General features: G+C 38.0%; 5 protein-coding genes across 22 annotated transcripts; 2 read left to right on the forward strand and 3 right to left on the reverse strand.

Moving 5' to 3' along the window:
* Window positions 1-16,351: 16,351 nt before the first annotated feature.
* COCH (cochlin) lies at window positions 16,352-36,835 on the forward strand. Of its 2 annotated transcripts, XM_058027041.1 has the most exons (12): window positions 16,767-17,276; window positions 17,504-17,600; window positions 18,646-19,814; window positions 22,138-22,294; window positions 26,991-27,124; window positions 28,296-28,361; window positions 29,246-29,290; window positions 29,378-29,525; window positions 30,497-30,600; window positions 31,951-32,177; window positions 33,876-34,392; window positions 35,089-36,835. In XM_058027041.1, the coding sequence occupies exons 3-12, from the start codon at window positions 19,802-19,804 to the stop codon at window positions 35,262-35,264; spliced, it is 1,587 nt and encodes a 528-aa protein (XP_057883024.1). In that variant the 5' UTR covers window positions 16,767-17,276; window positions 17,504-17,600; window positions 18,646-19,801; the 3' UTR covers window positions 35,265-36,835. The 2 variants fall into 2 exon arrangements, with proteins under 2 accessions (XP_057883023.1, XP_057883024.1); XM_058027040.1 differs by lacking the exons at window positions 16,767-17,276; window positions 17,504-17,600; window positions 18,646-19,814 and adding exons at window positions 16,352-16,472; window positions 16,550-16,594.
* A 7,059-nt stretch (window positions 36,836-43,894) lies between these two features.
* On the reverse strand, window positions 43,895-104,064 carry STRN3 (striatin 3). Of its 4 annotated transcripts, none has more exons than XM_058027344.1 (18): window positions 103,697-104,064; window positions 84,484-84,587; window positions 78,386-78,459; window positions 77,678-77,756; window positions 77,218-77,397; window positions 76,633-76,765; window positions 75,394-75,535; window positions 70,122-70,232; window positions 63,753-63,893; window positions 58,735-58,868; window positions 53,283-53,458; window positions 53,108-53,155; window positions 52,881-53,002; window positions 51,639-51,806; window positions 51,251-51,391; window positions 49,240-49,347; window positions 46,897-46,983; window positions 43,895-46,785 (listed from the first exon to the last, which is right to left on the reverse strand). In XM_058027344.1, the coding sequence occupies exons 1-18, from the start codon at window positions 104,015-104,017 to the stop codon at window positions 46,616-46,618; spliced, it is 2,439 nt and encodes an 812-aa protein (XP_057883327.1). In that variant the 5' UTR covers window positions 104,018-104,064; the 3' UTR covers window positions 43,895-46,615. The 4 variants fall into 4 exon arrangements, with proteins under 4 accessions (XP_057883327.1, XP_057883326.1, XP_057883328.1 ...); XM_058027343.1 differs by having other exon boundaries at window positions 77,678-77,759; window positions 103,697-104,063; XM_058027345.1 differs by lacking the exon at window positions 63,753-63,893 and having other exon boundaries at window positions 77,678-77,759; window positions 103,697-104,062.
* On the forward strand, window positions 103,469-126,167 carry AP4S1 (adaptor related protein complex 4 subunit sigma 1). Of its 5 annotated transcripts, none has more exons than XM_058027349.1 (8): window positions 103,469-103,558; window positions 109,498-109,644; window positions 110,164-110,189; window positions 111,340-111,540; window positions 112,920-113,006; window positions 113,831-113,899; window positions 116,962-116,973; window positions 125,437-126,167. In XM_058027349.1, the coding sequence occupies exons 4-8, from the start codon at window positions 111,403-111,405 to the stop codon at window positions 125,563-125,565; spliced, it is 435 nt and encodes a 144-aa protein (XP_057883332.1). In that variant the 5' UTR covers window positions 103,469-103,558; window positions 109,498-109,644; window positions 110,164-110,189; window positions 111,340-111,402; the 3' UTR covers window positions 125,566-126,167. The 5 variants fall into 5 exon arrangements, with proteins under 5 accessions (XP_057883332.1, XP_057883330.1, XP_057883334.1 ...); XM_058027347.1 differs by lacking the exon at window positions 103,469-103,558 and adding an exon at window positions 104,230-104,310; XM_058027351.1 differs by lacking the exon at window positions 103,469-103,558 and adding an exon at window positions 104,230-104,310 and having other exon boundaries at window positions 110,167-110,189.
* A 1,246-nt stretch (window positions 126,168-127,413) lies between these two features.
* Window positions 127,414-186,941, reverse strand: HECTD1 (HECT domain E3 ubiquitin protein ligase 1). 7 transcript variants are annotated; one of them, XM_058025752.1, is made up of 42 exons: window positions 186,860-186,941; window positions 184,565-184,841; window positions 169,217-169,451; window positions 168,093-168,320; window positions 165,215-165,496; window positions 164,639-164,909; window positions 164,248-164,324; window positions 164,061-164,159; window positions 163,622-163,736; window positions 162,907-163,081; window positions 161,448-161,586; window positions 161,086-161,256; window positions 159,744-159,966; window positions 156,973-157,236; window positions 156,783-156,859; window positions 155,237-155,371; window positions 154,855-155,001; window positions 154,460-154,554; window positions 153,957-154,062; window positions 152,901-153,035; window positions 152,676-152,815; window positions 151,872-152,195; window positions 151,288-151,454; window positions 150,935-151,111; window positions 147,332-148,027; window positions 143,716-143,937; window positions 141,876-142,009; window positions 140,149-140,305; window positions 139,073-139,295; window positions 136,548-136,602; window positions 136,130-136,312; window positions 135,570-135,780; window positions 135,403-135,488; window positions 135,115-135,242; window positions 133,236-133,437; window positions 132,954-133,091; window positions 132,094-132,701; window positions 130,470-130,548; window positions 130,266-130,359; window positions 129,802-129,952; window positions 128,731-128,875; window positions 127,414-128,357 (listed from the first exon to the last, which is right to left on the reverse strand). In XM_058025752.1, the coding sequence occupies exons 2-42, from the start codon at window positions 184,702-184,704 to the stop codon at window positions 128,220-128,222; spliced, it is 7,572 nt and encodes a 2,523-aa protein (XP_057881735.1). In that variant the 5' UTR covers window positions 184,705-184,841; window positions 186,860-186,941; the 3' UTR covers window positions 127,414-128,219. The 7 variants fall into 7 exon arrangements, with proteins under 7 accessions (XP_057881735.1, XP_057881732.1, XP_057881731.1 ...); XM_058025749.1 differs by having other exon boundaries at window positions 147,332-148,168; XM_058025748.1 differs by having other exon boundaries at window positions 147,332-148,168; window positions 156,961-157,236.
* Window positions 186,942-206,911: 19,970 nt separating this feature from the next.
* HEATR5A (HEAT repeat containing 5A) lies at window positions 206,912-271,089 on the reverse strand. Of its 4 annotated transcripts, none has more exons than XM_058026402.1 (38): window positions 271,043-271,089; window positions 262,033-262,116; window positions 260,830-261,077; window positions 259,541-259,752; window positions 256,630-256,738; window positions 255,962-256,111; window positions 255,534-255,705; window positions 253,355-253,515; window positions 250,605-250,860; window positions 249,491-249,646; window positions 248,526-248,776; window positions 246,044-246,155; window positions 245,032-245,184; window positions 243,635-243,734; window positions 242,880-242,989; window positions 238,536-238,699; window positions 238,258-238,433; window positions 236,408-236,513; window positions 233,982-234,172; window positions 233,408-233,567; window positions 232,115-232,304; window positions 231,531-231,700; window positions 228,356-228,382; window positions 226,402-226,540; window positions 225,388-225,567; window positions 224,335-224,574; window positions 223,435-223,616; window positions 221,674-221,742; window positions 221,070-221,249; window positions 218,886-219,120; window positions 218,262-218,510; window positions 216,768-216,895; window positions 215,698-215,845; window positions 214,754-215,026; window positions 212,040-212,264; window positions 210,416-210,567; window positions 208,845-209,058; window positions 206,912-208,567 (listed from the first exon to the last, which is right to left on the reverse strand). In XM_058026402.1, the coding sequence occupies exons 3-38, from the start codon at window positions 260,953-260,955 to the stop codon at window positions 208,266-208,268; spliced, it is 6,168 nt and encodes a 2,055-aa protein (XP_057882385.1). In that variant the 5' UTR covers window positions 260,956-261,077; window positions 262,033-262,116; window positions 271,043-271,089; the 3' UTR covers window positions 206,912-208,265. The 4 variants fall into 4 exon arrangements, with proteins under 4 accessions (XP_057882385.1, XP_057882384.1, XP_057882387.1 ...); XM_058026401.1 differs by having other exon boundaries at window positions 210,416-210,570; XM_058026404.1 differs by lacking the exon at window positions 228,356-228,382 and having other exon boundaries at window positions 210,416-210,570.
* Between the last annotated feature and the right edge of the window lie 8,500 nt (window positions 271,090-279,589).

Raw genomic sequence — 279,589 nt, forward strand, 5'->3', positions numbered from 1 at the left:
GAAGAGAAAGTCCAAAACTCTGCTGAATCATCCCTACATTACAGCAGTGCTTCCTTATGAGATGCTCTCAGACATCAGGAGCATATTTTTTTATAAAAACCCCAAAGTATTTTAAACTTATCTTAACTTCAACTTAAACTTCAGTATCATCTCCTACCATTGCAGACAATTCTCAGAATTGATCATTCCCAATTGCTAGCATCCCATTGGTGAAGTTTTCTTACTTTGAAAAGTTAAATTCAAAGTTTCTTCCAAGTAATTCTCAACATCAGAAAAAATGTCAGACAGGCTAGCATCTTCTGCTGTTTTGGATTAAAAACTCCATGTTAGAAATGTAGTTTTAAAAACAGTATTTTATAAATGATTATTGGCTTCTTTCTGTTCATTTTTGTGAGTGTCTGTCAACAGATTATTTTTGCAGTGATTACTGGCACTCATTAAAATGGCAACATCATAGATCTCTTGTTTCAACAGTACTTTTAAGACACTTAACTTTCCTCTGTTGGCCAGCTATCCTCCCTTAAAAAACACTCAATGCTTCTAGTAATATGTACTTAAAACCTATGGAAATGCAGATTCCTGTATCTCTGCTCCCCCCATGAATAAGCACATGCACTAAGAGAGATTGCAAGCTGTCCCACTGCTGAAGCTGTATCTATCCTTGTACCAATAATGACAAAACAGCAAAATGAACTCTATTTTCACTGGAATGTCAGTCATTTTTCTAGGTATAAGAAATACGTCAACCACAACTTCAAAAATTTATCAGCAATTTTTTGTTTGAATTTGCCTTTAGTATAGCTTACATTTTAAAATTACATTTTAATTTTCTCATTAAGTATTGCTGAAGAGAAAGGGGAGAACCACAGAAATTATTTTAATACCCAAAGCAATATCCAGTCAGTTTTGTAGCCTAAGGATCAGTTCTCTATCAGCATCTCAACCTCTCTGCACACAACATTCCTTGTGCCTGGGGAATTCACACCTGACAACTCATTTTGCAAATTGCTCTCCTTATTCCTGGGCCAAATCCCATAGAGTTTGTTAACTCCCATGGCACTTGGTGGGAGAGTCAGGTGGTCAGAGGGCTGGAAATTCATCACCTATTAAACACAAGACCCACTGTTTTTAATCCCCAGGATCAGTTTCTGATTGCCCTATCCATATCATCAGGATACAGCTGCTGCAGATCTGAAAGAGCAGACATGTTCAACCTGGTGCCAAGACGGGGACACAAGGGAATTTGTCTTTCTGTAGAGAAGAGGCTGCTGTGCAAAAGATGTGAACCAGGTCAATATGGAGGAGACAGCTGATGCAGCCACTAGGAGGAAATTTTATCCCCATGGATTCAAGTTCTGGATGAGCCCATGAACAACCAGCCTCCACCACAGCAGATAAAGGGCAGAGGGCAGAGGAAGGGGTTTGAGGATATCAAAATTATTCAGAAGAGTTTTATGAGTTGAAGCTCATTATTTAATACAGTTGAGGTTTAGAAGAGAAAGTGCAACCAGACCTTGTAACCACAAGACTGTGAGACGGGGAAGACTTGGAAATTATAGCAGCTCTTAATTTATAACAAGACTAATTAAAGCAGTATTTTTATTCTAATAACTTATTCTAATTCTAAATAACTGAGAAAGGAGAATTAAAAGACTACATAGTTTTTATGCTCATATTGAAACGAAATGCATCTACCTCTGCTGGTTTTCCTTTGGGCCCAAATCTTCTGATTTGTGCAGGAGCTTCTAAGTGTGCTCTCCAGGGCAGGTTGAAGAGCAGGCACTGCTCACTAAAAGCCCACTCAAACTGGGTGAATTTATGTTTCTTGTTCTTGCACATCTTCACAAGCCTCCTATTCCCAGCCAAGTGGACTGTCTATAAATATTCCCAAATTTAATATTATAAAAATAAACTGTCCTGTGGTACCTAAGCAACATCCAAGCCACAGTTTAAGAGAAAAAGCTTTAAGAGAATAAAGAATCTCCAGTTAATTTAATAAGTGGCCCAGTGCATATGACTCAAAGCTCTATTTTTAAAATTTGAAAATTAAAAATTGTATATTAAAAACTATTTTTAAAATAATTTTATAAATTATTTTTATCTATTTGATTTTAAGATTCAGAAACAGGAAAAACTTGTTGATATAGAAAACCCATTCAACTGTTTAAAATATCTTTGAGACATCCAAAATCACCTACTAAATTTTAACCACATATCCTTTTGATATGTACCCAGATCAGAAGTTAAATTTGTGTTGGTTTATGGAATATTAAATATTGGTGTTGGAATATTCTCAGTTGCTAATTTTTGGCTGCAGATTTCTAATTTTACATGCAATGGACACAAGCAATCCAATACACAGACACAGGAAAGAAAGGTTCATGTAAGGCAGTGCTAGAACTATTAATAAGTGTTAATTACCTAGTTGTAGAACTATTAATACAGCGAAGGGTTCTCAGAGAGAAAAGGCCACTAACAAACCTGGAGCCTTTGCAGCTGTAGGGAGATGAGATGAGAGATGAGATGAGATGAGATGAGATGAGATGAGATGAGATGAGATGAGATGAGATGAGATGAGATGAGATGAGATGAGATGAGAGATGAGAGATGAGATGAGATGAGATGAGATGAGATGAGATGAGATGAGATGAGATGAGATGAGATGAGATGAGAAGACCACCTCCTCCATGTCCCACTGCTCTCAGCAGGAGCAGGATGGCGCGGTATCTCCGGAGGTGTCCATGGCACAGAGCCCATCCTGCCCCAGAGCTTGGCTCCCGCTCCTCCCGCCCTCCCCGGCTGCGTGGTCCTGCTCTTCCGCCGCTCCTGCAGCCGGCGCTGCACCTGCTCACAGGGCACGGGGCAGCCGGATTGTGAAAATAAAAATAACCACCAGCTCCTGGCTCCAGCAGAGCCAACTTTAACCCGGATCCCTTCCATTCTGCAGGGTGGCTCACGGGCATTGCGCACACGGGTGGCTGAAGAGGGGCAGGATAATGAGTCAGAGAGCGCGGCTGGGGTGGAGGATGGAGAGGAGCTTTCAGTCTGCCTTTCCACCTGAAGGGGGGAACTGTGAAACCACAGCCAGGGTTAACAATTGCATGTTCAATACACAGAGCAGGAAAAATACTCTCTCTGTCATAGCCATGAGAGAACCATGACTTTCCAAGATGCTCAAGTCATCAGAATTTTTTTCCTTTCTTTTTCTGTCCCCATAGCTAAAAATACAGAGAGAGGAATCTTACAGGATTAAATAACTATTTCCTCACTTTTTTATCCTCTCAGTGCAATTAATTAACTGCCTGTTCTAAAGGACTGTGAAATCTGAGTCCTGAGAAGTCAGAGACATTCATAAGAGAAATCTCTGTTAATAAACTCGATGGCCATGATTCTCAGCAGAAGCATTTAATTCCAGCACCTTCCAGACCACTTTTCTGATGGTGTCACAGAGAGGAAAGAGCACTACCTTTCTGATAAAAGTAAAAATCTGTGCACACTGATAAAAATATGGCATTTTCAATCAGTAATGAAGAGGGGCACAGCTCTGAAAAAATGGGAGAGTAGAGCTGTACTTGAGATTTGTCAGTGCTTTCCCATCCACAGAGGCCAAGAAGGTGTTCATATATTTACACTTATAAGCACTGAATAAACACTAGAAGGAGGAAATCTTCTTCCTAAGTTCTCTCTCCTTTATTTGTTGCTGGATGAGTCCTGCCCTTCATTCTCAGTAGCAGCTCTCTTCTCCAGGCTTTTGGGAACTAGGAAGAATTTTTTTAATAGGAGGACATTTCCTAGCTCACAAAGCAGCAGCAAAGGAAAAACCCACTCCCTGGACTGTCTTTTCTCTCAGCACTTCCATGTGTTCTTTTACAGTAATTTTGCTCCTAGATGCCTATTTGAAGGACTGGCTGTATAAACAAACTATTTTTCAGTTGATTCAATTGGCCCTTCTGTACCCAAACAGGACATCAATATTAGTTATTTTAGTCTTTAATTTAAGGTTATTTTTGATACTTTCACAACTCTTGCACTCTGAGACTGATCAGGGATTGATATTGCAGCCAAAGAGGATTTGGGGTTTTATTTAACCCTGTTTCTTTGCCATGTAGCTAAAAGGCTTTTGCTTTGTTATCAATATTATACTTCAGTTAACTAAATAAATATTCACCGTGTCTGCCTACTTCTTGTAACTCCTGGTTGGACAAAAGTGTCAAAGCACGTGAGGAAAGTTCAATAAAATCAGTGTTTCAAGTGGTAAGCAGGGAAAAAGAACATGAAATAGAGCAGTCAGATCTCTATTTCCTGTCTTTTTTCTCATTCTGTATCCCACCTGTCATCTTTTTTCAACACCTCATTCCCTGCCTCTTCCTTTTTCTGGGCTTTTTTCACTGGGTCTCACCCTCATTTTCAAGAGTTTGTTGCTTCTTTTACTGAACTCCAGCTGACATCTTGTTGCCACAGCAATATCAGACAAAAAATCACTTCTTCAACCAACTGCTGTTCCAGCAGAAGATTGTAGCAATACAGCTCATTTACAATGCTCATACTTGTGAATTTGCCCCTAAAATTTTCAGTGCTAACATGTACACTGCATGCTATTTTCTCTCTGTTATTGTCAACATGCTAAAGCCTTCTGCTAACCCATCATATTTACCCTTGCAGTTACCACACTTTATAAATAAATGTTACTTTATAAATGAATGTCCGTATAATATGTGTAGATACACATATTTATATGAGTACAAATACCAGTGTTTTAAGCCCCCCCCCAAAAGAGCCAACCCAAGTATATATACTGACATGTACAGACTACTTCCTCCAGCCCTCTGTTACTGTGTGACACCTGTAGACCCATCTCTGGTTTTCCTGACTGCTCCTCTACCCATCAACACCCAACCTACCCCCAGTGTATGAAAATTGTCGTCTGGCTGCTGCTGCTGCACCATCCCGACTTCAACCTTCAATGCAAAATCATCTCACACATTTAACAGCCTTTTCCACAACTTTCATCAGCACTGATATGTGGGACTCAGTTTTACACAGAGTGCAAAGCAAATCCATGCTTTACTTACTATCAGTTGCGAGATAGGATATCCAGGAGTAGCCAGAGTCCCTGGGTCTCCATGGCATGGCAGAAAACAGCAACTGGGGTCCCAGGCACAAGACCACTAAAGGCAGTTACTTATGGGAGAGAGGACTGTCATCTCCTGAATCACAGAGGAGAATCATAGAATAGAACCATTAAGGTTGGAAAAGACCTCCAAGATCACCGAGTCCAACCTTTGACCCAATACCACCATGTCAACCAAACCACAGCAACAAGTGTTATGGCCAGGGATGGTGACTCCACCACTTCCCTGGACAGCCTGTTCCAATGCCTGACCACCCTTTCAATGAAGAAATTCTTCAGGCTGTCCAGCCTGAACATCCCATGGCAGAGCTTGAGGACATTTCCTCTGGTCCTGGTCCCAGGAGAAGAGGCTGATCCCCATCTGGCTACAGTCTCCCTTCAGGCACTTGTAGAGAGGGATAAGGTCATCCCTGAGCCTCCTTTTCTCCAGGCTAAACACCCCCAGCTCCCTCAGCTGCTCCTTATAAGACTTGTGCTCCAGACCCTTCCCCAGCTCTGTGTCCTTCTCTGGACACACTCCAGCATTGCAGTGTCTCACAGTGAGGAGCCCAGCACTGAACAGGATCGGAGCTGTGGCCTCAGCAGTGCTGAGTACAGGGGACAATCCCTGCCCTGCTCCTGCTGGCCACACCATTGCTGATACAGGCCTGGATGCCATTGGCCTTCCTTGCCACCTGGGCACAGCCTGGCTCATGTCCTGCTGCCCTTGACCAGCATTCCCAGTCCCTTTTCCACCTGGCAGCTTTGCAGCCACGCTGCCCCCAGCCTGCAGTGCTGCCTGGGCGTGCTGTGACCAGGGACAGGATTCAGCACTTGGCCTGTTCAGCCTGATACTATTCACACTGTACCTCTCTGCCAGATAGCAGTCACGCTAGAGAGGGGGCCCCACATTAAAAGGAACATAGGCTCCATTTGTTCCCTTCCCTTTTCAATGAAGCACATCTGAATGAAATTATTCCTTTACCTTTTGGAGTATCTGCAGAAAAAGGCAAAGGAAATTAACTTCTAAATTATCAGATGAGGTTGTAGTCCAAAATAAGGGAGTAATGAATATTTCCCAGACAGTAATATCCAATATTGCCATTACAGTTTCTACTTACCAACAGCGTGCATGTGCATCCCATTTAACATAGCTTGACATCATTAGAGCTTCATCTTGTATTTGAAGTATGTGACAAAATTTATAAAATACATTCTATATATTCTATTTTCTTCAAAATTTTATTCAAATATCTGAACAAGTATATCTTACCAGTGTGTTTCCCAATGAGGAAATTAACTTACTTAATTCAGTACTACATATTGCCCCCATGAAATTACACCATTTGTATTTTGAAATTTTACTGACAGTTGAATCACAAAGTTAAAAATTAAAAACTTAAATGTCATTAAACGTGTAGAGATTTTCAAATAAGAGATTTGCACTATAAAAATGCATAAAGTATGAATCTAATAATTGTTCACAATGAAAAGAAAGCATTATCTCCAAAAACAAAGGACAGAATGGGGAAACTCAGGAAGGGAGGGACAGCTGCAGCACAATATATTTTTTGTAGCTAGAGTTATGAAGCGAGGTGGTTTGTTTGGGTTTTTTTGCATTTTTTTTCCTGGAAGCAAAGAAAAAACCCAAAACAGTTAGATGTGGCTTTGCATATGCCAGATGTGACAATGAGTTCAAATCCCTTTCTGGGGAAAGAATTGCTTCATGGAGTGTTTGATTTTGAAAGATCAAGGGTTCATTGTCTCTAAATTTTTCTGGATACCAATAAATGCTGGCATTAGTGTGACATTTCCCTTTGAAAGTTAGAATACAGAATTAATCCTAATAAACAGTGCAAATCTGCAGCATTCGTAGTGGTGACTTGCACATATTTTATCAGTTCAGCTTAGCATTTGTGTGTAGCATTTCCTAAATGACTAAACATTCCTTCAGACAAATATTACAAAGTAGCATCATAAATTTAGACATTTATTTCTTCCATACTATCAGCTGCCTCACTTCCAAAAACTTCTTTAAAAAATTGATATGTTCCTCCACAATGGGACACAATAGGTTACTTTTTCCATCTCTTGGATTGGACATAGTTGTAAAGCACCATTTTCTCTCCTGCTCTATGGTAAATTGCAATCTACAAATAAAACTGTCAAAACATACTTGTAACGATTCTCTTTCAGGCACATGAAAGAAATATTCATGTGTGATCTGTTTGTTGGTGGTCTTCTTCAAACTCTTTTCCCCAGATTTTTCATACACACGCGTTTCATGGATGCATTTATATTGGCCTTAAGTCCTGCACATGTATCAGCCAACTTGTATTTGGTCTACATTGGCCTTGTCCCAGCTCTTGTGGGCCTTAGTGAGGCACAGAATTGTTTATAAAACTGAAGAATGGACCTCCTACTAGTGTTCTTTTAAGAAATTGCCCGCATTTGGATCAGAAACATTAAAAAAGTGTATTCAGGCATTCCTTTAGCATATCTTCGTGAAAAACATTCTTAATTGTAATGTAACCAATTAATGTTAATTAAATGGCTGCAGTAAAAGCAAACAAATTGAGAGCTTAATATTTCCCTGTAAATGTTAAAAATACGTACACTACCAAAAAATAAAAACAATCTTTCCCAGCAAGGAGTACTTGCAATAAATCAACATCTGAGGGTTGCAGCAGCCCTTTTTGTGACACTGTGTGACATAAACAAAACATCTGAACATGAAGTACCATTCTTGGGAAGGAATTTGACAAAGCTGTAATGTGGTCACCTCATTAGAGAGAGATCAAATGCTGCTAATAAAAGCAGATATCTTGGAGAGACATCTCCATGGGGGGGGGAAAGTGAGACTGCCACATTTGCTGCTGGCAAGAAAGTAACAAAAAGTACTTGGCTTTGTGGACACTTGAGTCCCACAAGGGTTAACTATGGATTAAGCTATTTGTACTGACCATTAATTATATAATAGATAGATGTAAATATTATATGATAGATGTAAATATTTCTTACAGTACTTGTTTCACACACACAAGCAAATGCATAAAACTGGGAAAAACCCTAAAGAGCTATATTTTTTATGAAGAGTTAATTATTCAGGAAACAGAACTGCAGACAGATATTCTAGAAAGTGAGATTAAATCTGGTGAAAAAATCTGATATTTTTATCTTTAACTACTAGTAATATTAGAATATTCTAATATTTTAAAATCAGATGTTTCATTTCAGAAAAGCAGGGGCTTTTCAATGTTTTAAAAATAAAATTGCTCATATTTTCAATCAAAATTCCATTAATTGTAACCCTAATGTAAAATAAAACACCAATAATTAGTTCATTATCAAATTGAAATAAAATGCTTTAATTTAAGGTTCAGGTATAAATTTTAAAATCTATTATTTTCTCTTCGAACAATTTCTCTTCTAACAATCAAAGTGTATCACAATTGTTACTACAAAAAGAAATTACTTGCATCACAGTAGCAAAAGTGATGGTATATAGAAATAAATGTGCAATTCAGAGATAGTGAATGGTGATGATCCTTGAGGTAAGAAATTAGGAGCTTCAAATCCTTTGCCACACTCCCATTTTCAGAATTAACCAATCCCCCTGCCAAGCTGGACGATAGAAGAACATACTTCCTCTCTTTTGATATCATGATCTGAGTAAGATTTTAAGAGCCAATACAGACAGCAGTGTCAAAAGAAAGGAAATAAATACCAGTAAAACCAGAAAGAATTAAAACAAAAATCTGAGAACAAAGCGTACGAGTTTATGGCCTTTCAATCCCTTACAGGGTGTGAGTCTCAGAGACATCAAAGTAAACATTGTCATCCCAGACACTTCCAGCAATTCCACCATAACCCATGTTATTCTCAATGTTTGTGTAATATTCTCAATGTAAGTGTTGAACTTAGGGGCTCAGAGAGACCTACAAAACTACACTAGCTATATGGGAATAAAATACCTTGAATTTCTATCACAAAGGGTTACAGCAGCACTTGTTTTTAAAAATTCTCTCCATGGGAAAAAAATTTGAACGGCCAATAATTTCTGAATTTCTTCTTTATTTCAAAATATTTTATATCTCTTTCAAACTGGCAATAGCTGACAGGGAAAAAAAAAAGTTTTGCACCAAAATGAAAATCTATATTCATCATTCAGCATGACTTTTTAAAACAAAAGAAGTATTGTTTTTTCTGTCTTTTAGTCTCTGCTGTTTTGCAGGGGAAAATATTTCCTCTCTTTGATTTCATGATTTGAATAAGTTTTTAAGACACATTTAACAAGACAGAATACAGTGTTAAAAGAAAGAAATAAAAATCAATAAAACCCAAAAGAATTAATCCAGAAATCTCTGGTAGCTCAAAAGTACCATTCACTTGAAAAAGTTTTAAAGAAATTAATTATTCACTCCGACACTGTGCTGAATACTCTTTGTACAATGAATCATCTCTCTGAATTGACTGGAACTGGCAGAGCTAAAGGCCAATATACTGTTTGCTTTCTCCCCTCAAACTTGTGTTCTTTCGAGAGGAACCAGGCTTGTCTCTTCCCATACCAGTGCAGACACTGAAATGGCTCAAAGAGCAGCCTCACAAAAGGCCAAACATACATGCTTACAGAGCCTAAAGCATGAAAAGCCTTCAGTACATCCTTAGGGGACCTTAAAACCATCTACCCTCAGTGCTGGGCATCCCCCTGCAAGGAAGGGTTTCACCCCAGAGGTGTTTCACCCCCAGAGGCAGCCTGGGGCTGTGCTGGGCATCCCCCTGCAAGGAAGGGTTTCACCCCTGAGGTGTTTCACCCCCAGAGGCAGCCTGGGGCTGTGCTTCTCAGCCAGCCAGACTGAGAGCGCCACGCTGCAAGGAAGCCATCCCTGTGTGGATGGCATCTTTGCTCTCTCATCCATTGCTGCCCTCCAGGTATATGCCCAAGCAGCGATGAGCGATGGACCTGGCTAAGTTCAGATGGGTTTCAGAATACTTCTAGTTTCAAACCATCATTTTTGCTGCAAAGGAAGTGCACAGGGTGGAGTCTTCTTTTTGCCTGACTCAAGAAGAGTTAAACAATCTTACTGATCTTCACCCTCACACAAAGTCAGCCACCAGACAAACCCAGCCATCCTTAGCCACCATTCTGTGATGCCACATTCTCTTTACTTTTGCAAGCAGAAAAAGGCTGACACTTGCCATTGCCTTCAGAGAAAGAAGAGTGCAAGCAATTTGCTTTCAGCTCTGTAACTTGGCCTTTCCATACCTTGGATGAAGTTTCTGGAGAAGTTGTGTTTCTGGCAATACATAACTCAGACTTACAGGTAAATTAGTGTTGTAGTAAATAATTTCCCTTTTAAGAAAATATATTCAAATAACCCCTGAAGGGGGAAAAAAAGAAAAATGAAGGACTAATAGAGAGAAAAATACTTACAGCTCCATCTGTTGCTGGAGATGGGTAGTAATTTAACTGCAAAAAATTCAGAAGCCAAATCTACCACTTGGTAGACTGATATGAGTTCTAGCTAAAGGAGCTGAATTCTGAAGAATAAATCAAGCTCCAAGTGTAAAAAATAGTGGTTTTACAAGTGTCAGATTTTTTTTAAAATGAGCCAAATAGGAACTATAAAAATATTTAAAACTCACATAAATGCTTACAATACATGCCAAAGTGAAATCTGAACTGTAAGTAAATCATCCCTGTAAGTAATGGATGACAGTGCCACTGCTATTAAAAAAGAGACATTTCATCTCTAGAGACTACAAAACTGCCCTGGATCAACAGTTATTCTCCTCCAAGCCTATCTTGCATTGAACATGACAGAAACACAATTATTTCTGAAATCTCGGAGTGTTATCAGAATCTCAGTATTAAATAAAGGTATAATGGTACCTAAATAGATATCATAAATCTGTTTACTTTGCTGTCATTAGAATTTTGCAAAAAATATTTTAAACAAAAAATTAGAATAATACAGAGATCAGACATTATGATAATAATATAATTAATTAATATAATAATACATTATGATAAAGGTATTATAATGTCTGTTCTTTCTAGAAACTGAAAAGTGGCTCTTTTCAACTATCTGTGTAGATGATTAATTCATGCTCAGCAAAACCATGGGTTTTCTCATTCAATTAGTGAAACACAGCTAGGTTTCATCTCCGTTAGTTCATTATATTCAAAAGTCCAGTGAAATAAAAGAGTTACAAATGGGTTTGCATGTTTCTGATTTTGGACAATTCACCAGGGACATACTTCTGCTTGTCAAAATGGCAAAGTAATGGCTAGTTTTGGCAAAATGTACTTTTCTGGACTAGCAATAAAGGCACATTATAGACGGTCTTTAGATGTCAATTATATGGGATTAAGGTGGGTAAGCTGAATTTACAGTTAGTAAAAAAATGTATTTTTCACGATGAAGGCTTGCAAGTACTGTGTGCAAATGTAAGTGCGCATGAAGGAAAGACAAAGAATTTGTGTTTTTAAGAATGGCTGCAGTGTGTGTGTGTGGTGCCCTGGATTACCCTCAGAATGTGCAGATGACCGATACCAAAGGAAGTGGAAGGAACAGCATGTTCACCAACTACAGAGCCAGGAATAACAGAAGCCACACATTCAACAACAGCCATATGACTACAGGCAGGCTCTGATCAGGCTCTTCCATTCAGGGTTAACATAATGTTTATATGGAACAGAAAAATGGGCCTTGCTTACAGAAAGATGCGTATTTCTCCAAGAAATGTCTGCCCAAGGAACAGGAAGCAGTACCTGCAGCCTCTTGGCTGAACAGTTAGATGAACCCTCAGACTACAGGTGCTGGCTACAGGAACAGGATTTGAAATTCTGTTTCCAGAAAGAACACACCTTTCTCTGTGTTTCACCACAGATACCAGCATCCCCAGTTCTCAGTGTACAAAAGAGATTTTCTGACTGGGAGTTTACTCCTGCACACAGTGAAACAGGAGAGTCAATGAGCAGCAAATGGAAGCAGGGCTCCATCCTTGTCTTTATTAATTATTTAAGAGTCCTCGATGTTTTAACACAAAGAAGTTTTCAAAATGTAATAGAAATACACCTCCAAGCTAACAAACATCTTCAAAATATCCCAAGTTAAGAATCCAAGGATTAACCCAGGTTAACTACTAATTCCAGATAACTACTTCTGGAATAATCATTACAATTTCACATGTGCTTTTAAAATTCATATGTGAAGTAAATTTAATCTGTTTGCCCTTACCTGTTATTTTGTCCCCAGGCCTCTTTTTTATCCTCATATCAGTGAAATATTTAAGACAATTATTTGAATTAATACAGTAATAGAAAAACATAGTTAAATTTTTTTCTTGAAAAATAAAATCTCCTCAGACATCATAGTAGGGACCAGCATTCAGGTTAGCCTGGAGAGCACACAACAGGGCAGGATAGAGGTGAGATCAGTACGGATCATAGGTGAGAGATGCACGGTATTCTCCCTTCTCACGGGGGAACTCTGGGAGGAGGGGAGACAGACTCACATCCAGTCCCTCCTCACAGATCCCTGCAGTCACTGTATGAAACAAATTGCTGACCTCAAAGGTGTAAACTGCGGGTAGATGAGGGTGTGCTGCCCACCAGGAATTTGTTGCTAGCAGTCATGCTTGAACTCTTGAAAGGGGCACCTTGCAACCACCTGCCTTCCTCAGAGCTCGGGCTGCCAGGCTGGTGCCTTGGAGGGTGGTTCCGCACTGCGCCTGGCTGTAGTAGAGAGCCCACTGCAGAAAAGCCATCCTGGACAGCACTCCAGGCTGTGCAGTGCCAGACAAGGTGGCTGCTGTCCCTGTAGCCCCTGCTGAGGTGTCCCACAGGCCGTGGCCATCTGCCATGCTCTGGTGCCTGTCCGTGCGTGGGAGCGCTCTCTGCCTCTGCAGGAAGAAGGCAGCGCTGGTTCCAGGTTGGAGCAGCCCCTGTGCTGGGAGCCCAGCAGGTGCTGGGGGACACAGGGCTGCCAGGGAGCATTTCAGCAGTGGGACAGGAACAGTGGCAGAGCTCCAGAGCTCCAGCCTGCGCCCTGGTGCTGCTTAATGCTATATATCTGACTGCATGCATTATATTTACATAAACAAGTGCTTCCCCTGCCACCCAGCACAGAGGGTATCAAAAAATCCAGTGACAGTCCTTACTTTAGGTGCTGCTTGCACAATCATTTGCTTCCTTCTTCTGGCTTGAATGTTTTTATTTATTCGACATGTTTTTCCTAAGGGGATATGATTCTGTTTTCCTTACTTGCAAGGCAGTAAGTTGGGAACAAAACAAAAATTAATGTTTCATAAAGAAGCCTAACTAAGGCAATGGTGTGAATGGACAAATTGAGCCCCATCTCAGGAAAAGGGCTGTGTCCACAATCAATGTAACACTTGCAGGTACCCCTCTACAGTCCCTTCAAATCATCTGTCTCTAAGGCACCAAACAGCCTTGCTACAGATGGCTGCCCAGCACCATGCTCATGTGTGTGTTCCATCAGCCTGGCATCAGCTTGCCTGGCTCATACCAGCATTCCTGGCAACTCCCGAGTGCCTTTCCCAAGACAGCATGGCTTCAAACAAAAAAATTCAAGCACAGCCCAGAACCTCTTGAACATAAAATTGAAGGTGACGTGCACAAGTCAATGCCAAAGAGTTTTGATTTAAGTAGCCTTTGTGAAGAAGGTGTAAAGGAAAGCATTGTAGGTCTGAAAGGAATGCAGGGAGAAGCCAGAAACACAAAACTCCAGAAAATGAAATAAAATTTCTCTAAATAAATAAATAAATAAATATATTAAATAAAATAAAACTCCAGGAAATAAAAATGTAGAAAGGAGGTAACGGAGGACTACAATAAGGATGGGTGAATGTATTTCCCCAGCAAGTAAACTGAAAGGCACAGGAAGGGTCCTTCCTACCCAAGTGGAATGTAGGGCTTAAAATTTAATTAGCGCTTTCTTCTGTCCTTTTTGATCTTTGCACAAAGCCTTTCTTCACACAAAGGACAGAGAGGTTTCTGTGGGGCTGTGTGGCAGGGCAGCCAGTCTCCCTCGGTTCAGGCATTTCCCGTATTTCCCGGCATAAATGGGATGCCTCTCCCTGTCCTTCCTGCCTGTCCCTCGACCTCCGGAGGAAGGTATTCCCGGGACATTTCTCTGCGGCAAACGCGCCGGCCCGTGTGACAAAAGTTTCAGCGGAGCAATTTGCCCTCGCCCCCCGAGAAGTTGAAACATTAGCCCAGGAGCAGCCAACACCATCTCCCCCGCCCGGGCCGGGCTTGAGCTCCGCTGTCGCGGCCGGGCCGGAGCGGGGCTGGCGGGGGAGCGGCGGGAGCGGCACCGGCGGGAGCGGGGAGCGCCCCTCGGCTGCACAGAGCCTTTCTTCAAAAACAAAACACTGAGCGAATGTCCCTTCTCTCTTAAATACCTCAGCTCTAAGGAAATGGCAACGAGGGTTGCCACAGAAATTGTGCCGAGCAGACCGCACCTGCGGGAGACCCCGCACGGCAGGAGAGCTCAGGGACACACACACACACACCTTTCGGCGGCCTCTGTCGCGGAGGCGAAATGTGACCGACCCACTCGAGGGCGCCTCTTGCTGTGGAGAGAGCCTGCTGACGAGCAGGAACTTCTCGACAAGATCTCAGGGTCCTGAGAAGCTGAGAGAAACGCCAGTAGAAGTTCCTGACATCTGCACCATCCGCCTTGCATAATTTTGCATTTGAGATGCACCCGTAGGAGAGGACCCTGTCATGAGGAAAGCATCACCACCTTTATCCTGTGTGGGAAGCGCGAAAATGTGTTACTGGGATGATCAAAGCTGTGGGGGAAAGGAGTATCGTGTTCTCACCAGTTCTACGCTTTGCTTGAATTAAACTCCGGAAAAGCAATAAATTACTAATAACTTACCCGGTCATGCTTCCTATTTTGCTTTTAAAGGCCACATATCTCTGAACGGATCGCAGAGACCTCAAACATATTTCTTTTCAATCATACGAAGAGATATTTCACAAAGAGCATTTTTATGCGACCTTAAGAAGAAAAAATAATATTTTTTTAAAAAGCCCTAAAGCGAGTTGCCCTGAGCAGCTGCCTCCCAAAGCCGGTCGCTCTCAGGGTTGGCTGCAACGCCCGCCCGCGCTTAATTTTCTGCCCCGGCAAATCCTAATTCCTATGAAGTCTGAAGGCTTAGTTATATTTAAAAGTTCATTTCGGGAGCAGCTATCCCAAGCAAAAATCAAGCAGTGTATGCTGACAGCCACCACAAAATGCGATTTTTAGGCATTCGTTAAAATTCACGCACTTCTGCCCTCTGCCCAAGATTCCCAAGTGACCTGTCCCCAATGCACGTCAGCGCCAGCCGGGGCTTCACAGCACACGGGCGTAACGGGTCGGGCTGTAAACTGGGGGCTTGGTTTGATCGGTTTGGTTTTCGGTTGGTTGGTTGGTTTATAGCGGGGTGGTTGTTTTGGTTTTGCTGCTTTTTTTCCCCCTCCTTTAATTTAATTTAATAATTTAAGTTTAATAAGTTTAATAATTTAATACCTGCAGTATTTGCGCTAGCCCTTTGTACCAAACGGGATACCCGGAACGCCTGTTCGGGCGTTTCCATCTCTCCGAATGATTCAGTCAGGTTTAAACGCGCCGCTTCTCCCCGGGCAGCGCCCGGCGGCACCGGGTGCGGCCCTCGCACCAAGCGGCTGCGGCATCGGGCCCGGGGCGGGCGGGACGGGCCCGGCACCTCTCGCCGCACCTCGCAGCGCCCAGGACAGCTCCGGCCCTGCCTCAGCTCCGAGCGAGGGGCACAGGCTGCGGCGAAGTCGCTAACACCCCGCCCGCATTTCCCGAGGCATCTGGAGCACAGACACCTGCCATCAGGCGCTGGAGCCCCGCGGGTGCAGGGGATATCCAGGGGTGCGCGGGCAGGGGCGGGAATGCAAACCGCAAAGGCGCTTCCCCGGGCAGGGAGCGTCCGCACACGGTCCGGAGGGGCGAGTCGGCGAGCGGGGAGGCGCACAGCCACAGCCCGCGGCTCCGGGCCGCCGCTCCCAGCGGAAGAGCCGCGGGGGGCGCGGCGGGGGAGGGCCGGCAGCACCTGCGGGCCCCGCGGCGGCGGAGCTGCCCAGCCCCGGCCCTCCTTCCCTCCGCCCGCCCCGCGCTCCTGCCCGCCCGAGGTTTAAAGCGGGAGCGGCGGCTGTCAGGGCTGTTCGGCTCGGCGGAGGCGCGGGCACGGCACGGCACGGCGCGGCGCGGCGCAGTGACCCGGCCGACACGCCGCTCTCCTGGGCTCAGCTCTGCGCTGCCCCCGGTGCGGGCTCGGCCCGGCTCCGCCATGTGGCTCTCGGCCCTGCTCCTCGGTGGGTACCGCGGGCGGCGGCGGGGCCGGCGGGGCGGGCGCGGAGCAGCCCCCGACCCTCTCCCTGTCTGTTCGCAGGCGCCTTCCTGCTCTCCGGCCCGGTGCGCGGCAGCGACGGCTCGGGTGAGTTGGCCGCTGTTCCCCCTCCGCATCCCGCGGGAATTTCCCCCTCGGAGCGTCCGTGCCCGGCCCGGCCCTGTCCCGGCGCCCTGGCCGCGATGCGCGGGAGCCCAGCCCGGGCCGGGAAGGGTTTGCGGAGCCGGCCGGTGGGAACCTGCAGAGGGGCACGGAGCGTGTCTGGGAACGCTTCCAGACGGGGGAAAACTCCTCCCTGGCACGGGCTGAAGAGCGCCGTGGTGACAAGTGCCCCATCGAGGGGAGTGCCGGTGGCAAGAGTGAGGGGGAGTGTGTTTGCGTGTGTTATAAAGGCACTCGTACGGTGCTTGGCAATTTGAGGATCTCTGGCATATTTTAGACCATTGGAATTGATTAAAACATTTTAAAGTTGCCCTGCCATTATTTCAACCTGGAAAGCGAAGGAACACGCTTAGGATGCCTAGCAGGCTATGGCAGGGACTGCCTGTTGTGGCATCCTGTGTTGGACTGCATCCTTGCTGCTGGAGAGCAGGCTCTCCCAGAACCAGAATAATTCCATGGGAACCAGGAGCCGCGGGAAGCAGTTGGAGAAATGTGTGACCGAAGGACGCGAGCAGTTTGTCTGCCCCTTTCAGTGGAACCTTCCACCAAAGGAGGACAGGAGCCTCCAGAAGAACATGTTTCCAGATGCAGGCCTGGCCTGCAGGAGGTGAGTGACCCCAAGCTTTTCTGAATGGCTGTTAACGATTTCACAGTTATTAGGAATCAGGATTTGCTGCTCATTTTGTGGTGAATCAAAGATTTGGAAAATTCTTTTGTGCTAATCTGATAAAAGCTATCTGTTACAGAATTGCTATGGCTAAAAAAGGGAAAAAATGCACAGCAATGGAAAACCTACTCTAACCCCTCTGCTCCTTTCCCTTTTTTACTTTGCAGGTGCATTATACATGAAGTGCTGACAGTCTGGCAGAAAGCAAATGAATATTTTCTGGGATGCTTCATTCAGGGCCAGAGAAGACACTGTAACCTGAAGGTATCTGGAACCAGCTAAAATATAATTAATGTGAACAATTTTTGTAAGATATTCCCTCTTACCGCTGTTCTGAGCCTAAATTCAGCAGCATTTGGTTGTTGAACTAGAAATTTGCATACATAGAAGTGCCTCAATTCTGTTGCACAAAGTAATGAAAGAGCATTAATTCCCTCAAGAATCTACTGTATTTAGGCTCATAGTGTGTGTGAAGATCTTGTAGCATCCCAAAACTTTCTTTATGCTCCCACTGGAATAGATACAAATGCTGCCAAGTGCAGCAGTTCTGGCTGCCACACACGGGGCTGTGTGGGTGGGTGGATGCTGCCATGTGATGGCAAGGGGCCTTACATGGGTGAGAAAAGGGCAGAGGGCTCAGATTTAAATGAATTCTATTGCCCTGACCAGGTTACTCTAAATCCCATTGCCCCTGTCCAGATCAGGATGTGTACTAGAAATTTACATCAATTAGTATGCAATCTGTGCACATGTTTTCCAAAATATGAAACGTAGGTTTACTAGTATGTCTTTTTTTTTCCAACTGTTGATACTCCTTGCATAAGATAGAAAAAAACAGGCTTGTTTGAAGCCTCAAAGTAAAAAAGGACTTAAAATCTTTCTATTTTGAAAAAAAAATACTAAATACTAAAATAATAGAAAGCATAATAGGGATGTACTTCTCTATATTACAACTCATAAGGCTGGTTTTCATGTAGGAACCCCAATTTTTAATTTTGTAATAATGTACATAGGATTCCTTTTTTCCTTTGCATAAACAAACTGTTTTCACAAAGCAATGCATGAAAGCTTCAAGATCAGAAAAGATCAGATTTTGCCTATGGGTTTTACTCCTCTAGAAGAACTTAAAGCAGTGGCTCCTGCTGAAAATTAAGTCACAACTTTTATAGATTGACATAAGAGGCAGCTACTCATGGCAAAATCAGACTACATGGCAAGAGGCACCAAAAAGATAGAAATTGATGGAATGATTGAAAACATGGTTGTTTTAAGAGATAAGTGAGTCTTTGCTTTTTTTTGCTTTTTTTAGGTCAAAGATCAACAATGATGGAAGACATTCATCCCTACCCTTAAATATGGCCTAAATCAGGAAGAATTACAGTTTATTTTCTTTTTACCTTGCTTTTGTATGGTATTCTGATGTAGTGTGTTTCTGTGAAGCTTGAAGGATGTGTGTCTTGACAGGATGGGGTGATAGTTGTTTTATTGTGCTTCTAAAAGCCTAACTGAATGTAACAGGGCATAGGTCTCACATCTTCACCAGAGTCCAGAATGGTTGGAGTCTAGAACTGAATCCTTTCCTGTATATTGTAAACTTATTTATTTCTTGCAAAAATACTTGGATTTAGAGTATTGCACCACATAAGTATTGAAAGAAATGCTTCCACTGCTACTGCTCTTGCATTCTTCAATTGCAGTGATTAAAACACAGAGGTTTTATCTCAGTTACTTTATATATAGATACAGCTCTTTGGCATTTTTTGCCATGTTGAAGTATCTTGGATAGACTAACAAAAACAAGCACTTCTTCAATTTTGATAGTAATATCATATATGAAATTTGTGAGAATTATGAGTATGTAAGTAGCCAAAAAACAATTTTATATATTCTAGTATTCTGACCTCATTAATACATTTTAATGTTTGCAACAAAATCATTGAAGTTTTGTGGGTTGGATAGCTGATGATGCATTAACAAACAGGGAAGAACAAAAACCACTGCAGAGCTGGTATCTTAAGTCTTAATTTTGGTAGTCCACAAAAAGATTTGCTACCATTTTGATATTTCACCAAACACTTCTAATGTGTTCTAATCTGTAGTCTCTATTTTAGAGTTATGGCTTAGAGAAAACCGAATCTACCTACAGAAAATACTAAAATGAAATTTTTCCTTTTAATTAAGAGCATTATTTTCCTCAAAGTGTGTCTTTCTACCTCAATGCTGATCCAGCTGAGGTATGAACTGCTGAATCTCCTAGCTCCAGCATGTCAGCTCTTCAGTTCACACAGCAGCTACGTGCAGCCTTCCCTGGGAAGCCTGAGACAAGGATCATGACAGTCTTCAGGCTGCCAGTACAGAAAAATCCTGTGGCTGCGCTACAAAGGATTTCTGTGTTTTGATTGCCAGGGAAAACACAGAAAGATTACTTTTCCCCCCATCTTCTGTGCTATGAAAAAGCCTGCCACATGACAGTAATTAGTAAGTACCTGGTGATGAGGGAAATGGAGATCTCCAGGCAATGCAGGGTTTGTTAGCTAGACACATCTAATTGCTGTCCTTGTGTGCACAGCCAGCCAGGGAACTCAGTCGAGTACATTACATTAGAAACTACAGGAGTTAAAACTTCCTGTGTTGTCTTGCACATGTAGAGGCTGGAAAAATGTTGCAGGGTGAGAGGCACAAGCAGTGCTGGGAGAGCAGAGATTGCCAGTGGTGCTTGTTGCAATTGCTCCTCCAAGGATTTCCAGCCTTGCAGCTGCTGTTTGATTTTGATGGTCTTGCTGGGTGTCATTTGGTGGATACCACTTGTTCAGTGCCCTTTAATTGGCAAACACACTTGTAGAACTTCCACGAAAGGATTAGGGGGCTCAAAGTGGGAAGCAAATCAGAGTTTTTTACCAATCTATACCAATAATATTGCATTTTTGACCTTGAAATCATGGAGCATCTAGGTATAAGCACCAATTCTGCTTGATTTTTCCATCTTTTGTCTCTAAGGCAGTTAAATAAGACTAAGCATGGCTAGGATGTGGGTAGGTAAGACTAAGTCCTAAAAGAAACTTTTTTTTATTTATTAGAATACTTGAGAATCAGATTGAATCACTTTAGTTCTTGCTAGGTAACAATTTTTATTATCTTGAGAAGGGAAAAGTAAAAAAGTGCTTACTGCTTTCTTTTCTTCTTAGTCTGAACTATATAGGCAGATTCAGCATGTACAAGTCCCATGTTTGTGCTAACAAATGGCAGCAATGATTTTTCAGGAAGATGTGATAACGTAGTTTAACATTGTTTCAGCATAGCATTAATGACTATTGTATATAATTAAGAGTAAAATTGCATGCATAGCTGATGTGTGTTCAATTCACACAGTCAGAATGAACAGACGTGTTTCACTTTGCATTTCTGGCTGCAACTGTTCTGCTTTTCAGCTCTAAAGTCAGTGAGATCAGCTGGAGGTATCACCTTTTCCATCCCCTGATGAAGAACAGCATATGCTCCAAGGGCTTTCATTTATAAGCAGCATATGTTGGGGTCAAAAAACACATTCAGTCAACGAGAATGAAAATAGTGGGCAGGAAAGTAGGCGAGAGACAGATCCCTGAAACATACAGTCCTTGGCATATGATGCTGTGGTGCATGCCCTGGTGCCTTGGCCAGCCTCTGCCAGCTTTCATCTGTGCACAGGTAGTATTCCAGGTGCATTTAGAAAAGGTTCTTGCACCTTCTAGATGCCTTGGGAACTTCAGAGTAAACAGGCAGGCATGGGTTGCCCTTGTGCTGCTGAGTTGATAATGATCTAAGCCAAATCTCTAATTTGCTGTGCAACGGAGCAGGGGACTGTGCTATCTTGTGTAGTAGAAGGATGGTAGTGACCAGGCAAGATAAAGACCTCAATGTTTTCAAAAGAAAAAGCACCAGATTGCCAAGTGAAATTGGGTACTGATGTTGATCTGTGTCTGCATACCTTCACTGCACACAGGCAAGCACAGTGAAAGCTTAATGATGGGAACCTGGAGAGCAACTTCTGAAAAAAGGCAGAGTTCTACACAAAAAATGCGTGTGCCTCAGCTGAATAGATAACGTTTGTATCACTGTATGAATCTGACAGTCCTCTGCACAATGATAATGATGTAAACTTCGCTGTAATGACTTGATACCAATGTTCTAGATGTTACTGTATTACTGGAGAAACGAGATGTGTGTTCCTTTTTTTTTTTTTTTTTTTTTTTTTTTTTTTTTTTTTTTTTTTTTTTTAACACTGGCCTCAGTAGGATTTATTGCAAGAGGCTAAGGGAAATGCTGCTGTCAACTTGCTCCATGAATGCCACTGGAGAGAAGACTCAGAATTCCCCAAGTGACTCATAGATATCTTATGACTGGAGTTTTCTGTGGGGTTGTCAGAGTGATTTAGTTTCTTCCTTGGAAATTGCCACCTGGATCTGTGGTCTGTCAGCCCTCAAAAGTTTTTCCCTTGCCTTTCTGTCTCTGCAGCAAATTTACAGAAATGTGTTGCTTTTCCTTGTGTAATGTTCCTTGATGTTATTTTAATGTTGTTTGTTCATGGGAGTTTTTTTCCTGCCACTTTTTTCCCATAAGTAATTTTGAAGTGTGTGTTTCCTTGTCATAACTGTACATTTGCAAGCTCCAAAGACATCTTTACAGACATTGTATTTAGTTTCAAACTCAGATATTGCTTTAAACTTGGAAACTGTAGAGACATTAAAAAAAAAAAAAAAAAAAAAAAAAAACCAACAACAAACTCTTAAGATTTTCAGGTCAAAAGTTCTTCTTTTCTCTTTAGCTTCTACTGCTATCACGTGCTTTACAAGAGGACTTGACCTTAGAAAGGGGACAGAAGATGTCCTTTGCCCAGCAAACTGTCCTCTGTGGCAATTCTATGTCTTTGGGGATGGAGTTTACGCCTCTCTTTCGAGCGTCTGCGGAGCTGCCATACACAGGTAAGTCAGATCATTGCTAATCCATGTGCTAAGTGAGTTTATAAAGTCTCTGCCACACTTACAAATCCTGGCCTTGTGGTGCCATCATAGCAGAAATCTCTCTAGACTTTGGGTCCTATTAACTCAATTGGAATGTCACTGGGAGAAGAGAAAGCAAGGAAAAAAAAAATGATGTCTGTGCAGCTTGCAAGTTATCTGAGTTGTGCTTGAGTGTTCCTCCAAACTGCTTTGTCAACTTTCTCTGACAGGGCCCAGCATTGTCCACAGGTGGCCTTTCACTGTGAAATCACTTGTATCACTAGTAGATATGGAAGGATACAATATAAACAGTAACTAATTGAGGAATAAAAGCAGAGTCACTTTCTGACTTTCTTAAAATCTTGTGTCAAACAAACTGTTTAAAAGAAGTGGAGGAAAAGTGGTTGCAATTTTTTTAGCATCAAGCTATCAGAGTATTTTTTATGTTAAAACACCCACAACTATAAACTTAACATTTTACGGAAATTTAAATTGCTAGAAGATAAATGAGGAAAATAAAACCTTCTTGAGTTAACATTCCTTACTGGACACTTTAAATGCCATTAAAAAACCCACGCCAAGCATTTTAAGTAATATTTAGGAAGCTGTCGTTACTATCTGGAATCTTATTTCAAGCGTCAATTAAAATTTTATAACTTTTAACAAGATTTCCAAAACTTGGGCTTATTGCACAGTAATTAAACTCCTAGGTAAACTAAAATGAACTGTTTTTTAAAAAGAAAAATTGACTTAAGGAGGGATTTTTGAGTGGAAACTCTGGAACTTCTCAAATGCTGTAAAAGAATCTAGGGGCTAAGGTACTATAGAAGGACTTAGAAGGAGCTTGGGAGGTGTCATGGGGATATGTTTCTGTTTGTTTTTAAAGCTGAAGAGTTTGTCTCAAATTCACATGTTTCCATGTGCATTTTATTATTAGACAGGCTTCCTTCTGATGCTTCTGTAAAAAGAATTAAGATCTCCATTTAGTGTCTTTTAAGAGTCTTCATGGAGGTTTAAAAAAATTACTCTTCTATTCTTCACTCTTCCTAGCTGAGGAATATAAAAAAATTTTGTGAAGAATGTCTAGATTGAATGCAGGTAGTGACTTTGGATTTGCTTTTTTTATTGTTTTTCTTTTGAACTGAGGAAAACAGAGATTTCTTTCCATTGTCTTTTTTATTTTTCCTGAGACAATGTTCATATTTAGTGATGCAGCCATTTATTTTAACATTCTATTTCTTGCCAAAGATGTCTTTAAAGAGAAAAAAGCTCTTGCTGTCAAGACCTTGTTCTAAAGAGATTAAAGACTTGAACATTTTGGAAAGACACAGAGGTTCCTGAGCAGTTCCTGACCAGTCCAACCAGGCAGTGTTCTGGAACCCCCCATGCCAGGCTGTCAGTGACTGACTGCTAGCACAGTCCCACCACAAAAGCTGCTGGGGCTCAGTTCTGTCACAGCTGGGAAATACTTCTACAGAAGGAGGAGGTACAAGAAACGGCAGAGGCGTATTTCTTTCATGATTTGCATAGTCTTTTAATGATAAATCACTTAGCTCTTCACTGAAGTTTGTACCTTATAAACCATGTGTACTATTGTTCTCCAGCCCAGGAACATGAGGCTGTAGAAAAATCCATGCTTTTCCATAGTAAGAGTCAATATAAATTGTACTTCTGGTGAAATATGCAACCCCTTTTGTACATCCTGCATCCAACAGTCTCTCTCCACAGACATTGTGAGAATAATGAGGGCTCTAATAGTGACAAAGAGGTTAAAATATACTCACCTTTGTAATCTGTCTTCCAGATTGGATTTAAATTAATCTTGTTCAAGTCTTTGAGTGTGGTAGACTGTAGGAAGGGGTTTTGAAAAAGCAGGCTAAAGGTGAAAAATTATCTGTTTAGGAGAACTGCTGTTTCTGAAGACTGCCTTTAAGTCGGGGGCTATTAGTTCTGCTGGCCTTTCAATGTCAGAACAGAATTTGCTACATGAGAATGTTTTGGTGGCTTTACTGCAACTGTTAACAGCCATAACTAGTCCTGGCAAAAAAGGATTGATGCATGGAGAAGAGACAATAGCTGCTTAGTTCTCAGCTAAATTCAGTGCAGGCTGCAAAATCCAACAAAAACATAGAAGATACTTGCTCCTTCTTGCCCTGTGTTGCAATGTCTAAAATCCATATTGGCATGAAGGAAACTTCAAGAAGCCATTCCCAAGAGGTGATTGGAGTTTGCCATTATTGTGATGTAAGTAGATCTGTGCTTTGAAAATTTTGTACATACACTTCAGTTTGCATCCTTGGTCTACATTGAGACTGGATTCCTTAATTTTATATAAATCAAATAGTGCTTAGTCCTGTGAGTAGTTCCATTACTTTGAAGCAGTTATTAATGCAAGAAAATGCTATGTAATACATGAAAATAATTTAGCAGAATTCAGCTACAAATAATTCTGTGTTCTACAGATGAATAATCTTTCTGCCTGTTTTAGCTTGTTATATTTGGCTTTTTCTCTCATTTTGTGTGTAATTACTCTCAGGAAACAAAATATTTATTTAATATTATTCTTTTTCTGGGCAGAAGGATAAAAGATATATTTGTTGAGGGAAGAATAGAGAACCTCCTACCAGGCTGACACTATGTAGGCATGAAGAACTGAGTTAAATCTACCACTGAGTGATTAATTGGATTAATAATCAAAAGGTCAAATGAAGGACTCAGTTCTCAGCTTGTGCAGTTCTGTTCCAGCGCCAATTCCACTAAATGGAGACCTAGCCCAATGTGGTAGCATTTAGATGTTCAATAGGCATGTAAATTTTTTCATAACCTTCCTAACTTGTCAAAGGGTGAAACCAGTCCTCATTAAGCACTGGGCTCGCAGAACTCCAGTCTAACAAAAGCATATCATGGTATTACCCAGCTGTCCACAATGTGCCCATAAACACAAGTGGCACTGAGCTGCCCCAGTGTTTGCTACAAGAATGTTGACAAAAATGTTATCTGGTCAAAGGGATTTCTGAGCTGCTGTAGGTCCCCGGGAAATTTTGGTATCATGCCTGCCTCTGCTGCTGAACTTCTTTCCTGCCAAAAGCAATAGGAGTGCAGAGAAAGAAAGGAAGAAAGAAAGAAGGAACACAGCTTAGGGGTCCAGAGGATGCTGGCGTGAAATCCTGAGTGGCTCCATATCCGTGATTGATGGCAATCAGGCAGCAGCAGGACACTAGTTTGGAGATGAGGAGGATAATTCTTGGGGTGATGGAGAAAGGCTGATTATTTGGAAGGAGGTTGCGGATGGTGATAGTAGGAAGGAAAGATGGGAATTCAGGCAATTCAGCCATTTGCCTAAAGTCCCTGAGGATAAACTGACTGCAGTTACATCTATAAGGATCACCTCCCATGGCCAGAAGACTCTTTGTGGTCTAGGCATCAGTTTTGATGTGTAAACTCCTTGAAAAATTCATTCAAAACTCAGCAACACCCCGTATCTCTTTCTCCAATAGTGCAAAGAAATGCTTCTTGCATGGGGATCTTAAAAACTTTGCATTTAATGTGTGATTTATCTCAATTCAGTTCAGATTTTTAAGTATGTTTTAGCTGATTTTTAAGTGTGTTTTAGTCCTGTATTTTATAAGATCTTTCTGCTACTCTTGACTGGTACACTTTCCTTCACAAGCTGTTGTGCAGTGAGGTACAGTATTACTGCCTTGTGTGTATCTGCTTTTCTATTTGTGTCCATTTTTGAGTGAAAAATACCATTTAGGTATAAATTACAGGTTGTTATTAACAAGCTAGGCAAGAGAATGGACTAGCAGCTTTTACATAAAGCCCCTGTTAAGCAGCACTGGCAGTAGCATATAACATAATAAGTAGGGAAGTGAAAGCTGCTCCTGGAAAATCTGCTGAGCTCAGTTTAACCAAAGCAGCCATGGCATGCAAGTCAGACACATGTATAAATGTATATAATCATAGTTCAATTTAGAAATGCAAGTCACATCCATGAAGAATGAATGTCTTTTAACACTGCTCCAAATAGAATTTCATGTGGAAGTTGCCTTTACCATAGATATCCAGATCTCATATTATCAGAAATATATGTAAAGCTTTCTAAACTCTGGTCTTGATTATTCTACTTTCACAATGTGTTAAATCAGGTTGTGTTTTCAAGCAGGAAGCCAAACAGAATGAAAAAGCAAACACCAAGGCACACATTGCTGTGTTTAAATACTCATGAAATGATTGCTTGTCTCCCACAGAGCTATACCTGCCCACACACTACAAGGCACCAAGTTTTGCTCCCTCTTAGAGAAGTACAACTTTGACTTTTGACCTCTAAAAATAATAAGAGATCTGACAGTTCTGATCTTCTTATTGTCACTTAGGAATTGATATGGCCTGAAGCATCACTGTTCTGCATTAGTTTAAGTGCCATAATTTTAGGCTTTCCTGACTTTTTAAAATAAATCTGTGTGGTACTCTATAGAATAGTTTCTCCTAAAGACTTTTAGGGGAAACTATTCTATAGAGTGTTCAGGCAAGATTGTTCTGGCCTGAACACAACTGCCTGCCTCTATTAGGTCTTATTGAGAAGGCTGGTGACAAATATTCTAATGATGGCATTACCTGTATTGCATTTTCTTGTGACTAAAATGTCTGATTTATACCAACTCTTTTTCAACCTTAGCGGGGTGATTACCAACACAGGAGGAGCTGTAAGGGTGCAGACTCTCCCAGGACAGGAAAACTACCCTGCTGTAAATGCTAATGGCATCCAGTCTCAGGTGCTCTCTAGATGGGCTTCATCTTTCTCAGTGACTGGTAGGTGGATCACACTTACTGTTTTACTGTTTTGCAAACTATATTTGAAGCTCTGGCAGAACCATGGGACACTTCCTCAGTGCTTCTGTATGCATTAAGAGAGCGATTGTTTAGCAACAGAAGGTTTCACTTCTAATTCATTATTTTAACTTTTTCCTCAATTACCTAAAGAAAAACTATTCCAGCTAGAGTAGCTAGTCTGTAACAGAAGCTGATGCAAAGATGGGTCAGTTATTTGGAATATAATGACATGATAGCAGGCAGTGGACAGCTCCATGACAGTTTAAGCTGATCAAAGTCAGTGCTTTGATCCTGCCACTGCAGTCCAGTCCTCCTGCCACTTCCAGCCATTCAGTTTTATCCTTTCTCTCCCTCTGCCTGCATTTGTGCAGGGAACAGCACTTTGTCGGGCCCTTCAATTACCTTGTGCAACATTCCATGCAAAGAGAAAACTGACCCTCCAAAAATAGTAATAACATCAACTTAACATGTGATGTGGTCATTAAGCTACAGTGCAATGTGGTTTAGTCCAGAAGTTTCTGTCCCCGTTGTTGAGGTAGTTGTTAATTATTAATTGACTAATTGCAAGCCTGTTGCCATGCCTTGCCACTCAGTGAAGATAAACCACCCTCATAAAATCATATGCAGAAACATATTGGTTGTGTGCGTTGTTGTGGTTTCAAAAATATTGAAGTGGGTGTTTGCTAGTATAGAAAATATGTGAAGCAGATCTCTGTAATGTGTTCTTATGTTTACACAGCTAAAATTCAGCCTACTATCCCTAAGATACTTGTATTCCTTGTGCTCACTGCAAGTTGCTAGCTAAGCACTTAAAATTAGAGGTGCTTTTGGTGAGGGTGAAGGTGAAATCCAGGTCTCCAGATGAAGTCCTCTCTTTATCTGCTGGAAATAATGGCTACTACAGCTCAAAACCTCTCATCAGATATATATGCTGTAGTTACTCATCAACTGCTGTTGTTTAAAATGCAGAAATTAATTACCCGTAAAACAAGGACTGGATTACACCAAAGGTTTGTCTAGGCACGTGTCCAACTCCCAGAGTAGCTAATGGCAGATGGCAAAAAAAGGTTATTGCAAGTACAGTAATTCTTCAAGCACTTGTAACTTCATCTGAGTACACTGAAATGCAGTAAAAGGGCTCTCATTTCAGCAGGTACCCAGAGCACAGCCCTGGAAGCCGTGGGACGATCGGTGTCCACAGCGCGTCCTTCCACAGGTGCGTGATCCCGCAGCGAGGGGAGAGCATCCCCCAGAGGGAGGCACTGCGCTGGGCAGGACCTGGCCAGGGGAACGGGCTCATGAGACCCACTTGCTTTTGAAGAAGGAAACAGCTGCAGTGTCTGGTTTTGCAGTGTCTCTTTCACCGGAAAGAAAAAATAGGAATTGTATGTAATCTTGGAGACTGATTCTGATCTCACGAATGAGATTGGAATTAAGAAATCATGCAAATGATTTCATGCAAATTAAGAAAAAATTGAATGGTTTTTGAAAAGTAATAGAGATAACACAGAGGAAGGTAAGAGTTCACGAGCTCATGTGATGTTCATTCTTTCTAAGCCATGGAGAAGACAGAATTAATGCATTCCTTCTTACAGAACTGCTGAACAGCTGAGTGCTGTCAGGACATGCATAGCAGAAATTTAGTTGTTTTTCACCACAGAAAATGCTGCATTAAACCCTTTTTATGAAAGTTAGTGCTGGATAAATACTGGACTTTGATGCTGTTTGTGAATAGACCACCTGGTTTACAGTTTAAACCACGATTTGCTTCCAAACCATTAAAAATCCATTGTACAGCAGGGTTGCTAACTGAGAAACAGTAGCACTTGGGAAGGTGAGGTAGAGAAATCTACCTGGCTTTGTACAACTCAGTAATCAGTCAGTCAGGTGTAGAAAGGAAGGTTAAGCTGTTTCCTTTGAAAAAGAATATTCTCCAAGGAGCAAAGCAGTAGTAGCCCAATTTTAATTATTAAAATGGTTGACAATTCCTACTGCAGATAGATTGCACTGTAATTTCTTTACTCAGAGCTCTTTCTGGTTTACCTCAGTCCATTCATCTTCTTGTTCTTAAATGATCCATGCTGTTTTTTTTCACTGAAGGTAAAAGACCTAAGAAGACTCTTGATAAAAAGGCTGGAAACAAAGGTAAGAACACACAGATTTAACTTTTGCAAAGCAGAATCCTAACATTTATTTGATGTTAACAAGTATAATTATTTTGGATGTTCACAGACTGTAAAGCTGATATTGCCTTTCTCATTGATGGAAGCTACAACATTGGCCAACGCAGGTTTAACTTGCAGAAAAACTTTGTTGGAAAAGTAGCTGTAATGTTGGGAATTGGAACAGAAGGGCCTCATGTTGGGGTCGTACAGGCCAGGTAAGAACAGACCTGCACAAAATATAATGGAGTAATTGATAAGAGAAAATTAATGTGTCACTTCTCCTTTTGCAGAGCAATACCACTCAATAATGGCTGATGAATGGCAAGGGAAAAAATCTCTTAAGCCATAGCACTGTTTGCTCTGTGCTATACTGAGATGTGCATGTGACAGGACATGACAAATTTGAACATCTTCTGTCTCTGATATTTGATATTTGACAAGAGAGAAGCTGGATGTTTCACAGCTCCTCTGCTGTAGCTTTGCATCTCATCTTAGTAGAACAGCAGGAAACACCCTGTAAAGGAGAGATGCAAGTTTCTAAAAATTGTAGAGAGAATAGTCCCTAATGGCTATGTGCATGTACAAAACAAAAACCTTCTCTTACCTGATCTATATTTTAATATTTAATACATATTTTCTCTTTAACTGATAAAATATTACAGCTGATATTTTTCAAATTGTAACTGGTCACTTGTTTTTGCTTTCTACTGTAAATTAAAAATGAAATCCAGAGACAGAATACTTAAAGTCTTTAATTTCTTTGTCAGTAGCTAGTGTACCTTGAACTTCTCAAATCGAAACACTCAAACTGCACTTTGCAGGACTTTTTATAAGGAAGGTATTTATCATACAAATAGTAGAAAACCTGCCAATCTTTAGTTACACAGATTCCTTTAGTTTAATGTCTGGCATGTTCAATTTTTTTCTTTATGTATTTTCAACCTAATGCTATCATCTGTTTGATAAGCATGAGGATCAGGCTGTCCTTAATTTATCCATTCAGGCAGATAATTCGTCTTCCTAAGGATTGCAAGACTTACTAAGCAAGAAGCACACTTACATTTTAGAATTGAAATCCAGAGAAGAATATATATATTATCATGAGCAAAACTATTCCAAGTGTGTTTTAGCTTGCTAATATCAGTATGAAAAGTGAACCTTATTACTCTGTTTTATTTTTCCACAGTGAACATCCAAAAATTGAATTCTATCTGAAAAACTTTACTGCTACAAAAGAAGTTTTGTTTGCCATAAAAGAATTAGGCTTCAGAGGAGGCAATTCCAATACAGGTGAGTTCATATTCCCCCTAAAACAGAAATTACTTCTTTATGTATTTTTTATATATGTATGTATATGTATGTGTGTAAATATTGAAGTTCCTAGAATTCACGTAGGCCAGGAAGTGTTTTAGATGCCACACTTACCTTAATCAGGTTCAGTGATGTTCCACTAGAACATTTTCACATCTCACATTTAATTTCTAGAAGTTAGGCATGTTTATTACACATTTAATTAGAGTACAACTGTTTATACTTGTATAAATCTTCCTGCATTTAAACAGTAATTGACTTTTCACTAGTAACAGAATGATATCTTGAGACAAATTCATAAAAGGGTTAGTGTTTCTTTCTTGTTGGGTGGCTAACGAAAGAGTTATACTAGGAGTAAGGAGTGAGTGGTGGTGAGAAGACATCATGGTTTAGCCCCAGCCAGCAACCAAGCCCCATGCAGCTGCTGGCTCACTTTCCCCCAGTGGGATGGGGGGAAAATTGGGAAGAAGAAAATGAGAAAATTTGGAGATTGATAGACAATTTATTAGGGAAACCAAAAGCCACTCACATAAGCACAGCAAAACAAGGAAACCGTTCACCATGTCCCATGGGAAAGTAGGTGTTCAGCCATCCCCAGGAAAGCAGGGCTCCAGCTCACCTAGCAGCTCATGCCAACACTCCAAATGTCCCCTCTCCTTTGTTCTCCTTCCCACACCTTCACATGCTGCCCATGGCGTACATGGTGTGGAATATCCCTGTGGCCAGCTTGGGGCCAGCTCTCCTGGCTCTGCACCCCCAGCCTTCTCAATGGCAGTGTGGCACAGGAGGCAGGAAAGGCCTTGGCACTGTGCAGGAGCGGTCACCAATAACAAAACATCCCCCTACTGTCAACACAGTTTTCCACACAAATCCAAAACTCAGTCCCTACCAGCTAATCTGAAAAAAAAATAATTATCACAGACAAAACCAGCCAGATATTGAAACTAAGCATCTAATTATGTTGCATTTCACAAGCTAAATTTAGGTACTTTCTTCCTTCCAATCCATTTGGCAGGTACTAATATACCTACTTCCTAGTAGGAAACTAGACCCATGAGCAAAAATAATCTCAGGGAATTCCACCTCAGCTTTATCTGTGGGGGTTTTTGGTGAGGGGAGGGGTGTTGATTTGATGTCATTATTTTTTAACTTGGAGGTCGCCCAAGCTTTATTATTATCAAATTTCCTGGGGCATCCATTCAATGCTACACTGGCTTAGTCCTGTAGTTATAACATAAATCCTGCACAATTTCAGATGGAAAGCTGATCCCAGAATGTACCATCAATGTATGCATTATTTCTTCTTGTTCTTTTCCTGTTCAAACCAAGGCAAAGCTTTGAAGTACACAGCTCAGAAATTCTTCTCTTTGGAAAATGGAGCACGGAAGGGAATTCCCAAGATCATTGTAGTGTTCCTGGATGGCTGGCCCTCAGATGATCTAGAAGAAGCTGGCATAGTGGCCAGAGAATTTGGAGTCAATGTGTTCATTGTGTCTGTAGCAAAACCCACAACAGAGGAGCTGGGAATGGTACAAGACATTGGCTTTGTGGACAAAGTAAGGAAGAATGTCATTATTTGGTTTTCAGTCATGAATATAATTCTGGAGAATTTACAGTAAATTCTAATGAACTAATACATATATATACAATAACTCACATAGATGTATAGACATAAAAATATTCTCTCAAACCAGCTCATTAAATTATCCCTGCTCATAAGTGATGTAAAAGATGAGCAGAGGCAAGGTTAAAGAAACACTGGAGACTTTTCCTTGCTAAAGGGGCCACACAAAGGTATCATTGTACTCCCAGTTCAGAAGCTTGGCCAAGTTGTAGCTCCTGGAATTTGTAATTGCATGAAGACTCTCAGGGTAGGAAATTCCCCTATCTCAGGTATGGCTGAATGCGCCAAAGCAATGACATACTGATGTGATTAATTCTCTCTCACAAAAGGGCAGACAGGGAGGTGCTTATTTCTTACCAGCTCTGTGGATAATTATTTACTTACTTTCACTACCAAGAGAACAGAAATTATGGAAAAACACATACCAGCAAGCCTGTGTACAAGACTTTGATCTTGTAAGCAGAGTTTTGGATCTTGTTCCTTTTGAGTTAGAGCAGGAATTCAAACACCTACTCTTACATGAGCTTTCTGCTCAGTCCGTCTTTACTTACTCTGCAGTGAGAAAATCAGTCATTTTCCACAGGGAGGTTGCAGATGTCTAATTTCAGCAGAAATGGCATGAACAGAATGAAGCTCTAGGGATAAGATACCTAGCTGCTGACCCCAGAGGTATTGAAGGCTGGTCCAACCCTTAGGCACTTACAGAAGCACCATAGAGTGGTTTGATTTGGAAAGGGCCTTAAAGGTTATGTATTCCCCACCCCCTTGCCATGGACAGGGACATCACACAATAGACCAGGTAGCTCAGGCTTGGTCTTGAACCATTCTGGGGAAGAGGCATCCACTACTCTGAGTAAACTGTCCCAGTGCCTCACCATCCTCACAGTAAAGAATTCTCTCCCAATATCTACTCTAGATCTCTCCTACTTCAGGAGATCTTTTTGCCTTGTACTATCGCTGTCTGTCCCTGTACAGACACAGAAAGACATGACCTTAAATGGCTGAGGCCTCTGCTCTCCTTCTGCATTTTGATCTTAGCTGGATTAGTTGGAGAGCTGATTTTGAATTTAACCCATTTTTTCAGTTACCTTGTACTTCACATGCATCTGATGGAAGCTAGGGGAAAAGAAATTTTCCTCTGAATGATCAGGAGCTGTATTTCTCCTCAACTCTGTCTGTGTTTGTGACATATTATAGATTAAAAATCCAAAGGTATCACCAAGTTCAAAGGGAAAACACAGAGGATAATTTTCAGTGTATAAGCAAAAATACAGAAATTTCAATCCTTTGGCTATTTAGTATCATGACCTTTTCACATACACAAAACAAAATTACAATTTTCAGTTGTTGCACTTCTTGTGAAAAAAGGTAAATTATTTGAAAACTTTCAGAGCTTGGGTGGCAGGGTTGGCTTTATTACTGGATAAAATAAGCTGCTCTATGGCTTACATTGACTTCAAGTACAGCTGTTTCAATTTCTTTAAAGACAAGCACACAAAAATCCATCCTAAGTTCCAGCCACGAGGCTTCATTTCTAACCTGCTTTTGAAAGAAAAATCATAGGTGTCTGAGTATTATCCACCGAACTGCTCAGTTGGCATTCACCCATTCCCTTTATGTTTTCAAACAGGCTGTCTGTCGAAACAATGGCTTCTTCTCTTACCAAATGCCCACCTGGTTTGGTACTACCAAATATGTCAAACCTCTTGTCCAGAAGCTGTGCTCACACGAGCAGATGTTGTGTAGCAAGACCTGCTACAACTCCGTCAACATCGGTTTCCTGATAGACGGCTCCAGCAGCATCGGAGAGAGCAACTTCCGCCTCGTGCTGGAGTTCGTGAGCAACGTGGCCAAAGCTTTTGAGATCTCTGACATCGGCTCCAAGGTGGCGGCTGTGCAGTTCACCTACGACCAGAGGACCGAGTTCGGCTTCACCGACTTTGTCACCAAGGACAAGGTCCTGTCGGCCATCCGCGGCATCCACTACATGAGCGGGGGCACGGCCACCGGCGATGCCATCTCCTTCACCACCAGGAACGTGTTTGGGCCAGTGAAAGATGGGCCTAACAAGAATTTCCTCGTCGTTCTCACCGATGGTCAGTCTTATGATGATGTTAGAGGACCTGCTGCAGCTGCACAAAAAGCAGGTAAAGTATGCGTTTTGAAAAGCGGTGGAAGTTGGTCCATCCTATTTCTGCTGTGCTGCAAATGTTAAGATTTTAAAGTTTGCAAAGTATCATACTTGGAATTCAGCAAAATGTAATGCACCCCCTAGGAACTATTTTCCATTAGGGTGAAAAAAACCCCAGCAAACAGTAATACAGAGCCAGGTATGACTAGACTCACTCATGGCAGCTTAGGGATCAACATATAGCCAGTCTCATTTCCCCAAACAGCAGAGTAAGAATAATGAGCCAAGTTGCTCCACCATCATCTAGGAAGGGAATAAGCAGTTGTGGCCAAAAAGCTCATTGGGCTGGTGATGCTTGAAGTATGAGTATATAAAGGCACTAAGCATACACAAAGGAACCAAACTTACTTTCAAAACTATTTTACACAGCGTTACTTATGTTTCAAGACTGCCATTGTAACTGCTACAATCCTATGTGTTACTACAAGAACAACTCAGACATTAGCTCTTATGACACCTCATATTTCCTTCAGGATTTTTCCTGAGTCAAATCTAATTCCTGGTATTTAGTGGCAAAATCTAATTATCTTTGACAGATTGCAGGTGTTGAAACATGCTTTTCAAATCCACATTGATTCATTAATGTAGAAATGGCTGGGTTTTTTTTGTATCTGCAGGCAAAATGGTCTCTTTTTTTCATTTCTTTTTGTAGGAATAACAGTCTTCTCTGTTGGTGTTGCCTGGGCACCTTTGGATGATCTGAAAGACATGGCTTCTGAACCAAGAGAATCTCATACCTTCTTCACCAGGGAGTTCACAGGATTGGAGCAGATGGTTCCTGATATTATTAGAGGCATCTGTAAAGACTTTTTGGACTCTAAACAATAAAAAAATCTGCAGTTCACTATTACTATTTGAAACTAAAAGTCATGAAATTGAAATGGTCCCTCTAAAGTACAGATGTTTTATTCTTATATACGCTATCACAATACAGAGGAAGATGAAGGGCTACTTTTTATTTCTGTAATCAGTCAAAGATTTCTGTGAGCTTGTACTTGATCCCAAAGTGCAGGATTTGGCCAACAGTTAATATTTTTGACATGCATATAGCATCCTGAAGTTCAAAGCTTTGCATATTGTGCACTTAAGAATAGCAGATACTGAGAGGAAATAATACAGCTCTGACATTTTTTCCTGACACTTGCTAAACACCTTCTTAGGAGTTAAAAAAATCTTTAAATATAAGGTACTACCTTCTATAAGCTTTCCGTAGCTTACAATTCTGTATCTTTGGAAAGAGTTCTGCTGATAACACAGTACTTTCAGTGCTCCTGATGTGCAACATCCATTATTGCCAGGCAGCTTGAGAAAAGATATGACAGATTGTAGCTGAAAGAGTCTATTTTTACTAGTTGGGGTTTTGTTGGATCTGGTTGGCAAATTTTATATCAAAAGTCGTTTAACTTCTACCCACAGATTTCTGTGGATCTATTTGGTTGGTTCTTTTAGCACAGAATTTTAAAGGCATTCAAGGTACAGTAGAGAATCTGGATCCTAATATATTAGCTACTACTGCTGCTTTCTGCACCACTGAAGTCAACAGTGATATTCCAAATAAAACTGACAACCGGATATTTCCTGTCTGTTGCCTTGTATTGTCTTGATTTGACAAAGTTGTTATTGGCCAGACAGTTAGAGACAGGAATCTTGGGCCAAGAGATTAAATAAGACCACACAGTGGGAACTGAGAACATTCAAATTCAAGTCCAGAGGTATCTCAAACCTTTAAACCTAATGGATTTATATCAGATTACATGGTCAGAAAAGAAGAGAGTAGGCAGACACATTAAGTTGGATTTAGTAGTTCAGAGAATAACAACTTCATAATGGTAGTAAAAACACCTTTATAGATGCGTGAGGTTTTCTGAAAATAAAAGAACAGTTTTCTTGGAAAAGGCTTTCATTTGATTACATACCTAGTAATGTTGATATATTTATATGGACACATATATGGCTAAAATGATGTGATATTCTCTAAGTTATTCCAGTGTCCTGGTGTGAATAACATACTCCAAATATTCTGAATAAATAAAGGGGGTTTGCAAATAAAATGTATAGTAGAAAACAAAACAGCACTTTTCCTATCAATCTGGGGTTTCCCTTTTTTCCTCTCCCCCACTATTGATTGTAAAATTTCTAGTAGTTATGGAGTGGCACAGAAAGGATTGTATTCATTGGGCTTTTGCTGTGCTTTTTAATAACTTATAACTGACTATATATTACTCTAAACATAAATGGCAAAGATTCCTTGTATTTTTCTAGCAATTGTTATCCCTAATTTTGTTATGTGTTTATAGGTAAGAGTATTAAGCCTTTGCTGTATAAATTCATATGCTATATCAACTTTATGCAAAAATTCAATTAATTTAGTTTATAAACTTTTTATAGAAATATATATTGCAAGAAAACTGGGAGTGCTGCTGTCTGTTTTGATATCTCATAACACAGAAGTCTTTTTATGATGAACCTCATATAGTTTAGCTTGAGTAAGTTCTATGTGGTACTTCCTAACTGTATGATCTTCAATTTCAAATAATTTTCAAATAATAAGGGTATTATTTCTACAAATATTTTCATTTGAATGAGTCAATATTGAAGTTTTAGTTTTGTTCACATTAGGTGTGATGCTAGTTAAATCATCTGAATATAAATAGTGCGCTGGCTGATAGAATCACATTTTCTCTCCTACTTTGCTTTTGCTGTTGCAAAGAAATAGGCAGCTTTAACTCACATCATTCATTAGACAAAAAGCAGGTTTGCATCTCTGGGACACTGAAAACTGCAGAGCTAAGTCTTCACATATTTCCATTTCTCAGGAGTGGTGATGCCATGTTACTTGCACCCTTCATACACTCTTATTACACTCTGATAGGGACTATAGAAAATACTTTTTAAAGATACAATGTTTATGTGCCAGCAAGAATTTGTGAGCAGTTTCGATCTGGGAAAAACATTGGTGGGATACAGAAAAGGATTGAGACCTGGTGAACTCCAAAGGCAGGGTGGAAAGGATGTGGACTGTGCTGTAAGTAGAAGGCAAATTTGGAGGAGGAACAGCATGGCAGAGGGCAGGGCAGGGCTGAAGCTCTGGTTTGTTAAACAAGGTAAGTGAAGCCACGCACAAGGATTCAGTTTTATGCTGCTGGACCAAGCAGTACAAAGAATGTGAAGAGAGCTGCAGCTACCATCAGCTATCCAAACTCCAGTGGGAAAAACTGCTGCAGATCTAGGGCTGTCAGTCAAGATTTTGGCCTGCAGGAGATCAATTCTGTTCTCTTGTGAGACTAATGAAAACCATTGTGAAGGGGCTGGACTATATGTTCTTTAAAAGGTCCCTTCCAACTTAAACACTTTGTGATTTTCTATGCTGTATCTCCCGAAGCAGTACTCAGATTCAGGGGGCCTCAGATGTGCAATCCCAGTCCTGATGACATATCACATCAACATATTAAAAAAAAAAATTAAAAAAAAAATCAGGATTCCTTCATTTAGAAAAGGTTAGGAATTTAGGTGCTTAACTGTAATTCCCATGCAGGTGTTTGGAATTTTACATGAAATAGTAGTTAACACCATTCAAAACTCATCCTTCCCACTTAGTTTTATTTAGTTTTATTAAACTGCTGTCCTAAATAAAGTGAAATCCCTTTTTGTACATGATAACTTCCAGGAAGAGCTACAACCTACAGCCGTGCTTTGGTTAGGACACATGCCTGAGCATTCCCTGCCACAAGATCTTTCCTGGGTAAACTCTCCACTCACAGGCTATTTTATAACAGAAAGGAGGCATGACTTCCTTTGTCAGTGGCAATATGTCTCAGTCTTACAAGGAAACTCAGGCCAGTGTCTCTGATTCTGTTTACAAATTTTCTGCACCTCAAATTTTGCACCATGCACAAATCTTAGGCATTTAGGTCCTCTCTTTACCATGAATTACTATGTGTATTCATCCCTTGACAGCATGGCTATTTCTAGCTCTGGCAAGTGCAGTACATGAAAAGCAGGTATACAGTCTAGGACTGAAGGCCAGTAAACTGCAGCCAGACCTGCAAACCTGTAGTAAAAGCCTTCTACTTTATATCCTTAAGCAGAATGCAAAATGGGTCTCAGAAGTCAACCAACTTTTATTATCACTGCAAAACTATTAATATTGCATTGGCCAGGAACAAGAAAAACCCAAAAGAAAGACCATCCTAACATTCTTAGGAGAAAATAGTCACTTTAAAAGTACTATGCCTTTTAAAATCAATGCCAATAAAGAGCTATGCAGAAACAAGCCAAAATCATTTGCATCAAAAGTCAACAATTACAATTCTCTACAACTTACAAAGCAATTTTGAAGTGGGAAGAGAGAAAGAACAGGGTTGGATTTTTTGGCACATTAGTATAGTCTCATCAGAACAGTAGATTCTCCAATAAATATTTTAATTACTTCCATTTGCCTTTCATATTAGTGTTGTCACGTGAGCTTTCCCTTCTATCAGGCATGGCCCCATAAAATACAGAATTTCTACCTTCCCTGTTCTGAAGAAAAGCAGGAACAACTGCTTATGCCTTGCTTTTTCCTTATGGGGCAATTCTCAATATCACTACATAGCTCCACCAATTTTGTCAAGAGTTTCCTTCCTTTCATTAGCTTGAAGGGTAAGTCAGGTCCAGAAAGTATCAAAGCCACAAAAATGACAGAAAATTTCTCTGTTCCATGCAAGTGTCACAGAAGGCCTGAGCACTGTCAAAGGCAATCAACTTCATTCTTAAGTAAACTGCCTGGAAACTGGGACTTAAATCCACAGCCTAATAAAATCAATGGTTCTGGTTTGGCCCTAGGACAGTAAACAAAAGTGGTATTTTTGGGAAGTGGAAGCAGAACGTGGCTGACTATCTTGTGATCACCTGTCACCCAAGCAGAGACACAAAACACATGGAAACTTCCAGCAAAGAGTTTAGAACTGAAGTGTGAGCCACTTCTCTGTCATATAAGTCTACTAACTGCAGCGGGCATTCTTCTGCCCTCATTGGCCTCAAAAATTTTGCCTCTAGCTTCAGCTGAATGAAGAATAGGTTCTGAAAATTTGCTGCCTATGATTAAATCCCAGGATTTAATCTCTGCTTTGAAACAAATGACCATTTTAAATTTAATCTCATTAGGATCAAAATTTCCTTTCCTTCCAAACAATCAAGTCTAGTTAGTGAAGTGTCCTTGATCATAAGCTGCTTTCATGAAATTAAGGGTATTTATTGTTTTGTTACTCACTGATTTGTTTACATTCACCTGCATCTATACACAAGCAAATAGCGTGTCCTATTTGTCTCTGCATTCCACGCCCAGAGCAGTTGCCTGTGAACAGCAGCAGGGTCAGGATGGTGAAGGGCAGGGTTAGGGTTTGCCACAGGCACAAGGAGCAGGTAGCATCACTCCCCACTGCCAAGCAGCTCCTGGGAGCCCAAACAGACCCTCAGCCCCAGGCTAGAACTGAACCTACAGCTGAACTTCACACTGGACCAGTTCCTAGGGCACCAGCATGGGAATCCTGCACTGCTGTTTTTGCTAGCAAATGTTAACTAAACTTTTCCAACCTTTGCTGAGGTCAGATATGGCCTTTACTACTTAACAGCAATTGGAGTATGGCAGAATGTAAGCAAAGGGATATAAAACTGTTTTTCTGCCCTGGTGGATGTGATCAGATTACAAGTATGATAAACAATTATCTGCCAAATAATACAAGTTAGAGACAACAAAAAGTCAAAAGATTGAGAAAAAAACTGGCAAGATTTAGGAAAATACTTTAAATTAGATGGGAAAATTACAAAAATTACTAACTTAGCACCACTTGGAAAGCTTTGATAAGTTCCAAATCAAACAAACTATATAATCAAAATAGTGGTTTTTTCAAATGAAAAGCAAATTCACTATTATGTAGTTTCTGAAATTCCGTTGACACCCTTGGGTATTTTAAGAATACTTGTTCAGAAAAGGCAGATGCAAAAACAGCTTTCTCTCATCTAAACACTCTAAATTAGCTGAGATACACAAACTTGTTGAACTAATTCTGGTGAGGACTAGGAGCCAGTTTAGGAAAAAACCCAGACCTGTCTGGCACAGCACGTTGGTAGCAAATATATCAACAAGGAATTTACTCCCCGATGGTCAGATTTGCTCAAAAGAGAACAGAGACCAGACTAACACAAACAATTAGGAGAAAGTGACCAAGATCAGTCGCTTCTGTTAAACCCAAATATCTGCCAAAAAAAGATTTCTGTCAGAATATAATGCATTTGTACCATGGAAACTGCCAGGTGTTAGGTCAGTCAAACTGGAGAAAATATTTCTCGCTGCTAAGAAATTCTTCTGTATAGTTGTCAGATAAATCTTTACAGAAAACTGTTTATTAAGACTAGCAGAGTCAGTCACCTGGGTTACCTCAGGCAAGAGAGACACACCAGTAATTCAGGAAGCCAACACACAGCTCCTGGTTTTGCCAACATCTACCCTAGTAATGAGGACATATCAGTATTTTAAAAAGACTTGCTATTGTTAAGGTGCAATAGTATTTCTAACACCAGAAAACTCCAGCAGAGGGAAAAACCTCAGGCTACCAGCCAGTCCACCAAAAGTACAGGGCATGTAAGACAGAGCTGTGATTCAGACTCCAACACAGCACCAGTGCATGCAGAGCAGCTGCAGGCCCTTCCAAGAGCTTCTGCTTTTAAGCCCCTGCCCCCAGCTGCCCACAAATGAAAAAAACAGATACCCACCCATTTCAAGGTACAAAAGAGTAACTAGAAAGACACCTGAAACAATAGAAAAAAAGGTGCTTAACAAAGGCAATGAGGCCAGTCACCACAAAGTCACTGAAGAATATCATCACCTTGGGCAGCCCTCCTTTCATAAAGGAAAACCACATCTCCTTGGCCAGCTGCTGTGCATGAGCAAAACCCCAGCAGCCATCAGCATGGTCTGGGAAGTGCCCAGATGGTCACTCCAGGCACACCAGGATCAGTGACAGCTTTCCAACAGCCACATGGCAAGCCAAGATGAGATGGAGACAAGCCTCAGGGAACACCTCAAGGATATGTGACCAACCGTGGACAAATGAGCAGCTCTCCCTCTGCCAACACCATGGTGTCTGAAGGCACAGAGGGCAAAACCTCTCCCGCCCTGCCTCTCCACAGCTTGCTGAGGGGCTCCTGCAGCCCTGCTCTGTGCCCAGCCAGAAGTGGCCATCACAGCCTGGCTGGCCCCAGCAGCTCCCTCCACCCATTGCAGGTGGGCCACAAGACTGCACCGAGCTTATGAAGTCATCGTCTCAACTCCAGTCACCTGGAACACGACATGATCCCCAGGAGAAGGAGAAAACAGGGAGGACTAAAAAAAAAGGCTGCTGTTTTATATTATCAGCTCTAAGTTCATTGCTATATTAAAAATTAAAAACAAACCAATGCATTTTTATGACATTTTAAAGTTGTTGTAGCTTGAACTACTTATTTTTAAAAATCTGTTACTAATTTAATCTGCACAAGACTCAAGGGTGTACATTCTCAAAGTACCAACAGAGCATGTTTGAAAATGGAACACTCTTAAACACTCTTGCTCATCTCAGAAGTAGCATTTCAAAACAATTCTGAAGCTATCTGCTTTTGTTATTTCTTTGTTTAAAACTTCTTAGAGGCAGAACATAAGTACGTGTATATGTGTGTGTGTGTGTGTGTGTATATGTATGTATACACACACTCACTCATGCACTGCAGTGACAAACTGAGTGATGCGCTCAACACACCTGAGGGATGGGATAGCAGCCAGAGGGACCTGGACAAGCTGGAGAAGTGGGCCCATGGGATTCTCAGGAGTTTTAACAAGACCAGGTGCTGTGCTGCTCCTGGGTTGGGGCACGCCCCAGTCTCAGCACAGGCTGGGGATGAGCAGCCCCAGGGCAGCCCTGCCCAGAGGGACTTGGGGGTGCTGCTGGCTGAGAGGCTGCACATGAGGCACCATGGGCACTGCCAGCCCAGAGAGCCAAACGTGTCCTGGGCTGCAGCCAGAGCAGCGTGGGCAGCAGGGCCAGGGAGGGGATTCTGCCCCTCTGCTCTGCTCTGCTGAGAGCCACTGCAGGGCTGCACCAGCTCTGGGCGCCAGCACAGCAGGGACAGGGAGCTGCTGCAGTGACTCCAGAGGAGGGCCTTGAAGACGATGAAAGGGATGGAGAGTCTCAAGGGTCTCAAGAGTGTTGGGACTGGACAACCTGGAAAAGAGCAGGCTTTGGGCTAACCTAATGGTGGCCTTCCAGTAGCTGAAGGGAGCTTGTAGGAAAGCCAGAGAGGGACTTTCTATAAGAGCATGTGGTGACAGAACATGGGAAAACTGCTTCAAACTTCAAAGAGAACAGGTTAAATTGGATACTAGAAAATAATTCTTTACTGTGAGGGTGGTGACTGACTGGCACATAGGCTGTCCAGAGGTGTGGATGCCCCATCCCTGGAAGCGTTGAGAGCCAGGCTGGATGGGGCCATTAAAAACCTTTTTCATGGAAGCTGCCCATGTCCATGTTGGGTGCACAGGCTTGAACTAGATGATTTTCAATGTCCCTTCCATCCCAGGCCTTTCTACAAGTCTATGACACCAAACTGAACAAAAATGCAAGGAATCAGCACTGTGTGAGCAAGGGGCTTTCCACTGATGCGAGATGGGAAGTGCTGGAGCAGAGTGTAATCAGTTCCAAAGTAAATTAAAGCACATAATAAGAAGAGCATGCCTGGACAGAGCATGCTATCAGTTTCAAAATAAATTAGCATACAATATGTGAAACACATGGCCACTGATAGTGCAACTTCAAGTCCAGTTTTTCCACTTGGAAAACCTACCAATTTTCTCCTGGCAAATAAATTTGTCCTTAGTATTTCTAAATTATGGAAGATTCTTAACCAGGGCTTGTTACGTTCTTTTTCATGTGTATTCACTATTTATGTGGACAGCATACTACTGTTTATGCTGGAGTGAGCTACAGTCACCACTGATCTGCTTAAAACAGTTCCCACAATAAAAAGCAAGATGGAGACTAAGTCTGTTAACACAGACTTATCAATCACACCCTAAATGCTACAGGTATTAATAACCACATTCAGATATCTTTCCATTCGGGTTCTGAGCACCAGTCCTTTGGGTCTCACAAAAGAGAAGTAAATCCTTTCATAAGCTGAGGTGGTTTTGCTAAATAAAACCATTTCTTTGAGCACTATCATCTTTCATCTTCCCCATCACCAGTACTATAGCTCTTCCATTTTCAAAAACTCAAACCCAACAAATAAAGGTTTCAGCATGGTACACCCCACAATAAATAAACTAAGAGGTATTAGAAATTATTGGTAATATTCAGTAACTGATGCCTCACTACAGCACTTGATCCACTGTGCATTAGTGAACTAAGATGATTGTTAAGATTTCAATTAAGGAAAATAAGCAAATATTTTGGTTTTTATCATTTCAATTTTAATACAATTAAAAAAAAGGTAAATGTTATGCATGGTAATGTTTATTAAACAATCACATTTTATTTAAGCATTAAAATGCAGCAGTCTGGAAAAGCTGCCAGAAACAATGTTTGGCTTCAGAAAAGGCGATTATTAAATTACTTCCAATAAAATTCAAATACTCTCTTGTCTGTTGATTAGTTGAATGCTTTAGACTGGAAAGAACAAAAAGTGCAAATCAGCTGAATGTTACTTTCAAAAGTAAAGTCTTAGTGTCCTACAAGCAATTACTGGAAGGCCTCACCTCAATCTTCATGATAAAGGACAAAATTCTCCAATTCCTACACAATTATAATTTACTGTAACATTTCAAGCAATGCAACATTATTACTAAAACAAAATTAATTCCAAAATATAACTGCCTATCATGAGCACCTCTTTCCTTTTTTTTTTTTTTTTTTTGGTTCTAATTTGCTTGACATGAGATGGCATGAAATACATTCTTACTGGAAAACTGGAAACTTACATGGAACAATGCAGTTAAACCACTTATAGGAACATGTTCTAGCTTTAGTTAACTCATACCTAAACATACTACTTTACACAAAAATATTCATATTGTGGTATTCTGTTTCTGCTGATAGCTTTGAGCAAAGTGACTCATCACAGAATAGGTAAATGTTGACCTTCAGTTTAGTTTTTTGTTCATCAACTTTACAGGAGGACTTGGAAAGAAATGAACAGAGGTAAAATATATGGGCAAATGTTAGGCATTTTGAAATTAGTTGGTTTTTTTTTAATAATTCAACACAACTATTCAGTGGCAGTTTGAAATAAAAACAGAGTACCTTTCTGGCTCCTAATCACTTCAGATTCACTTCATATGCAAAGATAATGAAAAAACACTGAGATTATCATCTTAGAAGGGCTGTAAGAACACACCAGCAATTTTCGATTTGTTCTTGTAAAATTTTTTTAAACACTGTGGAAACATGTTCTTATATGTGGGTACTGCTGCTTGAAACTGAAGAGTTGCTCAACATCCAGACAACTATTACAATCTTGCAAAAGCAAAGCAGCTTATAAGCATAATAAACAAATGGTCATTTTGCTAAAATTGAGACCTAATTTAGTAATTTGTAGAATGACTCTTTCAAACTGTGCAACACAAAATAATGTAGCCAACAGTAACATACAGGTACACCATTTAATATTTATTATATGCATTTTATATACATTATTTTTCAACAGCTGTACTTTTGCTATGCGGTACAATCTTAAAAATTTGCTGATTCATAGTTTGTAAAACAGAAACCTTACAAAACTCATCAAAACTCGCAAACTGATCAGAAAAGTTTTGTGGAAGACTAGAAAAAATACTTTTTTGTATTAATCATGCATTACACAAACAAAATTTTTAGTTACACCATAAACTGAAGCACTTCTGAAAAATAAAATAAAAGCAGGGAGTAACTAGTCAAAACACAGCAGATTTATGAATCTTGAATTAACTACTTTTGTATTCTATTTGAAATGCAAATAAAAATAATTTTCACTCCAAAGGTTCTGAAACAAGATTGTTTTTTTGGAATCAACTCCACTCCAGGTACTTGTAACCAGAGGAAAAAGAATTTCTTGGTTTGCAACTTTAGAATTATCAAATGTCCCATTTTCTCATCTATTTTAGACTGTTCAAAGAGTGCCATAACAGATATACAGGGCCCTTTAACACACTACATAAAAGGATATAAAGACCAACAAAAAGTGAAATAAATAACAATAGGCCATTAGCAAGATGGGTAATCCTTGATAAATAAATTCGTAAATACAGTAAGATGTACAAAATATCACATAGTGATAGGATGCCAAGATTAATTTTTTAAGAGTTCATTTAGGGGTGTTAACCCCTCTGTGTTTCATTTGAACACATTTTACAGTCCTTTATTTATGAAGACAGTTATGCGATGATGATGAATTAGCATCCTTAAGCAAGGACTTAGCTGAGCTGTATTAGGCAAAAGAAGGGAAGATTGTGGTTACACGGCAGAGGGTCAGTGAGATCTCTGTGTTTTAGGGTTCTATAATGCAGAAAAACATTATCAATACAATCTTGAGCACTGTTGTGACAGGCTAAATATATAAAAAGACTTATAAAAACTAGAATTTTATCCAAACATTTTGTGCAACTAATGCTAAAATATTTTAAGTTAAATTTCCTTTTCTTTAAAGCAAAATAAAAGTTTAAAAGGGGAATCTGTGGCATTCAACTGATAAACAGAAGATTACTAAGAGATGAAAAGAAAGCTACTCTTGGAGCTCACTTCCCCCCACAAGAGCACCACATTCCTAACCCTAAGGCAGCACACAGAGTCCAAAATAAAAGTCTTTTGTAAGATCAGACTCCACGTTTGCTTAAAGACACCTAAAGAACAGACATACGCTCAGTTCATATCCAGTCAAGGCTACAAATACTGGTTTTCTTTTTTGTATTTGTCCCCACCCCCCCAAATACAGTAATTACAGTTAAATGAATGAGCCTGACATTGTTCAGGATGTGGTGACTTTTCACCAACTTCTACCTGCCCCACTTAAGAGCCTTCACCCAGGCAGATCAGATGTAGTGTCTTATTGGTAACCTTATAATTGATGGCAGTGACGCATTCCCTCTTTTTTGTCCAAACAGACCTGCTGTTATGATGCAGGTTTGTTCTGCTATGTCACACAAATACTTTGGCAAGGGCATCAGCTCCTGCACTGGCAATATATGCTTTTGATGGATGAAATGCTACATCATAAATTGATTCATCCAGCTTTTTCCTATGAGCTGTTATTTCTTGCACACATGTCTTGCTGTCCAAATTCCACAACCTAATGGAACAATCATGGCCTGTTTAGGAAAGAAAGGAAAAATAAAAGATTATATTTGTCAGAAATGTAGTGCATCATAAATGCATAATTTATATTAAAACATATAGAATGTGAAAAAAAAAAACCTTACTTCCAGACATTAAATAGATTCCATTAGGATCTACAGCTAGGCTTGTGACAGCATCCAAGTGAGCAACCATAGAATGGATCATTTTACCTAAAAGAAAATAAACAGTGAATTTCCTGTGAAGTATTATTTATTTAAAAATCATCAATCCATCCCCCTTAAACACAATATAAGACAACATGCTTATTTAGAGTCCAGTAATATTTGAATAATTCTATTCCATTAGAAATTACAAAGTTTCAACTGCGGACTCTTATATAAACATAAGGGCAAATGACACACAACTCTCAAAAAGGTATTCCCATTGTAAACAATCTTTATCCACTTGGCATCTTTATTGGCAGCAACAACAGTGAAGACCTAAAATGACTAAATGAGAACCTTTATCTCTTAAATGTCCTAATAACTGCCCCAGTAGGAGAGTCTTGATGAAGCTTTATAAAATGAGAATTACTGAGCCATATCAACGGTCCATCTATCTCTGTCATTGCTAGGAGAGAAAAATAAGGCAACTATAGGTGATACTTGCCCAAAATACTCTCCAGCTTCTAACAATTAACTGTTTGGTTATGTCCAGAACAGGTAACTCTGCATTCAAGTACTCTTAATGCAAGTACTCCTAATTTAAGTTGACTTCTGTTCCTGGACTCCTAATAACATCTTTTAGCACCTCATGATGCTTTTTGGAAAGAGTTCCAGAATGTTTAACTGCACAGAAGAATCACTGCCTCTTTCCTGTTTTGAGTCTGTCACCTGTTGGGGATTAGCAACTGAACCTCAGTTCATGTGTTGAAAAAGAGGGCAAATAAATCCCTGTAAGACCATGACCAACACGAAGAACATAAATCAGCTTTGTTCAGTTGCTCTTCTTCCTGAAGAATCTCAGACTATTCAGTTTCTAAGATTCTTCCTGAAGAAGCTAAAAGCCACTGAAGATCTTTGATCATCTCTGAAACATATTAACTTGGCTATATCCCCTTTCAGGTAAGGGAGACTTCATTCAAAGTATTCATGCAAAGGTATTAAAAATGTTCACTTTTGCCTTTTATTCATTTCGCTCCTAATAGGCATTTTGCTATTCTGACTGCTAAGAAACAAAGTAGTATTTTTATCTAACCTCTTATTATAATCTGAGGTTTTACTTTAAATAAGAACAGTTGGCCTAGTGATTATTATTTTATACTACAATGTTTATTTTTCCTTACATGTATAATTTCACATTTATCCACATGGAATTTAATTTGCCTGCTTTTATGTCTTTTAAGATCTCCAGTTCTTTGTCAGTCTTCATGTTTAATAAGCGGAATTACCGAATGTCAGTTAACTGCCAATATTTTGCTCCCTGTTCAGATGACTCACTATGCTGAAATATTGCTCATCACTCCAGATCCACAGATACTTTATTCCACAAACAGACCATTTACTTCTACCCTCTGATTCCTGTTACTGACCCAATTATTTCTTCATGCAGATTTTTTTTTCCTTATTCTTTGTTTCTTTGAAGTAATAAATCTTAATTTCAGCAACACCAGTGTAATGCATTTAATGACCACAATTCAAATACATACATTCATGGCAGGTGCAAAGTAGAAAAAATGTCCAGCTTTTTGCTTTAGAAAACAAAAACCCCAGGAATCTACTGGGGTTTGCCATCTCGTACTGGGACCAAACCAAACCAAACACACTTCAAACAGGTGTTTTGCATATGCTTACTTAAAGTGAGTTTGATTTTTTTTTCCTTCCAACTTTGATAGGTAACATGTAGGAAGTGACAGGTAATTTCACAAATAAGAAGTTTGTCTTTACAATTATTTTAATGTTTTTGTCACAACAGACAGTGCAGCTTTCTCCTATAGCCTTCCTTACCCTCTTTCTTCCAGATCCTTTTCTATTTTATAAACCTTATCAACAACTTAAGTATAACACAGGATTTCATTACCACAATGAATTTAGGGATATTTCTTGCCCTAATAGGTACTAAGTGATCTTTTTTACTACTAAGAATTGAAAAACATAACTGACACATGCTTAGAGTTAAAAGCGTAGAAATGAAAGCAGACATATTCTATAAATCAGGAAAGCTTTAAATTAAAGACCACTTTCTTGTCCCTCATAACTATCTCTGCTTGTTTTGAGAGTGTTTTCTGACTTCTGAAGTCACAATTGCAACAGGTATCACTATTTCCCAGAGAATGTGCTGAAAAGGTTTAATCTTAGAAATACCAAAAGTTCTGTTTTACGTAAGACTAAATCAGTAGTAAGTTTTCTACAAACAGATTCTCCCTACATCATCGAGATTTTTTAAAACATATTCATACAGACAAATTAGGTTTTCTTTATCCTTACCCGTTTTGTTGTCAAAAAATTTGATGTGTCTATCTTCATGTGCTGTAATAGTTACAGGAAGTGTGGGATGACTTACTACCTTGTTAATATGATTATTTGATTGTACACCTGAAAATAAAAGAATATTCATCTGCCTTAAAGAAAATGTTAAAGTTAAAACGACAGTATTTTAGCATTACACTTAAGATTAGCATATTATTTAACATTATGTAAGTATTATCTTAGGACCAATGGATCTCCTAAGAAATAAAGCTTCTTGCTTCACAGGATGGGGCAAAGTGAGGTAGACTCTAGCCATGGTACTGTAAGGTTAAAGCTTACAAGTAGTTTTCACCCATGGAAGATTATTGAGAGATAAAACCCAGCAAGTACTGCAGGGCAGCACTAGCCAAGTGGAAACAAACTGTAGCATGAGTAATGTATGTTTAGCACACAGCTCTTACACCTCTGCATCAAAAAATATTTAGTCTGGGGGTGAAGACAGAAGCACAGAGTGGTTTGGGTTGGGAGGGACACCTACTAGACCAGAGAATCCAAGAAACTGAAGTCAACCTAACACTCTTAGATTCTGTCAGATACATTTGTGACTTCAACTTAAACAATGAATGGCTAAAATCTCTTTAGAAGTCTACAGGATACTCTTTTTACAAAATTATCTTGGTATCTTAATTTCTGTGCTTAATTTTTCTTAAAACCATTTAAAAGTCTCTCTTCAAACTAGAAAAGGTAGTTCTCCAAATCATGATGTTCCTTCTCACTTCAACGTCAGGCTTTGCAAAAGGTATTTTTAAGAGAGCTTTCACACAGTTTTATAACCTGTGTTAAGTGTGTAAGTTTAATTATTAAAGTAAACTACACTACTTAGAGGGGAGAAGCAGATTCTCCCCTTGCACTATTCTTTTAAATCACATTTTCTAGAAAGGAATGAGCAGAAACTGGAGGTTTTCCTTATGAATCACATGAGGAGCGTCGCAAAAAGAGTCCTCCATAAGGAGTTTCATCAAATACATGCAATTAATTCTTGATGACCTACCTCTCTGTAACACTTTATTTGCAGCAACAGGATTTCTACAAAGTTCTACCAGAAAGTGTGTTTAATCCCAACCTGTGCAGAATTCTACACTGAATTAAATATTCTGTTTAATTCACCTATTATTCACCCACTTAATATCCTCCATGTCAAGCCTATATAATGAAAACTGTGGTTTCATATACAAATCAGAAAACTGAATCTTAAGAAATCTTAGAGAACAGTAACTGTTGCTTTCACTACCTCTAACTACTTTCAAATCCTGCTAACAGAATCATAAAATGGCTTGAGTGGAAGGGACCTTTAACATAACCTAGTTCCAATCCCTCCTGCCACAAGCAGGTCCACCATCCACCAAATCTGGTTGTTTTAAGCCACATTCAGCCTCGCCTAGAACATTTCCCAGGAATGAAGGATCCCAAATTTCTCTGAGCTACCTGTGCCAGTGTCTCACCACTCTCACAGTAAAGAACTTCTTCCTAATATCTAATCTAAACCTACCCTCTTTCAGTTTGACACCATTCCCCCTTGTCTTGTCACCACATGGCCTTGTACAAACAAGATCCTCTCCAAGTTTCTGGCTCCTTTAGGTATAGGAAGATCACAGTAATATCTCCCAAGAACCCTCTCCAGACTGAACAACCCCAACCCTTTCAGCCTGTCTTCACAGGAGAGGTGCTCCAGCTCTGGGATCATCTTCATGGCCTTGCTCTGGACTCACAGTCTAACAGGGCTGTGTCCTTATGCTGGGGCGCCAGAGATGGAGGCAGCACTCCAGGCAGGGTTTCACAAAAGCAGAGTAGAGGAGTTAGAACACCTTTCCACAGTGTTTGTTCCAAGCATCTTAACCATCTTTCAAACTGAATGATGCAGTGGAGGAGTAAAATTTTTTCATTTACTACACCATACAATGAGGTACCACAATGATGCAACAGGTACCTCATTCAAGATGTGTATTTATTACAGAAGAGCTCTACTTACCAGATTCTACTTGTGATGAAAACATTACCACTGACTGGGATGTTTCTAAATCATAGATGACTGTGCTGCCAGTGTTAAAAGATGCCACCATATGAGCAGGGTCACAACCTATAAAGTCGACTGATGTGGGTATTCCATGCTCTAGAAAGAGCAAAAAAAATCTTTAGAAAGAACAAAACGCTTTAAAAATTCCTGACAATTTAAGCATTTAAGGTCATACTTAAAGAAGATATTTGCTCTTTTCTTTAAAATAATGCTACAGCACCATGATTATTTTACAAGTTATTCTTTTAGCTATGTTACCTAGTTTGGATAAATGGAGACAATGAGTCTGGATGCATCATCAGCTGCCTCATAACAGATTTTCAAAACCACTGCAGAAAGTTACCTTTCTCTCCATTGTAAGTGCAAATACAGGGATTTTTTTCTGGTGGGTTCCATAACCTAATAGTGCCATCTGCTGAACAAGAGAGTAAGTGATTCTTTACACCACTGTAAGCAAGACCCCAGACTGCATCTGTGTGAGCAATTAATGTGCCAGCTAGAACGTTTGGCTCTGGAAAAAAAAAGTTGAGAAAGGAAACCATTTTAGTGAAGAAGCATTCATTATTTCTTGTACCTCAACATATATTAAATTCCACATAAACCAGCTGAATATTCCCCCTGCCCTTTCTCTTTAAGCAACAGCTAGAATATTGCACAAGTCATTTTGCACAACCATTGCCATCTTTCTCCAAAAAAAAACCAGCCAACTAACCAACCAACCAGGAAAACAAACTCAAACCAAAAAACCCTACCAAACCAAACCAGTCAACAAAAAAAAAACCCACAAACAACTCAACTATGTCCCTTTTCCCCAAATTATTCACTCTTGTTACCACCTCCTCTCTTATTTCTTCCTTTCAAATTCAACATCTTAAGAATGCTTGATCACAGCCCTTCTTTTGTACAAGGTGCACAAAACCAGCTTTCCACTTTAACACTGGATGCTTACTTGATGCAGTTTTTACTCTGCTGACACACAGGTATGGTCTAAAACTCTCAATCGCACTAATGATAAAAACGGGACTAATTTTTTCTTGTGGAGCTAGCAATCTTATTTTTGTCTCCCTGACACTTTACAGTTGCCTTTTCTAGAGGGTTTTTAAATCTATGCAGAGTTTTCCAAGCAGTTACAAGCTATTTAATTTTAGAGAGATCTAAAATTAAAGATATCTAAAGTTAGGGACCTGAGATGCAAGTCAGAAACATGGGACATGGAATCTGAGCATACTTATCTTGGTTTTCTGGCAAATTTCCATCAGAAGAAATGCATAATTATTGAGACGTTGTAATTCTGGTTCAAAATATTAGGCTTCTCAAAATATAAATTATGATTATTTTTCTCTTTACTGCATAAATCTTAAGAATTGTTAAGTCTCCCTATTACTGTTCTACACAAAGTACATCATCAGTGCAAGCAGGAATAAATAACTAATGTTTGCCACACATAAGTACTTGAAAACATACAGCATAGTTGAGAAATGGCAGTAATATTTCACAAAAGCTCCAGAATGCAGATTAACATCAAGTAGAAAAATAATGTTGAAGACAATGGTCAGAAGTTGTTTATCTTTTAAAAGGAACTTACCATAGGTATCATATGGATCCACACTAGGGCTAGGCATGTTCCACCACTGGATGGTTGCATCAATACCACCACTGAAACACTGTTCTCCATTGGAACTAATTGCCAATGACAATACTGGTCCACTATTGAGAGACAGAAAAAAGCTGATTGGTAACTGCCTACAGGATACAATACATCGTTATGAATGACAATTTATTTATTAGCCATGAATAATATCAAACACTCACATGTGGGCCCTAAATGTGTAGATGGGTTCTACATCTAAAGAGGCACTCCTGAAAGAAAAAGAAGAGTTATTATGCCACGTGAAATCTCTACTGAAAAACTTGAAACTATAAGAGCTTAATCCATTTCAAAGGCATTTAAAACACAACTGATGTTTTATAAAACCCATATACTTGCTTTTTGGCAGGAACCGTTTTCTGCAAATTCCAGAGTTTTAGAGTATGGTCCTCAGAGGCTGTAACCAGCACAGGCTCTACAGGATGAAAAGCTAATGCCCGCACTCCATCAAAATGACTGCGTAGCGTATACTTAGGGTTCCATGTCTTTCGGAAGGCATCTTTATTAGCTGGCAACTTGAAAGAGAAAGGAAAGAAGTCATTTTATCTTGGATTTTAAAATATGGATTTTATATATATCCCCTCGTATTTCTGGAAAACCTCCTATGCTTGATTCAGTTAATATATATTCAACCTTAAGTTTGTATTTATCTATTGATTTATCTATATCCATCTACAACCTTATCTGGCCAGCTAGACAGTCTGCAAATTTTTCTGTTGCAACAGTTTCCTTTGACACAGGCTGGAATGATATATAATATTAAACACACAGAAAAGAAGACTTGATTTTCAGAACAGGTTTTAATCCTTTTGTGCAATGACACTAACTCCTCTTCCTTGCAGAAAGAGAAATGTTTCATTGTGTATTATATTGTCTGCACCCAAGGAAGAGATTACAGCTGTCAAAAGCTCATTTATCACTTAAACACAATAAAAATGAACTTGAGGTGCTTGGTGAGCGATCTCCCTTTGATGAGTAACTTGACTAAGGTTGACAAGAAACATACATAGTTCTTGAATACTTCTACAGGTGAAGTCAAGTACACAGTAATCAAAATTTCAATAGACATTTGTCATGATTTTAAACATAACATTACACAAATATTTTTTAAGTCTTTAATGAGTTTCAAATGTATCTGTGAGACAATAACTTAGCTGCTTTGTGAAACAATATATGCAAACTCCGTATTTATACACTGCGAACATCCAATTCATACTTTAACTTGCAGACTGTTAGGCTAAAATACAATAATTACAGCTGCTTCATACTCATTATAGGTAACCAAGAAGAGTTACAAGAAAAATACAAGCCCTTCTAGCGATTCCAAGAGACTAATTTACAGCTTTGAATACAATTTATATTTATGCAGCAAGCAGACTACATCCCATCCTAAGCCTCCATCATAAAGAAACAACTTATCCAGGTATTTCTCTTTTCCCCTAAAGGTAGTTTAGAAAACTGACTTGAATTAGATGAACAAAAATAAGCAAACTAAGAATAAATGGAACCCAATTGTATCCTCTGTCTTACACAAAAGGAAGCTAATTGTATCCTTCATCTTACACACTATCTATTTCAGCGTGTAATTGTAAAGTATGTTTCTTGACTGTAGGCCAGAATAGCTTGACATCTCAAACTAATTTCAGCAACACTAATAAGAAATTAAAATCTCCCATAGCTAATCAAATCTTACTACCTTTTATCTGTCAGGACTGAAAATATTCAGATAATAGTGTAGCATATACTGTAGTAACTATTTTTGGACCAAGTCTATAATCTGGATTGAATTATCACTACTCACTCAAACCAAATTCAAATCCAATCAACAAAACAAAGAGGTCTAGACAATAAAATTTAGTGTTCTGAGCTACAGAAGTGCAGACATTTGCTTTTCCATTATATTACTGTAAATTTCTGTCTTAAGTGCAAACTTTACCTAATTCCAATCAAGTCACAGAAACTTGTTATACCAGACATGTAACGTGAATTTTTAGGGTTTTTTAAATGCCAACCAAGAAATACATATAATAACAAAGCATTTTGCTTGCAATCTTCCTACTTCAGAGTACACTGAATACTGACTGCAATATTTTTACTGAGATTTAAGTTATTTAGCCCTACACTGCATATTATATGCAAGCTTCATAAAAAGAATAACCTTTCATTTTAGGAAACAGAACAGAGTGGAATTCTGGAGTTCTGCAATAAACATAATTTGGACCAAACCACTGATTTATTTCCCTCCCCAAATGGACAAGACAAGGGGAGAAAAGAAAAAAAAAAGGTATCTCCCTAAAAAATAGAGTCCCTTGATATTTTAAATCGTCATTACATAACATATTCACCCACTTAGCTAACTTATGCTCCCTCATGTATTAGCAGTGATCTGGGGCTTACAGAAATGAGAGCCAAAAACTTGAAATAGCAATCCTTCATTTTAGCACATGAAATATCCCAGATTATGCAGGTGACTAGCAATTTTTTTGGGTGCAATGTGCAGCCACACAACAATATCCACCACAGTTGTGATGAAAAGTCATTCGAGAAAATCAGAACTGGATACAGTGATCCTTATTTTTCAAAATATGAAAAGAGTTGATTCTATTTTTTAAAAATTTTTTCTTAAAAGGATTGTTGCAAGGGTAATTTTGTTTTCAGCAGTACAGAGAAATCTGCTAAAATGCAAGGTATATAATTTACACAAGTTATGAAAAGTAAGGTACACTTCCTATTTTAAGCATAGCTTTGAAGTTTTAATTTTTTTAAAATGGACTGGAACATCATGGTTGTTTTAGAAGACACCACATACACTTTATTAGAAATTTAGCTATACATAAACCAATTTTTTAAAATTCTTTTCCCTATTCATGTTTCTAATGGATCTTGATATCCTTACTGCAAGAGTAAGAGAACAACTGATAAATCTTCAAAGAGGTCCTTGCAATCTCTAAGAAAAAAAGTTAACCAGTAATGTATTTCCAAAGAAACAAGCAAAAAACCCAATCCCACCTCAGAAAAACACCGTCAAGGATTTGGAAAAGGGATTTGATGATTACAAAGGATAAATGTGAGATTTATTTCACAAAACAGGCCAGAGGAATAATGGAAAAGTGGTGAAATGGGACAGTATATAGTAATGTGCAAAAGTGTGACATCCTCAAAGCTTCTCAAAACATAAGGTGCGGATGGAAACACTGCCCACTGAGTCTGGATGCTCTAAGTGTGTATTTATACATACACACAGAGTCTAGATAATCAAAGTCATACAGCACAGACTACTTCACTAGCTGCTCCTCCCTTTTTCTGTGGACTGTAGCGGGTTTTACTAAAGACCAAGAAGGATCAAACAACCCATTCATTCTGCCTTGTAAAGCACAGGCAAACTGGACTGAAACTACACCTGAACTAAACCAACACAAATAAACAACTCCCTCCCACCAAAAAAAGGCATCAGGGAATGAAGATCTTCCTTGCCCCTGCAGTCAAGAGAATCCTAACAAATTGTAAAGAGACATGCATTTCCCTATGTCGAACAAGTACTCCTCAACAGCAAACAAAAATTTCATAGAACAATAATTAGTAGCTGCAGTGTCTTTTTGTGTTTTAATGTTACTTTTTCTTGATAATTTTGTAACTTATTGGAGATTTCCAAGTTTACATGATCTGATAAAGAAACTTGTCCATTTTTCAGTCAGTTGTACTGCAGAAAAACCCCATTCTCTGGTGCTATGGAATCAAAAAATATACAAATGGAGGCATCTGATTTGGCAACATTATTCCCTCAGCATGCAAACAACTACATGCACTGAGGTCAATTTAAGTAACTAAATGATAAAAAAGACATGAATTGAGCTGACTACTGTTTACCAGATGACTAGTCTTGGAGACGACCTGTGAATTTAATCAAACATACAGAAATCTTTTGAGTTGTAGTTGAAATTCTTAAGATTTATACTTAACCCCTATCCTGTATTCATATCCTCTCCTTTTCAAAATACAACACTCCTCAAGGAGTGACACATGAAAGCTAATGGAAGCCTGTTGTGGCTTTATTTAATAATGCACTCTAATAGCTCACAAAAGCTATCTGAAGAGCATGCACCTATTGGGAGCAAATGCTTTAAGTGTTCTGGTTTGAGGTTTTTACATTGTTCCTGTTTTACTTACACAGTAACTTAGTGTCACACCTCCTTGTCTGGAGATATACTGGAAAAGGAAGTGACTTTACCTAAGATTACATTGGACTACAATGCCCTACAAGTACTGCATTACAGGTACAAGGTAAGAGATGGTCTTACTGTGCTGCAAATCCATAGCTATGAAGGAACAACTTCAGCAATTAAAAACTATCATGGAATTTTTAACCTAAAGAAACATTGTGATGAAAAACTAACAGCATTTGAATTTCAGTCTATTCAAAGTCGTGACAGGTCAGTGTCATCTTAAATATTAAAAAAATTGTTGCCATCTGTGTTATTTTATACTTTGTTTTTTCTGACACGTGAAGTCAGAAGCCACTGTGCATTTTTCAGCTATGGTTTAAAAGGAAGAAAATATCCTGTGAGTATGGGAAGAGAGGACTGGACAAGAAGCAGGGAAACCAAGAGACAATCATGGTCAATCACAACTCATTTTCAGTGAATGGCCTAGTAAGAAAAACTCTACTTCTATCTTTTGTCTCCTGTATACACCAGATATTAGAGCACAAAATAGGTGAAAATAAAGAGCCTTGGGGGTTTAAGTGTTTCAGTGAAAAAAATTTTGAAAATTTAACTACATTGAAAAGTAAGATCAACTTCATCTACAGGATGATTAACACCTTCCAACCTTCAACAAATGTGTGCTTTTGCTGCAAATTTCTTATTAGCTCAGGCAGCACTTCATATTTGTGTATTTATCAGCTATTCTCTCCTTTAAGTTCCCCAAGAGCAAAGGCAACCTCTATTCTGTCTCACTCTCCACACCACAAAGACAGGTTTGTTTGTCAGGTTTGTCAGAATTAGCAGAGTCTCATGTAACAGTTCTGTTAGTTGGTATATTAATTGCAATGCTTTCTGACCTTAGTCCTGGCTTGCCACTGAATATCCCTCCATCTCAGAATAAGCAAAATGGCTACACACTGTTTTATAAAGAATTTGTAGTTCACAAAAGACAGCAATACAAAGCTGCAATCTGCAGTCAAGCCAATACAAGATTTTTTAAATACAATACTTCATGCAAAACTTACCTGAACACTTCCCTAACCAGCCATCCTATGTTACAGGCCAAGGAAAAATTTGTTTAACACTATTGGTAGATGCTTAATGGATATGGTCAAAGGAATGTCAGAACACTCTGGATTACAACAGAAATACCCCCTAATAGCTTACATCTGAAATATACTACTATATATATATAGTCTATGCTGTTAACACTACTTACCCATCAGAAGAACAGCAAATAAATGAGTTAATATCAACATTTGTGTTTTATGCCATGCCTACTCAACACTCCATTTCAATGTACAACTGTAATTTTGGTCATGTTAAGACATTAATATGTATTTTAGGTCATAACACATTCCCCCTCCAGTGACAAAATCTGAATTAAATTATTAATGTAGAAAAAAACCCAAGTCATCTCACTTAATTCTGGTAACCCAAATTACTTAGCTCATTTGCAAAGTGCTCTTCCGTTCCAAGTAACAGCTTTTACTAAAGAAGTGCATCAGTAATGTTCAGGATTGAGGAGAAGGGACCCAACTACTATTGGTTAAACTGTATAAAGAATTTTAAAATAAAATTGCACTTACATCATAACTATAGTCTGCATCATTTGTTACTGTCAAGTCTGCAAGGTCTCCAAGGCCCAGTACACTTAACAACACATCATCAGAACCCATAATAAATGACTTGCCTCCTCCAGGTGGAAACGTTATTGGCTCAGCTACAAAGAACAAAACAGTTTCTTTAAGTCTCAACAGAGTAATTCAAACCGATGAAAAGCTGCATTATTCATCACTTAACAGCAAAGCAGAGTTTAAACTGAACTTGTATGTACTACATACAGCCCCAACTAAAAAAAACAAAAACCAAGAGCATGAGGACACACACACATGTGCAAACACACACACATTATATACACAACTCTTGTACCATGCTTCATCATTTGATTACAACTTACTTTACAGAGTTGTTGATACTGACAAGTGACTTGACTGACATTACTTTACACTGCAATACCAAATGTACATCCCAGGTTTCCAAATTCTCAGCTGAGTTTTTCATTCAATACACTATGCTTCCTGCCTTCTATCCACTTGCAAATATGTCTTTGTGTTTTATAGTAGTTAAATATTTCTACTTGTACACTAAATATTTTTAATCACTCAAGCAAAAGACTCCTGCAAAACATCTCTTCCACTTTGAGTTTTCTCAGGCAACTGAAAAAATGAAAGCATCCATTATTTATTCATTTCCTCTCTTAGTTTCTCAGCATGATTTTGGATTCTAATTTTAAAGAACACTCAACTGATACTCATGTTGTCTAGCTGTGCCTACTTCAATTAAAATTTAACATTTCTGTTAATTATCATTTAGAATGAATAAAAGTTATATATAACCATTCACCATGAATTTGCATCTGAATAATAAAGTTTAAAATATTCACCCATATTTTTTACCCTCTTCAATGATTTTGTAAATCTCCGCTGACCCACAAATACCAATTTTAAAATAAGGAACAGGAATGAAGTCTTAAACTTTGTAATGCTTCAGCACATTTTAGAAGCTACTTTTACTTTTCAGTTTTCTTTTCCACTTAGAAATAGCAACACTTCTTAAGTAGAGTATGTGAAATTAAGGTCTGTGTGAACTTCAGCTAAGTATAAGCATCTGCAAAATATGTTAAATTATATGTGACATCTTGAAAACTTAAACTTGCTTGACTTTTGAATGTCACTGATCTGGCAGAGGGAATTATGGCCTCACTTTAATGCAACTCCTTATTTCTTATCCTCCTAGAAAACCGTTTAATCTTAGTGAAAACAGTTTCCAGTTTCCTGGGATTTTGTCTTCTAGAAGCAGTTCCAAACAAGAGGACTAATAATTAACACATTCCTGTTTAGAACACACATGTCCATTATTCCATATGGCCACTCTCTGAATGGTAACCTAGGTCTGATCCACTCCCATGGAACGAAAATGACTGACCCCAGGTGTAGAGTTACAGATGTCTGGCACCACTGCTAGGGCTAGGCAAACAGGAGCCAGTCCAGCTAGATCAAAAGACATCACTTCCCAAGAATAAAACAGGTGTTAATGCTTCAGAACTATTGTACTATTAAGAAATGTAGCTTCATTAGCATAGTCAATACAACTATTTCTGAGAATCCAAGAACATAACCTAAGAATACAGACTGCTGTTCCTACAATTGCATAAAAAGAGCAAACAATATTTTAACTACGCACAATCACCTCTTGTAAAAACATTCACAGTCCATACAAGTTTGACTCATAAGAATGCTACATTACATTAACAGCCCAAAATGGCTTCCCTGGGCCTTATATGAATAAGCTTTTTATTTCCATCAGTAATTTACTAAAACTCTACATCTGAAGATCTACTACAAACCACTTGTATTACAAAAAAGATATATTCCTACAAAAGACCTATTTACTTTCCCGTTACTCCTATTTGATCTTTAGGACAGGCCCATGAAGTTTAGGTAAGCCCTGTAACCTGTCATACTAATTTTCTGTGAAACTAACATCTCCTAACCTTAACAGATCAACCTCCCTATGCTTTATAATAAAAAAAAAAGGACTACCACATCAAGAACCTATACCACAAATTTGTCAAGTTTTGTTTGCATGAGTGACTATTTCTTTACTTAAAGCTTCAAAATTCATGCTACTCAAAATTCAGAAGACTAATTCAGAATAGTAAAGCTGCCAGTATGTATGTACATGTGTCCTATAATTTATTTGTGAATTTTATATCTTAAAGTGAGGCATATTTGAGAAGTTTAAAAAACGGCTGCAAACTGCTTTTGCAAAAAAAGAAATGGCAGAATAGTAACACAATGAAAAATGCATGATGTTACAGCTACTAAAAATAAAGACCCACATCGTCAGATACCAAAACAATGCATCAATAGGTACATGCAAATGATAGTTCAATAAATGATGTTTTAATGCTTTTAATCTAGAAAAAAAATAAAAATATTTTTCTAACACACAGTACAATATTATTCTCATAGTATAATATAAATGCTTAACTGAGTTTGCAATCAATAAATCTAAAGTTAAAATGTGATAGTACAAGTTCGTTTGTAGGTGAAACTAGGTGAAATAAATATTGAAATATAAAATTGTATAATTAAATATTTGCTTAGCCAATCTTAACGAGCACTTCTTCAAGTTCTTCACATCATACACAATTAAGTCAAAATCAAGCAGTGATTGTACGAACTGCTTTAATCTCTGATCACATATGTAAACTCATATAGCTGATGTTGTCTACTGTACAACAGGGACATCTTGTTTGCCACAAAGCTAATATGTGGTACATCAAAAGCAGCTGTTCATACCCAAGTAATTAGCTGTTACTGCTTTTTTTCTGTCAATCTGTAGATTGACACCTCTGCAATCTATAGATATTAAAACTGAAAAACAATCAGTGAAGAAAGCAATTTTCTCTACACTGGATGGAAAATCATGTTGATACCATTTCTGAAATAACAGAATATGTTGAAATGGAAACTCCAATTTCTCATGGCCAAAATTATCAAGTGTGATTATGGCATAACATTATAATTAACCAGGCAGTTCAGAGTGAAAAATAAACAAACAAATGAAAAACAAACAACAATGAAAAACCCAAACCCAAACTCTCACACCTTTAGAGGTATGAAAGAGATATTCCAAGCCATTTAGAGCTAGTTCCTCTCTGAACCCCCTTCAAGAAAAAATTATCAACCACTATGTCAGAACTGTAATATTCAAAGTATGGCATAAAACTTCCATACTGTCAAAAGACAACTATAGCTTGACAAAATTCCTCAGCATAGGCTAGTGTATCCTAGGAAGAAAGCCTGAAGTTATCTGCAAAATCTTAGCTTTTAGAACACAGCTGAATAAATAATTGAGTAAAATCTGTATTTTATGATAATGAAGTATTTGGCCTTGTAATACATCTAGAAGGAATTCAAATAAACACTGCCTGTTTATTTGCAGTTTTGCACCATATGGTACAGAAGCCACATAGCATTCAGGATAGAAATAGCAGAACTTACACTCGAATATTCAAGTTTAAAAACTACGCAGTAACCAAAATGAGCAAATAAGATGACAGAGATATTAATATTATTACACTTAATAAATAAAGAGCAAACTACACTGACAAGTTAAAAAGACAGTGACACATTAAACAGCATGAAAATATAAACATGAAAGCAGTTTATTTGAACAGTGTGAACAATCTTTACTTGAAGGCTAACACAATGTTTGTGCTACAAGAACCAGGAAATAAAAGTCAGCCCCTATCAAATTCAAATCTAGCATCTATTTCTTCAAAAATACATACTGGTTTTGTCCAGTATAATTTTAGATGTAAGGCCTCTACCTAAGACAGCAACCCTGTCCATAACAAGGTTTGTGTCTGTGTTTCTTTGCACATGTATGGCCTAAATACCTAAACATGGCTGAAAGGCAACCTAAAGTATGTAAACACTGAATCTGAAAACAACCTAAATATACGTCTACAAGTTTTAGCAAGTGGATTTTCATCTGTACATTTTTTCAATTGCACTCCACAGGTAAATTTGACACTGCTTCATCTTGAATATGGAAATAAAAACAAAGATGAAAAGGAAGGCAGTAAATAAGCTGACTGTTGTAAAATGAGAGTCTTGGAGAACAACAAAAAAACCTCCTTGAAGTGTGGTTTGGGGTTGTTTTCTGCTTGCCTGTTGACAGGTATTTGTGAGGCCAAGGATGAAAAAGAACAGGAGAACCAATTGATTCCTTGAATCAGCAGTAATGCAATTTCTATTTCTGCCGTAGCTGACACCATGCCAGGGCATATGGGTCAAAGATCATCCTAAAAGAGCCAAATCTGAATACACCTGAGTATTCTGAATTAATATGCTCTAAGCAGAGGAAAATTTACATAATGGTATTCTAATTTCAAAGCTAATACAGGAAAATCATTCCTTTAAAACAAAAAATTTAAAAGCTAAATACAAGATTTTCAACTTTATATATAATAGCTTGCCACTAATTTTCATTGCTGCCACTAAATTTCATTTCAAAGAAAATCCTGAAACTGAAATAAATACTCTGTAAAGAAAGAAATAGTGTATTTGTAAACTTGTGTACATAGATCAAGGGAATTTTATAAAAGAGAACATTAAATTTGAGGAAAAGAGACTAATTAGTCCCGTAACTTAAATCACCACTTTTCATTTCAAAATCCAAACTGTGCATCAAATGTTTATACTCACCTTTTTTCCCCTCAATAAATAACCTATTTGTGAAAGGTTTTGCTAATGGGAGCGTGTCTCCAAACAGGGATTTAATAGTGAATATTGTCAGAACACACTGCTGTACATGAAGTTATCTAAAAAAACTTATTAAACAATGCTGAGTTATAAAAAGCCACAAAAACTACAGCCATATTCTCATAAAACCATTTGGGAAGAACTGCAAGTAAAATAATAATGTGGCAATCTGCAACTGCATTCAGCTTTACAGAGGGGATAATAAATGACAGCATGTGCTTTCTAAAAGAAATCTCCTGAAATATAGTAAGTAGCTGAATTTTTTGTACCTTCCTCTGCTCTTGCACCTTCATGATCAGTCATTCTAGAAGAGGGTGACCTAGATTGATTAATGATTCCTGAAGGGATGTGGGGTATCTCATCATCGCCCAGATCAGCTATCATGTCGTGAAGTTTTGTCCTGTTGACTCCTGTAAATTAATGTCAGCAGCAAAAATTCATTTGATTGCTACCGCTTGACTTGACTGAAGTCTAAAAATCCATTAAATAAGAATAATTACTGATGGGACCTCCTTAAAATAAATAGTGCTTTGCTTTTGTTTAGTAAGAGTTTGGAAATCAAAAGCAGGAGTTAATACACCAAATCTGAAAACTACATGCAAACAATTGAAATTCACTAAATCAAAGAATAACTCCTTTGTGTTCCGTAGAGCTATTCTACAATTTCCTGTAGGAGAGAGAAAAAAAATCATCTTACAGCCCTACTGGAAAGTCAAGCCAAATACTAAAAGAACATTCACTATTAAACAAAAAAATGTATGATTTAAACATTTTCTAATAATATTACACAACTTTAGCTATACTAAACAATTTAACATTAAAAAACAGAGTGCTAATTAAAAATAAGCTTAAAAATGAGAGCAAAAGTACAGACAACTCATAATGGGGGTGCAACGAACAATTAACTTTCCCTGCTTTGAATGGTATTTAAATTGTATGAAATGTTTGTTGAACACAGCAGAAGAATGCTTCCACCACTGTATGAAACTGCAGATGTATATTATATCAAAATTATTATAAAAGCAACTTCTAGAAACAAAGCATTCTGAATTATATGTACATTTAATTAATATGTAGACATTAGCAAACAAAAAGTATAATTTAGAATATCTTTAAATTACTAAATCCACTCCTGCTTTCACCTTTATAGCTTCCACATCAAAAAGTCAAGCTTCAATTATAAAGTGTATTTCAGTGAGAGAACCTCTTTTCTTAAAGAAAACAATCCATAATGATGAAAGACATAACCAAATTTAAACCAATAAAACAGCCCTTCCTGGGACTGCAAGCAGAGATATTGTAGGCCATTTAGTAAAGGAAGCATTAGTGAACAAGTTCTTATATTGAAGCGACATGTCTCACATTTATTAAAGAGGAAACTGAAACTAAACCAAAGCCTTTATTGCCAAAAAAGTTAAATGCAAATACTATGATTACAGATGACTTCACAAACTCAGAACTGTTATTTAAACAGTTAAACACTAAAATGTACTCTTTCACAAAGTATCTGATCATTTCAGATGTTACTGGTTTAAATCAATGTGTTCAAAAATAAGTGTCCATGAATAACAGAATTCTCTAAAGATAATGGGAGAATTCCCTGCAGAGAGGGAAGACAACAAAAAGTATTTATTGAAGAGTTACAGGAAGTATACCTCACAAACCCCTAAAAGGATGCTGTATGACTATTCTCATTAATATTTGCAATACATTCTAATTTTGCCAAGTAATAAAACTCACTATATTTATGGTTTTTCTGCTTTGGGTAATTTTTTCTTTCCTTCACAGAACACTTAGTATTCTAGTTAAATATACAAAGACTGCTACCCAGAAGCAATCTGAGAATAAAACTGGCTTCAAAAAGCTTTCCTCATAAAACAGATGACTTGAGCAGTTAAGTTTCATTTCATTCTCCTGTAGAAGAATGTCTAGAAACCTGTGATCCCAGCTGATGAAGTGAATGTAAGATAATAATGAGAATGAAACACTCTTTTTTTTAACAGGCTCTATGCTGAAAGGATTTCATTTCTGAAGTATAGTACTCAATACTGCAGCCAGCAGGTGAGATCTCACATGAGAAAAGTCACTCTTAGAATGGACAGATCTCTACACCACACAGACTACAAAGCTTGCCTTCATCTTTATTACAGTCAGCCATCAGCCAGGCACCTACAGTGACAGAGTAGATATATTCTTGAAGATATTACAGAGCAATCAATAAAATGACAGGATAAAAGTCATGACTGGGACACTAAACTGTTTACTTTCATGAACCCTTTGCTTTCCAGAAGAAAAAGCGTGTCTTCTCCATGTTGCTATGCATGAATGGTTCTACGCATTGAGGCAAAATGCCACAAATCAACGCTTCCTCTATCTGAACTGAAAGCATCTTCTCCAGGTGCTTTCATGCCAAACATATGAGCATGACAAGTTTGTCTCGAGGCATACTCAGAAGAAACTAAAAGTAGCCCCTCTGCTCTGCTATCTTTAAGCAGCCATTCATTTAGTTTGTCACTAATTGGGGGGCTGATATCCTTGCCTTTTAGTGTTTTTCAGTATGTTTGGGCACTTCTTGACCTTCAGGCATAACCTCAGAAGAGTCCTCAAACATCATACAATACAGAGAGAAGTTTACAAAGGAGCAGCTGCTGCTCTGAATAACTTCTGTGCATTTCATGCTGAAACATGTGTCAGCATTCCAGACTGTGCCGCCACTACAGAAGACTGCTTACATGTAAGTGCAAGTGTATCTTCATGTTCAAGTATAGTAAATGTTACAAGGAGATTTTTAAAGAAAAGAATGTGTCACCTCCGCATAAGAAACTATGGTCATGGAACAAAACGGGATGATCCTTTTACCCTCAAAAAAAGCCAAGGACAAAAAAAAAACTTGACCTGGTATGAACAGAAGCAAAAGTTAACAGTACCATCTGAGTGTACTGTTCTTCAGAGATCAAAAGTGAAAAAGATAAGTGAATATTCAGTGATGAAAAGTTTTAGTCTGAGAAGCCTTAAGCAGAGCTTTATTAGGTGGAAGATGTATTAGTCAAGTCTGAATATAACACAGAGATTCTTACATGTCAAGAAGAGGTGATGATAATGAAGATGGTGAAATTCAGATCTCTTTGCAGTCCTATCAACTATTATATGATTTCCAGAAATCAAGGGTAGGAAAGTGAACAGTACGGATACTGTTTTTTAAGTACAGAACAATTAAACTGAAGAAAAAGAGCAGGAAAGTTTTTTAAAAAACACAAAAAAGCTAAAGAAAAACAGTAAAAGTATCTTCATTTCTACAGTGATATATACATATGTGCACAAGCTGTGAAAACTTTCAAACTGAGAACACATTATGCTGACCTCACAGAATGAAATGAGATATGCAACACCTCCACTATCATACCCTCCAAAGGCAACAGGCTATATCTGAAAAATAGCCATCCCCTGACTTACCTGCCAAAATTGATCTTATCAAATTTGGGCAAGAAAGAGGCCTTAAATTCAGCATATTACTGAAAAGGAAGTAGACATCTGCTTTTGTAGACATCAAACCTAACTCTTTACCTATGTATCACAGTAAATCCTGGATCGGTGTGGTTTGTTTCTCTGCTTATGGGGTTTTTTAACACAAGAAATCTTCAATAAACAGATTTTGCGTTATTTTACAGCTTGCATTGTGAAGGAAATTAAAGTTGTGAGGTGGTGGATTTTTGTTTTGGTAGGTATTTTTAAAGATCCTTTTATAAAGAGGTAGTAGCTCCACATAACATGGTGACTACCTGGACAGACACCCTCTTTTTCCCCAGCAAACAAGATTACTCAATGAAAATGTATGTGCTAACAGAAGATGACCTTAATTAAGATGTTCCACCCAAAAGAAAACATGAGGATACAGACTAGTATTTCTTGATACAGAGAAGTATCAAAATATAGAATCAGATATACTTCTGTTCACTTATTTATGTGTACATGTGGAATGAAAGTTTCCATACCTGAGACCAGGGCTGTCTCTGCCCCATTATGTTACAGTGTAAATACAGATTGTGGCAGTTACAGATGCATATCCAAAAAAAGAACCCATCAGAATGTCTGTCTTATTATGCTGTCTTCAAAGTATTGCAAAAGATGACATTTAATGCACATTTGTTTGACATTTATGATGATATATATTACCATGCAGATAAGCTCTGATGGGACTCAAAACTGATAGAAGTCAAAACAATGAAGGGCAAAGGAAGAGATATGTATTCAGGATGAAGTCCCCAAATGACCAGATATGAGCAGCAGGAATTAAAAAGCCCTTCAACATTATTTCCAGTTTCAGAATGATAAGAAGCTGAGGGAAAAAGTCTCAAAATCGTATTTAAATCAATCTGCCCAACCTTGAATGAATACTTTTATTCTGTGTACGGAGTTCACTCATCCAATTAGCTCAGTGATGTAGATGCTAATTTTCAACCAGAAACTATCATGAATGTGACAAGCCAAGAATCTCACAAACCACCTTTGAAGACTATATGTGTTCAAGGTTTCCCAAAGGAGAATTCAAACTTAAAATGCTAAACAATGACTTACGTCATTTCTCAGCACTGTCACACAGTTGTCTCCTAAATACTGTCTTCTGTGAACCAAAGATTTCAAAATTCCTTTAGATGAAGAAAATTTTGTTACTTTGCAGCTACTATGGTTCAAAATGTCTAAAATGTAAAGAATCTAGTAAGAAAATGTCAAATAAAAGAAGTTTATTTTGGTATTAAAAATAAATTTCTAATGCTACCATATATTTTATGCAAATTTGATGTCAACTGCCGATTTACATGTTACATGCTGATACAGATTAGCATGCAGATGACTACTGTAGGCTCTCATTAAAGCAAAGACTAAAAATCTTTGCTTTGTCAAAACTTTTATGTTTATGTGTGAGTACAAGTCATGCAAAAATGCTGAAAAAACAACTAACATGCACTAACTGACCAGTAACCCTTAGGTGTTACAAAGTAAATTGAAATCTTAATAATTACAGAAGTCGTCAGTGTTGTATTTTAATTATCATGTAATTTAGTTAGTGTATACCCATACAATACAAACTAGTAAAAACTTTTTACTAGTTATCTCCAGAAATTGTTAAAAAATACTTCCAAAATAAAAGCACAGCAACCATGGGAGCTCCTGTAAAGTGACATGGGATCCCATCCAAAGGGTCCTGGACAAGCTCCAGGAGGGGGTCCATGGGAATCTCCTGGTTTTTAACAAGACCAGGTGCTGGTGCTGCTCCTGGGTTGGGGCACGCCCCAGTCTCAGCACAGGCTGGGGATGAGCAGCCCCAGGGCAGCCCTGCCCAGAGGGACTTGGGGGTGCTGCTGGCTGAGAGGCTGCACATGAGGCACCATGGGCACTGCCAGCCCAGAGAGCCAAACGTGTCCTGGGCTGCAGCCAGAGCAGCGTGGGCAGCAGGGCCAGGGAGGGGATTCTGCCCCTCTGCTCTGCTCTGCTGAGAGCCACTGCAGGGCTGCACCAGCTCTGGGCGCCAGCACAGCAGGGACAGGGAGCTGCTGCAGTGACTCCAGATGTATGGAATGGATTTAAACTAAAAGTGTAGGTTTAGATTGGATATTAGGTAGGAATTCTATACTTTAAGAGTAGTGAGGCAGTGGAATAGGAGTCCAGAGCAGTTATGGGTGCTCCATCCCTGAAGTGTTCAAGGACAGGTTGGATGGCCCTCTGAGCAACCTGGTTTGGTGGTTATCCTCACCCATGGCAGTGGGGTTGGAACTAGATGATCTTTAATATCCCTCCCAAACCAAACCAATCTATGATGACAGATTTAATACCACTTTATGCACTAAGAACTTCATAGTTACAGTTGATAACATAAATTTCCAAAAGCATTTTTATCAGATAGTTCAACCCTGAAGTTTGGTTTAAACTACATAGCTAAAATAGGTCAACTGGTCAGAAAATTGACCAGAATAGAGAGACATCAAATAAGATGTTGGCAAGTGCACAGAAAAGTGAAGGGCATTATAAAATAAAGATTATCTCCTAAATAAAGCCACCAAAAAGTTTGTATTTACATTACAAACATTTCCTAATTCTCCATGCCTGGGGCTGTAAAAATAATTACAAGACCATAAATAGCAACTGGTTTTAATATGAACTTGATTCAAGTTCATATAACAAAAAAGAAAAAAAAAACCCAAAAACTAAATAAAAAACCCCAAACCACTACCCCAGAAAAAGCCCAACAATCACCAGTCCCACCACAGTATCACAGTATTATACTTTAAGGAGCAGATGAAGTCAAAAACTTGCAGAAAACTTCTTAGAGTAGCAATGTTCTCAAAATGCAAGTTGTTAATTATTTTTACACTAACATTTCTATGCATAGTTTTCTTCACCTCTTTAACCTTGAATTTTTGCCTTTTCAACATTTCTCATTTATGAAATGCCTGTCAAAAGTTTTGATATATTCACATTCAGCAGGTAGAAAGTTAAAGTTGGTTGCCCCCATTACAGAAAATGATGCTTAACAAAAAAAAAAAAACCACAAAACAACAAACAGAACTCATGAGAAAAAATGTCTTCTATATAAATAGGCAAAAAAGTGTTGCATTACAAGATTCAGAATCTGCACTTACTCTTTACCCCTTTCTTCCCCTTTCGTTCCTTCTTGTACTGTTCCTTCAGTTTACTTATTAGTCCCTGGTCTACATCCCAAACCTCAGCAGTTGGGGACAGGTCATCTTTGTCTACATGCAGCATATTATTAAAAGAAAAAAAATCAGCAATTGACAATGCAAGCTCTTGGTGATTTACTGTCATAGCTGTATAAGAGCATTAATAAGAGTTATTAATAAATCTTTATTTTAAAGGTGCAGTCTCCATTTTAAGTTTATAAAAGACCAAGTTTCATTTAATACAGTTTTCCAAGGCACTGTATATTATCAGTTACATATTTAAAAATTGTACGTTAATTTGTTACTAAGGAACAAACAAATTAAACTTCATAAGTAACTGTTTGTGTTAGATACTTCGAAATACACAAAAAAATCATTGGTATTTAGAAACAATTACTGCATCTTTAGAAAGACAGTGTTAAGAAATTATTCAGCCAGTGTTGAATAAGCAAATAAAAGTATTCATGCTATATCTCTTATGAAAATGCAAGCTGAGTAAGTCAGTGCCAGTTTATTCATGAAGACCACCATGCATCCTTTCGCATTCATTCCACATGCACAAGAAAGAAACCTTGCTCCTACATATAACCAGAGAAACAAGTCTATAAATACAGTTTTTCACACAAAGATGAAGAAGAGTAATTTGTACAGGTGGACATCCCACTGCATTCCAGAAATTAAATCATAATTAGGAGAAATACAACATTCCACAGTAGTTTCAGAAGACATATATTTTTCTTTTTGACAAATATTTCAGAGTTAATTATTCTTTATGAAAAGTCAGTTCTCTACTTTTCTAAATTATCCATCTCAGTAATTTCTGGAAACTTAGAATTACTAAAAAGATAAACCTGTTTCTATGACAAGGCAAATATAACATTTGCAGAAGCACTTTTGCTAGTAGACAATCAGGCAGCAAACAAACTTGGTTTGTGTGCCAGTTTAACTTTATACTCACAAACCCTTTAGGCATGAAATCACACGACTTAGTTCCTCAGTTCTTCCAATCATATTTACAATATGATTGTACCAATTTTTGAAGTTATAACCATTATAATCATGAAAGTACACAAGAGGAGTCATACACAGCAGAAATGAAGTAGCATGCATTTAAAATAAAAAAACCAGGAGTTATTCTAAGCACATGTTTCATGACAAAACATGACAATGAATGAGCAGACAGATACCCTAGGATACTGATGCATCTGTCATCATTCAATGACAATCTTGATCAAAGGGGTGGAATACAGAGATGGCAAGGGCAGTGAAACATGAAACAGGAGCATAATGGCAGAGTCCCCTGAGCTGCCCTGGCGATGAGAAGGGAACAATGACATCCTACACCAAACTACAGCTACATCTACCAAACTGCAAACACAAAGACCTCAGTCTTTCTGATCACTGGGCCTAAGCACTGACAGAGAGGAAGAGTGATTACTCAGGAAACACAAGAAGCACAGAAAGGTAAGTCAGAGAACATGCCCAGTCAAAGAGGAAAAAAACTGAAACCGCTAAAAACTCAATTAAAAGAAAATTCCATTAAAATCTAGTTAAAACTAATCAATAAAATTCCAAAGCACCATTAGTAAAATGAAAATAATCAGCTGGGTTGCAGCATTGCAGAGAAGGATTAGGGAAATAAACAGAACCAGAAGATGATCACATCTAACATCAATGTAGTGCTATTCTAAAAACATGCCATTTTGGTACATTTTAGAAGGTGCAGTGCATTAAACTGGGACAGTGCAGGTAATGACAAAATTAAAGTAACATGTTCAGTCTGTGTTCTACACTGGAAGTTTAGAAAATGTCTGTAGAGTGCAAAACAAATAGGGCACTGAATATAAAGACAAAGAATTTGAAGGAACTGGGCTCATTCAGTCAACAGAAGAAGCACAAGCCTGCAGACATAAATATTCAAAACCAACACTGTTGGCTGCAAAAATGTAGGCTGCACTTAGAAAACTAGATAAAACACAAACTCGGATTAACTGGGTAGCTGTGAAATGAATTTCAAACAAGATTTTTAGGAAAACCCAGCAGTGTTTCTCTCCAGCATGCCTAGATATATTAGGCTATTTCAGAACAGAGCCATGTACCTAGAAGACCTCTGCCATTGCCCCCAAGAGTTGCCTTCCCTGCACTAAAGTGATACAGGACAGCACAGAGGACCCTGGATGTCCACTGATCTATATAATTGAGTAGAGAAAGGCTGGCTTTAAATTTTCTATTTTTCAGAAGTTTTTTGAAGATGGCCCAAGAGACTGAATTTCAGTGACACACTGCCAGCCAGAATTCTGGGCAGAGTCATTCTCTGACTTATGGTCCATCTGTAAAGAGAACTTTTGTGTTTCATGGGGAAGAGAAATCCAGCGATGAACATGTGAAACCATAAGAAGAATAAAGAGACTTCGTAATAAGTGACATCTGCAATGTGTAGCACAATATATAACAATATGTATAAATTGCTGTCTGCTTAAGCAAACTGCAGTTATAAATGCTTTTTTTTCTTCATACTAAAATCACAAGGATTTTTTTTTCATTTAAAACTGTACATATTTTTTAAGTTTGTCACATCACTTTGGCTCTTCATTTAACACTGCTTGAACTTCCTCATCTTTCACTATTTTGAAGAAAAGCTGTTCCTAAGTAAACCATGCTCCATGACAGAACACTTTAAATCACAATGTTTGGAATTAATTTAACACTCAAAGTACGTTAAGGCACTTACATAAAATTTAATGTATTCATAAAAAGTTGTAATACAGCAGAAAATAAAAGCAATCCAGACTTCCAAACACTCTGACAGGTTTGAAGAAGTCATCAACAGCAAAAATGTAACTATCAAATTTGGTGCTGAAATATTTTAGGATATTGAAAGTTGGACCTTCAGATAATACTCTCCAATTAAGTAATGTAAATATTACTAAAGCAAAACTAGGCAATATATTTAGAGCCTAAACATCAGATGCTTTCCAGATACAAAACAAAACTAATTAGAGAAGTAAGTATTAACTTTTTTTTCAGAATGCTTAAATGTTTGCAAAGGTAAGAAGAGACAGAAGGAGGTTAATGACAGGAAAACAAAAACAGGAAGAAAAAACTATGAAAACAGAACAGAGCAACTCCTACATTATGAAGAAAAATATGGATTTAAACTGAAATATTTAAGTTCATGACTGATGCAATTGTTTAGGAAGTAACAGTACATATTCATTTAAATTAAGTTTCCCCTCAACATAACTAACTAACTGGATGGACCTGATATTTGAAGTAACAGTTTCATAGAGTTTAAAATAACTAAAATAAATTGGTTTAGGTACTGTATTATTTCATTTTAGAAAGCATTTAAGTGGGACAATATTTAAAATGCTATTTGTGATCGTTAACAGAGAAGTCTTGTCATATTTACACTGATCGTTAAAAAGTAACACAATCCCAAGATCTGACAGACTGTATCCTTAAATGCCCATTTAAGGAAAGAACACCTGTACTAAAATCAATGACATACTGTGAAAAAAATATTACTATTACATTTGTAGGCATGTCTTTGACTGATTTAAATATTAAGTTACAAAATATAAAAAAACTAATGAAAATTGTCTTCATACAACAAAACTGAGAACATACTTTGAAAGATGAAACTAAGTTTATGTTTTATTTCCTCCTTCCCACTTTCTTGTCTCAGATATAAGTTTTTTGGTAGCAATGGGATTGCTGCAGTTAAATCAGCTGTCACAAGTGTGTACAAACTCCTAAACTGCTCCGCCTTACTGTGCTATGGCTTCATTGAAAATGTAATAAACATTCAAACAGCTGTATGAAAAGCATGGTGGGTCAATTTTAAAACAGACCTTAAAACTGGGTAACTACCTGAGAAAATGCCAGACATGGAACACACTGGAAAGTAATCCTTGGAAACAGTGACTGGGAATTTCAATGGACAAGCTAGTTCAAACAGTAGGTTTCACAGTCTGGATAAATCTTTGACTGCATGAATTACAGTATCAAACTATCTTGCCTTTTATATACAATAGTAAGACTGATACTAGAACCACAACTTTCTACATCACTATATATCTGAAGCATGTTGCAAGCAAAGTGAAAAACTCTTGCTTCACGTGCTATGAGATATCTTTTACCAAGAGATCTGCCTGTATGCCTAAATGAAAAGATCATCAAGAAACTGTTTAAATAACATCAACTTCAAAAGGGAACAACAGCAAGCAACTAAAATGATACTAAAAATAGACAGTTATTACCAAAACTAAAGGTAACAGCCTGCTCAGCTTCATCTTCCAACTAGAAATAAGACTGAGTTTTAAAAATAAAGGTGACTAATCCTTTGATACTAGTTTTTAGGAAAGAATGCTTTCAAATCCTTGTTACCTTCAAAATCAAGACTGTATTATTTTCCTGGAAGATGGGCCATTACTTAATTTTTGTAAATCCTTATTATTTTTTTTGCTCATTGGGATGTTTATTGAAGTATGAGTTCATTGTCACATAAAATGCTCAAACAACACAATCTAATGGCAGTTTGGGGCTTTTTTCACTCATAGGCAATTTACCATTTAAAGGCAGATATCCATTACTTGGATCACTGTTCTTTTTCCTATACAAATTTTCTCCTTTCAAGCTCCTCTTTTGAAGCATGTAGGTTGCAGAAATTACTGACTTAACATATTTTGTTTCCCACCAAGTTATTAATAAAAAGTTGGGCTATTAGAAAAGGTTTTGGTTTTTTTTTTTTTTTAATTTTACTAATACAAGCCATATTAGCAATAACATCTAAAAATCTCAGTTAGAAAAATAAAAGAATAGTCCATTTTTAAGTACACCCAAGAAATTAATTTAACTTAGGTACAGAAGTTTGAAGGTCCTGATAAGAAATAAATACAAAAAAAGAAAACAAAACTGTATTTGAAAGCAAATTTAATCCAGGTATAAAAACATTCAGAATCCTAGCTTTTCTTACCTAACAAAGAAAATATTCTCCTCTTAGTTTTGAAATCAGAAACAAAACCTGAAAGAAATGTGACTACAATTGTACTTGTACCTACAACAACATATATATGAAAGTTTCACCTACAATATATCATTTTCTAATCATCAATGTTTTATCATCACATTCATCCACACATCCACACCATTTAGTAAGTATTACAAAACTCTTAAGAAGTATCATGGACAAGTTTTCCTTTATATTTAAATGCTTTTGTTAGTGTCTTACCCCACTCTGTTCCATCTCCTGAACTTCGAGCTTCTCCAGCTCCCTCACCATCTTCAGCTGTCACTAAAAAGTCAAATTCTTTCAAAGCTTCTTCAGTATCAGGGTCATCTGTAAGGTCAGCAGCTAAACCTTCATTACCAATCTGCAAGAAGATAAATATTTTCCTGCATTTGAATCATAAACAGATTTTCTAGTCATTTAGGTTAGAAGATATATAGGCTATTCTCACTGAGTAATTTATTGCAGGTGAAAACATTTTCCAATTTAAAATGCAGAAGAAGAAACTGATCTCAGTTGGCCTATCAGAACAAAAAAGAGAACAGCGCCGTCTGCTGAATGTTAGGAAATAAAAAGAACACTGACACTAGCTTTAGCAACAAAAATCCCACACACCCCAGCCTTCACTTTTTTTATTTAACACAAGAATTAGAAAACTTTGTTGATTTTCTTGCCCTATCAATAGCTCTGCAGAGAGAGCTTACAAACTATGGTCCAGAAGCCTTTCCTTCTTTTTGTTTTCCAGTTCTATTTTGGTGTTAAGCATAAGCTTGGAATATATTTTAAGAAAACTGTCTTTTTACTATTTCTAACCATATCTTCACCTTAAACAAAACAAACAAACTCTCTGCTGAAGCTAAGGCATCAGTGAAAAGTTTTATTTTATTGTTCAGTTCAAGAAATTTTCCACATGAGGTTATTTGCACAACATTTTTACTTCTGCAGAAAGAGACCATTTTTATAAAAATAACTATAAATGATTCTTTTGTTTTCTATTAAAAAAAGCTTTGTCAAAAGTCAAAAAGTGAGTGTAAGATCTTAATATATGCTTAGAGATTTACTTGATAATCTTATTACCAGACTTTTAATAGAAAAAAGGGATTTAACTTAATGCTTAAATAATCTCTTTACCAGAAGTCCAAGGTATGGTGAAAACCCCTTCCTGACAAATCAGTTTGGGAGATTTAAGACTTGCATCAAGTCAAACTCACACTGCCAACTATTCAGGAAAATCCAACGCAGCATTCATATTTGCAAACAGCCTGGTTAGTTACTTTGAAGTTTGCAATGTAATATATTAAGTAAACCACCACATCTATTAGTAATGCATCTGCATATAATCCACTCTGATCACAATAGTGCAACAAATACTTTGACATTACATATTTCTATCTTCTCTAGAGAAAAAATTCCTTTTGAAAGGGAATTTCAGATCTATTATAAAAAGAAAAAAAAAATTACTTTGTGTTTCTTATTTATCCGATGCTTTTCTTTTCCTTCTGCAATATCTTCTATCATGTCATTCTCCTCTTCTTCATCACTATCATCTGCATTTTCTAAGAAATTGAATGTTTCAAGAACATCACCAGAATTCCTATAAAAATAAAAACATTAAGAGAGAATCCATTTTACTTGCTGAAGAGATTTAGAACCTTAACCAGATTTTAAAAAATTGCTACCTGACAGCTTAATATCTTAAAAACCAGCAAAACAGGAAATCGCTGAATGAAGAAGTTGCTACATCTGCTTAAGTCCTTATTACAAAAGCACCATTCAACAGATTCCTTCCTTAAAATAACGACTCCAAAGTGATTACATTACATAATTTAACATCAACAGACAATTTTCCTGTATATCATGTTAGTATAACATTCATGTATGTATGTAATATGTACAATCAATTTCATTTAAGTTCATAATTGTTAGTGGTCAGCTACACTCACAGGTGCTCACAGGCTCCCTAGCCAAAAGTTCAATGTGAACTGACCAGCACGTATCAATGACTAACCAAATCAAGCTTTAAGCATTTCTTATCTCTTCACTTACCTTTTGATTTCCTGTCCCTTTTGTTTTGACGAAGGAGATTCACCCCCATTCAGGATCTGTTCTAAGTTCTTTGTCTCTACTGAACCATTTGGTTCTGAATTGGAGAGCCCAAGCAAAGACCTTACCCGCTGGGAGCGTACATCCAATATTGTATCTGTATAACCTACTTCCTGAAGATACCTAGTTATGTTAAGAGAAGAAAGAAAGAAGAAAGCAGATTTAATGAAAAAGGAAACTCAGTATTCACTGCTAAAAATGAATGTCGCTGTTGTATCATTTAAGGAAAAATAAGCTTCGCAATCCCTCTCACATGGAAAACCTTACTCTGTACTGCTTAAAGCTCAGGACTCTCAGGTCCTGAAGAACAAACCACTATTTGCCCATCTCAGTTATGTTTCATAGAGCTCCTCAAACTGCAAGAAAAAGTATGAATACACCAATATCCAACAAGGCTACTTACTGTCGCAGTAACTGTCTGCCTTGCTTCCAGGTCAATTGGCTATTCTGAGGTACTGCAGGAACCTCTGTATCTTTGGTATCTTCTGAAAAACACAGCATCATAGTTAACATCTAATTTATACTGCTTTTAGACACAAACAAAAACTCCCATCAAGTCAGAAATATGCATCATGATCTCTAGTTTCAACTGGGTATAAATGTACCCAAAATGTGGTACTTGGAAATCAGAATGGGGAGGGAAAAAGGGAGCGGGTGGCATATAAATCTGTAGACCACAATTTTAAGGCACACTATACAAATACAGGCCCAAAGACCAACATTTCAAAAGAAGTCAAACACAATTCAACTTATCAAAGAGCCCAGCATTATTAGGAGAAATGCTTTCTTCCATCTGCAATATTCTGAAGAGCAAAACTGGTATTATCAACTTGATATTTACAACTGCAAAATCAGATGCACTCCAGAAAAGCAGTTAGGATAGCCTATTTTTTTCTTCTTTGGAGTCTTTTCCTTGATTTAAGATAAAAACATTCACAGCTTCTACGAAAAAAAAAGGTCAATTAATTTTGATTTTCAGATTAAAAAAATATTTACGCCATTTACTTCGTAACTTCCCTAGACATATTCCCTATAACAGACCTATGAGAGGGGTGCAGAGAAGAAAGCTGCAATAAATTAAACAGACAAAAATTTATTGTAAAAAAGTTACCTGATTCAAAAGTTGGCATTTTCAAGTCCCCTTGGTTCAATTCTGTGCCATATTTTAATTTATGATATTTTGCCCTGAAAAAGTATGCAGATGTTTATCAAATTAGTCGACAAGACTTTGAACAACTCAAAACATTCTACCGTTCCCATTTAAAGCAACCATACCAACATAGCACAATTAATCCAGCTAGAACTGTTGTGATAATTCTTGCATCAAGCAATTATTTCTAGTCTTTCAAGAACACAGTTTTGAGACAGTATTTTGGCAATTACTCACAATTATCAAGTAACTTACAGACAAGAGTTTAGTGTGTTCTCCAAGAATGTGGGGTTTTTCCTTTGTATCATCTAATAAAAGAACCTTTCCTGTGTATTTTTTAATAAGAGAACCAGCAGGTTCAAGAACTTAGAAGAAATAATTTTTCCAGTTGTACCACTATCATAGGTAGCCAATCACACTACAATGAATGAACTGATTTGGGGTTCCTGCCTATCTGCTACTTTTGATTTCTGCTTCAATTTGTCTCCTGCTCCGTTTTAGGTTACGATACCTATCCCTCAGAAGAGCCATGTTAGAGTGATTGTTTCTCTCACCACCTGTATTCTCTTCTGGATTTTCTCCTCCTCATTGACAGGAGGCTTAGCTTCTGATTTCTTAGTCCTCCTATGCAAAAGCACCTCAGTCCTTCCCATCTTCTGATCTCTGATTCACTAACCCTAATCTCTCCTTCTCCATCTGATATGCCAAGGCCTGAACAGCAGGCCTAGGCCTGAGCTGATTTATAAGACGAATCCTGAACATGATGCAATTAATACCATCAAGATTCTTTAGTTAAAAATAGATGATCAAATTATTTATATAAGTTGTTCTTAATGCCAAACTGGCTGCTGTAGAGACATCTGTATAACCTTGTGTAAGATATATTAAGAAATTCTCCTAACTAATGTCCCTAAGGGCTTGTTAGCAGGAGAAATCCTCCCAGACTATCCCTAGAGACTTGTTAGTGGAATATTTTAGGCAAAAAGCCTCCCAGCCATGGCCTGGGCTCTGGCCCTGGCTAGTCAGGAAGCATGCCATCAGAACCAGATTATTTCTGCAAAAAAGGCTAACAAGTCACTTGGACTTGTTGATTTGGGCCTATAAAAGCTGGACCTGTTTTTGGGCAAACCTGAGACCTCACCTATAAGCAGACACATACCACATAGGATCTTCCCAATTCCTGGGAAGGCTTCTCCAGGTCCTCACTGCACAAGGACTGTGACTCTGGATAACAGTGAAGTGTTTGGGCAACTGGTGATGTATCCTCCTCAATCACTAGTCTCTCTCTCTCATATAGTAATGATTAGATGTATTACCTTGCTTATTTTTGCTTGTTGCTAAAGCCAAATGAGTAATATGCTTATTGTTTTATCAAATGTATCCCCTTACATCTGCCTCAACTTTAATTAAGACCATTCTTTCCACGGGCGTCTGTGTCCATCCCACCACCCTCATCAATTGGCCAAACACCATCACTTTGTAAAATACTGGTCTTGGTGGTAGTATTTCTATGAAAGTATACATAAGCCTTCAAAATCTTCTAAAAATCCTCAAAATCTTCAAAATCCTCTACCCAAGTTGCCTATCACAATGTCTTCAGCTCCCTTTACAACCAGGAATCTCATCCAAACTACCTATGCCTATATACTGGAATTCTCAAATTTCATCACTGATCTCTGACATTTTGACTTTTGCCTCCTAGATCCTTTGCAAAAATACTCAAAATCTCATGGTACAGAGCTCTAGGTGTTCTGCACTAGAGCCAAAGTGAAAAATATCCATAAAAACATTAGCAGCCATATTTTGATGAAGCCCTCTAAGCAATATAGTTATCACTCCAAATGAAACATTTGACCAAAGCTTTAAGAATAACTGAACAACACTTAGCTTCCATCACTCATAAAAACTATTCTTGAATATGAAAATTCTCACGCAAAGACACATAATGGAACACGTGCTGGACAAAATCAAGGATTTCCAAATACCTTTCTCCAATGCCTGAGCCACTACTGCAAGTATTTTCAAACTGAAAGTATAAGCTGATACTCAAATGGTGCCTTATTTATTTGATGGCAAGGATTTTCTTCAAGACTACACAAATTTCTGCTAAAATTGCAATTAGGCAGTCTCATTAACAAACTGCCAGTAGATGGCACTATTGACCCTTTTCAGTAAGATAAAATCCCTCATTTCATGGGATTCACACTGTAACTGAAAAATTGTAAAGCTCCTAAAGACTTTTTGTGACCTGAATCCAACTGCCAACTAAACAGAAGCATATTTTTCAACTATTTATGAATATGTTCATAGCTCATCCCTGCACTAGTTAGACTGTCTACCTCAGGTGCTCTCTTTAAACTGAGAGACAAAACTTTGTGCCCCATTGTAATAGGGCAATGTTCCACCGAGCTTCCCAAATATGAGACGTACAGTGAGAGATCGGAGAAAATTATTATTGGCTCAAGACAGCTGAAGCGTGTCTGGTTAACTTGAAGTTGGATGGGCTACAGTTTGCTAAGTCAATCCCTTGTGAAATGTTTTTTCTTGATCGAATGTTTGGTTTAAAATTTGCCTTTATTTTCTAAACCTTGCTGTTCAATCTCCTGAGAACTTTGTCACAATTTCTCATGCACCTGCCTCGGGATATTTGAAAAACCTAAACCCCTTTAAGAAACTTGTCAAGCTAGTCTGGGGCTTTACAAGTACATACTACAATTTATATGCCCTATAAAGTACTGTCCATTTGGGGGGTAAAAAACCCAAGCAACCCTAAGTAACTAAAATGAAAATAATTCAAGGCAAATATAGTTGACAAAATAATTTTAACTCAATTCGTAAGTGAAGCCAATAAAGCACAATAATTGAAAATCCAACCTAAATTTCTTCAATTTAGAGCTGTGACATACTATTTAGGAGCAGTTGTTCCATTTTGGAGTTACAATTTCAAAACATTAATTAAAATTCTACTTTAACTGTTCATTAGCACAGATAACGATGTATCTGATCTAGAATTATACCAATGACTAGCCACTACAAATAAGAGAAAATATTGCTGCATGCATTGAGACCAGTTGTCTTTCAAATCACAACTTCAATTTCACAGCGAAAATTTAACCTTATTAAATTCCAATCAACTATGTATTTGCATATCTATTCCTTTCCCTGATGGGGGTATTACTAAATATCTTAAAAAACACTAACAAGCTACAATGTCATTGACGAGTCACTGACAATACTCCTCCACACCACAGAGTAACTGAATTCTACAAGGGGCAATGTTTCAATCTTTGGAGTATTGACTTATCTAAGGGTGGGTTTCTATGAGTAAAAAAGAGCAGAAGAAACAACATCTAACTTGATTTAACTGCTTCTTGCTATTTAACTGTTGAATCACACCACTCAGTTGGAAGGGTGTAGGTTAGCTCCAGTTCAAAGCCCACAAAGCCAAAACAGAGCCACAGCTTCATGATTTCTGCAAGTCTCATTAATTTAAGCACAACACTATGCTAACAAAGCTCAGAGTGGCTCAGAGCACACAACAGACAACATCTGCCTGGGTCTGCAAAGCACCATAAAAGAATACACACTAGATACAAACCAAGGAACCCCATGCATGTAACTGCATAGGACCTGATTATATTACTAAAAAATTATAAACTATCAAAGCATTTAAGGACACTAAAATAATAACATTTTACTTGTCTAAAACAGTAGTACACATACTTAGAGATAAATACTAGAAATATCAAACTACTTTGTAACAACTACTGCATTTTACTTAATCTTACACACTGATGTTGTGCCTCATAAGCTTTTTCTGAGAAATCACAACAGTTGTCTGAATGAATTTGTTCCTGACTCATAACTGGTATTTCACTGCATGAAACTTTTTGATGGCATCAGGGAATGAGCAACAAGAAAAGAAGAAAAAGGGTCGGGGGAATCAGGTGCAGCACTGAGATTTGCTATCAACAATCTTCAGGTCTGAAATTCTCAGAATTTATTTTGCTTCAGAGCTGGAGTATTTTCTTTAGCTGTGATTCTTCAGGGGAACAATGACAAAAAAAAATAACTTCCATTATCCTGAATACCGAGTGCAACAAGCCAGAAACCAACATAACATAATTCTTGGATGATTTACTGGCAAGTCAGTACCTGCTTGCTTTCAATTACTCAATCCATCATACTTTCACAGTTAGATCCCTTCAAACTACTGAGCATTTGTAGCTTCCTCGTTGCCTCCCACACATTCACCAGTCAACTCAAGTTTCAATTCCCACTTCTAGCAATCTTCATGAGAATTACGGCTGAAACTTATGCCAGGATCTTCCTCTTGAAACCTGCTACAGTGGAGGATTGCACCCAATAGCCACAAGAACTAAAGCAAATAGTACGTTCCTGCTTGTATTCCTCTGCTTCTTAGCCATCAGATGAATTTCAGAATTTTGTGGGAAGACTATAAGGGCAGCTTCATTTCAGGAAAGGAATGAGGTTTCACCAATGCCATTCAACTTGAAATTGTGCATCCTGTTACAGGATGCCTTCACACTGCAGGTGATATTAAGTGCCTCTGATTTATCTCAATATGTGGGCAATTCTCACTGCTTTATGGTGTACATTTGCAGAAAGTCCCTACAGAGCACACAGTTCATTCCTGCCAAAATACGCAAAACCTTTTCCTTCAACTTCAGAAAGTTACTTACATGCAAGACACCTGCATCTGCCATAACAGCATATTATTTCTTTGATATGGGGTGTTAGTTACACCCCAAGACCCTGCATACCTTTCATCTGCCTTGAACCCAGAGTGACATGCACATTACCTGAAGATATTGATATGACAATGCAACTTTTAGCCATACACTGGCTGGAAACCTTGAGTTACTTTTCATTAAAAGGACAGGGCTGAATGAAGTAATAGATCCTTTATGCCCATTACTTCACCAGAAAATATATGATTTGCTGATGTGGCTTTCTGTATGAATATAAAATGTTTTCTGAAACACCTCTATACTGGACACTTCACACAGAAGAACAAAGCTATCTTGCCAAAACATTAGGTTTTAATAGGAAAACAACTGAAACTTATTTCTGTACTAGTCCCTTACTGATAACACTGATCCATAATGTAAAATATATTTAGACATAAGTACGCTTGGATAACTAACTTAAAAATATCCAGGTGAAATCTCACTACATTTTGCTACAAAATTTTAAGTTTAGTCTGACAGGAATGTTCCCCCAAAACCAAAGTACACAAATAAAAACTACATATTTTTGTTGCCTGATTGTCAAGATGTTTCACATTGGACTCAGCTACTTTTTAGAAGCAAGTTAAAATTAAAAATAAGAACTGAGTCCTCTAGTGAAAGTATAGGCACTTGACAAGATTATTTCCCAAGTGATTTCACAAAATTAACTACCAGTTTTGGTTAAATGAAATAACCAGGCAACAAAAGAAGGTAGGTTTGAAGGACATTAGCCTGTACAGACTGAATGGAATTTTATTTTTTTTAAGCAGGAAATTAGTGCTACAGAAAACACACCTGGTAAGGCTAAATATGCAAGCATCTACCACATTAAAAAAAAATCTACAAAATGAAAAATCAATTTTTAAAGGATTTTGGTCCTTCACAAAATAGTTTTCATCATGCAACACATACAACATAGTTGAAAAGGAACAAGAGAGCAGTATTTTTCATCCTTTCCAATTTGATACAACTGAAGCACAGATGAAGGTATAGTAATAAGGTATGAACCCTTTGGGTATGTTCACTCTTACTCAGTATACCATAACTTGAACCTAGAGAAGAGAAACTGTCCCGTTTGTCTATTTAAGACAGAAGTCCAAACATTTCGCAAATTATTCTTTATGTCTTTTTATTTTAAAAGACAGTAAGTTGTTAGAAAACACAAGGTGAAGACATTCAACTTAAAGATAAGTTTACATAAAGTAAATCACAATAAACTAATAAGGCATTTCACTTAATGGAAGGGAATTCATCTTAGTCTACTAAGTTTTTCAGGTCAGAAAAAAACGAAACCGTTTGTATACCTACCTTTCTTGTTTTAATGCATATTCCAACATTTTTATTCTTCTCACTAAATCTTTCTTCAAATTTTCTTGGCCCTTTCTTTCCCCTTGTAAAAACGCTATCCGAGCCTGAAAACACACAAAAAAAGCAAAAACATATTTTATTCCCTTTGGTACCCAAAATAAAGCAACAAAGTCTGTCACACAAGGAAGAATAGAAGATGGAAGAAAGAAAAAGAAAAAACTGTATTTTATTAATTATTTCAGCAAGTCAATAACAACAGAAGTATTTCTACCCTAGACTGAGAATTATTTTCTTTTCAAGATGAACTGGTATTACAGCCTGTGTAGTAACTCCACAAGAAGGCACAAATGGCAATCATATGAAACATTTTGATATATACAACACTTGTGTCCTTAGAGCATTTTCAGCATAAGTTCTATTATACATTTTCTTCCAAAACAAAAGCCATATTAAATTAGCTACACTGCAATTAGCAATTCACCTTTTAATGCCACCATACTGAACAGATTAAAAAATGATTACCTAAATTCAAATACAGAATTTATAAATCCATTATACAGGAAACAAGTATTTTATAGATTCACATTTTATTTAATACTGAGAACAGCTGAATTTTAGACTATCAAGGGACAACTGGGTTTAGTGTGCTGCTCTATATGAAGAAAAATAATGATTTCTTTTTTTCAAAGCATCAGTCATACTAACCACCTAACATAAAAAGAAGCAAGGAAAACTCCTACTTGCCTGCTAACCTAGTAGAAGATAATAAATTCAGCAGAACATATAAGCCATCTCAACTAGTGCAAAAAATTATAGTTGAAAAATAAACATAGTAAGTTTGTCGAGGAAAAAAGTAGTCTCTTCACTACAAAGTGAAAGGACTTTTGTTTTGATTTTTGCAAGCCAAAATCCTAGGGAAGACAAGTGAATTAGCAGATGGAAATACAAGATTTAAACAGTTAATGACATTAGTGGATTTGCCATCATCACAGAAACATCATTACAAACTCATTTGTCCTCTCTATGACTTTAAATTGACTGAAGTCATTGAATAGCTAATTGAGTGCTAGATCCAACATAAAATTTCTTGGAAAAGGGATTTAGACTAAGGAGTAGAGACCACACTGCTCTACTGAGCTCAAGAACACCACCATTTCATTACCACAGGAGGCATGGGGAGGAGGGAGGAAGTGCTACAATTGGCACCCAATCTATGAGAAGATTTTTGTAAAGGGCGTGGTTGCACATTTCCATTTCTCAGTGGTTACAGCCTGAAACAGGCTAACCAGGGTGATAGCATTGATGCATTCTGCATGGCTCCTTTTCTGAGCCCAAGTGATATCACCGTGTAAGACTTCACAGATCAGCCCTCATCTTAGCCACTCTGGCCTTGTGCTCAATGGTGAACCAAATTCAAACATGTTTCTTTACTTTGCATAAGTTAACTCCTGATTTAATCAATTAAAATCCTAGTGAGAACAAGGCAGTTAAGAGTATTGCAATTAAAAGTCTGTCATGAAAGCACTCAACTAACCACGGGCACTTGGTGAGAAAAAGTAAGAAACCAAAGTGTATTGCAAGAGAAGAGGGACTGGGGAGGAAACAACACCAACTCAACACCAAAAAACCACAAATACACCCCAACAGACTGTACTGTTTGCACAGATATGTAAAGATAAAAGGTAGAGAACAAGATCCAGAATCAGCAAACCAAACAAACCCAACTATACTCAACTGCAACTATGCTAGATTCCAAAACATACTCCAAAAATTATTCTAATCAAAAAGAAAGTTAACAGCCTTCTACAGAAAACTACAATAATTTTCCAGAATTTCCACTCCTCTAGTACCTAGGGCAGCAACTGATCGATTTCACAAGTCTAAGATACTATCCCAATTTTCACTAGTCAATGCACAGTTGTTCCACAGCACACAAAGAGTTACAAATGTGGTTTTTTTTTAAAAAATGTTACCTGCACATTTGCACAACAGCATACTACAAACACTTGGGAGTTACTGGCTGCCCACAGACTCCATCTACAAAAATAAACTCAGAACTACTCTGGTGGTTCTCCAATGAGAGTTATGAAAGCTCCTATGCCCTTTGACTTGAATGCAGTTCTCAACTCTTTCCAAAATTAAGGTCTTCTTTAAGCGTTGGGCTTCTCCTCTTTACTTATCTTCCATTGGCCAGCACCCTTTTGTAACTGTTTGACAAATCTTAGCTGCAATTGTTGACCCTTACTGCAACCTCAGAGAGGAAAATAATGTAATTGTAACCTACACAGAGGGAGGCATCTGCTTCCTAAATGCTCACAGCCCAACTTTTTCCTTTTGGAAACGTTTCTGGAGTACCTGGCCACACAGAATCAAGACTCCATACTTGACAGTACTGCCCAGATCTCATACTTTTCAATCAGATAACTTAATGAGCTACATGATCTTGAGAATTAATCTAGTACAGAATAATTATATAAAAATAAAACCTAAAAAAGTATAATAAACCCCTAAAGATTTGCTTTACAAAAAGAGCCCAAAAACTACTTTTCTATACAACAGTGTTTATAACAATCTTTACATAGTCCAATAGGTTGTGCAGAAAGGTTACCACACAAGAACACACTATGCAGTTAAGGCTCCCACATTTTTGTCAATATTATCTGACTTCTTTTATCAGAATTGCTTTCTGTAATTGTTTGTACACATGTTTGACTGATTTTGGGATTTATTATTCTTTCTCACTGTAACCATCACATGGCTAAAACATAGCAGAAGTTAGCTATGCAGCAGTTAAGAGCTCACTCTTTAGAAACACAGAAAATCAATTTAGACTTGAGGTATACTTAGTCATCAAGATCTTCAATACAAAACCAAGAATCAGATCACCAAAACTCTGCTCTAGAAATTAATCAACTTGCTTCCTTCAGTCTTGAACTGAGAAAGGACAAGTGTCAAACCTGATACACTGCATGACTATGAGCCTTATGAATTAACACACCTCCTTTTTAAAAAAAAAAAGCAGTAAATCTCAGGGTCGATAAAAGCACAAAGCAAACAAATTGCCCTCAGGGGCGATGAACTTAGGTTCCACACACAAGACAAATACTCAAAAAATTGTATCTACATAACACAACTTTCACAATCCTTACATACTCATTTCCTTTGAGACAGTTCTCAGGAGAGATAGATTTGTTACCATTTGTAAATATACTGATGACTTAAGACTGAAGCACAAAAAACGGGAAACAAAATGGCACACAACAAATTTGTATTCACCTTTCCACCCCACGCTCCACCCTCCCCAGTTACAACAGAATTCCTTCCACTGCCTCCAAATGATCTGCAAGTCCTCAGGCTGACACCAAGAGGACCAATCCTCCTCCACCTCCTATTTCTGTTCCTTTCACTGTGCTGACTTAGCTGCTAGTGTGGACACATATCAAGTCTACTGAGAAAATCATTCTGTTTATTTTTTACTTGGTTCTGACTTACATGAGTTTCCGGATCCTACTCTGTCTGTAAAGCCATGGAGTAACTCAGCCTGGCACAAGGCATGCAAATGGAATACTGAAGTAACAACCCCTTTCAGTGGCAACATTGTCCTCGCTCAGCCTAAACTGACCATGATATCATAACCTGCTTTCTAGGGTTTAAAAAACATGAGCAGACAGACTATGAAAGTCAAATACGAGTCTTAACTCTTCTGAATTATAAATTCAATTAAAATGCATTTTAAAAAATGTATTAGCAAGAACATTTCTTAAGGGGGAGAAGACCACATTCTTTTATAAAGCATGTAATAGTTCTCTTAAGTAACAACATGGCCACTCATGGCTTACAAAAATCCAGCTGGATTTAGCTGTGCACAGCTTCTGTTAGAACAGTTTTCAATTCGGGTAAGGACTGTATTTTCAATTCTTCAAAGCTTAACCAAGGCTTTAATTTTCAGGGGAGGTTCCTTCTCTTCTACCAGCCTGTAAATTTTTGTATTTTCAGTATTTTCACAAAGCCCTGAGATCTACTATGTTTCTGCAAAACTGACATTTAAACAACTCTGGGCTCCCTCTACACCTTGGCCCTCAGCTCCAAGTAAGAGTACCACCACACCAACTTGCTCAGCTTTATTAGGAAAGAGAATTCAGGGAGCTTTGAGAAGTAGTTAGAGTGACACATACTTTGTATTTGTGCAAGGATGCATTAAATAATGCCTGAAACTAGGCAAGATAGAATTCAAGGATAAAAAGAATTACTGAATAGCTGCTTGAACAGTATGGATCTCAGGACAAAGAATTATCTGGGGTTAAAAAACTACAAAATGCACATAAAGAAAGGAACAAATAAAAAATCTAACATGTAATATTGTACACTTTGCAAACTTAGTATTGTTTTAACAGCATGCTGCATTTAAGATATACATGCATTTTGTAGTTGAAAGGGGTTTCATCTTTTAAATAGGAAGTCTGATGATACTCAAAACAGTCAACAGCCTTCCACAGAAACTCTAAGAGCTCAAACAAGAAACTTTCCCTTAAATTATAGGAATAATTAAAATCACATTTCACTGATACTCCACATCCCTAGTACACAATTACACTGTTTGATGAAAGTGAAACAGAAGACTTATAGTAGTTTACTAACTTACTTATACATAACTTTAAATTATTAAAAATATTGTATATCATTTGGAAACTTATATATGAAAATTTAAAGGAAAAGAAAATGAGGATTCCCCCCCTTTATTTTGAAAGAAGCTCCTAAAACTTTAGAATTATTTTCTACACGTCATACAGCACCAAGCATAGTAGCATTCACATTAAAATTGCACTTTATTCCTTTAACAGCCCAGAAAAGCTGGACAAACTTCTTGTTGATCAAATGTATTTCTCTAAACCATTGAGGAAAACAGAGGGAAGTTATTACAACATTTTGGGAAGGTAAAATTACATATGTAACCTAAAAGTTATATAGTAGTTAGGATATCCATATAGGATTAGATAGTCTTATTTTCTTAATAAATTATGACATGCCGTATTTAAAATACTTGTTGAGCATCTCAAACCTAGTGAAACGTATTAAAGGGAAAAACAGGCATAAAAGAAACGTGGATGGTAAAGCATGGAAGACTGATTAAAAGCCTTGTCTTCTGCTGTTGAAGCACTACCACTTTCCCATACAATTCAAACAATCAAATTCTAATAAGTTCACCAATACAGGACTACACTCAGAAAATACCTTCTTTCAATTTCAGTTCTAAACATTGTTAACTCTTAATATCTGTAAATTTATTTTGAAAAAAACTCAACTGTATGTGAAGTAATGCCAGCTAGGCACTGCTTGTTGTTTTGCTTTTCTAAAGTCCATTCAGACTTCCAGGAGGAAGGTAGGAAAAGCCTGCCAGTAAATTTTGAAAGAAGTGCAATACACTGAAACTACTCAGTGCACACATTAAGCGTGTGCTTATCCTCATAGGGCAGCTCACAAACCTCAAAACAACAGGAACATTTTATCACACAATAATACTAATCTAATCGTGATTTTTAGATGTTTATTATCCTGAAAGTGAAGTAGTGGTAGTAGTTCACTCTCATTTAAGAGTGAACACATCTGTGCATGTATCAAAGTTCCAGTTCCCATTCACAAAAGGAAAACTGAATATAAGAGAAGCCTTCACCTTCATTTTTCAACAAACACAGTTTAAAACTTCAACTCCTTCAGAACAACTAAAAGCATGAGTTTTACTGCATTCTTGCAGATCTGCTTATGTTTATGTATTTATTGTGAATCCAATTAATCCTTAAAACTGTCAATTCAGGACTAAAAGAAGAGACCTTGACTACTATAAATAAATAAATAAATATTTATTTATTTTGTAAATTAAAGTCTTGAGATACTCTCTCTAGTAAGTTGCACAGTACAATACATGCCAATGGCAACATCAGGACCATACGTGTTTTAAAGACATAATACTCTTAAAGACCCTGTAGACTAAAAAATAACTGGAAGACAAAAAAAATCTAGAAACAACACCTCATATATTAACAGAAGATATTTGCTTCATAAAATAAGCTCAGGTAAAAGATGTGGGGGAAAAAAGATTTTAACAACTGGTTAACAGCAGTGTACATCTGAACAACATTTGCAACTAAATAAAGTAATTTTCTGCACAACCTTATGAAGGGTCAGTTAAATATGGGCATAGCAAACTACTACACTTAAGAGCAGCAAAGCTAAAATGTTTCCTGAAGGTTACACTTTTACAGATCTTTTCCATTTGAGCTGATGATCATCTCTTGCTCCCCAATTTATACTTTTTTGAAAAACTCCAGTGATCAGTTTCTGACAGCTTGTTAAAAGCAAATCCTAACCACTAGAAAAGTGACGTAAAAAAGTGGAGCAACTTTTGGACAAGAGCAGCAGAAACAAGAATCCCAGCTAGGTCTAAGGAGGTTAATGACACAGCTGACATACAGGAGGATTTATGCATTCCTAAGTCCCCATCAGGCTGCAGTGGGTATGGGAAAGACCAGGCTCACAAAACTTTCTCCTTTCCTTAACCTGTCCTTCCTCTTTCCAACTCTCACCACATCAGTCACACTCAACGGTCTGCCTCTTCAGTACTGCCAAGTTCAATCAGCTTCTTCAACCAACTCAGAGAAAATTCTCTTCTGTGTTAGGGTCAAACTTCTGAGTTACAGCTTACATTCAGCATATGACTGCCTTCATTCTGTCACTCTTCCTGAGAATTTTTTCACTGAATAATTTCTTTCTTAGGATTTTTACAACCACTCTCTTAACCGAAGTGGTATTAAGAACAGTACAGTAACAAAACTCATACAATTCATAATTGTGTTTTCAAAGTCTAACAACCCTCTAAACATCTTGGTCTGTAAACAAAGCAAACCAACTCTCTGTCCCTACACTTTTATCCAGTACAGAGAAACCAGTGGATGTGAGGGGGGAAAAAAAAGAGAGACCACATGTCCAAAAGAAGCAGAAGGCCTAAAAACAATGGATTCGCACTCTGGTCGCATTCTCCTCAATGTTGACTAGAGTTGACTAAAATGTACAACTCTAAAAACTCGAAATTATACAACTTTTTTTTAATAACAAATGCAAGTGCCTTGGGAGTTTATCATTCATTGACTACTCTTGTAGTAGTGTTCTTCATGCAAGAACAGGCTTATAATATTTTGTTTCAGTTTAAAACTTACCAAACAATGAGCACATTTAATTTATAAATTAGTCTTTATTTTCAATTTCAGTCCCAGAGATACTCCTTCAGAAAAGTAAGCTCCTGCCTAGGAATGTGTAAAACAACTTTCATCTTCCTGAAAGCACATTCTACTCTGTAACACTCAATTATAATATTAACTTCAGGAAAGTGAAAATAACCTGGTCATTATCATTAACAGACTCTAAAAGAACTACCAAAATGCTCTATGCCACAATGTCAGAATAACAGTCACTGTCCCTACATACTGGATCTCCCCAAAATCAGACATCAGACCTGAGATCCAGCAGATTTTATCTGAAGGCCATTAAACAGGCATCATTTCTTTATTCAACTGACAGCTAACAGAAATGTTTGGAGTCACTACATAATCTAAGCAGACACAAATGATCATTTTGACTTCAAACAAACCCATTCATTTTTATCTCCAAGTTTTTTTCACCAGTATCAATATAATTCTACTGAGGAATTACAATAATTCCATTCAAATATCAAATGTCATCACACAAGATAATCAAACAGCCAAGTAAAACATAGGCAGCAAAAGTAATTCTTATTAGTTACAAGCACTTACTATTCCATGAAGTGTCTGAGCAGCAGACACTGCTTTCAGTATTTCAACTGCATTTCTTAAGCAGGTTAAGTAATCCATGAAACATGTTTCAAAGCAAGCTCCAAAGATGTAAGGTAGTCATGTTTCTAATAATAATTTAAGAAAGCTCTGCAAACAAACACAAATTAAACTAATTCTCTTTACAATTCAGACTGACAATATAAGTATCCTCCCCCAAAGAACTTCCTGAAGTTTGAGTCACAAAGTAAAACTATTAAAACTCAATCTATTTTCTTAACAGACTTTCTATGGAATTTTAATTTGTTTCACATCAGTTTTTCCAATAAAAAAAATAAAAATTTAAGGTGTTCATATGCCTTTTACAGAAACAAAGTTTATACAAGATGTTAGGTGATCACCCATTGCATGATGTGTTTATCCAGCTGTGCATTGGACATTTTGTCCAGAACGATCCTCTGAGAGAAAGAATCAAAAACTTAAATGAAATCCAGAAGGATTACATCAGCTGGCTTTACTTGATCAACAAGAAGGGTTACCCAGTCACAGGAAATCAGGTGTGATAAGCAGGACTTTCCCCTCATGAAGCCATGCTGCCTGTGACCAGTGACTGCGTTGTCTTTCAGGGGTTCTTCAATAGCTCCCAGAATAAGCTTCTCTATGATTTCACCAGTCATTGAAGAGGGACTGAAAGGCATGTTGTGACCAGGGTCACCCTTCTTGAAAACTGGGATGTTAGTCAGCTTATAGTCAATTGGCACATCTCCAGATGTCAGCCAAAAATTAGCATTTTTTCACAAATGAAAAGGAATTCTTACTGGACTATCATGTGGTAAGAAATTATTGCAGGTTTGCACTTTTAAAATCGATTAAGTAATGGTATTTTCCAAATATCTTTGCTGGAAAAAGTCCACAACACAGCTTCAATACCAATGACAAAAGCTGATTCTTGTTAAAATATCAGCTATCAACTCTAAGTATTCCCTCAGTCAATTAACAAGACTGTATACAGCATTTCCTATGTAAATTTTCTATTTTAAAATATTCTCTACATTATTCCAGTATGAACTGCTTAAGAGATGCAAAGCTTGTGAGCAGTACCTTCTCTGCAGAAAAACTAATGAAAACAGACACAGACAAGCTTGTGGACAAGTATGAGTCCAGTCACCAGGTTCAACAACCAGTGGCAAAATGCCCTTTAACCACAGATTGCACAGTGTTTCAAACACTTGAGAAATACTCTTGGCTATCACAAGCCATGTCACCACAGTGCAGCATGTATTCTGAAAACATTTAGCATCATCATTGATGTCATTTATTCATGACAAGTTCTACATAAAGCAATGCTAAAATAATGCCTAAGGAAATTTCACTTTACTTTGAAGTCTCCAAAGTAGTTGTCTGTCCAGACCCAAACTCATATTTAACCATGCAACAATAATCAGAGATTCAAAAGAAACTGTTGAATATGCTTTTATATTCCCTCTATATTACTGAAATACAAATAATAAGGGTGCTGAAAATAGGTCTGCAACTTTCACATTATGCTATGGAATTATCCCAATTTACAGCACAAACTGATTGCAAAAAACACACTGAAGTGCAATGAAACCAGAACAACAGTAAGGAAAATTCTTCAAGAAAGGTCAAGATTACTTTGCAATTGTCGAGTCTTAGAATTCACACCACAAGGGTTCTTGAACATTTTCTTCTACCTTTAATTTTCCAGAACAGCTTTCTGCCCCGGACAGGCATATTCAACAATCCAGCAACAAGCTATCAAACTACTTGTACTTTGATACTTGCTATCCATAACCTGTTGAGGTCTCTGCTTTAGTTATCAAACAAAAAGGTCATTGCCTGCCTTAGCAGACACTAGCTATGTTAGCTACATTCCACCTGTTACAGTAGAGATAGCACTGGCTTCCTTCTCATTTAACCAAGAAATCCCTTAGTTCCCTCAGTTCCAAGGGTCCAGATCTTCATTTAAGTCTAATGCCTTAAGAAAAAGCATGGGAAGAACATACAAACTCAATAGCAGTAGATTAGACTACAGAGCAATAGATAGCTTCTTGTGAATCCATTTCAATTTCCTTCCTGTGTCTCCATGCAGAAAGGATTCATAAATTTTCATTGTATAAAAATTATGTCAGTATGTTTTACACTTGTTGCTTAATTATTTCTCTGGCTGTTCTACCAAAACAAAATACAAAAGATCAAAACAAAACAAAACCACCCCAAAAAACACCCGCACAAAGAACACAAGAAACAAAAACAAAAAGCAGTTACCCAGCTTCACACATATATCTATCACACTCTCACTGGGATTTTTTCTTTTAAGGTGAAGTTCCAGTCTGCTGTGTAATACCCCTTATATGAAACTATTTTCTACTGTAAACTAAAAAAAACTCTGAATAAGTCTAAAACCCAGTGAGGCACCTAATAAGGGTACTTCACAGACTGCTTTCTGATTTAGTGAGAAGACTGAATTCTAAATGGATCAGTCTTCAAGATGTTATTTCCAGACCTCAAAATGGTCTTATATCAAATTTTCAGCATTCTTTTTAAAACTGTTACTAAGCAATGAGACATTATATTACAATGTTGATTCTGCCAGATCTGCATAGATCACAAGACAGAAATCACTTCCCAATTTCAGTATTTGTAACTCCCTTATAGCACTTGCAAAGCCAAGGATCATTCAGAGGTCTTATTAATTTCTTTTAGCAGGAAATTCACAAGAGTCATGGAAGACAACAACTCAGCATGACTACATCAGCACAAGTTCATCTTCAGTTGCAGTTGCTCATTCTGTCATCATAACCTCTGTTTTCTGTATTTGTCCTAAATGCATGAATCTTGCAAATAACATCTTTGAAACAAAACCCAAAAGTAGTTACACACCTTGGACCATCACCACCTAAAAGGATTCACACATAGTCTTTTAAATTGTTTGACATTTTTGGCAATACATTTTGCTAGTAAAAGAAATTTCTTTCCAATAATGTGACAGCTAAAACCAATTAGACTAATTATATATACACACCAAAAGACAGTATTTCAATTTAGTTAAATTAAAAGTATCTTTACTGTTAACACCACTATATTGGTATAGTATTCCATTAACACGAAGCTACTTTTGACCAAGTGCCACATTTGGAGCTTTGTTAGACAGTTAATACTAAATAGAAATTAGAATATTAAGCTAGGTCTCTTTACTATTATGAGTATTCATAGTACAAGAGTACATAAATAAGAGTGAAGTTGAACACTTTGTAGTGTGGCAGGTTCTTACAGTCACTACAGAGTTGGAAAGGAAAGGGAGGAATTGCAGTGTGGCAAACATCCTCAAGAATGTACCCTTCCTCTCCAAAATTAGGAACACCTATTTGTTATTTAGGAGTAAAGACAAAAGCATAATCTACAGCAGACTGGGAACATAGTGATCTAACTGACCTAGGCTGTTCTAGTGATGAACACTCATGCCAGTGTTCATCAGCTGCAGCTCAGCAGCACACAAGCACACACTCCTAAGGGACCAAGAACTAATAAAGTCTTTGAACGTAAGAAGTCACACATATAAAAATATATATACATATATATATACATATACATATATATATATATATATATAAGAATAGAATCTTACAGAATGTACAGAGCTTTGCATTAAGGCAATGGCAACACCAACAATAACAAAATTTAATATAGTCAAGTTAATGGAATTAAAGTTATGGAAGAGTAAGGCAGTTAAAATAAAAGTGTGTAAGGCAGTATTTTCAGTGAGGCATGACAGAAAGTTGACAAGGAGCAGGTATTTTGCACCTCCTAAATGCTAATCTGGCTTCCTGGCACAGAACATCACCAGCACTGTCTAATTTACACCACTTCACCAGGGAGTTAACAGAGACAGTAGTCCTGCCTTCTACCAATACAACTGTACTAACCTTGCTGAAGGTATGAAACAGAATATGTGTTATAAAATTTGTAAACCTGTTTAAATGCTCTGCTTAAACTTTCTTCTGGGACTCCTGCTTGCCAAAGCAGGATCTTTTCTTTTCCCAGGGTCTCAAGGCATATAGCAGAATTCTGTTCTGGCACCCTGGGGTCTCATCCTCCAGGAATGCAAACCAGCACAGTTTCAAGTTAAATACTGGAGTCAAGCATTCTCCAGCTTCTTATAGTGGTCACTGGCATAAAGTCAAGGGACTTTCTTTGGTTTTTCTTCTTCTAGGAGGAGTACTATAGGATCATCAACCTCAAATTTGGTAGCAGGTAAGGAGTGACTGTATTTTGGGTGAAAAGAAAACAAGGAGAACAACTGGTAGAAATTTTAGAGCAACCAACCCATTTAAATATATATATATAATCAGAAAGACCTTCAGGCATCTGGACTTACTGAAGGTCATTCTCTATTTCAGGATCATTTTAATTAGCATTCAGAAAAGCACATTTTTTTTTCAGAACATTACAGCCAACACATGCAGGATTTTTGCATATACAGTTACTTAAAGCTAGGAATGCACTTCACCTCTCATCAAGTGGAATTTGTTCTGGAATCATAAAAATATATTTTTACCTTTAATTGCCAACAGCAGGCTACCTCTAATCAGGCATTTTTATGAAGATACTATAGTGGATACTGTAGAAGATACTGTAGAAAAACCTACAGACTGCTTAAATTTATGCTGTAGCTTCAGGACTGGTCCTGAAAAACAGCCAGCTTCATAACTGGCTCTTAATACCTGTAGGAGTTGCACTGATAAAGGAAGAAGGTATCACTAAACTAAGTATCCTGCTGAGCACGGCTTAGGATAATTCAAGAACAGTCTGAGTGACAAAAAGTAACCACCATCCGATAAGCAAACTAAGCTCTTGCAAGTCATACGTTTGTCCTGAAGATACATCAAATCCCTGGAGAAGCCAACTTCCCCAGCCACTCTCTTCAACAGTTAGGAAAAAATAAATCCATTATAATTTTCTCCTAATTTCTTAAATGACAAGAAGGATCAAGAACACCCACCACTACCTCAAAACCTACTTTCAGCATGAAACAAATAATTATACCCACAGATACTTCAATCCTCACTAAAAGTTCTCTGAAATGAGATTTCCCAAAGTGCTATTAAATATGCATAGGTATAATTGCAATGAAACTAAGAAGTAAAATGCATGCCCAGTGTTTAAAAAAAGAAGTAATTCTTCACCAGGAAGTGTTATATAACTTATCTGCCACACATTTCTACACTGTGCCTAAAAGAAAACCTCACCAGAGTAACTGTTATAAAATGACAGTTCTGTGCACTGATTCTAAGAGTATTATTATTGCAAATAATCATTTATGAAAAGGCAATTATTACACAGTAAAAAACACTTTTATACCAAGTGTTGCTAGAAGGGAATTATTTAGAAACAATATTCCAGAAAAAGTTACACAACTACTACACTGACCAGTATCCCGTACATAAAGCTCAGAGCTATCCAGGTATTTCCTGTTCCTGTTTTTACATGGAGCTTAATGTAATTCCATGTCCTGCACTCCTTTATTGTTTTGCCTCCATGAGGTGAATACTGCAAGAAAATTTTACAGAAATGTAAATGTTAAAGATCTAAATCAAAAATAAAATTGGAAGAACAGGGTTATCCATATAAAAAAGGAAGCATCTTTGCATGCTTTAATTTGGAAGTCTTGCCAAGAAGCCTATGGAGAAAGACAGTATTTACCCAGAAACACAGAAGAACAGACTTCCAACCTCCTGGGAACAGGCACCTGAAGTTTTACCAAGAAAATGTGTGCCTGTTAATGCAGTTGGCTAAACAGCTATGGAAGCCACAGTAGGGAAACCCTTGATTATGTCTAATTGTCCTCTAACCAAAATACACAGAACTCTCAATTCAGTGCTTTAAACTTAAAAGGAACTTAACTCCATAAAATATGCAGCTGTTTTCACCATTACCTTAGAAAAATGATTAATAATCAGAAATTTCTGGGGTTTAACATCTTATATGTACGCTATTTTATACAGAAAAAACTGTCATTATAAAAAAAGGTATTAAATACTCAAATGTTTTATCATGTGAATAAACATTAGTTATTTGGACCACGATATACTTCTGCACCCCGCTACAGCAAGCACCTGAACAGTTTGCACAAACAGAAGTCAGACAGTTCTGATGCATGCATTACCCACACCCTTCGTGGCATTTACAACTATCACAAGTAAGAATGCTGGCCAACTTCTTACTACCTACTTCATTTTATTTTTAGTCAGTGTTGATCAAGTCTCCCTTGGGGTTTTTTTAAGGATTGCTTCAGATTTAGTTAAGCTAATTTCATAATAAATATGGAGATTCACCTGTAAGATCCAATGAAATAGTTTATTAATTAGTTATTCCAACTATCTAGAAAGCAATTGATAAATAATCATGTGGTTAAAAGACTGCATTTCACAACAGCAGCATCTGAATTTCCTGCCTTAACTTTGCTTGTTATATCACAATTAATGACCCTGATATCAATCAGGGTTTGCTTTTTAAGAAAAACAGTACTGAAATAGAATCAAAACAGCACTAAATATATTGTCAAACAATCAAATCAAAGCATTTTCCTGCCCATGGCAGAGAAGTTAGAACCATATGATTTTTAATGTTCCTTCAAGCTCAAACTGTTATATGAGTCCATTTCAAAGGTACCTTATTGGCCAAGAGAATATAAGAATAGCTTGCCTGGTGAGACCAATAGACCCCCAAGCTCAGTATGCCACTTGTGACCATGGGCTAACAGGCAGTTCCACAGAACTAGCATCAAAACTAAAGAATAAACCTTACAAAACATTTCAAATCCCAGAACAGCTGTAAATCAAAAAGAAAGAAAAGACAGTATCTTTCAGACATCCAGAGGAAATTTGCTTCAATGAACTTATCCAAACACTTTCTGACCCAAGAAAATGTTAGCATTTACAATAGTCCCCTGCACAAAATGCCACTAATTCCTGAAAAGCCAGGAGTTTTTTTAATACTTTTTTTTTCCTGTATGCCCCCTAGTTGCTGAGAAATAGATTGTGGCCAACAAACTAACGACCATTCTATAACCCTCATAACCACTTCTACTTGCAATCTATCATCAAAACAAATTATTTGCAAGCCAAAGTCTGTTACGAAAAGAATTAATTGCTCTTCCAAGTTTAAGAGAGAAACATTCCCAACAGTATCCCTGTCCCTCCTTCAAACCTGTAACAAACTAAAACAACATGCAGGAAAGTATTTCAACTATTGATTCCAGCTACATTTTGGAAATACTGAAGTACAGCATGACTGTATATACACTCTGAACATTATCTCATTTTGTTCACGATATCAACACTTTTACATATGTTATCTGAAGATCCATTTCTCTTTTAAAGAAGATGCTGTATAAAATTCCTTCAATGAGTCTGCTTTGTCATTCCCAGCAGAAAGGGAAGCGGGGGGGCATGCAAGTAAAATCTGAAATCCATAGGTTTTGGTGGTTTGGGATTTTTAAACATCTAAATAAAGAATACTAGAAAATATGCTCCATAATGTCTCTAAATATTTTTGGGGAAAAGCATTTGTAAAACAGGATAAACTAGGAACTTCAGTGGTGCCAAAGATGTCATTTTATAGGACAGAAAAGGTATTAACAGTCCTAGTAATCTTTATACATACCTAAGTTACTTGAGAGGCTGTATAATGTGTAAACCAAAATTGTATATATTTTGTTCTGAGTGTTTATGTTTCTTAATTATTCTTCCTATTAATTAAAGACTTGGAAGCAGCATCTACTGGCAATTCTCTCCCAATATATTCTTGTGTGATTCTGAAGTATCAGAGAATATTCAATATGGTTTTCATGTAGTTCAGAGAACCTGAATAAACTGCACAATTGAGACTTCTATTCCAGACAAGCATTATCAGCCTGCAAGCCCCATAAGAAGGTGGATCTCTCGACTGTGGATCTCCCAAAGTTACAAGCTTTTCTATGCTACTCCTTTTCTGACACAACTTTACCTTCCTTAAGAGTTTCTGTGCATCTCTCCAGTGTTTTCCCATCCAAGTTTCTTTTTCTTTTAGGATACTATGGAGCCACTCACCACCTTAAGCAACTGGTTATTTCTAACAAATATGTAACATTAAATATGGACTTGCTATAACTCCTCTGAAGTGCATACATGTCTTAGAAAAGACCATTTATCTCAGCTTAACAGCTGGTCATTATTGACCAACATCAAGGTCATTAGACTGGCAGATCTAAGTTACATTGCTACAGTGAAAATCTTTTAGTTCACTAAATAGTGAACAGATCACATCCATTACTTGCAGTGAACAAGACACCTATGCAAGGCCAGGCAGCTTATTTTCAACACAGCAACCAGTGAAAGCCTGAGAAGTCACTGCAGCAGCCAGTATTACAAGGGAAAGGAAAGAAGTGTACTATGTTTCAAATACTGCACTCCTGATATTTGACATCTCTGTGCCTGATACTGGTTTGCACACACAGATTTGTCTAATGATTATGCTGCTTCACTTTTGCACACAGGCAGAACAGCATGAGCAGCTGGAAAGACAGCATAAAACCATTAACATTTTAGATTCAAAGTCTGATGTAAATGTAGATCTAAGTCTACCAGTACAAGACTTCAGGTCCAAAAGGTTTGAGACCCTCTGTCAGCCATCACAGCCATGGCATAAACCCCAACCCAACAAAGTAACAAGTGCTTTATTTTAAATTTGTGTTCCATAGGTGGAACAACAACAACCAAAAAAAGTCATTACAAGAATCCAGACAGGTTCTGCAGTAACTGTTCATTCTATCTCCCTTCACCATCATCCCTCTATGCAAAGAGTGCTCCTACTAGAGGTGCCAATTCCCCCAGTCACTTGAACTACACAGGTAAAGAAAGGGGGTGGGTCAATAAACCACACAGGAGGCTCATTAATTCACACACAGATAAGAAAGCATCTTCTTCTTTGGAATAATAAATTCTTCTATTCAGAACACATAAATAAAATCACACACATTGCTAAGTCATTTGATTTTTCACATACTTTTTATAAAGCATGTTTAGCAAAGTTGTAAAGAACTCGCAATGGCCAGCACTGAGAAGCATTGTTTATAGTTTACTGTCATCTTGAGAGAATGAAGAAATAAGAATTAAATTACCTGCATCAGGTGAGTTGCAGGTAAATCATCCAATACTCACTTCCACATAAATTATCCACTGCCAAGCTATGGAATTCCTGTTTTCCTTCCAACCCAGAAGGCCTCAATCATCAAAAAACTCACACTTGACATAAGATTAACATTCTCATTAGCTTCAAGGGACAAAACTGCTGTTTGGGATCCAAACTATTAGTTTTACTGGCCACAAAATATGCTGTTACCTCACAAATTAAGTTGCAGAGCAAACAAAAAACCCACAGACCTAGTAAACACCTATCTTCAAAAAATATTCACAACACATTCCCGTATCAGTCTTCACTATTGTATAGTGTAAGACCTAAATGCAAGAGTGAGGTCCTCCTCCCCTTCTACCCTTGGCTTCCAAAGTTATAAAAGAACCAACCAAAACACCCTTGTGCACAGGCACTGTGCAGCAACTCTGCTGCCTCAGTGCCATGATATTTGCACATGTATGTCAATCAGCACATACATAATCAGGGTCAGAACTGCTGCTGTACCTCCACAGACACGCCAAAGAAATGGTATGGCCATGGACAACAAACAGCAAGCACAAACAAAAAGCAGCAGAGCTGGCTAAGAGTGCATCAGGGAGTCCAGAGGCCACTTGAGTTCGGAGAAGCACTTGATCAGTCAGAGACAACTTTTCAAGTCTCCAGAGTACTCTTCATGTTAGGGTACACCAGTACCTCGTTTTTAAGTAACAAGCCCATACCTAAAACAAATATTTCAAGGTGGTTTGATCTGGTAATGAATAACACTAAGTAACTTATTTATAACATGCTATCTAACATATCACTAAGATGCTAGAGAAAACGGGAAACAGCCAATTGCTCTTCACTAAAAACACCCACCAATGTTCACCACGGATTTTAAATTCAGCCATTTCACGAGGTTTAAAATGGTAAGACTTACAGTAAGTGAAACAAACAGTAAAACCTCTTTGGGTTTTAATTCTTTCTTAATTATAGCTATAACAAAAACAATGCAAAATACATGCTTATTATAGAGCCAAGAAGTTCCTAAAGAATTGCCCAGGCTCAGGCCTACTTCTTAGTTCTTAAATCTGAAAGTATATGCCTTGCAAACACCAGCTGCTGTTGCAGTGCAATTTGATGGAATGCTACTTCAAGACCATAAACATTCACTCAGTACAAAAATCACAAAAAATTTCTGGAAGCAATGAAGTCTGCTAATATATTTTTACATTTTTATTATGTACATTTCTGTCCTATAAAAAGATAATAGCTCCTCTGTGGATACCTCACATTCAGTGGATTTCGCAATCTGTTCATAAACTGGTAATAGTCTATGCATGATTTTTTTTTACTTGCAAAAATAATTAGCAAAATTATCCTATTACTAAAAGCAAACGTTAGTGGCAAGAAATGCATATTGCAACTCCAACACTTGCTCTCTATCCTGAAAAGTTAGCCAATTTTCGTTCCCAAGACAAAGCTGGTTATTTTCGTGTATGCTGAAATGACCACACCGCAGACTTATCGATTCCTCGCTCTTCTCCGATATGAAATCTCCAAAGAAGCGAGTCCAAAAGAAAGAGAGAACAAATTTGACCCGTGTCTAATTGCATGCCCAGCTAAGTCTTTCACTTAGGAATTTCCTGAACTCCTTTTCCTCGTCCTGCCCTAGCTCGGGAGGCAGGGCCGCCTCCTAACTCCCTCTTTTCCCTCCAAAGCCAGAGCTCGCTGGGCTGCAGGGAGGCGTCAGCGCCTCCTCCCAGGCCCGGAGGCTCTGGCTGCCGGTAACCCGCACGGGCCCGAGGAGCCCCGGAGTCATTGTGCTGCGGGAGCCGGCCGCAGCTGTCAAGGCGCAGCGCAGCTCGGCCCGCGGGCGGGGAGGAGGGGAGGAGGGTCACGGCCCAGCGCCGCCCGCCCGCCCTTCCCGGGCCGCGCTGCGGGCCCCGCTCCGCGGCTCCGGGCGAGCGGCCTGCGGGGCCGGGGCCGCTCCGGAGCCGGGCGGGCGCCATGCTACAAACCAAAATGGCTGCCCCGGGGAGGGAGCCGGGCTCGGGCCTCCGCCGGTACCGCCGCTCCGCCCGCCGGACCTCGCCCAGGTACCGGCCCCGGGCCAGGGCGAGCGGCTCGGCCCCCGCGGACCCCGCTCGCCCAGGCAGCGCTGCCCCCGCACGCCGCGCGCGGCCCGGCCCCCGGAGCCGGCCGGGCCAGTCCCAGATCGCCCCGGCCCCCCGTACCTGGAGCTCGGCCCGCTCCACCTCCCAGTGCGCCCTCTCCATCTCGAAGCGAGCCCACTCGTGCTGGATGTAGTGCAGGATCCCCGGGATGGTGTAGTGCTGGGGCCGGGACAGCTCGGCGGGGCCCGCCGCCTCCTGACCGGCCGGGGCCGCGGGGCCCTGGGGCTGCGGCTGCTGCCCTCCTCCTCCGCCGGCTCCGACCCCCACGCAGCCCCCACCCGACTGCAGGTTCATGTTCCCACCCGCCTGCGGCGGCGGCTGCTGCGGTCTCGGGGCGGCCGCCATCCCACCGCCTCCTCCGGCTCCTGGGTGCTCGTCCATTGTCTGCGGGGAGCCCTCCTCCTCGTCCCGCGGCGGGGGCCAGGAGCAGGGGCCGGGGAGGGGGCGAGCGGCGCTGGCTGGGGCGGGGAGGAGGGGGCGGGCCGGGCGGGGGGGCTGCGCCGAGCGGGTCCGGGTATCAGCGCAGCGCGGAGCCGCCGCCAGCCGCCATTACAGCCCCGCGGCCCTCCCACCCTCCCACCCGGCCGGGCGGGGAGCGAGCGGCGCCTGCCGGGAAACCGCGGCCTGGCCTCCGCCGCCGCCTGCGCCGCCCCACGCGCCTGCGCGGGAGGGAGGTGAGCGCCGCGCGCGGGGGGAGCGGGACGGGCGCGGGGAGGCGGCGGGGCCCGGAGCTGCCTGCGGCGGGGCGGCCCCGGCTCCTCCTGCGCCCGCCCCGGGCCGGTCGGTGTCGGGGCTGGGACCGGGGCGCGGCCCGCGGGTTCCTCTGTGCCCCGGGTGACAGTCGGAAGTGGCGGCGAGGCTCGGTTCGCCCCGCCGCTCGGGAGTGCCCAACGCCTGGAAGAGCCGGCGGGAATGCGGCCAGGCCGGGGCCTGCGGCCTAAAGCGACGCGCAGGCAGCGTAGCGCGGGCCCAGCACTTCAGTGTTTGAGACTCTGCGCGGTTTAATGGTGCGCTGAGTTTGCCCTACAAGGAGGTGGTTTAGAATAGATACATTAAATTTATGCTATGTTTCTGGAAGCTGGCTAATCTCTGGTTATCTTCGTGTGTGTATGATGCATTCCCCCCTTGAGGAGGAGGAGTGCACCATGGTCGCTATTCAAAACTCCTCCACGTGAGGATGCTTTTGCAAGAAATTGCTGGTCTATTTTATCTGCCTCAGTTTTAGCAGTGATAGCAATGCAGTATTGGAGGCTGTAGTTTGAATATAGTGAAATTGCCTTGATTGCAAAATACCACTCTGAAATGTAATACGTAAAATTATCATCACATCCCATTTCAAATGATCCATAGGTCATCCATTTTAAGTAAAGTAGGTCTTTGGTTTTGCCTCGCTTCAAAATTTTTACATGCTGTACTCATTCGCTACATGGGTAGTTTCCTAAAAAAGGTTGATTCTTGACAGACCTGGAATTTTGTTAATTACTGGAAAAAAGCACTGTTTGTCTTAGTACTGGTGTTTCCTTTCATTACCAATCTCTCTTTAGGTGTGTATTGATGGTTCACTTAGTTCATCCCGTCCTTCCTTTCTTCTCCATTAAATCATTTCCTACTAAAATGTCATTGTCCATTCTTCCTGATTCCATACTGATTAGGCAATCTAAGTCCAGCTCCTTTCCACCTCAGCTGATTTCTTTTTATTGTCTAGTGACAGTTACCTAGTCATTATTAAAAACTGAGACTTAGCTCATAACTAGTTTAACCTTTTGTTTAGCTGCAGTTGTTCAGGACATTGCTCATTCCTGAGTATACAGGAATTATTGCAGTTTAATTCTGTTACTATATTCAGCCAGCATTTTGACAACAGCAAAGGAAAACATTTTTGTTCTTTCCTTCCTCTCTTGACTTCCCTAGATAATTAAGGTTGCTTTTTTAAAAAATCCCTGTCCTGAAACTGAACACAGTATTTTATTTTAAAGCCATGCAGACATACTTGTTTCATCTTTTTGATGAATTGTTATGGGCAGAGTAATAAACTAGACTACAAAAATTACTCTTACTGGTAAATTTAAAATAATATGTAATTTTATTAAAGCCTTGTTCACTGACAGAACAAAAGTAGAAAGACCAAGGGTTCTGATTCTGTATGTGGTCTTCATTTGCTACATGGCTTTGTGCAATAAATCTATAGGAAGGTCAAATATAAAACGAAAAATATAAAAAATACTTGTTACTTTTGCTACACCTCCTTGTGCTTCATGCCTGTATCATTTAGCCACTTTAAAATTTTCATTAATGCTTTAATACCAGTTTAACTGATTTTATTCTACATTTGGTGAAGGGCATGGAGGGGAAGGCATATGGGGAGCAGCTGAGGTCACTTGGCCTGTTCAGCCTGGAGGAGCACTGAGGGGCACCTCACTGCAGTTACAGCTTCCTTGTGAGGGGAAGAGGAGCAGCAGGCACTGAGCTCTTCTCTCTGGGGCCCAGTGACAGGTCCTGAGGGACCTGAGAGGGTGGCCTGAAGCTGTGCCAGGGGAGGCTTAGGTGGGATATCAGGAAAAGGTTCTTCACCCAGAGGGTGGTTGGGCACCAGAACAGGCTCCCCAGGGCAGTGGTCAGAGCGCTAAGCTGGGTGAGTGACAGAGTTCAGGAAGCTTTTGGACAATACCCTTGGGCACAGGATGTGACTCGGGATTTTCTGTGCAGGGCCAGGAGCTGGACTCAGTGATCTTTGCCAGTCCCTTCTAACTCAGAATATCCTATGATTCTACTTTCATACACACATAAAGTGCCGTTAGATTTCTGCATCCGGAAAATCAACTTGCTTGGAGTTGGACAGAGAAGTACATTATTTGCCTATAGCTCTATCTAATATTTATTTTTAATTCTTGGTGAAGCAGTTCTGAAAATATGTAGTCATGCCATTTCTTCTTTGTGAGATTTTATCTCTTACATTCTAGCTAAGAGCCCTAGAATGTTGCAAACCTTTCTTAGACTGAAATAACTAAAATACTTCTAAATCTGTAGACGTTGACTGGAGTGGTTTTTGTTTGAGAGACACGTGTCTTAATTTGAATTGCAGCTGTACTGCAAGTACAATTCAAACTTAGGTTGTGTTTCTTTTTTTATAATTTATGTGTCAGATTATGTATAAATATTGGCGAAATCTGTGACAAACTAAATTCAGTGCTTGTATCTATACCAGAGGAATAATTAAAATTGTATTTAAAATATACTTTATATTACTGCATGTAGAATCAGCTGGGTTGGCCTTCTGGGAGACTTAATATCTTTTTATCTGCAGAACAGGTATTGCAGGCTTTGCCTCTCTGTGAGGTCTCAGCTGTTATCTGAAAAGGAGTGTCACTCAAACAGGGACAAGTTACTTGGAGGTGTCTGATGTGGTTGTGCAGCTGCAGAGCTGACACATCCTGGAAGCAGCTCCTGAACCATGTCAGCCTGGCAGTGTGAGTCACACAGGCCAATCATGATATGAATTTTCTCTCATAGATACTTATCTGCAAGAGATGCTTTAATGAGGGTGAGATCTAACACACTGTAACAGCTCATATTTGAATCTCAGTAGAAAAACTGTATGTCATCTGCATGCATGCCAAATTATCTTGACAGGATATTTTGTAGGGGAAGTAAAGGAGAGTGCTACGTAGTCACTCCAGAAGGTAATTTCTTTTGAAGGAAAGTTTGCAGTTGCCAGACTTGTTACATCTTCCCCAAGCCATACCTTCTGAGGTTTTTGTTTATAGGGAATCTTCATTCTGTGCTAGAGTTCCATAGGTGTTTTGTAGATTGGGTATGCAGGACATGCAAGGCAGCATATCCCATAGGCTGTTCTGAACAAAGTTTCTAATGCATGGCTGACTGGGATGGAGAGAGTTGGACTTGACAGTCCATCAGGATCTCGGTAGTCTCTCCCACTCTTTGGTTCCTAAGCACATTTGTGATGCAGATAGTTGTCCAGTGACCTGGAATGAGAGAGCCTATTCATTTCTGACAAACAGCCTTCAGATAGTAATGTCTTTTCATTACTAAAATGAGCAAAATAATGGCAGAGATATGAAAGGCTTGCATCTTGTCACCAATTCCCTTGAACCATATGATTCTGCATGCATAAAAGCATGGTAATCTGTGTGTGTGTGCGTGGGTACACGCAGACATGTGCGTGAGAATGCTCAGAAATGCGTGTAAGACTTCTACCAGAGGAAAGGTAGCTGGCTTTTTAAGCAGACTACTGATTTTTGATCATAAAAGGTAGCTTCTCAAATACAAAGAAGTTGGTGGAATGGGGTTTCTTTACCCATCAACATACACAGATATGCTTTTTGTTTGTTTATTATACTTCACTGGTTTCTGTACATCCTATATAAGCAAAATTAATTTTAATGTGTTTTCTGTATTTGAAACCAAGATGAAAAGAGAAGAAATGAATTTTGTTTGTTAGAAACAAAACTCAGTCATTTCCCTTTTGCCTAAATTATACAAGCAGATGCTTTTACTACTACAAGTGGGTTTTTTTCAGAATTAGTTCTAAAGGAAATAAAGAAACCCCTTAAGATGTTCTTAACACTAGCATTATTCTCAAAGTCAACTATGCTTGCATACTTTTTTTGTAAGTTTTTATAAAGCTATTATTTGAACTTGTTAATTTATTCCTCTTTTTCTGCACAAAATTGTGTGCTTGTGTTGCCATTTATATGAACAAAATTTCTGGTTGAAATCTTGAAGCCTATCTTTGAGACTGGTAGGAAAATAAAGAAATGGCTACACAAAGAGTGGACCTCTTTCCTACAGATTCAAAAGTTGTTGATTATGTTTTCCAATCCTATGAATATTACAGTTAACAGTTTTGAGGGCTGCTATGGTTCTACCTCTGTTGCAACCTTATTAGTTTTTTTTCTTTTTTTAATCTATTCTGGATAAGAGCATTTGTGCAGATTCTAAAAACAACAGTCTGGTCTTAATATTTTCATCTGTAAAACAATCCAGGCCATTCATAAGGATACATGCAGATAAAATAGTCATAACATCAGGAAGGGATTAACCATGTACAAAGATTAGGTTAATAAAGGAATAATTAGGATTAGGGGCCAATCCTGCAATAGGATCATACATATGAATTTGTCATATGTTTTGCTGTTATGTATTGCTTAACAGTAACTCAAAGTACAACAGCTCTGTCAGTGCTCCTGGAGTAGTTGTACTGTTCTCCCTGTCCTCCTTTTCTCAAGCCCTTGGTACCATTTATGACTAAATTATTAAAATAGCTTGGATCAAAACAGAGAACCATTAATTCCTGTTTCAGCAGCCCCGAACACAAAGATGAAGTGTGAAACTCAGATGAAAAAAGAAAAGCTGTCTACGCCCCTGTTGTTATCTGTTTAGCATGGACAGACGTCTTTTTCAGTTGGTCTCCTGTGTCTGAGCTTGCTTAAAACAAGGGGCAGCATTTCTGAGATTGTTTCTCTTTCATGCCCCTTTTTAAGCAGCTTTACAGTTTTGGGTTCCTTCTGTCATGAGGTTGGCTCTTGCTAGGGGGCTTTGTTCTGATCTGGAAGGAGTTGTTCATTCTTGTCCTTCTTGGAAGTTTTTTATCAAAAACTGACTACATCATCTTAGTATTTTAACTTATGCTTTTAAATAGTAATACATCTTATTGCAACTCTAACTTCAAAATAGAATGTGGGGGGGAAAAGAGCCATATACTAAACACAGCAAAGATAGTAGATGGTAGTCTCCCATTTAGTCATCAATGTCAGTCTACTTGCCTCCAACAGTGAAGGTCCCATCATATATTTCTGTCTGGGCCATTTTTTATCTCAATGACCTGGTTCATTGTTTCTCAGAGCCAAACTGTGCTGGTTCAGAAGCCCTGGGTGCAGTGCACAAGCCACGTGTGCCACAGCAGCAGCGGTGACCAGCATCCACAACTCTGCTGGGGGAGTGACAGAGCAGGAGTGTGATCCTGGAGAGGCTTCACGTGCCTGGAGGAGGTGAGAAGGCTCTGAGACTGTCATGACTCCAAATAGACTGTGCTATCTTGAGGACTGATCCTGAGCTATGTGTCACTCAAGAATGAATTCTCAGTATCAACTTGAATTAGTAAAAATACATTTGAAATTACATGTGGAAATCTAAACTTCTTTGTAAATAGAGTAAACCACAGTACACTGAGAAAAAAAAGGTCACTTTCCTGAGATCCAAGTGATGGCAAAAGAGGTGGCTTTTCAGAAAACAGTGACCACTGTGAATCAGAAGTAAGCACTAATTAATGTCAACACAATACATTGGGACTTGTTGCATCACTGTCATGAAAGATTTGTCACCCATGGATGGTGTATAGCCAGTTTATTCAAGTTGCTAGTAATATGATGCAGCTCCTATGGAGCTTGCCTTGTATTTTTTCTCCTATTGTTTATCTGCATTAAGATACACTGTTTTTACTGAAAGAGCTACACTGTATATAGATTGTGGATTCCTGATAGTTTTTTTCTGTTTAAACTTTGTCACAGAAGCTGTGAGACCTAAGGTGCGCCAGGTAAGGACCAACTCTTCAGAATGGGAAAAAAAGGAATAATTATTGCAGTAGTTGTTTTATTTCCAGTGCACAAACCTCAAGATTATTTGGGCCAATAAATCTGGGATGCAAATAGAAAGTCAGATGGAAAACATTACAGTGATTGTTCTCAGGCATTAAAGAAAATAACCCAGATCTTCTATTTCAAAAAATTACGTCTGCAGCTTACTCTATTTTCATGCTTTTCAAAACATCAGAGATGTCAGCTGTTTAGCAAGCAGATTCTGACATATGCTGCGCTCTTTTTAATGCTCTTTTTCATTGTATGTTGCATGTGGTATATTTTAAAGCTATATTTCAGTGGTGTTGGGTGGATCAATATTTATTTATATTGAGATAAAGCTCTTTTGAGTAATTAATGTGAACCAATTTCTCTTCAGCTATTGAAGATCCACACTTAGTTTTCATTAAGTGCAGAATTTACCTTTTGCATCAGGGTGAGAAATCAGACAAGAGAAGATGGTTTTCAATAGTTCCTGGATATATATAGTTATATATATCCAGGAGCTATATAATAGCTCAAGATATATATTGATACTGCAGATACCCAAATATTTAGGAGTTTCTCATTCTGCATTAAAGAAATGACCATATGTTGTTGCCCATGCATTTCCCTTTGTCATCTCTCCATTCAATTTGATGTGTCAATGGGAAGAATGTAACTGTTAAATACAAGTTGGGAAGGGGAAAAAGTGCTTATGGGCAAATTTTGCTCTTAGGAAGTGCATTAGTCTGGTTTGGTACTGGGCAAATTTCTGATATTTGCAAACCAGTTAGCATGCAGGAAGAAAATGATCAGTAGATTTATGGTTATGAAGAAGTAATTGTTTGCTCCTCCAATTTCCCAAATCCTATAAAAAATTAATTTGATTGAAATGTGCAAATTTCAAATGTGAAAGCTGTTATTTTTTAGATAGTTTGTGAATAGTTGTGTGGGGGAAAAAGGGAGTTTTTCCATGGGATGTGTGCAAAGATTTGAGATTTTTTTTTTCAATGTTGTGTATTTTGGCAAGAAACTTGGTCATAAGTATATGCATACCTGGGGTGGATGGCTTTTAGAAAGTCTTTATTCCTGTGTATTACTACTTTTTTTTTTTTTTTCTACTCCCAGAAATACTTCTCCTGATTCCTGCACCCAAAATTGAAATCTACCACTAAAATCAACAAAAAAGAAATGATAAAATTTTTTCTTATGGTTAACAAACAAGGTCAAACAAGACTGTCCAGGTATTATGAGCATGTAGAAATTAATAAACGGACAGTACTGGAAGCTGAAGTAATCAAAAACTGTCTCTCTCGTTCAAAGGATGAGGTAGGTTTTGTAGGTTTTATTTTATCCACATCTCACACCTTTCCTATTGATAATTCTGAAACCTATCAGTGTCTATCACAGGTCATTATCTCATTTGTACCCACAATATAAAAGATTGAGTTTCTAGATTGTGGGTTCAGTCAGTTGAACTGTTTTTCTGTATTGAATAAATATGTTTTTCTGAGGCTTTCAGAGACTTTGGAGTTGTGTGTATCACTGTCATGAAGATTCCTCTTCTTTGTTTGAAGAAGCTCAGAGGTCATGACAAACTCATTTTTATTAGTATTATTGCTGGTTTTACTGAGATATTACAGTTTTGCCTGGAGGTAGAGGGCAGAGTACTGACAGCTCCGAGTTTAAACTTAGGGGAGAGGATCCCAAATTATGAAAACATTATCTAAAGCACAGGAGAGTTTGGAAACACAAATTTTTAGGCCTCTGTATTAGACTTCTTTATTCAAAAGAAGTGTTTACGTGTTCTGCAAGAAAGAAAACATAGAAGTTGAAAAATTTTTTGGATGAAAGTTGAGATTTTCATTGCTCTCTTTAATTAAATCAGTGGTTCTTTAAGAAAAGCACCAAACTTTGGCACATTGACTTGAATTAGAGAAGAAGTATGGGACTTGGACAGTGAATGAAGTTTATTGGTTTCAGTTCTGAAGTCAGCTTCTTTACTTTTCCTTAATGTTGTGTGTCCTTGCACAGCACTCCTCACATACTTCATTCTAGCAAACCTCAATCAAAATAGCAGTTCTTACAAGCCCCTTAGTTGGCAGCTTTGATAGTGGCTAAAGAAAGGAATATCTTCGTGCTGCTGCTGCCGGGGCATTTCCGAGCGCAGCTCCGGCGCAGGAGGAGCTGCCGGCGCTGCCGCTGCCATTTCGACGGCGCGGAGAGAAAAAGCGGCGGCAGCTCCTCCAGCGGCGGGAAACGGCGCCATCTCCTGGCTCCCTCCCGCGGGGAAACGTGTTCATTCCCCGCTGGGTCTGGAAGTCTAGTATTTTTAATTTTTACATTAAAATATCGATACTTTTTTAAGTAGGAAAATTACCTTTAGGTCTCTTTTTGAAAGGGCTTGCAAATGAAAATTGTGGGAAAGTACTGGATGCCTTTATATCACCAAACAAGTCACTTAAGTTCTGCATGTTTCAGTTTCTCCATTTAAAAAGTGGTGGCATGTTTTCTGTCAGCAGATGAAAAGTGTGGTGTAACAGTTACTGTGCTAAATTTCTTTCAAGTTAAAATCGATGAATCTTGGCAAATCCATGTTCACTGTGGGTCTTACGAACCTAAAGCTCAGGTCCCTTGAGCAATGTGCTTTATACTGTTGTATGCTTAAATGGCAGCTGCTGTATTTGACTGATTTTGCTTTTGCCTAGTGCTCTTTTGTTGAGTATAAGGACTTCAAGCTGGTGTACCGACAGTATGCGGCCCTTTTCATAGTTGTTGGCATCGACCAGACAGAGGTAAGAAATTATGTACTCTCTTGCACTTAACATTCATAGTGATTATCGCAGCCTAGAACTCAAGTCTTCATCCAGTATGGAATTTTTCAATTGCAATTAGAGAATTTCAAGGAGTCAATGTAAAAAATTCTCTCTTTTTAATGTCCTAAAGAAAAAGTTCTTGTACTGTCAGATATAAAATGTCAATTTATTTTACTTTTCAAAAAGGGAAATTAAAAAAAAAGGTATCTGAAACCTGACAAGTACTGCTATTTCATATGTCCAGGTTGCACCTGGGAGTCTTAGTGTTTGCATTGATGACTCAAAAATTAATTCAGAAATTAATTCAGCACTTACTGTTGGAGACCTTAACAGGGTGGTGTGGAAGGTAGCTGCTGCCTACCACAGTATCTTCAAGTCAGGGTTATCATGGCAGGCAATTTGGGACAAATTATTTGGGCTTTGCTACAGAAATTGCCCAGCAGAGGCTGGCTCTGTGCTGCAGCTGGCTAGTGTGACTTCAGCATGGGTAAGCTTAACCTAGTTAGCAGTGTGTGTCCATAGAGCTGAGCTGGGAGGGGGTGGGACAAGGGCTGCAGGGGGTGGCAGCACCCGGTGGGAGAATCCATTGGCTGTTCAGAGCTGCTCTGTGTGGCCAGCCCAGAGCTCCTGCCCTGAGCACTGCCCAGGGGTGTCCAGCTCTCAGCACCTCAGCTGGCTGACTACATGGCCTGAGCTTGCTCTATTGCCTAATGGCTTTTCATTCACCACAAACTGAATTAACACAAAGAATACTAGTACATTTTGTAGATGTTGATTTAATATTCTGTTGGTTTTAATTTCAGAATGAGATGGCAGTATATGAACTAATTCATAATTTTGTGGAAGTTTTGGACAAATACTTCAGCAGAGTGGTGAGTGAGACACTGAATCTGTTACGAAACACTTTTTCTCTTTCAAAACTTGGTGGAAGTGTAATTTCAGAGACTAAATCAAAGGAGAAAAATATTTAATATTTTAGAATTTTGATAAATATTATCACTGTAGGGAAAGGCAGTATGAGCTGATTTTTCAGAGAAGTGAAAGTATACATGGGTTATAAATTATCAGATAAGGAATACCAGAAATATTTCTGTTAGAAAAGGGTTTATGGGTTTTATGGGGTTTCTTTGGGTCATATACTCTTAAGTTAGCCATGGGCATTTTATAAGTTTTAAAGAAATAAAGTGGGTATACTTTGCAGTTCTTATGCACTTTATAGCATTATATTCCCCAAATGAACTTCATTCAATTTTAAGATGGTGTAAGCATGAAGCAGGGAACTGACATCACTCTCACTGAACAAGATCAGAGGAATGGAGCAAAAGAAACCTCAAAAACCAGTCTGTACTTGTACTCCCCATATTGTTGTCAGGCAAGAGTGGATATCTGATAAAACAACTATTATAGAGATAGTAATTTTGTTAAGGATTCAACATCAGACATGGCTCCATTTAAAATGACACTCTTCCTTTTGGTGGTGACATTTTTTTGCTTGCTTGTTTTACAAAGTCTGAAAATGCAGCATTGTAATTCTGGTTGGAACATTTTCTATTTAATATAGGGTTTGTAATAATCTTGTTACCAAAAAAAATTGACTGGAATCATACTTGGCACAGTTTCAGTTATCCTCTGCTGAAATGTGTTGGATATCCCTCTCAGACAAGAGGACTGGATAGTTTCCTCTGTAGTCCATGTACTTGAGGGTACTACACTGGTAACTGTACATACAAAATATCAGTATGCAGGTTCTATAACTGCTTTCCCAGTTCTAGTACTGTAGCAGGCATGGCAGAGCTCCCTCTGTGAATTCAAGGACGTGCTTGACAAAGTCATCTGCTCCCTTCACTCTTTAGATGCTTTAGGCTGTTATCTCAACCGACGTTGCCCCAGCCATGGAAACTGCTGGCACTAAGTATATCCCTCTCTGACTGCACTGAGCTCAGAATTTCTCTTAAAATTGTAGTCCCAGACTAAGCAGTGATGACTAGGAATGGGATTAGATCTCAGCAGCACAGGAATGCACAATAAAATTTAGTCTTATTTGTCTGATTGAGTTAATAGTTTCCAACCACCTCTCAAATGTTATCAATTAAAGCAGAGCAAAAATAGATGTAGTTCTTATACATATAAATGTAGTATATATATAATACTTTGAACACACATATAACCCAACCACTGATAGCTGCTGGAAATGTGCTGAGTTCATCATACCAGAGGGTTTTTTTTTTTTTATTTTCCATATCCTTTTGGGTTTGACACAGCGGAACCTAAAAGGGGAGTGCTAAAAGGAATCTCATGCCATTTGATGGTTCTGGTTTTCATATCATATAACACAATAAATGGCAGAGCACAAAGACAAGGGCTGTAATTCTAGGTGGGGTTTCTGGCAGTAACCACAGAGCAGGAAAGGATAAATCTGTACTTTTACAAATTACTGTTTAGGATTTGCAGAATTTTAGCAGAATCCCAAATTATGATGATGGCAATGGAGACAGAACCCTGGGAAAGGAGAGAACATGTGTCCCACTCTAGAAGGACATTTTGTCATCTATTATTTTTAGACTTGAGAGCTTTAGACATTCTCATGTACTCTATTTTTATCTAATGGTGTTTACAGAGCTTGAATTCAGATATGAGAACAAACATAATTGGAATTAGGGGGAAAGCTTTCAAAGTGGCTTGTGAGATGTAATTCTCAGTCCCCTTCACTTTTATATGGCTACCCAAGAAAATTTCTGCATACTGGTCAGAATTTCAATGTCTCCAACTACTTTTTACTGCTGAGAAAACTTAAACTGATCAGGCCCTTAAAATGCAATTTCTGTGATGCATTAAAAACTTCTGATTGAAGAATGGCAGAGTTATTCAGCAGAGGCCTGTAGACTAGAACTAGTCCAATTTAGATCATCTTTAGACCACAGAAGTAATAGCAATTTTACCAGTAAAACCTTACCAGCTTTACTCTGCCTTAAAACCAGGTTTATACCATGAATGAAAACCACATTGTCAAACTCAATTCTCTCAGTAGCAGGTAAAGATTCCCTCTTTTAGAGACTGGGGAATCTCCACCCAACTCAGCAAGATCTTAAGTGCTAAGGCTGTGATTAAGTCTTTCTAAGTTTAGCTATTTCACTGAGGCACCTAAGTTAGAAATCTGGTCATCCTGAGCTCCCTTTACTGGCAGTGGAGACCGATGAGTATCTCGAGAAGGTGAGTCATGCCTCAAGTGTGCCGAGTCAACTGGGGAAGGTCCCCATCTCTGCTGTTGAATGCACAGAGACCATGAGGGCTTCTAACTCAGACATTTTGGTTAAGTGAGTAATACTGCTTGGGGTGAATCCAAAAATAAAAGGGAAATTATGACTATATGAAGAATTGTGTTGCTGGGGCTGGAGAATACTTAGAAGTGCTAAGGGTCCAAAGCTTGGAGTTGTCTTGCCTTTCCTAATATATGCAGCCACTACCACAGCCATGGGAATATACAGTGTCTAGATTTTGCTGTTGAAATGATCTGCAGTAACTACTTTAAATGTGTAAACTTGGCATTAACGTCCTGGTTTTGCAGAAGGAGGGAGAGAGAATATAGGGCTGGAACTGCCATGATTAGAGCTGCTGGTTTTCCACCCACTCACTCAGATGGCACTGCCTATATTCAAATTGTTGCTTGTAGGTGACCTCAGTGAGTTTTTTAAAGTAAAACATTAGCTTTGATTACAGAGACAGATAACACATGTAAAGCAAAGCAGTGATGCAGGAAAGAGCTTGTCATTGTCCAGTCCAGAACAGAAATCTGAATCACTATAAAATTTTCTGTCATTGTTTTGAAGACTTTCTTTATCCTTTGAAGGGATGTGTTATGTTTAATGATTATAAGATGAAATCATCTGAGATAAGCGATCAAAACATAACCAATGGCTGTCTCTTTTCCTTGCAGAGTGAATTAGATGTATCCTTTTCAGTATGAGAAATCCATTTGTTATCACTTTTTGGTGTATGTTCCAGTTCATACTGTCTTCATAACACTGACTGTCACTTAAGTCAATGCAGATGTTCACCAGTTCTGCACTTGGAGTAAGTAGCACCATTTTGGCACCTTTCAGAAAGCATAGGTGATGTTCACCTATTTAAATCCTCCATCATTAAAATAAGCCTGGTTCCATTTAAAGTAAGACACAGAGAGCTTGCTTTGAGAGAGCTAAATACATGAAAAGTTAAATTCATGGGGAACTTTGAGACTTCAGTAGTTTAAGGTTTCACTTTGAGTTACAATAAAATAGATATTGAAATTATTGTAATGACTGAATGTGTCTTGGGTCAAATAGCAGCACTATTTGTAAGATTATGTTTGCAGTTTGATCTTACTTCATGAAAGCAAGAAGTGAGTTTTACTGTCTGTATGTTTGGAAGGAGGGAAAAACGTGGGAGGAGAATATTTAGGAAACCAGGTGTTAACTTCTTTTCCCACTCCTACCCTTACACTGCTATATTTTCATGCTTATGTTTTGCAGGGTATTAATTAAAATATGATTTAAAACTCACCCAAATACAAATACTAAAATACAGTCCTGAACAATTAAACACAAATAGCAAGTAAATAAAACACAATACTGGAAAAATTAAATCAGGAGAATGTAGCACAGTCTTCCTTCTCAGTCCTTCCAATTGCACTGTGTGATGACTCTACTCCAGCAGTTCTTATGCTTATATTTGTTGTTGGTTAAATGCAGATCTGCTGGTAGAAGGAGTTTCAGTTACACACCTGAAATACAGTTGCCATCTTGCAATTAAGTACTGTCAAGTTATTTAGTTTATTTATGAATTACCACTTATGAAGAACATAGAAAAAGTCTGTAATTTTTCTTGTTCTTACTTCTTCACTGAAAAAGTAAAAAACAAAACAAAAAACAACAGGAAAGAATTAATTTCACTTTTGAAAATATTTTAAAGCTTGCTACATACTGTAACTCTGCCTCATTTGCTGACTATATATATACACACACACATACATATATATGTGTGTATGTATGTATGTTTGTACATACATTCACACATATTATCCAGGTTTCCTTCCTGAAATTTAGAAAATGCTGTGGTGTTAGTAAAACCCCCTTAAATTCACTGATACTATGAAAGAACAGTAATGATATTCCAGTGTGAAGGGACATTTAAGGTGTGTGAGCGATTGTAGAAATACAATTTTTGTATTCAGTTAGTTCTAATCCTGAACTATGTGTTCATGTATATGAGCTTTGCCAAATTAGAGACTGATCTGACCTATTTAGTAATTACACATAAAAAGAATCCCCTATGTTTCCAGGTAGTGTACTTTGATTATGCAGTTGCCTGATTATCTGAGTCATTTGGTATACTGACTATTCTGAATTCTGCTGCTGCCTCTGCTCAGCAATTTCCTACCAACAGCTCTACACTTTTGAGCTACTCCCACTAGCCCATTTAATAGCTGAAAAATGCTGCTGCATATCATGGAATGGTTTGGGCTGCAAGAGACTTGAAATGTCATCTAGTTCCAACCCCTTTGCCATAGGAAGGGACACTTTCCCTTAGACCAGGTTGCTCAGAGTTCCGTCCACCCTGGGTCTTGAACACCTCCAGGGATGAGACATCTGCAACTTCTCTAGGAAACCTGGGTAAGTCCCTCACCACCTTCACAGTAAAGATTTTTCTCTTAATATCTAATCTACATCTGCTCTCTTTCAGCTCGGAGCCATTTCCCCCTTGTCCTATCATTAGTAAACATCCCTGGTAAACATCCTGGTAAAACATCCCTCTCCAGCTTTCTTGTAAGGCTCCTCTTCAGATACTGGAATGCCCCAATTAAGTCACTCCTAAGTCTCGTTTCTAGGCTGAATAATCCCCATTCTCTCAGTCTTTCCTCATAGGAGAGATGTTCCACCCTTCTAATCATCTTAGTGGCCCTCCTCTGGAGTCCCTGCAGCAGCTCCCTGTCCCTGCTGTGCTGGCACCCAGAGCTGGTGCAGCCCTGCAGTGGCTCTCAGCAGAGCAGAGCAGAGGGGCAGAATCCCCTCCCTGGCCCTGCTGCCCACGCTGCTCTGGCTGCAGCCCAGGACACGTTTGGCTCTCTGGGCTGGCAGTGCCCATGGTGCCTCATGTGCAGCCTCTCAGCCAGCAGCACCCCCAAGTCCCTCTGGGCAGGGCTGCAGCACCAACACTGGGTCTTGTTAAACCTCATGAGGTTCCCATGGTCCCACTCCTGGAGCTTGTCCAGATCCCTGTGGATGGCACCCTGTCCTTAGTCTGCACTGTTTGGAGAAGTTGTTGCATTATATGCCAACACTAATGTTGGAAACAGGTGCAATACCATGTCTAAATGATTCCTGCAGAAATTTATCTACATGGGTCTCATCTGCATGATGATCTGAATATAAATATTCAGAAAATAGGAGTGTGTATTTCTAACTTACTTGGTCATAGTGGAAAAATACTGGAAAAGCTCATGTCTGATACATCTCTCCTTAACACATATGACATATGCACAAAGTATGAAGCTTTAGCATTCAGAAGTGCACTTTTTTGATATACATTTCAGGAACAACTTTACAATAAAACATCTTACTTTTATATATGTACAAAATAATCCTCCCACTTAGGAAGAGCTTAATTCTTAAGTTGAAAAGCTACCTAAAATAGTCCAAATGAGATACCCTCCCTTATTAAATGTAAAGCAGAGATGTAACTAAGATGAAGTGGATTGTTCAGGACTGTAATTTATTTTTGACAACAGCTTGAATAGCTGACCCAGAAGAACAATCTGGGCAAGTGCCTTTAGCTATTATTGCAGTGCAAGAAATAAACCATCAACCTGCCTTTCATAACGTGAAAGAAAATGTCCTCACCTGCGATTAAACCATTGCCTTTGCCAAATGGCCTCACACTAACTCTTGTGCTCAGTGCAGTTAGCTTGGATGCAAAATATCTGCTGGAGAAGGTGTCCTCTGTGGTCTGCAACAGTGAACACCAAGTACTATTTACAGAGTCTTTGTTTACAGAGTATCTTGCAGGAGACTCATAATTTCCTGACTCCCTGCTATTATTTTTGTGTACAGATCCATAGGAAGTTTATTTTAAATGTGATAGTGACTATTTTATATTGCCAGTAGTGTTTACTAACATGAAAAAAATAGCAGGAAATTACATGAACTCAAAACCCATTTAAAATAGACCATAATTACTAAGGCTATTAAGCCATGCACAGAGAAAAGCCCAGTTAAATCCAAAGACTGAGCCTATCACACAATTGAGATGTCCCTGGAGCCCACACCAAGCCTGCAGCACGTGCACTGCTTCTTGCAGCTCCCAGACACAGTGCATTACCCCAGTATTCCTGGCAATGCAGCTCCAGCAGGGGCAGAACTCCAGCTTTCATTTAGGTCCACACCTAAATTCATCCAGGGCATCCACACTATAACTCATGTCATGGTCTGTCTGGAGCCAGATGTCAGGAAGGGTGCCTTGGGCACAAGGCAGGGACTGGGGCAGATCTGAATCCTTCCCAACAAGATTTACACATCATGTTGGTGTGTGTGACATAGGCAGGTATGACGCTAAACAATGCATGAACAATTGCACAGTTCTCTCCTGTATTCTGCAAAAATGAACACAGATTATCTATTGGCTAAGTACTTGAGAACAGCCAGCTTTTTATAGAAGCTTTCATGTGTGAATTGTGAACCACTTAGCCATTTTATGATGTCTCTTTTCATTTTGAGAGTCAGTTGCACACTTACAAGTACCTAGGCTAGAATGACATTGGATTGTTTTTAAAATACCAGTAAGCAGCGTTGTTGGGCCAGCTGAATGAACAAGTACTGAAATTGTCCTTGGGGTGTTATGCCCTAATGTGTTAATAGCACTGGATAAGCCTCACTTTGTCTATAAAATAAGTGGGCAGGGTTTTCTGAAGCACTAAAACTCCGGCTTGGGTGGGGTAGGAACTACTTTCTTGCTATGATGACGACAAAAGAGACCATAAAAACACGTGTTAGGACAGCAGCTTTATAAGGAACAAAACACTGGTAAGTATGACAGTTTCTAAAATTACTAAAGGTAACTTTTCTATTGCCTGAACTGGTGAAAGCAGTTGAAGACATTATTAACTTCTAGAGAAACATACTTATGCTCCCCTTGTGGGAAGGGAGGGGGTGACAGAGCGCTCTAGGACTAAGCATCTGAAGAATGTTGTTTTGATCCAAAAAAGCCATTACATTCTATTGCAACTAGCTGCTGCTGCTCCTCCTAGGATAGATAAGAAGCTTTGATACAGGGAACACTTCATGTGAATCAACTATTCTTCAGTTCCCCGTGGGATAACACTGAGAATACAGTGCATTTAAGGAGTGTGAAAATTGAATGATGAATTCATTCTCTGAATTTATAAGGATGCACATCAGTTTGCACTGTAACATAAGTGGGTAAAATGGAAGCCTATAAGACTCGCTTAAAAATAGCTTAGTTGTTCTAGAATTTCACAGAATTGAAGGCACCTTTGTCTCCTATTTAATATCAGTGTAGTCATTTGAGAAAGAAATAGTCAAGAAAGCATTTAATGGGTTTCAGTGCCTTAAACATGCCTCCCCATTATAAAGGCTAAAAGTTATTGAAGGTGAACATTGGCAAAGGTAAGTCAGAATATGTGAGTCTAGACTAAATAAAGAAGCAACTCCAACTAATCTCTAGTTGAAGATGAATGTACATTATGGAAATCAAGGGTTTGTAGTGCTGTATATTCAGTAGCAAACCCTCTGCCCCATATGTACCTGTACTGTTATCTAGAAAGCTTTGTTTGTGCTCCTGGGTGTGGTCTGTGATCACAAGGTGCATTTCATCATCCCTTAAAGTGTGGACACATCCTTCAGTTACTTGTCTGGAAAACCCTGAGGTCTCTTAAAATGCCTCCCTAGGAAGAAGTTATTTATTACATGCAAGTCCTAGCTGTGCCTTTTCCCCTTCTTTCGTTCCCCTCTTCCCCGTTCAGCTGTCAATATACACAATACTTGTGTCACAGGGACTTCCTCTTAGTATGCATTTGCCGTAAAAGGGATAATAGAAAGTACATTAATGTCTTTGAGAAGGGGAACTCTAAGTTACCAAAAGCCAGTGTACCATTTAAAATGCCAGTTGTGTAGGTACCATTTACTTCTACTGCTTGGTATGCAGCTTGCTGCAGCATTGCCAGAAACTGGGAAGCCAAAGCCAGGGGGGACTCACCTTGGCCCAGGCTGGCATGTAGAGATTAACATGTTTTCCTCTGCATTCTTGTTTTAAAAAGTCCTGTTCTCCTCTGCCTGGATCTAGTGAAAGTCCCTTAATGCTCCATTTGTGGGCAGCCAGGATTCTTACTGGAAGCAGCACCTTAAATGACAGCTCTGGGTGGAGCACATGGCAGTGCAAACACCAAATACAGCTTTTTCCTGTTGCCAGCTGCTCAAACTGGTTTGCTTGGCTGCTTTCAGTTGGGTGTGGATTATGACTTCAGGGCTTTAAACCCTGACATTTGGGGTCACTTGCCAAACAAGTTAACAGGTGGGGAGGATGAGCCTTGCTAAGGATCAAATACATATCCCTCCCTGGGCAGGGCTTTCAGACATGAATGGCTGAGCTGTGTTGGGCAAGATGTAACCATAAAGCATAGGTGAAACTCACAGGAAGGGGAAAAGACAGAGTTGCTCCCTGTGCAATTCAGTTGTTTGCCAAGAACACTGTGGTGAAGGGAGGTGGAATGTTAGGTTGAGGGTAAAGGTTAAATGCTTTGTAACCTTCCAAAATCAAGTTGATAGATCTTTCCAGAATGGTATTAGTATCCCCATTCAAACAGCAGATGAAATTACTATTTCTGGAATGATGACTGTGAGACTACCATATTAGAGATGGACAGAAGTCATGCCACTTTTCTGCAATGGAGTAAGCCCATTTGGAAATAACCTGGAAAGGCCTGCAGGGAAATTGTCATCTCATTGAACCACTTTGGGTCTGAGTGAACCAGCTCCAACATTCTTTGCATGGGTACAGTTTTCCTTTGACGTGGTATTGGCTCTTCTGGAAATACAGCAGGGGAATAAACAGTGATGACAAAATGTCATTTAAAATGTGATTTAAATGTTTTCTTGAATGGGATAATGCAAAATAATAAGATGGGGGTGGCAGGTTGCTGCATCGTCACTGATCTTGGTTGATTAAGTTGTTTGGGTTTTAGATTTTTGGAACTGTTAGAGGAAGAGGAATATCTGGGCTCTGCCATGGAAACTGGGGCAGTGTGAATCAGTGGTAAAGTGTAAATATTAAAAGCCAGGAGGAGTTGGCTTTCTCACTAACAGAAACTGAATGTAATGTTATCTAATTTCCTTAACAGATCCTGTAGCCCAGTGCAGAGCAGTGCCAGAGGTCAACTAAGCAGCAAAACAGCTGTCTTTCTAAAAATTCTCACATTACTGTAATAAAGAAATCCTAATTTCTCAGATTAAAATATTTCTGTAAAGGCTGATTTACTCAATAAGTTTATCACAGCAAGAAATTTGGTTCAATCTTTTAACTGCCAAGCCAAGTAAAGTTACCACCTGTCTTTGGTGCCACAGAAATCATGACTGGAGTTGTAAGGACAGCACTGCTCCTCAGTATCAAAAGACACGATTTTTAGAAACAATGCAGGCCTATGGTCAGATTCAGGAAGAAGTCTGCTATTTAAAAAATTATTTAGAATTAAATTAGGTAGTTAAGTTTAGGTCAGCAGATTGGAAGCTAATGAACCATGGCCATCCCCAAGACCCTGCTGACAGCTGTAGTTTCTCACCTAACAGTAATTAGTAGAAGAGTTATCTGGGGACCTGAATTGTGCTGCTACACATACTTAGACATGCTGTGCTCTTGGTCAGCAGAGCACTTGCTGCTGGAGCAGTGCTGCAATTGCTTCCCCTTCTGCACAAACACACCAAGTAGTAGCACCAAGTTCAACCCAGAGCATTCACAGCAAGGAGGAACAAATACATAGATACCTGGCTCCTGAGCTGTTGTCATTTGCAGTTCAGTACTCACACTGCTCCAGCTCTTTGGCAGAGCAGTACGGCTGACTGCCAAAGTCTGAGCCACTGGCAGCCAGGAGACAGCAGTCTTCTTCAATGCCTGAGTTGTGTTCAAAAAATAAGACTGATATTTACCACAGAGAGCAGAGGAAATTCTTCATGATTTCAAAAACATGATTCTCGCTACTCCACTGATTAGCAGGGAAAACCACTAACATAAATAGAAACACTAGAACAAAACCAGGCTGTCTTTTTGAGTTCAATTCACAGTGTCATAAGTAGCAGAATGGGAGAGAAGACACTCAAGAGACTCTTCAAAGGAGGGGGAAGTGTTGAGAGATGTATTTAGCAGTTACCGTACAAAGTCTTGCTGGCTCCACTGCAGCAGTCCTCAGTACATGGCAAGGTTTAGAAGGTACAAAATGAAGGCAATGCAGAGCTGTTGTGCTCAGCATAGAACACATGTAAAGAGTAGCAACAGGTGGAGAGCAAGGCAGATAAAGGGTTATTCATGCTCTGTGCATGTATGTCAGTGAGGCATAACAGATGCAGCCAGCAGGCTGCTTTGCTGTGCCCATTTCCATTTCAGGTTCTGGTGATAAATGGCAACATCCCAATATTTTTTTCACAGCATAACCCTTGGCAGTTGTTCAGTGGATGTGCTGGACACTCATGTGTCATGACTGCCCACTTCATACCCCTGGAAGGCCTGTCATCGTTTGGTTTGTTTTGACACAGATGCTGTTAGATAAAGTTAGGGAAAGGCAAATGTGCTTATGGACCAATGTGCTTATTTATTTACTTTTCCTCTTCTTTATGAGATTTACTGCTAGATCAATGAGTCAACTTTATGAATCAGCATACTCCTATTAAGCTATGTCCAAGCAGATCAAATACTGTTAGTTATTCAGGGCAAGGAAATTTTGAGAATCTAGTGCTTAAGAACTTGCTAATTACCTTCCTTGGAGGAATGTAGAATTTTTGCATCTTCCCATAGAAGGTTGTGACCCCTTGATAACATTTCATATCTAGACAACACATGTCAGGCAGACAGTAAAATTAACCACCTACATCTAAGTGTAAGTTGACCTGGTTTTTGCCACTATGTGTTAGTGCTATATTCCAGGACAGGATACTGCTGGGGCTTCAACTTCTCTGATTCTGACCACTCTGTGATCAGAAAAAAGCATCAGTTGAACTGTTTCCTTAGCTTTATTAAAATAATGTTAAATAAACTAGAATAAATTAAGAAATACTGATTTTTGTTAATTTTCATTGAAGACTTAGGAGCCTGAGATTTTTTTCTGAATTATCTTCACATTGTTCAAAATACACTTAACTTGAAATGTTTCCAGATCATGTTCAATTTGGACAGAGTGCACATCATTTTGGATGAAATGGTGCTAAATGGTTGCATTGTGGAAACAAACCGGAACAGAATTCTCGCCCCTCTGTTGGTGCTTGACAAAGTGGCAGAAGGCTAGGAAGATGCAAGAGTGACTCAGTTTTACAAAAGATGGCAAAAGCATCAAGAATGTGCCCACAGCAGTTTTCTGCTTTTGCAAGACTGACTCATGCAACATTGAAATTAATTGGAAAATATTTTCCATTTCTTTTATACTCTGTGTACCCTATGGGAAAGATACAGCTAAACACGTGGATGCATTGAGATGCAGCTTTACTGACCCAGCAGAAATCTTCCTAGAATGGTCAGTAATTATAAAACATTTTGAGGACGAAAAAATGGCAACTTACCATGACTGACTAGGTATCCCTTTGAATTATGTAGTATCATGCAAGACCTAGAAGACAAAATACATAGAAATACAAACTCACACTGAGTTTCAGTCCTTCCCTAATCACCAACTTGATTTATTTTCATACAAATTTACTGTTAATAATAGTTCTGTGACTTTTATGCCTACTTTTGGACTATATCCATCCTTCATCAAAAAGCTGGTTTCCCTCCCTTTGCCATTCAAGTCATGGACACAAAAAGAAAAGTACAGATGTATTAAGTATTTCTGCATACTCTGCAAGTTGTAACTTATTTAGCACTTAAATATTATAATATTAATAAAAGAGAATTAAAATCAGAAGTTTAATGCTCTTTTGTCATGTTGGCTTCATAAATTACACAAAATCTTGTCCATTTTGGCACACCAGTGTACTTTTTTTTTCCTCTTGTATATGCTATCTATGCATCAAGATTAAAACTCTTACAGAAGATGAGTAATACAAAACATGTAAGTTCTCAGGACCAGGTAGGTACCGAATGAAGTCTCCCTTCTTGAGCAGGAAGCTGCAGCCACGCTCAGTTGCATTCCCAGGCATCCAGCATGCTGATTCACACTGCACACCACTCTGTCAGTCGGGGGCAGTTGGCAATCTCAGCTTACTTCCACACTTACCTTTGCAGAACTGTTATCTGCCTCCTCCTCCTTAACCTCCAGCCCAACCCTACAGAACAAGCGTATTCTGTGTGAAAGCACACCCTGGTCACATAAACACCACTCAGAAACCAGGGTCTAAGGAGCAAAGAGTGTTGTGTCTGAGAATAATCCACAGGGCTTTCACACAGCAACATGTTTATCAAAACAACGTGATGTTGGGACCGGAGCAGAGTTGCATGAACCTGGACACAGGTGTTTGTCTGAAGCACGTCAGGCACAGGAGTGGGCAGGACAGTGGATATTCCCCCTCCAATTCTGCATTAGGGAAAATCTAAAAAACAATGCTGTAAAGTCTTACAAACAATGCCATGAAAAGAAATCTGGCACCAGCCTGATGTGTATGGCGTAAGGCAGAATCTTTTGGCAAGCACCTCTCAGCAGTGGCCTGAGAAGAAGTTGTTACCAAAGACAACAAAGTAAAACTTATTACATAGATTCAACCACAATAGATTTTTTTTTTTTTTGGTATCAACTACTTGAAAATCTTTAAAACCCTATCTTGCTTTACCTTACTGTAAGCTACTCTTCTTCCAATAAACATCACATGCTAACACCAAGAAAGCCAGTCCAGCTCAAGTAAAGCTGAATCAGCTGTATCATCTGACCCAGATTTTATTCCAGTGCAATAAAGAGCTATAGTCTCAAATCACATGGGCTCACTGAAGAGCACCAAAACCTGCCACATGCAGGTGATCACTGCCAGATCACTCTTAAGAATTTCCACTTACTCTGAAAAGATTTGAACACAGAGATGAATTTGTGAGATCAGTAGTTCTCTTATGTAGTTCTTTGAAACCTTTAAAAAAGCATGGCACATTGTTCAGAACGTGTCCGGAGATTTAGCAAGTACTAATGAAGTATTCAGAAGAGACATTTTTATATGTTGCAAACATTTTAATGATTACTTTTGAGCTTACACATTGGGTGCTTTTTTTTAAACTTCAAACTGCAACAAGTTAAATAAATGTTTATAATATACAAAGAAAATACAACCGAAAGTAAAACTTGCTTTAAGTGTGCCTTGCACTAGGAACCAGTGTTTTTTATTAGCTTTATTGTTGAGCTGCACAAACACACTTAAGGATTTGATCTTTATAGCAGGGCATTTGAGAAATCAAAATATATTCCCACTTGAAAGAAAAAGAAGAAAAAAAATTGTTGTGCATGATTATACGCAAAAACCCACTAAAATACTCCAATAGTGCAGGCACCATTAAAAAAGAAAAGGCTGGAGATGCCCATTAAGTCTAAATTTTAAAGGAAGCAAGTTTCTGACCAGTTAGCTTAAAGCCAGCAAAACAGGGATCAGTGATGGCAACCGTAGTGTACAGGGTATTAAAAGACAAACTTTACACAATACACTGTTAGAAATTTGTATCAGTGAACACTGAAAATCTGATGATCTGTTCTTTGGAACAGTCAAACAGAAACACCTTAATTTCCAGTTGTGCAAGCCCTTGAAGCATCACACAGTGTTCTGTGCCAATTTCTTGCTGGCTGTGTAGTTACAAGGATTTATTTTGTCATTAGCAGCTAACAAACATTCCACATTTTCCTAAAGCCTCACAGGTGAAAAAAGGCAAGTCTCGTCAGAGCACAGCGTGGAGATCGTATTTTTGCACACAAACACAAGAGGCTTCGCTAGGATCAAAAACACTTCCATGTCGCGGGCTGCGCTCAGCGGCTCAGTTGAGATGGAAGCCTTTCTCCATGGTAGCAGCTAGCAGACGCTCCCTCATAATCTCCTCGGAAGAATACTCAGGCAACTTTAGGTAATGCACACATGTATTCACAGATGGGTAACTTGCATCTGTAGCATCAACCTGAGGAAAAAAAAGAATTTTACAGCAGTTGTTGACAGCACTCAGTATGGAATTTAAAAGCTGTAAAGTCCTCTAAGTCATGGCACTTGCTGCGTACCTAACATCAGTTGTCAAGAAACAATAGCATCAGCAAAGCTACAGGCCAATTTATAAATATACTTGCTTTACATGTAGATTAATACTTTGATATTTAAATATATTAATTATACGTGAAAAATATATATATGGTATCAGAGAGCAGACCTGAAACAAGAGGTTAGTACTAAAACCGTAGCATACTGCCATAAATTGAATAACCAAAATAAACGCCATCACTGTTAATTAGAACGCCCTGCAGTGCCAGCCCAAGCAGCTCCAAGGGTGAGAGCCGTACCTTGCGCACAACAGTGAGCCGGGGGTGGAGGTTTGCCAGCCCCCCGGGTGGGAGCGTCGAACAACCCGTGGTGAACTGCAGGAACGCCTTCCTCTCATCTGAGGACATTCCACACAAGACTCTCACAAATCGAAGGAATCCAGGGCTGAAAATAAAGTAAAGCAATTAGTTCTGATAACACTAGAAGAGAGCGTGGGGAGTTTTAAAATTTCTCTTAACTTGACACAGTAGAGTTAAAATCTTTAGTCATGTTTAAGCAGACATTGTAAGATTCTAGGGCCTGTTGAGTATTAAGAATAAAACATCCTTAAATAAAAAAAAATAGTCTTTAATCTCCTTGCAGTGTCTTTAATCTCCTTAGACAAAAAACTAGGTACATACTTATAGGTACATACTAGGTACATACTTATAGGTACATACTTATAGGTACATACTAGGTACATACTTATCTTGGGGGGTTATTTGGGTATCTTGCATTTGAATGCATATTACTGGGTAGAGAAGTAGAGCTCAAACATTTCAGCAGGCTTATTCTAACACAGCTCCAGAAGTGATTTTTATGTTATTGCTACCAAACATGACAAGCAGTGAAACCCAAGCCCAACAAACCCAAAAACATCAAGACCACCTTCTGATAACCAACCGCCAGTAAGTATATTTGTCCCCTACATAGTACACTTTCTTTTTTTAACTACACCTCAAGAGAAAAGAATAAGAAATATGAGCAAAATAACAAATGTGCACGGTCATAAAAAAAGTATAACTACTCTCAAATATGAGAAGAAAAACTCTAAAATCTAATTTTAGTAATCTGCATTAGCTGCCATTATGTTTTCATTAGTTACTTGTCTTTGAATAATTTTTTAATCTTCTCTCATCAAAAAACTACCAAGTACTTTCTAACCTATCTGTTGTAACACATTGTTTCATGCAATTTTAGACAATCACCTGCTCCTCAGTAACCACCGGTTTCATCTAATTTGGCAACTTCATCTAATGAACATCCTGGACATTGTATCACTTAACACTTTCCTTTAGTTACTATTTAAAAATCACTCAGAATAAAAGTACCTATCTCTTGTATATCCCAGTTTGGGTTCGGTGTAATTGATGATATCCTCAGCTGCCCAAGAAGGTGATTGATTTCCACACAGAATCATCTGAACCTCTTCATGGCTGAAGGAACTCAGCTTCTCCATTGGAAAGACTCTGTTGAAGCCATCTTTAATTTACACAAGACACAGTCATAAACATGAGTCCAAATAATGTTTATAAAATGATCTCAGCATTTAAGTTGTATTTTAGTCAAACCAGAATCAATCAATAGTTTCTTAATTAAGGTAAGTGGAACATCTTCACAATTAAAAACAGCATAACTAATGCAAAGGTATTCTGAAATTAGTATCTTACCTATTGCATTCTTAAGTAAAAAGTTTATTTTTGAAAGCCATTCTATGCCACCACTTTCAACCAGCATCCCCCTAAACACCCATTATTCCACCTAACCTCATATACATTGTTATATTTACAATTACCTCTGAAGGCCTCCATTTGTTTCTGTATACCAGTATGCATGCAGAAGTCAAACATGAGATCTACATACTCCTCTGCATTATCCATTGTTACAGTCTGCAAAGACAGTAGATAGATACTCTAAGAATTCACTGTTCATTAAAGTTATTATTGAGACCATAAAAATTGAACTGATGGTTAAATTGTAAAGGTAGGTTTTTTCTCACCTCATCTTCACCACCTGGTTTGAGATCCACAGCTGTAAACCCATATACTTTGGACGAAGGACAAAACTGAAAATTTAAACTTCAAAATACAAAGTAGTTAATAACTGAAAACAAGTCTGCTACTGCTTTTGTAAACACACCAGATTTACAACCTGTCACACCCAAAAGCACCTCACTGGATTTCAAACCATTGTGAGTGGATCACTTTGAATCAATGTTCATGTATATACAAAAGTACAGAACTACAAACAGTAATGGACTGCACAGATAATATGTGTTTCAAACATATGGTATGCAAACACATTCTTACTCTCTATTTACCTGGATTTGATACCCACTGAAAATTTCATAAATTGAAATTTTAGAGCTATCAGCTTTTTTAGAGCTATCAGCTTCAAAACTACTCAAATAATTTCATTTAGTTCATAAATTCAGAAAAACTATTTCCATTAAATTCCAGCAATAACAATTACAGAGCCGTTTGAACTATAAGGCATTTAGGCTCTTCAACAGTGCTACTTGCCTTCTCTCTATAACAAGCCAGGCTAAATTCCACAAGCTCTTTGAGGATATAATTAGAGATTAGTGATCTCTATTAGAGATCACTGACAGAAGGGCTAAAAAGATGGGGAAGGGTCTAGAGAGGAAGGCATACAAGTGGCTGAGGTCACTTGGTCTATTCAGCCTGGAGAAGAGACTGAGGAGAGACCTCACTGCAGTTACAGGGAAGAGGAGAGGCAGGCACTGATCTCTTCTCTGTGGTGACAGTGACAGGACATGAGGGAATGGCCTCAAGCTGCGTCAGGGGAGGTTTAGGCTGAGTATTAGAAAAATGTTCTTCCCCCAGAGGGTGGTTGGGCACTGGAACAGGCTCCTCAGGGAAGGGATCACAGCATCGGCCTGGGGGAGTTCAAGAAGTGTTTGGACAATGCTCTCAGGCACAGGGTGTGACCCTTGGGGATGGTGCTGTGCAGGTTGATCTTTGGGGGTTCCTTCCAGCTCAGGACAGTCTATGATTCCAAAGCCTTAAGTAATTACTGAATTCTGACACTACACAATTTTTGTGGCACAATATGATTATAATATAATGGTAGAAAAATTATTGTTTCAAAGGAAGTATTTAAAACTAGGGAAGATGACATCCTAACATGGGTTTACACAGGTATGAGTAGTTTGTCTTTTACAGTTGCTAGAACTCAACACATGCTCTGTTTAACATGGATTTATACATCGTACTAGGAACACAAACAGAGATGTCAATCTGTCCTCTTTAAAAGCTCTCCAAAACACTCGATACATTTCAAGTTATCAGAGCAAAGAAATTACAGAATCGCCCTTTTTTTGAAGCTGTAATTTTACAAGCAGTTGTTTTTACAAGTATTTATGTCTCCAGAGTCATACATCATTGCAACATAGCCAAATTTAAGATTAGGAAACTGAGCAAGTGAGAAGAAAAAATCCTCAATCCAAAGAAAAAGAATATGGCTGCATCTCCATGGATTCCCCCTTGCAAAGATGCTATTTAAAACCTAAGCTTTATTACTAATTCATTTGTAATTATGTATTGGCTTCTTTCTCTAATACAAGATTATTTGCCTATGTATAAATAAATATGAAAACTTACCCCAAGTCCTCTATGCTAAGAGGAGGCCCTGAACCTGACGGATTCTTCAGCATTAATTCCTGTAGTTTTGTGTTCTTTTCATCTTCTGACAGACTTTTGTTGCTTAGAATTTGACGTCTTTTAATTGCAAGGTCCTTAATTTCTTTTAGAAACCTAGCTCTATGTGGGTTTACTAATTCAAAGTCTTCCCATGTCAAAATTCCATTAAACCAGGCAGGAGGCTTAGGTTTTGGTGGATCAAGAATAAATTCTGATTTGGAGTCTTCTTCCAGACTTCCTACTGACAAGGAATCATGTCCTTCTTCTGTGGAAGCCTCTGACTGACTCTCAGTACAGTGCAAGTCTCTGTCACCCCGTGATTCATATATCAACTTACTCATGTTACTTTTAATGTCCCCCATACACATGAGTTTAAAAAAAGGCTTAGAAATGGGTAAATCCACAAGTCTATTGTCCTGAATGCATTTAGCCAAGAAAATTCCAAGGAAATGAAAGAGTTTGGTTATTCTTTCAAGTTCATCACTATCTTGTGGGAATGGTGCTGTAAACAGTCCACATGATCTCTGTACATAGTAGCCAGGTGGTTTCAGTCCACCACCGATATCAACCTGATTTAAGAGGCAGACAAAAAAAGCAGACATGATTAAAGGTGGATTTCATTAGATATCTGCACTAACTTCTTATACCCTACTGCTCTGTTAAAAAGGGAAGAATTAAAAAAACAAGCTGCGGACCAGTGATCATTCTTGACCATGATTATTAGCTGCTGTATGAACATGTATTCTTCCTACCTGGATGTCTAGCTCACTTTCCATTTTTTTTACACAAGTACTCAGTTTAAAATACAAATTAAAATGTACCTGTCGGGACTCATCATCTGGAAAATCATCATCACAAAGCCAAGCACCCAAATCTGTCCTCTGAAATTCTGCTGCCACCAATGCATAAAATTCCAAGGTAGGACCCAGGCCTGTTCCTTCCTCCCCTAAAAACTCAACCTAGAAAAACACAAGGAAAGTTAATAGTAAATGAAAATCCTAGTGAAATGTTCAGCGTTGGTAATGGAGCAGGATATTCAATATCCTGTCCAGTACATTGGAAACAGCTATCTAACCTCGCTCTGCTAGGCAGATATGCTTTACCTCTAGAACAGATTTTCTGTCTGCATGAATCTGCATGACATTTTCTGCCCACTCCATCAAGGATTCACCTCGCGGAACTTTCACTCTTTCATGTTTGAGGCGTCCAACTCTGAATTCCCCCGGATCATCCCGGCGCACTGTGCTCGTGGTCCTTGTCCGTTCCACAGTGGCTTCACGTCTGTTCTGCAGCCACACAATTGCTCTGGAAAAAAACCAAACACCAGCTGTTTAAAACTTCCATGTCTTCCATGCATGAAAACTTGAAAGTAGTCACCAATAAAAAGCGACTTGTTTAAGTATTAATTGCCTCCTAATTTCTTTTAGGTATAAACCAAACTAAACTATTTATCAGCCAGAAATGCCCCAAAATATGGGCTGCTTCATATTTTATGAAGTCAGAAAACAAAATAATTTCTAAGTGCCAGATTCTGATGATGGCACCAATGAAAATATACAATTCTTGATCTGAATTCCTGTAGTTTTTACACTACAGTGGAAAGAACAAAAGGTAGCATCTACTGTTGAGCTTTGAATCACAGATGCTCAAAACTTATAGACACATATGACACCTTTCACTATATACTGTGAGGCAGTTGCACATCACCCCATTTTGCAGTTATTTACTTACACACTCCTTAGAGCAACACAGAACCAAAGTTCAAGTGCCATCATAGACAAATTAACCCATATCAGTGAAGAACAGCTACATTTAATAGCAGTACTTACACAAAGTCAAATTTCCAAATTTTTGTATGTATTATCATTTATGTAGCAATAAGCTACCTTCAAAGCTACCATCTGTTGATTGTTTTGAAAAAATAGTCAAATGTCATGACAGACACAGAGAGTGTACACAGAGTTCATACAGAATATATGAGTTTCAAGAACTACTTCAGTATTTTAAGAGCTTAAGAAAGCTTTTTACTTATGAAGTAACTAACATGCAATCTTTCCTGAGGCATCTCTTGAAAATGCAGCTTCTCTAAAAACAACCTTCTTACAAAACAAAAAAGATCACAACATATGGACCATCTTTCTGCAGAAGTTAAAATTTTTACACAATAAAAAGATTTAAACTGATGTCTTGCAAGTTAATACCTTTTCTTCTCTTCCTTTTTCTTTCTTTCTAAATACCTCCTTTTACATTCCTCATAATGCACCTCTACTGCATGTAAGACAAAACTGTCATTTTGGCAACTCTCTCTCTACCCTCTGATTTGGAAAATCAAGTGTAGCAACAGTCAAGAAAACCTACTTCCTTCTTGTTACAAAAAAAAGTATACCAGCAAAAAGGTGTACACTGTCTACATACTCTAAAATTTATGACTGCTGCAATAAAAATATTAATGATTCTGAGGTAACAAAGAACTCTAGAGAATACCCTTGTATGTTTTAAAGTCTGATTTTGTTCCAGTTTCATTATGCAACTTATAGAAACTTTCAAAATAACCTATTCTTCTTAGTTTTTTTCTGTTTTGTTAAAACATTAATTGATTAAAAATAAATGAACCAAAACAATCACAAGTTGCTGGAACAATAAAAATGTACATGTTTCCAAAAAACTTCCAGTTCATATGATTCTCCAAATGTTTTCTATTTTGTAGTTCTTTATGCAATGAACTGTAACTCAGACAAACTGGCCAATGGGAAAACCTGGCTTATATAAGTACACAAACAAGTCTTCAGCTGAAGTTAAAAAATTAAATTCCTTGTCATTCTGAGTTTTTCCATCTTCTTGCGTCCATCACCCAAAATTATTCACATTTGGCAAGAAAAATTTGTCTCATTAGGTCCTTCTGGAAATCAGCATTTACAAACTGTTATACATAAAAAATGAAAAGGAAGCAATCATACTTCTTGTGTTTTATTTTTTTTTTACCTTGATGCTCCAAATGCTGTACATGTGAAGTACAACTGTCTCGTTTCAAACGGAATTAAGAAAGGACACTTGCTTGTTAGTTGCTCACACCAGTCTGGCAAAGCTCCACTTGCTAGTGCCAATGGTTCCTGTAGTTTAATGCAAGGAATAAAACATTTATGAAACAATTCAAAAATCAAAAATGGCAAAAAACCCAATAATTTCCAACAGTCATGGTAAGGAATAGAATAACAGGGTCATAAAACAATACTACAGATATACACTGCATATAATTTATTAGTGTAATACCTCAATCTGTTGCAGAATCTTTGTAGTAATTTTTTTACTTGTGAATTCATCTGGTGGAAAGTTAAACTGAGGATGCTCATCTCCTTCTGAAAATAATCAAGAGAAAAGTTTTCCTTTATTTCTTTTCATTAAAGTATTTCAGAAGCTCTGCCAATTAACTAAGTTACCTTCTTGAGAAGTCCGTGTTGTGTAAGGGTCACTGGCAACTATATACAAAATTCTAAGTAACTGCAGAACATCTTCTACTCCACAGGAGTTCTGTCCACTGCCAGCTTTGGCCTGGGGTTGCTCCTTGGCCAAACTAAGGATATCAGAATTTTGAAGAGTAGAAATGGCCCCTTGACTCAATCCAGATTTTGATCCATGTTCACAAAAGTCCTGTAAAAAAGAGAATGGTTAAGAATGAAAATTGTGTGTGTTGCTATCTTTAGGACTGTACTCCAAACTGATTTGAAAAAAAATCAAAACAGTTACTGTGATCAAACTTAACAATTAATCAAATTGTGCATGGTGCAAATCATGATCCAAATGCATTTTAACACAACTATGTTTAACAGAAGACATTAAAATGAAAAGGCAAGAGCAGCAAAACCTAAACTTGAAACTGGCTTTTGAACATTCAACTTCCCTATAAATATCATGGCTCTCCCTCAACAAGAATCTTTAAAGCTGCAAAACAAAGCACGTAGCCATTCATAATAAAAAAAGTTTGGATGCAGACATATACCTTGTATGCAGCTATGAGCTGGGAACAATTTCTGTTTTTCCTAATACTTTTATTAGTGCCGGTTAATTTCCAGTGGCGCAGGAAAGCTGAGTCTGCATTCTTCTGCAGGTAGGTTATCAAGTCATTCTTTGGTAATTCATCAGTGCCAAGGTACTGCTCCACATGCTCTACTGACCAGCAACCCTACAACAGGAACCACCAAATGTTGGTTTTTCCTGATTGTAAAGTCTTTAAGATTTCACATGCAACATGTAATGTCTTTTTATAAGGGAGCATGCATTTACAAATACACTCACTAATATTCTTTAAGTAATTGAAAACTGTTAGTTTTTTTTAATGTAGCATTTCAAAAACTGCAACAATATTCTTTTGCTTTTATTAAACAGCCATAAAACAAAGACACAGAAGTAGATCTTACCATTTTCCCACTTTCTTTCTCTTTATCAGAATCCTTCATTTCTCTGTACATGATTCTAGACATCAAAACAATAAATTAATATTTCATACTCATAGCACATCCTCTAAATTCTGAGGTTATACATCAACTTGTTAGGTATCAGCGACATTTAGATACTGTGATGTAAAACAGCAACAGCAGCTGTTCTTTGTTGCACTAAACATCTGAGATACCCTGAAGCAGCAAATTTCTCAAGCTCTATTTTCATGATAAATCATGCAAAGTATTCATGTTTCTTTAAGTGAGACTGGAGTAATCAAACAACCTTCATTGTGCCAATTTGCCAAATCAACTTTAGATTTTTCACTACATGTGCACCAACTCTTTAAAATTTTGAAGTCCTAGAGAAGCTTGCTGTGCATTAACTTAGAAGACATGCACATTTACAACTATTTCTCATGTTTCTCAACTATTTCTAACAAAAAACCAGTTTGTTACAGCATGCAATTTTTGACAGAAGACAACTCAGAAAATAGGCACACAGAAAAGCACTGACAAAATCTGAACTACAGTTAAAAATACTGCACCTCTCCTTACTGCAGTTGTCACTCCTATATACATCACTCTTCTAATATGACAGAAGTTACATTGATTAGGGTAGTAAATGGAGCCCATTTACTACCCTAATCCCCACCACAAGCCATACAATTTCTGTCTATTACCATAAAGCTATTAAGGTCAAATTAACACTGAAAAAATAACTGAGGCAGGAAGTGCCCTCAAATATCACATGTAAATAAAATTTCCTGTATTTCAGTTTGAGCCCTTTTTAACTCTTGCCCTCTCAAATGTCACAACAAAGAAAAGTCCACAGTCTGGCTTCCCTATGTCCTCCACCACATATTGATACACATCAGTAAAAGTCCACAAGTCCTTTTTCCTCCAGGCTAGACAGATACAGATCTCTCAGACTCTTTGTATGACAGAAGCAATCAGCCTTTTAATCATCCTAGCAGCCCCTTGCTAGACTCACCCCAGTGTTCCTGTCCCTCTGGTACTGAGGAGCCCTGAACTGGGACAGAGCACTGCAGGTGTAACTCACAGTGCTGAGCAGATGGGGATGATCACCCCATTCAACTTTCCTAATGCAGCCCAGGGTGCTGCTGATCTTCCTTGCTACTGGGCTCCACTGCTAGCTCATGTTTAACTTTATGCCCACCTGGATCCACAAGGCCTTTTTCACCAACCTCCTTTCCAGGCTGTCTCCCAGCCTGAGCCGTAACACACAGAGCTGTTTTCCCCAGCTGACATACTTTACATCTCCCTTTGTGGAATGTCACAAAGCTCCTGTCTCCCCATTTCTCCATCATGATGAAGTCTCTTAGAATGGCAGCACAACCATCTGGTCCAACAGTGACTCCTCCCCAGTTTTGTTTTGTCCGGAAGCTAAGGGTCTGCTCTGTCCCATCATACAGTCCACTAATGTAGATGTTTAAAAGGTCCTGGACTCACATCAACCCTTGGGGTACACCAGCTGGCCTTTACACCAAGGACACAACCATCTGAGCCCAACAGTTCAGACATTTCTGAGACACTATCTAGTCCATACTTTCTAAGTTTGTCACTGAGAGAGGAAGCAATGAAAGCCTTCCCAAAGTTGAGAAAAATAATATCTGCTGCTTTCTTCTCATCCACTGAGCTAGGCATATAGTAGAAGGCTATAAGGCTGGTTAAGCATGATTTTCTGTTCATAAATCCATTCCACCTACTTCCAATCACCTCCTTATCCTTCATCATTTGAAAATGGTTTCCAAAATGGTTTCCAGGACTATCTCCATCACCTTTCCAGGGATGAAAGACTGACCAGTTTGTAGTTCCCTAGATCTTTCCTGTCTTTGAGGGAGGCGGGAATGACACTTCCTTTTCTCCGGTCCTCAGAAGTATCTCCCAACCCTCATGACCTTCCAAAGATAACAGAGAATGGCCAGCTCCTATGGGTACATTCCATTGGGTCCCATGGACTTGTACAAAAGTGTTCACTAATCTTTTGCCATTCACATATCACCAGATTCAATTCCAGATGTGCTCTGGCTTTCCTAATGCTCTGTATTCAAGCTGGGACAACTAGGATTCCTCCTAGATCACCTGACCCTTCTTCCACTCCTTGCATGCTTTCCTTTCATGCTTTTTTGTTAATCCATGGAGGTCTCCTACTGACTCTGACTTCCTACATATTGGGATAGACTTATTCTTAAGTCTGGAGAAAGTGATCCTGGAAAAAAATCAACCAACTCTCCTGGCTGATTTTTTGCTAGGACTATAACGCCATGGGATTTTCCCAAGCAGATCCCTAAAGGTTATGATTTTTTCCCCTGGTTTTGCAGGCACAGCAGTAGTTTTAAAACCAGTAATAACATCCTGACATAAATACAAAAAAAAATCTAATTCTAGCATTGCTTATTACAGAGGAGGAGTTAAAAAATTAACATCCATTTGCTAATCAGCCACAGCGGTCTCTACACAGAATAACGAAGTGGTGAGCTTACGTGTATGTTGGCTCCCAAATCCGTCTAAGTTTGTCTGATTTCACACTGCCATTACAGGAAAGCTGTAACAATTTCTGTACATAGTAAAAGATGGTGGATCGAAAGTTCGTTAGGGGCAGTTCTACTTCTCGAGTTGTTCCAAGACCCGAAACTTTCAAGGTAAGCGCTAAACGTGGTGAAGGCATGCACTCCACCTCTTCCAAGAGTTCTGAATGAGGTGTACCTGCAAAAATCATTTGAGAACCCTTACCAAAAAATACATAATGCATGGCAAGGTGGCCTAAATGTCAATAACATGGTTCAAGAAGGAAGTGTAATGACTTACTGCACACATGCCAGAGATGAGACAGAGTTCTAACTATGAACTAAATTATGACTGACGCATTTCTTTATGGGAACAAAACTAACAGAAATTTCTGAAATCCCTTCTGATGCCTGTATCTTGGTAACATCTTATATATTATCACAGCACATGCATTCTTTTCCTACACAGTACCTGCCTTTCAGTTCTTCAGAATAAGCAGTGGCTTATTTCCATCTATGCTAAAACCTATTTATTCCTCTCTGCAATGAACTCTTGAGTACATCCACTGTGCTTGAACAAGAATGAACTAAGGAGCCAAGGAGCAAGATCAGGCGCTGTGCTGTTGACTGTACACACTTCTCCATCACTGCATTACCTCGTCCCTGCCTCAGCTTTGCACTGTTTCAGCACAGCCTCTCCAATCAAAACTATTCTGGGTAGCATTAACACAGTTAAGTCCCTGCAGGTCAAACCAGGCATCTTTAGCACATCTTTAATGTATCAAGAATTTTTATTATTTATCATGGTAAGAAATGATCCTAGTTAAATTCCTAAATATGCTTATTTTACACAGCACTTAATTTACTCTTCCCTCAATAATGCTTAGATCTGCAGGGGTAGATGAAACTCTCATTCAAACAGAGAAAAGCCACACAGCCACAAGAGCATGTTGTACTGATTAATAGTGACAGCATCCCCAGATCCAGTGGGCACTTAACAGTAAATCTCCATCCTAAAGCCAGATTAAGCATCACATACTTTGTCAGCATACCTGGTGGAGGGATTTCTAGGTCAGTTGTCTGTTGCACATTAGTACGACCAGGTCTTGGGTCAAAAGCAGGAACCAATGCAGAAAACTGTCGTTTCAACACATAATCATCATCCCATGTTCTCCTACGGCCTCCTTTGGTTTCATACTCCTCTTCCTCCTAATAAAAAAAAAAAAAAAAAAAGGCAAATTAACAAAAAAAAAAAAAAAACAAATCCTAGCTGTTTTTCTGATTCTGCTAAAGAGAATAATTTGATTAAAAATTGAGAGTTCATGAATACAGCAGCCACACACTAAACTGCAACTCTACTCAGCTCTGGTAAGGCTGCATCTGGAGTGCTGTATCTAGTTTGGGGCTCCTCAGTCAGGAAGATGAGGAAGATGTGAAGCTCCTGGAGAGGCCTCCTGAAGAGGCAAATGAGAAGGGACCTCATCAATGTCTGCCAGTATCTGATGACACAGTGTCAAAAAGATGGATCCTGGCTCTTCTCAGTGGTGCCAAGCAACAGGACAAGAAACAGAATCTGACGCACAGAGGTTCCACCTGAACATGAGGAAGAACTTTGCTGTGTGAGCAAACACACACTGAGATAGGTTGTGTGCCAATCTGGAGATATTCAAGAACCAACAAGACACAATCCTGTGCCATGTGCTCCAGGATGACCCCAACTGAGCAAGGAGGCTGGACCATATGACACACTGTGGTAACTCCATTTAATAATTTTAAAATAATATTATATTTTTATAAATATAATTTATGAATTTATAAATATAATATATTATACTTTTAAATAATAGTAACGCCATTAAACCATTTTTTTAAACGGATCAACATTCTACAAACTAAAGTTACTGTCTGCATTGTAGATCCACTTAAGTTGTACTGGCTTGATTTTTTCCCAACTTTGTATCTTTGTGCAGAAGGTGAAACAACAAGATGTTTAGTCATGTGCCTGAGTTTCTATTAAAACCATAAACACAGTAAGTTAAAATGCTATATATATTGGTTCAAATGAAAAAAATATTTGCATATTAATTACAAGACGAAGTTTCTATAATTCCATAAAACAATATTCTATTTATTCTGGAAAATATTAAATTAGCATTAGTGAAGTCTTCTATTTTTCCTCTTAGGTTTTGCAATATTCATTCTGATCACTTCAGTGATAGTAAAAGACCAAGCACTATTCATACCAGTTAAGAACAACCAAATGAAAAGCCAGAACTGCTGATAGTCTAAGCAAGAACCATGTGAACTACCATGCTGGGTTTGTTCAGCACCTCCCCCCCCACCCCCACCCCATTGATTTTTCTGCTGGAGTATTTCTTAGAAGAGAGAGATTTCCTCTGGCAAACCTTCGCTTCATACAGGCCTACAGTTAAACACACCCCAAACTGAATCAACTACAAATGCAGCAGCATGCATTATATATCCACAGTTATACCATTTCATCAGCCTGTGAACTAGTGATCCATCATTTCTAATGTCTGTCAACTTGTTCCTAGCCTGGTTTAAGACATTAACTCTGACCTGTAAGTTTCTTGGGTATGCTAGTGTTTAAAAACACTTGTGGTTTTGACCACATGCAAGAAACTAAATGAATCTAAATAAACTTGTTTTAACTAATGGAAATATTGTAGCTAGGACTTCCTATTGCCAAATAAAATCTGTGGACTTTTAAAGCACCTGTTAGTCAATTAAGATACCATCAATGCTAACTATATCATACCATAACTTCTTCATATTCTTGATCTTCTTGGTTATCATCTTCATTTTCATCATCTTCTTCGTCTGGCTCAGGTAGATCCTCATCATCATCTAACTCTGCCAACAGAGTACTAGCTCGGCAGCTATCAAGAAAATCTAGAACACACATATATATATTTACATACAGAAAAAACAACAAGAGTAACTTTTAAAGCAGAATTTTTTAAATAGAGAACAGAAGCATTGGGAAGAGTGCAAAAACAAATCTCAAACTTAAACCAGAAAAAGAAAACATTACTTACTGCAGAACACGAATAAAATCTGTGACAAAAGTATACACCTGGTAAAAAGTCCATGGATCTAGTCAACAGCCTAACTACAGAAGCACTTACTATTGGTACAATTGATAGTGATCAGCAGGAGTGATCTGTTCCTCATTTGATTATAAAATTTTATAATTATACTTACTGGAGATTACAAAAGATCACCAGAAAAGGGTGTAAAAATGCATGTGTGTTTCTGTGTCTCAATAATTTCAAAACAGGTGAGTGATGTAATTTCCACTAAAAACATGTCGTTTAGACCTTAACTTACAATGTAAAGGACATATAAGATAAACATTTAAGAGTAATATCTTAAAGATTCAATTGCTAATTAATTACTGTAATAAGAAGTTGAAGGCAAAGTTCCATTTTACTCACTTAGTACTAAGATTTAAAAAACAACCTCCCAAAACCAGAAAAGAAGTTCACAGCAATCTAAGTGGACTGGGATGAAGCTTTGAACTTTTACATTTTTCTATGCACATGGAAACCATCTGTACTGCCCAAACACCTTTCCTATTGTTGCTATCACCCCTAGTGATACGAGAATGCACTCTACATGCTCAGTTGTTGGTGATATATCTTAAACATGTCACTCAATCAAAGTATCAAGTTAGACTTAAATAAAGAGTAAAGAGAAATGGTATATGCAGATATATTAATCAACTGCCTCCAAGCAGTTCAATTCCAATACCCATTGAAATGACCAGAAATTTTTCAAGCAATTTCAATAGGCAACAAAATATAACACAATCTTAATCTAACAATATTTTAAATAAATCAAGTATCTTCCAAGAATATCTCAGAAATGAATAAACTTTACATTAGGAAGTATTTTCCAATATACAACCCAGGTTTTTCTTGACTTCATTTTATCAGCTTGATTCCTGTGTATTACTGACCGAATGATCTAAATCTTCTTCCCTGTATTCATATGTCTCAAGTACCCTCTGTCCTAAGTCTGTTTCTAGGTTATAGTGTGCACACAACTCTGGATCTGTTTGTCAAATCACGTAATTTCTTTTCTCCTGACAATTTTTGTGTTTTTTCCAATTTTTTGAAATTGCTATTATGGTATTGAGATACCTGGAAGCTGTTTTAAGGGTACAATGTGCCTAATGGTGGATGCTTTTCAATCAGAGTAGTACAAGGTACATGAGACTTTGCATGTAGCATGCCTATACCCCACAACAAAAAAACCCAAACATTTTGATTGTAATTAGAAGTACATATGCAAACTACATTAGGAACTAAACTTGATGAGGGAAAATATTCAAGTGCTTAGACAAACTATACCATAAATAATAGTAATATCGGATAGAAAGTGCTGAAAATAAAGATTTGAAAACACAAGGAAATACTACTACATTAACATTATTTTACTTACTGCCTTACAGAACAAGTAACATACAAACAGCTCAACTTTCAAATGCTTTTCAGTAAATAAGCTACTATATGAGAAAATCATAACAAGGGGATCAAAGGGAAAGTCATTAATGGGAAGTCTAATGCTTATGTTCATTTAAAAATGAAACTTACCATATAAAGAATATTCTGCCTCCTGCCCTGTATCGCTCTCACTAGATGTTGATGTTAGGCTAGTAGTTAGAGTATTACTAAGCGACTGACCAACAGATAAAACTGTAGTTGCTGTAGCTACATTGCTGCTGCTAGTAACACTGGATGTAGACATGGTCACTGTTGATGTGGTACCAGTTGTAGTCAGATTAGGAAAACTTTGGGCACCCATAAGAGGAGAAGCTATAGATAAAGATATGGTAAGATAAAATAAATGATTTGATGACTTGAAGAGTACAACTTACATGCATGACTCCTGTGTTGAAAAATATATTTGGGGTTGAAAAATTATCAGTGTGTTATTTTATAATAAAGAACAACAGACTATAAAGGGGAAGGGTTTCCCAATGCAAAAGTGCACTTTACACATGTACACCCACTTCTGAGCTTATTCCCTTGCAAACATTTTAAATAAATAATTTTATCAAATAAATCCCCAAAATCCCCCTATAAACCTGAAATGACTTAATTTCATTTTCAATATATATAAAGAATTTCTGAAATCTGTTACTCCAACATTGTGATCTGTCTTTAAGCCTAAAATGAAATTTAACATCTAAATAACAATATTATATAGTGCAAACAATTTTATATAAGGGAATTGGGAACAGAACATATTAAAACAAATGTGAAACTTGTGATTTCTGTGCATTTTTCTAAGGTTCTTAAATTAGCTCTAACTAGTTATTTTTCAAACAAGTACTAAGATATATGTTCATCACAGTCAACATGCCTGAACTGACACTACTGTGAAACATAAGTCATTTGTTAGATGATTTATAATTTTTAGAATAAGCCAGTAACAACTAAAAAGTTACCTTACTGTACATTCAAATAAAACATCAAATGCATTTTAGTGAACAACTGAAAAAAACCTGAATTCACTGTAGAGTCACTAAATTCAATAAAAAACCTAAACTCACTAAATTCACTAAAAAAACCTAGACTCACTAAATTCAGTAAAAACCCTAAATTCACTGCTTGGAGAAAAAAGGTTGAAGGGCCATCTATACTAAGAATTTAAGTCTTAGGCTTTTCAATCTACTTTTTCTGAACTTAATCAAATGCAAGTTTTTCAGTTTCAAAAGAAGTTTCATTATTTGGGGGGGGGGAAGTTACTATCTCTGCTTTCCTCCTCTGTTACATACAGTTACTACATACATCCCTGCCCCTTAAAAACATAGCTAACATATTGCAACTAAAAATATAACAATGCAGGGGGGTGTGAAATCATAGCATAATGATGAGGGAAAGTGCAAATTTTAAATTTAGGGTTGTTAATAAACTTATGTTCTTCTTTATGAAAGCATGGAAGTGAAAAACCAAAGGGTTTTTCTTTTGTTGCTCAAGAGCTTGAAAATAAGTTGTTCAGTATTCACATCTTTTACCTTCTGCTAATTAATAACAGCAAACTCTTTGCTGTTACAGTAAACAAAAGCCATTAAGCATCAGCATTTTGTTTGCTCTGAATTCAAGAGCAAATGGAAATTGGCTACTCTAGACACCACTTAGCTTCTGGCAAATACTGATGTTTTCAATGCAACCAGTACAGAAAGTCCAGAGAGACTTATCTCACTAACCATGATTTCAGTCTTGGCTTTTGGGGTGTTGGGTTGCTGTGGGTTTGTTTGGTGATGGGGGTTTTTGTTTGGTTTGGTTGGTCTTTAGTTTGGTTGGTTGGGTTTTTATAACCTGAACTGGCTAAAAAACCCAAAAAATTAAAAAAAAAAATTTTTTTAATAAATCAAATTTTTTACAATGCTCTAATTGAGCTCTAATTGGTGAGATTGCTCAAATTTAATCTCTGATCTCTTTTAGGAATGTGAGTTACCATTTACAGTTTCTAATCATATAAAAAGCATAAACCAAAATAACTCCTACACGACAGATAATATAAAGTATGACTATTTTTATCACAGAATTAAATTTTTAGGATGCCTCATTCTTATTTTTAACTTTTGCAGTGTACAGTATCAAACATTCATGAAATTTTAAATAAGCTGTTGAAGTATTTTACCATGTTTTTTAAAGGTGGTCTCTTTTTTTCTCCTCTCAATATAAAACTAGTTCAGAACCAGAGCCACTATCTGTCTATAAGAGGATCAATTCCTGGAAAGCTTTCTTTGAGTATCTTACTTACATTTTTATTGCAAGTTAGACTTTGGCCCCATCCCCAGTATCACAACATAAATATAAGGATACATTAAAAAAAATCTCCCCATCAAAAACGAAAACATTCAGTATTTAAAAATCTTTTAAAATACTAAAAGCAAGCACCACATTTCTAAATAAGGAAGCACAGAGTCATAGAATTGTTAAGTTTGGAAGAGACCTCAAAGACTGAGTCCAGATGTTAGGCCAGCACTGCCATGTTCACTGCTAAACCATGTTCCCAGGTGCCACTTCCACACAACCTCTGAACACTTTGAGGGATGGCAAATCAACTTCCCTGAGCCACCCATTCCAGTGCTTGACCACCCTTTCAATGAAGAAATTCTCCCTATTATCTAATCTAAACCTGCCCTGTAACTTCCTACCTGTGAAAAGAGGCTGCCCCCACCTCACTACATCGCCTTTCAGGTAGCTGCAGAGAGCAACTGCATCTCTCCTGAGGCTCCTTTTCTCCAGGCTAAACACCCCATAGCTGCTCCAGACCCTTCACCAGCTTCACTGACAATCATTACAAGAATGAAACCTTTACAAGAAATTTATGCTTTTTCTAGCTTGGGTAATTTCACTTTTTCTAACTTGCCTAGCCCATGAAATGCAGTTCTCTGTTTAAGGTACTATCACCATCAGAGAACAAAATACCCAACAAGCAACAACTTTGATGGGAGCATGCTCAAAAAAAGCGTGAACTCAGAACAAGCAGGTTTACAACTTATCTTGCTAATACCTTGCTCCTACGTATAATCTAAGAGCATTCAAATGCTTAAAGCATGTATATAATGTCATTTAAAACACTGTTAACTACAAACTTCCCTACATTTAATATTCCTGAACAGTTCACCCAATCTAAGCCTTAATAACAATCTCTAGAAAACACACTCAATATTAGAGTACATTATGTTATGCAGTTTGACAAAATCAGCAATCTGCTAACATTTCATTATACTGCCATTCTTTTTCCTTTGTGCTTTGTTCTTAGCTCATATGCTCAGACACTTCACAATATGCACAAACTGCCCTTCCTGAGAAAACAGAAAAATAACAGAAATATGCAAAATCTACACAGGTCAGAAAGCCTAAGTACCTGACATTAGCTACTGTTGCTAGACTTCCATCGCTTGGTCTAATCCATACTCTCTCCTTAAACATATAATCAACATCAATTTCAATCATCAATTTCAAATTCCTTTCTGTTTGATGGGTACCTGTGATCTGACATTACAGGGCAATGTAACACTTTTCAGCTGACAGGAACTCTATGAGTCCTTCATAAGTTCTACAGGCCTACACAAGGTCAAGGCTGCTCTAAGTACATTTCTCAATTAAGCCAACACAATCCAAACTCAAGTGTAACAAAAGCCAAAGAGACAACAAAATCATCAACTAAAAATAAAAACAGCTTACTTACTTGCAGTACTCACAACATTTCTTCCCAAAGTATTAGTATTGTTATCACTGCTACTCCGGCTTAAGTTCATGTTGTTTGTGGCATTGGTACGTGCTATGTTTGCCACTCTGCGTACAAAGGACTCCAGGCTGGAAGTTTCTCGAGATGATAAGTTCGGAACACTTGCACTGGAGCTCATGGGTGCCCCAGCAGCCAACAAAGAACTGACTGAGAGTCTGTTACTCGCTGAAGAGCTCAGGGGTCGTTGGGAAGCTGCTTCTTTATTAGTCAGTTCAGAGACTGAACTCACATCAGGAGAGCTTACACTAACAATTCCCATGGATATAGCACTGGACTCCCCAGGAGCACGTATTGAGTTATCAGGACCTAACTTCCTCTCTGCATTTTCGTTTCCCATGTCCGCTGTTAAGGTGCTGGTGCTCGCACTGGAAGATGACCCTATGTCAGCCTGAGGCATACTGTCAGCAGAAGACAGAACAACAATTGGTTCATGGACGTCAGGGCCTGAAACTATATTTTGTTCCAATACACTTTCTGATCTCCGCTCCATTTTGGTCGAACCCAAGCTGATGTCGCTGCTACTTGCCACGCTACACACAGAACTGCTGCTTCCTTTTCTACTTGAGGAGCCTGCAGCAGCAGTCGTCTTGTCTGGACAGTTGTTTTTCACCAAGCTGCTCCATGACTGCGTTGTGCCTGAAACAGTGGATGAAACAGGTTTGGGTGATGCCGCTGAATCAGGGTCGTACCCTGGTGCAAGCTTGAGGTCAAACTTTCCTTCTGCGCCCATACGGTAAGAGTTAGAGCCACCAGCATCCCAGGTGACATCAATCCAGCCTGGAAAGGGACAGGAGTTTGTGAGATCCAGCAGAAAGCAGACAGGAGGCGTGTCAGATAGCAGCTCCACAATGTGGGATCAGCTTCTCATAAGGGCTGTATGTCTGAATCAATGAAACCACTAAGTAACCCTTAACGCCAATTAAAAAGGAAGTGCTTAAGTCTAAACAATTTAGGACTTCATAATGTTGTCAATTTAGAGGCTGCTCATTCTTGCCACCTTAATCTTCAGGGCCACAGAATCCAGCCAAAAATAAAGTTTCCTTCAGGAAGGGACCTGATGTACTAGAATCTCTCAGAATTTTATTCATATCTATCAAAATTGGAATCTCTAGTAACAAAAATGTACATTAAAATGTATCATAACTTGACTAGCATCTGTCAAGAAGATGTAATTATTACATGAACGTTCAATAATATTTTTCTTTGTTGGATGCTTGTGGATAAGCATATTTACCCAACAGATGACATGTCATGAAACTGCTTAGTTTGAGATTTCTTATTCTTAGATTGAAAGAACTAATTTATAGATACCCAGCTTTTTAGTTCAGTATGTTCCAAATACTCAAACATTCCTTAATCATAAAAAAATCTTATGACAATCAGGTAAGGGCTACATAAACTCTTTGCAAGGGTTGCAAAGAGAATATGTTTCACAAAAAAAAACTATCCTGGGACGAGAACAACACTCCAAAGAGATGCTACTCTTAAGTTCCTTTATTAAATTATTATTTTGAGTAGCAAAATTTTTTCACAGCTAACTATAATAAATCTGCAATAATGAGGGTAACATACAAAATTTAGCTAACTAGGACAAAAATGGGGACAAAATGTTTTAATTTTTACTTGTCTAAATATGTACCACAATCTATGAGTCACCTATAAAATTCCTTCTAATATTTCTCACTGTATCTTAACTGCAGCAAATATTGGTGTAACTACTTTATTTGAAACCCATTTCATCCAAAAATGAAACTTCTAAAGCTTAGTTATCTTCTCCAATCTCAGACAAAGTCAAAACAAATATCAGGTCCAGATAAACACATATTTTTCTTTATTAAAACAGGAAAGAGCTAATATCAAGTAAAATATTATTTTTATTACTGTCACATACACCTTCAGCTTTTAACTATTCAAAAATCACCACTCCTAGACTGAAACAGATGATCACAGGCAATTTGCTATTTACAAATATCACTCTGGAGGAAAAGTAGCTAAAAAAGGATAAAGTTTTCAGATATCTAGTTTCAGATATGAGTAGACATCTCATCCCCAAATGAGCAGGTTTAGATCACGTTATTCTTGTATGATTTTATTCCTTCTTCACAAGCTATAGTTGAGTAGCTTCATGCCACTAAACCTTTGAAGGGTAAACTTGTGAAGCTAATCTGAATTTTTTTTCTTCCATGATTTGCCTTTTTTATCAAACACAAAAAGCTCAATACTGGAGCTCAACAGTATAATTTTTCCCCTTTATGAATATCTGAACTAGGTATTTTTTTCAAAGCATTACTAAATAACTGGTTCTGTTCTGTATAGTTTCTTTCCCAAAAATATTAATTACAAGCAGCTTTAAATCTGAACAAGTTTTCAGTACATATTATGTACTCAAAGTTGTACTGCTCCATCATTACAGCCATTTGTCTATAGACAAACATTTGTCTATACTTGTGAACAACAACCAAGAAAGTAAATTAGACACTATTTTCAAAATTCTACACGAAAAAAAGCTGTCACAGGAATGAGATGAGTTGGCATCACCATTTGATAAATGAACCTCAATTTTACCTATGGTTAAATGGGGAAGTTTTACTGGAACACAGGAATAAAATCACTGCTTTGGTAGAATACTACTCACTAATAATACCTAAAGTCTTCAAAGTTATAATGTAGCTATGGGTACTGTTGCATCTGGTAAGAAAAATATATTGATGATGGAAGACTTCCCCACAAGCTGTATTGAACAGCTTAAATAAAGTTCAGTTTCAAATCATTTTAAGGATTTGTACTTGGGAGATTTTTCCATGTTTGAGAGCTGACAACTCAACTAACTAGAAGAAACTCTCAAGTCTAGCTAAAAATGAACCTCAAAGTAGCTGAAGGGGCTTCAGAAACAAGACAAGCCTTATATACCTCAAAATAGGGGGAAGAGCAGGGAAATGGTGAAAAGCATGTTCAGCTGACAAGATCACCACCTCTCCTGGAGCCTCCTGAATAACTTTCTCAGTACTGACTTCCCTGGCTGTTGCAGGTTTTTATTTTGCTCCTTAAGTTAATAAATTTTCACGCTTTAACTCAAAAACAAAAACTTGATCCCAAAGAAGCTTGCAAGGTAGGAAAGGTACAGGATATAACAAAAGTCAAGAAAAATATTGCAAATGCTCAGCTAAAAGAAATGAGGAAGGTAATTATAGATTTTGCAGACCCAAAGCTTAACTTATCACTTTGCATCACTCACCTTCATATAGTTTGTAACAGATGTCTAAATAACAGTTTCATATTTGAATAACAGTTTAATATTTTATTAACCAAAACTGTATGAAAGTTTCATTTACAGCAAGAATTTTTTTTATGCACTCAAATGGAATTTCACAAATGGACCCCAACAGCTGTAGCATTTTAAGCCTCTTCCCTCCAAAGTATTTGAACTTTTATCAACTTTATCAAGGCATTACAAAGGAAGTACTTTAATGCTACCCATTCTGCATGATGTAATCATGTGACAGATGTGATTCAACAACATAAATTCAGGCAATTCATGCTCACCATTATGCAGTTCTCCTGTAACAGTGCCTTCCCCCTGTGGGCTTCCATCCTGATCTCTCCATTTCCAATCAATTCCTCTGATTACACGAGCTCCTGGAACCATGTATTTTAACACCTGAGAACGGACCAGACGTCGCTGCCTTCTCAGATTTGCCTCAGCTTCTTTGGCAGCTTTTCCTACAAGACATGTAAATTGAAAACACTTGAAAGTATTGGACAGGGAATAATTTTGAGCTTATTTCTAAGCAAGTTCAACTGCAAAAGTTAACTTCCTTTTTCACACTGCTGTTTTTATATGGTATGCTCATTAGCATTTTAAAAGAGCAAGTAGGAGATATATTTCTTTTTCTTACCCAGCTGATCTTCACATACTCCGTTCACAGTGCCATAAAGTTCAAATCCAGACAGGGAGAGGTAGTGTGTTTGCCCACTGGCATTCTTTCCCATCTGTTTTATTCTAACATGTCTCCAACCTTGTTTCTCATCTTTTGGAGGATCTAAAGGCCATGTTGCTGTAGACCTTTAAGTTTATTAGAAAGGGGTGTTGGTAGGTAACAGGAATAAAGAAAAAAGCAAAACCAAAAGACCTTAATACCCAAGCAAACAAAACCCTAACACCGATCAAGTATGCACACTACAAGATATATAAACCTATTAACACCAGGGCAAACTTCAGAGGAGTGTAGGCGTTATGATTTTGTTAAAAAACAAAATGCAAAATTTACAGTGATGAAAAAGCACAAACATCATTATGTGAACCACACAGAAAACCTGTGAATCACTTAATCTCCAGCCCATCCTTGATAATATGTATCACTTACCACTTCTTTAGATAGATACATTATTACAAACACAGTACACACTAAATTGGTCTACAGTCAAGTACATTTTTAACAGCATTCAGTCTTATGAAAAGTAATAAAATACACTGACATACCCTGGTTCATTGAGACTACAGTCATCAACATGAGTATACAAAGTAGTCCAGTTCTGTCCATCCTTAGATACCTGGAAAACCCAATTTCTGAGAGCAGATCGTCCGTAACCTCGAGCATGGCGTAATGTGTAGGCTGATGGAATGACCCAAAGGCCAAGGTCTATGGCAAACCAAGCATTCTTATCATCATTTGTGTGACAATTGAGAGCTGAACTGTCACGGCTCAGGATGTCTTCTAAACGACCATAAGGCAGATTTCTTCCTTCTGAGGATGTAACCACTACTAATCCATAGGCTGCTGGATTTACCCATTCATATGCAGTTCTGTATTTAAAAAGAGAAATATATTGTTCAACTATTACTTAAATAAAAAAACCTAGTTTGAGCGATATTTGACATTTACTGTAAATTGCATACAACAGCTGAGTTTCTCACACCAAAATTATCAATATAATTTTAGATATGTTTCAAACATCACTTTGTGTTTTTTAAAACACTGTAGCAAAGAAAAAAAAAACCAAACCAACAAAATCAAATAGAACCATGGCAACCAAAAACAAAGACCCAAACTTCCCCACTCCATCTTCTTACGGAAGCATAAAACAAATTCTGAACACAAGTGATTCATAGTTTTCTATTATTTAAGCAGATCCAAAAGAAATTTAATTCTATTGATTAAAATATATCTCCCACTTCTAAAAAAGAACAGATTTCATTTCTTTATGAATTCCTTGTCCCCATCCTGCCTCATGGATTAGAGTTTATTGTGTCTGGCTTTAAAACATCTAGCTTTGAAAAACTCACTTTGCATTTGTTCCAATCCAGTAAATAATTCCATTTTCATCAAAATCATGTTGATGCCTGAACACAAATGTCTGACCTTCTCGTAGTTTTCGTACAAAAACAAATGAAGCCCTATCAAAGTCGTACCACTGCTTTGCTACCTACATATGAAAGAAAAAAAGTCAAATATTAAAGAAGCAGAATATAAGTATTCCCTGTGAACTCTGAGTGTGCTATGCAGCTCACCATTTTCAGCAGATACTGTTCTAGAGATTCAACAGTTGCCAGTGGCTCCATCTTAAGCATTCTACCAGTTCGATCTATCAAAGATGTCTCCCCCGAGGCACGTTCCAAACGAAACCTCAAGCGCCTTGTCAGGATCTGAAAGAACAGCTAAACATTCATCTAGGCTTTCCTGTTTAGGTTTGGGATTTTAATAAAAACAGTGTACCTCACTACAACTGTTTAATGGCCTATCATGTATCATTGTTGCTTTTACTTCAACACTATATTCTAATGAAATGCTTTAAAAAGTCATGTCCTAGTACTACCTCTCTTCAATTATCCAAACAATTCTTTACTATGACGATGTGCAAGTCAATTACACACTCGAGTAACATTTTCTCACTTTTCCTATGTCTTCACAGCTTTTATTTGTTGACTAGCAAATACAATAATATAGAAACTGAAAACTATTTTCAAAAATACCGAACAGCAAGACTGGTTTCGCAACTTTTTCCAACTATTTCCTAGACATTTAATATCAAAACAGAAATATTTATACTTCCCAACCCATGTTGCAAAACTCTGAACTGTGCTTTCAAACAGAAAAAAATAAGACTCCACACAAACTGGGAAAAAAAAAGTAATATTTTTAGCCAAACTGCCAAGTTTCCTGTAGAACAAGCTGCTGAGCCTGGAGGCATCTTGCATTACCAACTGAACACAGAGCCATAGACATGACCCTTTAAAGCCTATCCCCGTTCTTACTAATAATTGTCTCGTAATCTCAGTAACATGCCCTTTAACTAGAGGGCATGTTCCTTTATAAAGACAATACTTGAAGACAAAACAAAGAACACATTATCTCTTCAATCAAAATTTACCTCACAGTGTTTAAGTGACAGTAGAGGAACAGCCATGCATTTCAGCACTAGAGGAAACAGATGCCAAAATTTGCTTGGTGTTTACCTAATTCTACCCACATCTACAAGAATGTGATTCTTGCAGACAAGGTGTGCAACATATAACCTTCAGCTGAGCACCACTCAGTGTGATATGCTGTTATCACTGTGCATTTACCTGAAGATTGTATGTAGATCCTGGTGTATCATACAAGTGGAGAGGTAGCCGTTCAATGGATTCTAACACTGCTATCAATTTCCGAATTAATGCAACTGCTGGACGACTGTGGAAGAGAACAGGTACTATGTTACCACAAAACAAGACAAAGAAAAAATGTTACAGTATCTCAGAAAACAGGATCCACCTGAGGAAACTATCTCAGCATGCTATTTATACTGATGGTATCTGTTCTAGTCACATGGTTACAGCACAGTAAGAAAGATACTAATCTGCACAGTGATGAACAAGTCACCTTTATTTTGTCAATAGATGTTCTATATGTTAACTCTTAGAGATAAAAACTTTCAATTGCTACTTCAATATTAGATGCTGTCTTTCAAGATCAATTTTCTATTCCATTGAAATGGAAAGAACAGATACTTTTTCTTTAAATTATTTTTAACATACCATACTGCTTCAAAATTTCAAAGAGGATTTTCCTGGTTTGGTATTATTTTTACCTTTCATCATCCTCATTTTCACTGAATGCTGTTTTGAAAACGTTTATCCTCTCTACCAGTTGACTACAGTCTTGTTTCACATCCAAATCAACATTCTAGGAGGAAAAAAACCAAGTTACAGACAGGCAAAGACATCTATGTAGTCTCACTGAAATCCCAATCCCAAAGCTAATCATCAGCCATTAGACCTGAACAGAGCTGGTTTATTTTCATTCAAACTAGTCATCTACTCTAATATCTTATTTTCAATAGGTAGACCAGTAACTGGAGCAAGTCTGCCGAATTTTCACCAAGACCAGAAAAAGACAAATTTATAACAGATCTTCTGCATTGTGCACATCTTAACTTCATTTTGTTAGGAAGTTTTCTTTAAACACTTATGTCTATAAACTTACATTGTTTAAAACTGTCAGTAGCGATTGAACTAAGCCACTACTGCACATTTCATATGGAGAAATAGTATTCTCATCCTTCAACAGTACAATTAAGTTTTCCAGAGCAGTCTTCATTAAATCTCTCCATGTATTTTCTCCCTCAATGCACTGAAAGACAAAAAGATCATTATCATGAAACAAAGTAATCTGTCCACTAGCTTCAGTTGAAAAATCATTCTTACCCAGGACAGTACCTAACTAGCTAATACATGCATTAAAACTCCCCACATCTCAGACATGCTACCTTTGCTTCATGACTCTGCATCACATCATGACAGCCTAGTCTGAACATTATCTGATTTCCACTGATGTAACCCATTAAAAATAAAGGAGATACACTTACCTGCCTGTTTGCATGAAGTTCCCATGCAGACTCTAACTGTGTTGCTATGTTCCTCAGTGTTACAACTACTCCTCGAGGCATACTTTCAACAGCTTTAAAATGATCATCATACAAATCTCTTGCCATAGTGCGCACCTACAAATGGATTTTGATAATCAGAAGTCAGACCTTACTGTCATGAGATCATTACTACACTCCCAGATACCACAACCTTGGTCATTATTTTTATGTCCCAACAGGCAGACAAATAGGGAAGCATAAAAACCCATGTGCATCACAAAATGCTAAGGTTGTGAAAAGAAAAAGGTACAGGAGAAATAAATGGAAATACACAAAATCTTATTGACAGAAATGGAACTTACCATCATGTATTAGATTACAGCATAAAGGGTAGTATGAAAAGGTATGATTCTCAGTCTGTCAATCTTTGTTTTAGAACTGTATCATGGCTCAGGTAATATTTTTAAATGTACACGTAAGCAGCTTTAATACAGTTTCTGAATGCTCTATCAACATTCCTTAAACCAATTCACACTAAGTCCCTATACAACCTCTTTTAGTAAGAATTACTCTTTCTACAAAGTCTGGCTCACACAAGATACAGATTAAGTAAGTTCTGATTAAACAACATCTTTCTTTTGTAAGAAATTTCCCCAAAAATCTTTCCTTTTTATTATCATTCTATGTGCTACAATAATACATTACATAAGCTTTAGAACTGCACAGTCTTAGGCATAAGAGAGCACTGTCTTTCTTTTATCATCCCACATATTATCATTCACACACAGTACTTCAGCTTTCAATTTAGTGCACATTTCCTAAGATATATGTCCTAAAATGCTGCAGATATAAGGCACAGGATATATTGGCTGCACTGTAAGAAACTGCAAGACAGATAAAGACTAAAGATCAGCCTGAGCCCTTGGCATAAGTGGATCACAAAATGCACTGTTATTTTGTGGGTTTTTTGTAAAGAGCTTAATACTTGATTTCTTAGTTCCTCCTTTTCCCCCTTCATTTTGAGGAGAAAGAAGAATTTTAAAGATAACTAAAATGAGGGCGTTTACTCATTTTGCTTCACTACCAAACTCTTAACAATGTAGACTTTAACAATGTAGACTGTTACTTCCAGCAGCCTGTCACTGAATCCAGTCTAAAATTAGTACCTAGATGAAGAGAAGTATTATATGCCTCTGGCACAACCATATTATCGATTTTAACATCTTTTCTTGTAGAATAAGGACATAAAAAGCAAACCACAAAACCTAAAGAAATAATGCAAGTCAGGAAGCCTGGATTTTCCTACATTTTTTTAAAATTCATTTTCCTCTAAAGGAGCACACAGTTTACTAAGACTTTTGGATAAAATCACCCAAAGAAGTGTTTTGTTCTTGTTGATGTTTTCCCCTTCAAGTCTCACATAAAATTGTATCTCATTGAAATCAGAGATTTTAATCTTCTAAGAGGAAACTAAACCTCCCTAAGAATATTATAATATAAAACAAGCTCAATTAAATTCTAAATATAAAATTTACAGATCACCAACCTTTTGTTTTGTCTTCTCCAGTTTAGATTTCAGTTTTCTTCCTCTTTTACCTGTCCAGCCAGTCACAAATTCTGACCCTGCAACATATATTTTAGAAAAGTTGCATTTTCTGATAGCTATGAAAAGCAACAAATAAAACTCTCACATACACTTGTTCCTACCTGCACATAACACATACCTACATACTTACCCAAGGAAGTTTCAGCTGTAAACGAATGCTTTGTTCCTCTGTTGGATTCAAACACAAAGCCTGGCAGGTCTTCTTTCAGTATTGTAGCTTGCTGACCATCAGAATTGTGAATAGCAATTTCTCCTTCTTTTAAACAGGTCAGTGACCAGTTTCCTACAGTAAGTTTAGTTGGCCCTGGTGTTGATAAAATTGGCTGGCTTGTGGTAGATGGTTTTACTTGGCTTCGAGCCCTCTGCAACTTCTCAAGGAACTCACTCCTACTTTCTATTTAAAAAGAAACAAATTTGGTTTTTTCCAACAATTGCTCCCATCATTATGCAGATTTTTTTTCAAGAGTAAAACAACTGAGTACATTCAATGCAAAATTAACTTTGAAATTAAGGGTCTTAAAGTGTCCTAAATTTCTGTGTAGTATATTTCTGTACTTCAACAGTGATTTATTCTACGATCACATCAAAGCTGCAATGCAACAATGCAACTCTTTCTGAGAAATGCAATTGAGATGTATGAATTCATTGTTACAATTATAATAGGAAGATCAAAGAAATTTAGTATAAATTTTTAGTCCTTGAAATATGGGTCTCGGAATGGTGAGCACAAACTATTCTCAAAAGTGGGTTTTCAGAAATAAGAAATTTTGTAAATATCATAATATCATTAATGAAAATTTTCATTAAATTATATATTTGTATTTTAATCATTTAAATGCTAAGTACATAACTTCAAAAATTCCATTTAAAGTAAAAATGGAAGCACCTCATTAAAGATTATTTCTGTTTGCCTTTTGCTGCAATGACAGGCTCTAGGCTTTTTTAATATGCCCTTTTGTTATAACACAAAATTATGCAAAAATAAATATGCCCTCGAGGCACAACATTCCTTACTGTTTAAATTTTGTAGCATATACAGAGAAGGCTTATAAAAATAATTGAGATATGATACGCAAGATGAAAATTCTGTTAATTAAGTGTTTTCAGATTTCCATAATTACATTTTAATACATTTATATAGCACATTGCACTGAAAGTACTGTATTTCTACGTGGTTGGGAATAAATTCAGGTTTCCTTGGACAAAATTTTGAGACTTACTAAAAGCTTCAGAATTACCATTAAATTTCAATTTTTGCATTGAATTTTTTTTTCTACAAATTCAAACAAAACAAGTACAGAGTTAATGTGGAGAGGGGTGAGTACAGACCTTCCAAAATGTTCACAGTATATATATTTGACCATCCACCCCAACTGTCATCATGCAATACACACTAACAGATGTCACTACTCAACCCTCTATACTTTTGCCAGTTGTGAAGTTACTAAAAAGTATACCACAAGATTGATCATTAATGATTTAGGACAGCAGAACATATAGTACAGTTCAGGACTTGATACCATTCTAGCCTATACTGTACTGTAGTCATTTTAGTTAACAAGTATTAATTTTTTAAGTAAAAAAGGCTGCTGCACATGCTTAGAGCTCATGGTTAAAGTTCAGGCAAATTACACTGCAACATCAGCAATCTTAGTAGATGTCTATTTGAGTACATATTTTAAGAAGCCTCATTTAATCCTACATTTAGCTCCTTTCCCTCATTATATTCAGACTAGGTATCTTGTTAAAAAACTCTGGATTTATGCAATCTGTTTTGAAAGACTGATTTGAAGTAACATCTTAAATGCTCAAACTGACTTCCTTCTCTTCACTCCAAATTCATCTGAGCTGTCACCATTCCACTCATCTTATACAGAAATAGTCTCATCCCCTTGCCTTGACCATTGGGAAGTGAAAACCAAAAAATTCAGCATCCAGGGAATGCCAAATGAGACTTTAAGAATTGTATGAGAATTTAAGAAATTGTCTTCATGAATCTTCTTAAAGCTGTACTGCATGATAAACAAGTATCGCAATACAGGACTTATTTACCTTTAAAGGCATTAACCTTATTAAAAAGAATGCAAAGTCACATGTTCTGACCAAAAAACCCAATAAATCTATAAGTGGTTTCCAGCTGCATTACGATCAGAAACATATTGCATTTTGTCTTCTTGCCCCAAACTTGATGCATGAAGTCATTAGCACTTCATTTCCATCCTGAATCATAATATGTTCTGTTATTTCAGTCAATGGCTCATTGAAAACATCATAATATTGCAAAGCATTTTATGCCTGCAGGTTCATAAATGCATGAACTGCTGCAAAAAAAAGATGAAACAATAAAAGGAGGGTTGTTTCTGCATCCAGAACAAGTTGTGTATTCTGTACAGAAAATCAGAACCAGCTGTGCATTGCCAGTGCATAAGGTCTGTTCCCTTATCCTCTCTCCAACAAACAATTAAGACACTGTAATTTGTTTCCCAATCTCGATGAGAAACTTTCCATTACTTTGTCTTCAAACACATGCAAATTCATTCTGCTAGCTAGAAGCAAACAACAAATCACCATTTCAACCTGCTTTTCCTGGGATGGTCACTACAAAGTGCTTTTAATGACTGGGGTGAAAAAATTAAGTACGCATGAAGAAGAATCAAAACAAAAAGTTAATACGCTTTTGCTGGCAAGATGTTTACTTAACACAATTCACCAAGAAAGTCAAGTTATGGACACATGCTATCTGATAAAATGCATCACAATTAACTGACCACCTTCCACCTGTTTACATCCTTTACTATTTAGTAAGCCAATTCCTGCAAAACAAAATAGCTCAAATCAAATTATATAAACAAATGTAACAGTCTCAAAACTTAACCTGGACTTGAATTACAAAAAGTCTACCTGAGCTGTCAGATCCTCCTTCAGGGCTCCCACTGGAATACATTGTGGCCAGCTTTCCATCCAAGATAAATCTGAACCATCCATTACTACCATTAGATAGCTCCAGGGCTGCAGCATCACTCCAGATATACAGGCAGTCCCTTCCCCTAATGATTGACCAGTCTCTCCAGTGGTATGGTTTACCCTGCTGCAGTTCTTTAGCATCCTCCTGTGGCTCATCCTCCTGCAATAACATTGTATTAAGCAATAACAAGAACCAAAAAAAATCTCCAATCCATTTAAAGAAGAGGAAACCCCCCCCAAAAAAAAAAAAAAAAAAAAAAAACCCAAAAAACAAAACAAAACCAAAAAAAAACCACAAACAAACATAAAAAAACACCACAGACATTTCTAAAGGAGGAGATTCTCTCTCTTTAGGAGAGAAAACTTACTCAAACCAAAAGTGTAGGAACTATACTACTTCTGCCCATAAAAGATATCCTTAAAAGTATTCTTTAATAGAATAAGATACTTCTTAGAAGTTTCCTTTCACATACAGCTTTATCTACTCAACAATAGCAATGGCCTACTGCCTGCAACATCCACCTCTGTTCAAAACTTGAATTGTGAGAAAAGAAGCACAAAATGATCGTGGTTGGAAGAAATCTCTGGAGGCCATCTAGTCCAAACCCCTGCTCAGGCAGGGCCACGTATGACTGGTTATCTAGGACCATGTCCATATGACTTTTAATATCTAACCACTAAAATACAAAACCAGCACCCCCCAAGAAACCCCAGACAACCCAAACCCCACAGTAAAAAAGTTGAACTACACACTTAAGATTTGGCTATAAATTTAACTGAATTGGTAACAGAAAAAGTCTGTTATCCATTCAGTTCATCTGACTGGTAATAAGACTTGGAAACTGATAAATAACTTCAATACACCTGGCTTTCATTAAGCAGAAAATTATTTTCTTTTTTATATTTTTAACATATTTGATAACACCATTTAAAACATGTCAAACTATTTAATGCATGGACATCAACAGAGATACACTTCTGACATAAATACTTTAGGAAGGCTGCATTTTGTTTACCAGTCACTTTCCAAACACAAGGTAAAATCAAGCACCAAATAACAATCACAGGGAAGTATGAATAGGAAAACTCAGCAGATAATAATATGCTAACAGAAAATGAAGGTAGAGAAGAAAATTATTAAAACAAGTGGTATAAAATAAGCATTAATTTAACATCCTAATTCCCTAGCCCTGGCCATTTTTGTAACAATAAACATTTCACTAGAAGTGTCAGTTTTACAGTAACAAATAAAGCAAATAAATCCATTCCACACACTTACCTTCTCAGGTTTGGACTCCTCTTCATTTTCATCATCAGATGATGGCCCTGCCAAAGTTGACACTTTACTAATTACGCCAAGTCTAGCCAGTTGGTCTAGAAAAAGATCACCACCTTTATCCACTAAATCCCTTATGATTTGCAAGGCTAACAAATGGCCATCATCATCATCCTGCAAAACATTGGGATGAAAAGAAAATAAGAAAGGAGATCTTGTTACTTTACACACTGAATTGCACATGCAGTCACAGATGAACACTGTAAAATTTTTAGGGTTAGTTATTAATAAATACTTGGAATCAATTAGTGTAAATCCTTTTTCTGTACTAGTTTCACAAAGGATAACATCTTCATTCTTCCTACCTCTTGATCAAGCACTGTAGCTGTTATCTCAACCAGTATTGTGGGCAGGTTGTGGCCAGCGTCAGAGTCACAAACCTCTTTCAGGAGCGCCTCAGAACAAAAATGTATCATTTTTCTAATGAGTGCAAGACTTGCTTTCCTGTAAAAGATCATAGAAAAAAAAGGTTCTTACAGTGGTAAAGCAAGCAAAAAGGTTCAAGATAAGACTTCTTTGGTACACTATTTATGCATGTTTTCAAAACACAAGAAATTTAACCTGTTTCGGTTCTTGTATTACTCTTACTAAGTTCTGGATTTTCTTCAAGAATAATGCACCTCTGGTATTTTTTCTGGTATTTTATAGCACTATCAGTCTGACATACACTTTTCTCCTCAACGTTTTATTAAGTAAACCTACTCTACGTCCTGTCTTTACCCACTTTTAGTGCTGGCAATTCACTTCTGCACACTTTGTCACCCTCAGAGTATTCAGCCTTTCATGTATTTCCCATATTTTGAGATCCCTTTATCTTTTAACTCTAAACATGCTATTAGATTAGGCAGTTTTCCCCACTAAGAACTATAATTAATATGAAAGGAAATCACTCCTGTAGGGTTAAAGATTAATTTTTTTGACCAAGTTCCAAAAGTCTGATTCATTAATATAACTTTCAGGTAGAAAGCCAGCTACTTTGCACAATCTGCAACAACAATTAATCACACAAAGATTGTTAATATAGTTTCTTATTTCTTTTATTTAAAATAACCTAGTTTAAGCTTTCTATCATCAGCTCAAGTGGAGTCTGTCTCTACTAGAGGCCTTTTTATCTTGCATTTTCACTCAAAGTACCTGTAAACACTGGGAACATAAGAGATTGGAATAAATGTCATATTGTAATATAAAAGGCTAAATGGTTATGATCAGATGCAACTTATCACAAGCATTATGCCAAGCACAGTATTCCCTTTTAAGCAATAAATTAGATTGCATTTCTGCAATTCAACAGAATTAGAAGCAGCATCTTGTCCAGTTAATACACTGTTAAGTAAGGCTCCTAAAACCTTCTAAAATAGCTTTTTCTAGTCTTGCTGATTTTCCAGTTAATGCATCTTGACATGATTTTATTCATTTTCCTCTACTAAATTACAGCTTTCATTACAGTGGCTACAAACAACTGTAACCAAATCCTGATGCACAGTGTATACAGCATACTGTATGAACATAGCACCCTTCCATCGTGCTGCTACAGTCAAGAGTATGCTCTGCTCTCCCATGACTAACCAGGCTCTTTCCAACACATCACTTCACCAGAAAGGAAAAAATTTTGCTTAAAGTGCTAAGTAAAAATCACTCTTGCAACACTTCCCAAACAATCACTTCTATTCAAATACATATTATCACTAGCATTACTTGAACTTTTAAATTTACTTTGGCTTTTCTAAGCACATATTAACAAATTGTCCCTCATGATAATATTACCTTATTGAAGGCAACATAGTTTGTTGAAATGTTTGTGCAAACACAGGCAATAGTCTTTTCAAGTATATGGGTGCCATTTCTGGATCTCCTTTGGGTTCATTGCATTCTTCCTCGTCCTTGTTTGCATCTTTCTTTTTCTTCTCATCCCCTTTGTTGACAGGACACATCCAATCCCCTGGAAAATTTTTTTCCCCAACATATTCAATTGCAAAAGTCAACAAACCAAACAAAACCACCATGTAAACATCCAAGTTTTCTTTACTAATATCCAAGTACCTGAACATGAACATGCATTCCTAAAAATATAAAATTCACATGTGCATGACTTCTTGAATAAAAGTATTTAATAGCAAGTATCACCTGTGGCACCAGAATTCTCAGGAACAGGGAAAGTGCAGTTCCCACACAGAAAGGATACCAGAGAAGCTACCAAGGCTGACAAGCTCTGAATCCACAACAAAATCCCAGCCTAGCCTGATCCCACAGCTGAAGAGCAGGCACTGTTCATGCCTGCTCAGTTATTTCTTTGGTAATTCCCCTCACTTAACATCATCTTAAAATACTAATGTTTTTGTGCATACTTTATGGGTTAAGGAAGGTAAGTCACAATTTATTTTCTTTCAATAACCTTAATAGAGCAAAATTATCATAACTGCATAACACATATCAGCATTTCTACTATAGCAAGTGTTACAGACTTAAATATTGCACTCACCTGGAGACTGAAGAATAGCTACTACTTCACTGTGCCCCCTTTCCCGAGCTTTGTCCAGAGGAGTTTTCCCATCTTCATCTCTCAAATCAGGATTTGCACCATGTCGTAAGAGAGTCTAAGAATAAATATTTTTATGTATGAAAAAAATTGCATTTCTTCTTCCAAAGTAGCAAATGGGCTTTTCATACATCACTCCTACAGTGTTCTCATGTTTTTAAGTATTCTGGGCTTTTTATATCTGTAGAGATAATATAAACTACTTTTATTCATTACTGCCCTACTGCCCTATAATGACAAATCTGTGTTTTGATAAATACTATAAAGAACACATAAATATTTAACAGTGCATGTGTCCAGCATATTGCATTGAAGACACTTTGAATAGAGCAAGATGAAAAGTTAGCAGGTAATGTTTTATAAGAGTCAGCTTAAATCATACCTTTGCTACCTGAGGTCTTCCAAAACATGCTGCATAATGTAATGAGGATGACCTCTGACCTCTGTTAACATCTGCACCCCTTTCACAGAGGAATTCTACCTGTTAGATAAGAAAAAGGAAACCAGTCTTTTTTGTCTTCCTTTACATAAATAATGCAACTTCTTAAGGGTCTATAAATCTAATTTACCATTTCCTGAGTTCCAAAAGCTGAGGCCCAGTTTAAAAGAGTTTGTCCTACATCATCCATAAAATTTACTTCAAAAGCTGAAAGATAAAATTAAATGAAATAGTTAAAGTTCCCACAACCACAAAGTTCAACAGTATTCTTTAAATAAAAAGAAGGTCTTAAAAAACTAAGCATCCTCAGTAATTCTGGAGAAGCATTTATGCTCTGAATTGCAATAAAAAGGTGGCATAAGTGTGATTACTAACAACATTGTTGAGTATTTAACAAAGTAAGCCAACTTGTATATAATGATTTTCAATTAACTACCTCAGCATTTGTTGTGACAACTCAGACTACAAAAATTAAAGCTAAAGCAAGCATATAATTTCTTTTTTGGAGTATTTTTGCTTACCTCCTGTGTCAATTGCATCTATCAGTGCATCAGTATCCTTACTGCGGATGCAATCTATCAGTTGCCGATGAGAACGTTCCCCAGAACTATCCAGTCTCCTCAGTCCTGGGATTCTGCCTGTAGATCCAGCACTGGATTTTGGCAGGGCTTTTCTGCCTTCGAACAGTAGCACCAAAAGAAGATCTACCAACCGCATGGTATCCAGCACACATCGCTCGTCACCCTGCAACGCGCTTTCTATAGAATCTGGAAGTTCAGATCTTAGGAGATCCTGGAAATAATTAAAAGTCTGAACAATAAAAAATATACAGGGCTTTAGAAAATACTATCAGAGTTGGGTTTCATTTCCATATGAAATGTTTCCTTTTTACCCCTCTTTAAAAGCAACTTACATGTACATATGTGTACACACGTGTGTGTGTATAAATATATGTATATCTATTAAAAAATATGATCTATAAATATTTATGTGTATATCTATCTATAAAATAGCAACATAGATCTTGCATATATTGAAGTATACAAAGGGAAAAGCCCCATGAAAACAAAAAGCTGTAGCATAAAAGGATTTCTTACATGTGTTACTACTGGAGAGCCTCTACACAGAGTTGACAACAGGCTTACAATAGTTGACACCTGATTACTTAATTTAGAGTCTGCAGCTGTAGATGGTGCTCCAGTGCTACTCCGTCCAGGTTTGCAAGCTGAAGATGGTCCTGAGGCTGTCCCACCAGCAGCTGCCATGCGAGATAACAACTCCTCAGTTAATCCATGTTTAGCTAATGGGGCTGGGTCAACTCCACGCCTTGTGAATCTGTCAGCTAATGAAGCAAAGCATCTCAAAGCTCCATCTGAAACCTAAGAAAGATGTGCAAGAAAAACCAATGAAATATCTTTTACTTAAGGTGAGAAGGTGCCAAGAGGATATCCACAAGAATACAGACCACATACAGGAACTTGATTTTCCCATGAAGCTTGATCATTCAAGTTATATTTAAAGGTCTACATATTTCTCTTAAGCACAATAAATTTTCAATTGGAACAAGCCTAAAAATAGGACAAAGTGGGAAAAGGAAATTTTGCTCTTGGATAAGGCAGATTATCCACTGTGCACCTGACACAGGGACATGCAAGAATTTTTGTGATAATAAAATACAAACTTCCAAATTTAGGAATGTTACTAAAGGAAGGAAAAAGATACCAACCAACCAACTGCACACTAAAAAGTCCAGTGACACTGTGGAAACACGGCTTACTGGTGATCCTCTTAACAATTCAGCAAAAAATACTGCTGGTCAACTGCCCAGGAAAGGACCCAACATCTTTTCATGTCAATACTAAAAATAAAGGAAGGTTTTGCCTTCAACATCTATCTATACACTAGAAGTGTCTCAGTGTTTCAGATCAAGAGGTTTGCACCGGCCTATCAAGATAACCTGCTTCAGGCACATTTGGCTTTAAAGATGTGCAGTAGCAAACCAGACTGATGTCAAGAAATAGTAGAAAAAGTCCCACAATACCTATTCTCAAACCAAACTCTGAATCACTACAGTTCTTACTCCCCAAAATGTCAACTCACAGTCCATTTTCAAAACAACTGTCTGCTATCACAGACCAAGGACTTCAAGGCAGTTACTCATCAATACACAGAACAAGATTAGAGTATTAGCCAGACTTCAGGAAGACAAAAATCTTAACTCTCCATTAAGTTTCTTGACTTCTGGTATGGTCTGTACATGCCAAACATTCTGCATTATCAGTACTCTTTTGCACTGCATTTTTTCTGCTGTCGTCCTCTGGCATCTTGCTCCAGTTCTTTGACAACACAGATAAACAACTCTGCCAATCTTAATGTAAATTGCAAGTACTCAATAGATCTGTATCTTAACAGCTGCCAGAAATACACAAAAAAGATCACTTATTTAACACACTGCATTAGTGGCATTGGTAAAAGAGTACTTGGAATGTACTTACAAAGCGAATGAGTACTTGGAAAGTATTTACATTTCTTCTCCCAAATTGCAAGTGTAACACAAAGTCTAAAAACCCAAAATTATAGATAAGCTGCTCTTGGGGCTACATTCATCTGGCCTGAACTTATCCATCAAGTGGTGTTACTAACTGGCAGCCTGCACAAAAAGTGACCAAACCCAGCAGTGTAAAAGGACAAGGTAGGGAGCAACAAACTTGAATAGGGACACTACTGGACAAATCCATAAAAGGACAAGGTAGGGAGCAACAAACTTGAATAGGGACATTACTGGACAAATCCATAATACACATCCAACATCCACTGTAATCCTGAGGCTTGTTCCATGAGTAACCTATTTCTCAAGGATACCAGTACAGATATATTTTCTATCATCTGGGTCCCATCATAAGCATGCTTATCTCTAAGCTTAACTGCTGAACAATTAAGTTAATTTGAACTCTCATTCAGATCTCCAACAGCCCCAGCAAGTGCTTTTCTCTAACACCTTATAAATTGGGGAACAGTTAAGATAGTACAGACTTAATGGTCTGAATTTCAAGCTTAGCTTGCCTCAGATGATTAGAGTACTAATAAAATTATTTAATGGCTAAAAACATCATAGCTTGTTCTGAAATGCCTAGTGTATGACAGCCCCCTGAAAATTTTCAAGATCTAAAAATATATTTTAAAAAATTATCCCACAGGCAGAGAGATTTAGTTTCCCAAATATGCTGTGCTTAGTAAGCCAGACTGGAGGCTGGATCTGTGCATGTAGAGAAAGGAATGAGGACAGAGGTCAGAGTAAAATGGGGACTCAGTTCTGAGTCTGGACAAGAAGCCTGGCCAGGCTACAGCAAGAATTTGGCTAAATGGCTATTCCAGAGCAATAATATGACATACACAAAAGGATTCTACCAGTAGAAAGATAATTCCTCTGGGATTCATTTTCTAGATTTTTACAAGGACTACTTCAGCTCAAGTTAGAAGCTTGAGATGAAATAAGTTATAACTGCAATAAAGAAGTGGACCAGTATTTCTACTCCTATCATTTAAGCTGGCTTCCAGCACTGACTATGGATGTTCTTATTGCTTCTCTTAGTTTGGCAAAAGAAACACAAACTAAATTAATTATTGCCTCTTACTTATGCTCAATGTCATAATGACTGAGGTACAGTCAAAGAACAATAATTAGTTCAGAAACTGTCTCAAAATGCATTGAAAAAAGTTACAAGATATTTTTCAATACAATTTTCAGAGGTTAAATAAGATTATATTCAAACATCAGCACTTGGAGCCAAACACTAAGGCGTGTTTTTTATTCTCTTATGATTACAACTATAAAGGAAACTACCATAATACCCAAATATAACAACTCCTATGTAAACACACCATTAGGGAAGCTGTATAAAGTTACCTACTCATTCCTTTATTAAACATACTGAAAGCTAAATTCACAGCACATTGAGCAAACTATTACATTACCTGATGGTCTTCATGTTTTAATAAACTAGACAGTGATTCCACACAGATCTCTAATGAAGAATCCTGAGGCTCCATTTTGCCACAGAGTCTGGATACTACAGCCATAGCTGAATGCAAAGTATCTTTATGAACAAGGTGTCCACTGTCACGAATGAATGTCAGAACACAGTTCAGCCCTCCAGCTTCAAACACAGCTCCTGACTCGCGGGTACAGATTAATTCTAACACCTATGCCAAAAAGAAATTTAATTTTAATAAACTACACACAAAAAGTCAGTTATTTATATCCATAGTCAGATACTTATATCCATCTATAGAACTGGTTAAGAAAATTAAACAATAAGGAAAAAAAACCACAACTCTCTTCCTCAACATCCAAAAGAGGCCAAAGCCCCCAGTACTCTAGTAGTTACAGCTTTCTTCAAAAATATGGGAGCCAATACAAGAACATTCCCACAAAGGCACGGCCATAACAAGTGTTCATGAAAGTAGATAATAAATTCTCATCCTGGGAGAAACACACAACTGAAAGTTTTGAAACTTGTAAGAGCATCATTACCCCAGTGATGCATTTCTGAGTTGACTGGATACAGTAAATAGGAAATACTTGCATAAATTCTGATGCCATGGTAATCAAGAACTCCAACTATATGCTACCACATGGCCATGAGTTATGCTTCAAATGAGAGATTTAAGGTCTTCTGAATTGCTCTAAAAACTTCACAAGGGTGCTGAGGAGATGTATCTAGTGCTATTGAAGAGGTAGCAGACAATTATTTTACACCAGATAATCTATCAGTATCTGGTGCAATTCTTCATTTCTTTGGTAGCATAAAAATAGCCCTTGGCATTCCATTAGCATTCTAGTCACAGAAGACAAACAAGAAATTCCTTCTAATATTTTTGTTTCCTTTTCTATACATTTCTTGAAAAAAAATTGAGCTGTGAAGAGCACCAGACTGACAGTAAGCATAAGCAGCAGTATCCGCATGTACACTTTTGTCATAGTCCATATTTTTTTATCACATTTTAATTAAAAAAAAAGGGTTGGAATAAGAGGATGCTCTTTGGAAATAGCAAATTATCCAGCTCCTTAAAAACAAGAGGTTCTTAAGTATACTTACCTTCACACATTGCTCAGCCAAATCTCTGCTGGTTCTGTTGTTAAGTTCAACAACTACTAAACGATTACAAAGTGCTTTGATAGCTCCATCCACTCCCACAATCCTACGGGTGCACTCAGCCGACACATCCAGGTAATAAGTTATGGCACGAGCTGTTACTTCCAGTACATTGTCTGGAGCACTTTCATCAAGAAAAATTTTGCACAGTGCTGGCAAAAAAGTTCGAGGAGGGCATCTGCAGGAAAAAAAAACACAAGACATTATTACTATGTTGTGCACACTTCTCTACATTAAGCAATTTAATACACTCCCACATTAACACTTTCCACATACACATAATCTGCTCAACTAGTTGAGAGTTGGTTCAAAACATTCATTTAGAACCCTACATCTCATACACACATGAAAATTCAAATAGGTAATCTGAAAAGATGTTGCTTTAAGAATCCAGAAAAAAAAGATACTCTTGAAATTTTACATTCATACAGGGGAAAAATTTATCCTGTTGGGATTTTTTTCTGGGAATTAACCTCACGTCACCAAACAGAATGCATGTTTCTTTAAAAGTGCTTCAAGGTTCATGATGATTAATAGCTACTTAATCATGAAATTTTATATACAAAGGTTTTGGGTTTAATACATAATTTGATTTTGAGTGGTCCTTCTTCCCTATGTTATTTCCCTTGTCTTTTTATCCTATCTCAGTCTCCTCCCCTGCCTTATTATTTCCCCTTAATCCCACTGCAAACGTATTTAATTAATGTAGCTTGCATCCACTGCATTTTCTCTCCATATCCACGTCTCAGTAGCCTCTGTCTCTCCTCTTTATTGTTAGCCTCATTTCCACATGCAAGAATGGTGAAGAATATCCCCAAAACTTCAATACAAAAAAAGCAAGCTGTAATGGTCCTCCTTCTATTCCTCTTAACATTACAGACTATAAACTGAAATAATACTTTTCATTATTAGAACTACTGTGGCTAAGACTGATTTGGATCAGAAGTTCTAAGTCATTGAGCTATACTTCACATCAATTTATCTTCCAGTAGCATATTTAGCAAAACTTAGCATTATGATGGCTCACCACAGTGGTAAAGCACTTCCAAGGTGATGGGGAATTAAGTGAAGGGGATAGATGCTGTAACAGTAGTCAAAATAGCTGGATACCTCAACCCTAGATGTAGGAGAACAGACTAAATCCACAGGAAGCAAATATTGCAACTTTTCCTTCAAGTAGGGCTTTGGATTTGAAAAAGATGCCCTAAAACTTATCTAAATCCAAAAAATAAAGAATAACAACATATTTTTTAGTCTGGAAGACAGGTGAAGTACTTGTTGATGAATCATTCTGAAGACTCAGAGGTCATTCAGTATCCCATCTGGTATGCAGTGACTCACACAGACACCAAATCCTGGGACAGCAAAATGCTAATAGTTTCCTTCAAGATCTTACCATGTTTTGTGAAGTAACTAATAATGCTGTCTGACAATTAAATACATTACCCAACAATACTTAATGACAAATCAATAAGTGAAGCTTCAACAAAGCCCAAACACAAATGTAAAACTTATATTGGCCTATCCAGCCTATACTGTCTGTTGTTCTTAAGAAATTCGTTATTTAACTCTACATCTTTAAGAAGGGTTTAAACAGTAACTTTGCAATTCTGAATTTGTACTCCTTATTAGATGACCACCATATGATGACACAAGAAGCATTTCAGTACATAAAATTACAAGTGGACAACGTATTCAAAGGTTTTGGTGTTGGATCTTTTACACTGAATTTTATGCAACACCAGGCAGATCACTAAAACATTGCTATGAACAAGGTTCTTCAAACTATATTACAAGAAAAAAAATCCAATAAACACAAATCTTAAAAAGCCCCAAACAAACCAAACCCACAGATATATTACCAAGTGGAAAGCAGTGAGCTCCACTGTCTATTTTAATATTAGTAAGAGCATTTTTCTTAGATGGCCACACAGTTGCAGAAAGTTAAAAACCATACTTAGCAAATCTAAAACCTACATTTTTCCTATGATTTAACAGCTTACAAAGCACAACACAAAAGAAACTCAGCTGTATTTTTTTAATAAAATTAAAGAATTAAAATTCCATCACCTATCCACTAATTACCCAGCAGACACAGTAAAATACTAGGTTACTAAGAGCATATCACTTATACTGAATTCTTCGTCAGCATACAGATGCCAGTGCATTCTATCAGCAGTGCTGTCCCTATAAAAGCACAGCTCTCTAGCACAAATTTAAGGATTAAGGGTGTTTTAAAATGACCCCTTTGCCAGAACCTCTAGCTGCACTAATCAGAGACCACTTTTTCAATCAGTGGGTACAGAACAATCTCCACCTGCTGTCAGTACCTTTGTTTTCTGACTTAGAGGAATGATTTCCAGCCTCCCCATAAGAAAACCAGGAATGGCCTGAGTTGAGAGGGACCTCATGGGCAGGGGCACCTCTCACTGGACCAGGTTGCTCAGAGCTCCACCCAAACTTGCCTTGAACACTTCCAAGCATGGGGCATCCACGGCTTCTCTGGAACACTATATTGGGTTTGTGTGACCAGCTTTTGGTAGCAGAGGGAGCTACAAGGGTGACTTCTGTGAGAAGCTGCCAGAAGCTTCCCCCATGTCCTGGAGAGCCAGTGCCAGGAGGCTCCAGGATGGACCTGCTGCTCACCAAGCCTGAGTTAATCAGGAATGGTGGCAACACCTCTGTGATAACATATTTAAGAAAAAAAAAAAAAGTAATTGCACAGATGTAATTGTGGCCAGAGGAGAGCAGGGTGAGAACACGTGAGAGGAACAGCTCTGCAGACACCAAGGTGGAGAAGGGGCAGGAAGTGCTGGAGCTGATATTCCCCTGCAGCCCATGGAGAACCACAGGGACACAGAGATCCACCTGCAGCCCACGGAGGAGACCCAAACTGGAGCAGATGGATGCCCAGCCCATCCCCTGGGTTGATGGTTCCCAACCCAGGAGACTCACACTCAAGCAAGCTGTGCCTGAAGGACTGCACCCCATGGAAGAGTTTGGGGGGAACTGTTGCCCATGGGATGGAGAAGTTCCTGAGGAATGTTACCTATGAGAGGAACCCCACACTGGAGCAGGGGAAGGACTCCTCTTCCTGAGCAGCAGCAGGAACAATCAGTGATAAACTGACTGTAACCCCCATTCCCCATCTCCCTTCACTGCTGGTGGGGGATGAAGTAGAGATTGGGAAGGAATAAAGGGTAGGGGAGAAGGTGTTTTTAAGATTTACTTTACATCTCATTATTCTACTTTGATTTTGTTAGCAATAAATTCAGTTAATATCCCAAATTAAACTTTGGTTTTCCTATGACAGTATTTATTGAGTGATCTCTCTCCCACACCTTATCTCAACCATGAACCCTTCATCATATTCTCTATCTCCTGTCCAACTGCAGGGGGGAACAACAGAGAGGCTTTGATCAGTGCCTGGCAGCAACCTTGTCCTGTCACCACATGCTCTTGTAAGAGTTCCTTCTCCAGCTTTCTTGTAGGCTCAATTCAGCTACTGGAAGGCCATAATTAGGTCAGCCCAGAGCCTTCTCTTCTCCATGCTGAACAATCTCAATTTTCTCAGCCTCTCCTCATAGGAGAGATGCTCCATCCCTCCATTCATAGCCCTCCTTTGGACTCACTCCCTGTCCCTGCTGTGCTGGCACCCAGAGCTGGTGCAGCCCTGCAGTGGCTCTCAGCAGAGCAGAGCAGAGGGGCAGAATCCCCTCCCTGGCCCTGCTGCCCACGCTGCTCTGGCTGCAGCCCAGGACACGTTTGGCTCTCTGGGCTGGCAGTGCCCATGGTGCCTCATGTGCAGCCTCTCAGCCAGCAGCACCCCCAAGTCCCTCTGGGCAGGGCTGCCCTGGGGCTGCTCATCCCCAGCCTGTGCTGAGACTGGGGCGTGCCCCAACCCAGGAGCAGCACCAGCACCTGCTCTTGTTAAAACTCCTGAGAATCCCATGTGCACACGTCTCAACTTTGTTCATTCCCCTGAAGGGTATCCCAACCCCTCAGGTTTGTCATCCACACCAGTCAGCTTGGTGTCATCTGCAAACTTGCTGAGGCTGCACTCAATCTCTTTGTCCATGGCATTAACAGAGATATTAAATAACACTGGTCCCAAAACAGATCACTGAGGGACACCACTTGTCACTGATGTCCGTCAGGACTCTGAGCTATTGACCTCTACCTTCTGGATGTGACCATTCAACCAATTTCTAATCTAACAGTCCACACAGCAAACCCTTCTCTCTCCAATTTAGAAAGAATGTTGTTAGGAGGAAGCCTGTCAGAGGCTTTACAGAAGTCCAGATAAATGACATCTGTTGCTCTTCTCCTGTCCACTGTCACCCCATCACAGAAGGCCACAGGGTTGGTCAGGCAGGGCTTGCCCTGGATGAAGCCATGCTGGCTGTCCCAAACCACCTCCCTATCCTCCATGTGCCTTAGCACAGCTTCTAGGAGGATCTGTTCAATGACCTTCCCAGGCAGAGAGGTGAGGCTGACTGGGCAGTACTTCCCAGGGTCCTCCCTTCCACCTTTACAGATAGGTACAATATTTCCTTTTCAAAATTTTCTTTTTCTAGTAACTTGGGACTGCAATGACTCCTCCTGGAGAGTGACTTGGCAATTACAAACAGAAAGGTGTGGAGTCTCCTCTGGAGATCTACAGATTACACTCATAAGCACACACAGCCCATAAAGATAAGTTCAGATTCTTTTGGCCTGCTGAAGTTCCCTCAGGCCTTACCAAGGTGTAAAGTTCCTGAAAACAAGAGACTACAAGTACCAGTTGTGTCATTCACACGCAGTCTCGATCCATGGTTCAGCCTGTAATAGGAGGCAAGGATATATGAACACATCCCTGGTGCTCCAGCCATGATCTTCTCAAACAGGTGGCTAAAAAATTACAGTATAAAATTGCCTAGCTGCCATTTTGAGGGACTTCAATCTTGATGCTGTAGCTAACTTCTCTATCAATAACTGCATACAAACAAAAGCACACAGGTCAGCTTTACAGTGATCCCCCTTTAATCCCCAAATCTGCTCTAAGTGATGACATGGGTCTCCTGTGGCTGAAACCATAAGCATCAGCTCTGCATTGTCTCAGGGAGAAGAATGTGCCTGTGTGAGTAGTGCCAGAGAAAGCACTAACAGGGCTAGGTGGGAACACCAGCCCCACAATGACAGATGAGGTACAACATCATCAGAGCCGCATAGGAAATGCCCTAAGTATGCCACTCCCTACTGCTGAGGCAGCTCCACTGGGTTTTTCTCTGTGCAGGCATCTGACCAATAAAAAGAGAGGGAAAGTGTTGCTTTTATTCAGTAGATGGTCTTCATACCTCAAAACTGTGAAAATGGGTTTTCAGAGTAGCCCTTAAGACTTCACTCAATCCAATCCCAAGCAAAGGCACTAAAGCATAAGTAAAGGCAGCAGAGGGAAGAGAAATCTCCAGCTTACCTGGAAGCAATACTAGCAAACAGGCCAAGCACCTTCTCAGGACCAGCCCCTCTTTTTAATGAAGCACCAAGTAAGCAAATACCATCAACATCAGCAGGAGCCGAAGAGTGAATCAGACAAATCATGTTATGTATGCATCACTATTACACCACAATTCCAAGGTAAATCCTTACTGGCTTTCTTAGGTAGTCCAAAACAAATCAAAAGGACCTAAAACTGCTTCAAATATTGGCTGAGGAATACTAGGACCCTATAGTAATATAGACCTTATTTCTGTTACAACTAAGGCTATGCTAAGAACTAAACTGTATTTTGACAGGTAGTAAAACAAAACATTCCAGGAGTGTCCATAACACAGACACAGGCTGAACATTGGACTCACCTTTAGAAAACAGTCTACATGAGAAAAACAAGGCTGTCAAACCTTCCTGGGACATAAGGGAAACTGAGATCAAAGCTACAGCACTGAATGAACTGATGTGACAGGATAGAAACCAATGGTCAGCTTTTAGTACACTTCCATCTACGGACAAATGATGCTTGTGATGTCCAAGAGAAAAATACACCAATAAACCTGCCATTACTGCAAGGATCAACACCCACCAAGGAAAAAAAAAGGCTAAGTGCATAATTTCTAAACCATTCCAGTATCAAAACTGGGTTCACATGCTGCTTTTATCGAGACCACACATTAACTAAAAGTAGTATCTCAGAAAAAAAAGAAACTATGACAGAAAAATTCCTAAAGCTGTAGGCAAAGAATCACTGTTCACAATTACCTATTTGCAGTGAAACTAGCAAAAAGATGATGAGTTTTCTTTACTACAGAAAAATTCTTTATTTGTGTTTATTCTTTCAAATCAGAAAATAATGGCAAAAAGGTACCTCTGAAGTTCAGGTTTCTATTTAGGCCCTTCTTTTAATAAACATGAAAATGAAAGGAAAATATTTTTAGATTTTTATTTCTAGGGGGCTGTATTAATACCACATTAGGCACTTCCTAAAGTGCTTCAAATGTGTATTTTAGAAGAGTGATTAGGGACTACTTAGTGAATTAATGAGGTCACTCAGTGTTACTCCTTAGTGAAAGACCGACTTCAAGTTAAAGAGGTTACTCTACAGCCCACACTAGAGCTCTTGCTAATTACTTTAATCTTGCAGCTCTCAATGTCCACTCAACTCTATTCCTGTACTTCCAGGAGAAGAGCTGTTGTTACTTACTATCTTCCAAATTTTCCACCCACCATGTTTCAAAGATCTTGCTGAAAGATAGGTTTGTCCAAAATAGGTAATATTCCTCATCAATATTTCCCATCTATATTATGATCCATTAAGATTAGGGTACTAGAGCATTCTGTACTGACATCAAGAAGAAAACCACATTGAAAAGTACTGATTCAGTATAATTTATATTTAAACAAATATAGCAGTATAATTTATATTTAAACAAATATAGTCATACTTTCAGTGTTAAAGTGAGTTATTAGGTTGTAAAAACCATAAAACACTCATCCTTTAATATGCACTCTTTCTCTGCAAAAAATATACATGACCTAAAAATATTTTCCAAATATCATAATCATCTTGATGTCAAGAAAGACTAAGAAAATTTGTCAGAATAATTAAATTACTACAGAATTTACAGCACTATAATCAGCATAACTCCATATGCTGACACACTTCTGAACATTTACACACACACCCACCTCTTTAGGAACAGAAATATCCATATGGATACAAAATTCTTAAATAGCTACAGCAGTAAGCTCCTGCCAGTGCTAATCCATTAAACTCTAATGAAGTGACTCAGCTGATTTTACAGCTTGCCAATGTAAAAAGATACCAAGGAAGTAAAAATAGGCACTGTCAACTCATTTCTGTAATTACATTTCATATTTTAATGCACTTAAAATCCTTAGCAGAAACAGTAATAGTGAAGACTACACTACTGCCATGCTTGAAAAAAAAAAAACAACTTGAGGAACTTAAGGAAGGAAAAAAGACCAGTTCAGTTCATCCCCAAAACAGTTAACAAGTGCTGCTAGCATTAGGGTGTGTCACTCAATTCCAAAGTAACCGCTGGATTCAGTCGATGTGGAGCCCCTGGCATGTGACGAAGCCTTCAGCGAAGCTGCCTGGTCCAAGACATGTGACTTGTGGCAGAAAACCAAGCTCAGCTGCCTGCCAGGATCTTTAATGCATACCACCTGCTGAAACCAGTTAAAAGTGGGAAAACAAGGATTATATGTCTACACTACTTAGTATATATTAATTTTAAATAAAAACTAAAATACTGAAGTTAACTCCTTTAGTAACAGTTTTTGAAGAAAAATTTATCAGATAAGCTTTTACAGCAACACGTCACACAACTCTGAAACTTTTAAGAACATCCTACACAACTGATTTTTCTTAAAGCAAAAGTCATTTCAACTCATTTTTGATTAATTTGTTTCTCCTATGTAATTCTTTCTATGGGAATAGACCTCAGCCTTTGCCTTCACTGTTCTTTCACTGGAAGACTGTTTTGTTTTCACATATGAACCAAAACCAACAGCAGAGTAATCCAGACCATCCACAAGAGAACTCACACACCTGCACTGCCTGTATGTATTCTTCTGGATCCATTATCAAAACACGTTTTGCACTGTTTCCATATAACACTGTTACAATACAAATTAAGTCCAGAAAACACCACTATGTACAAGACATCAGACACACCATACTGTATTTTAAATGTGCACAGAAAAGGCAAAAAATTAACTGACAATTTAGGAACTTTTTCCAGAATTACAAAACATTAAAACTTGCACAACTCTGAATCCCTACTCTTAATTGCCACCACAGCCCAGGCCAATAAAATTAAACTGAAGAATTAACAATTCCATCCTGTATTCATTCCAGTACAAGCTCCACTTTATTAAAAATTAGAAGAAATTAATTTAGAATTAGAATTTGACATTTAAAAAAAACTTTCAAACTTTCTTTTAGCTAAATAAATAATGGAGCTGAACCCTCTTCTGAGAGTTCATTACTAGGCAGGAAGACAATTAGTATTGGACATTTAGTATTCAACTACACATTCAATAAATATCAGCTGTTTAAAATGAAACATAAGAAAAATCCATATGAGGAAACAGTTTCCACAGGATAGGTAATTTCTGAATTTCTAAATAAATTACCATTTGCCTTATTCCTGAATTTATAAAGGACATGTTAGGCTACCTTTATCATTTTTCAGCATCTCATAAAAGCTATGCCATACCTCAGGGTAATAACTCCACATGTTTGTTCTCCAATCTCCAGCATTTTGTAAATATTTTACAGACTCTTAGTCCACAATAGCTGAATAAATTAAAGAATGTGAAACTACAGGTCTTTCTGCCTATGACTTCCACTAGTAGCAACCTCAGTTGTGCAAACAGATAATGCTTTGCGTACAGATTGCATCTGTCAACATTTCAAAAGGAAATAAGCAATTTAAACAAAAAGTATCATTTTTTGTGCATGCCTAAATATGCACACAAAACCACTAGCTACTTTTGGATTCCCAGGTGCTCAAAAAAAATAACTGACTTACACAAGAAAACTTCCACTTCCCTATTAGCAATCTAGTTAACATCTGTGCTATCTACACCTCTTCTTAAGGGGCCAATATTAAAAATCACTTGACCACTAGTCATGCAAGAAAGGAACCCTGCAATTTGAAATTCCTGTAACATCTTTTATTGGTCTCCAATCTCTTAGGAGCTGACACTTTCAAAAGTCATTAACCTGATGCCTTAACATCCTGCACCCAACTTTTGCACAGTACTTGCAGGAATCACTTCAGCTTAATTTCACACACAAAATTCTGAACAAAACAAAGAATATTTGAAGATATCACTAGAAAAAGAAATTTAAATGCCAGACTAGTAAATAGTGACAATGTGATGATTTGTCTGGAACACCCAGAGGCATGGGCTCATTTAAACAAAATGTGTTTTGACACACACAAATGCCAAGTTACAGATTTTAGTCTAGGTAATACATCAAGCCATACCTAAGCAGCAAGCACTCATATCCTTGAAAGCAATTCTGAAGACAGATAACTAAAACCACACTTCCTGTACAAAGTTTTGGAAACATCTAACACAACTTGGCATGTTTAACTGGTAACAGCAATTCAGAGGCACTACTATAAACAGCATGGATGAAGGCAACACTGGAAATCATTTCTGAAGAACTTGTAAACTGAAGAACTAGAGAAGGGGAGGAAGATCAAGAGCTGATGAAGCCTTTGTGTGCAGGTACATTTACAGTAAGAGCAGGCTTTTAATCTGCATAGGACAAGGTGAACTGACTGCTGTCTACAGAATTCATCAGACTGGCCAATTCTTATGGAAAAGAGCAAGTGAATTTCAACAACAAAGACAACTTAGGCTGCAGATTTAATAGCAAAAGAGAGGGTAAAATTAGGTAGGATGCCCTCTCAAAAGCATTTGCTACACACTATGCTTGTATCAAACAAGATGCTCAATCCAGTAATAACCATATAAAATATAACGGCCATGACAGAAAAGAAGGTGTCAATTTAGACTTAATCTTCCCTTCTGACCTTTGCAACCATTAAGATTCTCAAAATAACTAGACAAGGTTAATTAATCTCCACAATACCAGTGACAATGAGGCCACAATTCCCATTTTACAAAGAGCAACCAGAAAGACATTAGTATTTTAAAATTCTTGTAACTGAAAGAGAGAGAAAACCAAAAACAACAACAAAAAAAACAGCCCTAAAATCAGCAATGATTCTAAACATTAGGTTGTAACAAGACTGGAAAAATACAGAGCACACCCCTACTTCCATCTCAGAAAATCACTCTATAGGATGATGAAGATCCCCCTGTATTGGAGGCCACACAGTAAATTACTGGTATTCCACTGCTGCCATACCCTCTGCCTTCATTCAAAGAAAAAAAGCTTAGTGGGAATCACATGAGACTTGCCACTGCAAAGGTTACAAAATTTCATTTGGGAGAGATGTCTGCATTAGTGCAAGCCAGCAACAAAAGCCAATAATTCACTAAGAACATATGCTTTGCATGGTTAAAAATAATGAAAACTGTAGTCTATTTTTGACAGCAATACTTAATCTAATTTACTCACTGCTGCACTCCAGCACAAAAGTGTAACAATGATCTGATTTCATTTTTTCCTTAGAATAACAAAACAAGCAAATCTATAAGACACAAAGCATGAAAGCACCTTGATACCAACAGAGCTGCTCTCTCAGCCTGTTAGTTTTTCCATAATTATCAGACCTATTAAAGGGCACTTTACTGTCTGAGTTACAAAGATGCTTTGTAAAGGCAGCCCAGATTGTAAATATATTCCTGAAAACCAGCACTTTGGATTTCTATCCCTATCTCTAAAGGATTTTTTTTTGTCCATGTATCTAATTTTGATTTACTGGAGTTTTGCAATCCTGATAAAGACGGGAGAATGTAGTTTTAAGCAGGTGGAAGTAAAGCTAAACTGTTCCACATTACTCTAACAGTCTCACTGGCTCACATGAACAGTCTTTGGTCCACTAGAATTTCTTCTTATAATTGCTAGCAAATACAATATAAAGATATACACTTATTCCCTAGTGAACAGATACTCTGAAAAGAAAAAGGCTCAGTGTGAATTAAAGTAAACATATTTGATCTAAAAAATAAACTGAAAGGATTTCTATTTTACACATTAGAACCCTAACATATGACCCTTTGTACAATTTGTTTGTATTTGTCAAATGAGCTGATAACTCCTGATAATTTATTGCTTGCAATCTGTTAGTGCCAAATATACAGAGGTAACTTACAGAACAGCCAAACAGGAAGATGTTTTCTCCTTCTGAGCATTAATAAGGCCTATTTCATCTGCTGTAAAAAGGTTTTGAGCAGGTCTTACTTTGTTATAGCAGTGCCTTAATCTACAAATTTTCATTGTAATTAATTGCTAGGTACTTTAACTCTGACAGCAACAGAAAGCCCATCCAGAAGAGCTCTAATTTTATTTCACCAAAAAAGTTAAACAATTGCACGAGGTGAAAAAAGAATAAATTGAAACACCTACTCAGAAAAAAGCTACATTAATAATGTGAGATTGCAACTAAGAGCCTCTACATACATTTAAACTGTTACAGGTAATTTAAAAGACAAAAAAAAAAAAAAACACCAAAATTTCAATTAAGTTCATATTAAATGCATTCCTTAAACTCCTATTCAAGTGGATTTAATAGCACATAGTTTAACTACAATTTGGGACTAACACTTATAATCACAACAGTTATGCTGTTTTACTCCAACTAAACTACTTAACAAAAGCATTTCTCCTCATTCATTAAGTTTCTGTAGTTCAAGTTAGTGGCTTTTGTTGCTGGTAAAATGTTAGCCATTCTTCATGACAATTGACTAGCAGGGTCTGTGACTCATTATCACCAGAAGATGAATACGCCACTGATTTTTGTAATGTTAACATATGAGTAACTTCCAAAATCTTTTAATTGGATGTAATATATAAATCTGGGAAGAAGTAAAGAAACATCAATTATTTGGCAGCTCTACCTGTTCATCAGCTGCATACCCTGAAATCTGCTGTGATGCTGCTAGAACTCTGCAAGAACATTATGAAATACACCATCCTGCACGTGTGCCTGCTTCCAGTTTGGAGCTGACCTGAAACACTAGTTTCACTATCCATTACTCTTGTACAAAAGCAAATTATTACTTTTGTTATTAGCTATATCATTTCCTTCAGAACATGTCTGCAAGTAACTCTTGCAAAAATGAAGTGCAAGATTCTGAATCCAACATTGCAATACCTTTTTTTTCCGTTCAGCCTTGTGCTTCCTTGGCTTAGTGAGATTGTGTATTATGCTAAACTCCTTAAGAAAGCAGTATGGAAACTGTGTTGTGGTTTTAGAGATGCACAGCATTCATGTCAATACTCTGATGTGGTCTTGTTTCAGTTTTGCCAGTCCTCACCATACCTAGCTTCAATCACCAGATGTACTTCACTAAAATGATGGGCTTTTTCTTAGCTTACACCACAAAAGCAAATAATATCTTACGTAAAAGTGGAGTAATACTTAATATTTAAAGTTACTCTAAATAAGATGTGAAAAACATCCCATTTCATTCTCCAAGAAATTGTTTTAAAAGTCCATCTCAAAGTTGCTGAGATGAAAAATTTTCTTTAATGTTTTGTCTACGTACAACTAATACAAATGAACAATTCCAGGATCTTCAAATAACATGTGCACAGCATCCAAAAACTTGGAAATGCTGTTCTTACTTAGTAAAAGAAAAAAATTTGTGAAGTCTAGAGACTAGTTTTCTAACCAACAGAAAAATACATCCGTATTCTAGATCAGGCATGCTGACAATATTTTCAAGATTAGTTCCTGAAAAAAGAGTTTAGCAGCCCCTCTGTCACACAGTAAATCTCCTGTTTCAGCAAGCAGCAATTCCTTTAAAAAACAAGCTGAAAAAGGAACTGTAAAATACTATCCATTATTATTTTATTTATACCCTCTCAGCACATGACAACACTTTAACTGTCATTTGGAAAGATTTTAAATACACTTTCCAAGATATCTGTTCCTTACAGAGTTCCAAAATAAAGTCACCTTGAAATGCAGGCACACATAAGCACACGAGACAATCACTGAGTTCTCCACTGAAGACTGTACACCCTTCTCTGCTTCTCCCATACCTCCAGTTGTGCAGTTCCATCCCCAGTGCTCATCTGACACCTCCCTATATGCTGTAACTCACTGTAACAGCAGAAAACTTACAGCCTCCTTCAGCAGGTTCAATGAGCAGCTTGCACATGCAAGAATTAGGAGTCCAGTAAGCCCTGAGAGTGGCAGGAAGAACAGTATGGTTGGGAGGAATAAAAAGGGTGGGTGAGAAATGGGAAGAAGGCAATGATGCACCATGTCAGCTCACCAGGTGCCATGGTACCAGAGCACATACTTCACTATGGTCACAGAGCCAATAAAAAGTAGCAGTAGCAGTTTCAACATTATTGCAAAACCACTTCAACAGGCAGAGAACTTCGGTAACTCCTTCCCCTACCTACATTTCACTCTCTTCTTTTTAAGGAAAACTTACAAGACAAAAGAAACAGAGAACTTAGAAGACCAGTAAAATTACACTATACCGACGCTCAAAAGAAAAATTAAAATGCCAAATGGCATTTTAAATATTTCTTCTTTCAGACATAAATAATTTTAAAACCACAACAGTGCAACAACAGAGCATTCATTATATACACTTTAAGAAAAAAAGAAGCACTTGGACTATTTAATTCACTTATACTGAAATAAAAGCCTGTTCTAAACAAGATGCATAAAACCCACAACTGGTTTTTTAAAGTTGATATTTCATTCCTGACTCTCAAATACCCAGGAGAAAACCTTAAAAATGCTTATGCCTAGTTCTGCACCAGTATAGAACAGAATATCCTGAAGCAGGCAGTTCACCCAGATTAATCAGAAAAATTCATTCTTAACTACCAAGTGTTTTTCTACAATGGTGAATTCTGAGGCTCCCCTCCATCAGCAGTATGAGGATAGACAGGGAAGTTGAATGGATCTCACTACAGTAAGGCTCTTCAAGTCAAAATTTTAGCCATAAGCTCACCAAGGCAAAGAACAGGCAGCTTCAATTTCTAAAGCACGGTACAAAATTGTGCTCAACGCCCTGCAACTACTACAAATCCAAATATTAGAGGTTTATGGATTTTACATTTCCTGTAATAAATACAGTCATGAGAAGAACTTCTAAGAGGTAAGTCTGAAAACTGTTTCCATCAGAGCTACAAAACTAAACAGTGTAACAGACAGCTACCTTCTCAAGTGCTTCTAAACCCACACTCCTAAAAAGCAGGATGTATCTCAAAAACACTGGCCATATTTTATTATGAAAAGAAAGTGAGAGCAATGAACAAAACCATGGGAAGGAAGAGAGGGAAGAGCATGAAAATCAGAACTGAAGAAACCAACCAAAAAAGTAAAAGTTGTGATTGCTTACACTTTTGCCACCTTTTCCAGACTAGTGGTGGGCTCTCATAGGAAGTAGTGTAACACAAGCCCAGCAACACTCAAGTAACAAAAGTGATTAAATCAGCATTTTGTGCTGTGAGAAATGTAAAAAGGATTGAGTGCAGGGACTGTGCTGTATAAAGTGTACAAATGCAGCTGAGAAGGAGGGTGGCATGAACAGCAACGTGCCCCAAACAAGGGGCAAAATATTTGTGGGAACAGTGGTTATTGTTTGTGATTTTTGCTTGGACTTGCACAACTCAAAAAAAAAAAAGCTACTATATCCCTTGCTAAAAGTACTGTGAGAGTATGGATGCTTAAATATATCTAGGTGATCATAATCCTAGTGCAAAAAAAGTTTTTCTCTAACAAAACAAACCAAAACCAAACCAAAACACACACAAAAAACCAAAAATACAACCACCTCCAAAAGTAAAAAAGAAACAAAGAAACAAAAGAAAAACCAACATCCCACACATATACACATACAAATGCACATTATTTAATTGAAAGAAATGTATTCAGAGTTGCAACCAGCTCCTGGGTCAGAACAGGCACTGTGTATCACCCAAAAAACACTACATTTTTAATCAGACAACAGTACTTCACGTGACATTAACAGAAACTCTTGATTTCAGTGATCTAAACTGAAGTTCAGTTTGCAAAAACATTTTTGAGGCTGAAAGTTTCTAGGAATGTTAAATATGACATTCAGCCACAGGAAGGGGAAAATAACATTCCAAAAAGGAAAGGCAGATGCACTTACGTTTCAAAGCAGCGATCCACGTTGTCTGACATCAGAAGCAGCATGCAGAGCTGTTCCAGTGCTATCAGCTGCATATCCCTCTCATCCCCCTGCCCCATCTGCAGCCATTCCAGCAACGTGTCTGGATCCACCTCTGCCATGGTTTTTTACAAAAAAAAAAAGCCGCCTCCACTTCAATTAAAAAGTACCAAAAATATCCTTTAATTGTAGAAGCCAGACTAACGTCAGCACAATTAATTTCTCTCTTCAGTCAGCCTCGCGCTTTTGCAGTTTTCACCTGGCAAGAAAAAGTAAAAAAAGTAAACACCACCACAACCTTGTCATTGAATTTTCTGTATCTGCTCCTCTCTAAAATGTATAGCATCTGTTTGGGATGAAATTAAGGAAGTTTTCACATATTTTACCAGCAAATGGGTTTTTTTCTAAGCAGGTAAATACTAAAGAGTTTGCTCTGTTTTGAGGATAACTCAAAATTACAGCTAGAAAAATTGTGCTCAACCCTTTTGTGTATTCTTAAAGCTAAGAGAAAGTGATGTCCTGACCATCCTCTCCTTTAATATCACTTTATTAGAAAGTGGTCAAGTTTATGAGATGCATTACCTCCTCATGAAAATATTCAAATGTAGAAAGATAATTAATTTCACATTTCAAACAGAAATCCATAAAATAAACAACCGAAATGTACAATTCCAGACTTTCAAAATCTTCAGAAACCTTTTAAAAGTTCAAATCCTTCATCTTTTAAAACAACATTCAAACATAAGGAAAAGAGGCTTTTTATGTCAAAGGATATAAAAAGACAACTTAAAAATCACTTCAATTTTCAAGAGTTAGGGGTTTGTTCGGTTATTGGGAGACTTTTTTGAAAAAAATATTTAATTCACACCTTTTAAAAAATCCAGTGAATAATTCAAACAATTCACATACATATAAGGAAAACAACATTATTTGCTGGCCCAATGCCAGAGCTGTACATGCAAGCTGAAGACCAAAAAAGCCCCCTTGCCTAAACTTTTTGTTTAACAAACAGTCAAATTCACCTCCCTTGCCTAAAAACCCAGCACACATGACTATTTTCATGTAAAACCTAATGAGTTACAAACCAATCTCTCCAAATTAGACACACAAGAAAAATATTACTCTTTCAAAACACAGCTTAGAGAAGAAGAAGTAGTTTATCAAACTCCTAGGTAAATATGAAATGCCGGACAGTATCACCACAAACAGGGGGGAGGTGATGTGGGAGGAAGAAGCTTGATCTGGACAAAGTCTGCCTACTTGTTTACTTGCTGCTAATGAGTTAATAGTTAAAAAATAACCCCATCAAGGGCATGTATACAAAAGGGAATCAGAAATTAGTATTACATGAAGAAACACACACTGAATCAGCTCTTTCACAACAGCTTAAAACTCAGAGATGTTACAGAAGCACAACAGATAGGATTGTTATAAAATTTAGGACCATAACATTACAGGCCCCTCAGCTATTGCTCACCAGTTATATATTTGATATTATCTTACTCTAAAAACTAATTTAATATTAGTAAACTGGTTTTCTGTGTTTTAAACACTGCCTATGATTCTCCAAGATGTTTACAGACTGCATTTCCTGCTCGAATCCTACATAAAACTACTTTCAGACAAAAAAAGTGGGATCGCATTATAAGTATTCTACCTCGCCTTAACACCACTAAATCGTTATTTCCGGGAGCGGAGAGATGAGTGATAGCGAGAGAAACAAGAAAATTAAGAGACGGCGAAAGTGGGGTAAGTTCAGCCCAGGCACCTGCTGTTCTCCCAGCCCAGCCGGGCCGTACAGGAGGCACCGCGCAGACCCGGAGCGCGGCGAGCGGCCGGGCTGAGCCCGGAGCAGGGGCCAGGCCGCAGCGCAGCTCCCCCCGCGCCGCCCGGGCCTGCTCGCACCAGCCAGGCGGGCCCCGGGCCCGCGCGGCGCTCGGGGCTTTGGGCCCCTTCCCCACACGGCGCCGCCCGGGGCACGGCAGGCACCGCCTCCGCCTCCCCGCCGCCCCCGCACGGGGCACCCGGCGGCGTGAGGGGCTCCCCGGCAGCGCCGCCCCGCTCTGCCCCCGGCCCCTCGCACAGACTTTCCGGCAGCCGCCGCCTTTCCCCGCCCGCAGCTCCGGCCCGCTCCCTCCCGGCCCGACAGGCCCGGGCAGCGACGCTCGAGTTCCCGGCGAGCCGCAGGCCGCGCAGGGTGACCCGGCCTGGCTGCTCGGGAAAGGCGCCGTCCCCCAGCGCAGGCCAGAGAGGCCCCGCGCCACCCCCGCCGCTCACCTCAGCCTCCCGCAGCCTCCTCGCCGGAGCCGAGCCCTCCTCAGCGCCACGCCGAGACCGGAGCGGCGGCGCGGCGGCGGCGGCAGCCCGAGCCCCGCGGCAGGCGGCGGCCAGCGGCATCCATGGCGCTCCGCCCGCTGCGGGGTGGGCGGGCGCGGCAGGAGCCGCGCTCGGGGCGGAGCTGAGGCGGCCGAGCGGCCGCTGGGGGCGCTGGCGGAGCCTCGGCGGAGAAGGGGCCGCTCCCGCGGGCCCGCTCCGCCCCGCGCTGCCCTGCGGAACTGAGAGCCGGGGCCCGGGGTGCCCCAGGCGCGGCCTGCCCGGCGAAGGGCTCTACCCGGCCCGGGTGGCCTTCACCTGACTGCGTGGGGATTTTTCTTTTTTTTAGCCTTTACAGGTCATTTTATTTCTTCCCGTATTCTGGTTATTTACTTCGATATAACATTCTGTACATTTACGGCGGGGCTTATACTTTCAGGGGCCGCTCTCGAAAACACTTTGATCCCCCTCCCGAACCTCCATTAAAATGGATCTGGTGAGCGGATTTGAGCGTCGCAGGGCTGGGTCTTAGAGAGTGAAGGTTTTAGTTTGCTCTTACCGAGCAGTGAGTTTGAAGTGCTGCAATTACGCCCTGTAGCTTGAGACACCTTTGCCAGTAGAGTTGTCCGCTGCCATACGTGCTGCAAAATGCTGTGCAAGTACTTTGCACATGATTAAAAGACAAAGGAAGTAAACTGATAAAAATTTAAAATGAGGGACTTTAAAAATAATTTCATTCTCTGTAGTATGACATGTTTTGCAAAGGAATTTAAGCCTATTAATATAAGTACAGTAAATAAGATTATTGTACATTTGAATGTCACTCCTACCTGCATCATAGACATTTCCTGTAATTAGGAGGCTAAAACTACACACTGAACAAAAAGGCAATAGCAGTCATGCTTGGTTAAAACTTGCTGAATGCTGACATTTTTATTGGTCAGTGTTGTAATAACATGTCTAGAAAGCGTTATCTTTATTGTGTGCAGAACACAAGAATAGTTCTTTTGTCTCTGTTTCTGATCTCTAAGGGCCTTTCTGTCTTACCATATTACATCTCTGGTGCTGTGACTTGTTCCAGCTCAGATGAGACTTACATATGTATCCTTAGCCTGTGCTTGTCCTTCAGAGGTCAGGAAGATTCTGATATGCCTAAAGTTCAGACACAAGGCAGTAGAAGGACTGAGTCTACAGTCTTTTAATTTAGAAACTTGGTCTTCTTTAACTCTTCACCAGAGCAGAAGCAGCAGAATTAGGCCAGGCCTATGAGACCTGCATCTGCTAAGTGACCTTGCTCCTGTTCATGATGCTGGAACAGTTGCCTTTACTTTTTTCGTGAAGAAAGGTTTCAGATAAATAAATATTATTATTTTCTTCTGAAGACCAAAAACTGAAATCAAACAAACATTTTACTCTTTTCGCACGGAATGCAGTTTCTGGTTCAGGTGTCTGGACAGACACATAGTTATTTGTGGACAATATGAGGATATAAAAATACAGATAAATTTAGAACAAAAACAAAATTTTAAAAATTGTATTTGAATATGAATCATGGATTTAAAGTACTATTAAGCAGGAGTAAAAAACTTAAACACTGGATATATCTTTCAGATACATAGTTATTTCTGAAAGGAGAAACATAAATGCTCCTATGTCCTGTTACATGAATTGCCCAATTTCAAATATCAATTTATTTTTTTTTTCACTCAAAGAAGTACTTTGAGTGATGTATTACAGCTTCAATCAGGAATCGGGATCTTTTTTCAATCTCATACAATGTTTAGGAGTTTGCTAGTGATTTTTGTTCCTCATTATGTGATTTCTTCTCACCAGGACAAATCTGAAAAATAATGCTGACTAGATAATTTATGCTTCATTGAGTATATACTTCTTACAATATATGTGTGTTCATTGACTGATTAATACTTTTTTCCACTTCCTGTGCTGATGGGCATTCGCATTTTTTCAGGGAGTACTCCACTGAAATACAACACAGCAAGTGGTACCCCTGAAGTTACTGTTTCAGACTCCCTCTGTGTGCAGCACTGATCCAGACTAGAGCTGCGTCTTCAAAAGTGCCTGTTATTTAATACTTACTAAGAAGGAAATCACTGCCAAGTAAGGGTGCGCTTAGCACATAAGAAAGACATCAGAATCGCATTTGTGTGGAATTACTCACATTCATTTGTGTTTTCACACAGCAAGGGTTTGTTCAGACCCCCAAGTTTCCAGCCCATGTCCATCACTCCATTAATGCCAGGCCTAGGCCTTCTGAAGGAGGAGAATTTTATGTGGATTAGTGCAGCCAGATGGGGAATGCAAGTGATGGAATATATTGAAGTGACAAGTAATGGAGCTTGACTGTGGTAGCTGCTTGAAGAAATTGCTTTCACACACTGAGCATTGTGTGAATCTTGCAAAAACAACTGCCATTCCCCATGCTTGTGCAAGGTATGTAGTTTTTATTCAGTCAGAGAATGACCCAAATGCTAACTCCAGCTGGCACGCACTTGGTGTATGACCTTGGCCTAATCCCTTAATCACTGTGTGTCTCTGTCTCCTCCTTTACAAAATAAGGAGATAGTAATGCTGGAGTCAGAAATGTCTTAGCACTTATGGAATTGTGAGTTGCTGAGGCATGTTACTATATTAAGCCTTAAACAATGCCATATATTTATGACTACACTTGAGCAGACCACACGTGTGACTGACAATGCCTTTGGAAATTAGGCTACATAGGGTCAACATAGATTGATCTTTGTAGAGTGTTATATTGAGCAATTACCGTCATTTTTGCTGAGTATTTACCTGAAAATTAAAACCTGGCTTTAAAAGAGAAAATGTCAGCACAATTACAAGAATAATGTCAGGGACATATGAACAACAGTAAAATATGCCATGAGGGCAAGTAGCAAGGATCAGGGATGGGGTTCCAGACATGAGAGATTCTGAGACATGTTGTAAAGGACACCCGACTTGAAACAGCTTCTCAGCATTGCAGGTGTTCTCAAAAGGATTTCATTCTCTTTGAAAATAAGTCACTTCTGGCCAGGATTCTGCAAAATCTTCTCATGATGGGAAAAAACCAAAGTGATTTTTCACTTGTAGCTCCAAGAAGAATAACATTTATTACTGGTTTTATATCATATTAAGGCTGGTGTTTTCTATATGGTTTTAGCTGGTAGCAGAGGAATGTCCTGGGTACTTTTAATGTTACTATGTGATAGTAAGGAGTGAAAGCTTCAGACTGGAATGATTAGGCTCTTGTTACAGAAAATATAAAACTGACCTGTAATCAAGCTGAAATACACCTACAATTCAAACAAAACAAGAAGACTCAGATTCCCTCTTTTTTTTTTTTTTTTTTAATTGATACAGCAACTAGAAGCCAGGATAACTGATGTTTTTGGTAGCTCTCTGCCTACTTCAGTGTACATGCCAAGTTGATGTTTCCAAAAATATCACTCCTCTGTAGTAAATAAATCAGAAGGTGATATAAGCAGACACCCTGAACACCTCCATCAATTTAAGGGAGTAGTTTATGCTGAAGACCAGGGCTGTGCCCAGTGAAATAAAACTGTTAGGTTATTTATGGATTATTTATTCTTTTGCTTTAACACTCTTTTCTCTGCCACCCACACCATAACATAGTTGAAAACACTGAAAGTACCTACTCCTCCAAATCCAAAAGTTTAATAATTCCATACATTTCATTTTTTGGATGAATATTATAGTTCCAAAGAAAAAGTGACTAAATGTTTACTACACATTTCAAAGCAATAAGGTCACATATTACAGAAGCTTTCTTGCTATATCAAGTAAGTTTTAGTTTTATAGAATGTGGCTATTTAAGTACATTGTTAAGATTTTCTTACAGATTTTTTTTAATAAACAAAAAGCAGTTGTGAAAAGCTTTTTGGATTTAAATCCTTCTACATTACCACAGTCTTTTCTTAGCCACTCTACTGTTGCACAAGCCTGGTGAGCACAAACATGGTGTCAGCGTCTTGACTTTCCAGAAGTGCGTGCCAGCCTTTGCAGCCCTGGCACTCGGCGAGCAATCCCGTGCTGCTGCCCAGCGAGAGGAGTGTTTGTGAGGTGTGTTTGTGAGGTGTGTTTGTGAGGTGTGTTTGTGAAGTGTGTTTGTGAGGTGTGTTTGTGAAGTGTGTTTGTGAGGTGTGTTTGCGGGCTGTGTTTACGGGGTGTATTTGTGAGATGTGTTTGTGAAGTGTGTTTGTGAGGTGTGTTTGTGAGCTGTGTTTGTAAGCTGTGTTTGCGGGGTGTGTTTGCGGGCTGTGTTTGTGGGCTGTGTTTGCGGGGTGTGTTTGTGAGGTGTGTTTGTGGGCTGTGTTTGCGGGGTGTGTTTGTGAGGTGTGTTTGTGGGCTGTGTTTGCGGGGTGTGTTTGTGGCCTGTGTTCGCGGGCTGTGTTTGCGGGGTGTGTTTGTGAGCTGTGTTTGTGGGGTGCGTTTGCGGGCTGTGTTTGTGGGCTGTGTTTGCGGGGTGTGTTTGTGAGGTGTGTTTGTGAGGTGTGTTTGTGGGCTGTGTTTGCGGGGTGCGTTTGTGGCCTGTGTTCGCAGGCTGTGTTTGCGGGGTGTGTTTGTGAGGTGTGTTTGCGGGGTGCGTTTGCAGGGTGCATTTGCGGGCTGTGTTTGCGGGGTGTGTTTGGGGGGTATATTTGTGAGGTGTGTTTGTGAGCTGTGTTTGTGAGGTGCGTTTGCGGGGTGTGTTTGTGAAGTGTGTTTGTGTGTTTGCGGCCTGTGTTCGCGGGCTGTGTTTGTGAGCTGTGTTTGCGGGGTGCGTTTGCGGGCTGTGTTTGTGAGCTGTGTTTGTGGGGTGCGTTTGCGGGCTGTGTTTGTGAGGTGTGTTTGTGAGCTGTGTTTGCGGGGTGCGTTTGCGGGGTGTATTTCTGAGGTGTGTTTGTGAGGTGTGTTCGCGGGCTGTGTTCGCGGGGTGGCTCTGACGCAGCCCGCAGCAGGAGCTGGCTGAGAGGGTTCCTCCCCGCAGGCCAGCCCGGCCATTGCGCGTCGGTGCGGTGAGCGCACGGTGACGCTGACGTGGTGAGTGTGCGAGGGACACGCTGCTGTTTACTGAGCTGCGGGCTGAGTCACCGCTCGGCCCGTGGGCTCCTCCTCAGCACAGCGCAGCTTCCTGGAAGCCGCTTCCTCGCCCAGCTGCCCTCAGAGCCGGCTGCAGAAGAGCGTGTTTTTCAGAAATCTGCCGCTACTCTGAAACTACCTTTTCTTCTTTCTGAAACGATTGCTCAAAATCATATGCATTAAAGTGCTTTTTCCTAAGTAAACTCACTTATGTGGAGCTTTTGTTTTTGTTTTTGGTGGGTTTTTGTTTTTTGGGGGGTTTTTGTTTCTTTGTTTTTGTTTTGTTTTGGTGGGGGTTTTTTGTTTGGTTGTTTTGTTTTTTGGGGGGTTTTTGTTTGTTTCTTTGTTTTTGTTTTGTTTTGGTGGGGGTTTTTTGTTTGGTTGGTTTTTGTTTTGTTTTTTTTTTTTTGTGGAATGCTTTTCATTTCAAATTTACTTTCTTGCTGTTCCATGCTGAAGAGTGAGAAGTGAGTAAACTTTGTATCAGTTAACCAGTTTCTGCCTCAGTTTAGCTTCAGTTATATCACTAGTTTGAACAGAAAATAGAAATTAGGCTATCCTTTCTCGTGTCCCTTCTGCCTCCATCTGCCAAGGGGAAAGTGAGACAGAACTTGGGCAAGAGTTCTCTATTTCAGGCTGCTAGCTCTACCCTGTCCACTACACCACGGGCAGCAGCAATAAATCCTGAGCCAAGACAAGTGCAAGCAAAGATCAGTGACTCAGATCACAGGACTTCTGACTGTTTTAATGGCACACACTGTGTTAGGACTTTCTGAATCAGAAGGTTAATTAGGATTTGGTATTTGTTCCTCATAGTTCTACTCTGTTGTTACAGGAGTGAGACACATGTAATCCTATCAAGCATTTGATGTGTCTCCCAAAACTTCAATGAAGTATTATGAATTAATTTCAATGATCTTTGTTGATGAGAGGACTTACAATAAGAAGAAAGTGTCTTTATCACAAAATTATTCTTCTATATTCTGGGATTTAAAAAATCCATCTTAGAGTTTTATTGAAAAGATTGCAACTTTTACATATTTAAAAGCTGACAAATGCATTTTACTATTCTTGTCATGAAATCATGCCCTATTCACCACCATTGAATACCTTGACATGCAAAAAGAAGAACAGTCTCAAGCTTCTAATATCTGAATTTCTAGATTAGTTGCTGACTGAAAACAGCTACATCATTCACTCAGACGAGGAAGAATAATCAGAATAAAGGGGTCAAGCATGGCAAAATGCAATAATAGCACTGTTCTAGGGCACATGAGTCAGATAAGAAGAAAATTTTATCATTTACTACTGTGAACAGGAAAACTTCCTTGCCCCAGTGATGATATTTAGGGAAAATAGGAAAGTAGTATATTTCACTGATGGTTTGATCAGAAAGTTAGCACTCTGCAATCTCAATTGAGCTTGGACTGTTGGGTTTGTATGAAAGGTGCCATTCAAACAAGTTAAATCTATACTTTGTTTAGAATTGTTCTAGCAATGTAAAATCAGGTTTCTGCAGATCCTTAAGTCTGTACTTCTGCAAGAAAAGAATGCACATTCCTTAAGAAATATATTACAGGCAATAAACTGTGTACCAAGTTTTCTCTTCATTAATTTTTGTTAATAAATGAAGATCACATTGTGCATGTATTGGGATTTTCCCTCTACTGTAACCTTTGAACTTACTCCCAGGCTACAAACTGTATTAGATAGAACTGGCTGAAAATGGGGAACTGATTCTGCAAAGATGGATTAAGGACTTTTCACATCAACAGGGCTGATTTTCATTCTCTGCCCATTGCTAGTGAATGCAGTAAATGATGCTGTGGGGATTCCTCTTATATTCTCAGCTTTTGTTTTCCTTTTGTTGATTTTTTTTTTTAACTTCCTTAGCAGAAATATTTTTTTAAAGACCAGAAATAACCCCTAAAGATCAAAGTCCTGAAATTCATTCTGTTATGTTGAATGTGAGAAAAAGAATGAGAAACACAACAAGGGCATTAAAAACAAATTAACACATTCCTGTTTAGGAAAGATCTCAGAAGAAGCAGGTTGTGAATGAGAAATTCATATGTCTCAAGAGTCCTTTTACTAGGCTGTACTGGATTAAACAGCACTTCTGGTGGGAGAAAAGATGTGGATAAATGTGGAGGGATAGAATATAAGAGAATAGTGCAGAAGGCAGTCTCACACCTGAGGAGTTGCAGCTGTGCTAATCACCAAAGATTAGCAACAGGCCTGCCCTTAACAGGCCACAGCTGTGTCCAATAAGAAGATGAATCCTGTAAAAGAGTGGGTTAGCTAGGAGAGGAGAGAGTTGGCTGTGCTGAGAGATGGAGTTTGTTGGCCATGCTGCGAAGAAGAACGAGTCAGTGCTGCAAGGAGATGCCCATAAGAAATCATTGAGAAGGTATGGCAGCTTTTTCAATAAGAAGACAACAGGTAAATAGTTTTGAAGGTTCCAAATGCTGTCCTTGCTCACTACATTTCAAACTGTGACCCAGGCCAATTAAGGAGATCTTTTTTTATCTGATAGTAGATAACTTTGTGATACAGCTGCATTTTTGTAGGAGAATAAGTGGCCATGGAAGAAAATTGGTTTAATTATAAGATCATTTGCCTAAGAGCTTTCAGTTAACTATCTAGCAGAAACATAAGGAAAGCTACAAGTTGCTTCTTTTTTAAGGCATGGTTATTGATGTGTTTTTTTTAAAGTTTCATCATCTGTGTTTTAAGTCCTTAGGAGTTCAGAGATCCACCTGATGAGTAAGTGAGTAGCACAGGGTAAATGATTCATATCTATTTTTCTTTTTGTACCCATATTTTACTCATTTTGGACCTGTTGACTTATGCTGGTAAATTGAATATCCATGAACAGGTTATAGATTACTTCCACTACTGCACAGGATTTTATATTTCAGTTTCTCTGCCCCTAGTACCAATACCTCAAAAAATGAAGACAGCTGTAAAGTAGTTCCAGTACAAATCCAGCCCAAGTTGCTGCAGCTAAGCTTTTAATATCAGTGTTCTCATTGCATTGATTCTTAGTTATATGCACTAAGATACAAGCAGTATTTTCTTATCCAGGCACACTGCATGTGGTTTTCCTATCAGTTCTGTGTTATAAGGTTATATTTTTGTACTGTAAAACATTAGCTCTTTGGGGTTTTGCTGTCTGTAAAATTTCTGTGTAAACAAGAAATTTTACTGGTCTCAGTGGACAGAGGTAATTTATTAAAATGATTAATTATTGTGTGTCAGTCTGCATCAAAGCAAGAATGTACTCTACCTATTTTCTCATACAGTGCCACTTTTTAGATCAGCAGCCCAAATTATCTTTGTAAAGAAATGCCATTCTACAGATGTCAGTAAGGCCTCACCAGTTTGGGCCAGCCTGCAATTGGGATCAAATACTAGCACTGATAATAGGAATTTAGCTAAACTGTCTACAGAAATATAAAGTTTTGTACAAGATTCTTAGCTTACTTGATGTTTTAAGGTGAGACCCAGACCTAGTGGCAGTTCTTTTCCGTTCATTTAGGAAGCAGCATGTTGCAGACCAAAAGAGTACAAAGACCTGATAGATCTTTTGCTTGTATTTCAGTGAGAAGCACCATTGAGATCGCCTCTTGCAAGCTAATTTATAGGGAGTGTTGCACAGTTATTTTGGTAGAGAAATGTTATCTGTTTACAACATGTTCTCAACGTAAGTGGTGTGCTGCACTGACAATGTCAGCAGTTATTCTGGGGGAGAAACATTTGTCTATGTCATTTTTGCAGTAACATTTCACATATAACAACCAGTCTATGTACCAGTTGCTGTTCTGACCCTGATGAGAGAAGGAATAGCCTGGGGCTGCTCAATCTTTTGCTAATGATTTCCAAGTATTTCACAGTGGAGGACCAGTGTCACTGGCAGACATTTTAAATATTGAAGGGCCCCAGTGAAGATTCAGGCTTCACTGTACATATGAGATAAAAGACATCTCCACCTTAGAATTAACAGTAAACAGAAAATTCAGACAAAGCAGATCAGAGAGTCACACAGTCCATGCTGATAAGATGCTCAGTAGTTTAACTCCAAAGTAGTAGCCTCCCAACTCGACTGAGATAACTCTATGAGTTGGTTTCCTCTTGGCTTTCTTTGCACAGAAGCTGCTCTGCATTTGCCCTTCTATATGGATCATGGCCTCAAGCTAGCCTGCACTTCCTGGCCCAGGGGTGACCCACAGACAAGGAGCATGCACCTAGAGGAAAGGATTCTGCCTCAGCACTGGAAAGAAAGGGAGCACACAGTTGGAAGGGAGCTGGGCTTCTAGATGTCACACCAACTCAGGGCTCTTTCCTTATTGGGAAACTTAGACAACAAACCAAAGCCAGAATCCAGCCCCATCTCACGGGCAGGACTGGTAAGGTTGTCCAATGTTCAGCATTACTTGCACTTTGATAGGAAAGCAGTAAGCAATGTTTTGAGAAAAAACAATTCATTACTGGCCACAGGATTATATCCAAATATACTTGCAAGTTATCTCAAGCAGGTAACCTTAGGAAGCAGGCTTAAGACTGACATTTGGAGATAAATTGTGTTTTCCATAACAATATTGTACCCCATCAGTGTATGAAATTCAATCAGTAGGTGCTTGTGCATGTAAATGTGAGCAGAAATTAACCAAAATCACATTTGAGAGACTTCCATGGTGTTAGGCAAGAAAGATGAGATCTTTGTGTCCAGTGTCTGGTGCCTCATGTATATTTTAGCAGACCTATGCTGTAGCAACAGAATATCCTATATTTAAATAATAAAGATAGTGAAGACTTCAAGATTGTAGCCCTATCTGCTTTTCTTCTGTACCTTGATAAACAGTTGTGGTAGATACTAATACCCTGGTGTCTCCCAAAATGGTTAGAAGATGCAACCATCAAACCGTTCTCAGCTGTAAAATTATAGTTTTGTGTCTGTTATAAACTAAAACTCCTTGCTGCCTTCCAGTATCAACCTGTACCTAACTGCACCTGAGGTGATGCTGTGCTCTGACACAGCACTTTTGGACACCCCAGATGGCTGCTTTAGTTGTGCAGCAGAATTTGAAAGGCAGAGAGAATTTGTGCCATCATCAACTGTATTGTGCAAATCATAGTTGACAAGGGACATAGTAGGGACATTCCAAAATAAGAGGATTTGAAAACACCACCACCATTACCACACCTCTGCATTCATTGTTTTTAATGAAAAGGTAGCTCATTTTAATTGTACCATGAGGTGTATTACATATTAAGCTTAAAAAAAAGAGAAAATGGCACCCTCGGTCAGTATGTCACTAATATGGTGGTGCTGACTCTGCATTAACTCCATGCTTGTTTCTCTCCCCACTCTGCCTCTGTAGCTAAATTAATCAGCTTTTTGCACTGGCAGGAGCCAGCACAGAGCTGGTGTATGCTGACACTTCTTGGCTCAGCTCAGTGATGCTTTATACTGTCAAGAGTAAGCACAAATCACAGATGAGAGCTAAAAGTAAGCTTAATAATTAATATTAAAGGGCAGTTCTGCCAGTACAAATAGTGGTTTGGAAAAAAACATGGAATAGCAGAATAAAAAGCCATGCAAAGTCAATCATGTAAAACTAAACTATCTTGTACTATGATCTGAAATATCCAGTTGCATCAGAGAAGGATGCTCTTTCTAATAGCCTTAGATAGTTATAAATAAGACTGACAATTTAAATATTAGAATTCATTTTATTAGTATAAATTATGTCAATAGAAATAGCAGTTCTTGTATCACTTCACAGTGATGCTGCTGTGTTTCCTTCCAGGTTGCCTCTATTGGTAGAGCTATCTGGCACCATCAGTTTAAGACCAAGCCTGACTGATAAAATATTTTGTTCCTCAGGGCCTTTCATGTCAGATGTAGAGCATTTCTGGGACTGTAGCAGCACCTGTCCCAGCTTTCATTTGCAAGAGCTTCCCATTCTGTCTCCCCTTTCCCATACCCCTAACACTAACTCTGTTTGGTGCAGTTCTCACAGAAAGTTAAAGGGCCCTTAAGGAAACATATTTTGGTCTCCAGAGTGTCTTAAATAAATTTCCAAAATTACAGCTTACATGGAAAAAATGCTTCACTGGGTTTTCCATCTTTCAAACAGGCCTCTCCCACCTCACCCTTCAGATGACAGACATATCCTACATATAAACTTCTTCTACTAAGATCAAGTAGAAGGGATAGAAGGGAGCTGGGAGTCCCACAGTGCCCCTGCACCCTGCAGGCACTCCCAGTACACTTGTCCCTTGTCCTCTGCCCCCCAAACCCACACCTTGTCCCAGCAGGAACCCCTTTGGGGGATACCTTCATTCAGGCCTGGTGATGGGGGTACCAAGGCTGGCTCTGACAGACAGTGCAAACATTTCTCAAAAAAAACTCTAAACCAGTTCAATACCACTCTGATACAGAATTTCTGAAAAGTAGCCTCCTGTATGACTTCTTTTCTCCTCAGAAATTGTGCCATGTCTAAATCCAATTTGCAGTAAATTCAAAATTTTCCTTGACAATCTGTTAAATCTTTTTTCTTCTTTCTCCCATTTTTACTCCAGATCAGACTTTACATGCAAAATGGTTGAAATTCAGTATTTAAAACCAAGGTTTTGCTGTCAAAATATTTGGATTTTCTTTAAATTGTGCTTAAGTGTTGCTTTCAGTGCTGTTTGTAGGATAACCTTAGGCTCAGCCTTACATCCAAGTTCGGATCACACCAGAGGTTGCCTGAAGGAAGCAAAATGGTGGACCTACAGGAAGCAAAATAGCTAACACATTTTTGTATGTTTCAGTACTTAAACAGTTCCACAAACTCTAGCTTGAAAACCAAAAAATTACAGTGACTGATCAGATACCAAAATTAAAAATATTAAATTAATGTCATACCACCTGTAGGGGGATAGAGTATAAGAAAATAAAGATAGTGTAGAAAGTAATCTTACCCTTATAAGGAGTTGCAGGTGGACCAATTATCAAAGATTAGGAACAGGCCTGACTTTAACAGGCCACAGCTGTAACCAAGGAGAAGAAGAGTGCTATAAGGAGTGGGGTGGCTGCTTGAGAAGGGAGTTGGAGTCAGTGGCTGCTTTGTAAAGGAGGAAGAGTCAGTGCTCTGAGGAGCTGCCCACGAGAAATGCTGAGAAGGTATGAAACTTTTGTGATAAGGAGACAACAGTATGGAACCCCTGCAATAAGATGAGAACAACCACCCTTTCATGAAGGTATCCCATGTGAGTCTAATCTACTTTGAGGAAATGGAGTAATGTGATTTTAGATCAGAAACAAACCAGGAAAAAGAGCTTCCCTACATTACCTTACTGAAACATTTTTCATGTAGTGATAAACAGTCCATTTTCTCAAGTTTACAAATGATATCAAATTGTTGTTAAATTTTTGGAGGTTTCCTGGGATTATTTTGTTTTCAGAATTCTGTCTTACTTGGTACAATGTTTACCTTGGTACAATGTTAATTAATGAGAATTTATTCACAAGTTCCAGCAATCTAGTTTGTAGAACAGGAGCCAACACAGACAGTTCAGCTGAGACACAGGATAATCTTGGATTTCAAAATGGGAAAAGTTTAAAAACCTTGACCACCCCACAAACATTATTTTGGCAAGGAGCAACTGTGTTGTCAGTGCCAATTCTTTGGCCTTGCTGTAGCTGTGAAGGAATTCAGAAGCTCTGATTTCTAGACAGCATTTGCTGGCAGCTGCTATTAGGACTGCCTAACCAGGTAACCAGCTCAGCAAGAACCTTGTTTGCCTGACAGTGGTGCATGTGGCCCAGCACCTGTCTGCCAGGGCTGATAAGGCTGGCACTCTGCAAGTAACTCGACCCTCCTTTGTGGGGCTGGGATGGGGAGGCACAAACAAGGACACAGCAATATTTACTCTTCACAAAATGTTTTCTCTGGCACCTCTATGATTTGTTTCCAGTGCCTCTCTCTTGCCAAAAGGACAACAAGTGCATTTATTTGTGTTTTTTAAAAATCAGCTCCCAACTCAGGCCTAGTTTGTGCAGACTGTGTTATCAGCAGCTTCCATTTCTTAACTGGGGAGTAAGAGCAAGCTATAATTAAAGGCTGAAGGTATTTATTCTTTCTTCCCTGCCCTGAAGGGACTGAGCTGTTGCCAGCAATTACAGGCAGCTGGAAGTTCCCTGGGATCACAGTAACCAGGAACCAGTAAGTGCACTCTGGTTCCATCTCCCTGCCCTAGAAAAGCTCCTCTGCCACCAAACAGTGACACTTCCCAACTCTGCCTTTCCTCTGGCCCCTGAACACCCACCAAGGAATGGCCTTGTGGGTGGTGATAAGATGCTCAGAGTGGTGACAATTTTGCCATTCAATTCCCTCCTTATAAGCAATTTCAAAACCTGTAGATGTGGACATGCAAAGCGTGTATGCACAAGTGTTGTAACCAGCCCTGAAAAGGCCATGGAAACCAGGGCATGTGGCTGCCCTTGCAGGTGATGAGTTACATCATTGCTAACTTGTCCTCCTACTTTGCATAATATATATAAATTTTTTTCCTTTTGTGTGTGTGTAACAAGGAGTGCTTTCTGATGAAGTTTCCATCATTGCAGTGGCTGTTTTTGTGCTTTACTTGGAGACTGTACAGAATGTGATCCTGTTGTGGCAGCTTTGAATATTTTAGTAACAGGTAGAGACTCCCAGCATTGTGTGTAAGTAACTGTGTTACTTTTTATAGCAATGTTAACTTGTCTCATCCTGTGCTGCTACTACTAAGTGTTTCATTTTGATTTACATGGGTGGTTGCCAGTTTCTTCCTAAGTAACAGGTAGTACAAAATAGAACCAGAAAATCTCATGTAACAGAAAGTTGTGTGAATTTTACAAATCAGAGCAGTTTAATCTGTAAAATGTTTTTTAACTAATAAATATTGTAACTATAAAGTTATGATATTTCACACAGTCTGTTTTGAAGCAATGAATCAGCACGGTGAGTGATTTAATTATTATTTTCTCTTCCTTCTTTTACTGCCCAAGCGTGTGTCTCTTGTTCTGCTTCCCCATTCCTTCTGTCCTGTCCTAATCCTTCAGCATTTCTTTGATTTGAAAAATCTCCCTAGAATGTTGTTTCTTCCTCAGCAGCCTTTATATTTGCTCCTTTTCCCTCTGAGCTGCCCTGTCTGCACAGCCATCTCTGCTGGTTCACATTGCCCTCTAGCACCCAGACCCAGCAGAGGTCACTCAGCAGGCCATGGCTGGGTGTTGGCCACTGAACACAAGGAACACAACCTGAAAAGATCTCTAACAGCAAGCTGCACATAGTTCTAATTCTGGGATGTTAGCAAGAGGAGGAACTGAATTTTAGATACTTGCATGCCTGCCTAAGCCCTTCCACTTACCAGAAAAACACAGATACAAAAAAAAAAAAAAAAAAAAAAAAAGGTAAAAAATTCAGTTGTTCTGGAAGATTCAGTTGTTCTGGGGGAATTCTGTGTAGCCTGGGTATAGCTTCACAAATCTAGAGGGTCTGGAGAGAAGCCCTGACAGTTAATATATTCATTACCTCCTGAAGAAGAAAATTACGGCATTGAAAGCCATTCCTTTATGTAAAGTCCAGAACAAGCCAGTGAAGAATACAGTTTCAAATCCTGACCACCAAATGAAAAGTTGATCCAGCCAAGATGGAAGCAGCCTGGAACAGCTGGTTTCCACAGGCAGTAGCTGCTTCTGCAGTCTCTCTGCTCTATAGCCAGTACATGCTATAGCTATTTCTCTTCTGTCTTGACCAGGAAAATCTGGAACAAGGAATGACTGCTGCTTATCCTAAATCATTGAAATTTGTGGTTCTGAATGTTGTTGGAAGCGCAGAGAACGAGCAGGACATTGTGTGGATAAATACAAGTGGTGATAGGCTTCAGCAACTGCTGCTGTGAAAGATCTCAGGGAGAGACCTGCTTATGTTATGGCCCAGACCAATGGGAAGAGCAGCTCCCCTCCATTATAATTTGAATTTACCCACAAAGTCTGGTAGTACTTGACTAGCAACAGTCTCAGCACAGATCTGGGCCACCATCAGAGACTGAGCAATGCACACACACACAGCCCTCAGTGCTCCTGTGCAGCTGTAGCTGTATGGACCAGTGGCATCCCAGAACGTGTGCCTGTGTGAGGAGCAGGTAGGAAACAGAAACCTATTGGAAAGGCACGAAACTGAAATTCAGCAAAAAATCACTCAACTTCCTCAGCTGCAGCTGCTCTCACACAAAGAAAACCACTTGGGTGGTTCATACCTTGCCCACTGACTTTTCTCTCCTCCCTGTACTAGATGGGGACACATCTCTGAAATTCCGTGGGGAAATCAGGATAGAAGCCTGCAAGTCTTTCAGCCCCAAGGGTCTGACTGTAGCTACATTTACTGTATGGTGCAGAGAGTGCCTGGAGCTGTGCTCCAGCTGGCTGTGGCTCTAACTCAAGACCACTCATTCTTGAGACTATCTCTCCAACCAGCTTAAGAATTCTCAATCTACAAAAGTAAATTATACTCAGATTTGTTGGTTTCAAAAGGGAACTGGGAGGAATGGACTACAAATAAGCCCATTTACCCTCCACCTGGCCACATTATGTGGCCTGGCAGCCAAATACCAGCTTGCCTTGTGCTTCACGTTGGAAGGGAGAATACATTTGCTTATACTGTCTTCTATTTCCCCTCTTCATCCCATCCTTGATTATTTAATAAATGCACTTGAAGTACCTGACTTTTTCTTATAAGCAAATGATTTTATTCCCCTAACTGAATTTTCGGTTAATTTGGTGGCAGCAGCTCGAACCAGTTATCCTTGTGTTTCTCATAAAACATGCATACATCTGTGACAATTTTTTTTCTTAGTGTTTGACATGAATTTTACATGAGGGAAGATGAGGTTAAGAGCATTTGCCTTCATAATGATAGGTTGTATTTCCAAATTGCATAATATTTCTATTTTTAGATATAAATCAAAACTCTTTCCAGAATCCCTGAGGCCTGTACTTCATACTTCCAGAGAAAATGTGTCTCATACAAAACCTTCTTTTTTCATGGAAAAGGACACAGAGAACTGATGCAGTGGGAAGAAAAAAATGCTTACAAAAATACCATAAACAAAATAGTCCCCAGAGAAGGTTATAAAAAAAAATTCCCACTAGCAGCAACAGGGATTCTCAGTAATTCTGTACTGGCAGTGAGACAGTTCACATAAATTTCAATACATTAATATTAACAGTGGTTTAAAAAAGAGCTTTTTTTAGGCTACACAATTGCAGATTAAAAGGCTGTAGCTTAGAATGGGACTTTATCAATCTTTGTCATTACTAAATTTAGCTCCTTACCAGCAACTTTTAGAAACAGATTTTCCTCATCTGCAAACCTCTTTATATACATAAGTTTTTCTGTGCAATAAGCAGGCAAACTGGCACAGGCACTAACATGCACACAGGCAGCAGGCTCTGCTCTGGCTGCTCATCCTCACAACTTGCTTCCTCCTGCATGTGCCACCAGCTGGAATGCAAGCACAGAGGAGGGGGATTTGACGCCACATTCTTCCTTGTAGAATCAGATTTTGCACTTGAGATAAACGGGAACATGGAAGTGACATAGGACCATAGACCAAAACAGATATTTGGCTGCAGAGCGAGTGAATTTGGGTTAATGTACCACAAGATACTGCAGGAGGTTTTAAAAAACTGCTTTTGCACTGACCTGTTTCTCAGACAGTTTTTTCAGCCCTACTTTTGCTATATTTAGATGTAACTTCCCCTTTCATTGTTATATGGAATAAACCACTTATTCTCCACAGAATCCAGAGAATATTTTAGGAAAAAGAAAAAAAAGCTTCAAAAATCTACAGCTGTACATCAGAATCAAAGTAAGAACCACACCTTTTGGGTAAGTTGGTGGTGTAGCACTGACATCTTTATGGTACCCTTGTGCAGATAACGTCATGTATCAAATGCAGCTGGTTCATTTCATTTTGCATAACCAACTTTCAATATTCATTACTTTAAATATGTTAGAGGCAGGTAGAGCATGTCATGTGTGGCCAAATATACTTTTTAATTTTTATGTCTTTGAATCTATAGCCCACTGTCATTAAAGAGCTTGGACTGCTTGCTACATACTTCAGCTAATTGAATAGGAGTCCTCTGTGAAATGTTATCTACAGCAACAGCTCCAGGGTTGCTCCAGCTTGAGTGCTGTGGACAAATCTGAGCACTTCTTTAACACTTGGCTGCAGAAAAATCAGTTTATTAGCCAGTTCTTAGGATTAGAGGTTCTCATGTGCTAAAAGCAGTCTCTAGGAACCAGGCTGGCCAAGGAAAGCTACTTTCAAGACAGAGTGGAGCGACTCGTCCAGTGATTTCTGACACCACAGTGCAGAGAAGTAGACAAGTAATCCACCTTGCTGTTCTTCCTAAACAAAGTGTTAACTGTCTAAGGTTCTCGCCCCCCCTTGCTTTCTTGCCTAGTCTGAAGTATCATTAGCTAGGTTTTTCACTGGCAGGAGGCACAAGTAGTTTATTAGTAGTTTATTAGTAGACTAGTACTGGTCATGAAACAAATAATATTTTTCTTGGAAACTGTTTCTGACTTACTGTCTACTGATAAGAGAATAACATTTCAGGAACCTGAAAACAAAACATGTATAGGTAGTGTTGACAGTAGGGATGAAGCTTTAGAGGAGACTGTCACAGTGACCTCTCATATGTTGTTATTGTCACAGATACATCCCACTTGATTCAAATTAGAGCTATATTGAAATGCTGCTGAATTTTCCACCTGATTCCCTATTAAGTAGTATTACTGTTACTTCTGATAAACCAGCAAATTATCTCAGATCTCTCCACCACTCCTGCAATTGCAGCAACTCACTTGGATACTGCTGAAGCAGTCTTGAGGGGAAAAATCTCCTTGTAAATTCCAATTAGTAACTGATATTCATTAATAGAAGAATCTGCTATGCTTCCTATGCATTTGATAATCCTAATTGATGGCTATTATGTGCATCATTGGACTGATACCTCTGTCTGTCACCTGAAGATGACTCCTGCACCTTGGAACATACCAGGTCAGTCTCAGACTTATTCTACTCCAAGCAATACTAACAGAAAAGCTTCTCTTTCAGCTGCAGTGCTACAGACTTGTATCCAGTTATAACCCACCACATCCCAGCTGTGTGATGCCTTCGTACAGTTTTGTACAGATGCCTTTGACCAATTCTGGTTTGTTGCAGTCAACAGAAAATTGTCTGCAAATAATTTTTGCACAGCACTTAAATAGTACATTCCACAATGGACTCATATGTGTATATATGCACTTGAGGTTAGACATGGACAGGATGTTTTGTCACACAAACTCATTAAAATTCTTGTATAAACAGTGGAAACATACAAAGTAAACATGCATGTAGGCCACATGTTTCATTGCAAAGACAATTAACTGGAAAAAAAGTATTGGTTCTTGTAGAGAAATGGCACAAAAAACAATGAGAAAGGAGACAAGGGACACAGGAAGGATGAATGCTGAAAGTGGGGCTCTGGTTTATGGCTAAATATATGTTTGGCTCTTTTTGCTTGGCTAAACATGAGAGCTTGCATGTCAAGCAATGCCTAAAAAGGAGAATGGAATTAAAACCAAAACTGCTCTGTGGTCCTACTTATTTCTTCAGAAAAAAGAGAATTATGCAAGTTCCTTGTAAGACTGCATCAAAGACACCTGATATCTAAAGGTCAAAATCTTTTTACAATTGAAACAAGGTAATATCTGTAAGATTCTTTTAGAAAATTTTAAATGAGTAGTACCATTCATGTGATCCAACTCATTGTTTTATGCGTATGTAAGAAAGCAGAACTCAGGGCACAGGTATTTTTACAATGTGAATAAATAAATTATCTGGATAAATAAAACTCACCCATTTATCCTAATTTACAACTGAGATTAAGAATTAACAGCAGTTGTTTTTATTGGAATAATTTCTGCTTCTGCAATACAAAGGTATGTTGAAACTGGTAGTTTTCCACATGTGGCCACAAGACTTGATCAAGAAATGTCAAATCACATTGGCACTTCTCAATGGCTCGGTTTTGAGTTACTGCAACAAGCCATTCTAAGAAATCTAGGACTAAGCTGCACTAAATTTAATTTTTGGTTTTTAACAGCTTTCCTTGGTGCTCTTACAATTTGAGTATGCTTCTTAAAAGTTTTTGAGGAAAGTAGGTTTTCAACAGATTGTCTTCTCAACATTAAAAAAATGTTTGTACATTGCTATACATGACAGAAAACAAAAAAGGAGCCACAAATACCTTTAGTAACAACTAACTTCCTTAGCAAAATATTTGGCCATTTTGATAACAAACATGACTTGACTTCAATCTAAATGTTGTTAAGTTTCCTAAGAATCTATGATTTTCCAGAAGCAGCCTTGGGAAACAAATCAAAAGAAAAAAAACCCACCAGTAAACTTGGAAGGGTAAAGCAACATGATAAAAAATAAGAATGAGATAAAGATGAATAACTGCCAAATCTAACACAAGTCCCTTTTAACAGCTAGCAACTACAGATTTGACTTCAATGAAGAGGTGGAACACAGGACTTGTGGTTCTGCATGGAAAGATGGAAGGCATCTCATCCATCTTCTCACAGTTTTCACATTTCAGCATTTGGCACAAAACAGAGATTTACACATAAAAAAATCTCCCTGGTCCTACTTATTTACTCATTGTGCTATTCACAACAGAGTAAGACCTGCAATGTCAAGTCCCAGACCTTGATGCAACCAACCCAAATATTCATTATTTGTTTCCTTGAGGCAGAATACAACAATTTTTTCTGATACACAAGTCTTTTGAGTTCCTCTGCTATTGGATAAAATAACTAAGACAAATTTTAAGTGAAGAAAATTAGCTTTATTTATGTAAATTAGAAAAAAGAATTGTTAGAACTTTGGTCAAATTGTTAATTCTGTACAATTTACAATTATATTTACATACAAAACTTCTAGTAAAATACAGTACATCACACTCTTCCTGAGTCACAGTGTGTTTCTCAGTTCTGTAAATAGTTTTTTCTTCTTCCTTTTAAAGCAATTAGATTCAAGAAGGAAATAGTATCCTCAGTTTGACAGTGTTTGGTTTAGGTAATACTGTATTAAGAAAGAAGTCAATACATTGTACTTAGAAAATACTTCGTAGCCATTGCAGTTTTGATAGTTATTTTTCTATATTAAAATATGTTCCTTGCTAAAAATGTTAATTACATACTTCTTATTATGAGCTTGTTGCACTCTATTTAAAGACACAAGACAAGGTGGCTTCAAATACTTCCATCTCTCACTCCAGAGATACAGAAATCAGGTTACAGGTACACATCAGTGATCATTCAAAGATCAGGAACATCCATCCACTTAGAGCAGAGGTCTGAATTGAGGCACAGTATGTTAAGATTGCTGTCCAGTCCTGGACAGGATATGTAAGCTATTGCCTGGCTCCCCTAACAAACTTACCAAAGCACACATCCTGAAAAGTGAGACTGAGTCAAGCAGCAAGGCACCAAGCCTGTCAATCCTCACACATGCATGGCACTCCCACTCTGGACAGAGCCACAGTCCCCAGCGAGGGGCTGTACAGCTGCATTGCACAGCATTTGCTACATCTTGGCCAGCTCAAGATGTTATTAGGATTAAAGCTATCCATATTAACTTTACTGAGTTGAATTTTCTGAGATCAACATAAACTGTTATAAGGCTTACAAGGATATTTAATCTGTTTAATGAATGATGCAGTGTGTTAAATTAGTAATTAGCATAGATTGCAACTTGTAAGTAAATTTATGTCCCTGTTAAATCCAAAACCCAATTACAGTAACTAATTTTTGACAAATATTAATTTTTAAAAAAACTTTACTTAATGGCTAAGTGTGGGATGCTCTTAAATATATCTATGGTAAAGTACGCTATATTTTTTTTAACATAGGCATGTGCATTTCTGATATTTTAGTCCAAAATAATAAAAAAATACAGATTTGATGACCTCTCATTTACTCATAGTGTTTAGAGATATTTAAGAAGTCTTTCACTAAGAGAATTTTACCTAGAATTTTGCTTTCTCTTAAAAACTTTCTGTAATACTTCAGCACAAACTGAAATACATGATACCAACTCACAACAATCCTTTGATTAGAAATTAAAAGGGAATTTTTTGCTGTTGACATCAAAGTGCATAAAATGACAATATGGGGCTTTAAAGAAAATTGGTCTTCAGCTGAATGCTTGAACTTTTCCCAGGATTTTTTGCATGTTTAGTAGTCTTCACTTTGATGCTTTCTTGATTGCCTTTAATAGCTGACTCAAGCCTGGCTTTCATAGTTGGAGAGGAGGCCATTAGTTTTTTAAAAACTGATGAATATTGTGGACCAATCTGCATCAGAGTTTGCAAAGCAAACTCATGTAGATTTTTTGCCGAGATTGTAGCAGAAACCAGCGCATTTTCATCCAAAAGAAAGGAAATGAGGATGGGAAGAAAGCAGGCCACCAAGTGAGCACCTATAAACATGGAAAACAGAACTTAAATACACAATTTTCAAAAATAGTGTCAAATTCTAACTGGAAGTATTTCTCTAAGTTAACATGTAATTCAAACTGTAAAGCTGCAAATGTTAGCTGAACTGTAGGGTAAAAAACCCAACATTCCTGTGAGCAATTTTCCTGGCAATTAGTGTTCAGGACTGAATTCCTAGTGGTCATTTTGGTTTTAGTTTGTTATTTATGGCAACTTTGAGCCTTTTTAATGCTTTGGGTCCAAGAAATGGAAGAAACTTACGGTGCTGTTCCTCAGCAGCAGCAGTCAGAGCTGTAACCACCTTTATTCCTTCCTGAATGACTTGAAGTTCAGCAGCATTTTCAGGTTTTGCTTTTTCTGTTTCCTGCAGTTTCCCCACAATGGATGGCGCTAAAGAATGGATATAAGGGTATGACACAGTTTTGTTTGGATGCTGAAAGATGGAGTGCAGCAGCTGGTAGCATTTACACTGTACCTAAAGGGAAAATGAAACTTGCAGTTAAAAAGCATTATAGTTCAAAATACATCTCTGGGTGTTCTAAATCTAACAGCTTGTCAGATAAAATTTTTGGGAGAGAGAAAAATGTGCTTCACAACTTTAAAATTCATCAGGTTGTAGGCTGCTGATGTATAATACTTTACAGGACTATTATAACTTGTAATCAATTGTTAATAGAAACCAGATCATGCATTCTGTTTCTTTCCATCAAATTTTATATCTTCTGACATTTTTGAGGTAAGGAAAAAATACTATTTCTGTTTGAAGACTAGTATTATTTTGAAAATACTCTCTTCTTAGCAAAAGTGCAATACCAAAAAAGTGGTACTTAAAATAAAAGCAATATCTCTTTCAAACTGTAGGTACAATTTTAAAATGCCTTAAATGATGCAGGGGCTTGCATCTCTTTGGAAGTCAATAGGACTGAAACTGCCGAGTTCCTACATAATTTCCAAATGGCTCTGATGCCTAAACACTTGGATGAAATTTGCAAATGCATGCTAATATTTCCTTGCAGTCATATTTGGCATTTTCAGTTTCCTAACAGTGAAAACTAAAGTTTACAATACTGGGAATGTACTGATACTTAAAAAAGTATTGTCTTACAGTTATTTCTCAAGTAAATGAAACTTTAATTTTCTATTACTACACAAATAGATATAGTGGAGATGCAAGAAAAGCAGCTTACACAGAATTCTAACAAATACAAGATCTGATGGATGTTATTTTCAGAGCCGAACTTTGAAAGTGAAAAAAAAGCCATTTGTATAAATACTTTTTTTCACTGATACATTTCTTTTGGTGAAGGATAGTAATACATGAATTGTGGCACTATAATCTAATGCCACTACATGAAAATATTTATGCTAGGTCAGAACAAAACATGAATCTAGTTCAGTAAGCTGCATCCAGCAGCGGCCAGGAGCTGATGTTTATGGACAGTACCAGTTTTGTAGTGGTACTTGCTCCAGCTCCCAAAGACTCACAGCTGAGGGATTTCCTGTGCAAAAGACACTTTCTGTGTGCTGAAGATAAAATGAATAAAATTTGACAGGTGCCTGCAACACCACACAACTGTATTGTGTACTTAGCAACGTATAAAGCACTGAGTCTGATACAGTAAAAGAACAGGAATACAGAATTGCATACAGAACAATAATTAAATGCGCTGCTGGACATGTTCTTTTCTTGCTCACTTGTTCAAACTTTATTTTAAAATACAACAGATATAGTCAGGAGAGAATTAATTTCTATTAACACAGAGGAACAACTAAAATGAGCTAATATTCATTTAGTGTGGTAGTGATGTTCCATTAACTTCACTAGTACTTACAAGAGGATCTTTTGAGTCAAGTGTTGTTTTAAACTTCTCAATACAACGCTTCTGAAGGCACTCTACAGTAGTAACTTCTGGGCTGGTGGACATAACAAATACTGTAATAGCAGTGAGAAGGCTTATTTCATCGAGTTCTTGGAGAAGGCCATCTACTACCAACAAAGTAAGAAAATTGTTAGATTTGCATTAAAAATTCTACGAGTTTAAGTGGCACAAAGAGGTGGAATAGAAATATAAATGTCTATGTTTCTTTAGTTTTCAAATATACAAAATCCTCTGATACAGTGGGGTGGACTTTTACTGCAACAAAAGATAAGGACAAAATGGGAATTCAGGGGTGATCATATGCATATTTAGAAATTATAGCATAGTTCTATTCCATTGTTTCTTTGCATAAAGTACAATAAATATCTTTGAAGAGCTGGTATGAGATATTAAAGTGCAATCTATTTGAGAACATAAAATTTGCATTTAGAATATATATTCTTTTGCTGTAAGTTTTAAACAATTTTGTAAAGAGAAGTTCCAACAACAAATTACAATGTAAGAGATTAAACAAAAGGAACAATGAAAATACTATGAACTCGGGAAGTTGAAGCAGCAGCACACAGCAAACTGATTCAAGACAAAAAATTCTTTTTTTGCACTACTGTTTTAATAACCTTTGCTTCACTTGAGACACTAGCTCTTAGTGGAGAACCTGCACTCAGTGAACAGCTGTCTTTTATGCTCTGCTGTACACTGAAGCCATAGCTCCTGTTTATGCCGTCATCCATGGAATTACACTGTGGCACCAAATAACACAGGAGTAAGCCTGCAAACCCACTGTCCTGGTTTCAGCTGGGGTACAGCTAATTTCTTCTCAGCAGCTGTTGCAGTGCTGTGGTTTGGATTCAGAATGACAATGGTGTTGATAATACACTGATGTTTTGGTTTTTGCTAAGCTGTGTTTATCCTAAGTCAAGGACTTTTCCCATAGTCTCATGCTGTGCCAGTGAGAAGATAAGCAAATGAAACTGGGAGGGAGCATAGCTCAGATGGGTGTCTTGAACTGACCAAAGGGGTATTCCACACCATACAACATCATGCCCAGTAAATAAACTGGAGGCAGTTACTTGGAAGGCCAGATGATCTGGGTTCAGGAAGCGGGGGTCTGGCATTGGTCAGAGGGTGGTAAGCAACTAAACAGTACATCACTTGTTTTTCTCTTTTTGTTATCATTATTATTATCATTTACCATTATTACTTTCTTTTCCTTAGTGTCAATTATTACACTGTTCTTACCTCAACATACAAGTTTTACTGTGTGATTCTTCTCCCCACTCCACTAAGGTGGGGGGAAGAGGGAGTCGGGGTTCAGTGAGTGGCTGCGTGGTGCCCAATTTCCAGCTGGGCTTAAATCATGACACCCACATTTATACTTTTATAGATGATGACTTCTCATATGGACTGCAGGGACAAGACAGCACTATAGTGTCAACAGTGCTTAGTAACCAGCTAATTCTCTTGTGACTAAGAAGTCTCTTTTTAGATATGCATGAATTTGATTTAAATAAAACAAAACAACATTTCACACAAACATATCTCATTTTTAACTCATAAACCCAGTATCTGTGCCTACCTTGATCCCAACAGTCAAGCACTGTGACCAAAGCACTACGTAGAAGATCAGTCCAAGCATTCTGACTCTTCTCTGCTCGAGCCATTGGAGAAGACAAGAGTCCTTTCAGAGCTTGTAGAGATGCAGCAACTGTCAGAGGTAATTGGCCATCTCGCAATTTCACAGCTGTTTCTTTAAGTACCCCAATAATTAGGTACAAAATAGTAGGAAGAACTGAAACACTTCCTGGAAAACAATGCAAATTAATTTCACAGAAATTTAAAAAAATGCAGGTACTTTTTACATTTAAAAAATTGAGGCAGTTTTCTTGGATTCTCATTTTAATGTATAATTTATAATTTTTAAGCATATCTGTGAATAGAGGCACTGGTAATTTGAAGAAAAGATTTGAAATACCATGTGGACTCCTATGGCAAACAGGGAGTCAGACTGCTTAAGTGAACTTAAACCTCTTCTCCTTTAAAATAAGCATTGTATATCTTTTCCTTGATGGTTTTATTATATGAAGTGTGGAATTATGTCATATTCAGAGAAAAGTAAGAACAGAACCACAGAGGAGGTGGTTCTCAGGGAAGAGAAGACATGAAGGTATACAAAGTATAGCAGAGTATACAGTATACACTAGTATACATACTGGTACATGGTAAATTCTTTGTATATACTACAATATAGAAAGAAGAGTAGAAAACAAAGTACAAGCATTTAAGTATATTTTGCATGTGAAGACAATACAGTGAAGGAAATTAACAGGGGGTAATTTCAAAACTGGCAACAGGAAACACTTCTATCACATGATATGTGGTTAGCTAAGGATGCCATTGCTCCAGGAAATCACTGAAGTCAAGAATTTATTAAGAGTAATAAGGACTCCAGAATAAATATATGTATAAAACCCCCTAGAATTTGAATAGAAGCCCCCCCAAAAAAACATACTGGAAAAGAGAAGACCTGAGTAGAGAGGCAGATTGTTCCATAGGCTAATAAAGAGATTTTCTTGTCTGAGAATCTGATAGTTGACTAGTCATAATAAGAGACCATAAAAAATGTTTTAAAATTCACAGGAATAATTTGGCATAGCAGTTTCACTTATTTTTAAGTCTTTCAATCTAATAGTAATATACAATTCTGCATATATTGGAAGTAACCTAGAAATCTGCATACTTATGTGTTGCTCCTGTCCTAAATTATGACTCAGCAAAGGACAGATTTAAGCATATGGCTTAATATGCTTATCTCATTTCCTAAATAGCAAAATGCTTATGTTTCTAAGATTCTAATATACTAATATTCATGAGAGACCTGTTGAATAGTGAGAGTCTCTGGCTATGCATAAGTATTTTCTGAAGCTGAGGACATCTATTTTTGAACAGCCAGTCTTTGAAAATTTACTGCTGGAATTCAGTAGGAAATGTAGGTCATGAACATTATTTACTTGCAAATTTTTTTATGCAAACGTATCATGAACAGGTGCCTGAAGTAAGAGACATGGCAGCCACAGGACTGTAACTTCAGTTACCTACTAAAGGGGAAAAATTATGCAATTCCACAGAGGAATTCTCATCTCTTTGATTATGTGAGCCAACTTTTGGAGCTGCTTCTTCATTCAACTGACTATATAAGCAAGCCTAAGGTCCTCTTTTTATTTACCTGAACAAAATGCTTAACCTCTCTACTGTAAACGTTCCCTGTGGTCTGATCCTACAAGGTGTTTGTGCAATAACATGGACAGCCAAAGACAAAAGTAACTACAGTGAGAAAAAATCCCAGATTATTTTTCATACAAGATAGTTGTCCTCAGATCTAGGTGATGCTATGTTTATTTCCTTTCACTTTAAACTGATAAATAACGGGCTGCAGATGGAAATGAGAAATGCATATCATCACATTACAAGACTGCAAGGGCTATACTCCATTTATTCCATTTGGAGCATCATATTCTCCATAGAAGAGTCATTTAACAGAGAACAATTTTTTTTAAAAAAGAAGAAATTTTCAGGGGTGGTATATGCCTGAGATTTGTGTAAGGAGTAACAACAATACTTAAGGTGGGAACAACAGAGGAGTAGGGCAGAAATGGTTTGTATGTGTGGCTGTAACAGTACTGAAAGTTTATTTTTATATATACATATACATATATATATACACATATATATACATATATACATATGTATACATATATATAAATATATACATATATATACATATATATATGTATGAATATGATATTGAAGCTTGGTGGTGGGGAACCATCCTGAAGTTGGGAGTGACTCCAAAATGAATCATGGGAAAAGTCAACTAATCTGAGAATTCGACCATAACTGCTTGCAGCCGTTTGTTAATGTTCAAAGGATGGAAAGCTAACATCACACATCTCTCTTTTAAATTTTATTTATGTCTGCATTATAAATTCTAGAAAAGACAACTCAAGTAGAATATAATCATGTAGCTGTTGTACACTTCCCTGTAGAAAATGAATCTATTAATTGCACTGCTATAGGGTGGGAGAAAATGAGAAACTACTAATTTAATTGCTTCAGTTTTGTAACTTGTTTTGCAATTTGACAGTCAAAAAATAATAAGAAAAGGAAGCTGTCACAAGCAAATCAACAAAACTTGCTGCCAGACGTAGCCAGCTAAGAAAATCGGGTAATAACAAAGGGACAGAAGGGCCTAATAGTCTTTCATTTATCTTTTGTTGTGATGAAATAGCATACCTTCAGGAGAGCAGATTGCAGGAACATCAGAGAGAATAACTAATGCTGCTGCTACAAGTCTACTTCCATCTTCTGACAGCAACAGATGTTTTCCAGGTGGAACTGCAGGGCTACAAGTCAATTTAGGGTTGAGCTGGGGAAGCTGTCTGACAAGAATACAAACACACAGCTCCAGTGTTGCGAAGACCAATGATTTCCCAGGCACCAGTCCCCCTGTGTCTTTGCCCTCTCCAAATTCTGGTAATGTTTCCTTTTCTGCAGCACCATCATCAACTGAAAGAAAAACAAGAAATATGGCAGAAGTCTGCAGGCTGTGACTTGTTTTCAAAAAGTTTACTTCTTAAGACTGTTTCAGTACCAAACTATAATCTTGACACATATATATGTGCATGGGTATGTATTCAAAATCCTACTAGCAAACACCCATCCTTCTGAATAAGCAAACTATGCAGTGATTGCCAAAAGACAAAAGGCTGCACAATAGACTTTGACATACAAAATCCTGAGGCACCAAGCCAATGTGATATCACCTGATACAAGCACTTTGAGTCTACTCCCAGTTTTTTCCTTTTAGACAATGAATGTGAGGAAGTTACAACCAGAATAACTATTGGAACCTGGCTTGTAACAGCTGTGTGTGCCAAGTCTGTCCATCGCTCAGTTTTAGCTGACCCCAGCTTTGCACTGGAACTCCTCCCTCCCTGACCAGCTCCAGTTTCTGCAGTTTTTCTCCTCACTTTCTGCCCTCTGTTCAACACCTAAACCACCTGCTATTATACCACCTGAATTTCTTATTTTAGGAACCTGGACTGTCTTAAGTAAACTAGAATTAGAATCCAATTGTGAAAGACTTCAATTAAGACACATCTCAGAAACCAGATTTCCAAGAAAGAATTGCTTTAGCCCTGATCACAGCTATTCAAACATCTCACACAGTACTGTACCTTCTGCACTTCTCCGCTTTTCCTTCACATGTTCTTGTGCTGCAAAGAGAATCAAGCGAACTACTTCAAGGGCAGCAAGCTGAATATCAGGTGACTCTCTGGTCAGTATCAGTCGATGCAAAACATTCAGCAGCTCTACACCCAACTCCTACAGCAAGAAAAACATCTAACACATTTTAATTTTAATGCAGGAGTTTTTGGAACTTGTTAATACTTGTTAAAGCCAACAGTATTACTCTGATTTATTTCACTAAGGAACACAATGTAATTGACACAATCACAGGAGTTGGCATTTTCTTCACCATCCAGCTCCTAGCTCCCAGTAACAGCAGTCCCTATCAATTCTCCCAACAAAATAGCTATCACAGTTATTTAAGATATAGGGGACTTAAAACAACTAAAAAGCCAAAGCAATCTTTATCTTCTGGCTTCTTAACTCTTGAAGGTGGGGACACTGCATTGCACCTCTCCTACACTTTATGCATTTCCTTGGACAGAGCATCAACAATCAGCAGAACTTAGCCACGTCCACAGGCTCGACCACTTTCACTGGGTCAGGCAATTGCATGGCATACAGGATGGTATAAACCTTAATTTAAAGGGAAAAAAAAAAAGAAATTTCAGTTTACTACTTCTTTTTAGGATCACTGTTGTGGTGTGTGGGTTTTTTTTTTGGTTTTGCCTTTTTTCTTCTTTTAGTATCACTGCTTTTGTCCAGTCTTCTTTTACTGACTTTGATTTTTACAACAGAATTAATTCAACTATGCCTTGATAGAGAGAGAGTAAGAGAACTCTCTTTTCTGGAATTTTGTCTTTACCTGGCTTTCATCCTATTTATCTACTTACTCCTTCCTGATGAAACGTCCTCAAATTCTCTGCCCCTCACCTTACAGGTTCCACATTGTATTCTTTTTTATCTCCTCCCTCTAGAGCTTTGGATTTGGGTGAAGCATATAACTTACCTACTACTTATATGTTGAAGATTCCTGGAAGTACAAGAGACTGTAAAGGCACTGTTCAGACTAAAACTATGCCTTAATTCTGAGGGGCATTTGGTCATTATGCATTACCTGATCACCACCTATTTTGGACCTTGGCCACGGAACATCGAAGAGTGCCTGCAGGGCATGTAAGCAGGCAATAATGTTCTCCATTGCTGCATCTGATCCAGGAGAGCACAGGAACTCCACACTAATTCCTGTAAGCATCAGAAAAATACCCCCAATGTGTACTTGAAATTTTAAGAACTAATTTTTTCCACTACTAAGTAACCTCACAGAAAGCCGAGCAACTATAGAAGTAGCATTTTAAATGAAGTCATCTCCTATTGCTAATATCTTGGGGCAAGACCTCTATATCCATCAAAACCATGACAGAAACTTCACCTTCTAGACAGTATGAGGCCTAATGATAATTGGCTACTAACATAAATAAAACCCCAGCAATTTGCGAATAAAACACGAGGTCTAATGAACCAACAGAACAATTCATAACTCCTCAAAATACTGGAGATAACCTTCATATAAACTGCAATCTATATTCTCATCCCAGCTGTACAGCTGTAATTCCAAAATGTGTGATGACTTGTGTCATCACTATGTCCACTAAATAACAGCTGTGCAACAGAAAAGCAGTTTTAAATTTTCAGTTTCTTGGTAGGGAATGAAAATTAAAATGCTACTTTATTCAAAAGCAGAATAAACAAGCCATATGGCCATGGTCAAATACAGGAAATTTGATGTACTAAGCAGTAGAGGAAGCAGCTTTTGTACCAGAGGTCCCACTTCTAACTGAGAGAGCAATGGAGTTCAAAGGAGACCTGATTCTCTGCAGAAGGACTGGGATTCAAAGGCAGACATATGTAACAAAGTCACACAAACTCATTCCAAAAAGGGATTACAAAAAAAAAAAAGATACAAAAGAGAGGCCAAGAACAAAATATAACCAGAAATGCCTAATTGTGTAAACTTAGAGAACTGGAACTGAATTCAACTACCTGATTAGCTCCTGCAGTAGTGGAGGATTGACACCTTTATATGAATGTAAGGAAACATTTCTTTACTGTGTGGGTGACTGAGCACTGGCACAGGATGCCCAGAGAGGTTCATTCTCTATCCACACAGATATTCAAAAGCTGTCTGGACAGCAGTTGGCTTTATGTCCCTCTGCTTGAGCAGGAGGTGGACACAATGATCTCCACAAGTCCCTTCCTATACCTATAAACTATTGTGTGATGTAAAACTGTCCTTCAGTGAAAGCAATCCATACACTCTGTAACTGTACTGGTACAAACACTGTAAAATCCACCCTTGAACTTGCACATTTATGAGCAGAGCAATAAGCATTTGTTTAAGGTTCGTTTAGCTCAGTGTTTTTTGTACCACATTTGGGGAAATGCCTTACAATTTTCTCACTAGGACTTAAAATATTTCTGACTGCATGTTTTTCCAAAAGATGCAATACTGAATGATACAGTTAAATTTGAATAATTAAAAATTTATTTGCTAACATTATCTACATTTTGAGTTACAGCATCTAGGCAGACTATGCACTCACTCACTAACCCAAGATAAGATGAAATCTGTCGGTATTCACATCCTCAGGAGATTTCACCAAGGGTCTGGTAGAAGAATCTTGACACATGGTAGTTGGGGTAACAGGTCTGGAGAGATTTGTAACTCCTTCATCTGGATCAACAACAATGAAACCTGTGCTAGTGAGCCATAAAGCTGTAGCATAAAGTATCAGTGCCCAGGAGCTGTAGTAATGAGGTCTGGCATTTTCAATTGTCTCTGCTGTATAAAATGTACCACCTACAAGAAAAGAAATTAGTTTTAAAGGTGTATTTTATTTTCAACTACTGTATTTTCTCATTCTTAAAATGGGATTGTGTTCTATGTATGACTATTTTTTAATGTTTGGTATTAAAATTCAGGCCGATGAGGGCACTTCATTTACATTTATTTGGACAGAATTCAATAGATTACCTAATTCTTCTTTCCCACATAAAAATAGCCACCAAATAAGAATATCACTCTTCACATCCATGAAACCTCTGTTCTCAAAAACAGTCCTGATCTTTAAATAAGTAGGCTTATTCTCCACACCATTTAATCTTACTATGATCTTAACACAAGTCAGTTTGCTTACAAGGGACTTAGAAAAACGTAACTAATTTGCCTTTTTACCTTCAGCAGGTAGTTGTGATGCATATTCTGGAGGCAAAGTTAAGAGAGCAAAATCCTGAAGTGCAGCAAGCCAGAGCTTGCTCAGTGTTCCAAGATCAGCCTGTACCAAGTCCAGAAGACCACTGGCCGAAAATGTTACATCTCTGTAGCTTTCTTCAGATGAGTTTACAATTTTTAAACTGTGCTTGTGTGTATCACATTGATTTTTCTGCTTTTCAATTGCAACTATGTAAACCTGTTGATATATTTGGATAGAGAGTTACAAATATTAATACTTGGAAAACTACTGCGATCACTAGCATGACTGCCTGTTGAACAGGCATGAGATTTCCTAGAATCTATTTCTGCTTCAAGTCCAGTAAGCATGGGTGAATAAGCCCTTTTCCTCTAAATGTTCTGAATCCTTTCCCCAGCTACTTATGATGCAAGAATCTCCCAAAAGGGGAAAACTACTAAAATTCCTACCTGCAATTAAGTACCCTGCTCTTAAAAAGTAATACATTATTTGTCCAGTTTTTGCTTCCAACCATCAAACCCTGTTACAGCTACAGAACTGAAGAACTATCAAATAATATACCTATAATAATTATTCAGAAACAACAGTTAAACCCTTCCTAAATCTTTTTGAAACCGAAATGCTACATGGCACTTCTCGAAATTATGTGTTGCTTCATGTTAGCAGTACAGAATGAAGAGTACAATTTTGCATACTTGGCAAACTTTGGGTATTACCATTTATAGATTAATTTCAGTGTAATTTTCCTAGATACCTCTCTGGTTATCAGAAAGATAGAATTGAAAAAAGTTTCAGACAAACAACCCTCTGTAGTGTCTCCAAAATGCCCCTGGAGGGAAGCTCTTCTCAATTATAAAGGACACATTTAGATTCAATGAATCTCAAGTCAGCTTTGTTGAATACTAGTTCCCTGCAATTATGATTTCTGCATCTTTTTAATGTTTGCCAGTTGTAGTGGGTTGCCCCAGAGAAGCAACTAAACACACACCAAGCCCTTGTCTCACACCTCCCTGCAGCAATAGGATGGGGGAATTCCGCCAATTTCTGTAAAAAAGAAATAGGTAAGATTCTAAGGGAGAAGGAACTGCCTAGGGCTTAAGTGAAATATTTGCAAATTACAGCTCACAAAAGTTTATAGGAAACTACAGAGTTTCCTTTGAAGAATTCTAGTGATCTTAATAATAGGCTAGAACAATCTACAGATCTTCACTTCTGACAGCTGAGTCTCACATCTAGTCTGAATTTTGTCCTGGCTTCTGACCAGTGAAAGGTTGTTACATGCTATTAAAAACCTTTTCTTCATGTAATGATTTCAAATTTATCATGGTACTTTATCTTTTCCTGAAAAGATTAAATAGACCAATCTATTTAAATCTCTCAATGAAAGCACATTTTCAAGATTTTTATTCCCACCTGCTAGCTTGTCTCCAAGGGCTTTGCTATTTTGTCAATATTTGTTCTCAAATATGCACATGAAACATTGGTATATTTTTTTGCAGATGTTTACATAAAAACTACCTAATGCCTACTTTCTCCTCCAAAGTATCTTCCTGGTTGTACACTGAAATATCATCCACGTTCATAACATGCTCATCTTTAGCTGGTTATCAACCATCAGCATCCAAGGCCATTATCACCACATTCTAACACCCATCTTTTGGAAGTGGTGTGCATGGTTCACATTTTTGACTGTTAAATATTTAAGCTTGCATTTACACATATCAAAACAAGCCTTCACATGAGCTGGCTTTATTTTAACTAAAGTAGTATTGAGCTGACAATATTAATTTAAAATATATATTTCCAAGATATGAAATATCAATAGGCAGTGAGAAAAGTTATACCTATTTAAAACAGCACATTGAGTGGACCATCACCGTACATATCATCAACCATTTCTAACATACAATTTCAAATCAATATTGAACTATTCAAATATATTAAGGAATTTGTATTTTTAAGTATGATACATTATTCTTATTATATTACAACAAAACCTGTTTAATGAGCAGTGTATTTGTCAAGTTTACAAAGTTCATGTACTTTCAGAGGTAGCACAGCAAAGCATCAGCACCTTCTATATAAAGAAGCATGTTAGAAATTCCTGAAAATTCTGTCTGACTCACCTACCCAATATAAGACTAACATTGCAGAGCTGTTATACTAACCTCTGCCCAAGCCTTAAGGACAGCCAGTACCTCCATAGTAGAGGTGCTTTCATTATATTGTTCATTTTGTGCTTCTTTTCCAGCCTGCACTTTGAGCAAAGAGGACACGAGCAGCTGGTGAACCCTTCGGAGGTCATTAAGATCACTGACTACACCACTTGCTATCCAGGCACTGCACACCTAGTGTTGTGAAACAGAAACAATGAGGAACAAGCAAAAAACACCACTGCATACTCTTTTTTCCATCTGTAAAATTATGAAAGCCAGATTTAATTTCTACCAAGACAGAGTTACTCTCAGACAATAACAAATGTTGAATGACATCCCAGTTTAGTATACTTTACCACTGAAAACCAAAACATTAGTAGGGTGTTACAAAAAATGGCAAAAATATCAACTGCAACTAAGTTTCTCAAAAGACTTTAAAGTGACAATAATCTTTGAGTTGTCACAATATAGAGGTAACATAAGTGACATTATTTTTTGTGAATGGAGGATTTAAAGTTAGAGGATTTATTTCCTTTTTCTTGTGTTGCTTATCCATCAAAAATAAATAAATTCAGAGGGTCTATTACCTAAGAGACTTCTGACTTTCAACACTTGCCTGACAAGCTTTTGCTGTGACATCAGGAGGAGTTTCAGGAGCAAAGGCAGGCCTAAGTGCTGCTCCAACCTAAACAGAAGTTATACAACATTTAATACATAGTGAACGATTGACTAAATACTTACTTTTCATAATCAGACTTTGTTACAATTTTCCTTTATAAAGTATAGCTCCTTTGTCCTTTTTTCACAGATTGTTTCAGTGAGGTTAAAGAGCAGAGAAACAGTTTCAGTCATATTTTTATTGTTTTGCCTACACTGAAGACATTGTTCTCTTTGAGGGAGTCTTCATTGCTGACTCTTATTTTCTTGTGCAGTCTAAAACAGAAACAGTAATGTCTTCCTTCCTGAATGCCTGACTTGATGAGGAGCCCACCAAAAAAAAAGCAACATTCTGAACCATGAAAGACTTTGCAAGACACTTAGCTAGTGACATTTCCTTACTCAGAAAAAATACAGATTTAAGAAAACAGCTAACTGAAGCTGGTCAACTTTGGAAAGTGAAAAAGTGTGGGGAGAGCACAAACCCCATTTACCTAATAAAGAATGCATAAACACAAAGTTACTGGGCTGCAGACGTTTTATCCACTCTCACTGTTGAAAACCATTTCATTAAAGTCTAATAAAAGATTCCCTAGCTGCTTTAGCATGTATCTGAAAATTCATATTTAAGTTTGATATACTACACTTGCATCCCAAAGAGCAAGTACTACAATAAATGTTTGTGAAAGAAGTGAAAGGATTTGTTTTTAATGGCAATTAATGACAATTTCTTAAGAGCCTCTAAAGTTGAGACTTCATTTATGGAACTTGAGAACTAGATGTTAGGAAGTCATTACTTAAGTCCAGAAGATTTATATCCATCTTTTTCTGGATTATTATGATGTTTTTAGGAAAAAAAATCTGACAATGTAGACTTGATTAACAGTTTGACATCCCTTAAACTTATGTCTTAAACAGCTAATGAGATCTGTGCACAGTATTAGCAGAAACACATTAAAGGTACAGAAGCTTAAAAGGAAAATTATTAGCTTTACTTGTGACCTGCATGATGGTTTTGGACAGCAAGGACAGATGGTTTATTATTTTCCCTTGACAGCTTTAGACTAGACCAAGGAACTTCCTTCCCACAAAGGAGTGCCAAAAAATAGAATTATAATGGCAAAAGCAAGATCAAAGTAGGTCAGGATGTCTTTAATGTCTCTCCAATTCTATGAGAGAAAGTGATCTGACCTATTCAGTTCCTGCTAGAAATTGAAGCTATATGAGGCTTAACACAGTTGTCTGTCATATTTAACAGAAGTGTGGTATGGAATGCTAAATGACTAGGACATCTTTTCTCTAAATCTAAACCAAGACTTAACAGAAACAGAGTACAATCCACACTTCTCTTGTTTATTGGCCAAGATCTCCAAATGTAATAGCTGCTGTGCAAAGGCTACTTATTTCTAAGCAGAGTTTAAAATTACAGTTATTCCTAATACTTCTTGCAATACTTTCACACTCTTGAAACCAATGCTTTCCAAAAAAATCCCACCAATGATCTATTTTGGTTTTTGTTGTGTTCAAGAGGGAAGAATGAAACTTGAAAAACTTTGAAGCTAAAAAATTATACACCAACTGAAAAGACGATTTCTAATGAAGTCCAAACAAAGTAACAATACTTTAACTGAAATCCAGCTCTGTACCTACACACTGTAAATGCAAATTTCTTTTAGTAATTGACTCTAAACTTTTGAAAGTTATTATCAATGGTGCTTACATTGGCTTGATACTGCTCCAGGATTACATGACCTGGAAACTCTGGTTCTGGAACAGCTGCAAATTTCCGAACAATAATTTGCAACACTTGAAGCCCAGAAAGACGAAGTTGATCACTGTGATCTGTGGCAGCCATAAAAGCCATACGGACCAAGTCAGCTAAATGCAGTACCAAAAAGTCATCTGAAAACAGAAATTTAAAAAAGAAAATAGTTTTATTAGATTTAAATTTAGACATAATGTGCTTTATAAGACTGTTCCCAACTGTTTTCAAAGTGCATATTTTACATTTTACCTTAATATGTAGCAAGGATTCACTTCAGGCAGCTTACACATAGATCAATTTTACTTGGCTACCTTATGTTAGCTGATCAAGTCTGCTTTCCATTTAAATGTAGGAAAAAAGTACTTAGAAGAAAGTATAAATATCTTCATGAATGAGACCTTCTAAAAAAGTGTTGAGGAAAACACCTCCAGATAAACACAGAGTGGTACTGAAAAATGGCCCTGTATTTCTACTGGTGATTATGCAAATCATGGAAAGAAAAAAAGTGGCATTTTTTTAAGTCATACTCCCAGACACCAAACTGTGATGTTGTAGGCTGGTGCCAGCTATCACTTGTGACTGCCAGTGTTTATGCAGAAACAAAGCCTTCCTACACATACACCATGGTACTATAACCAGGAAACTGAGTGTAAATGCTGTAGTAAGATGCCATTCTTTTAGCAAATAAAAATTTCTCTACTCCTTAAAGAATACAGGATTACAATCAGAGTAATTAGAGGCTTTATTGATTACAAACAACAAATTTATTATTAATTTCACTAAGATGCAAAGAGCTAATACTTATTTTAAGCATACTTTGCACTCTATGAAATTCTTCCAGTGCTTAACACATACCTCTTGAATCACGTTGTTTCCTTTCCTGAGCCAAAGTTATATCAAAATGTGCACTGCCTGCATTTTCACACTGGCTTATAATTTTACAAACACACTCTGCAGCAAAAACTCTGGTGGACCATCGTGGATTTCGGAAAGGATGGAACCTGTCATCACTGTCAGATGTTAATACAGATACATCATCCCCTTTGGCAGTTTCCTCTTCTTGAGTGGTATCTATTGATGCTACTGTATTGAAATCTGTATTTTGGACACAGAAGGGAAAAAAACAAACATAATATTCTTTCTTACTATAACTGAAACCTACTAAAAGAAATCTCTTCGAAGTCTATCTCTAAACTCAAATTCATGGTGACTCCCTTAAAGTAAATGCTAGAATTCAAATATAATGAAACTGTCAACATTTAGTTGATATTACTTGCTGAAACACAAGATTAATACCACAAAAATAAATAAAGAACTGCAGTGAAAGAAGCAAAAGAAAAAAAAAACTTTTAAAATTATTGTGATGTATTAGAAGCATTAGTACTGTTCCAAATAAAAAAAAAATCTAAATGCAAGAAGTTTTCCTCCTGCACTGCAGGTTTAAAGAATTTCCTTCACCCCCACTAATATTCAGCACAGTAATTGATTTTGTGTGCTCAAGAGTTCCATTATGATGTAACAGGCCTCCATTAGTTCTACCACTAATAGAAGAACTGGTCAGAATACTTTTCTTGGAGGTAATTGCACAGGACTCACAAGCTCAAACCATTGCTATATTTCCATTTCTGCTATGGAAATGAACTAAGAGCAATAATTAAATCAACAAGCAAGACATCCTAAGATGTTTAGAAGAACTTGTTCAATGGGGAGAGGGCAATCAGAAGAGAGAAAGGCATATTCCTCTGAAGGAACTAAGTTAAAAGATCCAATCTTGCAATATGAATGACAATTATACATTTCAAAAATGGCAAACATTCAAGAAACTTTAATGCTTTCCCTCAGTGGCACAGTGTACTGTTGCAGGCCTTATTTTGATTGTGTTCTCAGCTACAGTGTATTAAGACTTACCAGCAGAGGCAGCAAGAACATCTTTACAAAGCTTCAGCCAAAAGGAGAGCTTCTCAACTGCCATTGAAGTAAGCATATGAGTCAGGGTCTCTTTGATATCTTGGCACAATCTTGGGTCCAATTCTTTGTCCAGCAAGCCCAGCAATGCCCCCTCCAGGCCTATTTCTCTGATGTTCACATCTGCTAAGAACAAAGGCTGTGAGTTGAGTACTGTGTATCAGAAAACTGGATTAATGACAACAGAAACCCCACTAAAGGTTGCACACAGAGTATCTTGTGAAAAAGTAATTACTAGCCCTGAAATATTTTTAAAATCATTTTATTTTTCACTTTAACACTTCAGCTAACTTATGAATACAAAACAGATGTTGAGCTTTTACAGAAAGATAGTAACAACAGGAAGAAAGTTACCCCATCAAGAAATAAGAATCCTACTCTAAATTTCAGAGCATTACCATCCCGTAAGCATCTAGATCCTGAAAAAAAAATCACTTACCTTACTTTATAAGGCAATTCTAAAACAATGTTTTAACTTGAAATGGAAGTTAAAACTGTTCTCCAAAAAAAACACAAAACCAAACATAATGAAATAATTTGTTAAATTAATATGACCAATATTACAAATTTTAAATATCAGCAGTTTTAAAAGATGGCTATATTCTATTTATTCTGAAAATTTCCAAATGAGCTTGAATTGAAAGCTGAAGTGAAATAAATTTTTAACACCACTCACTCACAGAAAGGCACAGGAGGATGAACTAGTGATCACTCCCAGGCCTTTTAGCAAAAAGTTAATACAACAGCTGCTGGCTAGATGAGCATGTATTTCCCTGCAACTCCCCTTGCATTTCCTCATTTCATAATAATTTTTTACTATACAGACAACTGAGGTAGAAAATGTTTTGAGTTTAAGATTTCAAGAGTATTGCAAAATTTTCACTCTCTTAGCAAAGTGTGTTTAAAATTCACTATCCATATGCCAAGCTTTTTGATCTCAAAATTTCAATACATTACCTGGAGTAAAATCTTCTTTGCTCTCTTTCACTAGTGCAACAGCATATTCTGACACTTCAGCAGCTTCTCTCTGCACAAGCTGACGTAAGCAAGCTACCACTGCACGTCTCAGCAACAAGTATGAGCTACAGAGATTCATCTGAAACATGCAAGAAGATACAGTAAGATGGCTAACAAACCTCTGTGGCAATACTTCAGTAAGGCTGGTATTTTCTGAACACTTGCAGCTATAGCAAATCTGTTAAGTCAGTAAACATGTAATTGATGCTCTTTTTGGTCAGCTTTTTTTTTTTAACCCCCAAATGAAAATTTTTGCAAGTCCTGTAATCAATTTTACAAAACTTTTAGCATTTTCTCTACAAAGGCAACTTACAATATTGGTTTGATGCTGAATCCACCTCTCAACCAATATTGTACAAAAACTGCCAATAACTTCAATGCCAGGTGAATCATGGTAACTAACTCTGATTAGTGGGTATATGCATACTGTGGGCTTGAAAATTCAGAACAAGTCATTATCAGATGTAACTAGAGAAATGTCAGTGAAACCAAAGGTGAGAGAGTCAATCAGGCCTTAGTAAAACAGAACTCCATGCATGAAAGGAAGTTTATAAAGGCAAAGAGAACACTGCTGCAGTTTCATTGGAAAAAAAATTATATACTCAGTTTACATTAAATTATGTTTTAGAGAAGTTGGGAGAAAAGGTGAGAATTACTGGTGAATGTATGACACTGAGACAGGTCAGCTCTCCTGAGCAGTCTCTAGCAAAGAGGTTCATAGCACCGTCATATTTTAACACCAACAGGCCAGTGTGTGGGACATTTTACTGGAAAATACATGATAATAGATTCACTATTACTGGAACAAGGAGAAACACTTAAAAAAACCCCCAAGACACAGTGTCAAGAGCTTTTTGTTAGAGTGGAGCTTTCTCATTTTTATTTGCTTCTTTCAATTTTAAGACAATCCTGAAGGGAATCCTAAAGACATGATAAACTAGCTCTGTGGTCAGGCAAGATGGCTACACCAATATTTATGTATCTTCTTCTAAATGAAGCTTAGGTTATCATAAAAAAATGTTCCCTACAACTAAGCAGTTGTGCACCCTTAGCTGTTACCATCCTTAAAACACAGCTGAGTGTCTGCTGCAGGAAAACCTTGCATTAGGCTGTGCTGCTCATTTGTCAGCAATAAGCCAATATATGTTAGTCAAAATGACTAATATATATTAGTTAACATATGCTTAAAGAAAGCAACTTAAGGACAAAAAGAATAAGCAATACAGAATTTTAGCTTTGTTAGATTAACAAAACTAAGCTTCATCTTCAGAATTTCTATGCATGCAAATGAATCTGCAATGCTCAGAATTACATTATACACAAAAAGATACACTCTCTGCATAATTCTTCTACTAGGAAAGGAACCTGACTCTACAGATATGTCTCCAAGGTACTTTAATTGCAACTTCAGAAACAAGTGAGACTTTTAATGCAACGTTTACACAAGCAAGCTATACATTCTACTTCGAGTTGGACATGCATAAATTCCATGCTCATTTTAACAGGGAAAAAACAGAGGGCCCGACTGAGGCGACCAAAATAACGCAAGATGCACATTTTTCATCTCTCTCATTCTCCCACATTCTAAGCAGGAGACAGGACTAAATGACAGACACAAAATGCAAGCATCACATTAAAACTTAAGTGTAAAAACAGTTCAATTTCTGTACTTAACACATTAAAACCAAAAATATCCCTTATTAAGTACATTAAATGAAATGTATTCCTGCCATCTGCAGAAAGTTAGGAAGGCTCTGGTTAGGATGACAATAAAATATCACTTGACATGCTAAAAGAAATTACATTTAAATGGTTAAAAAGAAAGATAAAAGATGAAATAAAAACACCACTGCAAACTGCAAAGGTTTAGGATTAACAAGGCACAGGGACCTACCAACACAGAATTATCCAACAAGATTTCCTGCACAAAAAACAAACGACAACCAGTCATGACAAAACCAAAAATAGATATCACAGTGATATCAACCACACATGGAGACTGTAACATGTAAGCTCAGCATATAATAAAATTCAGAATCTTATCTCAAACATACCAAAAGCCTAATCTGCTTCGTTAATTTCTCTTATTTTTCATGCTGAACACACGTAAATTCCAACCCAGCTGCCACTAAAATTAATACTTAAACAATACCAAGACAACAGCACAGCATAGTTATTAACATTGTATAGTTATTGTGTTTCAATATTGATCTTATGGTTAATATCTTAGAGCTGAAAACTGGCATTCACTGTGTTGAGGAATACTACACCGTAAGCTTACACAGATAAGCTCTTTAGAAGTCTGTGCTCACCTAAGTTAGTTTCAGAGCTAATTTTAGACATTATTAAAAGCATATTCTGCTGTATTCTGTATAGAATACCTCTGTAAATCTCTCTTCTGCTGGAGCAAAGAATTCAAAGAGCAGGACAAGTATGCATTATTGTTAGAAGCCCCATGAAAGATCCAACTGACAAACAGGGAACACTCTCAGAAGCTGAAGAATGGAAGCTAGATAATGACAAGCACATGTACACAATATACACAAAACAAAACAAAACCCCCACAAAATATGAACCAGCGAAGCAGTGTGTCCATTGCCTAAGTCATGTTTTACTAGTGCTAGCATAGTTACAACCTGAACTGTTTAAATACACTGGAGAGCTGAGCCATCTCATGCTGTAGGGGCTTGACAGGTGGAGGAGGCAGCTTGCTGCTGCCTGCACAAGAAATTGTTTTAGCATGCCTAATGATGTAAAAAAGAAATTAAGAGGGAGGACACGGGGGGTTATAAGAGAGTGGAGGGAGGTAAAAGACAAGGTGAAGAGGAAGTGAGGGGGGATGGCAGGAGAGTGAGGACTGTCAAAAGGCAAGTTCAAAAGCACAGACATTTAACAGAATCCTTGGGCAAAGAGGATGGAGAGGGGTGTTGGTTCAAATGCTACTAAAACAAGTTTAAAAAATTTTTGCATATTAGATTTCAAGATTTTATAAGTGAAGATTCATGTTTCTACAGATGGAGGGGGAAATATCACTCATCTGACTGCCTCTCCTGTTTTTCTTCCCTAAATAAAGAACGCAACGGTGAATATCCACATGGTCTAGGGCCTAGCTTTTGCATGCTACTTTCCCTTAAGACTTCAAAATGCAACACAAAGGAGGACCATCACACCTTGTTCTCCAAATTGCAGACATTTTAACTCATGAAGAATAACTAGCTGAGGGTCACCTTGCAAGTAAACAGCACAATGAGGTGCAGATTTCAGATCCACTAACTTATTCTGCTTCCCTAATGAGATGGTGATTTAGTGGGTGGAAACTACATGAATAAATGTTGAGTTTTACAAATGCAGAATTCGTCTTGTGCAATTATCTTCTCACAGACCTGCAAAGCACACAATCAAAAAGCCTTGTTTATGACACTCTTCAGAGACACACTGACATTACTGAATTGTCAATGCCAGCAGCAGTTCATGAAGAGAAGATCACCCATGTGAGGCTGCTGCTTTGGTGGGCTCCTCTCCAGGAAGCCTACAGTCACTTCTGGGATAGAGGGGAACACACTCAGATGCATGAACACACAAACTTGAGCCATGACCCCTGCTTCTTAATTGACTAATTTAGTATTATGAAATTCTTAAACCACTGTATGAAGTACCTTGAGACAACTTGTAAGAACAATAAAAATCAGTAATATTATGTAGACAAGGTAACTTTGTAATGATATCCTCTATATTAGTAGGTATTTGATAATAACAGAGAGATTGAAGCAGACTGCACATGGACTTAAAAATGTTCCCAAAAGCTATCACACCCTCCAAGCAAGAGACTGTCTGACATGGTTTGTTGTGATTTTGTCAATGTAAGAAAAACTATGTTTTACCCAAAAACCATTAAATAATTGTTAGTGTATGTTAAAACAACACTTCAGATTAGTTCCAGCTCTTCTGCAACTAGCATATTCATGTATATCACAGCGTGGGGCAGAAAAACCTTCCTCAGCTTTTCCTAGCTCCCACAATCATGTTTCTAGTCAAACTAAATAAAGAAAACGTAAGAAATCTAAACCTATATGTTTAGACTAAACATGAAAATCTAAATCTATGTGTTTAGCATTGATACACAAGTGCTACCCAATGGGAGATGTGAATAAGAAATGTGTTGAAATAGATGAGATTAAAACAAAATCCAGTCGCACTTTATTGTCTGCGGACTTTTGTTTCTGACAGTGAGACAAAATCCTATTTTAAAAAAACAAAACAAAACAAACCCCTCAAAAACCTCCAACCAACCCTCCCCGTCCCCCAGCTAGCCCCCCAAATCCACCAAGGCTAATAGCTACCAGAATTTTTTTTTTTTAACAGAACTAAGTACTTCAGAAGAGCAACTATTCAAAGACAGAGAGATACTGAGTGAAAATAAAACAAAAAAAAAAACCCCACCCAACTCCCCGCCTCTTGTCAAATAGGGCTGAAAAAGTTTTATTTCTTCCAAAGACCTGATTTGACTATAACTTGTGTGTTAGAAATTTTTATACTGACTGCCAAGATGTCAGTACACTGAACCATTAATGTTACAGAAATTACAAAACACAGAAATCTACAATTTTTCAGCATCAAGAAAAAAAACAAAACTAAACAAAACAACTCACAGTAATTAGTACACACATTTTAAACTCAATCCTTCAAGCAAGGCATAAAAAGCAGCACAGGGGAAAAACTGGCCAACATAAACCAGCTGGTACATGTCCAGCAAAGAGTTTTAATGAAAAGTATATCCTGGCAGACAACTGGCCTTAATAAGAACAGCAGAATGTATTTGCAAGCAGTTCAGAAGGCCAAGATTTCTATAGAATGTGCTCATCTTGTAAAGGGGAAGAGAAACTGAGGGAAAAAAATGAAGATATATAGAATACTTGCCTGCAGGAGAACATGAAACACCTCATGCCTACACATGCCTACACAATGATCAGTTTCACTGCTTAAAGAAACAGCTGCATTTTTTAAGTGTTTGTGAAAAATATGAACAAATTTTAAAATACATGGATATAAACTAGTAAATAGATACTCACACAGAGGCAGCTTACAAGGTTAGACAAGTTGACATGTCGAGGAGCAAACATGTGAAGCTGCTGAAGGCAAGAGATGGCTTGAGCTTGAACAAGGCAGTCAGGATTATCTTGCATCACTGCACAGCCCAAAAGGCAAGAAGTTCTTAAGGCTGACACTGCTGTACTGCTGCCTATATTGAGAATAAAGCTTATTTTTTTCTTGTTTTTAAAATGTATATTTCTTTTTAATAAACATGATAGGGCTCCTAACTCTTGAAATACAAACACCTGTTCTCACGCTAGAATTAACAGATGTAAGAATGTAAGAAATATAAAATATAAAATGTAAAATTCATGTCAGAAATTTCAGCCCAAGGCAAGGCTCAGAGAACCAGTTCAAACAAAGGAAATTATGTCAACTATTTTTGGAAAACTAGAGTCATGTCATCTTGATTACATGAAGTCATGGCCTATGAAATACTTTCTCACAACTATGCAAAGAAACTTAGATCTGCTTATTTGTTAGATTTGCAACCACACGCATTCAATGTTTAGCAGTTTGGCTGCTAGAGCAAAGGAAGCTGACATATTTGTGTGCTGTATACCTTGCAGCTCAGGGCCCAGAGTGGTAATGAGAGCATTCAAACAGCGCCCAAGGCTTTGATGGACTTCAGCGTACGCTGGGGGCACACTCAGCAACAACATGAGAACAAGAGATAAGGTAGGTTCCACATGCACATGATACAGGGGCCCAGCCAGATCTACTATCAGTGACAGAGAGTGCAGTGCCCATGCCTGCAAAATAAGAGAAGCAGTAATGAAATCTCTGTATGATATACATAAGACCTTTTAAAAATGTGCTAGTTAAAAGTGAATTCAGTGATGAAATGCAATAGAAGTTCCACTTTTAGGTTCCAAGGGAACAAATAGAGAGGTTATACAAAGAAATTTTACCAATCTGATGTTGAGTAAGCCATTTTGAATATTTTACAAGGAACTGTACGTTGTGCAATGAAAGAATCATTTTAAATTTTTCATTGTTAATAAACAAAAAATTGAATGTAATAGTAAATTAGTTTAACAGTGATTATTATTCCTTCATTATATTCTATTATTTTTAAAATTTCTTACAGTTATTTGTGCAAGAACAAAATTGTGAAAAAATACTAGACTTTCTGAAATAACCTATTGTTGTAGTTACAGTTACTTTGCACCAATAGCCACATCTGTTTCATGTCAACAAACAGTTCCTCATTGTGTAAAGATATTGTGGGAAAGGTTTAAAAATTCTTTAACTGATATTTAGACAAATACCTTAAATACACTCAACGTCTCTTAAAGCTATTCTGATAGATAACAGTTTTAGCCACAGAGAAATAACATTAATTAGTCTTTAAAATTTCTTGTCTTATTCAATGATGTATACCCACCAAGTTCTAAAATATTCAGGCTACAAATCCCTTTTATTTACTATATGACCCTTCAACAAAATGTGCTGTGAAGTTAACACCATGAAAGAGACAAAAACTGACACAAACAAAAGAAGTCCCCTCATAAACAGAAAATCTTGGGTACTATGTAGTCCAAGTTAAGATATAGGTGAATGTGAAAAAAAACAATCCCTAAAACATCAGATATTGTTTTTGAAGTGAGCCTTATCAGTCTCACAGACCAATGAATAAGGATCTCCCCCATCTCATCATAGTTCTTGCTTTGGAAGTTGTTGAAGGTGGATTTTGAGCAGGGGCAGTCTTCTACATTGCCTTTGCTGCTCCAACTGCTACCTGTGAGGTATGCCTGTGAGATGGTGTCTTATTCTTACACTAAAAACAACCTTAAACTCCAGAATATAATTCAATTAATTTGTAACATAACATTTTTATGTAAGTGGCAAGTACCTGTACATCAGGAGAAGTACTGTCCTGAGACAAAGTATAAAGGATTCCAACACACGCATTCAGGTGCTGAGTAGAACTTATTCCTCCCAGGTACCTATAGAGACATCCCAGAGCCAAAGAATGACCTGTTCTTGATACCACATCCCTAGCAGATTTTAGCCTATTAATTGAAAGAAAGCTGTTAGTTTAATTACCAAGACTCTTACTATGTAATAAGCACGCATACAAATTCAATTTCTGGTATATAATCAGCAAAAAAATGTATTAGACACTACTATATTCCCAAAATTCTAAGTTCATACATGGTCTCTTATCTGAAGAAAGCATCAAAAATATTTTAGATACACTTAAATGGTGTTTCTAGAACAGCCAATTCAATTCACTTAAAAGTCTACATGCTTGCTTAATTAGTCTCACACTAAGAAATACATGCTTTTTCCTGTTAATTTCTGAAGTGACATCAAATTCATGAAGGAAACCAGCTTTTGAGAATTATCATAATAGGTGTCAGATAGATTTTCCAAACATTTCTATAAACACAAGCAGCATCTTTTCGTGCTTATTGCGAACTTACTTGTCAAAACTGACTTGCGCTAATCCAGCAGTGAAGGCACTGTCAGAAACCACCTGTGCCAACCTGGCCAAACACTCTGCAGCAGCACATCTTAGAAGTGGATTATTGCTTTCCAAGGCACCCATTACCAACATCAGGGCAGATCTTCTAACTTCTTCTGAACCTAAACTTCCCTTGCAGTTAGCCAAGTGCTAAAAATAGACATTAAATATATTAAACAGCTAGACAGTAACCAGAGTGTGCTTTTCTGTCAGTCATGCAAAAAACACAAGACCTGCAGAAGGATTTTGATTTTCTTCCCCTCTGTGTGAGGAATTAATATCTTTCAATTTGCTGTTATGAGTTAGACATCTAACACTGCATAAATGTACATCACAGCACAACACTGTAGTATCAACATTATGATTTTAGGAAATATTGGATAAACTGTAGTGCAACCAGATAAACCAACATATTAGCATAAAATTCAGGAAATAATATCAAGAAGAAAACACACACACACAAAAAAAAAACCTCAGTCCCAAACATTTGCCTAAGAAGACAAGAATGAAAATAGCACATTGAACAGAGGAAAATACAGATAAAGCATAAGGGAAAATGAACAAATAGCAGATAATTATGAGATAATTTTATTTAAAAAATTGTTATGTCTTTATTTACCCAGTAAGAAATACAAAAGACAGTGAAAAAGACAGAAATTATATAAAACAGAATTTTTCAATATCTCTCTTATTTGAATGTCACTAGTATGGATGCTAGTACAGTAGTGTACTAGAACAGACTTCCCTTAAACTAATAATAAAAAAGGGGAAAAATTAAACAGTGATTCATTTGCACTCAAGAGAGCTATGACATCCCAAAACAATGTATTACTATAGAAAATAGGACTGATCACCTTGATTGTTATCAAAAAAAACTTCTGTGTACTGTGCTGTTTTTTTCTGGGGTAGAGATAATTTTCTTCACAGTAGCAAGCATGGTGCTATGTTTTGGATTTGTGCTGAACACAGGGTTGACAATACTGAGATGTTTTGTTATTACTGAGCAGTGCTTACACAGAGCCAAGGCCTTTTCTGCTTCTTGTGCCACTCCACCAGTGAGCAGAGTGGGGGTGCACAAGGAATTGGAAGGAAACACAGCTGAGATAGCTGGCCACAATCAACCAGAGGGAGATTCCATACCATATGGCAGACAAGAGATAGTTGTTTAGCATAAATAAGCTTTAAGTAGAATGAGTTACATGGAGGTAAAATACTCAGTGATTTAGGATACTGTTTGCCCAGCATGAGTAGCTGGTTTAGATAAAGTCTTAGGCTGATAGCTCTGAACTTAGGTCTAGAGATGTTTTTGTCTGGAATGGAGTTAGTTTTCTGAGTAATCTTCCTAGCAGTTGGTACAATGCTGTGTTTTGTCTTTAGCACAAGAGCATTGATAACACACTGATGTTTTGATTGTTGCTAGGTAATGTTTATCCTAAATCTAGGACTTTTTTAGATTTCCATGCTCTGCCAGAGAGCAGATGCATCAGAAATGGAAATCAGCAGATCACGACAGCAGAAGCTGCAATACCTCAAGAACTACCCACCTGCACAGACAAAGGGAAAGAACACAATAACACATTAGAAGACTTCTTATCAAAAATCAACACTGGGCCCAGAGACACGTGCAAGGCAAGTAGAGAGCATATGAAGGGTAGACACATAAATCATAAGGGTATAATTGCCTAGGGATTTTTTTGTGGTGAGTACATCTCCAGAGGCACCCAGCTTGAGCTGACCTGCTGCTGTATAACTCTATTAAATAACTTAGTTTTATAGATTTGATGCCTGACACTCTGCTACAGGAAATCCAGAGTCAAGCTGGAGGAAGGAGGAAGAACATCAGTGTGAGTGTATGTGACAATGAAGAGACAAAGGGCACAGCTGTCTGCTCTCAGGGCTGCCTGCTGCAAAGAGGCTCCTGTCCCAGCAGTTCAAGTCTCAGGTGGTCTGTGTGTGACTCCTCCAACAGTTGACAATGCTCTGGCAGCAGCTCTTCCTTTAACATGGAATCATGCTCAGCATATAAAGCTGGGAGGAGGCAAGGGAATGCTTGGAGTGATGGTTTTTTGACTTCCCAAGTGACTGTTAGGCATGATAGAGCCTTGCTTTCCTGGAAACAGCTGAACATGATGGGAAGCTGGAAGTGAATTCCTTGTTTAGATTTGCTTGTGTGCATGGCTTTTACTTTCCCTATTCAACTGTCTTTATCTCACTTTTACTCTCGCAATTCTTTCCCCTCTATCCCACTGTGGGGCAGTGAGTGAGTGAGTGGCTGCCTGGCTGGGTTTAAACCTCAGCAATTGATCTATTTGAACCAAGAGATGCTGCAGTTTAGTAACAAAGAGAGAAAGAGAAACAAAGGAGAGAGAGAAAGAGCAGATTTACCTTTAAGGAAGTAGAAAAGGCAGACACAACATGTAGTTGCACTATTTGTTGTCGAGATCCTTTTGTTTGCTTTATGGAATTCAACAGTTGTTCTAACACTTGGAGCCTTAAACAAAAACAGAAAAGAAGCCACATAATTGAAAATTAAGGAAACGAATCAAATGTTTTTATTTTATTTTAAAACCCATAACAAAATCTATAGTGGAATAAACCAACTCTTGAGCATTTTCCTTCAACTGGCATCCCTGTCTACTACAAAAAAAAAAAGTGTATTCCATATTAGAACATGGACTTCCATATATGAACAGGAACTTTTTACATTTGTCTCCTTAAATGTATTGACAGATAATCACATATCTAAGTAACATTGAACAGACATTATTAAAAGGAACTACATATGGGAATAATGCATTTTGACTTACAACTGAGAAAGGAGGAGGCAAAGGAAAAAGAAATGAAAATGTATTTATCTGCAGCAATTAATTTGTGTCTTGAGAAACAAGTGAAGAAAACCAACCAGAAAGCTGGTGACAGACAGGGCAAAAAAACAAAGACAAAAAAAATCCACAATAAAAGCAGTCAATGAAGAGAGAATAAAGAAGTAAAGACAGGTCAGAAGAGCAAATAAATCATTTATCAATTTTATTGGCAGGTATTGTCATAAACAAACACCTGCCTGGAACCGCCACTAAACCCCAAACATTCAAAGTAGAAAAGACATCAAGACTCAGAACTCATCAAGATGAAACATTCATCTCACATAGGAAACTATAAACCATCACCAGCTATAATGATCATGAGCTAACGATCGAGATCTAACTCTAGCAGGACTTGAAAATATAAAGCTATTTAATTTTAAAATAATTTATCTGCTCTAAAGCTGCATTCAAAAATATTACCACACAGAAGCACACAAAAAAAGCAACTACATGCAAAAATCTTCAGGAATTTTATGCTTTAGTAATCAGTGTGCTTATAAATGTGAAAAACACCAAAATGCCATATATGCAGTGAGAAAATACATAGACAAAAACCCAAGAGTGTTGCAGACATTTTTCCACAGAAATCCTTTCTTTCAGATTTCTGTGTCTTCTGGAAGGCAGAGGCCTCAGAAGGGAAGGTAAACAATTGTTATCAGCTGCTGTGGAATGCAATAGGATTCACCTTGATTGGCTCATTTTCTATGTTTATAATTAAGGGCCAATCACCAGTGCAAGCTAGGGGACTGAGTCCCTGGACACAACTTTGTTATGGATTTTCTTTCTTTCTATTCTTAGCTTAGCTAGCAGCTCTGCAAACCTCTCTCTATATTCTATTTAGTATAGTAATAATGTATTATATATATTATCTTAATAAATCAAGCCTTCTGATCAAGATACAAGATTCACCGTCTCTCTATCACCAGCCGCACCCACTCAGGCGCGGTAATACAAGAGAAGTATTTGATCTCTTACAAGCATTCTTGTACCTTGACAGAACTGTGTTGACACACGCACTCATTTCTCCCCATCCACTTTTCATAAAGAATGTATTATGTATTAAGCACCACAAAAAATGTGTAACATCTCTCAAAATAGCTTCCATTTTTATCTGGCTATCAAAAAACCCCATTATTTTTCTGGGTCCACACATTTGCTATGACAATAACCTCTTGCTGGATGTGCCTTCTGGTTGTCAGTAACTTTAAAGAGAAAATCCAATAATTTGGTGGTCTAATGCTATTCAGATGGTTTACAGACTCCACTTATGCAATTCATTATTTTTTCAGAACTGTTTTCTTCTGCATTCAGAGTCAAACACTGTGACCATCTTACAACATCTCCTAAATTCCCCAGCAGTTACTACTTTACCTGTGAGATTCTGTTATGTGGGAAAACATAACTCCAAAAAGTCGACCTGCTGCACTGATAACAGATAATGCAGGAGGTAGTGGTTTAGGGACTGAATCCCCTTTTGCAAATTTTTCATAAATTGAGTAAGGGTCATACTCCAGGCTGCCACCAGCTATGCTGTTACCTAAAAGGAGCTGTAAGAAGGAAAAGAGTGATAGTCATATTTTGGCCACTGTCCTAAATAACTACAATTGTACAAAAATACAATAATACCTTTATAATAGAACAAAAAGTACCTGCTCTTCAATAAATCGGTGGTCAGTCTCCTGCAGTAAGGGACCCAGTAAAAGGAGATCATTCTCATGACAAAGGGATGGAAGCAAGAATGCAGAGGCATCAATCTGGCTATCTGTGACAGTCAAGTCAGTCACTAACTCTTTTAGAATAGCACTGAAGTCTCCTTTAAATTAAAGAAAAAATATTCAAAATCATTGGTTAGTTACTTGCCACAAGCAACTTTGGGAGCAATGCATTTATACTGAAAAACTAACATCCATGTAACATTTGTCTTTAGTTTTCAAATAGTTAATTATAAAAGACTCTGCTAGAGGGGAAGCCACAGAGCAGTACCTGATAAAAGCAAGCTAAGCTCCCACAGCAATCTAGAAGCAGAAAAACAGAGACCTTTTCCTTTACAGAAGGCATAATGCCATACAACTGCTAAGTCAGTAAATTAGTTACATTTACAAATAAAGTAGAGAGGAAATGGCAGTTATGAATACAGCCATATTTTCTTCTATTTCCTGAAAATTAATGCTGTGGAATGTATTATGTCATCACAAAGGAATAATTGAACTTGGCAAGCAGAAGTAATTTAAAACGTCCATAGGTTTGATAAATAAACAAAAGCTGATGAATGCAGTCCCCCATTTTAGGAGTTTGCATGCAAAAAACAAAGCAGGAGTTTACTGTAACTTTATTGTAGGAGTGATAGGTTATGATAAATGTGCCTGTAGTTAAAAGGGAATTCCACATGTTGTTGCACATAATATTCCTGACAAGGCTGTACATAATACAAAAACAACAACACTGGGCATTTTGAGTCAGACTATTTAGGCCATTAAAATAGTCTTTGTAGAGAGAACATTTCCAATGCTGAATCACATGTGATGAGAAGCGACTGGTTTCTAACTGTGTGGAAAAACACTGCAAAACTGATCTTGAAGAGTGTACTCAATCTTTATATAAATATTACTTAAGAATTTGCCTCCTGAGCATTAAGATTGAAAAGTAAAGCCCCCATTAATTGGGAATTATCACCACTAAGATGTGAGGAAGGGGGAGAGACGAGCACTTGACACCACATATCCAATTCCTTGCATTCAATTTGGATGTTAGCTGATCACACAATTACATGTTTGCACTGAAGTTGCTTATAAATTTTCAAGACACAGAAGTTTCAAAAAGTGGGGCAACCCACTTTTCAGCACCTCATGAGCACAAGCAGAGTTATTAGCATACTCAGAGTTGATAGCTGCAACCACTACTTACCCCTCCCTGGAAACAGAACCTATTCTGAGAAGCTGACTTTCTCTCCCTTACCTGTCAAGCTCCTGGCCCTATCAGCCTGTCTCCCCTGCAGGCATCTGGTGCTCTGCCTGCCTCCCTGGATAATTAAGCAAGTACGTAATTCTTCCAAAAAACATTACTCAAATCTAAATGCAAAATGTTTGCACTATCAAATGTGGCGCAATGTGTGAAAGGAATAGAAATTGACCTTTAAAAACCTACTATAGTTACAACTAGAGACTGTTCTTTTTTTATTACTCATCATCATGACAAATTTTTTTTTTAAATCCCCTTATGAATAATACCAGTTTTTAAAATAAAATTTCATGGAGATATCCAGCATTTTTAAACCAAATAAAGGTTTATTTTAGTCCCAGACAGTTGGCAATCCTCAACACTTTAAACAATATTACCTTAATGTAAAGCAGTTCAAAATTTTAAGCCAGAATGCTGTTTCAGCATTCTAGCAATTCATCTCATCCTATTAAGAAAGAGAAGGGAATGCCTGTATTCAATTTTATGGTTTAAACCATGGAACATAACAAGCACAAAAAGCTGAAGTATGAAAAGAACCCTAATGAGTTGTCTGACAAAACATATTAATTTCAGACAACAGAAAACATCAAGAAATCTAATAGAATTCAAGCTACTGAAATTATTTTGGTGAAATTTTCAATTTGGACAGTAGAAAACTTTTTGTATTAACTCACAAGAAATAAATGTTTAGCCTTGAAAACATGAGCACATTATAATCCAAAACTAATGACACATGAAAATTATCACAAATATGATGTAAATAATTTGTCATTTTAGAACCAGCTCTCCTCAGCTTAACAAGTACATACTTTGGATAAGATAAATTACAAGTCTTATCCATTCATACACAATGGAAGACAGCAACTAAAACATGTTAAATGTATTCCACTGATGTTCAAGTTTATCTAATAGGCTCTTCTCATATCTGCCACTGCTGAAATAATGCAAAAAATAAATTATGATTCATGCACAGTCACGGTAAAACTATGTAACATTCTGTTGTTTGAGCAGATATGATTTTTAATGATGACAGCAGTAAAAGAAACATCAAAGAGGCAGAAAATGAGCAGGAAAGGACCAAGCAGAGCCTAAAGAAATCACAGTATCTCAGGCCTCAGAAATCTAAAGGCATCCATTGACAAAGAAGCTCTGGTATATGAATAGTCTGTTTTCAACGTTTTATTTTCCTGGCCATTTTGTTTGGTTCCTGCTGCACTAAAGAAAACAAGTTTTGTACATTATTTACAAATACTAAAATTATAACTCCTGGTAAATGTTTCCATCATCAGTTTTCTCAAAAAGAAACAACTTACAGATTTCTATCATCTGGCTAACTACCTGGAATGAAGGAAACAAATACAAAAGAAATAAAACCATGAATTGTGAAAGCTTCTCAATCAGTGTGTCACGCTGAGCCATGTGAAATGAGCCCTGCTGTGAAACACCAGAGTACTCCTAATATTGTTCCTATTTATAATGACTAAATGTAGACATTGAAAAAAACATCATGAGTTCCATAGTGACACTGTTTCTCCACATAATTTATTTTTAAAATTCCCAGTATTTGCAAACACGTACAGTTTCTGCATGAAGCCATCATAGTGGAATAAAATGGAAAGAATGGTATTTGTTTCAAATTTTACCTTTGAAACTTTTAATTGCATTTTTAAATTATGCATACTTGTATGTTAAGATATATAAAAATAAGTTCTGGCAATGTATGCATTTCCATTCCTTCCCTACTCTCATACTGCTGTATTACACATGTGTGGGTACCTCTGAGACTACACCTGTCAAATTACTGTTTTGATTCTAAGGCTATTTTCAAAGATTTCAGCAGGGTGCCCACTTATTTATAACAAACTTTTCAAGCTATTTCTTTTTGCTTTTGCAGCATCCTCAGCTAGGCTGTCTCTCACAAGAGGCACATTTTGCAGGTCACACTGTAAACACTGTGTAATTTCTATGAAGTTAGAACATACACTAAAATCCCAAACACACCAAGAAACTGCCAAACCCAGCCACACCCAAATATTTGTATTCTGTAACATGTCACTCCTGTACTACAAGAGCAAAAGGAATAATATGCTCTCAGGGGTGGAGATGTAATTTTCATTCACAAATGAGTATTATACACTGTGCTTCGTTATATATTTACTTCTATTGTGACAACAGCTTTAAGGCACAGGTCAGGGACTTGCCCCAATTCCCTTAGCAGTTACCACTAGATGGAGCAGATTATTTGAGTAAGGATTCCTTCCAAAATACAGAGGACACAGCTAATTTAGAGTATGGTTGCACCATATTGTCTCTATCCTGAAGAATACCCTCTGCTTCTCTTTACAGCTGACAAAGACACTATGGCTCCTTACTGCAGTTCATAAACTACTGTACAACAAATGATTTAAAGACAACAAAGATATTAAATATTTCAGCTGAAAGTTAGACTCATCCACCTACAGTGCATAGTTAATCGATCAGAGACCTGGATTCTTTTTGTTATGTTCTCCTATAAAAACTCCATCCCCATATTTTGTTGAAATTGCTCTTTAAATACAAACTCTTTATCCACAATCTGCACAGGATCAGACTAATATATCTCTAATAAAATATAAAGCAGTTCAAAATTTCTAACATACTTCATTAAATCAATTAATTTGAATTCTTTCAATGGTATATATCTCCAATTAGTTTAAGCTAAAATTATATCTCTGGGAATTAGGATTTAATGGAAAAGTAAAATGGGCATCATTGAAGCATTGTCTAACTTCAAGTATCAACCAAAAATAGAGGAAAAGTGTCTATTTGTAACAGAGGTCTGTTTTGATATGAGAAGGGAAAAAAGATCATGAACGCTAGCTTTTCAAAACTCACAGTGACTTTGCTACAATTCATCAAACTTAAATAGAGGGAATAAAGTTTGTTTTTTAGAAAAGGCAGAACTGATTTTTGCTGGCTGAATATGTGTTGGACAAAAACTTTAAAATGAGCCCACAGTATTCTTAATGGATTTCTCCTTGCACGGAAACACGTACCTTCGTAGGCCTTTGGGGGCAATACTGCTAGTAACTCATACAGTTTCTGTCTGTAAACTGTTGATGGTGTTTTTAAGGAATTTCCATATGACTTGTATATTGAAGAAAGCCTAAAAATATAAAAAGCATGTCATAGATAGGAAGAACTCCAAGTTTTATGTAACACTCCAGTTTCAACTGAATGCTTTTAAAATCTATACATATTAGAAGTACATTTTGATTTGCACAAATAACAGTAAAAGGAAACCAATTTATTTCACATGGTCTGACAGAATGTCTGTTGTCCATTTCCAAGCATTATTTTCATTTTATACTAGAGAAATAAACAAGCTTTCTATTTATTTATATTTATGACAACAAACTTTTTTGGATATATTTCTCTAAGTTAGAGCTTGGAACCCAAATGCATTAAATTGTTCTATATTCAAAAAGCAAAAGTTTAATAAAACCCCTTCCAGCTTAGATCTGAAATTAAATACAAAAAATATCCAAGTTTTTCAAAGCATATTCTTGAACTTAGTTTCTTATTTAATAAAAAATAATGGTATGTAAATGCAAATGTGTATGTTTTATTAAAAAAGCAGTATATAAAAACAAACTTAAACTCTTGCAATCAAGTCTTCCTTAGATTTTTCACAACACTGGAATCTGCAAACACAGAAACACTGATTTTTGTCCCTTGAAAAGAAATTTCTTTAGAAAGTGCACTAATCAAATACAAGCTTTTCAAGTAACAGTTTTTTAAATACACTTACTGTGTCAATAAATCAACAGCACTTGGGAGAGGAGGAAGAAGTCTCTGAACAACTTCATCCGTAAGAAGACCAGCACAGTGGGAAACAAAGCTTTTAATAGCTACAAAAGGAATTGGATTTCAATTAGTGTGAGGTAAGTTGAAGGAAAAAAAATCACGTTAGCAAAGTAATTACATTACTACATCACTAATAATGAATAAAAGTAGAAATGAAAAAAGTCAGATGCACTGTTTTGGTGTCTCAACTTGGACATTCATATCCTGACTTTTAATTGCATACATAAATGCAATTACTTTTTGAATTCAGCTATGAACTAAGTGATAGTATGTAACTCAACTTCATGGTAATTCATAATAATAATAAAAAGAAAATAGGAACATAAGTGACCTACTGCTTACTTTACTAGTTTTCCATTAAAATTTAGTTCAATTACTGTACTCTAAGAACCAATCAGCATGTATATAATTTACAGAAAACTAAACTTGAGCTTAATTTCCAAAAGCACCTAAAGAATCTACCATATTAATTATCTATCACCTAAAGATAAAAATGTTGAAAGGTTAATTGTTCAGGTACTTCTAAAATGAAATTGCTATTGAATTCAACATCTTCTGATGTATCTTAATAGTGAGAGAGCAGGGTGCTTACTATACCAAGACTCACATTTCTGGAAAGCTAAGCACCCTTTAGTACTCTAGAATACAAGACTGAAACATGTTAAGTACTTGAAGATCACTGGGGCAATTTCTTGGAACCCCAAATTCACAGTACTTCATGATAAAATCCTGCAACCTACCAGAAAGCAGCCACATTCCAAGTGCTGTTTCCTAGCTGAGAATTGCAACTACCTAATTGAAACATTTACCCAAGTTCTTCCATTTTCACAAACATGTTTGAATGACTCACTAATTCTGTTTTGCTTATAGTAAGTTACATGGTAGAAAACAAAACCACTATTTTCCAAACATAATAGACTGTATAAACAAGAGAACACAGCCTGCTTTGGATCTTCAGTCATTGTTGTGATTTGTTTGCTAAACATGAGAAGCAACCTTCCTGATTATCATTTATTGCTTGAAAATCAACTGATTAGAAGAAGGAGAAGAAAAACTCTCTTGGGGTTTTTTTTTATTTTTTTGTTTGTTTTGTTTGTTTGTTTGTTTGCTTTCCACCACAAAATGAAACATACATGATATATAAGCATATATTTCTTGATATATAAGCATATATGTTATATAGCATGTATGTTATATATGGAGGGAATATAGACTTTACCATCTAGTGAAAAAAAATCAACATGGAGTGTTCTTGTACTTTCAGAAAGAAAATTAACTAATAAAATTAACTAAAATTAACATATAACAAATATGCAGAGAAAGACAGCAAATTCTGCTTACCACAGAGGGCACCAGCACGACCTTCCAGTGTTACTTGCCAGGTAAATGCATCTCCTCGTGTCTTCTCTGTTTCCAGGTCTTTAGGGGATGATGGAAAGATGCACTTCCACAGTAACAGGATTCGTGGCAGATGATGTTGGACCACTGCAGGACCTGTAAGGATTGGTAGTTGTCAGGCCAATGCAAGGATTAATAGAACTAAATTTTCTTTCCTTCTCTTTTTTATTGTGTTCACAAAATCTCTGCAGGAGTGAACAAAACCATATGCTACTTTCCCAGCCTTCTCATGTGTAATTTCTCAAATATTTATTGTTTCGGTACTTCATTTTCATATATCACTACATACCCATTGACACATTTACTAGTAAATTACCAAACCAGCTACAATGCCTGTTTGTTACAAAGTACAGACCCTGTGGATCACCAGCATGAAAGAGATGCAAAGATAAATAGTAATGTTCAGAAAAGCAAACATTTGTTTTAGGTTAATCAAGTATAACAATATAAAAAAGGGAGTTGTTGGGCAGAAGTAATACATTATACATAATACTGAAAACATTAAAAATATGACCAAAATAAAATACGTTCTTCATTAATAATTTATTGACCACAGTCAATAACCTGACCAGTAATACATCTTAAAAAGTTCTGTAAGATTTCAAATGCCTGACAAGCAGGAAATGCAAATTATTAGCTCATTTTTTGTTGTGACAAATATTTTAAAGTTCTTCATGATCACTTGGTTAGATTTACTTCGAAATTTATTATCTAAATTTAATTATTAGCAGTCCCACTCAAATCACTCTTATTCAAACATAGCTCCCAATGAACTAATAGTAAATTGGAAAGAGGTAACATTTTTATCTCAGAATGTTTTTCTAAATATTTCAACATTTGGGGTTTTTAAAATTATTTTGCAGCAGGAAATTAGACAAAACCTCAAACAAAAAAATCAGAGACAGAATACTGAACACCTTAATGTAGATTAAGAAGAACTGTAGAAAGTTACTACCTAATGTCATGAGAGCAGCTATCAGGAGCCATCCAGCCTGCATTCGCTGCAGTGAAATGCGACTGTTCTGAGAAGCAGAACACAACAAATCCTCTGCTACTGTCATGATTACCTTCAAAGTAAAAGAGAAAAACAGAGAATCACATTTTGGTAAATACCAATTTTTTTTCAATACTATTTGGTGTAATACTTAAACCTATTCTCTTGCTCCCAGATTTCCATCTTCCTCTTGCACTATGGCAATAAACTCAGGCTCATGAAATTGCAATTCCTGACTTCAGCACTAGTCTAGGATGGCCTCAGGAGTTCTCTGGAGTACTTTGTATGCTTCTTTGCTGCTCTGTACGCTCTCCTTTATCAGCAGTAAAATGACAACTGATAATTTCCACAGGAATGTGCATTGGAAGGATACAAGTTTTCTGACACTCTGTTTATGTCACAATGTATTCATGACATCTATGAACTACAGCTCAGAAGAAGGGTTGAGACTGGTAATTATGTTTTTTATCCTTGTTGCACAATAAAGTCTATCGTTCTCTCTGAATATTTATCAAATCAACAAATGGTATGACTGACAAAAAAATTAAAATAGTATAGTTAGAATTAATCCTATTTTAGCTGCTCCAGAATAATTGCACATGCCCTCTATGTGCTAAATGCAAGGTGACTCCACTTGTCACCAAGAGATACCTACAACTTACATTGAGGAACACTCTTGTGCCAATGCACAATTACCACAGTATGTCTACAAAGGCTCTAAGTATTCTGCATGTTGTTTGCTTCAATTATGTTTCACAAATGCTAAAACACATCTTACATCTTGCATTATGTCCAGTCTCCAAAATAAACTGCTCATAAGTCAGTATTCCAAGTAGAAGTGTCATTACCAAAAATATCATTAAAAAGCTTAAGATAGAACATATCCTTATATAAATTCTTTTCACACTTAATATGGTATGAAAGGCTGCATATGAAAGTTTTCTTCATGAATGTTTGAGATTTTTACACTTCCAAAACTTCATCTGATGTCTTTTTTCCAATCTGAAGTATTAGTTTCCCCAGTTCCATAATGCTACCAGATAGTTGTAAAAGAAGAAATGTATCTGTATCAATTCCTGCTAGAGTTAATACATTTGATTCTAAAATCAAACAGTACCTTTTTAAAATTATACTACTAAAAAATCACTAAAAACGTAGTATACATATACTACCCATAAAGCATACATGCTAGAATTGATGTAATTTAATGATTTCTGACAATTTTTCTCTGTGTACTAGCAGGAATGCCTTATATTTGAAGAATTTTTAAAAACTGAATTATAAGCAATAGAATGTTAAATATATATAAGCCCACTAATTTTTCTTTATGTTCCACCTGCAACTCTATCTCCTCCCAAAGGAAAATCCATTAATATAGAACAGCTTCTCTACAGATCACTACTGTCTATGTTTGATATGTCCTTCTCAAAACTGCTCTATTCAACACTGGTCTCTTTCTTTTCCTCAGAAGAAGAACTAGTCTGGAATCTGGCAGTGTTCCTAGGAGAGAGCAGAAAAGGGCTTTTGTCAACTGTTCTGTTCTTCCCCCCACCAGCTTAGTACAGAATACAGTGTTCCTCCCATTTTTTGTTGTGCCCTCCCATACCTCCTCCCTAGCCCTATTTCATCCTATTACATTCCTCTAAAAGAAATCTTTGTTAAGAATTATGTTTCTCTGTTAAACAGAAACTTCAGCTCTGCTTAGGTGCATAGAATCTGAATGACACATTTTATCTAAAAAAGCGGGCAAATGCCATCCATTCTGTTCTCTCTGCATGATCTTTCAGCAATCAAAAGGAAAAGTTCATCAGTCAGGACGTTGAATGTCCAGAATGTTCTTAATGTCTGCTGACACTGAAACAGTTATTTCCAGAAGAAAGAATGTAGGTTTCTACATCATGCAAAAAATTAGCATGTGCTGCTGACATTTGTGATCCACCACAGTTTTCCAAACATGAGTAACTCAGTGGATAAAGCTCCCATTAAGATGGAAACAGCTCCTTCCCCCAGTCTTTATTTCTAGAGCTGCATATCCTTAAAACTTCAGAGCACAGCATCTTCTATCTGTGCTACTGAGGAGATTGGCATCTTGACTGAGTCAACGCAAGAAGCTGATTTCTGTTATAGTCTACAAAACAAAAGAAAAGTGTCTATCTGTTGGACTTGACCAACGATTTTCAAGATAACTGCAGTTATTGCTGTAAGCACTGACTAACCTGTACACTTGAGAGTCATTCCCAAGAAACAGGATTTTTTGCTCCTCATACATGTGAGAGAAACAATTGCTTATTTGAGTCATGGTATGCTTCAAAGTCCTCTTCTTGAGGAACCAAAGTATCTCATCAGTATCACTGGGTATTGTGATCATGTCACTAAGAAAATATGCAAATACCACTGCAAAAAAATACAAGAACAGACTATATGAAAAGTATTCACATCATACCTTCCCTTTTCCATGTGGAATTCCTAAAGGACAATGTTTTACGGCACCCAGCAAAGCAGCCACAGCAAAACTATAGCCAGTTACTGCTTCTGGGCAGGATTTCAATGCACTGAGGCGTTCAATGCAACGATCCAACAGCAGGGACACATGAGAGGGCAGGGCTACAGCAATACAGCGCAAACACCACGCTGCTGTCAGTCTAACTGAAATGCTGGGATGAACAATGACAGAAATTACTGCCTCCAGAACACCTGAAAAATAATATGCACAAACACACTTAAAGAAGAGGCAAGCAAATTGTCAAACAAGCAAAAATGTATACACAGGACTGGCAAACATAGCATGATCCAATTTCTATACTTCTCTTGAAAAAGTACTATTATTTTAAAATAACTGTAACAAATTTAAATAATTAAGCTCTTTTTAGAAAAAATTATCCTGGATGAAAAGCAACATTATGGAGAAAACCTAACATATTGCACAGTTATCCCTCAACATACATAGAAAATATCTGTAAGCTTCTGTAAGGAAGCAGAAATCCATGCCATGGATGCAGCTAAATAAGAAAAATAAAGGTACCCAGCTCAATCAGTTCTACTATAAACATTATGAAGTGTTGCAATTTAAATACGACCCTTAAGGGAGTAAAATTAAATGAAGATTTTTTTTTTTTTAAACTTACATACTTGTACAGGTTAGGAAAGATACAGAACTCTTTGGGCAATGTCTAAAATTTTCCTACAGCATGTAAGGCAGACAACTTTCCCTCCTCGTCGTCCCCCCCCACCCCTTTTTTTTAAAGTTTCTTGGAAGAAAACAGAAAATAATAGAAGAACTATGGAGGACTCTGGTTAGGAGACTGAGCACGAGAAGAACAGCCATATGAAATCACAGAAGAGCACAGTGAACAAACAAATATAAATTTGATTTGTACTCTGGTTCACAAAATAATTCAGGGCTTGTACCTGTACCGGAGTCTTGCAGTAATGGTGCTGCTGTAGTTCCTAAGCCATGAATGAGGCTTCCGAGCTCCTGAAGTGCACACACAAGCACATGCTGACTTGCTGTTACATCTGTTGTATTAATTTTTGTTTCCAAGTTACCATCACTTATTGCAGCATCTGATAACACAATAAAAGAAAATCACCATGAAATCATTACCAAAATCAAACAAACAGATGGTGTAGTAACATCTGTGAGGGCAATTGTGTGGATAAATGGAAAATACCAAATTACTTATCTTTACATCATAGGCTATTGTCTGCCCTACCAAAAGTAACTTGAATAAGACTTACTTGGATATAACTAGCCAGATTTTACTGCATTGTAGGGAAAAAAACAGGAAGAAAAGAATGAAATCAGGAAGAAAAGAATGAAATCTTGCAAGATCAAGCAAGTGGGAAGGCAGAGATATGGAATGAAGAGGGGGGGAAAAATATTATGCTTGTTGAAGGTTTATATTTTGAGGCACAGATCATTATGTCTCTTTAGACACAAAACATTTAGATATTTAAATCAGATACAACATGTACACCAGAGGACAACAGGTTATGTCCAGGATTCTCTTTCTTCTCCTCCAGAAGGACAATGGTGGAAGATCAGAGGCATTTTCTGGAAGCAGTGTACAAGACCTTATCATGCAAGAGATCTTTTTTCTTCATGAGAAAAGCTCATGTGTCATTTAGGAACAAATGCTTCTTTTTTGAACCTTCAGTAGTGTCAACTGCTCTGAACAGGAAGGCAGGATCTGACTAGAAATGCATTATCTGGCAACCTAACTTACTTTGCAATACTGTCTGTACACTATTATTGCAATTATTTCATTTGGTAATGGTTAAAATTTTATTTGCCAGGAATAGAATGTTAAAAAAAATATGTGTATACTTATGTGGGTACACACAGAAGCAAATAACCAGCCCAAGCTAAAAACAAAGCAGTCCATCAAAAGCCCTCTACATTATCATGGTAATAAATCAGCACTATATATTCTATTTCTGTGGATTCTGGATTAGGTAGTTGGACAATCACTTAAAAAAGGAAAAACAAAGGCCTGAATGGATAATCTTGTTAGACCCATACCTACAACTTTCTTCAGTTTCCAGATGGCCTGACAAATCTCCTTGGCAGCTGCAATCTGAGCCTTTTCCCCAAGCAGGCCTCCTACAGTAGCTCGAAGGATGAATGAAACACAGCGGCGACAGCCGATAGCATCCATGGCACTCTGAACAGCCTTGGGGTGAGACTGAGACACAAGATCCAGAATATGAGATAGGAAGGCAGAGAAGTTCCTTTCAAGCCATTGTGCTCCTAAAGTAGAGACAAATACCACATATGCCTGAAAGAGATTTCAAAAGAAACGTACTTTAGAGGGAAATATGTGGAAATTCACTGCTAATTATCCTACATGCTTATTTTTTTAATCTTCACATTGCCGCAACTAAAACACTAAACTGAAATGATTTAGAAATTTATGCATCCATAAATCACATACTTTCTCACTTTTAGATATCTATATTTTTTAATATATGTATTACTTTAATTTTTAAAAATAATTTAAATTACTATTAAAACTGTTATGGGTCCCTTCCAAGTCAGTGTATTCTCTGATTCTGCACTAGTAATATTGCAGCCTGCTTTGACTGTAAGTTATTTCAAGCTGCTTGCCCATGTCATCTCATTCCAGAGTGTGAGAAATGGCAGTTTACCCTGCACAGGCACTTGTTATGTAAAACACTGTGTTTGTTCCCACTGAACAACAGCTTCCAGCTATTTAACATTCTGCACATGAACCCCAAATTTAATGTATGAATGCATTTTGAGAACTACTATGTTACAAAACTATAACCCATAACCCAGAGAAAATCTGGTTATTAAAGGGTCTGAATCAGGGAATATTTGCAGCCCCAAAGCACTGTTCTTCAACCCAATGAATTTTAATAGTTTGCCTTGCAATGGAGGTACCATAAAAAGACTGTCACCACAAAGAGAAAGAATGCAGAATCACTTTACAAACCTAATCACCACAAGACCATTTATTTCACCTCATAATAAGCTCCCCTACAATTGCCTTCTATGTGCATATGTTGGATGCTTTTAATGAATAGATCAAAAAAACAGAATACAAAAAATGAGAATATGCAAATGAGCACACAAAATTCCTCATAAGAAAGGAATTTTCTGCTACAGCTTATATCAATCTACTTTCAACTACTGCTTGTATCAATCAATTTCTGTATTTACCTCATACATGCTTTGTCTTCTGTCTAACATTCACAACAAAATTACTCATTTAAAAGAAAGGGAAATATTGTAGACAAAATAATTATACTATTAGATCCTGTTAGCAGGTTATTGTTCTTGACAAATACTACTTAGGCTTCATAATGCATCAGTACATTACCCTGGTTTTACAGATTTGAAACCTGAGGAATTTAACAGGATAAAGACTTGTGAAGAGTGGCCACGTGTTAAATTCTGTCTTGAACTTGGCTTGAAAAAATCTAAAATCCTCTATATGTAAGAAGTTGTCTTCAGAGCCTTTCTTATTTTTAAATTCATAATAAGCTGCAACTCACTAATTAATACATTTTTTAACTGCACGTGTTTTCTATTCACAAGCACTGAACAACTCACAATTTTTCAACCTTGTTTTGTAGAAACATAGCACTATTTAAACTGTTCTGGTCCAGTTTGAGTGTACCATGTGGCACAGGTACTACTGTGTTAACATAGATACATATGAAAAAGGAGACACCTTCCAAAAACCAGGACAAATAGTCAAAACATTCAACTGAGATATCTGATATATACCTGGAAAACTAATAAAACTACATGTATATAGAACACCCCTGAAATCTCTGGCATGCATTTTCTAGGCAAATAGCTGTTTCGTAGCTTTTCTGTTCTCTCTGCCAAAATTTAATACTTCCACTCAGCACGACCTGAGCACAGAAGACAATTTGTAGCACCTTCTAGCTGTTTCACTGCAAAATGTGGCAGCTTGTATCAGTAATGCAAGCTAATTTAAAGATCTTTTGCACAGAAGTTGAAATGTACTGACAAAACTGCCTTACTGGCAAAGGTGGTTTTCATATAGCTGTGGGACTGTAACATACTAAAATAATCACACCTTCTCGTGCATCAATGTTCATCATGACCTTTAGTCTTGAGTCACAAGTTTCACATTTGAATATCTACAATTCAGCATGTTTACATCTAAGATGATATTTACAGAATGAAGCCAACCTGATATTATCTGAAAAATTTGTACTGTTTTTACCAGCAGGCACTACATGGGCTGGCTTCAGTCCTGCTCACTTCCTGTTCTTACAAGATTCTATGCTTTGAGCATCCTGGAACACAGCAAAACAGATGCTGGCTTTTTCCACTGAATTCTTTTCCTTACTTTTCATGCACTTACTCAAAGCAGAAACAACCTTTCAGAATTAGACTTGGAATTCCCTATACAGCAGGAAACTATTTCAAGTTCAAACATTTCTTGTAACTTCTCCCTTTAATTTTCAAATGTAAGGAAATAAGTTTTAAATTTAAAAAATGTATTTATATCATTTATTTGAAATTCCTATCATGTGAAGCTTTCACAAGTAGTACGTATTTAATTTTTAAAATGTCAAACTCTTGGGTAAACAATACGCAACATCAGAAGTCTCTTTTCTTTCTAGTGTGACTCAAGATGTAAATTCTTATTTTGAAATGTATACATTTCATTACAAACACAAAAAAAGGACGAAAGAAGAGATATATACAGAGCAAAGCAATTATACAAATGTTTGGCAATCTCAGAAAATCATAACTGACATAATCCAAACCTGGGTGACTCCAACTCTAACATCTCTGCTGACTGAACTGGTCCCTTTCAACATATCACCACTGGCTCGCAGAAATCCACAACTTCCACGCAGAAATCCAGTTCCCAATAGCTCCATCACATCCTCCAAAGAGACTCTGCGGAAGTTATGCTTGGTGGACGCTAAGAACAGATGTACATCTTTAGAGGAATAGTTCAAAAACTATATTTCAAAAGTAGAGTTTCAACTCTCTTAATTTCAGTAAAAATAATTTGCACAAACTCAGTAGCACAATCAAATCCAAATACTGTTTGAGCATAACTTCACAACAGAAACTAGGACATTTTAGCTCTCAATGCTCCAGCAAAACAAAGTATTTCTCAAGTTTTTCTGCTTTAACTACTTTTAAGTAGTTGAAGCCATTACTTAATATGCATATTTACATTTACCCACCCTCAGTATTTACCATCTATGCTCCCTCTGCAAAAAAGGTCTGTAAGGTCTACTCCTACCACCCACAGCTTCATGGAAGTCCTGTTCTTACATATTACAGCTTACCAGCAAACACAACCTCTATTCCAAACCTCAGACAGGGCAGAGCCCCCTCTACTACACTTAGCCAGGTAAAGACACAGCTACAGGTCCTCTTAGAAAAAATATCAAGTCACCTTAGCATTTAAGATAGTCCTCTAAAAGAGTGAGAAAAATAAAATATGCTTTCAAGTGTTTAGGAAAATGATCCATCCCAAATTCCTATTCCAGTGCTTTATTTCTTGATAGAAAGATCATTTAAAATCCATGCTGGGATATGTACGTGTAAACTTAGCACAATGACAGCACACTGTGCAAACTGTCCTAAGATTTTCACTGTGTTTTTCATTCTCTTTCAAGGCTTCAAATGAGAAAAGGAATGAGAGGATTGGAGATAAAGATGTCCAGAAAAAAAAAATTAACAGAACCCCCTCAATATCAGCAGTTTATCAGATGCAATGCACAAATTTCAGGAGTACAAATTTCTTCATGTACTGCTCCCCCCACCTCTCCCCCAGCCCCCTCTAGTCCCCATCTAGCTTCTGCCCCACTTAGCTCTAACTCCTTTTTAACTAAAAATAACTAAAATAAGGACAAAACTCCTTGAAATAGCCAACCAAATAATTTATAAGCTTCTTATATAACCTTATCTTAGAGCCTTAGAAATAACAAGTACATTGCTTACATAGATTAAAGGAAACTAATGAGTCTATAAAGAGGTCAGAATATTTTTTTTTTTATTTTATTGAGAAAAGTGCTGATTTTTTTTCTGTAACACAGTAATTCTCTCCAAACATTTCTGGGGGAAATACTTTGTAAACCAAGACTTCAGAGTCTACAATGCAAATACACAGCCTCAAGGATTCTGAAAGACAGTAAGTTGGGCTGAAAGGCTGAAATGTCGTTTTGTCATTTGCTGGTTGTTGCACTGAAGGCCTTCTCTGCTGTCATTAAAAGCAGAACAATCAGTCTCAACCACACTTATTCTGCATCCTGTTATATATTGCTTAGATTACAGTTAGACATTTACCTTGGGGCTTCTAAGACTAAAACCACTCAGTCTGAGTCACACAAAGTATTAGAGACAGTAAATTAGTGCCAGGATGCTTCAGCCAACTCAAGTACTGTTACATAGCTGTTGTGTGAACAAAACTGCCTGCTAATTTCTGCTTCTGATCATATTTATACTGCTATCCATGGACAATCCAGATGTTGTATCGACTACTGCAGAAAAACAGCCTGAAGGTATCGCTAACTTTTTAGTCTGACAGAGAGACTGCCTCAAATCTATTTCTAAACTGCTTAAATTAATCTTGCTTTTCAATTCCTGAAGTTACTAATTTTTCTCCATACAACAGCAATCGCATAGTGGAGAAAAAGTTTTACTAACTATTTTCCATTGTTCATTATTATAGATAGATAGATGATAGATAGATAGATAGATAGATAGATAGATAGATAGATAGATAGATAGATAGATAGATAGATAGACAGATAGACACAACCAAAAATCAGCACTTCACAAGAAAAAAGACCAAATCAGAGATATGAACAGTCAAAAGAAGCTTAAAATGGGATTTTACATCAGGCTTCAACAGAACTTGAGAGCTTCTTATAATGTGACAAACTTTTACAGATGAGGAATCAGCAAAGAAAGCACATGTTTTACCTGTTATCTGCTTAGATGTTAGAGCTCTAGCCAATATTGTGCCTAAAAGTTTTGAAACTGCTAATCGTACATCATAATTGGAACCTTCAAAGGATTTAAAACATAAGGTAACAACACTATCCAGGTCCGTACTCCACATAAATATTGCTTCATTTTGAAGTTCAAGAAGACACTAGACAAAAAAAGGGAAACAAAAGTGTTTTGACATGGAAAAGCACTCAGTAAAAATTTTAGTTTGCTGCATAATACACTGAGTTCTCCCTAACAAAATACTTGCATCATAGTAAAATTACTTTTATTTTTTCTGCCGAGTTAATATCAAAGGAACACACATAAGCAAAGAATCTTCTTACCTCCATGTTCATCGATCATTAAAACAGAATTTAATGTTTTAGGGAGCTACTTCAACAGCTATTGGAGCAGTTTACCTTAGCTGCAGCACAGCGGACAGCCATGGATCGATCTGTCAGACACGATCGGGCAGCTTTGTAAATATCCCTGTGACAGGGGACAGCAGCAGCTCCTAAACCATTTAATATATTTTGCAAACTAAGCATGATTTCATAACGACCTTGAGACTGAAAAATGAAAAAGAGAAATGTTAAAGTTTTGTAACCCTAAGTTCCTTGGAAATTCAAAACACCAACTACTGAAATAAGTAAGGAATGGCTGAGTCTTTTAGAGATCTATTTAGACTGAAATAACTTAAAGCAGATAACTCACCCCAAAATTCTATAAGCAAATGAAAATAGTAATTCTATGTTCTATTGAAAAGCAATAATTACAAGTATAAAGCCCAAAACAAAAAGTACAAGCTATAGAAAAAATGTTCTCATTAATAATGTAATTAAATTTTCTAATTTATCAAGTACTTTCATGAAATCAGATAAAGAAAAGTTGTGATCCATCCTTTTTAGAGTCATAATCCATTAACTCTAATACTTCTTTAGAATTTAGACACTGATTTTTATCTGACTTCTCACAATTTTTTTTTGTATTTTGATATCATGCATTTTCTCTAATTCATTGGTCCAGCTACCAGCACTAAAAATCCTTTTATTTTTCCATTCATTTTTTAAACATGCTGTTCCAATACCTCTGCATTCTTCATTGCTTTAAGCACATTCCCAACGGTGTCAGTAAAACTGTTTCCCAAAATTCTTCCCAATTTTTTGTATAAATAGCCCAAGCATACCACCGCAGCACTAAAACAAAAGCAAATCCAAAGACGCGTGAAAATGGATGCACTAAGAGATGAAAGGGATTAAGACGACTGAAGTAATCAATGTGCAAACAGCAAAATAACTAAACAGGATGTCCCAAAAATGTAAGTGGATCATCAAAAGGGAAAAAAAATGGTCTGTATGTAGCACATACCCTCTAGAAGAAATGCAGATACAAGGGTTGCTAAAGTAACTGGGATAATACAAGAATTCAGGTAATACAACCTTCCAGTACATTTTGCAAGAGGAATAGTTCTCACATCCACCTTTAAACCTTAACATTAATTTCTTACTAAGCATGCTCTGTGTCATGCTGCAGCAGATGCTGCCAGAAGTAGTCAGGGACAGGTTTGTTTACAATTTGATGGTTGACACCAGGCTGAAATGGTCTAGTAATTACAATTCTGTCATTTATGTATCACAGTACGTAATAAGGAAATACCTTGAAGGAAATAAAACTATAAACCCACGTCCCTTTCATTGTAGACAGATTCTGAATTTAACATTCAGGAGAAATGCCTGACAAACAGATTCTGTGTGCTCACTGGCCTTTCCTTTAGCAAAGGCGAAAAATGCTAATATTGAGAAAAAAAAGAGAAAAATAAAGAGGTGCCTAATCCTTTGAATAATTTGTTAATGAAAATGCTTTGGTTTTGTATTGACAGATCTATAAACCAATTAATTTCTTGAATACAAAGAGAAAAAGAATTATATGCTTAATCAGCTTTCAGCTCTTTTCCAGACCTACTTAAATATGTAGACATTGCTGACCATCCCCTTCAACAAACATTTTGCTTATTCCTCAACTGAATTCAAGTTCCACATATGTAATTTTAAATTCTCATACTGAATACATTCTTAATTTAAAAAATATATTTAATATTTACAGTAATTCCCTAAATGAACAGGAAGAAAAACAAACCTAGTATCCTTTATCTCTTATTATACTACAATATTACTTTCATTAAAAACCTCGTTTTGTTATTGCTTTCATCCAACTCAGTACACACCAACAATCTGGATTTAAATTTTGTTCATCGTGTGCCTGGGAATGAAATTACAATTTTCCAATTTCCCTTCTAAATTGAGCATCTGATGGTCACAGGTACTCTCCTTAATAAAGTAAAAAGCTGCATTCATGCTGCTTGACCTGTTTTTCTGATTTGGTAGAGCATTCACATCATGCTGAGTTTTAGTAGCAGATGAGCACCTAACTAAGGTTTTGTTTAAAATGTTTGCCTAAAACATTTTCATCTTCCACATTTAGGAAAGAAGAAAAGTGATAATCTATGAGATAAAAGACCAATTCACTGGAATCTGTATTTAAAGGAGTTCCCAGGTGTATCAACATATTGTGAACACTGATGGTGAAGTGTTGCTACGAGACAACATGGGCATGCATGCTAAATGTGGACAGATGGCAAAGACAACACTTTAATCAAGGTCAAAACAAAACAAAAAAAGCAGTTTTTCTACACTGAACACCAAGTATTTAACATATTTGCACCCTAGGATGAAAGATTTTACTCAACACACAGTTCTGTAGTTCCAATTATTTTCTGTAGCCTGTTGTCCCTGTGTCAGTTCTACCAGAAATCCCTTTACCAAAACTTTATTGAAGAAAATAATATTTTACAATTACCTTTTTCTCCACCTCTTTCTTCCTCTTCTTACCACTGCTTACATACCCAGGAACAGGTGGTATACACTGCCACCTCTCTCTCTCCCCCAGCTACTATTCAGCATTCTGGCTTTGATCATCTCCCATTTCTGCTTTACTGCCAACAGCCTCCCCCATCCCTCCTTGCTGTACTGACATCAACCACTTCATCCAGTGGCACATCACAGCTGAAGTGGGAAGACCTGCAGAGCTCTCTCCAACACTACAATTCAACTCTAATGTTAATGCACATCGTTGTTAAGAATGTAGTATAGCAGTAATTTACTTTGCAAGACTAAGATCCTTTACAGCAAACTTATTCCTAACTCAAAAGACTGTACAAGAGATCAACTGGAACAAGAACGAAACAAAAAAAAAAGGTATAAGAAAATACAACTTAGTCCTTGCAAAATCTATTTTCAGGAATCTTTACTTGTGTTGTCAGAAACAAGTTTAGCATCCAAAGTAAAGGAGGAAGAGAGATCCTGCTCTGCTTTCAATACCATATCATTAATGCAAAAGGACATTCATCTACCATCTACCTTTACCACCTTCTATCTCATATTTATTACCTTCATCTTTAATTTGCCTCAGTATAGGGAAAGACGTGCATAATTTTGGGAATGAAGGTTATTCATAACATTTCTGCACATAAAGATTTGGCTTCACATTCAGAAGCAGCCATTCATGTTTCTCTGCTCTGTTGGTTAGGCTTTCAGTATTTAGTTAGAAACATCTCAGATGTTTTTAACTATATCCAGTTTCCCACCTGAATAAAGAAATGTACTCAGCACCTGTCTTTTATACCTGCAGTTGTGCTTGTCTGTTTTACTGCTCTTCTCAGCACTATTATTATCTTTTCCTTCTTTTTGAAGCACCTGTCATGTCATAACTCTGTTTTCTATTGTGGGTATTCTCCCTGGCCTGATTTTCATTTGTCTGGCTGAAGACCACCAGGTATCTTCTACCCTTTTGGTTCCTGATGCTCATATACAACATGGACTACTAGCACAATCTTTGTTTTATTACATATTTTGTGGCAGTGAACACAAATGCAGCATCTCACCCCTTAAACCTGCCTCATTACCACTGGATCTGAAGCTTGAGGGTACAAACACACTTACAGTTTTGTAGGCAGGTAACTTGGAGAGTCATCTTTACTCCGAATGAGTTCATTGCATTTGTCAATTGTTTGGTAAACAGAAAAAGTGTCTCCAGTGCTATAAAGTACAGCTAAATTCTTGGCAAGAAGCCGTCTGGTAGGAGGTCCTGGTGAATTGTTTAATAAAGAAGTCAATTGTTCAACCAGTTTCTTCTGGTTTTCCCTTATGTCAGCCTGGAAATAAAATCAGTAACCAGTTAAAGTTCAGTTAAATTTAAAAGTTAGTTACAGATGATTAATTCAAATTATCTTTACTTTTCATTACTACCATTCTGATAATGACATTCTGAACACAAAATGAACATTTTATTGCATTTTTATACTTAAAAAAAGACATTTCAAGTATGCAAATATTTTATTCTTCTTAAAAACCCAACACTTTTTTCAGAGCATAATTATTGCTAGTAGTGTTTCAAGTGTATTTTCCCTGTGGCATGTCAATGCTTAAATCTTTCACCAACAAAGCTGCCTTTTATTTCTTTTTTTAATGCCTGCTTTAAAATAAAAAAATTCATAGATAATAGTAAGTTTAGCAGCAAAGAACTTTAAAGAAGAAGCTGAGTTTCAAGAACTTGAGCATTAGAAAAGAAAGAACTTCCCTTAAACAATTATCCAGTCTTATATACACTTTTAATACTCTTTAAAAAAAAAGAACCTGGCACTGTTTTTCATCTATGTATTTCCATCACAAATAACAAACCTTAAATAGCATTATGTTAGTTAGTTTATTCTTACATGTCTACATAACCTACTCAATGTATACCAAACAGTGAATCAAACAATTGGAGAGTTAGCTGGAAATTCATCTTTTATCATTTAACTAGGAAAATTGAAAAAAAAAAAAACAAAAACAAACAACAAAGAGAAAGATGTTACAATCCTGCTTGATAACAACAAAGAGAAAGATGTTACATTCCTGCTTGGTAGAGAAGCATCAAATAATTGTGCAACACTTGGTGGAAGCATTACTGACATTCTTCATATTGGGTCTGCAAAATCTTGCAGTAGTAATAGGAGTTAAAAATAATTAAATAAAAAGAATTAAAATTCCTTTCATTGGACAAGTGGCTCTGTTGTTAGAAGGGCTGTGACCAAGAACTTATAACATTTAGAAAGCTAATCCTAACACTGAATATACTTTTACTCCTTGTACATACAAGGCATGAGGCAAATAACATTGCAGGCTGCTCTTTGATTTAAAACAAATTAATAAAAAGATGGGCTTTTCTTCTCAAGTCTTATCACACTTACTCTGCTAGTCACTGGTAAAAGTTTTTCCAAAAACTGTAACCATTCAAAAATGAACTCTGCTTTTTGAAATTCACCAAGCTGGTTATATGCTTCTTCATTAAGTAGTAAACTGTGAGCTAACTCCATTCCTTGAAATTTTCCGTAAATCTCCCAACAGAGCGGAATGAAAAAAAATCCAATGAACTATCGAAACTGCATCAATCAGTTTTCTTCCTCATTAATATCTGGCAAATCAGAAGTTTGAACACCTAAACAGGAAAAAAAAAAGTTAATAAAAATCACATTATATATAATATTAATGTTTGACTTACTAAAATTAAAATTTCAAAGGAAAGCCTAACATAGAAAGGAAATTATATATATGGAAAATACTTCTAATGATATACCCCCCCCCCCCAATATCTAAATGCCATATAGCCTCAAAATATAAAACAGAATATTCTGTAGGCTTCACATATAAAAACAGTCAGAGAGATTCTGGTAAAATGTCAACCATCTTTTAAACTCCCAAGCAAATTATCCTTTTCAGAGGTCACTAAGACTGCTGAACACAGTTTTTCCTATGCAGTAACAATACTATAGTGTAAAGTGATCCCTCAGGTAGTAGATGGGCAATACAAAGGATTGGTAAATAATTCAGTACTCAGGCTGTCATCAAACACAGAGCAGAAGGTTACCTTTACCACTTGCTACACGTTTTAAATATAAAATTTACTCACAAAAAAAAAAAAAATCACATTTAATTTATCATCATGAACTGTCACTTCAAATCCACCTGAAATACCAAGCAGCTTGACAAGGCACCACACTATAAAATGGCAAGTAGATCTAAGTATACATAGCACATTATACCTCTACATATTTTTTCTGCCTAGGTACATAGAAGTTCACAATTTATTGGTCATCTCACTCCTACAACACTCACAGAATTTAGCTCTATCCTCACATTTTTTAAACATACCAAAAAAAAGTAGGATTAAGTGTAGAGTTTCATCACTGCTTAGCATGAAAATGACATGTATAAGTCACAAATGGTCCTTTTTCTCCTCACCCAAGGCCTGTTCAAATATCTACCATTTCAAAACCACCTACAACCACAGCAAATTACCCAATTTACATGCCCATCTCAGGATTACAACTCACAGTTGTTTTCCCTAACTGAAAAGATCAGAGTCTGTTGTCAGACATTGGCATTTAACTCACCTAGCAGATAATTCCTCCTCATTGTAAAAACTGTCTCTCTGCTGCTCCAGGCTTTTGTATCATGGATGTTAAAAACCCAATTTTCTAGGAAAATAATTAATATAAAGATTAATGTTAGGAATGAAAGCACATAAGATACAAATGTTTCTACAGAAAACAAGAATTTCAAAGTCTTGCAATACCAGCAATGTTTATTAAGTAATAGCTCACCAAAAAAGACTGGACCTCCATGAATATTATTAGCTCTTTATACACTACATTTAAATTCAACAGACCCACCATATACACCATACAACTGGGGTAATTTAACTACTGAAACCACCTTTCTCATTTCTGTTTTGTTAACTCAGTTCAATTCTAAACCAGTAAAAAGTAAGTTCAAACAGCATTATAACCATAATAATTTTCTAGAAAGATTATCCAACAACCAGCAGAACTGGCAAAGGTGATTCAACTGTTCTGAAAATTTCATGTACAATACTATCTATACATGACATGAGGATTATCAACCCTTTTTCCTAGCCTCCGGATATAATTTTAATACTAGAATTCACAGGCAAAAACATATCCTTTCAAAACTCATTCAACTTGAACTTATTCTGGTAGGACATAAAATACAAGTTGCATGTTATTTTAAAAGCATACACTTTTCAATCACTCTTCAAAAGACTAATGCTGAAAACAAATAAAAAGCGCATGTAGATATCAAGAGTAACCCAAACTTCTTTTTGGCTGGTGAACCAGTGTTCAGCCTGCTGAAGAAAAGGCTCAAGGTGGCCTTCAAAAGGGTAGGTGACCAAGTGGATGAAGACAGATTCTCTACTTCATAATTAATACAAGGAAGCTTCCCTCTTGACAGAAAAAAGGATTTTCACTGTAAGGATTATCAGCCACAGGGACCAGTGTTGAGACACTGCAGAAACCTCAGGGGCTTCCAACACTTGACTGGACAAAGCCCTAAGCAACACCATCTCAAGTTATTATTGTAACTTTTTTCTAAATGAAACACTCAAATTGTTTAAGCACACGTTTATAAAACCAATATAAATTTATTTATTTATAGCCTGAATATTTTTTCTTTAAAAGAAAAAAATGTTCTGGTGTAGTTGCTGATCTTTATAATGAACACATGCTAACATGACCAGAAACACTACTGTTTCTCAAAAAAAAGACTATTAGGACTGAATCAAAAGGCTGTCTGCTTACTGTGCAAGGATTAGTTTTATAGAATCAGAACTGTCCATGCAGGGAAAAAAAAAATTAAAAATCCCAGACCTGATCTTTCCACTGCTGATCAACAAGCAAACCTCGATTCCACAAACCTGTATAGAAAGCAGCATGCTCCTTACCCTATGCAAAAAACTTATTTCAAACACTTATTCCCTTCAATTAGCTGTAAGCCTGCACATCAGGGACACTCAAGAAGTTTCAAAAGTAATGATAAAACAAGGGCACATGCATACAAACCTGGGAGAAGCAGGGCAGGAATGTAGGGCATTAAGTTCTCCTGCAGCACACGGTTTTGCAGAGAACAGAGCAAAAGGCACAGTGCTCACAGTGCAAAGCTGAACACAAGCATAGAACTTGGGAATGAGCTGCATTGGATTAATAATAACTATGTCCTTGTTATGTATACAAGATGTTTCCAGGCAATTTCTAAGAAGAAAACATCAGGAAAGATGATGCACCAGGAAAGACTGAATGTTCTGTCAGCAACTGGAGCTGCTTGGCCATCCTCAGCCCCAGGAAATCAATGCAAGCACAACCCAAGCACATAAAGATGTGCCTCTATTTACAAGAAACCCATGTTTAGAAATGCTGAATTATTTGACAGTGCTTTCCCCCCAGTGGTATAATTTGGATGCTTCTCAATATGAAAAAGAAATCTGGGGAAGAAATGTGAAATATAATTAAATGAGATGTATGCTATGCCATCAACCAAACTAAAAAGGCACATATGCCTGATGAAATCTTCATTTGCCAACCAACATGATGCACTATCCTTTTAATTTTGTCTTTAGGTAACTGAAGTAATTACAAGAACTACCTTCCCATCAGTACTACAAGAACAGATCAATCAAAAACTCCTCCTTTTTTTTTTTTTTTTTCTGTGAGCTAAGTTTATTTAACATTTATACTATGCTACAAAACTGGCACAAAGATTTATTGGCCAAGGCAGAATAATGCTCCTACTTACTACTAAATTTTTTTTTTCATTTATCAACTGCCAAATTAACAAGCAGGATTGTTCAAGACTGGTCAGAAAAGAGCTCAGAAAAGCTCTTGGAGCAAACACTAGCTGGAATGCCACTCTGTAAACTGAAAGGAATACAGGGCGCATCAAGCATTAAAAGGCAACAGCAACAGTATTGTTGAAATTTCTGACCAACCACAATGAGAAAAAAGGGACCTGTAGTTTTTAAATACAAGGTGACTCATCCAGGGCAAGACTGATACGAGTAGCTGCCTTTAGCTATTGTCTTTCAAATATGAGAACCCACAGACCACCCATGATACAGTTATAACAGAGTACAAAACCTAAAGAGATCCATTATGTGGATCAAGCTCCTTCCAAGCTAGGTAATCTCCTCAGGCTTTAAAAGATGAGGGAAGTAGACCATAGTTTGCTGTGTATCTTGCACATGGAAGTCTAAATCAAAAACTGTAACATTAGCAATGAAAAAGCTATGAGCAATAACAGAAACTCAATGAATTTCACTCGTCCTCTTTCTTCCAACTCTTGGCCTATTTTGCTTATGCACAAAAAAATAAGAAGTACCAAAAAAAGTAATCTGCAATAAAGCAAACTCCTAACTGATCTCTCACTAAAATCAGCCTTTAAATTATGACTCATTATTTCAATGAAGAGTGACACAAGTAATGGAAACTATTCCACAGACCAAGTTTGTACTTACAAATTCCTTTTCTTTTAGAATTTTTTACATTTAATTGCTGATCCACCAGTTCATCTCTCTTTTATAGGAACAAGTGCTGCTCAAAGAGAAATCTGATCAACCTCAGTTCTCTGAGCATGAGGCTCAGGTGAGGATCTAATGCACAATCTAGATGAGGGTCTAAGTCATTTATACCTACATTGTAGTGAAGAAAATAAAGTGCCACTTAACTTACCTTAGGAACAGTTATTTATATCTTTCTAATTTCAGAAGTATTAACATAATTCTGCACTAAATCTGATATAAGGCAATAAACCTGTGGATTCAATTTTTTACCAATGACTAATCTAGCAGAGACACAAGTGCATAGTATTCCTCTAAGAAACTACCCTGTTACTCATTGACAGTAATGAGTAACAGTAAAAAAACAATAATGAATAATAGTAATGATTAAGATGAAGAATGACCAGTAATAATAACAACCACCAGTGTTTTCACAACAGCTGCCATTGGGCTGACTACACAACCAATGCCATAACCATCCCACTGCTGAAAAACAGAGCTGAAGCACACTTGCTAGCTTCAAGATGACCCTCCCTGCATAGCCAGTGGTATTTTAACTGACTTCAAGTCCACGTTCTTGTCTTCAGAAAGCAAGATTTATTATCATCTGCCTAACAAGTGAACCAACACGTTCCAGAGAAAGCCTTCCAGCCTGACACGTTTAATTCCAGCCACTATTAACAGCTGAGATCAATGTAGCTCCTGCAGCACTGTTTAAAAGTTTAATGGCATGATCGTTAGCAGTGCATCTGAGCTGACTGCACGGAGAGACATCGATGCTCAAACCTTTGTTACACCCTTGCACGTACCCGTTCAGTGTCTTCCAAACATAAACAAAACTCCTGCCCAGCCCACTTGGACATTATTCCGACAAGAGAAACTGAGTATGATGGGCTTTGGCAGCTGGGCAGAAAAACCTTAAAGCACCGGCCAAACGCAGCTACTCCTGAATGAAACATAGACCAAAATCCAATAGTTACAGTGTACTGTTTATGCTAGCAGGCGAAAATAAGGCGGCACCCAGGTCTGGAGAAGGCAAAAAGTGCAGGTTCAAACTCCAGCAACTTCAAATGGGAGATATGGCCCAGGCAATTTACAGCACACACAGAAATAATCTGATTTACATGAACAACAATTACAGAATCTCAGTAATTTCATAGGGAAAAAAAAAAAAGAACTAAAATTTCAGTTTAAATGAGTTGGGAGTTTAGACACTGGAAATATACTGGAGTGGGAATATTCAACACATAAATATATTTATAATTACTGGGAAGACAGAGCAGCCTTTTTTTACTTACTGACTTTTACAAACTATTACCAACTAACTCACAGAGGCAAAGTCTGCCTCAGAATCTTCAGTTAGAGAAGGCAAAGCAAAATAAGAGCATTAGTGTTAAGTGAATGAGTACTGCCACATCCTTTGTGTGGCAGGATCTCCACCATTCAACTGACTTGTACTTTTTTTTCTATATACACAAGCTTTAATTTTTTGCTCCAGAGCTTAATGAAGCAAGAGCAGGTAACTGCTGCTCCCAACAAAACAGTGACCCCTCTGTACATGTTTTATGTTCAGTACTGCTTATCACTCTCAGCCTTTCATTCAACCAAAAAAACCAAAAAAAACCCCAAAAAAACCAAAAAAAAAAAAAAAAACCCCCAAAAAAAAAAGGGATTTTCATGTCCCCTTTTACTGCTTTCTTGTATGTATTTTATGTATTTTCAAAGAAACATACAAGCAAATGTAGGAATGGCAGCACCAAGATAAGAAGAAGAGAGAGGAGGAAGAGACAAAGAGAAATTTAACTCCCCTTAAGACTGCTTCTTTAGCAGAAACACTGACTGATTAAATACTTCATGAAGAGCTTTAAGAACAACTTACGAAACCAGAGCCCAGTCTTTCAATGCATACACACACATACCTGAATTTGTCACTCATTGGTCTCATCAGTTTGAGCCAAATTACCCTTGGCATCAAACTGACAAATGCTTTTCATGCATTAATTAATACAGAGCCATAAAAATGCCAGGTATTTTGCAGTGTTATGTTGCATAGGGCAGCAGCAGAGAAATTTGAAGCCAAGCACAGAGAAGATGGACCAACAGTGACGTCTGACAGCAGTTTGCAAGAACAAGCCACAAGAGAAAGTCATCACAAGACCACAACTCAGAGCACACGGAAAAGAATACCAAGCCACAGAGGAGAAGGTTCAAAATTTTAAGGCTTTTAAATCAAGCAGAACTATAACTCTTAATAGCAAATTATGAATGCATTAGCATGTGAAAAACACAGCAAATAAATCTCACAGTTGAGTACTCCAATGTTTTATTGCATATTCTACACTATAGTGGAACTCAGTTAATCTCACACATCTTCCTTCTTAAATAAAAATATGTACACATTTGCATCACATGCTTATCCCCAACAGCAAAAAGCAATTAAGAATCTGACTATGAGCAACAAAAAATAACAGATGATAGCAGAACCACTTCCTCTAGTTATTGCTGAAGATTTCAGACTAAGACAACTTCCCTTTAAATTATATTTTGTATGCAATTATTGTGCTAAGAAACGTGACTCTGAAATCATAGATGTTGCAACAAGATACTTTTTTCAGTCTTTCCTCTTAATATTGCCCTGGATGAAGAAATTTGCCACAGGAATGCTATATGTGTATTGCCTCACTGAAAATTTGGTAGCATTTTTGCAGGGACTTGTTAAAGATGCAACCCAAGTGCACCTCCATGTATTTGCAGGCTCCACATATGCAGGTCTTGCAGTGTTCCCACAGCGTTTCAGGCTGTACTAAAGAACAAATATCATGCAGCCCAAACAGAATTCTTGTTAACTTCTCAGCTACTGCCATTTGTGTTGCAAAACAAAGGGGCTGTATTTTGATGTTTTGTGAATAATGATGCCCACACAAAGTGCATGTCTACTCCCACAGGAACAGTTCCAAATGACTGGTTTTCCTACCAAAACGCTTATCAAATGTTTCTGATTTCCAAGTTTTGGAGGAATTACCCTGTATCTGAAAGAGCAATAAAGCTTAAAGGCAACAAAGACCTATGTGAAATCTACCAGAATTCTTGCTCTGGGCTTCCCAGTTTTAGAAATATTCACTCAAAGAATGTGACCACCCACAATCCTCACACATAACAGTGACATTGATAAGAACTACAACACAATATACATTTGCTGAAGTGTGAAAGAAACGACAAGACAATGTCTTCTAAGAATGCTGAATGATTTCTGTGAAGTTTTGAGGACAAAGCTTGACACAAGTAGAGAAAAATACCCTGAACAAAGTGCCTGAAACTGCAATAGCTGTTTTAGCAATGCAAAATATTAAAGATATTTTTTAAAACAGTTGGAAGACGTTCATTTATAGTGTTAAAAAGTACATACACTTTGCTTTCATATTTCTTATTATCACTTCAATTTTTATCTCCACGTGAGAAGAATTATTCCAGGAAACCAAGAAACAGCAACATTCAGTTACTGAGAAATATAAACAACTATTTCCTGAGCTCCACAGTGGGCACTACTGTCACACTCTGACCTCCCTGGCCCTCACAACCCTTGAATATTATTTAGGTTCATTTCTGAAAGTTAGAGTCAAGACATAAACTTGGCTCCATTACAGGGACCTCAGAACATTATTTTGTTTACAGTCAACCAGGCAAATTGCATACAAATAATTAACCAGTGCTTCTAATAGTCACAGTATCCTATCTGATACTGACAAAGTGAGTTTAAAACATTTTCTTTTTCCCCAAAACTGGACTAAGTAAACTTCAAAAAGCAATAACTAGCTTCAGTCTGAATAAAAATGCATAGAATGCTCCGTGTATATTTCTTTGCAAATTTGAAACCTGGTGTGATAGCAATGCAAGTGCATGAAAACCACAGAAGTATAAACTTCCACCTGCTAACAATAATATATAACAATTTCAATATATGTCTGAACATAGCTTTAGTCCTGAGAATGCTGTAGACAATATTGTTTATTTAATATACACAAAATATACCACACTAAGTATGCTGACAGGGTGGGGTTTGTTGTTTGCTTGGGGGGCTTTTTGTCACAATGACAGAAGTTTCAGGAAATTAAATTATTTGTTAAAATGTTAAATTGACTTACAGTAGGTGATGCATATGGATTATGCAGGCTGATTTGAGCCACCAATCTTCTGTTAAGGTAAATGCTGAATCCAGTCTAGCTTAGCATTAAATTAGGCCACAGGCAATTTTTGTTGACTATATACTGAAAACCCAGAAAAGGATACTTATTTTTCCTGAAAATCACTATAGCTTTTACTATGATTGGACTTCAACTGCACTGAAACACCGACACAGAAATTTAGCAGCAGCAGCAGAAGGCGTCACAGATGCAAACTCTGCAGGAGACTTGTTTGGCAGATCAGAGATCACTATCCGGGCACCAATCACTGACATATCTCACTGCAATGCTTCATTCTCTAGGTATTTTATGTGGCTGTTCCCCAAAGAAAACTCCAAAACAGCTCAAAAATGTAACTGCCTAGAGGTTTAAAGCCTTTTTGGTCTGCAATGTAGATATAGATATAATGTGTGTCTTTTTAAAAGTTCTGCTACCTGAACCCAGTAAATACAAGTAAAAGCTGAATAAAATAAATGTCCTGCAATCTGAAAATGTTTTTGTGAGAAGGCGTTTCTTGTTAGGCTGTTCTGAATCTTAAAACAGATCATCCTGCATTGATTAATAAAGTTTTTGATGTGTTCGCATGCAACATCATGAACAAGTCAGTAAGTCAGATATTTTACTGACGACAAAAACAATCCTGTGTTCAATAATCAAGCACAGGTTTTCAGTGTATGGCTGGACTCAGTGTAACAGTAAACTGGCTTCCTCCCCCCACCTCTTCACTGTGTCAAACCATCAGGAAAAGAAATGTAAACTCCATTCATCACACAACCAGAAGTAATCTATCTTCTGTGTCTCAACTGTTACTTCATACATGGACTGAGACTATTACATATCCTGTAGCAAAACACTAAAGCATACAACATACCTTGACTATTTCTGCAGACAGGGAAAATATTTCTGGCATGTGAGACAAAAATAAATGTACAGTTCATGGTTACAACTGCAAGCACCTAATCCTACTAAATCAAACCCAAACTCAAAGAATCACTACAATTAATGAATCTAAAATTCAAAACATATCCAACTTCACTCATAGAAACACAAAGCCAAAGCTGGACTCAACTTTTATCAGCCTTCCTCATCTTCTATCATCCTTCCACCCATATCTCAATAAACTCTATACTTAACTAAACGTACAACATCTATTACTCTTTCCCACGTTCAAAAATGTCAACACGAATGCAACTTTATACATTTTACATGCCTGTGCAAGGTTTTTACCAGTTATATGGTGTAAACTTAGTCGTTGTCCTAGGCAGACAACAAGGAATTCAAACTGCAAAAGCTTACGATAACATTTCCAGATATCAGAATACCCAATATTCTTAATTACCAAGCTTTATAAGAAAATATAAAGCCAGACCCCAAAATACCGCGGTACAAGCGAATGCCAACCCCCTGCCGGAGCCTCAGGATCCACCGGCCCCGCACAGGGCAAACATCCTCGCTCGCCCACCGGGCCCGGCGGCACGGCCGCTGCTCCGCCGCCGCTCCCCGCGACACCCGGGCGGAGCCCGCCTGGCCGCCCCCTCCCTCCCTTCCTTCCCTCCCGTCCCTTCCCTTCTCTCCAGGGGCTGAGCGCTGAGCCCCGCAGCCCCGGGGAACGGGACGCGACAGCACGGGCTGGGCTGGGCTGGGCTGCAGGAGCCGCCCGGCCGCCGGCTTTAGAGCTGCCTGTGCGTGTGACACCCACCGACCCACCCGGGTGGTGCCTCCGGGGGTGATCCAGCACTTTTCGGGCGCAGGCCTCGGGCAAGCGCAGCCCCGCAGGACTCCCAGCAGCGCTCGGCCCTGCTGCCCCTTCACACAGCCCCTGCTGCCCCTTCACAGCCCCCGCTGCCCCCGGCCTCCCGCAGCCCGCGGTACCTGCCGGCCGCAGCGCTCCCGCGCCGCTCTGCGGGCCCGGCCCCGTCCGTCCGCCCGCCCTCCTCCAGCGCGGGGGGCGGCGGGTCCTGCGCCCGAGCTGCCGCCGCCCGCCGGCGGGGAGGGGGGAGGAAAGGGAGGAGGAGGAGGAGTGTGAGGGCGACTCCGGTGCTCAGGACTGTGCAATCGGGCCCGGAGCCATCGAGCGCCCGCGGCGGCCGGGAGGAGGCGGGAGCGGCCGGGGGCGAGGTGCCGGAGGGAACAGAGTCACCGCCCCGGGGCGCTCCGAGGCTCCGCAGTGCCAGAGGGGACAGAGTCACCGCCCTGGGGCGCTCCGAGGCTCCGCAATGCCAGAGGGGATAGAGTCACCGCCCTGGGGCGAGGGGTCGCGGTGCCCGAGGGGACAGAGTCACCGGCCCGGGGCGAGGGGTCGCAGTGCCCGAGGGGACAGAGTCCCCGCCCTGGGGCGAGGGATCGCGGTGCCCGAGGGGACAGAGTCACCGCCCTGGGGCGAGGGGTCGCGGTGCCCGAGGGGACAGAGTCCCCGCCCTGGGGCGAGGGGTCGCGGTGCCCGAGGGGACAGAGTCACCGGCCCGTGGCGAGGGGTCGCGGTGCCCGAGGGGACAGAGTCACCGGCCCGGGGCGCTCCGAGGCTGCGCAGCCTCCGGGCGATGGGCGGCTCTGCGCTAGGGGGGCGCAGCCGGGGGCTCGCGGTCCGTGTTGCCCCACCAGAAACAGCAACAAAAGATCCCTCCTGGTGATGCTTTGTGAAGGGAGCTCAGCTGGCACTGCTGGGATTTGTACCTGGCTGTGATCAGTGTCTGCCATGGCCTCTGATTTCCAGTCCGCCCCTCAGGCATCCACGTCCGTACTTCCCTGGGAGGGCCCCCGGGCGCTGCCCAGGACAGTTACAGGAACACGCCCTTTATATCGAGCGTTCGTCGAACCCGACGCTTGCAAAAGTTGTTACTCCTGGGTTTCATCAGTGTAAGCTGTGATCCCAAATCGATATGGAATCCCAAGTCAAGGAGGAATTCTGTGTCTTTCAGACAAGGTCGGCTGAAACTCCTCCAGGAATTTCACCTCGTTTCTCCTACTGCTTAGGAGGTCCAGCTGGAGGACGTTGCTTTGTCACTTTGTCACTGGGAATTACTTCCACCCTTACAAATTTTCATTAGCGAACTCACTGGTCTTGAGAAAATATCCGTTGGAGGGATTTTCTTTAATGTATTCTGTGATCAGTTTAAATTCTATCTTAACAAGAGGAAAGTATGTCTCTTGATCATTTTTTAGTTTTAAAATAAACAAACAATAATCTTACTGTAGTTTTCTAGCTGATGCCCAGCCATCTTTGGAATCCAGGACCCAGAAATCTCACCACAAGCCTGTGTTTTCTGGGACTGTCTTCTTTAACTTGTGCAAACAGAATCTCAGAATCATTAAGACTGGAAAAGACCTGTAAGATTAAGTCCAATCTTTGACTGACCGCCACAATGTCAACTAAACCATAGAACTAAGTACCATGCCCAGACATTTCTTGAACACCTCCAGCGATGGTGACCCAATCTCCTCTGTGAGCAGTCCATTCCAATGTTTAATAACCCTTTCTATAAAGAAATTCTTCCTGGTGTCCAACCTGAACCTCCCCTGGCACAGCTTTAGGCTGTGTCTTCTTGTGCTGTCACTGGTTGCTGGGGAGAAACGGCTGACCCTCACCTGGCCCCAGCCTCCCTCAGGCAGCTGTGCAGAGGGAAGTGTTGTGGTGAGGGAATAATGCCTGGGACACAAAACCACAGGAGCAGAAATTGTGTCTAAACCTTGCACAAGCTTGTACATTCGACTTAACATAGGTTCATACATTAAAGCTTACATGCAGGGGATGCTCTGTGAACATCTGTACTCAGTTATGCAGATGATACTGCTGAGAAATATTTCAAAGAGCGCATGCAGAGCTGCCTGATTACATTGTGCTGTAGAAGCCATGAGCACCGGGCTGTGTTACCATATATGGACACTGGTTTCATTTTTACTAAACTGACTGTGATAAAAAACATGAGCACTGATGCAAAGACCTTTTAAAAAATTCTGGCAATGGATGTGATAATGAAGAATATGCTTCACACCTGAAGCAGGAAATTATTTACATATTATGTTTCAGAGAAATCAACTCCACAAGCTCGTACTGATGTAAAGGTGTTAACTTGTTTTCAAAAATCACATACATTCCCAGGAAATTATCTGGTAAGTTAACTTCATTTTGATCAGGAGCTGGATTGCTGTTTCTAATACAGTGATTTGCAATTTACTTGTGAGAAAGGTCTGCTGAACAATTTATATTCAAAGACTGTTACGTGATGACTTTTCCCATGAGGAACTCCAGAAAAACAAGAGCTCTCTGACAGTCCTGAGGTATCAGAAACTCCTGTCAATATTTGTGAAGGATTGATCATGTTTAACTCAGAAACAAATAAACAACCCCAAATCTAGAATAATTTTTGGAAGATTATTGCTGTTATTATCATTATTACACCTATTATTCACTCTGTTATGGTAGCAGGCAGAGACCCACTCAAAATTAGTATCTCATAATGCTGAGTGTTACATGAACACAGGGCAAGACAAAACATCATTCATTAAGAAGGAAAGACTTGCTCAGTTTTTCCCAAGAATTATCTTGCCCAGCCCCCCAGGACACATGATATCAGATCTAAGTAATGCTTTGTTAGTGCTAAACTGATATGAATCAATTGGAATAACAAGGCACATTGATGCAGGATGCTCCCTCCATCTCTGGTACATCAGCTTTAGGGTTGCTTTGTGCCAGCAGTGCTTACGTAAGAGTCTGTCTTCACTGGATTTATAGCTAACCTTGATTTTTACCATTATTTTTCCCTAAATTGGTCAACAGACTGTTAAGCATGCACTGGTTCAAATTAGCATCTACTTTAGCAGTTATGCATGCTATTTTTATTTTTCCCATTTTCAATCTGAAATTAAAAAAAATGTTGTGCAAATTTATTGTAATTTGTTCTAATACAGAAAAAATGGGACAATTAGATGCATTCACCAAGTATTAATTCAATTTTCCCTTTCCCCATTAGGCCTGACTGTGCTTCAATAACAAGTTACTTAAGAAAATAAGCAACTGGCAAATATTTGAAATGCTCAAACCTACTGATCAGTCTTCTCATTAGTCTATTTTGGTAAAGTGGGTTGACTGATTTAGAGCATGAGTCAGTTCTGCCATACAAATTCCAGACATAGTAGAATATCTATACAGTCACATATGCCTCTGAGCTAAATATTTTCATTCTTTCAGCTTTATAATCCTCAGTGACTCTAGAGGAAGAAAAAAGAATGTATGCCTTTGAATTCAGTGGGACTGTCCACACATGAGTAAGAATCACAGGACTAGGGGCCTGATTTGAATCAAATGTTACATCACCAAATAATTACATGGCAAACAAAACCAAATCCCATTATATTTTAAAATCTTTAAGAAGGGATATCTTTGTATTAATTATAAGATTAACTATTTTGTTTTACTTTCTGGAGGTGTGTAGAACCCAATCAATTTTGGCCTGTCCTAGCCTTTGCAATGCTTTAGGTGCCAATATTGCTTTTTTTTACAAACTGAATATCAAAAATAATGTATATATTTATGCTACAATACTGCTTAGGCTTCTTTTTATTCCCAACACAGTTCCTTTTTGTACTATCACAAAATGCAAGGCCTGAGTTCCTGCCAAGCAATTACACAGTCCTGCTGTTATTTTAAATCCTAAAATGCAAATAAAACTATTATGCAAGCCTAGATAATGTTAGATACAACTACCAAAATGGAAGGGGGAAATAAGAAAGTTAGATCTAGGGATGGATTGTCAGCTAAATACGAAGGCCTCCCAAAAACCTTTTACATTCATCATTAATCCAAAACAGTCTCTTTTCTAATGAAACACATCTAAATAGCATTAAGCTCCTTTCATTTTAAACACATAGTGATGTAATAGGGCATCTATTATGGCACTTAAACCAGTAAATATAATTAAGGTGAATGGAAAGCAATGTTAAATTCAGAGTAATGAGATACATATGAACTAGAGCAGTGAGACAAGAATGCCATTTATTTGCACTCCCATGCTGTCTGGATCACCACTATTTTAGAAATACTATGAGGTGTTATTTGTACTGATACCACACTGTGCACTGAGATACTCAAAGTGCTCTGTGAACATTAGCTTAAGTCACATTTGTGAGGCAGAGGCTAAAGGAGGAGGTAGTGAAAGGCAACTTCCTGTAGCTCCAACAAAGGTGAAGAGAGGTAAAAGCGTACTGCCTTCTAATGGAAAAAGAGGATCAGAGATGATGTTTTACTTTTAGTGAAAGGGGGAAAACCCAGTGGTTTTAAACCTCTTTCCCCCCGTTTTGACTCTTTCTTTCAGATCACAGATGGAAAAAGTAGAGCAGAAAATTGCTTTGCCCAAAGCCACACACTGGCAGTAATTGGACTAGAAGACAGCATTGGTTTAAATGGAAAATGTGCAATATATTCATAGTATTTGGGCTATTCTAACTGCTGTTTCTTTCTCTTGTCCACATACACCATTTACTTTTCAGCTGTAGTTGCATGGCACTTCTGGTAACAGAATCTTTTTGGGATCTCAGAGGATTCCCAAGTTCTGAGTTGCTTTCAAGAAGCTTCAAGAAATGAAGAAAGAATAAACAAGAAATACCAAATTCATCAAGTTTTGGGTGCTGTTTCCCCAAGAAAAACATAAAGGAGGAAGCTCTGCTTTCTGTTCTTGTCCAGCAATTGTGACTCTGATGTTTAGAATAAAGCAGCTGGTGGATCTCCCAGACAACCCAGCGCTGTCCCGCAGTGCCGTGCAATACATTACACAGTGATGGTCATTGTTTTGTTCCATGTATGGTCTTAAGGATCAAGACACTGAAAACAAAAATAGATAGCCATTTATTAGATGATAATTGAGATGCAAAGAATTTAAGAAATTAAGTCAGTCACAACAGAGTTTTGTGGCAGACCTCAGGTAATGAATGTCTGTGCATTTGTGGAGACCACTGTAGTCCTCTGTGGCCCACTGTTACTCCAGCTTCCAAAGAGAAACCATGTGTTTGAAGGAGTCCATAGAGAAGACAGGAACAGAAACTAAAAGCAAAAAATAACGGAAGCTTAAAAGAGTCATCTCTCCTTCTCCAAAAAAGCTCTTTTTATACCAGAGGTGAGACAGAGGTCCAGCAGATCGTACTTTTAAATCCAAGTAGATGTGAAACTTTGTTCTCGAAGAGGAGCTAAAGAGGAGTTATGGCATTGAGTCACAATGAAGAATTTTTGTGGAGCTTTTGTGGTAAATGAGATCAGACATCACAGATGCATTAAAAGACCTGGCGAAAAGCACCACAAAGGCTGGCTGATATCCAGCAGCCCATCAAGTGGCTGCCATTTCAACATGGGGACCTGCAGAAACTGTTGTGTGCAAAATCTTGTTACAGGCAAAAAGAAATCCACCCTATGTTTAGAGTCACACCAAATTTATTTTAATTGAAACCATAGCAATTTAATAAAAGAATGATTATCAGTCCAAATATAATTATTGCAGAAAAACAAAGCAAATAAAAAGAAAGAAAATGTAAAGAAGGTCTCAGTAATAAAAATATGGTAAGAATTGTTATGCATGCACTATTTAGTACTTACCCTCACCCTCTTCCTGGTGTCATGCTTGACCTTTCACCTCCTTGTGGTTCCACCTTGTAAAGGGAGCACAGTGCATCATCAGCATCTGGAGTTCTGTGCCTGCAGGAATAGAATGTTGATGTTTCTGATTTCTTCTTTCTTTCCATTTTTTGGCAATATCTCTCACTTGGGGTTCTTTTTATACATTTTCTAATAAAGTTTTACTCCTTGCTTTTCTTTAATGGCCTGCAACTACGTATTTTTCTTTTTGTTAATCTTAAGTGGTTTGCTATATACTCATTCTTTCTTCTCTTTTTTATCCCTAAGAATAGTTTTGCCCAGCTCCAGTTTTGTATTTCTTCAACTGACCATTGGCAAGTTGTTTACAGCCTTGGAGTGTCCAGTGCCAGCCTGTGCCTCAACTCTTACTATCCCATGCCTCTACTTTACACTGCAGTTGGTGTCTTCACTTCTCAAAGTTCCTGCTGGTTTAATAGGCCTATATTTCTGTACCCTGTAACACCTGTAGGAGTCTTACATATATAACTCTACACAGAATAAATACTAATTATTAGTATCTGTATAACAACTGTGGTTACACATAAAAGTAAAACAAATTAGCAATAACCTCCTGTCCTTAGAAAAAAAAATTGTTACAGCCAAATCAAATAAAACCAAAGAGAAGCCTGAGGAAAGTTCCTGTAATAAGCCTCCATCCTGAGCTCTTGGAACACTTGGGACAAGGCCTGTGGACGGTCACTGGCAGTAGCAATACAGTTGCAAGTATTACAGGGCTACGTGCTGTTTATTAATTTCCAATTCTGGATTAATATTTGTATGTTGTAAATTCATATGTTGCATACTCTATGTAGCAGCAGAGGTAAAAATTTCCAGAAGGGGCATGGGAAGGAAGCAGGAATACTGCTGACTGAAAAACAGCCCCTGAACTCATTAGTGAGTGTTTATGAGCCCAGTTCATAGTCCACACATGCTCAGCTTCAACACACGGGGTGTGTGCACTGCAAACAAGGTCACAAAAACCTGATATTGCAAATTCCTGCCTGGCAGTTCAATTGGACACATAACAGCATAAGGACAACTCCTCACTTTATAGGTTATTTCAAGGAAGTGGGGAATATTAAGCATCTTTTAATGGACATTCTCTAAGTATAGAAAGACATTCTCTAAGTATAGAACAGGATAATTATATGGGGTTTTGTCTAGTCATATTACGGAAACTATTTAAAGCAGAGTCAGGTCATCTGTTTAAAGCATATATTCATGGTTGAAGGGAATAAGCACTTGGCTTAGAAAAAGTAATTTAAATCAATTTTTTTATCAGTAGGGTCCAGCATGTTATTCAGAAATGGCTTCCTTCAGTAAATGGATTGTGAATCAATAGTAGATATAAATAAAGCAGTACAAAGGGAACAGCATTCAACAAGCTGCCAATCCCTGGAGCAGAGGATGGCAGAAATCAGTATTCCAAGATGGATACACAGATAAATCAGAAATGGGCAGATAATACATAAATATCCACCTTTCTTACAAAAATTTCAGAGTTCTGTCTGGCCCTAAGAATCACTGAAATGTACATTAGTTTTTATCTGCTTTATATGACAGACTGCTATGAGATAGAGTTTGGTTTGAAGTCTTTTTTTCACTAAACATTTTCAAGCTTATCCCTCTTAGAAACCTTAAAGTTCTTTAAATATAATTAATTGCCAGGCTGCCAATGATCTTTCTGGAGACAGGAGGTAAATTAAAAGCTGCAGACTTTGTATTATGCCTCAAAGAATCAATTCTTGAGATACACTAAATACCCACAATTGCTGTAAGGTCTGTGAAAATGGCATTACTCAGCACTTTTTAGGATTTGACCTCCAACAGAAAGAGGATTTACAATGTTTTTTCAAGCACACAGATAATAATGAATTTGTATTAGTTATTTGCATCAGGACAATATTATTTAGATCTTGCTAGTAGGAACTTTGAACATGACTCATACTGTATCTATCATAACTGTTAATTATTAATGAAAAAATATGTCATTTGGGTCCTAATAGCTAATATTTCCAGGCCATTTGTGTAAATGGTTGTTTTCAACTGTGACAATGTCAGTTGCCAGGAATTCAATATCCCTATTTATTTCATAATTATTAAGCATATATTATGCTAACCTGAAAAAAAATCATTATTGTCTTATCAAAACTGTAAGTTACTTATCTGTTAAAAAATGTGATTCTCATGGCATAGTTTGAGCCTACAGATTATATACTCAATGTTTTCTACAAAATGAAGATAAGGACAGAGTATTTGTAACTACTGGGCTACAATTTAGGATTGTGCAAGCTGCCATCCTCACTAACCATAAGGTTTTACATTTCTTCCAGAATAATTTTTTATTCAAATGGCAATTCTGGATAATTGCTGCAAACCATACAAATGTCTGATATCACTTTGAACCCTTCTGAACCGTAATGCTGCATTAAAAAGAGAAACTTGATCCACAGGATGAACACACTTGCATCAGTTTTGAATTTGCCACATTTTAATATAGCTGTTCTGTCCTTACTGCCTTTCCAGACAGAATTTCCCATGATATCTTCTTAGCACCATCTGTTAATAATGTTTGTAACAGAACTGCTTGGGGGGTCAGCTGGGAAGGGAGCCCCAAATGTACCAACACTGCCTATAAAAGGAAAGCTAGTCTCTGCTAGCAGCTTCACTGGACAAAAAGCTGGAAGGAAGCAATGGGGGCAGAGGGAACAATGAAATGGCAATGTACATTGTACCATCTTTACTTTTGTTTTCATTTGAATGTTTCTGTTCTTTTCCTGAGGCTCTGTTATGAAAGA

Source organism: Melospiza georgiana, chromosome 6, assembly GCF_028018845.1.
Source record: "Melospiza georgiana isolate bMelGeo1 chromosome 6, bMelGeo1.pri, whole genome shotgun sequence".
In the NCBI taxonomy this organism is placed as follows: domain Eukaryota; kingdom Metazoa; phylum Chordata; class Aves; order Passeriformes; family Passerellidae; genus Melospiza; species Melospiza georgiana.

Excerpts from the sequence above, each read along its gene's own strand:
- COCH (XM_058027040.1), top strand. The coding sequence starts at position 16,448 with ATGTGGCTCTCGGCCCTGCTCCTCG. Across the intron at positions 29,291-29,377 it reads TAAAAAGGCTGGAAACAAAG|ACTGTAAAGCTGATATTGCC; the intron begins GTAAGAACACAC and ends GGATGTTCACAG. Across the intron at positions 34,393-35,088 it reads TGCAGCTGCACAAAAAGCAG|GAATAACAGTCTTCTCTGTT; the intron begins GTAAAGTATGCG and ends TTCTTTTTGTAG.
- STRN3 (XM_058027343.1), bottom strand. The coding sequence starts at position 104,017 with ATGGACGAGCACCCAGGAGCCGGAGGAGGCGGTGGGATGGCGGCCGCC. Across the intron at positions 84,588-103,696 it reads TGGAGCGGGCCGAGCTCCAG|GCTCGGATAGCGTTTTTACA; the intron begins GTACGGGGGGCC and ends GTGTGTTTTCAG. Across the intron at positions 78,460-84,483 it reads TATGCATTAAAACAAGAAAG|GGCAAAATATCATAAATTAA; the intron begins GTAGGTATACAA and ends ATACTTTTTCAG.
- AP4S1 (XM_058027349.1), top strand. The coding sequence starts at position 111,403 with ATGATAAAATTTTTTCTTATGGTTAACAAACAAGGTCAAACAAGACTG. Across the intron at positions 111,541-112,919 it reads TCTCTCGTTCAAAGGATGAG|TGCTCTTTTGTTGAGTATAA; the intron begins GTAGGTTTTGTA and ends GCTTTTGCCTAG. Across the intron at positions 113,007-113,830 it reads TTGGCATCGACCAGACAGAG|AATGAGATGGCAGTATATGA; the intron begins GTAAGAAATTAT and ends TTTTAATTTCAG.
- HECTD1 (XM_058025746.1), bottom strand. The coding sequence starts at position 184,704 with ATGGCAGAGGTGGATCCAGACACGTTGCTGGAATGGCTGCAGATGGGG. Across the intron at positions 133,438-135,114 it reads ACAGCATTTGGAGCATCAAG|AGCAATTGTGTGGCTGCAGA; the intron begins GTAAAAAAAAAA and ends GTTTTTTTCCAG. Across the intron at positions 130,360-130,469 it reads AACCAGGTGGTGAAGATGAG|ACTGTAACAATGGATAATGC; the intron begins GTGAGAAAAAAC and ends CTGTCTTTGCAG.
- HEATR5A (XM_058026401.1), bottom strand. The coding sequence starts at position 260,955 with ATGGAGTTAGCTCACAGTTTACTACTTAATGAAGAAGCATATAACCAG. Across the intron at positions 224,575-225,387 it reads TGTTCTTGCTGCCTCTGCTG|ATTTCAATACAGTAGCATCA; the intron begins GTAAGTCTTAAT and ends TCCAAAATACAG. Across the intron at positions 215,846-216,767 it reads CCAAAATAGGTGGTGATCAG|GAGTTGGGTGTAGAGCTGCT; the intron begins GTAATGCATAAT and ends TTCTTGCTGTAG.